This window comes from Rissa tridactyla, chromosome 6, assembly GCF_028500815.1.
Source record: "Rissa tridactyla isolate bRisTri1 chromosome 6, bRisTri1.patW.cur.20221130, whole genome shotgun sequence".
Lineage (NCBI taxonomy): Eukaryota > Metazoa > Chordata > Aves > Charadriiformes > Laridae > Rissa > Rissa tridactyla.
In genome coordinates, this window is record NC_071471.1 from 21020141 (window position 1) to 21308498 (window position 288358).

General features: G+C 42.0%; 1 protein-coding gene across 3 annotated transcripts; it reads right to left on the minus strand.

Moving 5' to 3' along the window:
- Positions 1-17381: 17381 nt before the first annotated feature.
- Positions 17382-124763, minus strand: EPHA4 (EPH receptor A4). Of its 3 annotated transcripts, XM_054206524.1 has the most exons (19): positions 124633-124763; positions 123675-123742; positions 118594-119257; positions 81864-82019; positions 66217-66555; positions 45631-45755; positions 44281-44440; positions 43083-43194; positions 37739-37797; positions 36883-36996; positions 36515-36700; positions 32461-32522; positions 31711-31920; positions 29023-29172; positions 26430-26623; positions 23800-23955; positions 22629-23512; positions 19449-20055; positions 17382-17517 (listed from the first exon to the last, which is right to left on the minus strand). In XM_054206524.1, the coding sequence occupies exons 1-17, from the start codon at positions 124721-124723 to the stop codon at positions 23398-23400; spliced, it is 2961 nt and encodes a 986-aa protein (XP_054062499.1). In that variant the 5' UTR covers positions 124724-124763; the 3' UTR covers positions 17382-17517; positions 19449-20055; positions 22629-23397. The 3 variants fall into 3 exon arrangements, with proteins under 3 accessions (XP_054062499.1, XP_054062498.1, XP_054062500.1); XM_054206523.1 differs by lacking the exon at positions 17382-17517 and having other exon boundaries at positions 17584-20055; XM_054206525.1 differs by lacking the exon at positions 17382-17517 and having other exon boundaries at positions 17584-20055; positions 22531-23512.
- Between the last annotated feature and the right edge of the window lie 163595 nt (positions 124764-288358).

Sequence of the window (288358 nt, forward strand, 5' to 3'; positions counted from 1 at the left end):
TGACATGTTCAAATAACACAAGGGGAGCCTCAAAGAAAGACCAAGATCTTCTGACATCTTGATAGAAGTAACCTATAAAAACAGTAAGAAAATTATCAGTTTTTTCATCTGGGGCAGAGGGGTTGCTAACTGTGGAAGTAAGTAAGCTGCTAAATGCCTTTCTTTTATTTGATGCATTCCCAAATGTCAGTCTCGCAGACAGGCTGATCTATTCTGCGGCTGCGGTATTCGCTTCTGCCCTGCTCTGAGAACCAGCCCTCCTCCTCCTTTCCCTGCCCTCCCCTCAGGTCCTTTACCTCTGTCTCCTTCCTATGTCTCCTTTGCTCTATTTTCAAGACTGTCAAGGCTACAAGAGGTTCACATTTGAGAACCTCTGGCTCACTCAGAAGTCGTAAAAAGAGGATGTCTGCCTTCTGCAGAGAAGCAGATAATCTTTCATTTTTCTTAGGACAGCAGTTTTATAAGAACTTGCTTTAACACACCTTGTCAACTACTGGGATCGACAAATCTGTGAGAGGGAAATGTTGTTACCAAAAATATCTTAGAAACTCTGACTGATCTCCTTTATTTTCTTTAAATTTAAGGAAGAGGAACAGAAAACCTAGCCAAACCCTTTGCTTGACAGACATGCTGTAGGAAAAAAAAAAAAATTCTCCAAAAATGAAGCGCTGTTGAAAGGCGGTACAACACCCCACAACTACAATGAGTGGCAATAGGCAGCGTGCAGGAAAACAAGCTCGTCTTGAATTCATGAATCGACAAACTGGTTTCTTACAATAATTATGAATCATCACAAACTTCAAACTTCTAAGTCATTATATATTATTAACTGCTAATTCAGCTCTTCTCTTTCTTGTCTTTTGTCTCTTTAGAGAAATGGGAAGGCGTTTCAGAGTTTCCTTGGAACTTTTGCATTGCAGTTGATTACTTCAGTGCTATCCCCAGGAGCGTCTAGTTACCATCTCAAACAGCGTTATTACTCTAATTTAGAATGGTATTAACACTTCTGTTAATCCATCTGTGTTGCAAAAAAATGTGTCCAGATAGTAACTGCATACACCGATAAGGAAGTTTTTATAGCAGAAATATGCTTTCATATCTATTATTCTATTCTGATCTTTTGAGGGTGGGGTAAAACTATGGCTTTGTTACAGTCTTGAAATAGGAAATAAAATATTTACTAAGCAAAGGTAAACCTTCCTGGGAATACATGTTGTTAATCAAACTCTCTTACTCTGGAGAATCAATGTCACAGAGCAGTTGAAGTTTTGTTTCAGTGAGGGTAAGGCACTGTCAGGTCCATGAGGCCTCCTATAACCTCATCAATGTCTACAGTCTGTAGTATCATCTAAGTAAGCAAAATGTACAAACACAAGTAAACAAAAGCTATTATTTTTACAAGAGAATGTATTTTCTTTAGAGAATAACTACTTGTAAGCTGAAGGTAGAGTCTGTAATTTTTGCATTTTTAAAAAACTTGTCACAACAGGTACGCTCACAAAAGACCATTTCCTACCAATGAAGTCAAGGAAGTAAAGAATATTTTCCAGTAATTTTAGAGAAGGGGAAGCAAGATCTAAGACACAGATCTTACATGAATTTAAGCATCTAACCAAAAAAAGTCTGAAATTCAAATGCAGTTCCTAAAAAAAACATAGAGGTACCCAACCCGAAGTGTTCATAAATCTAAAGAGACATGTTTCTGTTGAGAGAAACCATCTAGGTTCTTTCATTACCCATATTGCTTTGTAATGTTTTGATAGCATTAATTGTTCTTGGTGCAGACCTGGTCGGAGATCCCTTGAAGGAGCTGGGAAGAGCCTCATGGACTTGATTTCTTTGGATCTTGAGTGAAAGAATACAAGTCTTGCAAACTGCCTATTTAGAAGAAGCTATTAAACTTAATTACAAGTGCTTATCCTGTCCTTTGAAAATGAGCAGTGTCTAAAGTACTCAACCCCGCAACCAAAAAAAATCCACCCAAAATCAAAAAAACCCACAAAACCTCTTTAGTTCCCAAAGGCCATTTTGCAAAGTAATGCATGAAAAGGCAAAGAACTATTTGGAATAGGGAACATAAACTTTGAAATTACAACTAGGGCAATGCTGTTTGGGCCAATGGCATGAGCATGGCCGCCTGTCTACAGATCAAGGAACGGGAAGCTGTTTTACATACTACCAGACAGGTAATTTCTGTTCCATCAAGGCCAAGATCAGCCTTCATCTTTCATATGGTATTCATTAGTCTGTTCAGATAGTCCATAATACAGCCCAAATAGACAAATGATTGCAAAGAAATGCAAGAAAGCATTACTTGTTTAAAAGCGTTAACACAATTAGTCAAACTTCTTCAATACATATGCTGTATGTATTTATCTGAATCTAAATATATCCCTGAGACAAAGTAGCTCCAATGGTATGCAACAAAATGCTATGCTTCTATTAAAGCTAGGTGAAAACAGAGCAGAAAGGAACCTAGTTTATCTCATTACCAGTGTGGGCTTCAACTGTATCAGGTCGCAGCCTTGCCCACCTGTACCAACACTTCTGTAATTGATTCCTACAAATCCTCATACGCTATAGCTTCCAGTTCCATTCAAATGCAGATGGGGACTAATGGAAGGGCTGCACATTTCTGAACAGAAACTCAGGGAACATATTACTTGCCTATTCAGTGATTTGAACGCTTTTATTCTTTTCCTTAACAGCCTTTATTTTGTTGTGTGTATTTTTTTTTTTTTAATTTAAACAACATGGGGTTTTTTTCCATGCTCTGTTAAAAGAGGAAGGGGGAAAAGAGCTAATTATATCTGAACTGAAGTGTAACCATGGCCCTATTAAATAGGTAGCAGTTATGGGCTATTGATCGCAGTTCACAGGAAAAGCTTGTCATGTAGTGTCAAGAGGTTAATGTAATTACAAGAGCGGGCAGCAGGATCAGCTGTGTCCTCGAATAGGCGAATAACTAAAAGCTGCTTTAGAGACACATAATGTTGTCAAAGCATAAATAATTCATCCCAGCATTCGAGAAGAAATTACTGCTCCGTTCCAGCGTATTATTCAGCCATTAAAATCCTGCCCTTGTAAAGTCTTTTGATGTAGTCATATTTTCAGTTCTAAGAGCAGTTTTGGAGCATTCAGCTTTTATTAAGCCTTATATTGTGCAGTTTTCAAAGTATTAAAAAGGATATGAAATAGACTTACAATTTGTTTAATAACTGCATTGCGATTCAGATAAGAGGGAAAGAGCCGTGTGGATTTATGGAGTGCCTGTGCAGTGTGAAGAGGAAGCCATGGCATGATGTGGTGGAATTTTTAACTCCCCTAAGCTGGCCAGAATTAAATGGGTTTCAGCTATTTACTAGCACTGATAGCTGCAGCAGTCTTCACAGTGTTTGGTGACCCATTTCTCGCGAGCCAGCTAAGTCGGAGAGCTACAAGAAGTATCAGTGTGCCCAGCTATTCTCCTGTTATAGCCTCTTGACTCCAGCTCTTTGCTTGTCCTTATTAAAGTATGTGGCAATTTGATATTGAACGGCTTCCACTCTTTGCCTTTGTAGCCTGAACAACCTCTTGGTTTTGGTTGCTAAGTCTGAAACTGCAAAACAGTTGTCCACATTTACTGTCAGGGGCTATTGTGCTAGTTTATGTTAAATTACATGAAAAAGACCCTATGTAATTGCTTCTCTAACGGAGTGCAGCTAGCCCCATGCAGATGGGTAGTTTGGTGGAACAACAGAAAAGAGAGAGGAAGGACCAGGTGTTACAAGGAACTGCCCTCTCCTCAACCCTCCCACCCCCATACCAAGTTAACCTGATGCTCAGATGCCTCTCATGCAGCCAAAGCCCCCAAACTGCCCTTTGCTAATAACTCCTAAATTAAATTCCCAGTTAAAATTTGCAATTAAAAGAGACCTTTGTGGTCTATCTCTTCACAAACTTAGGGTTGCTGTGACTTTGACTATGTATGTAAAGGAAAAAATGTGGAATCTGAATATATGATTTTGATATCTCTGATTATTTTTTATTTTAATATCCAAACAGAAAAACAATTGCTTGCTTGAGAACAGACTAAGCAGTTAAGAGCTTTAAGGAGAAGGGGTGTGTCTTGACAGAGAAAACAGGCTTTCATTCCAGTTTGACCAAAAGAAAGTTGCCCTCCACACACACCCAGAGCAAGTTCTCCCCACCATAAGTATTCATCTTGCTCTCCTGCTAGAGCCTAGTCCCAGTCCTTCCCTTGCCCACAGATGTGGCTAGAGCTGGAAAGCTAAAGCTGGAGACGTGAGCCTTACCTTCCCCTCTGCTAACAGCACTTCTGCAAGAACGTTGCCAATATTACAAAGTCTATAGAGAGCTTTCGGATAGTGATGGCTGTGGACCACCGTTCATTTCCATAAAATAATACAGCAGCCTTTATTTGGTATACAGTTACAGAAAACAGCCATAGAATGAAATACTACAGCTCTCATACTACAGTGATTGGTAGCAACCTGACAAAGAAAAGAATCAAAATTTAGTTATAAAGACAGTACAGGAAAAAAGGAAAATAAAACAGAAGCTAAAGGTAAAGCTGAGAAGACCACAATTGCATGAAGTAGAAGCTTAGAAACAATTTCAGGGGTGGGGTTCACCAACAGAGGAAAAAATACACAGAAAACATGAAGAAAGCAAAAAAAAAAAATACAGATTCTCCATTATCTTTTCCCTTACGAAAGGCCTTAAAACACCACTATTCTGGCATAGCAGTTACTCTTCTGGTTTATTTTCAAGAAACAAAAACCAAGTGAAGTCCTGTCAAAAACTGCCTTTCTCATTTTAAATCAACTTTTGAACAGGACATCCCCAAAAGTTAGACATTTTGACAACAGCACCAAAAGAGACCACATTTCTATGACAAAAAAAAAAAGAGCTAGTTCATTTGAGATCCTGTCATTTCTTTTCAACGACAAAAAATAAACCAATTTCCAGGAAAAAAAAGACTTGGAGCAAGCAAGTTGGTCCTCACCATGAATATCGTTATCTTTGAACCATGTATATACTGCTTTTCCATGTCTACTTCCCGTGCGTGAGCGTATGGATGTTTGCTGTGTTGTGAGGGGAGTTTGTCTTGGCTTTGTGTATATCTGTATGGTGTTGACAGTGGGATTTTGATGTTTCTTGCACTATTTCGTTCAGAGCCTGAGGAACTGAGCCCAGTTTATTCCTAAGGGAAGTTGAATTTAGCATCTTAAACCCGCAATGAGTAAAATAATTAAGAATGTGTCAATATTCTGTATACACAGGTTACCACTCCACATAGTTAAACAAAAGAGTAGGCAATATTTGACACTGCAGAACCAAGCCTGAATAGCAACCTAAATGCAGCTTTCTGATGGTTCAAAATTTACAAACTCTGATAAAAACATGAAAGATGCAAAAATAGGAGCTTTATGCTGGTTTCCTGTCCCTTAGGGTTTGAGTAGTCTGTGGCAGCTCTGGAATCACACCATTGTGCATAAGGACAGCTAAGGGCCAATCCCACATTGACTCCATCAGGTGGAGATTTAGTCCAGCTGAGGACTGTACTTTTTGTCATTCATAAAATCATAGAATTGCCAAGGTTGGAAGGGACCTTTCAGATCATCTAGTCCAACCATCAACCTAACTCTGACAAAACCATCGCTAAAACATGTCCCTCAGCACCATGTCTACCTCTCTTTTAAATACCTCCAGGAATGATGCCTCAAACATTTCCCTGGGCAGCCTGCTCCAATGCTTAAAAGCCCTTTCACTGCAAAAATTTTTCCTAATATCCAGTCTAAACCTCCCCTGCTGCAACCTGAGGCTGTTTCCTCTTGTCCTATCACCTGTTACTTGGGAGAAGAGACCGACCCCCCACCTCTCTACACCCTCCTTTCAGGTGGTTGTAGAGAGTGAGAAAGTCTCCCCTCAGCCTCCTCTTCTCGAGGCTGAACAACCCCAGCTCCCTCAGCTGCTCCTCATTAAATCTCATCACCCCTAATCAGCGGCCTGGTTCACACCTTACAGCTGTGTTTGGCTTCCTTGAACTTATCCTGTGATAAGCAAGGATCAACACTTGCTTCCTGTGCATGCCACGTACTAAAAATAAAATCTATGCGTGTGCTCCTGTACGTTAACAGTAGCTCAGTTGTCTACCATGACTATGTGAAAACACATTATCCACTGCCATGGGTTGGACCTAAACCCAAACAATGGTGGCTTGGATTTGAAAATAAGCCAAAACCTGAAATTTTCACCTGGCTTGGATTTGAAAGTTTGGCAATTTGGCAGTTTTGAATAGTATCTGTGAAAAAACCATAAACTACTAAGATTAGCCAAAGGCTTGTTCAGAAGGTTTTTTGACAATTTTTCCAGAAAGCTAGTTCCACATTTCTAGTTCATAAAGCAATCTGAACCCCATCCCTCCCGCAGGGGAGCGCTGGCTGAGCCAAGTTCTTTTACTGTGAAGAGATTCACTAGGTGATTGAATAAAATAACACACAGGTTAAAATCTTTCTTCTTTTGAAGACAATGATAAAACTCCCAGTGGGGCTGGGATTTAACTTGAGGATTACAGCTGCTGTGAATCAATCCTCTACCAAGTTTAGAGGAGTTAGGCCAATTAACACCAGCCAAGGGCACAGACCTTTCATTCTACCCAGAAAACAATAGTATCCATTATTGTTTTTCCCAGCCAGCACTCTGCCGTTCTTCTTCCACAGTTTCCCTTCCATCTCCCAACTTTTCTCCTTTCCCAGTTCTGACACTTGACTTGCAGAGCCCTCTGAACCCTTAAAAATATTTGCTTTCTGAAAAGTAATAGGAAGAAAAATGTTTGGATTTTTGCTTTGTCAGGAATCTGCTTTACTCATGTCCAATTAAAACAAAGATAAAAAGTAATCTCCCCATCTTCAGTGGGGAAGGAGCTGGGGCTTTTAAAATATACAAATCAAGTGAAATAACAGCAGAGACTGCCAGCCCCAAATCAGATGTGCATGGAGGGACGTATGCAACGCATTACAAACATCCGCTCCACATTGCGGGCCATGTCCAGGGATCTCTAGGGTCCATTGTCCATGTTGTGAACTCTTTAACACACAACAGACTCCACGTTCTTAGATTATCTTTTGTTTCGATAATTAGTAAATATAGTTATGAGGTTTTAATTCATCAGAGCAGAGTGAACACTGTTAATTTGTGACTTCACTTTTCATTATGACAACTCTAAAAATGAGCAAATCCTCCTTTTTGAAAAACTTTGTAACATGCTCTTTTCCACGTTTTTGTGTTATAAATGGTTCCTCTGCTTTTTTTCCCCCTCCTCTTTCTCGGCTTCCCTTTTGTTCCTCAGCCTGGCTGCAGCTCTGCCCCAGCCGCCGCCTTCTCCTTTCAGACAAACTTTTCACATCCTGGAGCCCGGACTGAAGCAAAGACAACCTCCTAACTCATCAGGGCGGCGCAGATTTATACCTGCTTACAAGGCTTGGTCTGAACTAAAGCGCTGCAAGACAAACTGTACTAGCTCTGTGCTATTTCATGCCAGGAAAACCCCAGCTGACTTCTTAAGCCATCTTTAAGGCTGCTTCACCCTTCTAGAAACCTGGGCCTTAGAATATGAACAGAGTTTTTCTGTTTTGTGTGTTTTTCTTTTGAATTGCAGTTTCTCACTGAGAAAGTTTGATTGATTCAGGCAACATAAAAAAAAAAAATCCCATGCAACTCAGTTGCCCAGTCACACACTGAATTTCAAATAGCAATGAATCAAAGAGGACAGTTCATGAGCTGAATGCGTGGCTGCGCTCTTCAGCAAATCCATTAAAACAATCCGGTTTGGTTTACAAATGATATATAAACAAAAAGAACAACACCGTATATATCAAATACCATCTACAAATGAGCACACAGCTGAAACGCAGCTGCTTTAAGTGGTTTTCATTTCAACCAAAGCCCCAGAACACAACACTGAGCCCAAAGAGAAAAGAAAAGGCTGCAAAATGAAACAAATGAAGGAACACACCTCCAATCCCACCAGTTCAATACCGCCCTAAGTAAATACTCAAGTGCAAGTCACCTCATCTATGGGGATAAATGCCAGTTCATGCAGTTACATATAGAAGGTGCATGGTTATTTTGCACAGACTGTGGTGGGTTGACCCTCGCTGGACTCTGGGCACCCACCAAAGCTGCTCTATCCCTCCCTTCCTCAGCTGGACAGGGGAGAGAAGGCTCATGGGTTGCGATAAGGACAGGGAGAGATCATTCAGCAATTACCATCACGGGCAAAACAGACTTGACTTGAAGAAAATTAGTTTAATTTATTACCAATCAACCCAGAGCAGGGTAATGAGAAATAAAACCCAAAGCTTAAAACACCGTCCCCTGACCCTCTTCCCAGGCTCAGATTCACTCCTGATTTCCTCTACTTCCTCCTCCCCCAGAGCAGCCCAGGGGGACGGGGAATGGGGGCTGTGGTCAGTTCATCACATGTTCCTGCAGCCCCTTCCTCTTCCTCCTCAGGGGGAGGACTCCTCACACTCTGCCCCTGCTCCAGCATGGGCTTCCCTCCCATGGGAGACAGTCCTCCACAAGCTTCTCCAATGGGGGGTCTTTCCCACGGGCTGCAGTTCTTCACCAACTGCTCCAACGTGGGCCCTTTCCACAGGGTGCAGTCCTTCAGGAAGACTGCTCTAGCATGGGTCCCCCACAGAGACACAAGTCCTGGCAGCAAACCTGCTCCAGCATGGACTCTCTACGGGGCCACAGGTCCTGCCAAGAGCCTGCTTCAGCACAGGCTTCCCACGGGGTTGCAGCCTCCTTTGGGCATCCACCTGCTCTGCTGTGGGGTCCTCAGCAGGCTGCAGGTGGATATCTGCTCCACCATTTACCTCCATGTGCTCCAGGGGGACAGCCTGCCTCACCATGGTCTTCATCATGGGCTGCAGGGGAATCTCTGGTCCGGTGCCTGGAGCACCTTCTCCCCTCCTTCTTCACTGACCTTGGTGTCTGCAGAGTTGTTTCTCTCGCCCCTCTCTTTAGCTGTTGCTACACAGGGTATTTTTCCCCCATCTTAAATGTGCTACCCCAGGGGCACCACCACCATCACTGATGGGCTCAGCCTTGGCCAGCAATGGGTTTGTCTTGGAGCCGTCTGACATTAGCTCTGTTGGACACAGGGGGAACTTCGAGCAGCTTCTCACAGAAACCATCCTTGTAACCCCCCTTCTACCAAAACCTTGCCACGCAATCCCAACACACAGACTCAGACTTTACAATTAACACAATTTGTTCACAAATAAGACCTCCAGTTGCTCAATTTAAGATTCCATATGCTGTTCCTGCTGATAATGAGATATTAAAGATTATGAGTTAAACCAACATGTCATTCTGATTCAAAGAGGTAAGCTTATAAGTCCATGGAAATCCTTTTTTAATACAAGCAGAAAGGGCTTAGCATTAGTACAAGTTTGTTCAACAGTCAATAAAAATTAGAACCAATAAGGAAAAAGGTAGATGAACAAAAGATTAATAGTCCGTCCAGAAATAAGACTTAGCGTAACAAAAATCATCTGGTGACTTCTCCCGTGCTAGGAAGCTGTTTGGGTTACGTGAATGCTTGGAATTGCCTGGGCAGTCCCATGTCTGTTGACAATACCACATACGGCTTCTCAGTCGCACACGAGGGGCAAATTCATCCCCAGAACACGAAGCACATATAGAGGAACGTGTGCGATGTTTAACTGCTTCTCCACGAACAAAGGCAGGAAGCATTCCAGTACCCAACAGCACATTGTCTTTATTTCCTCAATAATTTAAGTAGAGCTGCTTTTCATTTATTCCTGAAATACGTTTGTATTTGCATTAGATACTGTAGTGATGCTCTCTGGATGTGTGTCATTATGACAAGCCTCTCCAGTCCTGTAACAAGAGCGGGGCTGCCAGGAAATCACGGCGCATTCAGGACTTGGGCAAATGGAAAATCCTCACCAGTGGCAGTTTGAGAGTGAGGGATGAGGGAGGTTTAGTGATGGAAAAGGAAAAAAACGACATAAATGCGAGCTGGAGAATAGGAAATATGAATAATTTGGGATGAGCATAGGAAGGAAGCAATCGAAAAAAAACAATAAACCAGGGCTTTATCAGCCGAACTTTAACTTGAGGTTGTCTGCATCAAGAATAAGAGCACCAAGGGACTGAAGACCCAAGCACAGATGAACAAACCCAGCACCGGCACTGCTGATAGCACTGTGTGGAGTAATTACCAGTCAATGTAATTTTTCAAATGCAAACGTGCAGGTTTCTTGAGAGAGGAGAATTTCAGGCAGAACCTGCCAAGCAGGCCTAGTGATTCTGCTGAAGGTCCAGACAAGGCCCTTGCTTTATTTATTTCTCTAGCTGGTTTCTTTGATCAATGCAATACAAATCCGGCTCAGGCCCAGAACTGGCCGTATGCTCCTGGAACGCAAACCGATTCTGTTCGGCTTTTCTTCCTCCGCTGTGAATAACAAAAGCTTATTTCAGTTGGCTCAGTGTTTGACAACAATTAACTTTGGGAGGAGGGAATGAGGACCATATCATTTTTCAACAAACTGCAGAACTACAATCTAAAAAAACAATATGCCCCTGCTTTCAGTTAAAATACGCGCGCGCGCACACACACGCACGCACGCACACAAATTTAGCATGATTTTGCAGGTGTTTCTGATTTAAGCCACACTTGTTTGCTGTTTGCTGCTTTCCCCCACCCCTTTGGTAAGCAAATGACAAGCTAAAGGCTCGCTATGATACGAAACACACCACAAAAGCACCAGCTGAGGCATCAGATCTGCTGCTCCCCAGCTTCTGAGCCCAGAAACATCATCCCTTGGGATGCCCCAAGACTCACAGAGCTCGGATGCATCCCCAGCTGAGCCTGGAGGCATATTCTGGTCAGGAAGAGCTTGCACCACTTCCATAATTAATTCACAGAGACAACATTTGCATCTCCTGATACCGTAACAGCTCCCAGCCCTGCTGCCCAAGCCCAAAGAGGAAAAAAATGACCTTGTATCCTCAGGGAACTGGCTCCTTGTGAGTTCCTTCTCCCCTTCCAAGCAGCTGCTGGCTAGCTGGGGAGCCAAGAGCATGGGAGCACTCTAATTGCGGTTTGCAATTAAAAGAGATGCCCAGCAGCTGGGATACACCTTGGATAATTTCCACAGCTGGCAAAGGCTAGATACACGTTGACCACTCGTGGTTTTATACACCTTCCAAAGGTCATGCTGAAGACAACCAGTCGCAGTTACCTCAGACGGAAACAAAAATAAAGTAGCTGAAGTTAGGGTAGCAAAAAGATGCAATGTCAGCAGCGTGTTTGTCTTTTCTCCTTAACCAGGTTACCCCTATGCATAGGTGGCCCCAGTGAAAGAATTTTACCAACCAAATCTCTATCATTTTAATATGTCATCAGTCCCACCCAAACTCTTCCAGTCAAGCTCAGGGACAGATTGATGTGACCTGCCTGTGTTCTTTTATAAGAACAAAGAGTGTTTTTCTTTTTATTATTAAAATAGTCCCAAGATATTTTTTCTTGTTATTAAAGAGGTTGAATGTGGAAGAAGTCTGCACTTTACAGGGAAGGTGGCTGCTCGCAGGGACTCCCGTCGCTTGTGGCAAAAATTCTCACAGGCTCAGAAGCATTTTTTTTAAACGTTCTCCATGGATCCCACGAGAACCCTGGTCCCAGCCCACCACCAGACGGTCTGAAAGCTGCAAGTGAGTGAGTCCTGCTGCATGAGGGCTTGTACCTTTGTTTGGATCTGAGTCACCTTCTGACAGGTTGCTCTGTATTGTACCAAAAGCATCCCTGTGTATTGTGCACATTCATTCCCGGCTGGACTTGTCGTATTGTGATGAAAATAAACAATAATGCCATTAATGATTTGCCCTAGAACACGCAGTAGCAGCAGCATACACAGCATTTGCTGTGGAAATGGTCCTTCGGCACTTGACATTTTCAGCTGTGCAAGTAAAGGTAATTGGACCCATTTGAAAAACTAATGCTGGTACTACAAATCGTATCTGAATTGTCTGCTAAGGGTGTCCCTGGGACAGGTAAGCCCATGCACGCAGTGAGCCGACGGTGGCATCCTCCAGAGCAAGATCCCGCACACCGCCATGCTTGGTGTCAGTGCAGCGTCAACTAGAGCTTGAGGAGGCGTCTCCAGCGGTAACACTCCAGAGACGCGGCTGGGCTGGGGCGAGAGCGGAGGTGTGGTGCCCAGCGCTGGACCACAACGCTCAGCCAGAACAAAGCTGTTTCCATGCACGTGTGTACACCAGGCAATTCCATATACTCATAGAGAGACACAGAGAGATTTTGTACTACACCTTGTTGGGATGAAAGGAGCCTCTTTTTGAAAGCTCCATTGCCAGATGCTACCTGGCAATATTACAGCAACATTTTACTACAAAAAAACTCCTCAAACTCTTTTCATACAATCCATAAACTTATTCTTCTCACTATTTAACTTGTTACTAAGCAAGAAAAGAAACCCCACCCACTCTAATCCAGCACAGCTCTTGCACATCCATCTGTATATTTTGCTTATAATACTCGGCACTGATGAATTCACAGGTTTAATACATAACTTAGAAGTTATTCCCAGAATTGAAACACTTGTGTGGACTTCCTTGGGTTTCAGAATAGCTCCTTCATAGAAATGCCACAGTCAATCAATTAGAGAAAACTAAAAGTAATCAGTCACCCACGGTTGATTGGATTTAGCAGTTGGTGAATGCTTTTTGTTCTTGGATCAAATACACCCACTTTCAAGGCTGATTAAAAATTTGTGATGATCTCTTACACCTGTTCAGGATGATAAACTGGCTCCAAAAATAATCAGCTCCAAAACTAATCCCCTCCAAAGCCCTGTGTAAGTCAAAAGTAGCTCTTTGTGGGCTACAGCCTGGTGTGAAAACAAAAGCAAGTGAGAAGTGAAGTAACACCTGTGTAAGAAAAAATTCTAGATGACAGTTTTTGACGGCAGCAACACCTAGGAAAGCGGTATCCCTTGTCACGGGGAGAGTGGAGATGCTGCCCGCAAATATTCAGTAGCTGCCACTGGCTTGGTGTCTCCTCCCTACTTCACCCAGCGCAGCGGGAAGCCACCACAAAAGCCCACATGGTGTCAAACAGCATCATCATTGGTGAACCTTCAAAACTTGAAACAAGAGAACCTGCACTGCTGGTACTTCTGAAAAAAATAGCAGCCAACTTATTAGGTTGCTTCCCCTTCATGAGGGATCAGGAAAGTTATCAGAAGTGCCTGAATCCCAGCTCTGCCAGTTCCACAGCTCCTCCAGGCAACGCTGAGCCGCTGCTGCCCTTTGGACTGTGGACACTGGGAGTGCGTCGTGTCCGTGCGCGCCCGCCCAAGCCTGAAACTCATTTAATGGCATGAGGGGGCTGTTCAATTTTCCAGTTCTTTCCTCCATCTGGGGATACTAGAGATCAAAAGTCGGTGAATGATACATAGAAGTCCTGCCTCTCCAACAGCCAGAGCGGAGCACTCTGAGAGACCCTGCAGAAATGACAAAAAGGGTCCCTGAGGACGTCGTGTTGCAATCCCAACCATTTGGCCAAACAAACCCCATCTGCCAGCATAACAGGAACCTGAAAACAAAGCTGACAAAGAGAGGAGTTGTGGGACTCCACAGAAACCCTCCTGTCTGTTGTTGGATACCACTATCTTGTATGGTTAAATATGTACTTCAAATATTTGCATGAGTAATGGCCACGTAAAAAAATACAGCGGACAAAAAGACCAAGCTGAATGTGCTAACACTACTTGAGTCGTTGCCAAATCACACTTTAAAGTATTTTTTCTGGGGAAAAATGTAAATAAACATTACCTAAAGTTTCATGTAGCTAAGGACTAGATCCTTAAGCTGATGCAAGTCAGGGCAGTTCCAGTGAAATCCGTTCATACCACCCGTGGGATCAGATTAAGTCATTTATCCTTATTTTCTTATTATTGTCAGTGTCGCCCTTTCTAGGCCTTTCACTTTACACTGCTTCAATCAACTCAGCAGCCTCTCTAAGTGTGGAAGAACATCATCATTCAATTTTAACCTCACATTTTTTTCCAGAAGCATTTTTTTCCAGGAGAGTTTTAACCAATTTTTCGAAAAGGTGAAAGCAAATGCTCTTTAATACTTGTCATATATTGCAAATCTGCTGGCTGGCAAGTCCCAGGTAAGCTCCCAGACACGGGTTAATCAGATGAGCCGGGCACTCCCCTGCTTCCCTGGGGATTCTTGTGCTGAATTTTTGACTTTCCAAGGGCTCCCATCGGCACGTGGCACTGAGATGATGAGATGGCACTGAGCTCCACAGCAGTTCTGAAAATTTGAGGCTAGAGTTAAGGGACATTTGGATTTAAACCTACTGAAAACTCTCTCTCTGAAGCCCACTCCCCTCCCACATGTTTGCATTTTCAAAGCATGTATGACTTGGCCAGCCACAATTGCAGAGCAGCCTAAATGCTGATGCTGTCCCAGAGCTAAAGACCTTCCCCCAGCCTTCAAACAAGCAGGAGCTCAGAGAGCGTCTCCCAGGACAGGAGACACCCACCCCCCCGTCCCCTCACTTGCCGGAGGACCCTCCTGTGCCTTTGGCCTGGCTCAGGCCAGGTGACAGGAGGCCCAGGTCAGGCCACCGTTGCTGGTGAGGAGGCAAGACAACACCTTCCAAGAAAGCTGCCATCCCAGCAATATTTCTATTGTGAGAGAAGGACTGATCGTGAAGGCCACAAGAGGCGGGATGGAAGAAGAACCTGCCTCGGGCAGGTCTCTGATAGAGACTGGCTCAGGGCAGGGTTTGCAGCAGGCTCTGAGGCGTGAGAGGCACCAGAGCAGCACAGCAGGTCCCTCCACAGCTTTCCAGCCTCTCTGAGCTTACCTGGCTTCTTGCTGTGACAGTTGGCTTCCGAAAAATCCCTCCCCTGGGTGATTATGATGGAGACATTTTGGGAGCTTCATCAGCAAGACAATTAATGTGAGGCTGAAAATCCGACCGGGAAGCGGGAGCTCAGTACGTGAGCTGCTGCATCCCTCGGCTAGGCAGCTCCAACGTGTCATTACAAAGTTGGCAACAGGCACCTGTAATTAATTGCCCGACAGCCCCAGACTGCCCGGCCCTGGGATTTTAGTTACTGACCCCAGGGCAGGCGGGGGACCGTGGCAGAAATGGGAGGAGAGCGGGGTTCCCGACAGTGGTTTTGTTCTGCTGACCAATGGGGGGGTTTTTATTTTAAAAACAGTCTTCATAAAATGAATACCAAAATGCCTCAACCCATTTAATTCGTTACAAGATTTTATAGAACAGAATCATGAGTAACATCAAGAGCACTATAAAAACGAGGATTTCATTATCTTTTGTTGGTCTGATTACAGGCTAGTAATCCACAGCAGATTACTGGAATATAATTGCCCTATATTTATGTATATGTATAAAAGTAAATTAGTGTAGCATATTCCTGTAGCTGCTCTCTCCATCCACCCATGGAGAATACATTTCACTAAGCTGATTGGAATGGAATGTTTTAAGTTTTAATTTTTTTTTTAAAGAAAACGTCTGCATATTCATGTAACTTTCTCGGAGGCTCCTGTAAACAAAGAATTATGTTCAGGGCCACTGCCAGAAATAAGATATGTCAGAGGTCTGTAACCCATTCAGTAGAGAATCAGTCAATGGCCCAAGGGTACTTCCTCGCAAGGGAAAGGGTAAAATAACTGAGGTCAAGGCCTCAAACGCAGCTCTAGTTTTAATCATGTTGTTGATTTAGGACATAACGTGCTGGTTCTTTTTCCTTCCCCATTGTCAAAAACCATTTTGTTTTTCTTGACAAGTCTAGAAAGGCCCCACTGTCTCCAGACAAACCACGTCTGGTCTTCGCGCTGCTCCACGCTCAGCCCATGGGCAGCTACCTACAGTGTCACCGAGATCAAATATACGGGCTTTATGTGTAAACAGCCTCGCTTGCCTCATGGTGCTGTATAAATATGTGGAAAGAGTGAGGGGCAGAGAGAGAACCCATGCCTTTTTGGTAAGGAAATACTTCAGTAAAATCCATATACTTGGAGGAAAACTATTAGGGTAAAAAGTTTGGATAGGATTTGGGAGCTAAAAGAGAAAAAAGAGCAGAATATCCAAAAGCGAAGGGAGAGTACCCAAGTGTTGAATCCTCACTGGACATTTTGAAACAGTTATGTCTTAAAAAGATGTAAAGGTTTTGCTCTGCTTTCGTTTCACAATAAAACTGAATTATTTGTAAAACTTCTTCATGCGTGTGAAATGGAATCTGTTTTTCCAGCCATGACACATTCTCTCTTAATACACCGACTGGCTGAATAAAGGCCCAGGAGAACCTGCCAGCCGGCTGGCGGCTTGCTCTCCCAACTACAAAAGGACTCAAGGAACTTGCTTTTAAAATACGATAAACCCAGCGCCATCGGTGGGACCTTCTTGGGACCAATGCTGTACAATACGGTTCTGCTGGCATCACTGGGATCTTTCCCAAGAAGAATTTGGTTCAAAATATTTTTCAAATAGACACGTCAAAAGCTTAAGCAAATTTCTAGAAGAGTCACCATTCTTTCCACAGTACCTCTGAAGCGTGTATGTATAGAATTCCGATAGCTAAAGTGCCAGAAAGTCTGTATATCCTAAACTAAGCAGCAGCACTGCAATGACGCGATGGTTAAGGACATCACACCCTCGGCACTCGGACCACGCAGCAGGCGCCCACACGTGTGTTACCATCACACCGCAGTATCCTCCACACAACATCCACTCCCTCCGTCCTCGTCACAGAAACTGTCCCGCTCCATTTCCTGCTGCTCCCCGCCCTCTCACGCCTCAGCTTTGCATTTCATCCCTCGGTTTCTCCCTCCCTCCTGGATCCTTTCACCTTCTCCCTCTCTGGCCAGGAGCCCACAGCCCCACGCAAACATAGCCTACAGCAGAGCAGCAAGCGCAGTAACTCAGCAGCAAGGTCACAGTTCCCACATTCCAGGCGAAATCCTGGCCCAAAGGAAGCTGCGAAAACTGTAGGATTTCTGCCAAGGTGACGCCTGGGCCCAGGCAAGGTCCAGACAGCGGGAGACAGGGGAGGGAGACTATTCCCAGCAGATCCCAAGAGTGCAAATAAAACATCATCATCATGATCCTGCAGGTTTTTCTCAGACACGGCGCCCATGGATACTCCCTGGTCTCCAAGGAAAAATCACCGAGACGGTTAACAAGGTCAGCCTGACTGCAGCATCCTTCCCACATCACAAATGCTCAGCACGCGGCACTGGCCGGGACGGAAGAAGAAAAAGTAACGTGCTTTAAGGTACACGTGGGAGTTACGTAGTTCAAATAAAGTCCGGGAGTGTGTTCCTGTGAAGTCTACTGAAGAGAATTAATCCCTTTGGGGCAAACACCAGGATTATTACTCTGAATTCTGCATTCTTATCTGTTGTGGATAAACACTAAATAAAAAAAAATAAATGCAATAATTAGAAATAGTCCATTTCAGGTTTGTACAGCAACTACTTTATTATTTTCAAATGCAAATGTTTGCATTGTTTGCTATTTTACAATTTTACAAACTAGGTATAAAAGACCATAAATAAATGACATAAGTTATGTGTACCTAAAATTCATGGAGGGGGAAAAAAATTACAAATTAAAACAAAATAGAAAAATCTCTATATCTAACCCAGAGATCGTTCAAATGCACGAACCAAGAAATGCTGTTAGATTTTTTAAAGTATGAACTAAATTATAATATGCCTCATACATTCTAATTTTAACCACAGTCCTTGCATATTCCAACATACTTGCAGTGATACAAAAAAATAAATGCACTCTCTTTTTATTTGTCTGATTAGTATTTCAGATTTTTTTTTTTCTGGTTATGAAAATGTCACATAAAAGAAAAATACTGCTTTTTAAGTCCTGTTGACTGGTTACTTACCAGCCTTTTGTATTTTATACATATATATTTTTAATACATAAGATCCATCACAAAATTAGTACAGCAAGAAACCCAGACAAACATCAACCAGTGGTGTGTGAGCAGGACAATTTCTTAACAAACAGAGGCTCTACCATGCGAGACGGCCCTGGTGATGACCTCTTCAGTGCCCTGGCACTCGCCTTCCTTTCGCACCCAGCTCCGTCCGGAGCAGCCGCCGCAGGTGGCCTGTGCTGGGTGACACAGTTGGCACCTCCCAGCGCCATGACCGTGCCCGGCCTCCACCGACAGCGCATCCGCCCTCGCTCCCCTTCCACGGACCTGCGGCTGCTCCTCCACCAGAGCAGGCAGAAATACGGGATGAGATCAGAGGGTCAGCGAGGAGGGAAAAGAGGAGGAAGCGGGAGCAACTTTGGGACACCACTTTGCAGCTCCGCTCTCCTTTAAGGCAGCGCATCCAGCATCCCCACGTCTGCTGGAGCGAGCGCCTGTCCCGTGGCAGTTTGCTGGGCTGCATGGGCTGCCACGGCAGACGCCAGCCCCCCATGGCCAGGAGGCGAGCGGGGAGCATCTCCTGCCCTTCTCCAAACACCCAGCGGCCCTACGCTCCCTGGGCTCCAGCCCACGGCTCCACTCAAAACTAGCTTACACTACGTTAGCGGTGAATTTTCCGAAGACAGAAAGCTTTTCTAGGTAGTACCAGTAAGTCACAGCACTGTTCCTCGGGCCACGGAAGGAAGAGTGCCTTCTACTGCACTTCACCAGCTCTTCATCGCCCGCACGAGGAACAGGACACATCTCACAACTCTTGCTACCTACTGTAACCTCACAGGTCTTGCAATTTTGTTCCTTAACTGTGCTGGGAGCAATTGAAGTGTTTTGATTATTACGTTACAAGTTTCACAGCTTGCACACAGAGCAAGGTGCTTCTGTGAATGGAAGAATTGCATATACTTGTTCGCATTCGACAAGTCTTTAAAATCCTATTTTTGCAGATAAAAAAGGCTACTTAAGAATTCAGTTCAGGGTTACCAGTGGATGGATACGCAGGTGTTGCCTCCATCACCAGCGCCACTGAGAAACTGGTCGGTCTTGATCATGGACAGGGCATCAGTATGAATAAATGACACTTCGGAAAATCTTTAGCACCCTTATGGATCCCGCAATCCACGACTCCAAAACTAACTTGAAATTGCCCGTTTCAGGCTGCAGAACTACTCATTAAGGTTAGTGTGGCAGCTAAAAAATACACTTATAGATACAGAAATTTAAACATTTTTTAATGTGTGTGTTCTTGCTACCATTGCAGACACGAGCTATTGGCCTGCTCTCATATGACAGGAGACTCCTGCGCTTCCAGAGACGTTTTCGGCACATTCACAGGCAGTTTTACACACAAGGTGACTCGCACGCAAACACACGCACACAAGCACACATACGCACCTTTCAGAGGAGATAATAATCCATTATCCATTCAAGGGAAAAAAAAAAATATACTTATATCACTGCAATGGCACGTTTTGTGTAAAATGTCACTTCAGCAATGTATATAGGCAGCTCACAGGAACTGGGTTCTTTGCTGCGGCACCTGGCCCGGTGTCCATGGTAAGATGTGTAGCGCTGCGTCACCTGCATTCATCTGAGATGCAGCAGTGACAGCCAGGGGGATGAGGAGAGAAAATGCCAAAATATATAAATAAAACCAAAGGTAGGAAGAGAAAGCAGAAGGGGAGGAAAAAAAAAATCCAGAAGTCTGCAGAGCTTTGACACAGTACATTCCTCAAGTGACAACCGGGTGCTGAGTCTTATCAAGTTAGTTATCTCTCAATGAAGAAAAAAACCAGGGTGGGCGGCAAGGAAAAAAAAAAGAGAAAGTAAAAGTCATGCTCTCTTCAGGGACCGATGACTGTTCAGTGTGTGTTTTCCAGAATCAGTGCTAGGGAAGACACAACTGTGGATGCAGAAGGCTTCATGTCTAGTCTATGTTCCTCCATGGTCAATATGATCAATAGGACGGGCTATGAGTCCGTGAATGCAAAATCTAATTTCCCTGCACAAAAAGAAAACACAAATAGAAAACACAAATATATTAAACAACGTGCAACATGACAGAAACATGTACAATTGCCCGAATGCCTCCTGCTAGATTTCCCAGCAGCAGCAGTGCCCTAGGCAGCCAGCCCCTCCTTGGCTGGTGCCGTTGCCCATTCCCATCACGGGAAAAGACCCAAATTCCGCTCTGCCCCAGTGAAGAGGTGACGCGGCAGCAGGTTCATGGAATTAAACCTCTCCCTGGAGAGGGGAGAAGGATTCCCTGAAGGACGGAAGAGAAAGCAGGAAGCGATGCAAGCCTCACTCAGAAGGGTGGCTGACGGGCAGATGCCGGGGCTGCCGCGTCACCACGCGCTCGCTGGCTGCTTCAGCCGCCTGGGGCCAGAGAGACAAATACAACCAGCAGTTCTCAAAGGCTGAGGCCCCTTTGCCTTCCTTGGCCCTTTTCTTTCCCTCACACTATTTCAAAGTCTTTCTTCCACAACATACCTTATAAACAGATATGTAATCTACATATATATTTATTTTTTTATATACGTGCCACCTGTTTTTTTTTTCATCTGTCCTCCTCTAGCTAAACCACAGTCAAGTGGATGCCCCCCCACTGGCCATATTTTATCACAAGGAACACAACCATCAATGGCAGTTCCAAAAACCCGGCATCTTTGCAGTTTTCACTCTATAGGGCACAGTTTTTCATTTTGTGTGGAAAATATTGGAGTGTTTTGAATTACCGCAACTAGACTCCAAGAAAGCAATTTTACAAACTGGCCAGAAAATTGGGTGTATTTTGTTTTTACGTAAAAAGGTAATCTCAACAGAACGCAACAGATTTACAGCAAGAGGAAACTTAAAGTATCTCTGCACTTAAGAAGCAAAAGACTTTTTGCTGATGAAAGTACAAGTGTCAGGTCTTTAAAATGAGTAACCACTTCTTAGGTTGCCTCACAAAATGATATTAAAATGTGCTGATTTAAGTAGTTTTTTAAAAGAAATCTTAAATCTCTTGAAATGGAGAAGCTTTTATAAGTAATACTGCAGAACAGAGTTTACTAAGCTGTCATGACTTGACAGGATCCGAATTTAGCATCTCATATTCTGAACAAGCTGTTTTCTGAGAAAGTTGGGGGTGAGGGAGTTAGTGGTTAAAATCAGCGAGTTATTGTTAAAAGTGACAAAAAGTGATGCGAGTGACAATACAGTAAGTGTGACTTGTCCAACTGAGTGAGCTGTTTTGGATTTAGAATAAATGCAATTATTAAAAAAATCTGACATATAAAGCCACCAAATAATTTCTGAATTTGCTTTCAGGTGTGGAGCGGGACCAAAATATTACAGACCAAAGAACCAGTCTTAGCACCATCAAAATATAAATCTCACCTTTCTGACATTGTGCCTGGCAAACCTGAAACACAATGTCTATTATAGAGGATGTCGTGAAAATCCTCCTCCTACCCACCATAGCATAAGTGGGCCTGATGCTGTCTCTTTTTCTAAGGTCATCTCATCACTTTGGTGCTCCAAAGGACTTTAAAAGGAATCTAATTTATACACTCTGTTCAAAAGGAGGAATATAAGCTTTAATATAAATATAAATAAATAAAATTCCAGCCTAAATGTGTTCAGAGCTTTACCAGATAAAGCTTTATCCTTATGTGACCTAATGAGGACAACCACATTCCTATAGCAGCCACCTCCAGCAAGCGACCCAGGGGATGCTTTCACCCACTCAACTTTCCATCTCTTTCTTAGAGGAGTTGGAGGGCAGCTTTTCAAGCAGGTCACGCCCCAGCTTGTTTGCCCTACTTGCAGAGGGGCGCCTGAACCCCAGCCATGCAGCCTACACCTGGCCCTCACACCCACAGTTGCCTTGATAACCCAGTCCATGGGGCTGGTTTCCAAATTGAAGCCGGTTGCCGCAGCTGACGAGGCCGGATCACCACGTCTGAAGGGTAACACAGAGCTATCCCCATGCCCAGCACCCAAACGCTGAAAAACCAGAAAGGCTGCGCACACAACCCCATTTCCTTCTGCTCCCCCTCCCATAAAACCACTGACACAGCTACTGAGACTGATCTTTCTAAAACACAAATATTTCATGAAAGGACAGGAAAAGTCCTTGGTTCTTCTTTGTGCATGAGTATCGTAAATGAGTACTTTACAAGGTTACTCTTTCTATGGGATCCATATCTGTGGGGTTTTCCACCCCAAGAATTAGGGTATCCCTACTGCTTTTACTGCAATGTGGGGTGTCAAGCTCTTAGCACCAAACTGAGTGAGCCCCAAGACGTGCTCCAACACCTTGTCTGCACATCCTAACACACAACGGTTTGAGAGCAAGACCAGGTTTTGAAACAACGCAATTTTCACTGTCATGAAATAGAACGAACAATGGGAAACACTAAGCAATTAGGCTGGGAAACGAGCACAAGTTCATACAAACCGGCTGGGAACCCCAAATAATACATACCACAGCACTTTTTTTTTTCCCCCCCCCAACGGTGATGAAATCCTAGCACAGTTTAAGAAGCAAAGCACCATGAACATGTTGGACACTGTACTTCCACTGACCTCCGTGTGGCAAAGGGAATCGCTTCTTCAAAGAGAAAAGAAGTCTGAACGCTCCACAGCCACGATTGTCACAGCTGACTACTGGCAAGATGTTCACAAAACGTCTTTAAGTGGTAGGCTTCAGCACAGCACAACAACAGCCAATCATCTCCCCAGAAGTCCAGTTTTGCCCAGTAATCCACGAGGTGGGTCATTTCATGTCTCAAGCCCGTAAACGGGTAGATCACTAATCGGCAGGCACTGATTAGCCAAATGATATTCTCACTGAGGTTTCTGCAAGGTATTAGTGATGCATCAAGTCTGCAAAAAATATCCCAGGGCAGATTCTTCATTCCAGTGAAAGATGCACAACGGTGGTTTCACCCACAAATAAAACACTATGGTTGTAATCCTACGGGTCATGGGGAGAAGGAAAGTAATTTTGTTTTTGTTTTTTTTAAGCACAGTATCTGGCAGCAAACATAGCATCAAAACTTGAATGTGACTTTATATTTATATAGTTACATGTATTTTACATATCGTTGATCAACAGAGAAGTATGTTCCAAGAAACAATTTGTTCCAGGTCTGGTTTAAAATGACGGCTTGTCATTTCTGGAGGCCCCCCTCCCAACACACACGCTCGGTTTCCGCAATCTGTACATCAAGCAATGCTGCAGATCTTTATTTCGACGGGCGAGGAGACGAAGTAAAAAAAGTGCAGTTCTTCAATTAAAGTGCATGGATGAGGTAAACTAATTTCAAGAGTTTTGAGTTTATTCAGTACTGGCTCAGACGGGAACCATCCTGCCGTGCATCTGTTGCATTTGGGTGCGCATTGCTTGAACGCTGCTCAAGATCTTGTTCTGGTGGGCGATGGCAGTGATCCCAATCCTTGCCAGGTCACTGTGGAAAGCAAGAGAAGAAGCAGGGGGCTGAGAACCGTGGATCAGATGCTGGTGCAGAGAAAAATACTAAGAGTCAACCACAAGCAGCATCGCAAAAGCAAGGCAGATGTACAGAAATGTTTAATTAAATAAGTGAAGGCATTGTGGAAGCATTTTAAAGTTATCCTCCATCCAAATGAAAGGCATTCCATTCCTTTAATGAGTGTAATGATATGCAGCACAAAGCAAAAGAGGCCGATTAAATCCAGATTTACCAGTTTTTTTGTTATATCGCTGAGTACTTACTCCTGGTTCATATGCACCACAGCCTCTAGGGTGGTATAGCCAGCAGCTGTGAAGTTATCCTTGTATCGCTCCATTTTAATGGCTTGGAGCCAGTCACTGACAGAAACAACCGCCGAGAACTCAGGGGAGCTGGGATCCAGCAGGGCTGTGCTAGGTCTGGATGCCAAACAGTGAAAGGACAGAGAAACGGTGTCAGCTGGATCATGAATCGCAAACCAAAGTTTGGTCTGTGCTACAATTATCTTCAATGATCAGGTAAAAGTAAGGGCAAGACGTCGTGCCCAGCTAAACCGGTGGCTCTCTGCACAGCAACGTAGATCAATGCAAGAAACTTAACAAAATGCAAAGAAATAGGCCAATTTTTGCTTAGGATGAATTTGACCTTAGGTTTCTATTTTTGCTTTCAGGTCTAATTTGAACCACAACGCCACTTACAGTTTTCACCTCAGATGCAACCAAGTTCACAGAAAACGCTTTTACTTCAAAAAACAAAGAAGACGGTGATGCTGGAAGGCGCTCAGCCTGGTGGGTCTGTATCTCACAGGCAGCAATGCCAGACCTTGCCAATCCTGCGTGTGTCAGACCTCAGCGCTGCAACTATAGAAACACTACTGAAGTACGCAACCTGCCAGACTGGTTTGGAGGGCAAAACTCAGGGCGGGTTCAGATAAATCCTGTTTCCAGCCAGGTTCGCAGGCGAGCTCAGCGCATTCAATCAAACTCAGGACAGCAGGGAGTTAATCCCCTCTTTAATCAATCCATTCCTGACCTGCGCGTGTGCCAGGAGTGGCGGGAATCCTGCAAGCTTTGATCTGTGTTTGCACTGAGGAATGCGCTTCTCATTTTCCCTTCCACAGATTTGCAAATAATTATTTTTACAAAATTTGCTTCTCTTATTACTATCTCATTTATTATTTCATGTATGTTGTAAATCACAGTTTCATTAAACCATTATAAATTACTATTATCTATCTAACCAAAACAATTATCATTTAGCAATTTATTTGAAAATGCACATCATCAAAGATTAGGTGTGCAATAGCGTAGTTATGTCTTGCCTAAGGCACCGAGTACACCCTGGTAATACTTGGTACAACTCTTTTACTGTACTATCTAACACAAGACCAATGGTGGCAACCTAATTATATACAATTACGCCTCACGTTTAAAGTCATATAATATATTAATAATGTTATGTGCATATTTGAAATACACGTTCCAAAGAGAAGAAAAATAAAGATCTATAAATAGCCGTGAACATGAAATGTCCTTGAACAGGCTATTAGCTTACATACACACGCACACCCCAAATGACCTTGAAGAGGCTATTAACTTTTGTAAAATCTATATATTTTCAAAGAGTACCTGTAAATTGGAAAGGAAGCAAAATGGAAGAGTTCATACTGTGATTCTCAAACCAAATTATCACAGCAGATCATATTGTGATTCTCACCATGTAAATTATTTAAGCCTCAAGGGCGGATACATTTTTGCCAGGCTACCAACGCAATTAGGGCAATCTGGAAGATACGCGGTGATAGTGGCCTCACAGGGTTAATAATCTCTCTTCTGATAATGTACATTATAACCAAGACTTGCAAAGGGACCTACAAGTTTAACCAGGAAAATAGCTTTTTCTAGGTGTTGCTCTGTTGGAGGCTGAATCAGAATCTCTGTTACTGCTTCACTGATTCAAGAAACTTAATTTTGTACTGCCCAGTGGATATTTCTGTACCTTCCCTTATATTGAAAAATATTTTCCCATTATCTTCCTCTTGTTTCTTTTCTTTTAAGCTTTTTTCCGTATTTGCTGTAAACAAATTTACCTGACAAAGCAAATACGTTTGAAAAAAACTGAAGAAACCTGGTGTAAATTAGTAAAGCTCCTATTACTTCAGCAGTGTTTCACCAGTTTAAACAAACTGCTGATCTGTCCCAACAAAGATATTTTGGTTTCACCTTACAACTTTGGGAGTTTCCTTCCTACTGCGCTTCTTTTGCACACACCATGCTTAGCAAAGAAAACAAAACATAAATGTAATGCGGGATCGGTGGAGACATGAAACTGGCTTTCCACAAAATTAAATTCAAATTCACATAAAAATTAATCCACACCTTCCCAATGCCCGCAAGGCGTTGGCTGTAATGCCTTAACACTCATTTGCAAATCCTACACAAATCTAGGGTTTATAAAACTTGATGATGTACTTTTCCTGCAGAAAACCACATCACTGCTGTTAGCTGCACTGCATTAAGGCTACCTGTTCCGGCCCTTTCACTAGGGGGGAGCGGGAAAAGACACGGCAAACTTTGTATTCAATCAGAGCTTGCCTGCATCAGAGCTTTGTCAGACTGTGCTATAAAACTGGTCAGCACTGGTGCGATACAGCAACAGCTCTGCTCGTTCCATTTTCCTTCTGCCAGAGCGAGGAGAGTCTGGGGTGCCCAGTAGGGTTCAGCAGCGTGACCCCTCTGCTGCCTCGCACGGCACAGTGCCTGCTGTGCAGTCTGGCTCTGCAGAGCTACAGAGCACGCTTTAATCCCGGCGCAGAGGTTTAGGGGACTTGCAGCTCTGCCTGTCATCTCCACTCTGCTCCCTCGTACATCACCATTACAAAAACGCAGCTGACCTGGAGCTCTCGCTCCCCGTCCTCTTCAGGCTGTTGGGGTTGCGGATGAGTTTGTCCAGCATGTTGACAATCTGTCCAAATTTAGGCCTGTCACTGCGTTCCTTCTGCCAGCAGTCTAACATCAGCTGATGGAGAGCAATGGGGCAGTCCATCGGGGGTGGCAGCCGATACCCTTCTTCAATGGCTTTAATAACCTATAAATGGCACAATTAGGAAGGCATTAGAGAACATCAGACACTACTCACATCTACCAGATGAGTATCATTTGTCCTAGGGCGATCCAAAGTCTGGAAACAAATCCACAATTAAGTGAAACAACATGGAAAATTGCACTCAGACTCAGGCAGTTGGTGGTCTCAGAACTGTCATTTCTCTTCAGCAATTCAAAACTAAAAGGGTACAGCATCCAAAGGAGACATCAGATACAGCAGGGCAACGTATCACAAAAGAGCACACGGGATACAGGGATGACAAAAGAGCCCAGGTTAGAATTAAGCAACTATCCTTCTTGGACAGACAGCTGGAGAAGCAACAGCTCTACAGCAAATCTTTAATATCTGTCAGTTTTGGGTGTGATATGTTGAAGATGAAACTTTCCCCATCGTTTTTAAGATACATCAGATCACCCCCTTCTCCTGGGCTAGCTCATCTCTCTCAGTAATACAGGCCTTGTAGAGAACCTGTTCTTTCACCACCGTACGCTCTGAACCAAGAAATGCAGAGATCGGAAACCTTTTGTGCAGCTTTATCAAGAAAGTTACTGAAGTCCAACACAGCAGCTTAAGTATGCATTTCATAGTTAATAGAAAGCAGAAAAATTCACAAGCTGAAGTCATTTCAAACCCTCCAGAAAGGGCTCCAGAGCTCAGTGCTCTGCTGGCTTCTTAGCTCTCTCAGGAGCACAGGACGTGACCAGGACTCAATTCTGATATGCCAGGGACATGACCCAGAAGCCTTCAGATCTTAATTAATCAATGTGACTTTGCTGGCAGGATTCACCATGAGACTAGAGACCAGGAGTGCACAGAAACCGAATTGCACTAAATTCACTCGTTTTGGTCTTGTCCAATTAGTGGCTAAAATCCACCGGGAGGACAGGCCGAGGGATATGCTTGCACTATCAGCAGCTTTCCAGTGACCACAAACTAAGTGTCTCTCACTACTCCAGAAAGCATGAAGACCCTTTAGATTTCTCCTGATTCAAGAGATGGAGAAGAATTGGAAATCCACTTCTGCTTTGTTGTGAAAAGCCCTGCTCTCACCATCGTTAAGGAGGGAAAAAAATGGCTCATCTACGCTATGTATTAAAAGAGGATGCAAAGACAGTAATAGTGGCTTTCACTGTCTTGGTTCAAGGCAGCTTTTCGACATGGCCTAGCACCGCACATTAGCAGCGTATACAGCCTAATGTGTTAGCTCTGCTTTTGTGGCGTTGAGCTCCGCTGTGCTGTGTAGACATGCCTGATATAACTGAGACACATCTGGTGTTTTATTTTCTTGCTAAGTCTTGATGACTTCCTGTTAGCAAAGGAAGGCAAGACTGGGTGCCAGAAGAGACATTTCACATCAGAAGGAAATTAAAATTATATCCCCCGTTTAGATTAAATGCCATCCGCATCTAGACACTCTTTGAAAATGTTCAGCTCTACATAAGAAAGCAGATGACTTTTAAAATGACTTAACCACTCCCATGACCATGTATTCAGATTAACATTTTCTTCCTCCTTTATATGTTTGTAAATCCCCTGGGAAAAGAATTATGGATAATCTATGCCTCATTTTCACTGGGAATTTTTTTTTTTTTCATTTAATAAAAATTCTATTAGCAAAAGCTCTTATTAGCATTATTATTAAATACTCTTCTGGAATAGCAGCCATTGTGCATGCTCCCTCTTGGAATACACTGAAGTAGTCCAGATGGTACGGTTAAACAGGACATGCATAATTTAAGAATGGTCATTTAGGAAAGCTGCTTTTTAATGTCCTCAGGGGGCAGCTATGCAATTGTCACAAGGATGCTCTGACTGATAATCAGAATTGGATTTCATGTGTTGTTTTAGCTATCCTACAAGAAATAAAATCATCTGGAAGAATTATAAGCATACTGGGGCTTGAAGAATTAACTACTAATAGGAAGCTCCATTAAATTCAAGTGTCTTTTCTTAAAGACTTCCAATAAAGTTGAGGTTTAATATCAACATTCAAATCTTCCCTCTCTTGACAGTATTACAATCTGACAGTTTAAATATACTCGTTCCCCTTTCCTCCATTCTTCTTTCTTACTTTAATTGCTTATAATATTTTTCCTTAAAAAAAAGGAAAAAAATACATGCACATGTTATAGACCCTAAAAGAGAATCCCTGACCATAAGACCAGGCTTGAAGTATTCAAGCAAGTCTTAGTTCCAGAGAGGTTCCCTGAGAAAACAGGAATCTACCACCCATGAGATCCTTTTAAAAACTTCCTGGAGTAAATGCCTTATAAACATATAGCAATTGACACAGAAACACATCATCAGACATCTAAGGACAAAGATAAAGGCGCAGGGGGAAAGGCAGAGAAAACGAAAAGGAAGCTCAGAAGGAGACTCACGTCTTGATTGGACATATCCCAGTAAGGTCTTTCTCCGTAGGACATCACTTCCCACATGACGATGCCATAGCTCCACACATCACTCGCTGATGTAAACTTACGGTAGGCAATTGCCTCTGGCGCAGTCCACCTGATGGGGATCTTGCCACCCTGTCACAAATAAAAGAAACCACTGGCTAGTGTGTCACTGACCCGGTAATGTGCGTGCCTGACACTGTTCTACACTGACATTAAAAATACATAATGGTTTTCTGTACGCAATTCCAGAATCCTTCTTAAAAAGGCATCCACTTTCTCTTTTCCCTGCCATAAAACTGTCAGATCCAACCAGGAGGCAATGCTGCCCATCTGTTTTCTTTAGTCACAAGGAGGCGAACCAGTAAATTGTTAAATGTATTTTTATCAGCCCTCTACGAGATCTCTGCTTAGGGCTATGCTGAAGCCTGAGAACAAGCCAGGGGTTTTACAAAGTATATATTTGAGATTTAGTTGACAAAACAAATAAGTACATGCTGTTAATTACTATTTTCTTGCTTGCCTGTCTGACCTGTTTGGCCTGTTTCAGAAAAATGGGATTATAAACGTTTTGCTTTTCAAAAAGGTAAAATAAAGAGAGGATAAACTGGGAAGATTTATGAATACCGTGGTGTTTCCCATGGGCAATATCCCAACTTCTACCAGAGATGTGAGACAGCAAGCAAGCCTCTGGGCTCTCCCAGTCCCTGTGGGAGGACTTCAGCACCAGACCACGGTACAAGGCTGCTTCTGATACCTGTTGGAGAGGGCTGCCTCTTGGTACGATACTTCTTTTTAAACAGATAAAAGCACTTGGGCAACTGATTTGGGCCACTGAGGTCCTGCACTATTTTAAAAGGAACTCACTCCATCCTGTTTATCTGATTTTGCCCTGGCTGAGTGATCCCAGGCCAGAGATTTCTCCTTTTGTTTATGCTAATATGCAAGGTGTTTTTAATTGAGCTTTTGGTTTCCTGCAGTTGAATCTGGGAAATGACTTAAGCTGAACAAAGGTTTTAGGGTTGGTTTTTTTTTCATTTGCTTTTATGATTTTTTGATTAAGTTTATTTTGGTAGGTTCCTTCTCAGCAATCTTCTAGATAGTTTTTATCCGTAACCGAGTGCAGCATGTGCATAGTTAATAGTTTATTGTTCCAGTATCTCTCCCAAGTGTTTAATATGGACTTGTTCCAAAGCCAAGTGAAATCAAAAGGGGTCCTTCTCCTGGCTTCTTTGGCCTTGGCATCAGGCCCTTTGTGAATCAGGTTGTAGCAGTATGTGCCTTGTGTGGCTACAGGATACTCTCACTTTAATGAGTTACACTACTAACGGAGAGCAGAACACACCCATCTCTTAAGAAAAGGATGGTTTAAAACTTGCATTTTATTGCATCTTCCCTTGTTACGAAAAAGCTCTATTCCTCCTTTCAGACACAGATGCATGGGCATTGTTTATACATGGTTGCCATTCTAAAAATTGTCAATAAGCTCTTTTTATTTAGATGCTTGAGTACAGTGGAGTTCATCCAAATTTTCCTGATCCTTCATTACAGATACCAATGAAGACAATGCACTGTAAAGCAAATGTCATTGATTCCCTGTAGTTTACTCTTGAGAGCAAACATAATACTATATCTCCACTCACTAAATGCAAAGGGAAGCTTTTTAATCATTTCTCTCTTGCCCTTGTGTATTTGTCTAAACTTTGATTTCCCTGAATACAGCTTTTCAGACCTCTGCTTCTGCTTCTTCCACTTGCCACCCTTAGGAGTGAGAAATACCAAGGCTGGCCAGCGTTTAGTACTACGTGAATCTATGCTTCCCTGTAATGAACTGTGAATCCATTAAAGGATGAGTGTTGGGATTAAACTGCAAAATCTGAGTGCTGCAAACAAACTCTGCACTAGGGAGAACAGATGGAGAATGGCAGATATTTTAAAACGAAGAAAATAAGCAATTAAAAAAGGAGACGTTATAAACTCTGACTTTTTTTCTTCGCGCGCATGTTAATTACAGAGGTATTGGTACAAATGCTGGTAATGATTGGGATGTTGTTTTGCGGCCAGAAGTACTCGCTTGCATTAGTACTATTCCACATGCAGCATATTAAAATGGCTTTAGCAAAATTAGTTAACAGTGGGATGCTGAAATAAGATAAAACGGGAAAGAAACAAAAATTGGGAATAGAGGCATCACACTTTTCACAGTCCAAATTATTTAGGTCAAAGTCATGACAAGCTTTGTGATGGGCAAAAGTGGATTTTTTTTTTTTTTTTTTTTGGTGGCATATCTACACTTCTGTATCAAACCTCAGTGGCACTAGCCGCTTGAAAATCATTATGCATGCCTGTAGGTATCAGAAGGAACAGAAGCCCAAGCCCTCATTTCTGGCATCAGATTCCTGTCACACACACTAGCACGCTGAAGGAACCAGAGGAATACATGGGTCACATCCTCAGAGAAGAAATAGTGATGTAGCCACTGATGTGGCAATAACACTATATCAATTTATACTAGCTATGGAGTCTGGGCCACTCTTTATTTTTAGGTTGGGATACAGGTTTTCACTTGTGGCTGAGATTATTTTAAAACTAACCACTGTCACCTCCCACGCAGTCAGACAAAAGCAGTATGTAGGCAAGAAAACCCACTGGACTTTTTCTTTCCCTCCTTACCCGTGTGGTATAAGCTGCTTCAGGGTCGTCTTCCAGGACCCGGGACATGCCGAAGTCAGACACTTTGCAGACCAAGTTGCTGTTGACTAGTATGTTTCGAGCAGCTAGGTCCCGATGCACATAGCTCATGTCAGACAGATACTTCATTCCTGAGCCAATGCCACGAAGCATCCCCACCAACTGGATGACTGTAAATCTGCCATCATTCTTCTGCATATGGGGAAAGGAAGAAAATCACAGAGCATTAAGCTAAAAGCTGCATTACTGCCATTGCTGAAACTGGCAAAGAGCATATCTCTGGATTCCCATCTTCTCTCAAATAAAATGCAACGTTATTTCCTCAATCTTCTGACTAGTGTCTGTAATTCACCAGTAAAGTAAAAACCCCGAGATTCTGTCACAGCTTCCTGTGATGCAGGACCCAGTTTGCAATGAATCTGGTTTTAATGGGTCTATATAGCATTGCGATGCTTTAAAAAGTGGAGCAAATCAGAACTGTTCCCATTAAACATGGATTATTTAAAGACCCTGCTATTTCAAATATTACAGTTATTCTGTATTCTTCCACTTAACATTTATTTTGGTTTTTGATAGGAGCAACACGAGAAAACAGGATTTCCCAAGTACAAACACAATTTCTTTAAAAATGATGAATTTTCAGTATCTTTCTGCAAAAGAGAACCAGAAAGAAAACCAGAAAATGTCTCCCAGTATAAAATCTCCTCATCTTATTATGAAGAAATCACCTACCCTGAGGAAGGCATCCAAGGAGCCATTCTCCATGTACTCAGTTATGATCATTACCGGTTTACCTAGAGTTTGGAGAAAGAAAAACACAATTTCTTGATGAACACCGATGTTAATGGGATAAAAATGGGTTGCACATGATTTTAGTGCCAAGACACCTGGCTTACACAATCTAATTTAATTTGAAAAGCACCAAGCTTATGCCTCAGCTGTGGGGAGCAAGAGAAGAAATATTATAGGACAGAAACATTTCAAGGGCCCCATCTGGAAGGTTAACCCTTTGGTTGACTCATTGACAAGGTCTGTAACTAAAGCGGCTCCTGTTCTCTAAGCAATATATGAATTGATAATTGAGAGCCAAGAAACAAAGATTTGTTCAAACTTGACAAAAATCTTTAGTGTAATTAAATTGCTTGCAGACTAGAAAGCCTTCCTCTTTCAAAATGGAATTTGTGAATGCTTTGGTCTCTCTGTCTCTTTCGAAAGATCAACGCTTTAGGCGAGTTAGAAGCTGTCGGCAGCTCCAAGGTATTCCAAGACAACTGGATTCAAGAATGCAAAATACAAGCTGTTCCTCTGAACTTTCTCTGTCCCAAATTTGTATCCCATGTCTCTCGTTATTTATAAATGAGCCAAAGCCATTTGCCTCATGAAGTCAACCACAGGATAAATGATTCAATGAGCTGTGTCACACGTGGGGCATGGTGCTTCAGCAGCACTCAGCTTTCCATGCTGCAATACAGAGAGCCAAGCTGGGCGATCTGAAGAGAAATGAAATGTAATGTTGCTGACATGGGGATGCTTTCTAGGCACTCTCCTGCCTAAAACAGCAAGTACATAAATAATGCTTGATGTTGTCTTTAAGAGCTTTACAAAGTCATACGACGTTGAAACTGAAAACATTTAGGTACATACAAGTGACATTAATTATTTCACGGAGTTAAATCATGCTGGATATACAGCATCTAGCTATTTGCAGAAATAGGTCCAGTATCATCTCTGTTCCAAAAGTGAGCAATGGGAGATGTACAGAAGTGACTTATAAAAGGTTGAATGACAAAAGTTCGGTTGCCCCAAGATGAGCACTGTTAAGCCCACCTGAAGTCAAGGGAGCACCTGATAATCAGCATCAGGCCGGCATGACAACACTTCTTCCCAGTTATGCTTTTACTACAGCAACTATAGAGCTTTTTCCTAAATGAAAGACAGCGTCCCAGAGCAGCCCTGAATAGGGAACATGATGGGGAAAGAAGGGTTCAATGGACACGTTACCTAAACTGTCGATAGCTCAATTCTGTCTTGGTGTCAGAACTACTCTTTTCCTTGCTTCTGTCACCAGCAAGTATCTGCTCCAGAACAACCAGCTATGAAAATTACCCTACCGTGAAATGCTGAAGCACTGAAAGTTCCCCTAATCATTTCTACGTCAGTGCATTTTTCACCAAGATGCTTTTCTCTTCATTTGTCAGGGATAGCTGCTTTTGAAGGAACCTTTTTTTTTTTTAATTAGAAAACAATATGCTATAAGGACTGACTGTACTGAAAACTTTACATCATTTCACTTAGGCCAACATCTATGTGCAATACATCCCTTATTTCACTCATCATTACCTATTCCACCTTTTCAGTCCCAACCTATGCTTTGCAGGGCTTTTACTATTCCAGCTTCTCCTTCCCTTTCCAGCTGATACCAAAACTCATAGTGTTTTGGTCCCATGCAAACTGGCCTGTGAAATGCCAGTCTGGCAGCCAAACCCTTTCTGATTTGCGTGAACGCAGCAGAGATGCGATGGGATTGCATAAAGCAAACTGCTCTGGATGAAGGGCTTAGTGACCTCGGCTGAATACTTGCACCCTTAAGGAAAGGGATGTGACAAAACATCATTCTCCCTCTAATTCACCTTTGCAAGCATTCTTTGGAAGAAAGAGAAAAAACTCCAACCAAATCTGCATATGTCACTGTTTCATTTATCCTTTGCAACTGTGACCGGAACCCTTCCACTGAACAAATACAGCTAAATGAGTTTTAATTAACCTTCCTCAATCAAAAGATACTATGTCAACGCAGAAAGGATGAAGGGGAGACTCTTTCAGTGCATTAACATGTGATTTCATTACTCAGGCACTTCTTTAGCAAGGGAAGGGGATAGAGAGAGGAGAAGTTACCATCAGTGAGTCAATTATTAAAGTACTTGACTAGCAGCCAATAATGTATTCATGGTTTTTTGCTGCCTCTCTCAACCCCTATCTACACCACTATTTATCTCACATTTTAATTTTCAGTTTATTAAATGCATTCATTTATCACAGTATTCAGAAAACCTACGGAGAAATTGAGATAAATGTCTTCTTAAGTAGCCCTGTTTACCAAACACACCAGCTCTGAGGTAACCAAGCCGGCTGGCTGCGGGAGCATCGCTCACTGCGAGCCAGGCAATGAAACGTTCTGGGGTCAGGCTACCACCTCCTCGGTGAAAATTTCAAATCATTTTAATTCAGTGACAACTGCATTATGCAAATGCACACAGTCATTTGTAACTGCTAGAGCCGTAATAGCTCAGGGGTTTCCAGCCTCGGTGGGATTTCAACACAAAGATTCCGCTGTTGCCTTTCTTTTACAGAGGTGCTAGAAAAATCACTGTCTGTGGCAAACACTGTGGCCTGACCACAACCCGCCCCCGCTTTGTTACAACAACAACAAAAAGAGAAAGAGAGACTCAGACCTTCAAAATTCAAACAGAGTATTATCTTTTAATTTCAGTTTTGAGGGAGGCCCTCAGTAAACAATGGTCAAAATTAGTCCAAACCCCTACTTTCCCTAGTGGAATTTGTCTTGAAAAGCAAATAGTGACACACTGCCATTTTCAACAACTGTGAGAGAAGGCAGACTAGGAGAGGGAAACACAAATGAGCATGGGTAAGATTTCCAAAACCACAAGTGGCAGAATAAGTACCCAGTTCCCGCCCACATTCAAGAGGGACAGGGTTTTTCAGTGGTATTGATGGCTTTGACAACCCTCTATGGGAGATGCTTTGTTCTTCTAGTAATATTTTGCTTTCTAACTTTTCATCCATATCTAATTTTAATTCCTTACACTATTAATACCCTGCATTCATGTTCATCATGCACACCATCAGCTGCAGAAGGTAAGCTTCACGAATTCCACCCTCTAACAGCAGCTCACAAGATCACTGCCTGCTTTCTTTGCTACCCTGAGCATGAGCCCCTACATCCAAAGGGTCTTTCGGATTAGCGGTCAGTGCCAGGCTCCGCCAACATGCTACTTAGGGCAGGCGAGCACGGACAATAACTATACCATTGCAGTGGCACCTTATCAGGTCAGACCCAAGTGCGTCTGTCTCACAGGTGTATTTTCAGTTCTAGCCTACAAACATCATCCAGCGAGTGCTGCCATTCTCTTTCTAAGGCAGGGTTCATGGCACAGGGAACGCTAACAGACTTAAAAAAAACCCAAACCAACCAAACAAAAAGATGGGCCAGGTAAATTCTGCAGAGTGAAATTATCACACCTGTAAATCAGAGAAAACAAATAAGCAAGTTTCAAACTAAAATAGTCTACTTAATTTCAAAGGCTTGCTCCTTACATCTGTGTTTTGTACCTTAAACATATGACTCTGTAGTTTTGTTTTGGTATTTTTCCCCCAACCATTTTAAATTCTTTGCTCACCATCTGCTTTTGCCTATCCCGTAACAATCAGCTCAGTCTAGCAAAGATGTGAAAGATGCCTGCTTGGCATAACAAGAAGGGGGGGGAAAAAAGCCAACCTCTGCAGTATTAATTCCCCCTACAAAATCTTGTACAAGCTGCCTACAGATAGAGTATCAGTTGAAACCATAAACCCATTTATAGCTGACAACAAGATTAATGACTTGTCCCGCACTGATTTCCTCCTATTAGCTATCAGCGGATCTGTTCCATCTGTCATTTCACAGGAAAGAGGGTAAAAAGAAAAAAAAAAATCCAGCACACACCACCATAGACTTAATTTCTCCCTGACTTCCAAATTGGCCTTGTCATGAAAATGACCTACTTACATTTAGTAACAACACCTTCCAAGTGGATGATATTGGGGTGGTCAAATTGTCCCATGATGCTCGCCTCGCTCAGGAAGTCTCTCCTTTGTTTATCAGTGTAACCAGCTTTTAGAGTCTTGATAGCAACACAGATCTCTCTTTTTCCTGGTACTTTGAGACGTCCGCTGCATACTTCACCAAATTCCCCTTAAGCAAAAAGGCACGAGAATGGTCAAAGGTCATGAACATGAAGCACTCACTTGTGTTGTCAAACTGTTATGTCAGTTCATTTGGGGGAGCTGTCATACAAAAATCACAGGTTCCCATGTTTCCTAAAAGCAAATTTAAAACTATATTTACTGAAAAAATGCAAAAGTTCTGGCACTTACCCACACCAATAACTTTTTCAATCTTTATGCAGGAGGCATCAATTTCTTTGGCAAATTCCCTCACAGCTTGGTTTGGATCCTCATATGTAAAAGGATCCACATATGTTCTAACACCTGCAAGGCAGAAATGTTTTATTTGAAGTCACTGATCTACATGCTGCTGAACACAGAACATATGAGACTGAAGCCTTAATGATATACAACAGCAAAGAGAGTGTACAATAAAAATGCACTGTAAGCCAGGAATGACTGATGAAGGAAGGATGGACTTAATGTATTTTTCCTTGATGCCATTTTTTTAATGTAAACATTTAATATTTCTCAATATTGATGTAAGGAATCAGGCTTTTGCCAATAAATGAACTTCACAAATCACTGCCATCACTAACAGGCCAATAGCCTGTCTGTAGACCTGTGAGACTAAAACACATCCCATTCTCCTTTTGGAAGCCAAGAAATTCTGAGCTCAGGTCCTAGGTTTGGTACCTGGATGGCTGAGACGGAAGTAACAGTATGAGTCAGTCCCGGAAAAAAGGGCCCATTCAGAAACTGCTTTAGCAGAGTATTGTGGGGAAAAATCCTGCCTAGATATGACAGGCCAAGAACAGATGTCTCTCAGCGGAAAGGAACAATGGAAAAATTGGATGAACCACTCTCCTGTCTGTCCCCTCCAAACTTTTTACCCAGATACTTCTATTTTCCCTGGTACTAAAGAACATAGTCTTGAGGAAGGCAAGAGAGGAAAACAGAAACACATTCATCTCAAGAGGAATGTCATCCCTTATTTACCAAGCATCAGAACATGAAACATGTTTTACAAACCAAATCAAAAAACCTGAGCACCGCTGCCTTTTACCTTGGTTCAAATGTTTCTCCTCATCTGCCTCTTGCTTAGCCTTACTGTACTTACTGCGCCTGTCAGAACAAAAAAAAAAAAAAAAAAGAGTATTACAGTTCAAAATAAGTATCTTTCTTTGAGACAAGCTCAGTCTTCCCGACCTGCTGGGACTTGAGCTGTTTGCACCTGCCACGACCTGTGCTCGGCAGCTCCCCTACAACAGCCCGTGACACAACACACATTTACCAGCGGGGTAGGAGACTCCTCACCTCAAACTACTCTAAGTGTTATTGGCATCAACAATGCATCAAGGGAAACACAAATCTATTTGCATCTCGGCATTTAAAGAAAGAAAAGAACGCTTGTATTTCGGCTACTTTTACTTCAAACGTGTATTTGCAGTTCTGTGAAAAAAGGGGCCAAATTGCTTTATAGCCCTGTCGCATATGGATTTAAATGCTACAACAGAGGTGTTTTGGTAGATTGATTTTCAAACATAATTAGGCAAATGCTAATACCAACAGTTTAACTGCAAATTTAAAACTGGAACAAGTCTATTAACACAGAAATCAGGATGGCAGCAGAAAAAAAAAATCCTGACCATCAAAAATGCAGATCCCAAGGATTTTGTTTATTCTTTTTATCACTGTGTAATTGAAGGGGACAAAGAACTCGTGATGGCAGAGCTCCTCTAATAACCTCTGAGTTGGAGAGAATAACTCAGTGTAGTATGTTAATTCTATAGATTACTAATTCTACACCTACACACGTGATATTGTATCCAGTTATGTATTTAATTAGGTCAGCTTTAAACTTCAATGGATAAGTGGCATTAAGAAAAGTTAATACAGGAGGTTCGCCTGTTAGGGAAGAGATTGAGGAATCAGCTCAGCCAAATGTGTACTGGGGTTTGAAGTTCTGCAGCATCTAATAGTATGTAGATGGAAAGATTTGATTTGGGCTTTTACCCATCAGTCGTTGAAAGTTCATAACCAGGCGTAAGAACAGACATTGCTGAAGAGAAGGGCTCACTGTTGCTTCCTCCTCAGTTTGCCTGTTCCTATGGAAGTCCAAGTCCCCCAGCATGCCAGACCCAGGTTAGCTAACTGGCAAGAGTCTGGGCTGGAGTGAAGAAGAGGGAAGGCAGAAGGAGAAACCAAGCCTGGAGAACAGGAGGCAAGACTGGCACTGCCTGCAACGGGCAACGCACCGCCTGGCGTGGGCAGGAGACAACCAGGCCTGTCATGGACACTGGGGTGAGACCAGGTTAAAAGACTGAAAACGGTGAATGGGTGGAAGAGGAAAATGTGAGTGGGTGAGAGAAAGATATATCAGGAGTTGTGAGTTAAAAGGTGTCAAAAACTCGCAGACAACAGGAAGAAAACACGTGACTGAGAGTCTCGCTTGCAGCAAAGCTTCCTGAGTCTCACCATTCCCCTCCCATCAGCATAACCCTTCTGCCCGTTAGCAAAAAACATCTTGTTTCCCACTCTGCGCCTGGCCTGCGGGGAATGGCAGCTTCCCATCGCTGTCAGCTGAAAGGCCATTTCCCAGCCTTTGTCTTTGCAGTCTTTCAGTGCTGGGTGTTAAACACCCTATGCCAATAATAAAAACTATAAATTAACCATGAAACAGAAGGAAAAAAAAATCCTGTTTGACATGTGAAGACTACCTGATCTTTGAACCAAGCCTCACAGCTCCCAACAACAGGACTTCTCTTCAGACATAAAAAGCAGGTACCTATCCAACCATAAACGGTTGGGAGCTTCTTTTCTTGATGAAAGTCAGTTAAACGCACGTGGCTCCAAATCACAAGAACATCATTATTAAAAACAACACTGGATCCAAACATCAATTTAAACCATTTATTTGCCCCAGGATTTAAAGCACTGGTATAACAGATGAGTTAAATAAAAGGACTATGTTCTGCTCCCAGTTACTGAACTGAGTAAGAAGAAAGAGGTAGCACAAATCTCACCCAGTGCCATATGGGACCAAGTCAGCTAAGGGGATTGCAGAGATGGTTTCAGGTATTACACAGCTTCTCTCAGAGGAAAGAAAAAAAGGGGAAAAAAAAAAAAGATTCTGCATGTTAAGCAGGACCCCTTCAAATTCATTTTATTAATGTTCAAGCACAGATGGGAGATAGGAAACACAAACAGGCTTTGCATGAAAGCATTTAAAGTATGAAAAAATGCTCTTTATCTTATTTTTAAAAGTACAAGCGCCCTAACAGCAGATAAAAAAATAACCTTCCCCCACTAAAACGCAAAGATATGCAGAAAGCAAAGAGAAACAAAGGGATTACTGTTCAAGCAATATAATGGTAGCTCATTAAGTTTAAATAATACCTTCCAAACTAACTACCTACTTCCACTTCTCCCTCTGTCACCTGTTGACCTCTCCTGCTCGGATGGGGGCAGACACCCCTGTCTGCCACTGTCCCCCACGGGGCACGCGGGGCTGGAGCTGCCTCTCGGGGCAGCTCACCTGAGTGGCAGAAGGGAGCCTTTGTTGCAGATCCGAACCCCGTAATTACAGGAATTTTGGCGGTGGTGATTAAATAGCCGGCAGTCAGGACAAGAACACAGAAGCCTTCAGAAACTGTGGGGGTTGGAGGCACAGGCAGATCTACAGGTGGGGGCTGGTGACAAAGAGGATGTAACAATAGAGGGTTTTAGCACGAGCTGAGGTGAAACAGCGCGGACCTGGCGCCGCACCTCCTCCTCCCAAACAAATGAGGGGCCGGGGGTGCTGCAGTGCTCGGGCACCAGGGCAGTGGAGCACCTGATCCAACACCATCGGCAAAAGGTGGGCAAGCGCGTTCAGCTGTTGACGGAGCAGAAGATAAATCAACCTATTGATTGGAAGAATTTCTGACAGAAGCTTTTAGATGACCAGAGGATTCTATAGGGCCATCTTACTCCACCCAAGACCTTTTAGAAAGTGGCGCTCTCTGTTTTACACTTTCCCAAATCCTTTACAAATCTATTTGAGGTATTCTAATTTCACTCAGTGTTCCTGCAGGATAGGGTTTAAAAACACTCGTGCTACCTCCTGCGCTCTGCTCTACGGATATGCTCATCTTAACCTCAGTATGTTTAAACTAACATTTAGGCAGGTTAGTTCTCATGTTAACACAAATGCCGTGGTCGTGGGACAGAACCAAACAGCTTGAGTTGCCTGAAGGCAAAGTCCTTTGACAAATTCTGTTGTAAAGATGAACTTGGGGATTTGAGCAATGACTTGAGAAAACGTAATGTTAAGTTAGTAGTAATAACCCAGGGTTCAAAAGTGGGCACCTACAGCATATGCCCAGTTCCCACATTTGGCTCACGGATGCAGAGAGGCCATGACTGCAGGCCAAAGCATGATTTTGATTGTAAAAATATGACTTTTAGGTCATGGCTAGATTACAAAAGCTCCTCATGGGGACTGTATGGACAGAAAAGCTTTTTCTCATCTGAAGTCATTTTGGAACAAAATATAATTATTTTGCTATTAACTTCTGCTGGTGAAGAACATCGTGAAATATCCCCAAAGCCCACACCTCTAAATGACATTGGTAAAGTGGTTAAAATCGTTAAAGGAATAGTGAATATTAAAGTAGATTCTGTTTATTGAGAGCTACTTCCAGCTACTGGAGAGCTGTGTATTGAGGAAGGCTATTAATTAGCAAGGCACCACGCATTAGTATGCACAGAGCAGTTTCACTGTCCTAGTATTTCATTCATCTTGCTATGTCTTTCCCCTTCCACAGCCTCGTTGAGACCTACCAGCGCAGAGCTATGGGACATCTCTGAACCCATGGCCACCACCATACTTTTATCTCCATTCACACCAGTGCTTGGACCAGCCTTTCGTCCCTACTGCCCACCTGCCCTTTGTCTTGTCTTTGTCCAAGTTGAACGCTTGCAGGCAGAGATAACTGAACAGACAGCCCGAGCGGTGAGAAGACCTGCCTGAGCGCGCACCCGCATCAGCGAGTCTGTCAGGTACCTGGCTCCAGGCAGCCTTTCCTTTGACAGCTTTATGGCCGATACTAAAGAGAATCAATATGAGGGCAAGGGGTTGACATTTCATTTTCTAAAAAGTGATCCATTGAGGGCCAATCACCAAGCAGTGTTTATCAGCCTTGGGAAGCGACATTTTTTTATAGGGGGAGGAGGGGAAGGAATCATCTCAAAGCAGCTCGACAGGCTCAATTCTCCAAGGTGGCGACTCATAATTAGAAATCCAATGTATCCTGCTATCAATCCTGCCTTAAATAATAAAGTGATCAATAAAAGCGGAGAGGAGATTAAGTCATCAAGCTCAGTGATGCTATTTTCTGTTGCAATGGCTTTTAATAAACCTGTCTTTCTGCATTACATTTTCATATGTTCTGCTCTTCTTTCTTCTTGCCAGCATGGAGGCTTTGAGTTGAACACCCACAGAAAGCTATAACAATGCATGTCTACTTTCCAGATATTACAATCATAGTGACTTAACTGCTCTTTAAGACAATTTAAAGTAAGAGACCAAATCAAGAGGAATTTGTGCACATTTATGGCTGATGCCTTTAAACTGATCAACAGAGACTGACAAAACGTGCATCCTTTGCATCCCAGGCTTCAGATGCAGTAATGATACAGTCAGTTTTATCTCAGAATTACACCGAAGCAAAATCATGCTGATCTTTTTAAATGAGACTCAACACAAAGACGAAGACAGAAACACTCACACTGTGTTTCTGCTACACTGTTCTCCCATTCACAGGATTGTTCCTGATGCCTGGGTTGAATCTGGGAGAATGAACAAGTACTCGGTAGAAGATTATGGTCCTGCTCTGATGAAATAACCATTGATCCAGTCTGCTGTGTAACTGCAGCTGATGCTGAACGACTGTGGCTTCTGTTTTCCAGTCATATCCACTCACACTGGAAGGACTAACCCAAAAGACTAATGCAGACCCATACAGACTAACACAAAAATCACAAGCATAGCAGGCTGATGGCTTAGTTCACAACAGTGCAGTTGTTTACTCCCTGTCCATCAGGAGTCAGTCCAAGAAAATCTACTGTACCCATACCCATTAAACTTAACTTCAAATTACACTAACCACAAATCTCTAGCTGGCTTGCTTCTCAATGCCAGTTATTGGAATCAGCTTTGCATTTGAAGGGCAAATAGAGCTGGAACCATTGCCATTACATCACATGCTGCTTGGTACTAATGTTGAGAAGATCAAAGCTACATGGGAGAAGGCTTGTAATGCAAATGCACTGTTTATGATGCTAATCAAAGAATTTAGCTTTGTTTGCAAGAGACAAAAGGCTCCCTCATGAAAGAGAGAGGGGGAGAGAGAAGCTTAAGTTCTTACCTCCTGCTGATGACAAAGGCTGCAATGAGAATGACCACAAGAACAACACTGCCAGCCACTGAAACAAGAAGCACTGTGGGATTGGTACCATCGCCAATGATGGGGGAAGGAACTGGAAACAGAAAAGGGAGCATTAGTGTTAGACACCCTCAAAAAATCAACCTAGGTAGCACTCAATGAGGCTTTCTGGCTTGTGAAGGCAGTTTAGAGTAGCACTCAAATCTACTTTCAGGCCTTTATTATATAGCCATTTGACACAATTTTCCAACAGGGCCCTAATTAGCTGAAGACATGATGTTTGATAATGATTTGGGGAACTTCAGCTCACTGGGAACAAGTACTCCCTCTCCTTCTCCCCGTCAGTGTTGCTCAGAGGGTATAACGGCTATTTTTTTTTTTTTTGCCTTTCTAATTGCTTTCCACTCTTATTTCCTCCTCCTTTTTCTCTCAGTGGGGCCAGATGATCGCTCCCCAACTGACACAAGGAGAATAAGTTATTTTAAAACGTCTTCCCTCTTCCTGCTGGATTGATTATATTCAGCTGTTAACATCCTGAAGGATACTGCCACTAACTGGCATGACCTCAAATTGATTTAAACAGACCTGTTATGTCCAAAATAAAATAGGCTCGGTCGCATTGCCTTCCTGCCACCGAAAAGCAAACATTTTGGGGGCTAAATTTGCATGTTTCCTTGAGCAAAGTGAAAAGCTCTACTGACAACATAATTCGAACATTCTGTCTTTATATGACTGTCTAAGGAAAAGTGTAAATATGTGAGCCGATGTAGGGCACCTAACTGATGTACGTCAATAGCTTGCAAAGGGGAATAACAGGGTTCTGTTTTCCTGCAAATGAGATATTCCAAAAACGTGTGCAAACATCTGCATTTACAGTAAACAAAATAGGTACATTAATCTCTCAAGCATCAATGGCTTCCAAGTGTTTATAGAGTACATGTCTCCTTATGCAACACCGAAGTACTTTCATTGTTAGAATTTAGAATATAGCATATCCAAATAGATGTCTCAGGTCAGATTCATGGCATCATTAACAGGCATGTGGCCATGGAAGAACATTTCCCCGGAACAGACACACCAAAGTCCAAGCAAGCGATGGGAAACTCCCAACACACAGCTCAGTTACGGTTGCACTCTTTGCTCAAGGAAAAGAAAAAGAAATCAGTGGGCATGTCATTACCTGTGTTAGTTGTGAACTCAAATGGTCCACTGAAGTCTCCATATCCTGCTGCTGTCCTGGCCCGCACGTGAAATACATACGAAGTCAGGGGGTTCAAGCCTTTGATGTCGGTATTCCTGGAGGCTGTCTTCACAATGCGATAGCTGCGCTCGTTTTGGTCCTAACAACAAAAGAACACAGTAGTGATCAAGTAAAAATGCCTCCCTGCACCATGAACCGTGGAACCCCACTTCCTTGCCAAAACTGTCATGATGAAAGAAGATGAGTAACAACGATGGAATTCTCAAAATACGTCCCAAGGGCTCCTGCTGTCGGCCTTGCTCAGTACCCCTAGCACTGTGTGCTGCACGGAGCTCTCAGCAAGCCAAAAAAGGATGACGAGGCAGTAGGTATGATGCTCATATATCACTGATTATTTAAGAAATCACACAACAAAATCCTTTGGAAAATAGCCAAGCCTTCAAATAGGATCCTCTTGATGAACAAGCTGCATTTTACTCACACATGCTGGCACTTCCCTTTTCTTCTTACCAGCCAGGAGCCACATAAAAAAAAATGATAAAAATATTTTTTAAAATAAAAGACTTAGAAAATGTCTTCCAGAAAGTCCAATCTTAAAAACTGTTCTATTTTTGGCTGGAAAATCCATCAAAAAATGTAATAATCTAGATTCCCTGCAAATCAGATGCCTTTTTCTGTATGTGTTAGGGAAGCAAAGAAGTGATTATCTTTATAAAAAAAATTTAGAAGTATGCACGTGCACGTGAGAGACAGCGCACACAAGCAAGAACAAGTAATTGTTCATTTTTGCAGAGAACCTTCAAAGAAAATAGCTCTTTTCATAGTTCCATACTTGAGAAGTTATTTGTCAGAATAACATCTCCCTCTAACTTGGAAAGTATGAAGAATGTAATTTTCTTTCCTTATTCTCTATTAAAAGCCAACCAAGCCCACACTATCACTCTAAGCATGAAGCTATTGGCAAACAGATTTTATTATTATTGCTGTGTTATATACTTCATTATTATACTTCTGTCTATGAAATAAAACTAATGTCTCACTTCTGCCCAACATTATTGATTCTCATTATAAATACGCCTGCTACAAAAGCTCCTAGGTAGGAAAAAAATAACAAAATAAACTTGTACCATTCAGCTGGAACAGCCTATGAGTCTTATTCTTTCAAGCAACCATTCAAGTGCATGAAATCCTTAATTGGATTTTATTAAACTGAATTTATTTGGTTTCAAATGATGGAATCCTATCTGGAAATAAACTGTAACGGAATGAAGTAAAAAGCTCTCCCCAAACCCAAACAAAACTCCTTGCTTGTCCATTTTTGAACAGTACCTTTTCATAGTATTTGACTTCATATTCCAAGATAACTCCATTTGGCCTGTCAGGTTCCAGCCAAGCCAAGGCAACGCTGTGCCTTGTTATCTCTTTAGCCTGGATCAAAGCGATTGGGGATGGAGCTGCCAGGAAAAAAAATACAAACATATAAGCAATGATTTAGTTTTAAAGTTTTTAATCATAGCTTTCACAACACGAGCACCTTCAGAAACTGTTTTTCTTGCAGGGGGGTTAGAAGCATTAAGTATTTCTCCTGTTTTCTCTAGCAAAATTGCATTTAATTCCTCTCTAATAAAGCTCGGTATCCTGGGCAATACTAGATAGGTAGGCTTTGAAGTAAAATTACAGTTGCCTAAACACTGCAATGTTCGTGATGCATAGGTACAAATCTCCCTAACAGTCCAAGGTACTAAAAGATTCTGCCTTACTTTTGTCCTGTCTTAGGCACAATACATAGACTTGTACTTTTGTTTTGGTCCACAGTAATTTTCTTCTTCCATCTCCTCAAATTAACTGATGTTACTTCATTAGCTGTTTGCTTTACAGGAACTACGAAATTCCTGAAGGGCCAATCTGGTTTTCTCTAAAGCTGAGAAAATATTGCCACTGAATTAAATAAGATCAGAATAAAGCTGAATACATATGAATTTGGACCCTCCCATGAAACCCAGGAAACTTGTATTTCAAGAGTCTGAGCCAATTTGTGCTTCCTAACTTGCCCTGCTTACGCTGAGTCTGTGAGCAGTCCCTGGAGAATGAGGAAGCTCAGCGCCCAAGGGCCAGATTCTGGCTTTGATAGCTCCTTCCCAGCCAGAAGATACGAGAGATTGGTCCATTGTGTACCAAACTGGCATCATCTGACCCCGTCCCGTGTGGCACTATACCGATGCGACGAACAGAAAATGCAGGATTACATTGCCAAGGGTAAGGGCTGCGTGATTTTTGGAAAAACTCTACCTAGCAACAAGCTCAACTCAAAGATCCTTTAAACTGTATCTGTGTGCAGTAATAAGGGCTGCAATGAAGAAGATAATGGAAAACATCTCATTGTGCACCCTACACTTTCAATAGAGCCCCTGTTAATGCTGAAGTTCAGGTTTTTGACTGGCTGGCGGACAATGCTTTCTCCCTTTGACTGTGATAGCAGCAGATTCACGGCTGCGCTGGGGGAACGGGTTTTCTGAAGATTTATGAACCCGGCTGCCCCTTTCTTGCTGTTGTGTTGCTGTGTGGTCACGTCTCTAGCCAGCTGTTATCAAGCCCTTTTGATGCCGACAATAGCTGGTATAAATGGCAGAGTCTCTAGGGATAAAAAGGGACATTCATGAAATTTTTAATCTTATCTAACAAAGCTGTCCTGTATAACCAGAGATTAGAGGTCTTCCTAAATTGAATATATTTCTTCTTTTGTCCCCTGAAGCTGTAGACGTGTTGCTCTTTTCCCCCCCTCTTTCTTTTTGTTTCTTTTTCTACCCCTAACTTTGGGATGACGATCCATGAAAATGTTAAGAGAGTAAGAAGTATCCTTGAAACTTGTACCCTTGAAAACTACCAAGAAAGACAAATAAATAAAACAGTCACAATAAATGAAAAGAAAATTGAATGTTGAAAGCCTCAAACCTACTTGACCATATCAGACAGTTCTGATGGAAGTGAAAATAACCAGTAGATGCCGCACAGTCACAAAAGGGTGTCTCCTCTTGATGTGAAACCATCAGGGAGCTGCTTCCCGATTTACTATCTGACAGTTTGGCATCTCTGTTAGAAATGCCTCCAGAAACGTTGTCTCTTTTTCCTTGTCTGTCTCTCACATGCAAAGGCAAATACTGGATGACAGAGGAGACTATAAACGCAGCCAACAGGGAGGATCCAGGTGTGCTCCATCAAGTTATATCTGTGGCATGACTGGGAACCTGCTTAACCACCTTACACTTCCTCAACAGAGAATCAGTCCTTTCCCCCCCCACACCTTTGCAGTAAGAATACCACCTAGCTAATAAATTAGAAATCAGATTTGTTAACCTAAAACGCACACATGGGCAACACTACTGATAAATCAATCAGAGAGAAATCTGCTTAGTTAATTGGTGCTTTATGCAAGGCAGACAGGCAATTCTTTTTACTGAGAATCTGTCACTTATGCTGGTCTGACCTGAAGAATTGCAGAAAGTTGACTTTCTTCCTTTATCCTCTTTTTAACTTCCTTGGTTTCTCATTTCATTTCTGCAGCATTTATATTGGAATTCAGCGAGTCCTTCAATATTGGGCTGGTAAGTGCTGTATGAAAGCGCTTTTCTTTGTTGTAAAATGGCTATTTGCAGCAGAAGAATATATATTAACTACCCCTTCTTGTGGAAGATGCTTAGCTTTCTGTGGTTTAACAGCTGCTTTCTCATGTCTCTCAAAAATGGGCAGCTGATATTAGGCACTGCGGCATACTGGAATAAAGAACCTGCTCCTGGCCTCCAGGACACAAGGAGGATTTGTACATGAGTTCCTTTGTTACTCCTTACAATTACAATTGTAAGAATGGCCCTAGTTTTTCCTTCTTGTCCTTTATATGCAAATTCATCCTACTTAACTTTTAATCTATTCTTTTGTCCTGTATTCTGCAGATGAGCAATTTGTTTCTTAGGTTTTTTGTTTTGACTGTACATCCTGCCTCTCCATATGCTACACAGAAATCCTAAGAGTGCTGAAGTCCAGCTACAGGATGAAGTACCATGATTGCAACAGGCTGTCCAGGAGCTCTTTGACATCTCCTCAGCATAGACCTGTAATGGTCTATGCAACAGGATGGTCATCTGTAGCTCTGTGGACCTTGAGGAACTGGCCTCAGTAACCACAGGGAGTACTACAGTTTTCCCGCTGCATGGATAAAATCCTCCATTACCAATTCTCTCTTACTTCTGCAAATAGCCCTACAAATCAGGTTTATTTGTTTCCTTGTTTTCCAGGATTCACCAGCTGACCTGAGGATTTGAAAGACCGGGCTTCTGGAAAAACAACAGGTCTGCGTCTCCTTGGATGTCTATTACCAAAAGGGCGTAAGAGTCCAGTCAGTAGAGTCTGGGACAAAGAGGACATCACCACTGCCAGCTCATCACGGCAATCCAGGCAGCAGTCACAGCCTTCTGGGTGAGGTTGTGCAAAATATTTAAATTCTTTGTTCTTCTGCCTTTTGCCTTTAAATTGCCTCTTAGGGATGATGTGAAGATAAACATGTAACAGGTTGTAAAATGATGCTTTGATCACGAGCAGAATAAAAGACAGAATCTTCTCTTGTATGTGCGTGGGCTAACTGTTCATTATGCATACATATTCCTACACAAAACATACCGAGGACAGCTTAACAAAAAAGAATAACGTACATAATTAAGATGTTCACAATAAGATCACATAATACTTTTGGAAGAGAGTGGGAGATCACTTTTTCTTTCACTTTTTGCACATTCCAGTTCCCTGCTCCTTGACATTTGGAAAGGAAAACTAAGCACAAACTTGTTTCTCAATCATTATTGCTCACACAGCAAGTTTTTCTGCCACACGTGCACGGATTGTACATACCAAGCACCAATTCTACCAGAACAGCCCATTTCACAGGGAAGAATGATGAGGTATTTTGGTGTCTAAAATGTGGTCCCCTTGAACAAAAGCACCACGTGTAACTTTCTCTAGTTCAAAGCTCAGCAGTTCCTCTCCCTTAAAAAGCCCACTCCCTACTGATACGAATGTTGCAATTTTCTTTTATCTACTTCCTCAATAACCTGCCATTAAACACCTACTAGTAGTTTTATTACTGTGGTTCTGAGCTTGTGGCCTACAGAGAGAGAAAGAGCACAGATGTACTACAAAAACTTCACCCAAATGCCATAAAGCCATATCCCAAGGCTAATAAGTGCTGAATTATAACAGTTTTGAGGCACTTTAAAGGATGGCAGAAGCAGAGTGTCAGTTTTTCATTACTGGTTCAAATTAGGGAAAGCGGGGAGAGGAAAAAAACAGGAAATAAATAGATGCAATAAAGTCTCTGGCATGTAGGCATCCATGAGTGAAAACAGCCTTTTACAAAACTACAACACACGAGTACTCAGATATCAAAGATACACAATGCCCAGTATTTTAGTGAAGATGCCTTCTTAACCACAGCAGGGTTTGCTTTCCACTCCCCATGATTTGAATTTAAATGGATCATATTTACTCAAGGGGTCTTTCACTGATTGAAAAATATACCCACAGTTTGTACATTATCTCGGCTAAATTCAAATAACATATTTAAATTTAATTACTTGAAGCTTAGGGGTTTTCATGCTTTTCTTTTTTCCCTCAATTGCACACAACAACACTTATTTGTTCTTATCAATGGCTATGTGCTTTGTCAAGCATCAAAATTAAATGCTTGAAAGCACTAATGATGTTACTGTGATTAAGGGTTTTTACCTTCCAGGGTAGATACTAAAAGCCTGCTCCATTATTAATTACTTAAAAAAAAAATAAATTCTGAGAATCTAACACAGAATAAAAGTTCTCTTAGAAATCAAAACAAGACAATAAAAGATCTTCTCTTAATTGGGACAAAACACATTTAAGGGAACCTGGCATATTTCAGGTTTTATCTTTGAGTATTTACCTTGTAATATTGTGGGTTTCTACATGGGATTTTGTAAATTATATTATCAAATAATCTCACAGCAGGAAAAGGATATACAACACAGAGAATCAAATATGTTTTTAATCATTTCTAAAGGCAACATTCTCCAGGCCAGATTCTGGTAATTTTATTCATGTAAGAGAACAGCTTACTCTACTGGCTGTCGCACTGACTTCAAACCAAGAATTATCCAGCCCTATTCAGTTACATGTACCAGAATAAATTAAAAAAGAAAGCAATTCTGCCTTTCATAAAATGGTGGTGTTCAATTCTGTTTCCTGTTGGTCCCTTGGACCTTTCACCCACTCTCTCTTGTCCAGGCAGAAGTGCTCCAGGACCCCTGCTTCTGAGTAACACACCACCCCTGTGCTCCGAGTCCTCCTGGCTTCACAAAGGGGAATGCATTTTAGCATCACTAAATATCCAAACACATGCATAGCATATGTATAAGCCATGTATGCGCATAAGGATAAGCACATGAAAGGGTTTTGCACATGTGAACCTATGTGCACGCACGGAGACTGGGCACCTCTGAAGAACAGAGCATTCCCAGTCCTCACTGCCAGTGTGACAGCTACGCCTTTCTCCTAGGGACCAGCAAGAGTCTGCGGGCTGGATGTGCACTTTAAAAACTAACCACATGCATATTTTTTTTTTTTCATTATTCCTTCTGTGTAAGCGGAGCAAACATTTGTACTAGTGATGATTGTGCCAGGTTAGGACTTGGACAAGGATCTAGAAGGCCTGATTGCTCAACTGAACCACTGGAAGCCTCCCAAGACATTCCCTCGTCCTCTGTCTTCCCACCGTCTGCCTCTCCCTCCCCCAGGAATGACGACTGGCAAGGAACACCTCCCAGCTTGGAAACTGAGACACACTGAGATTCAAGCCAGCATTTTCAAGCTTTAGCTTTTAAAGCAAAGACTTAATCTACGCCACTGGAGTAAAGCGCCCAAGGTTATCCACCCACACTTGAAAATCCTGGCTGACGTAACGCGAAGCTGTGTGACAGCTGAGATTGGCCTCTTTCTCTCAATCCCTTCAATCAGCCGTAATGCTTCTGAATTAAACTTTCCCTCCTTGTTACTTAGAAATCACGCTGCTCAGGAAAAGCACCAGCTTGGCCACAGGGACACCTTCACCCCAAAACGACAGGCACAATCCATCTTCCCTTTCTTTCCAGGCTCGGCAATCCAGCCGCTGCCAAGGAGCTCTGAGTGAAACAAGTGACAAGCTCTCAAACCTAGGGACCAGCTCACATCAGCTACATTTGTAATGACGTGTTCATAAAGGAAGGGGCTAGAAAATGAGATTTTAAAGACTGTTAACACAGCATTATTATGTTTTAAACATTTCCTCTGTTTTAAAGTTTTCATTTCTTGCCTCTCCCAAAAGAACCTGCGCTGCAAATCTTGCCAAACCACAAAAGCTGGCTCTGACTTGCATCAAATCAAAAGCTTGAAGGAAAACCCAGGCTGTTAGCAGCAACAAATAGTAGTAGTTGAGGATTATTAGAGTGCTGTATTTTTACCACCCTACTCCAGCTTCAGTTCTTGGAGACATGCGGTAGCTGCTGAGGATCCACAAAGAGCCTGTGTATTTTCTGGGTTGCATGCTCCGTTCTGTGTCAGTTTTAGCACAGACTATTTCAGCACACCAGAAAACTGCTCTAATTTAGATCAAACCAATTACAGGAGCTGAAGTCTGACCACAGCTCCCTGTGGTTTACATCAGGAACTGCAATGAGACAGGGGTGACGAAGAAGATTTTGCACACTCAGGAGATGGCTCATTCTGGCTATTAATTTCTGAGGACCAGCTCTTGACAGCACTACATTATTTTCAGGTACTGGCCCTCCAATTCTGAAGCCCAATCATGATGTCAACTAATGCAGTGCAGGTCTGGTGTAATTCCAAAGATCTGAATCTGCAACCTGCAATCCCAAAGATCGCCTTAAACCATAAGACTATAGAGTCTACACAGCATTTAGCAAGAGATCTGTATTACAACTCAAGCATGGGGTCTGTTTAGTCTGAGAACGGCTTGTTTTCTTTCTGCTAGCTTGCTAAGAAATCCTGTTGGCATGTTCTGACAAGGATAACTTAATAGTTGCCAACAGAAACATGGCAGAATACCGTGTATTTCCTGTATGTATGAATGCCAGTTTAAAACAAACAGGAAAACAAGTCTTTCAGTTGGAAGGCAATTTACAAAAATCTGTCTGAACATTACAACCCCTTAAAAAAAAAAAAAAACAAAAAAAAAAACCTAGTACCGAAACATTTCTAAATGCTTAAACTGGAATGATTAACACAAGAAGGGTGAACATACTTAGCACTGCGAATTGCTCTAAGAAACTCTGGAGTTATAAGCAATTTGTTAAAATGGGGAATTAGTCAGCGGCTGTCTGACCTGAGCAGGTTTGGAGCTGCTGGTCACAAAACAGGTCACGTTGCAGTTACTCTTCCCTCTAGGTGAGGTTAAAACTTGACCCAGTATAAACAACAATAAATTTTGTAGCCTAAAGAAGCCAACACTGATGCTCCACTGCACTATATTGGATTGAGAAAAGCAGAAAAAATGGACCGCGCAGTCCAGAAAAGGAGAGATGGCCGTAACTCTCACAGCCCTTTCTTTGGAGCCCACACCAGTCATGCTTAGAGGTAGAGGTAGGATCCCACAACCTGAATTTGGGTTGAACATTTCTGGGAAGCACCTGCTGTAATCATCCTCTTACTTCCCAGATAATGGTCCAGCAAGCACAGCCCGCCAGAAACCATTGATGCTGGGACACAGTGTATGGCACCCCAGGGTACAGCGGCTCTGGGGGAGCCAGAACGAGAAATTAGAGACCATAACCTCTAGCTATTAAAACAGGTAATAAGGTTGGAAACGGGGCATTCCCCATCCACTCAGAATAAATAGTCTGGAGCAATTTGACCCACTTACCACCATTCCCTCAGGGCAACTCTACTCACCCACACAGCCTGCTGTTCCTCCCGGGAGGCCCAAGGTAGCCACCAGAACTAATTCCTCCCCAGAAATAGCCTGTCCTTCACCTTTGTACTGCCACACAGGAGGAGGAGCTGCCTTTTCAAAACAAACTCCTCCAGTCCCTGTTCCACAATGAAATCAAAGCTACCCTCACAGACACATCAGATGCCCCTAAATAAGACCTCTGTCCCATTCTGTAGGCCCTTCCTCAAGCCAAGCAACCATCCAGCTACTTACTCCTCCTCCCATTTTCCCATCTTCCTGCCCATAGTCAGGGGAGTTACGGCATGTCTGCACACACTTCATGAGTCAACAGATGAAAGGGGGTAGAGTTGTTCTTAAATGGTACAGGACCAATGAAATAACTTACTGTATCTGTGCCCACCACTTTTTCACCAACCACTCACAATAGCATATCAACAATCCATAAAACAATACTGAAAATATTGACCCTGCTCTATTAAAATCCCAAAGGGGCAACCCTTTGCCTCACATTGCGAAGGACTGCTCTCACCTGATGCCTCATGTCTCTATCTATTAAGAGAAAGCCTCATTTCTGCTCCTTGGTCCTTTCTTACACTTACCACCAAACCCCCTGAGCGCATGGTTACCCCAACAGTTATGGTGTAAAGCTTAACCCACTGCGCAGCAATTGTGTGATGTGTTGCCCAAGGCAACACATCTCCTAATGCTGTTCTCCCTGGTTCTTGCACAGTTACTTTTTATTTACTTGAAACATGGATGTCTAGATGATATATATATGTGCTAAATAACTTTCTTTGTCACTTACTTTCAGCATTAAGAATATTAGATTTTGTAAAAAGAGCTGCTTAAAAGCCTTTTTGAAATCCAGACAAATAAAAGACTCTGCCTGTTATGTCACTTAGATGCTTTGGAAATACCAAAGTAGCTTCTAAACAAAATAAATAAATAAAAGTTATGACTCATTTTGCTAAAGCAGCTTCGCTATTTTAATAAATAGATTTGGCCACATTGTCTCATCCTGGCTTCTGAAGTGCTACGGTAATAGCAGAGAGTTAGACTTTGCCATTTGGGCTTCTCAGATCAATCATCCGGAGTCAGAAATGGCAAGAATTTTGGAGGAATAAAAGATAATAAAGTTATAAAAATTTTACTTCAGCTGTGATACACAGCTCCAACAGCAACTGCAGGCTGGGTCTCAAACTTACCCTCCTGAGCCTGCGGCACCCAAAACAATCAAAACCCAGGACTCATCTGACAATAAAAATCACTATTCCTGTCTTGAGAGTAATAAATTGTTTTGAAGTCACCAAAGTTAATGAACTCCACCTTTGTTTACTTTAAGCTCCATCACACAGAAGAGGCTGGTGCAGAAGGTCTGTATTTACATTTCAGCTGAACAACCTATAAATTTTAATTGTAGTGGATATTCAGAGCATTAAGCTAGAACTCCGGTTAAGTATCTTCTGTACAAAAGTTAGATAGATTCAATATGATACCATCTCTCTGCCTTTGGGCTGTTGAGAAAGTCTCAAGATTCAATCAAGGTTGCGGTTTTCTGGGCTCACTTTAGTAGCACTTTATGAGGACGCTGGTCTGACAGCACTTGGAGATCCTCAGTTCTTCCAGGATGCTGCGAGACACCCTGCCATACTACCCCATCAAAGTTCCTCTTCTTCAGGGGAAAAAGATACTCTGTGCTTTTGGAAAAGTATCACAGAGACTCGGACTGCAGCACACCTAACTCCCACACTTGGAGTTTTTCTACCAGGTCCTCTCACTGGAACTGAATTAAGCCCCCTTTCCTCCATCCTCAACGGGTGTATTTCTTCAGGAAATTAAAAATCATTAATAGACCCAATGAGAGAGGAAACTATGTTCTGCATGCTGTGTTGCTGCAAAAAGCAAAGGCACCTGAAGTTTGCTGTTCAGTTAAAAAAAAAGTGATGAGGGACAAACTGGGGAAGAGTCTTAAGCTTCCTGAAACACATAAACCTTAAAATTAAAATCTTAGTTCATGATGTCAGTAACTGATTACATCATAGGTGGCACATAATTAAACTTATAAAGGGGTTTCATTATTTTGGTTTTATGCCGGATACTGAAAACTAGTGCATTATTCATTTAAAAATTGTGTCAGTTAGAAAAACCCCAAATGGAATAAGCAATTAAATATTAAAGGTGGCTGCCTCAGTGGAAAACAGTCAGAATGATAATTGGTAAAGTTTCCTGTACGATGCCAGTGCCATTACGAAGTCTGAACAATTTCAATCCTAAATAAATAAATAAAATCAGCCTCATGAGGGTATGAAGATTTGGAGATGTACAAAGAGATCGGTCATGTTTATTTTCTGCAGAAGTACTGAGTTACAGCCTGGGCAAATAAAACCCTGTGAAAATAATAATCCCGAATTAGCTCTCAGCAATTGCACAGATGGGTCTGAATTCCGAATCTGGACCTTCATTTTCAGTCCCAGATTTGCGGCTGCCAGGAAGACACTGAGAGCCCACCCTGACCCCTGGTGAGAAGGTCTCTGCGGCAGGTCCCCCCTCCCCTGCGAGGCCAGGGCCCCGAAGGGTACCGGCAGGGTGGAACTGAGAAGCGCACAGGATGGGGACTGAAAGGAAAAAATATAATCCGCATTCAAAACCGGCAATTCAAAAGTCATTTCTTCTTCCAACAGCATGCAAAGCACTTTTCAATGTTACATCTGTCCTCCCTATAAGGTTCATGGCTTTGTTTTTAGCTGAGCTTTGTCATCAACTGGTCCAAAAATTTGATTATCCCCTCATTTGATCCAATGAAGCCATAACTTTCATTTAAGGATCAGTCAAGACTGAAAATCAGCTAGGACACTCCTGTGCTACAGAGCCCCTCTAATCTGTGGTGTTTGCAGCTCGTTGGTGTAACAAATATAAATAAAAATATTCTCTGGTTAAAGAAAAATGCCACATCTGCAAGCGGTGCTAAAGAAGCCTCCCTTTGAGCCCAGTCCACTCTCTTCAAATCAGTTCTTCCCCGTACTGGCATAATTGCCATTTTAACCTTCAGCACAGGCAGAAGCAAAAACTCTTGGAAAAGCACCGCTAGGTCTGCACACCACCTCTGAAGTACGACGGAGAGCCCACAAATCTCCACAGCTCCTACAGGACTCCCCTTGGCCACCCAGTCCCAGAGTGCCTGCGGAGCTCAAAAAGCACAGGATTTAACACTCAGCCACTTACATATTCCAGTCACTTTCCGTCTTATTTATGTGCATGCACAATATCCTGATAAACTAGAAGGGAGGCTGCAGCCATTCCATCTGCGTTGCCTTTTATGCTAAGAAAGATAAATTGAGGCTGATTCAGAGGAGAGATTTAAAGAACGCAGTATGTTATCGAGACAAGCGCAATCTTCCCAGGGAGCCGTTGTAGTGGGTTGTCTTGAGATCATGCCTTTATTTGTTTGCTAAAATAAATGGACACCACACAAAACTCAATTCATATACGAGACACCTCTTCCAGCCCACTATACCTTCCTATTTTGCTTAGCCAAAACGGTCTTCACCTATTATTTATTGATGGGACCACTTAATGGCACATAGAAAATTAAAAATAATAAAAAGCTAATTAAAAACTTCAGTGCTTTCCTTTCAGTCTTCAGTAATCTATCGAACTGAAAGACATTTATATCCAAAGCACATTACAGTTTACGGGGTTTTCCGTCTGTGATAATTCATGGATACTTTCAATGGATTTTAATACAGGCAAAACCAAAGAGATTTTATGGAACAGTAGAAGCATTTAATAAAAAATCAGAATCAGTCAATCATCTTTTTAAGACTAAGTGATAGAATTTGATAGCAGGGATAAAAACCCTAATAAATTCCATAGGAACACCTCAGAAGGCTGAGGCAAAAAGTGATCATTTTCTTTTAAATTAACAGTAGAACTTTTCCATAAGGGATGTTACAAAATACAAATGACCAGAGGAATAAAATACAAATGCTTGCACTTCCTACATCTCTCTAGGCTGTATTTAAAAAAAAACCAACAAACCCATCCAAAACCACAACTAACTTTTGTTACTATCAGTTTACAAATCACAACTTTCAGAGACCTCGAATCCATTCTTGGAGTGCTCTACTAAGAGTTCTGGGACTCTGGTTCTTGAATTTAGTAATGAAGGCGGATTACCTTAATCTAAGGAGACGCCATGAAATCCTTGAAGTAGATGCAGAGAGAGGCGACCCATTTGCCTGCTTTGTTTGGGAGGGGAAGCCCACTGGAGCCCTGCCGTAATAATAAAGTGCTCCCTGCACGCCAGTTCACACGTGGGGCTAAATCTGAAGTGACATTTCACAATGAAAGGAGCAGTATTCACTCGTGTGCTCAGCATTTTGATGTCCGCCAAAATCTGGCAAACATGATTATAGAGATCCAGCAGGCATGGCACAGCTCTATTTAGTCCTCATGGTTCAACGCAATGCTATGCAAGAAATAAATAAAAAAATAACAGGCTGCCTTGGGATGGCATTCTGGGAGTATGATTTCATGCATATGGATGGACTCGACACACGTTTTGCAATTCCTCATACAAGGAATATCTGAACCAAAGGGGGCTGCTTTACCCACCCTGACGGGGTCCGTTCAGCATCCTGCCCTCCCAACTATAAGCCAGCGCAGAAACTTTGGGCTTCAGGGACTAGCGATGTTTATTTGTGCTACTCTGCATGGCATTTTAATTAGTAACTGTGCGGATTTAAAACCTTTGAATGGACACACAGGGGCAGTTGTGCAGCCTAGCTTTTGTGTTTCCACTCTCTCAAAAAAATCCTGTTTGAGGACATCAGCAGGGGGTTAATGGAAGCTTTGATAAAGTTCTCCAAAGCCTTTTATTGTTGCTCAACTACGGACCGGACTCTGCTGTCTCTCTGGCTGTTTTCCAATTAATTTCGTCAGCTGCAAAAAAACCTAGAAAATTTAGAAGCCCATCTAAACATTTGGTAGCCACAAACAAAAATCTCCTTCCACATGAAAATATGTCCTTGCTAATTGCTTAAGGGAAGCGCTCAGGCTGGACAGCCAGCTTTATGAATGTGAGATGTCAGTGCGCTGCCAGAGAAAGGAAAAGCACAGCTAAATAGTCCAGAGCAAATAAAAGCTGCAGGACCGCATCTTCATCTCTGTCGATTTCGTAACTATTCATCTGTACCAATATCACCAAGACCAGAATTTGATCAGATTCGATGCCTCCTAAAAGTAAGTTTATGTAATTTAAATACGGTCAACACTACCCAGTCCTGAAATTAAACACCTTTTTCCCCAGGAGAATATGTTACTAACCTCCATTTTCCATAGCAAACCATGAGATCTTTTTAAAAATGTGACCAAACTTCTATTTAAATGCTGCAATTACCTCTTGGCACTATCTGACATGCAACTTGTCTAAGCTGTTCGCTGAACCCTGAAGCTGGTTATTTACTAAGGATCTTTAGAAAGCACTTTTTTTTTTTCCCCTTCCGACCAAGACTTGAATCCCCCACCTTGAATACAAATTCATGGAAATGGGTGGTGCAGACAGCTTTGCCAGCAAGCAGGCAGTTGTTATTTTAATTATTATTTCTTTGTGGAAAGCTGTAGTTACCTTAAAATAATAATTTAATCCCTCCCAACAATAGTTTTCCCGGGTTTGTTTTTGAGACGGGAGCACGTATGCTTATAGCTACACATTTATTACAGACCATCAGTTAAAGCCTGTGCAAGAACACGGAGCTGTTAATAAGAAACTCCCACTTGCATCTGCCAGCTTGGAGAAGCTCCTTACTCAGAAACATTACCTTACGCACGTAATTAAATGTGCAGAAGAAACCTGAAGTGGTCAGCACATGACATCTCTGAGGCTCTGAGAAATCTCACGCTAAACACCGAAATCTGAGAATCCTGAAGTATTCCTAACTGTTTGCTTCCATGCAATTCCCAAATTTCTTGTGCTGGGAACAGTAATCTCCTTTGCGGATCTCCCACCGCCTTTATATTTGAAAGGTCTGCAGTTTCCCAAAATACATTATTTGGTTTGCTTCAGAAGTCCTCGCGGTAACTCCCTTCAATGTAAACCTTCAGACAGCGAAAGCCAAAACACAAGTCCCTTGGAGAGCAAACGCAAGGGAAGAAGGAGGCAGGTTGTTGTCCTGCACAACCCGGCAGGTCACCCCACCGACTACCGCAGGTGAAACCCTACAAGAGCTGACAACTTGTCCCAACCCTTCTGCTTGAAAATCTGTGTACGGGGCGGGGGGCATTGCCGCTTATGTTTAGCAGATAAATGTGAAGCCTTAGAAACCACACTGGTTTAGATTCAAAATGAGAAAGTTGCATACAATTAGCCTGGAATTCTGCAAGATGCTGCAACAAATCACTCAGAGTGTCACGCTTACGGATCACCCCTTTTTCAAGTCCCTGCTTACTAGTTTTGAATCTCCTTCCCTGTTGAATTCATGCTTGACACAGGTCCATTTGAGGAACAAGGAGACTGCTGATCCATCATCCTTAGTACAAACACCTTTATAGCAAAATAAAAACACCTCCTTGCAACTTCCCTTTTCCATTACCCTGACATTTTGCAGAAAAAAAGAATGCAGCAGCTAGAAGTATTGCACACACATCCCATGCTCTGGACATCTGGAGTGTATCCAGATGTTTGCCAAGAAATTATTTTAAATCAGCTTGTGGGGAACTGGGTGGCCGGGGTGCTGTGACTGTTTATACACACCCAGCTACGTGCACGAGTTTCCTCCAGGGTTTGTGTGCCTGTAAAAGGACTCCTGGAACAGGCTATTTGTATCCTTTGGCTGCAGGGAACAAGTAACTGGAAAGGGTGGGACCATGCTGGTAGCAAGTACTTTGGAAAAAATAAAAAACTGAATAGATTCCTGGATGTCTGGGAAGGCTACAGCCAGGTACTGCTGTGCCCAGCATCTGGAGTGCCAGTCACTCCTCATGTTTGGTCAGGGACATGAACTCGCCCACCTTCACAGCTTCCAGGTTGGGCTGTCCAACTTGCTGCAAAGCCCAACGCTTTACAACTGGTGCAAAACACTCGCCCAGTAACAGCCTGCCCTTAGTCCTGCCCTCCGCGAGGCCCTAAACCTCCCCAGCACTACCCCGTCCTCGCACCAGCCAAGGGAGCCAGGCGGGGAGCTGGACTGGGAAACCCACCAGGCGTGAAAGAGGAGCTGACCTGCACGAGCCTCCCGACACCCTCAGCAGGCACTAGGGAAGGGTGGTGTCAGAACAGAAAATGACTTACTTCACCAGCTTACATTATTTTAGAGGGTCTGTGAAACTGACATAACTGTCTGAGGAATCCTGTCTTCAAGCCCCCAGAGCTCCTTCCCCGCCCATTGGAGATGAAGTCTTCCTCGGGGTTATACAGCCCGTAACAGCTCATCGCCAGGATTACATTAAAAAAAAAAGGAAAATTTTTGCAAGAGCTGAGCATAAAACTACAGCAGTCTGGAGAACTACAAACTTTGCTATTTTTGAAAGCAAAATTAACTTCTTTTACCACCTCCCTATCGATATGATTCTCAATATGCACATAAATATCTCCACATACAAAATCAAAAAATGTTATGTTCACTCTGAGTGAACAGAAATGATTTACCGTTATTTCTACTGAAACCAGGACTATGCTCAAAGAACACGATGGAGTTTAGAGAGTCAGAGGGATCGATCGATCTTCAGAGTCTCTGTTAATTTTATTTTCCAGTAGTAGTTTAAGTGTATTCATGCAGTCACCTAAAGAAAGCTCTGTGACTGAAATCTAGTTAACAATGTCTTTTGATGTTTCACTACAGAGCAATTCTTTATAGATAAGTTATAAATATCCAGGAAAGTAGCACATTAAAAAGAAAATACTGAAAACCTTAGGTTTCCTGGCCTTGGCATGTGTTGCTTTTGATCTGCCTGAGCAACTATTACTTTGTCGATATGAGGAGTGCACACTGACCAAGGGCAATGGGTGTCCATGAATTTTTACTGACTGCAAATTTAGCTCTGCACAGGCTAAACCACACTGGCAGAATGTAAGACCTTATATGCATTTTCTGTGCTGTTCTGTACAACACGTGAGGAATGCTAATCAGCATTTGAAAGGAAACGTGGGCTTTCAAAGAAGACACACCGAAATGCAAAATGGGAATATATATTCCCCTACCAAAAAGTCCAGTAGAACTTGTGAGTCATCTGGAAGCAAATAACTCCCACTGCTTCCCCCCCCGCCACCATTTCTAACTTAAAACACAATCCTCCTCAAAGGATCAGGGTCTTTCAGATTTTTTTTCCCATTACTAATGGAATTAAGAACATAAACAACAAACAAATCTAAAGGCTAAATAAATCTGACTAACAGTTGACATTTTCCTTCCCTGCACCGTATGTCAGTATTTCGGGTTCATCACATTTGGTCACCAAAACTGCAGCCTGTCCCAGAAGAATACTTGATTCACGTGGGCCTTCTCAGCGGTGCTCAAGTCCTGGTGGCACCGTGACCCATTTTAGCTCCTGCCTGGAAACGGATACTGAAGAACAGCAGGGCGCTGAGTGACGGTGAGGGACCGGGGGAGCACAGAGAAGGGGGGGGAAGGACTGCAGCACAGCCAGCCACACCGCTCTGCCTCCGAGATGAAGCAGCCTTGAGACAGGCGAACAGACAGCTAGACAGGCAAGGTGTGGGGGATCGCAGAGACAAAGGAACTGGGGAGAGGAGCGAGAACAGAAAGAGGAAAAAAATGGGACAAAGAGCCTGAGATATTCATAAGAAAGATCAGCTCTTGATCCTGAGCACAGGCAGCTTGAAAACATCCAGTCCGATGCAATGTGAAAAAGAGTAAGTTTATTTATTTATACTGTATTTTCATCCTAATTGGCACATCCTGCCTCCACCTAGCTGTGCTGGTCCACTTAAGGAAGCAGTGAGCCCAAGGTAACCTAACAAGGTAACAAATCACCAGGCAGTCTGTTTATTCAGAAATACCGACCGTGTTAACTCCAACAAGCAAAGGAGCAAGAAGGACACCCATCCCTCATAAAATGCAAACAAAAAGAAGTGTGGAAAGCGAGCAGCATAATGAATTCTGATTTTAAATCTCGTTTAGAGCTTGTGTAGACTCTCCCGCCCCCCCCGCCGTCACTGCTCCTCTGCTTTATGAATGCCTTTAGCATCCGTGCGAAACCTTGTCCTTGCGGTGCTGCCCCCTCGGACATGCACACAGGCCGACTTAGCAGTGAACCTGGCTGTCAGGTTGGAGACCTAAACAGCTCGGCTGTAATCTTTAATAAAAATATAAACTGTTCAGTACCTCTTCAAAAACCCCGAAAGCTTCCTTCTTGCTGTGAACAAGGTCTCTTTATTAAGAGATTTACTTTTAATTTTGAACAGCTTCGCAGCATTATCCTTAGCAGAAAAAAAAAGGGCCCGGAGGTTTTTGAGCTATTCAGTCAACTGCCTGGTAGGATTTCTCATTGAAATCAGCTTCTCCTAGCAGCATCGCATGAGAATTGCTGGTTTGCATCTCTTCCACAAGTCATTTCACATTTTTAAAGCATTGAGAAAGTGGTGATTTCATTTGATCAGAAAACAGAAAGCCACAAAAGTCACCACTGCTGGTGGAGACCCTTAATATCAGCATTTCCCAGTACTCATTGTGCTAAGGGCGCTGGCTGCAAGTTCCAACAGCTCAGTGTTCCATCCTCTGCTTTTTTAATTTATTTTTAATCTTATATGGGAAGAGAGTAGCAGTTCCCATCTCAAAAATCTCAAAAAAATTATTATACTAAACATGTAGAATTGCGAGCTGAATCCACCATTCAAAATTCTTATAATGTCACAACAGTGAAGTATTTCACTAGGAGACGGGAATTTTTACTTCGTTCAAAGCCTGAAATTTATCTTCTTTCTTTAAAAAAAAAAAAAAAGAAAAAAAAGAAAAAGCTATAAAACCCAGGATTTTTTTCAAAGGAAGCAGGAAAAATACTTTTTCAAATGCTTTTTGATCCTACTTTGAATGGCAAAAGCTTATTTTCATTTAAACATTTTTCTACAGTATTGGAAACTTAAGAGTTTCTAAACAAAGGGGGAAAGTAAACTGCCTCATTTCATTATCTCCAGGAGTAAAATGGCAAAAGCAAACAAAGAAACACCTGTGCCTTTCAGCTGCACTTTTTATAGTCACTGCAACACATTTCTTCAATTTTGTGCTGAATGTACCAGTAACTGATTTCTCATCGCGTTCTGTCCATCTCCAAATGCATACATACCTTGCTGGCATCCATGCAAGCAAATGTACAAATACTGGGATTTCTGAATCTGACATTAAAAACTGTGTTCTAAAAATTCTGTTTATTTTCTTCAGATTATACGGTTGCATATTCGGAAGGTCAATTTGAGACTGCTGTTAGGAGGATGGATTTCCTGGTCCCTTGCATACTTATTATCCCTACTGAATTTAACTCAAAGATGCACCTCTTGGAAACAATTCCATCAAATTCCCCAGAACAGGACCCAAAAGCACTGCTCATATCTAAAGAACCAAGTTAAAAATATTTTTTTTCTATCAAATGTTGTAAAGCACAAGCATAAATAGCAAAAACAATAAAGCCGTTTACAGATTTTCAGTGTTGGCAGTTGCATTTTTATTAGCAAAACAGGAAAAGAGTGTTACTAAGGATGAGTTTGGCTCTAATCTGAAATTAGAAACTGCTGCAAAGAAACCAAGGTAGCTTTACATTAGTGTAAGAAAGGTGCAAGATCAAAACCAAGCCTGTGGCAGTGCTCTATCATGACATGATTTCTTTATAATGAAATATAGTGAAAGCAAATGAATGGCACAAGAATTTTAATGCACCCCAGACACACATTTACAATGATTAAACAGATCAGTACTTGTAAAACCCAAGGGTCCAACTTTACAAACCTTTACTCAAGCAAGCAGTTTCACTGAAATCAATGGGAGTATTTGCATATGTAAGGACTATTTATCTCAGTTGAGATCTGTAGGTTTAGGCCACACATTTCTATTTGGATCTTCTATGCAGCAGAATACACAAAGTCATATGAAGAACGGGAGAACACCAGCACTTTGGAGTTAATTTTCATTTGTACCAGTACAGTTTTCTCCAGCCCTCTGAAGCATTTGATAGACTGGGCATGTTTCATAATTGGAAATGTTGGCAAAAATACAAATTTCCTGATGTGAAGAACTGCTACTCATGGATAATAAACAAAATCAATTCTTATTTGCATATTCAATCAGATTTCAGTTTGCATATTAAAGCATAATATGGTAGAATTTTCACACGGTAGATGGATCCCACTCACTTATTCATGCATATATGCATCCACTAATCCTTACACATGCCAAAATCAGTCAGAAATACTCTCTTTGCTAGGCATTCATAGCACAAAAACACTGTCCCTGCTGCTGTTCTCAACCTTCTCTTTTCATATAGTGTATGACAGCATTCTCCCGCGGCTTTCTCCCAAGACTCTGTAATAGCCCCTGTTCTCTATTAGTCTTCTCTTCAACTAGGCAAAGCGATAGTTTGAATTTTTGAATCATAATTTAAAAGGGATGCTGTCAACTGTATGTGTAAAGAACAAAAAACACTGGACCAGATTTTCAAAGGAGCTTCAGCGTGGACTTGACAATTTTCCTTGTAACTGTCACTGCAAAATTGAACGTATCTCTGACTGTTAATATCGCAGTATTCTGGACTCCAGGTAAAATCTGTAGATTTAGACTGTGCGTATCTATTTTTCACACGCCTCTACTAGGAAACAGAATTCAAAATACTCATATAGTCCAGTACTATCAAAACATACAATATTAATATTGTCCCATAGACCATAAGTCTAATGGTAAATGACACCCCTGTAAGCTGCGCTCCCAGGCGCTGAATGCCTGCAACATCTTGTGGGACTTGAAGGCAATCAGTGCTGTGAGCGATTAGATAACAGGTTTGACGGTCTTGTAGCCAGTCTGACAGTCTGGATAGCTACTTTGCATATAGAAGAGTGTCATATTCAAATGTATATAATTTTGTGCATTAAATTAAAAATTCAACTGGAGCCCTGTGCTCGAAACCCTAGCTAGCTGCAAATAAGAAATGTTTTCGTGTAATTAAAGAAAAAAAATCACACAAATGATCATCAAAACTAAACCGCAACCTGCTGCAGCAGCCTTTACTAGGTCAAGCACAGGGGACTGAAAAAAGTAGAACTGCCTAGGGTATCTGAAATAATCAGGTATAAAGAGAAATGCTATTTCACTCTCCCAGATGAGTGAAATGCAAAAATCAGGCAGCATGAAGATGAAAGCTCACATAGGATTTCTAAAGTAATGCCATCTGATCAATTGAAACGTTGTTAGCAGCAGGTTAAGGAGGTGTTTATTTAACAATGGGACAGAATCTAATTGACTTTGCAGGAGAGGAGAGCAAGCAGCACCAACTCATTCCTCTTTTTGAATCTTACACAGCCCTTTTTGGAAGGAGGCAGAAGCACAATCCTGTGCTTCCCAAGTGCATGTTTTCCTCTCCCTGAACACCAAGGGCACATTCGTGTCCATGTGCAGGGTCTCCCCTACAAGGGGACGAGCCGCTGGCAGCCCTGGCTCTGTCCCTTCGCGTCGCCCAGGGCAGCTGTGCTGTTCTGCTTCTGCAGAATGCCTCCCAGTGTCCTCGCAGCGTGCTGCAGCACAGCTCTGCTCCCAGCTACAGGAGTCAAACCCTCTGCTTTTCTAGCTGTAAAGAATTTGAACTATCCATATCAATAACCAGAAAATAAGGGTTTGACCCAGTTACACATCTTAGGGCTCCTTGCGTTCATTTGCTAATGCTAAATGCAATGGAAAGCACAGCTTTCCTAAAAAACAGGCAGAAAAGAGTAAGAGAATTTGTGTTTAGGTTCCTACCTGCTTGGTTAGTTGTCACAGTGACTGACACAGCTTGGTCCTGGCTGGGATTTTGCTTGGACACTCCATTCACCGCCCAGACTTCAAAGGTGTAGTTAGTGTGTGCCAGGAGGTCAGTAATGGAGACTTTGGTGGTTTTCAAGCCATTCTGCTGGGGGCTAAAGTGCACACCACTGCCACAGGACCGGCAGCGGCTGAGGTCGCCGGCACCGCACCTCTTGCATACCACGTTGTAGGAGATGTCTTCTCGACCACCTTTGTTCTGGGGGGGGCTCCACTCCAAGTTCACCGATGTCTCATTGACATTGGAAATCAGGTTCTGGGGAGCAGACGGAGGGCCTAGAAAGGAAAAGTCCACATGTTTTTAGTAACTGGAAAAACCTTGCATAGTATCTTCAGACTTAGGGTCCTGGGTGATACTAAACATATGCAACTCCCAGTTAAGTCAAGGACAGCGGAGACCACACAGAATTTTACTTGTCTGTGTTCTCAACGAAGGTGAAAAATTGACTGGTAAGTCAAACGCTGATCTCTTCATCTGATAAATTAACAGTATCTTCCAGCTCTAAATGAGCCTAAAAGCCCAGTATTGCAATTAAACAAGAGTGAGGCTTTTTCATTGTCACTATTTATACTTGTAATGAAAATGTAAAATTTACATATTTTACATTCATTTTTTCATGATCTCCCGAGCAAAGCATCAAATGCACAAACCCCTGCTTCACTTGAGATTTTCCAGGTCCCCCATTACCTACAGGCAGACTCTCATTGAAATTGTTGATTCCTGGTATTTTTTTGTTAAGAATAGAAGTGCAATATTTTCCAGACAAGTTGATGTCAGATCGCATTCAGCAAACACTGAAGCCCATCAAGCAGGGAGCTGGGCATGGCACTTTAGGATGCAGGAAGGAGATTTCAGTAGAAAGCCAGGCACAGAACTAAGGCTTTGAAGGAGGGAGAATAAACGTTACAATAGGGGTCGCTGGATAATGTGAAAGAATCGGGGAGGAAAATACAGTGAGCAGCTGAAAGAAGAGCTGATACAAGAAAACCGGTCAGGAACAAGAAACCATACAGAAAGCCTGGAAATAAGGCTGAATCAGAGACACAAGGTCAGCTCTTGCACCACTGTGACAGGAGACTTTAAGACTCATACACACGCTGCCAAAGAGTTCCTAGCCGGTTCCAGCCTGGGGACTATGGGATTTGGGGACAGAGCCGGAGGCAGGCTTGGGAGGACCTCCCTGGGCACGACAGGGGCAGAGCTGGGCGCCGGGAGGGGTGGCAGCAACAGAGCAGAGCCTGCAGGAGGCAGCTCCTCCGGGCACCTTCATCAACCCGCTGGGACTGTAATGGTCGGTTCTGCCCGACCGGGCAAACTGCCTCCAGCAGCGCCCAGACACGCTCTGTGACCAACGCACAGCCAGGAACCCTATTTATGTGCTTAAATCCCCACAGGACCAAAACCAATAGGCACGCTGAAAATGCAGAAGAGCTAATCCTGTGACTCTTAATCTAATTTCAATACAGTTGAGGTGAGACACTTTTTGTACCCTTAAATTTAACAAGGATGATTCAGAGCAACCCCATGAAGCAGATGGGTATTTTATACATCACAAAAAGCTTCACTGATCATCAAAAGTCATCAAAACCCCACATCAAAAGGTGTGGGGTAGCGCACAAGGGTGCTCTGGCCACACACGCAATACTTTGGGACAGGACATAAGGTAAATACCATAGCGAATAGAAACGAAACAGAGAGTGAGAATGAAGCAAAATGTAATGATCCAAACCAGAATGCAGTAAAAATAGCAGTCCTTGGTAGTTACTCATAGTTACAGCTTTATATACAAATATTATTACCAGAAAAATACTGGAAATAATTTTGTAGAAAGTCACAAATTCAATTTTTATTCAAGACACAGGAAAGCTCGTGAAAGCTTCTTAAATTTTATCAAAATACATGTGACGGTTGGAATTCAAAAAAAGTTCAACCAGATCTCCTGTCAGAAAAAGAAGGGAAAGAGAAAGTTCTGGCGAGTTTCATTCCAGGTTTTCATTCCTGTTATTTGTCAAATGTTATGAAACTGGAAAAAAAATTCAGCCAGCCACCAATTGTTTCATTAAGTGTATAAATAAATCAATCATAATCTCTCACATGCCAAAGGTACAAAAGCAGCCATCGGGGTAAGATGGGAACCGAATAAATTATAGTGAAATTCTGCTGAAATTACAAAGTGACTCAAGTGTAGCAGGGGAGAGGTTAAGCCGTTAAGAGGTGACTATGGTGAAGATTAATTCTGGCTGCCTCAATCCATCAGGTGCATCTAAAAGGAAGCCTGAGACCTGAGCACACTGTGAGGACAAGGTTTCGAGGACTGCATCACGTCCTTGGGTCTGTGCTTGAAGCTGCCAGGATGTAACACATGTTCAACAGCAGACAGGACTTTTAGGAGAGGCAGCTAGGTTAAGAAAAGAGTCTTAAATTACATAGAGGTCAAATGTATCTACTTATCTTCAGTACCTAAATGAAAGGCCCCTGCTGCAAGAGTAGCTGAGCAAGGATTGTTTTGTTTCTCTGTGCTCACTTCAGAAATATGAAATTAATATATTCGTTTTGAAAAGAGGGAAATCCTCCCTTCCTGCCAAACCTTTGAAACAGTCTCCGAGTTAATCAGGGCTGACAGGTAGAATTACTGCAAGGAGAAGAGAGAGCCCGGGCCAGCTCCTGCGACGGGGAGCCCTCCCGCCTGCTGCACCACCGGGCTGCCATTCATGACTTCTATTTATACACTGGCAGCATTTAGGACTCCTAAGGACAAAACCCTTTTACTCAAAGATCAGTTACCAAACACAGTAAGAGATGTTTCCTGTTCCAAAAATGATTAGAAGCTAGCAGAGAAAGAAAAAGGAAAGAAACTGGGTTTAATCTCTGTTCATCATGAGGAAACTGAGGTAGAGAGAGATGTGGCGAGCCAACAAGGGCACACAAGATGTGCCTTGCACATCTGGGTATCGGTCACAACTCTCCCAAGTCTCAGCCCGGTGCCTCTGCCCCATAGCCAGCTCTCCTTCCCCCAAAAGCTGGGTCTGCCAGCTCCCCTGGGCAGGAGAAAGCGATCTCTGCTTAGCCTGCAAATACATAAGCCCTCCTGGTCAAAAACACACTCCGAGTGCAATGAGGTGGAAGACACTCCGGAAATCATGAACTCGAGCAGCAGCGTAGGAATTGCTGAGCAGGAACTAATCTAAACCCCACCTACCCCAAAACTCCCCAAACTGCCTCACACCAGGGCTCCCTCTTCAGGGCAGGCAGGTGCACACGGTGACAGCATTTGTCCCTCCACACTGCCAAGGAGGCAGGAGAACAAACAAAAGCCTCTGGAGGAAACCAGCAGCCTCAGTAGACTGCAAGCCCAAGTCCACGCTGTACAGCGAAGGTCTGACCTCGCCAGAGCAGTTGCCGGAGCTGGTGGGAGTTAAGGATGTCCATCCTCCCAGAGGCTGCTCAGTACCTGGCAGCAGCAAGCCCTGAACAGAAAACACTCCTGTGGGAAACAGCAAAAGCTTTAACAGTGGCAAAAGGCAAAAGACGTTTTCTTACAGTGCGTTCGTTTGCTGCAATCACACGAGCAAGAGCATCAACTTGGAGCACAGCCAGGGGAGCTGAGATAAGGTGGTGCCAGTGCAAACACCTCCCCTCCCGGAGCAACGCCCGGCTCTGCCAGGGCTGCCCTTGTTTCAGGGGGATATTTGGGAAGCGAAGGACTCCACATGAGGAAGGTTCACACTGTCACAGTTACAGGCTGAAAGATCTGCCTTTTAGCTCAGATACAGCAGCCAGTTTGGGGTTAAACTCCGACTTACTCTGATGTCCATTAAGATATTTTCCAAGGCTCTAGGTCCAGTTTCACGTGGGAAAATGTGCCAGAATGAATCAAGCTCCTCAGAAGCAAAAAGTCAGTAATTAGTATGTGGGACAGGGCATTGCAGTGTCTAAACAGAGATGCAATGAAGCGGAAAACCAGGGAAGCAGATGCTTGCAGGTCACAGAGATGAGTGCACCACCTCCAGCATGAAAAGGAAGATGCGGGGGAGTCTCCAAATGGTGGGCTGACATTACAGTGAAGTGAAAAGCAATTTCTTTTCTTTCTGGAGCATAGTCATCAATGGAGCTGTTGGCACTGAGAGTGGGGAATAGTTTCAGATTGATGGGCCCGGTTTCAGATGTGGAAACACAGGGCGTATCTGCTCCTTCAATGGTGATCAGGATTTGCTTTGTTTCTGACAACAGAGACACTGCCAATAGATGAGAAGAAAACCCTTTCAGGGCCGTGGCAGGCTGGAAGTGCCAGCGCTGTTCCAGGATGAACCCAGCTAGCAGGACAGCGTCCTGCTGGTCAGACCACCACCCTCGCACTAACCCTTGTCCTCTGGCAGAAATATCTAGCTATGGGGCTTAAGAAAGCTTAAAAATGTGACAGTTCCTACAGAAAAAAAATTAAAATCTAGACATTTTTATTTTGAAAACCAACTAATTCTAAAGGTCATTTTATGATGACAGGAAACCAGGTGCTCTTGCTTTCCCTGCCCAAGACAACAGAACCTGAGGGATGGATGTAGCGAGCCGCTCACACGTCTCCCATCGGGGACTGCAAAGGGGACACGGTTTGATCATGGTGCCTGAAAGCCAGATCCCTCACCCAGCCCATTACCAGCACCGTGAGCGGACACGGGGGACTCCTCTGTGGGAACATAGGGAACGGAAGTTTTTAATTTTATTCCTTCCTGGGGCTCCGTAAATCTTGCTTCACAATAAACCCATCAAAATCAACTGAGCCATGAAGCAAATGGAAAAGCCCTGGGTGGAGCGGTTCATTGTGTGTGTCAGGGCTGAGGGAAACACTCAAGAGTGTTTAGCAACAAATAATCTTTGTCAAGCTAATCTTACTATCTTCCTCAACCCTCCTATTAGATTGACTTAAATGTATTGGGCAATGTAGATTGTTTGGCTTTCTCTTGCTGCAATAAGCTATAGCCATTTTATCTCTCTCTCTCCCTCACCCACAGACAGACAGATCTGTCTGTCTGAAGGACAATGTTGTATCCTACGTCAAACAAACATTCAGGAAAACTAGAGCTTTTAAGGGGTTAATAGCACGAGCATCACTTGTACTAAAAGAGACTGATGTATTTTAGCACTCTTACTACAACCTCAGGCTGCATTTTAACTCTTAGTCTGTCGATATTTCTCTCCCTGCCTTCCCACAAAACACTCCAGTCACACTCCAGTCAGAAGCCTCCCGCAGGCCACTGCAAGATTGACAAAGGCCTGACAAAAACCATGACGAGGGCACATATCAACACCTGACCGGCTTCCTCCTTGCCTTCCAGACCACAGGACATCTCCGTGTGCTACATTACCTGTGTGCCAGCTCTCTGTGGATTATAGGTCTCTGTGGGCATAGTTATGGAGCGTCTGTGATTCATACCAGGGATCAAGTCCTGTCCGAGCACCAAAGGAAGTGACTCACATACAGCTTCCGCAGGGAAGACCCAGTCATGAACTCACTATGTGGGACTGAACTAGCACATGTGGGGTGCAGATGGCAAGGCGCCACGGCTGTGAAGTAAAGCAGGCTGCACACTAACACTGGGCATAATGACATTTCAGTAAACTGTTTATTTAAAAGGAGAATAATATTTTGCCTTTCAATCAGCTGCCCTACACACTGAGGGACCATCGGAGGTTGTTGGCTCAACCATCAACAGGTTGTTTGCCGGTTGTTCAGACACCATCCTGCTGAGGAAGATATCCCAAAGCCCTTTTTTTCCTGCCACCAAAGGATAACAGCGCAAGTGTAGGACGTTCAACCTAGTGGGACTTGGCAAAATCGTTCCACCAAGGAAAAAGTCTCTCCTGAATGCAGCAAACAATTTCAAAGGCAAATAGCACAAAGACGATTAGCTGCAACTGAGGGAACATTCCTGCTGCTCTCAGGGATCAGTCGTGCGCAGCCCTTCATGCATGCCAAAGGGAAAGTACAGACACCAGGACCCTTGGTGTGCCCAAGGACGGGGCCTAACGAGGCTGCGCCAGGATTGCGAGGTTCATCACCACCATGAAGCCACGAAGGGAGAGAGCCTCTCACCCGACAAACTCCATATACCACAAACCCATGTCAAAGAACCTGCTGGAGCTGGGCTTCTGGAGTTGGAGGGACTCCAGCGAGACAGACAGACAGGCACAATTTGTCGGGCGTGCAGATGGACTCCAACCAAGTGAGCCCGCCCTTTCGCCCTACAGCTGTAAACCTGACCAATCTACGCAACCGAAAAATACCTCTGGAAACTAACTCTGGGATCTGAGAGTACAACTGTAAATGCACTGTGCTGGGGAACTGCATTTAAATGGTTATGACAAAGGTTTTAATATCCCTGGTTTTACATCTTCCTTTTTTATTACTGATCTGCCCAGCAAGGTGCTTCTCTAAAAGCCTCTGTGGGTGTATACAGTAAATTCAATTACAGTTTTCTACAACTGGACCAGACAGACTCGTTTGACATAAAGAATACTGTCTTCACTAAACCAGTTAATTTAGTTCAGCAACAGTGTATGGTTAGGAGGCGTGGATTAAAGGGCAGTGAAAGGAGAAGAGAAATAAACGATTCCCAGCAAAACACCTCCCAAATGAGTTTGTTGTCCCATAAAATGACAAAAAATAAGGAGGACCTTGCAGCTTGGTTCTCTGCTGCCCCAGATTGTTAGGATGCCAGAATCCCACTTTTAGACAACTAGCAGCTCCAAATTTTGGGCAGACAGCTTTAGTTCACCAAAGCTATAGGTAAGTAAAAATTTCTTTTTCCTTTTCTCAGAGGTCCCATGGACAAAGCACTAAAGATAAAGTTGTGCGCTTTGGTTTGGCCAATTTTATCAGATGTGAGTAGCCACTGTATACTATTTTCTTAGGCTGGAAAACAAAAGCATCACAAACCAAAAAGCACCTCAGCACAGGGTTCTGACACTTAATGCCTTTAAAGTGAATTTAGCACTTATGAGAAACCCACTCTGATGGCGCCCAAAATAAAGCGCTCTCTAGCCACCAACAGCTGCCTGCCTGCGCTCCTGTCACGGCCTGTGCCCTGGCAGAGGGCTCCTTACCGGGAGCTCCTGGTTTTGTGCCAGCTTAGTCCTCAGCCACTAACAGTGGCAGTGAGCTCTTTTTGGCAGCAACATTACCCATTAAGGACTACACTGACATTATCGGTATTTGGACTGTAACAACATCTGTTTGTTACTAACCTATGGTATGGTTAATATTTATTACCTTGAAAGATCTATCTGTGGGAGGAGATCTATTAAAAACGCAAGCTGAAACCCACACTCTCCATGGAAGTGCTAATGCAGATATTTCAAATATGTACCCTCAAGAAGGCAAGCCTTCCTTATGAGCATCCTGTCAGTCACCAGATCAGTGCATTTGAAATGTACCCTCTTAAAAGAAACATGCTTTCAGAAGATATGTATGTGACTAAGTAACAAGCAGGATGAAGCTTCTGAGCCCTGGAAGGAGAAAATGATTAAAAAAATAATTTACTCAGTCTGTGTGTGCACATGTGTAAAAGCACATTTCTCTATCAGGTAACGGATGTCTCTGCAGCCAGGGTGATGGATAATTATTTTCAAGTGGGTTGTCACCCTGCATTCCGTCTGCGTTCGCTTGACAGTGTGAAATCGGAAGGAAGCTTCATTGGCAATTCCCACCAGACATCAGAAAACCTCAAGCATGTAGAAAAGACTTTAATCTTCCTTAACCATTCCCACACTCTCCTTGAGGAAAATACCACCTCTCTTTTTTGAGGCACAAAAAGTAGGCCTTAGCTTGATAAGGATTAAAAATCATTCAAACAAACAGTAAAAATAATATGATAACCTGCTGCAGTTTGAAGCTCTCTAACTTCACCCTCAAACTGAGAAAACCCTATAAACATACTGGTTAGATGCAGCAGAGTGCCAGCTACGGGTGTTTGTTAATCAAAGTCAATCAGGCAGACCAGCAGGCTTCAATGGGCTTTGGACTGGGACTGACAAAAGGATCCTCTTCATGAGCCTGCTCCAGAGATGCTGACCCTCTTCATCTCCAGTGATTTCAAAGGGAACTCAGGGTATTCAGAAATCTTGAGCTAATTTGCTACATAATAAACAAGATTCATACAACAGGGAAGGTTGCTATGACTCACCGTTGTTTAAAAGGAGCCTGGTATGAACTGGCCTGTTTTGATTCGGCAACTTGGCCTTGGCTATACTACAGAGGAGCAGTTAAGTCTGTGATAAGTTACAGGAGCAGCAGGCACCTGCGAGTAAGCATCCAGCTGTCTAATAGCAAGAAAACCTAACTAGAAATGCACTATCAGAAGCAGTGAAAAGTTCAGCACATCTTCCGCTATACAAGATCCGAAAGCCAGCTTTTGTGTACAACACAGCAAGAAGAAAGAGAACAAATAAAGAGGTGTAAAAAAGAAAAGATCCATACAATGAACAACTCCAAAGATCTTTGGAGCATTTCTACAGAGAGCAATGAAATGTCACTGGAAGTACATCAAGTACCTTTGAAGGGGCTAGCTCAGGCACTAAAGGCAGTACGACTCTGCTAAGGCATTTGGTCGTGTTGCCAGCCTCACCAATGTGACCATACTCCTCTCTCAACAGGGCCTCATGATGCCATTATTTTACGGACAGCCTTTAACAATTCTAATCAATACTCTTTAACTTGATCATGATCCTGAAATTTGTCTCCCTGGAGGCAGGGCTGAGTGTGTGAAATAGAGAGTTTACTATTTTCAGAGTGGATGCAAAGAAAGTAATTATTAAATAATCAATGTCTTTAAACTCTTTAAGTTCTCTCAGAAAAACATCTGGCAAAGCAGCGCCAGCACAGCCTTCAAGAAAAAGCACTTTGGCCTCCTCTTCCCATCTCATAAAGCTTCATTAAACCTGTACAACTGTGGAGCTGTCAATAATGTTTCAGCATGTCAGCTGTGAAGTCCTTCAGATAAGCCTTTGTTGTTGATCTTTAACCATCTGAAAGACAAGTTATAACGCAGAGTAAACACCTGGGCTGTGTAAGTTTAGGCTTAGAAATAAAGCCCACACTTTCCCTGTGACAGTTGTGTATGTTGCTGCCACTAATTGCTTCTTTCAGCAGTTGTAGACAGGTCTCCTGTTGCTGTGGGCTAATTTATACAAGCACTGACAGTTCGGACAACGCTCGCTTCTTGTCTGCCTGGCTATTCCTGACCATTTATCATTATAGATTATGTGTTTTTACAACTGGTGAGACCAAAGTCAACAGTCTGCAAGATGCAGCAGACACTTGAAATATCAGTCATTTGCTCTATTTCCACCCCCCTTCTCCTTTCTGTGCATGGTTAGCATTACAACTGGTTTTAATAAGGCGACTGATTTGGTAAACAATTCTTAATTTATTTACTTGGGCAAGACTCCTTTGACTTCAGTGGGAGTTCTGCCAAGCTAAGGATCTTGGACCAGCGCCAATGATAAAATGCCCATTTTACTGGCATGTACGATTTCCTATTTACTTGCCAAAAGAACCCTGGTTACCAGCTTCACAATAGGCTTTGTTCCTTTCACCTGGAGAACAATCCAACTGATATTTCCTCTTCTCTCCAAACTAAGGGAGTTAAGCAAAGAGGTCCAGTTACCACTGGCAGAGACATGGGAAAACTGGTGCCACCCCTGTGGGCTCTGGGTTTCTCTTCCAAAAACCTCCATATAAGAACATTTTGCTTTGCCACGTATGCCAAGACACGTTATTGCATCTACTCTAATACGCTGTGCTGCAGACAATACCACCTGTGGTCACTCAATATTTCAAGATAAAAAGAAGAATTCCGCTGTGGATACCAGAAAGTTATCTGACAGTCTGACAGGAAAGAAATGCAACCAGAAAAATAAGTTGTTCTGCCATTGCCCAACTGCTGAATTTCTTATTCTGTTAGCCCTCTAATTTACTTCAACGACTCTACAGAACTGGGTCCTGACTAACCAAATCAAAGCCCCCACTTAATTGAGTAAATGTCTCTGTTAATTTAAGGGTCTGGCCAGAAAATCAGAAGACAGCTAATAAACAGCTGCTGTATTTAAAGGAGTGATGATTTTAAATCTACTGATTATAAACACACATTGTCAAATTACTCCCGTCTCCTCTCTTCAAGCCATAACCACTCCCCTTCTTATTCAACATTTTCTCAATTCCTTCAGCCCGTCACCACAGACGAGGGGAGGCAGCCTTCTCCTTTGAGATTCCCATCACTCACAATCCCTTTCTCTCAGTCTGGCAGCGATGCAGCGATGGATGGTCTATTTTCCCAGCCTACGTGGAGAAGAAAAATCATGGTCTCCGAACTGCCTACTCGCTGTTCCCTCTGCTCTTGCAACTGCTGTAACTGTACCCTAAGAGGCATTTTGACGTACTGTTCACATAATCAACCACCTTATATAGTGTTTTAAGAATAAAATAATTTACTTAAGGTACAGACATATATAAAACCATGGAAGAATTATTATGTCATAAATTCAGCTTCTGCAGATCAGAGGCTGTATTGGCATATCCTTCATATTATAGAGAACGGGTTCCAAACGCAGAGGTTAGACTGAAGTAGTGCCAGAAGAAGTGTGCAAACCCTGGGAAGGAAGCATGGCAAAGCCAGCGCAAAGCTACCTACAACACACTAGCCAGCATGACCGCGCGGTGTACCCTACTTTCCTATTCTTCTAAAAGCTAGAACAGTGATAATCGGCGTCTGTCTGGAAATTTAGAAGAGGCACAAGTTAAGTTAAAGGAAAAAAGAGCACATTTGTTTATTTAGAAGTCTAAGCAATCATAATAAACATATGCTCAAATAATCAGCTCCTGTGTAATTACTCATTTGCAAGCACAGTTATTAGGTACGTAAATTCACTCTTTTTTGAAAATGCAGGTCAAATATTTATCTCAGATATATTAAGTGCAACACAAGATTGTGCTAAGGGTGTGTATTAGACTGTAACATTTAGAGAATTGAAGTGTTTAGACCTTTCAGACCTTTCTTAAAGCCTTGACCTTGGAAACAAATAAGGACAGTGTTATTTTAATGTGCATTCAAATTTTAACAACACAGTCACACAGCTCTAGTGGAATCCACATTGAGTTTCCACTGTAGATTGCTCATCATTTCATTATGGTTCATTATGCTGATAACTGTCAGAAAGCATTAGAAGCAGGAGCCTTGAGTAATAGCACTGAAATGGTAATTTAAAAACAATATACTTTCTGGAGGAAATACAGCAGTGCACTAAATTCAATTAGAAGAGGCAAATGTAAAGACAAGTAAGTGACGTTTGCTGTTTGAAGTCAGGATCTTCGATTTCTTGATAACCTAAACTGGAGAAAGTCCTTTTAAAGCTGGCACTTTTCTCTTGCACCTCACTAAATCTGCTCTCATTATCTCTAAGCTTCTCTGGTATAAACTGTCTTAAATGCAACCGTTTTAGAAATATTTCAGGCCACGCCAAAATATCAATCAATCAGTCTCTGTTTGGGTGGCACAACAGACTAAATTATTCAGGGTCATTTACTGAGACAAATTTCAAGATGGACAGTCTATGCTGGTAATCTCCCTTTTGTAAGGGGCTCCCAATTAAAAATCATTAATAATCTGAATCGAACAGACAATATAAACAATACAAAACCGTCCCTTTTTCACTCATAATGTGAGCATTGTTTGTTAAGAAACAGTTAGAGAACCCAACTCATTAACGGTGGGGACGCAGGGCCAACGCCCATTAACTTGGGTGGGAACTGCACCTGCCTGCGCCAGGCTGCAGTTCACAAAGTATCTCCTTACGGAGAAGGAAATTCAGGGTTGAGGACTATGATTGAGACTGATTGTTTTCAAGCCTCACGGATTTGTGTGTTGGTAAGGCGATTTATTCTCCATTAGATTGCTAACCTTATGAAAGACCCATCCTCTCAGCAAGTACTGAAATATAATGAAGGTCTGAACAGTTGCCTTAATATTATTTTTGCGATGCTTTCAAAAGGGAAAGGCATCCCTGTTTTCCACAGTTTGTGCTCAAGTGTATTACAGGTCAATCATACCATTTCCATGCCCAAGCACACAGCTGACAAGCCCACTGTGCTTCAGAGCTGAAAGTCTAAATTCCTGAGTTAGGGCAAAGCGGCAGATCCCAGGCGGCTCTGCTCCTCAGCGGTGACAGACACATTGATGATTATCCCCATGAGGCAAGCTTGAGTGAAAAGATGCATCGCTAAACATGTGTATGTCACGGTGCCTGTGCCTGGCCTTCCGACACAGCCCACCCCACCATCTCCTACGCTCACGGCCCGCCACACTCTGCTCTTAATTGTACAAGCTTTAAGCCAGACATAACTACTCACTCCAGCAGAGCTAAAACAGAGCAGAATATTAAAACCAGAGTTTGAGTTATTTGTTTAGATTGGATGCCCAGCTTACCAGAAGGTTAGGCACAGTTTTTACAACTCAACAATGGATGGAGATGTCAGAGTGTGGTGTTATGGAATGAAAAAACTCTGGAGCACCTCTCCTGACTAGCACATCAGGAAGTAGGTGTTGCTTTTATTAATTACCATGGGAATTGCAAGGACGGAAAAGGAAGGGGAATTCTCCAGTTCCCTTTCATCCACTAGCACAATCAGGCTAATGGAAAGTCATAATGGTCTTCCTCCCCCAACCTAGAAGGCGAGACAAGTGACGAGGCCAGCCAGTTTATTACTAAAGGAAATCAATAGCCAAGGGTCAAAGCTTTACAAAAACATATCCTAAGAAGGCTGAAGTTCTCAATCTTAAAAAGTGTTTAGAAATAATAAAGAAAGGATCAATCCACAGTCCATTCCAGGTGTTCTCTCCAAATCACCCAGTGTTACTTTTATTCACCTGGTCTAATAGTTCTCCAAGTGTACAGAAACCTGATTTTACAAGCCACTGGAGCAGAGTCTATCTTTTTGCTAGAAGAATGGATCTCAGATACTGTGTTTTATTTCTTCATTAGTGTGCCGTCACACTGAGTGATTACTAAATGCAGGGCTGAATGAGAATACCAGGGTTAAAGAGAGCATAATGAACAAAGAAGGTGCCTGATTATTATGGCTGTCAGCACAAGGGAATTGGGTTTGTCACCTGGTTTAACCAACTGGTAAGAACTGATTAGAGTCTGAATCCGTCTGAAAGAACCTTTGATGTTTACGCTCCCTTCTGTCTCCACATCTTGTCAGGAAGGCAGACAAACGGGGAGCTTCTTCCGGAGGGGCTTCCTTCCACAGGGGCCCTCAAAACGCTTTCTGTCACTTGCCTCCAGTGCGTGGGCAGAAGGCTACTCCATGTGGGGAGCACGGCAAACAAACGGCCCTCCCAGGCACCCCTTGCACCCCACTCCCTGCAGAACGCAGAGGTGCACCACGCACGCAGGGCTGCATTTTGTGCCTGTGCAGGTACCACCATCGTTGCAATGTTCAAACACTGCTAAGGCGGACCTCAAAGAGGGGATATGAGTGAGCACAGCAGTGAGTGGGGGAGCAAAGCTGCCCCACGGGCCAGCTCAGAAATAACCTCTGTGTCTTCCTTCACCTTGCATCACTGAAAAAAAAAAAAAAAGTACTTAAGCTACAGGAAAATTCAAAGCTATGAAATGGGATCTCTAGAGACAGGCCTGGTTTCCAAGACCAGGTGTCCGGGGGATTGTGGTGTTGGCTTGCTCTGCATGCCAAGTCCTCCTAGACTGCTGCAGAGATGAAGACGGGCCAACACCATGGCCCTTGCCTTCTCTTCTTCCCTCTTCATATTTTCAGGGTAAAAGATCAAGATCAGGGACTTCAACTTTGACTGACCTCCGAAGACAGGAATGGAGAAGGGTGCCAGAAGTAGGCCCAAGACTTGACAAAAATGGCTAAGCTTGTAGGGATACATTTTGCAATAGAAGCAAACACACATATCATTTGCTCACAATTCCCCCATCTGGAAGTGTTTTGCTCTCTCCTCATACTTCACTCACTGCACATGTCTATTCAAATTCAACCAGTTGATTACTAATTTGGTTTGAATTTGGTCAGGATATCACTAGGACCAGGGCTTTATGAGAAACTTTTGCTGGTATAATGTTATTTAGGGTGTACCTTCCAAACAACAGTTTTATTGTAGCAAAAAGACATTTTTCCTATCAAAATGGTCAAGCTTTATATCTCCTAGTGTAAATTATATTATAAAAAACATGTTCCTACCCACTTCAGCAAGGTTTCACAATACAGTTAGACCTCCATCACCAGTCAACATTTGGCAAGGGATATACAGACCTCCCTGCTTTCCTACTGAGCAAAAGCAGCTGCTCCTGGCTATGCCCAGACCTGCTTAACCACCATCCAGCAAAACCCGCAGCTGAAAACGAGGAGATCACTGAAGAAGAGCTGGAATCAAGGGGGCGTGGTGCTGGCTTAGTTATGGACATACTTTCTTTCTGCCTTGTAAGGGAGAAATTACGATTTAAATAAATGTGAGTCATCTCTCCAAAATGAATTTGGAATATATTAAAATGTTACAAAAGAAATATCTCAGCCTTTCCTCACTCACAGACAGACACACACACTCGCTACATAAATATACAGCTGAACTCCAAAAATCTGGAAGCATTTCCAATAGCTTTCAGGGAAAGCCACACATGGATATCCGTGGTAAAATACAGCCCTTTCACTTACTGCTTCAAACTGCTCTGCCCCTACAGGAGTGAAAACCAAAGAACTGGACGATCAAAATTTAACACCAGGGCATGCCTGGAATCCCAGGTCTTCGTCCGTGTGAGCCGTTAACCAACACATAGGACAAGGAGTTGTTCCAGCAACCCCGTGGGTGTGCTCAGTGCACTACGCCTCTGGTTCTTCCTGGTGAAGGCATTTTGGTGGAACTAAAGCAAATTCCATTTGCTGTACATGAGGTATTTATCTACAAAGAATAAAATAAACCATACTGTGGGTGTTTGTTTCATTTAGGTTTAAGATTTCTTACTACCACCCCTTTCAGAGGAACACTTTTATGTTCCTAAGGGTCACAAGCTATATTTTGAGCAAATCCGAGATATAATGAGATTATAAATACTTCCTATTTATCCTAGGTCATAAAATTATGAGAAAAGCTTTCACCATTTCTCCATATATCAATATTTAAAGAGATGTGATCTACTGGACAGGTTCTCAGACTGGAAGTTAGACCTGTATTTTATTTCCAACTCTGTTACTGACGTATGCAAGTCACTCCTCTTTTGCGGCTTTGTCTCCTCCCAGTCTCCTGATTTATTTAGACCGTGAGCTCTCAAGGGTCAGTGCAACCATGTCACTGTTAGGAATTCAGGGCTGAGAACTAACGCTTTCTTTCCCAGAAGCGTGAGCCAAAATGCAAACGGCATCTGCAATGGGCTGTAAGAGCTATTGAACGCTGCTCTAAGAAGCAGGACACTTCTTAGAGGCACTGATCTCTGGGCAATATTTCCTACACGAACAGAAAGACAGGAGAAAAAAGAGATGATAAAAGGGGAAGAGACTGTACAAAGACCAACTTACGAGTGCAAGGCATGGAGGCTGCATCATTTTCAGCTCGGAAAAAGCCCCGATCGCAGGTGCAGGAGGTAGAGCCTTCCCAGATGGAGTAGCTGTGAGGCGGGCATTTGGCACAAGCAACATCTGTCGAGAGAGCCTTGTAGTATCCAATTTTGCAAGCTAGATGGAGGAACAGGAAGGGAGAGTGTTACTTGCCCAGGCTGTGATCATAAATTGCTAGCTTACTTATTCAAAATCAAGGCAGGAGACATTTCAAAGAGATCTAATGATGTCCTCTTAGCCCCAGGTGAAGAATTAACAATCATCACACTCTTAATGAGTAATCCTATGTCAGGGGATACTGATTTCTAATTCCAACAAGAGCCATTTTAAAAGCTGGCTTGTAGATGGTAAAAAAAAAATTAAAAAATTATACTCTTCTTTTGACACTGCCAGAAAATCAGCTGCCTCTTTGTGCTTGCTGTGGAGTTGCACGTTGCTTAACCCATGTCCACCTGCATTCACACATACACATATACACACACACACACACAGAGCACGACAAAAGGGGTGCAATTGGTTGATTCTATGACCACTTAAGGAATGGCAGCTGACAGTCAGACACTGCCAATTTTTAAGAGGGAGTGGGACAGGAACCCGCTGGGATTGGCAGCGAGGCCCTCAGCCTAACATGCCCGGAAATGGCACGTCTCCCTCCTAGCAAGGCAGAATTCATTTGGCTCTTTCTCCCCAAGGGAGGAAATCAGCAACGCTCGCCCCTCCTCGGAGCCAGGGCATAGCAGCAACCGCACCACTGCCACCAGGTCCCACGTGCAGTTGGCAAGCTTTCGGTGACATCATCTTCATAAATGCAATGCTTACATGAATGGCTACTTTTACATCGCTTGGAAAAAACTCATTAGCATCATTAATAACACATTTTAATAGTGGCTAACAGGTATGTCATCCTAGAAATTTCTCCCTTGGCTAGAGATAAAAGCCCACCATCACCACTGGCTTTCAGCGCTACGGAGAACAGAGAAAACACCCAGGCATGCAAACGTGTAAAAAGGAAAGGTTGTTCCCAGTATTTACTGCGTGACTCACTCTCACATCTCGTCACTTATCACCTACGCTACCTTTAGGGTTCCCCTGCTATGCACAGGCTCCAGTACGCGGGACGCAGGCCCCTGCACAGCCAGGGCTCGCTCTTTCTGTTTTACCCTTCCTTTAATCCCGCCTCGTTCTTTCCCTTCTTCATAAGAGAAGGTCTCTTATGAAGCCCTCCAATGGGAAACGGAGAGGGATTTTAGTAACACATTTATAAAACAGCAAGTTACTTCACTCTTATTACCCAAAGCCATTTATGGAATTTCCTTAACGAGTCCTAACTTTACGACGTGCCGTGCGCCATCTGTAAGAGCACTGGGAGATCAGTCCGCTTTCGCTCGCTGTGGCTGTCACTGAACCAGAGGATCTTATAAAAACATATTGCTCAAGTGACTAAGATTTATACTTCCAGAGTTTACATGCATCACATTATTAGATAAGGTTCAACTTGCAAGGTGCTTTCTGGCCATGCTTCAAACGGCCTTGGGGTTTCAATTAAAATCAGAAACCGCAGCTTTGGCAGGAAGAATCACGGGGGTCAAACGCAGGCTCCCCACATCAGAGACAATTAGTCCCTGAACACAAATACAAACCCACTGGGTACAGCCTATCAGCCAGGCAGTCGCAGTCCACAAAGGCAACTGGTGTAAAATAGCTCGTTCTGCTTGCCATGTGAATTGCCCAGAAAAAAAAAAAAAAACAACCCACCATGGAAAATTACCTTTCATTTTTTGATATGATTTGCAATATCTGGCAAGCAAGTTGTACTATCGCTACGTGTCCTCTTGTGCCTGGTTTAACAACAGCAGCGGTCAAGTGGCAGATGCTGATCTGCGATATTATTCCCGGTTTTCACTGTCACAGCTCAGATCAGAAATACACCTAAACCTCTATATGACCAGGACAGACACCGACAGGCAAAATCTTGCTGCCATATATAAAGACAAGGCACAGAACAACAGAATACAAGAGGAGATCAAGCTGACTCATCTTATTCACAAAATCCTTTCTATTATTCAAGGTTTTTAAAATAAAACATACAAACTCTAACATTACTGTTAATACGAACACCATCGTTCACAGACATTATTAAATGAAGACCTGTCTTTAGCATCTTCCTAGTATTAAAATATTTGGATAATAAACAATCTCGTACAAGGCTGAAGATCCTGCTCAGGATATAACATGCTGTTGGAAAGGTAGGAGAACGTCACAGGTAAAGATTTTTGCGACCGTTCCTCCTCCTCACTGTCTTTTCAGACTCAGTGGCATAAAAGGGAATAGATGGATTCAGTGGTTACTGCAAGGTCAACAGTCTTTAATTCAAAGATATTTTCCCCCCTTGTTTCATGTACTGTATTTTGTTTTCTACTATATTAAGCCAAGACCATTAATATTTCAAGACCTGAAGAAAGCTCTCCAAGCGCAGTGGCTGCTCTTAAAGCACACACAGCCATTTTGCTTCAAAAATCACCTACTCCTGAACACCTAGTTTTCTTCATTTTAGCGCGCTCAGAGATTCACCGCATTTCAGCACATGGCAGAAAAGGACATGAGAGAACATCTTGCATTACCCAGTAGTTCTTTGCCCCCAAGAGCTCCATGATACTGTCACTTAAAAACTCGAATCTAATCCTGTAAAAGCTGTTCTTAGCATGAAGTACTGCTGACACACCTATTACAACCAGCGCCTGTTAAGGCTATGGATGGGATTTTTTTGAAGGTTAATGACTTAGTAGGCAAACAAGAAGCCTGTACAGAACCTGTTCCCTGAAAGTCTTTCTTGCTTGCTCATGACAAATCTTCCTGTAGCTGCTTTTCTAGGAAGGATTTGCTGGGTGAGACCTGGCATGAATGGGGTTCTTACACAGCTTTCGAAAGATACCATTGTAAAAAGATTAGTTCACATGTGCAATGCAATCTTCGAATTCAATTCCTTAGCTTTGCCTTAATTAGTTCTTTCTGTTAGGAATTTTTTTTCAAAAGGGAGAAAAATCTTTTCTTGCATTCATATGACCCACAAACATAACAAGGTTACAATCATCTGCACTAGATCCAAGGAAAATTCTCAAACAAAAATATTTTCAGCCTGAAAAAGCTCATATTTTTTCCTCAGAACAGATCACATTGATTTTAAATGGACATCAGTTTGATATAATTATATTGATATCTTTGAGTTCTAATGTTAAAAACTGTTTGATTTCTATTTCTTTTAAAGTGAGACAGGATTTGTCAAACTCTGCTTGTCATTATTATATGCCTTTTTTTTTAAATTTACCAGAGTGATAAATGTTAAAACCACAAAAACTGCTCTGAAGAATTACGATACTTCAGTCAAATCTGGATGTAAATTTTCTCAAGCTGCTTTTCAAACTCTATTTTCTTATTAAAACCTGATTTTCAGACTCATGGCTTTCTCAAAAAAAAAAAAAAGAAAAAAAAAAGAATGCATGTGTAGGCTGGAAAGTCTGCTTGCTTGGTCTCTCCAAATGCTGAATTTTCTATTAGAAAATTTCAGCCAGCAATTTCAGAATTTAAAAACTCATATCATAGCGGATGGGGTTCTAGTTACATTCTTTTTAATCACAGCTCCAACAAAATAGATATATTAAATTGTTTTTAACTAGCTTAAATAAGCTACTTTTTTTTCTGATTTGGGGGGTGGGGGCGGATCTTTAAAAAAATTACTCTTGCAAATTTAAAGTTGTTAAAAAATAATCCCCTAGTGCTTGCTCTTAAATGAATCTTTCCATCATAGTTTGGAAAAGGCTTGACATGCTTAATAATTCTTTAAAAAAAAAAAAAAAAAAAAAAAAGAGCATAATGTCTTGCAAAGGCTTGGATAAAGAAACCATCCCAATCTCTCTGTTGACAAGTTCCTAAATCATTACAAATGCAGTGCATATCTTAAAAAAATGTCAGCAAGCTCCGCGTAGAGGCTTTGGTAGTGCCACGGAGGCAGCACTTTGCTCTTCACCCACCAGACGGCTAAGCAGGACTCTGAACAGGGGAGGGAAGAGACCCCGGAGCCCGGCGGGGCTGGTGGAGCTCTGAGCAGAGGATGGGATGGGGAAGGTCCAAGCGAGCCAGCCCTGAGCTGCCAGGGACCATGGCCAGAAGAAAGAGTTTCTACCCGCTGCCTCAGCCTCGGCTGAAGAGAAGAACTCGCAACTGAGAAAAATACTGATTTCTTTATTAGGAGCTAATAAAGAGAACAGGGTGAATAAACAAGCACAGAAACATGGGTTTGCTGAAGTAAATCTAGTTAAGTCAATGAACCTACATTAGAAGAAAATTTGACAAAGATGTTCTAAAGTGCTTATTTGCAGCAGCAAAGACCAGAGGGATGATGGCAGTCCTGTACAGGAGGCGGTACGGAAGAGGCACAGGAACGCGGGATTGCAGAGCCATCACCCTACAGATCGCTATGCTAAAGGCTGCGAGCTCCCAGAGAGGGCTGCAAGGAAAGGGCCCTCAACCAGGACAGGAACAGCCACTGGGCACACACCACGCTTCCGCTGCACCTCTCCTTCCCAAAAGGGACCAGCGCAGCACTGAGATCATTTATTATCACAGGCAAGCAAATAATATAGCTAAAAATACGCGGAGTTAGGTAAAATTTCAGAAGCTATGCATTTAATAGTTTCCTTTTTTTTTTAAGCAGAAAAATGTATCAGATGCCTATTCTTAAAAATGTCAAAATTCCTTGAGATGCAATTTTGAATCGAATCACCCTCCACACACAACAGAAGATGGGAAACTGTTTAAGTCAATGATTGTAGCCAACTTTAATAAAAAACCCTAAAATAGTATTCTTGGTGAAATGAAGGACAAAGCAAATAATTTAAGAAATACTTCAGTGTCAGGCTTATAAATCTCAGTGGAAAAAGAAATTTGCGTTTAAAGACTTGAAAAAATACTTTGATAGTGTATTTCATGTCTTTCATCACTGGTTACTTTTTCAACAGCTCTTCCCTGTCTGGAAATATTTTAAGCTCATGTTTTAACCACACCCTCAGGAACAAAAAGTTACTTTTATTTTTCCCCTCTAATGTTGTTCTTATCCTTTAAGAGGATGGATTTTCTCTCTCAGATTGTAACAAAACCACATCTGCCACATAAGTAGGCAGCATCTTCTCAGCTCTCTTTTACTGTTATTACCATTTCTGAACAGATTTTTGTGTGTTAATTATAGAACTCAATTGTTTGGATAGTCTCTTTTGATGAGCTTTCTGCCCCGCACCATGAACCCCTCCGTTATTGTACAGCTGTTTTACTTCCAAATGCTCATCAGGGTTTTCTAATTGTCAAGCTGTCCCAGCGACTAGTTCTTTTGACCTAAAAGTCAAAGAAAGGGAGTCACCCTTGTCTCCCCGACATGAATACCGCAGGAGTCCCAGTGGCCCCCCTAATGCCTACGAGACAATGCCTTTCCAGATCATTGCCACTACAAGCATAATTGGGTTTGGGGTGAAATGAGAAGATTTTAAATAGGATGAATTAATGAGTTTCTTGTAAAATTAAGTCATTCTCCTGGTCCAATCTAATTACTCACTGTAATGCCCCTGAGGGTGATAAATAAAGATCCTTAGAAGCCGGGCGGGGGGGAGCTTTCTCTTGAGCCTTTCTTAAAAGTCAAGTTGCAGAATTTGATGCAATGTACCAAATGCTGTTTCCAAATAACGTCGGATTCCTTTGATGTTCACATTGTAAGATCTGTGCCTCCTGTTAATAATGACTGTACGATTGCTACAAATTACAAGGAGTTCCCCATCTTTAACTCATATCTCTCATGAGAAAATCAGTATTTCTACACACTAAGCATATATTTCTGTTGCATGAATGACATGAGGAAACACAAACACGTTCCCGCTAGGGAAAGAGCCTAGACTGTTTGACTTCAGAGCACTCTTACTCCTTGATTGGGTACAAACCTGGGAAGTTCAAAACAGAAATAAAGAGATGACCTTGGAGCACAAATGTACTGTGACGTGAAATCCAAACTCTGTTTAAGCCACTGCAGGTACACCTGTAGGTACACACGTAGACCTACTGTGCAAAGCTGCAATATAAACTGAGTGTAGGAACTTTTCACAGTTAATCTGAACAACCTTAAAAAAAAAAAAAAATCTTTGGTTATTTTTTCCCCCACATAGCAACCTTGGCTACAAGTCTGCAGCTCGTGCTGTGGTTTGTGTTTTTTGTTTTTTTTTTTTTTTTTTTTTTTAAAATGCACGGCGCTGTCCCTTTCCAGCCCACACTGAGCATGACTCTTGCAATGCCAAAGTCCACATCCTACAAGGGAGACCTTATCTGGGCTGGGTTTTTCCTAATGCAATAATTCTAAAGTGTTAGAAGACAGACACCGGGCACGTGGTCTCCAGCTGCACAGCATTGCAAAGGTGACTGTCTCAGCCACCTGCACCCACCCGAGCACCTACAGCAGCAACTGCAGGAGGACTCAGACACCAAACGATGGTGGCTCCGCTGTGGGTGACTGTTGCAGCCCTTTTGGCCATTAGGAAAAGCTCGGCTGCAGAGAGCAGGACGAGGAAGAGGAGGGCAGCATCCCAAGGTACTGGCTGTAGATGGTCACAGCGGTACTCAGAAACTTTCAACAATCCAGTGGTGCACTGCCTGGTGTGCATCCATGGTGAGGTGATGATCACCTCTTTGACAGGTGGCCAGATATTTTATTTTTTTTTCCCCTCCTAGGAGACAAGAAATTCAACTGCCTACTTCGGTTTTGGGAGTTAAAAGAAGTGAGGAACAAGGAGCTAGAGAGATCTTTGGTGTGGAAATGAATCATGATCACCATCCAAGGACTCTTCTTGAATCCTCAGGAGGGAGAGGGAAGAGGCGCTCACTGCTAACATCAAAGCATCAATTGACACAGCCTGTCAAAGACGTCAGGGAGCGGCCGTGCACTGACATCAGCCAAATCCCTCTGCAACCTCAGACACATCCTATCAGGTCCCATGGACTCATATTTGTCCGCTTCACTTACATGCCCCTTAACTCAGTCCTCTCCTGTTCCACAGACTCTGCTGGACTGAGACGGCCAGGTGGCCAACCTTCCCAGTGAAAACCAAGGCAAAAAAGCATTCAGTACCTTGGCCTTTTCCATGTCCTTGGTCACTAGGTCTCCTCCCCTGCTGAGCGGTCAGACCGTATTTTCGTCAGCCTTCCTTTTGGTGCCTGCAGAAGCAGGTGTCCTTGGTGTCCTCCAGCCAAGCTTTGGCTTTCCTAACTCTTCCCCTGCATCCTCAGGCAATGGCTAGATTATACGATCCTGGGCACTTCTCTTGTGTGTCTGAGCTGTGCCAGGGGCTCCCTGCCCATCCACCCTGGCCTTCTGCTACACCTGCTTTGTCTTCTGCAGCTGCAATGGGCTGTTCGTGTACTTTCAGCAGTTTGTCCCTTACAACCCACCAGGTCATGTGGGCTTCTTCACTGCCCTCCTGACAAGCAAATTCCTAAACATGCCCAAATCTGCTCTGCTGAAGTCCAGGGCTTTAGGTTTTTTTATATACATGAAGTTCAGTGAAATAAAACAGCAGAAATGAAAAAGTTGCTACCTCAGCAAAGGGCACCAGCACAACAGGACAGGACATCTGATACAGCAATCTGTTCAAGAGAGAGCTACAAGCACAAACAAAACAGCCAGGTGCACGACACAAGAACTAGAATGGTGTATTAATGCCAGCCAAGGAGGTCTTGTTCATCACCCGGGTATCATTTTCTTGCTACAGCCTTCAGAGTCAATCGCCAGGCATTTTTACGGTGCAGCCCTGCACTTGGACACCACATACTGCAGGCACAGACCTGCGGCACCGCTGGCATCGCTACACTTCCAAATCCTCTCTGTAGGGACAGAGTTTGTATATGTGGAGTGCCACTCCTCAGCAGTATCAGTTCTCCTGGATTTCACACAGACAAATGCTATGCTTGTCTTCTAAAGAAACTTGTCAAACTAACTTGTATCTCATACCAAAGAAACATAATTATGCTGATAATCCGATCACTTTAAAAGCTGAAACCTACTTTATCAGTCACCCTTTTCTAAGGAAACTAGACAGTCAAAAGCATAAAAAAAATTAAATACATACAGAATTCGTATGTTAAATAAGTTCAATAGGCATATACATGGAAAAGCCCAAAAATGAAAAATTAGCTTTTATTCTTAAAAACTATTACAAATTATTCTGAGCTTTGCTACACAGCTGATAGACCACAACTACTAAAAAAAAAAAAAACCTCTCAGAAATATACAAACTTGAAAGTCTCATATTTCTATGAATTACTAATAATAGCTTATATATGCAACGCCCATCTTTGCTGTAGTTGTGGTACTGGGGGGGAAACAGTTGGGGGTAAGTTTGACATTTTCCACATCATGATTGCTACTGATCTTTGGTAGTGCCCTGATCTTGCATTAGCACTGGCAGCACCGCCTGCATACGCTGCTTCCAGCCCCGTGCTAAGAGGGTCGGCTGAAAAGCCTCATCAAGACATCATGAAAGGAAAAGCAGCCCCCGGATAGAATATTTGCTGCACCGGGTTTTTGTCTGAAATTAAAACAAAAGTTAGAAAGCTAAAAATTCAGGGTCTGGGTGAAACAATTCCTTACTGAAAAAAAAAAAAAAAAAAAAAACAACAACCTACACCAAAAACCCTTTCTCAGTGGGAAGTCAGCACTTTCCACAAGGAATGAAAATCCCAACCTGCTCTGCTCTCTACAGGAAGATATTTGCTAGGACCGGCAATCGCAGTGAAGCAGCCGGCGTTCCACCAGCGGGAAACGGAAAGGACTGTTTGTCCTTGCAATGTCTCCAGGAGGTGTCCCTTCCTTTCCAGGCAGCTGTAAGATCCAATTCAGCAGAGTATTAAAGCACGAATAACTTCACATTTAAGTGCTTTAATGAACAGGGATACACCGCTGAAGTGGTGACTCCGCACCTCAGCAGTTTGCATTTTTATTTTAGTTTTTTTAAATATTTAAACAATAAACAGATGCCCTAGTATGATAAAGACCCCTCTTCTCAGAAACAGCAATTGAGCGGCTGTATCCTTTCTTGCTGCAGAGACTACTGACATCGCTAGCACACGTGTGCAAGTGCTAAGAGGATATATAAAATATTACCAAGTCAAGTGTTCGGATGTTCTCCATTTCAGAGTGCTCAAGCTGTCACTGTGCTCCATCGCAGACTTCAGCTAACTTTGAAAGTTTAATCATCTTTATACAAGCGGTGAGATTTAAGAGATGAGTCAGCTAATCAGTTTCAAATAATTACTCAATTAGAAAAACAAGTTGATGGTTTCCCGTGAACAGAAGCAGCACGAGGAGAATCACAAAACTACCTGATTTTTAAGCAAACCTAAGATGTTAAGGGGTTTAAGTAAAAAAAAAAAAAAAAACAAAAAACCAAAAACAACCAACAAACATTGGAAATTGTGATTTTTATTCTTTAAGTGACTGAATTTTACAGAAAAATAAATAAATCACTACTTAAGTTTTACAATATACTCCAGTGAAAGCTGATTAATTGGCCTGAATCTCCACATTAACAAGCCCTAATCCTCTTGTCAGGAGACCTGCTTACAAGCTTCTCTCCCCAGTCGTGTAAAAGCACTGATGGGAACAGAGATCTGTATCTCAAAGCACTGTCCAGCCAACCTGGGATTATCTCTCATCTCCTAAATCTTAACAGCTCTGTAGAAAGGCAATTAAACTTCCAAAGTTAGATGAAGTCTGCGATAGAGCACAGTAGCAGCTTGAGCAGTTTGACATGGAATGGCCTAATGCATAGCCCCGACATTATTGCTTAAATTGTCCATTTGCTCCTGGCACAAGCATCAGCTGGCACCAGCTGAGGGTCTTGGACTTAGAAAAAGTGTTACTCATAAGGTATTAAAGAGCATCTAACATGTGATTTTCAGTTATTTTAAAAGCACTTGTATTTTATACACGGTAATGCAACATTGCAAGTTGGCCAAAATAATTAATATCTGTTAATGAATTGTCTGTTGCTAAGAATTTGTGGATTGATCCTGCACATAAATCCTTTAATGCTGCCTCCTTTATGCAAGTGGAATTTCACTCTGCAGCAGAACTCGGCATAGCTGTAATGTTTTCTGCTACTGTTTGAACTTGTATCGTGACTGTGATGGAGCCACCTCATGTCAGCAAACTAAAAACTACATGTTTTTCTCTGGGCTTTTTAATTCTTGGGTTAACCGTGAACAGCCCAGAACAGAGTTGAAGCTCATATCTCTGGAGCTATAGCAAGATGCCTTAATATGGTTTAATCATCACATCCTCTCTAAATGGCTATATGACACTGCTTAAAAAAAAAAAAAAAAAAAAAAAGCTAAGCTATTTTGGTCTCCCTGGAGAATTGCTTGACACAAAGGTTTTGGAAGATGCCTAAATATAGACAGTTCTGGTGAGATCCGGGTCTATGCAAGATAACAACTCTGCACTATTTTTGACCATTTAACAAAGATGCTGGGAACACAATGGCTTCAAACAAACACTGCTTCGGCTCTGCCCAGCACTACAGAAAATAGACGGAGGTGCTTCTGAGAGACTCCCATCAACATCACTGTAAAAAACTACCAATCCTCTACTAAGTAGTACATCAATCAAAATGGTGGCGTGCAAATCATGATCCATTAAGTACTTCACACTTGATTACCCATGACATTTTAGAGAGGGTCATACATTGATGAGTTGCTTCTTTCTTCTTTGCCCTTTGCTATTTGGAGTGCATGACCACTTTTAGTTCATTACCAATGCAAAGTTTAGCACGAAGCTTAATTTCAGCATGAGGAAAACAGCAGCTCAATTGTTTGTCCTTTTCTCCTTAAATTTGCTCAAGATGTATGTTTCTTTACTCTACACAAATCACACCTCCTGAGGTAAAGTGTCAGACATGGGGCACGGACAGGTGCACCTTTCTTTAAACATGGCATTCACAACGAAAAACATTCTGAAAGCGGAAGACTCAAGCTACCCAGGACTTCTTCAGATACCTTTTTTCCCTGATTCTATCCCAGATGTGAAAATCAGGCTGAAGATTCGCTCCTTATTGGGCTAACTTACAAATCCCCAAACACGCAGGGAGACATCTGGAAGCCATCTTTCTACGTTTGTTCTCACTTACGGCCTGATGCCTCACAACGAGGTGTGATCTCCTGGCTACAGGCGAGACCAAGACAGTCACCCAGGTCTAAGTCCTGGCTCTGTCACAGAGGCTGAGGACAGCTTGCCTGACCTTTCTCTGGCATTCATAGACACGGTGTGTATCACAGTATTAAGAGGAAAAATCATTCATTTCCTTCCCAGCTGGTCTGGCCTCACCCTCTGCTCAGTAACTTCCCGGTCATCTCCCTGCGGCTCACAGGAGTTTCCCAGGCGTGGATAACCCTTTCTCAGAGGAGTTAATGGCAAGAAGGAAGCAGGGAGCAGCGGAAGAGAAAGCAGGGCTGTTCCTTTGGGCCCCCTAATTTGAAGGGTGTAACTACACAGACACCCAGAACATAAACTTCCAATATCCCTGCCTCAGTTTATCCACTTACAAAGTGGCAATAAAATTCACAATAGATAAATCTAAAAGCTGTTGTGAGGTTTAATTAAGCAATAAGCGCATATAGAGCACTTGGAGATCTCCAGATAACAAGGCGCCCGTACAAGAGAGGGGGTGATTACTTACTTCTAAAGAAACAAAATCTCATGGCAACAACCTGGCATACTCAGGAGGGAATATCCAGGGCTGTCTCAACTCCCCTTTTATAGCCTCGGTAGAGGAAGCTTGCAGAGATTGTTTACCTGCTCCTTTGCATCACAGGCATTGGCAGGATGCTCGAGAGGATGCAGAGAAATGCCTGCATGGGCTGAGCACTCCGAGCTGTGAAATACAGTCCCTATTTAAAAATCAAAGAGCTGGGAATCTGCTCCTGTCAACAAGCCTTTCAATACAGAAGAATAATTTAGCAAGAATAGATGAAATCTCCCACCTCAGGGTGATCTGGGTGGCTGTGAGGAGAAACGCGTTTTGGCAGTTCCCACATTCTTTTGTCAAACTTCTGTTGTCTGGGAAAGAGTGGAGTGCCAGAAGCCCTTGCAGGTGAATACCTTGGCTGTTTCAAGCTCACTTGATTCAGAGCAATAGCATGTTTATCGAGATGTTTGGAAGGTTATTAATGAGATCAGCAAATCCTTTCCATGTATAAATTATAAATCACCTTCAGCAATGCCAATGTAAATTACCAAGTCAAGTGAGAACATGCTTATTTATCTGTGACAGTCTTTTATCACCAACAAATAAAAGCAAGAGAGGGAATTATCTGGGGAGAAGCGTATTGCTCATAGCACTGAAGCACAATCTGTTAGGTCATGAACGGAAACACCGGTGCAGCAGAACCCCTGTTGAGTTGTGTATCACGACATCCTGATGGAGATGCCAGCAGTGGAACCGCACCAATCTAGAAGGAGTAAGTAGGAAAGCAGCACACTTGCTGTCCAGGCTGCGCTGTTGACCCTGCTCAGGTGCACTCAGAATGGGTTTCCACCACGCTGGTGCATCAGCACTTGCTCTGCAGAGAGCAGAGGCTCCCCTATGCCTGCATCCAGTGCCTCTTCTCATCATCACACCTCCCTGCAGAGCAAAGGAAAGGCACTGGATGTACAGAGGCTGTGTTTGGGGGACCTGTTTTAGCAGCCCCAGCAAGCAAGAGGTTCAGAAGAATAGCCACAGAGATATCAGTTTTATGAGCAGCCGCTGTGAGATTTGGATAAGAAGAATTACAATTTGAGCCGGACTTAGTTTTTAAATCCTCTCCTCTCCTTAATTCACAAGACACATCATGCACTAATTCCTTTTAGCTGATGTGTGGTATCTTTATATCACAGTTTTGCACATCCATCTTCAAGGTCCAGATAACCCACGGTTTACAACACAGCTGCTGCTTGAAGAGTACAGGATTTGGCCCAGTTGTGCAATGGGCATATCGCCTGGTAAAATTTGAAAGTAGGTTTGTTTATGGAGGCCGCCATTTGATGAATGCTTTAAGCCAAGCTTTTCTTCAAGAGTTCTGCAGAAAGTTTCCCTTCATATGAGAAGGTACATTAAAAAAAATACAAAATTAAATAAAATCCTGGGGAAAAAAACTGCAGAAACTGATGAACAAAAATAGTTGTGATAGGTCTCTTGTCCTGCAGCTTAGCGTTTGCCACTCCAAGACGCGTCAGGGAGGTCCTCAGTGGCAACACCAGTGTGCTAGTGGAAATGATGAATTAGGAGAGGGGTGGCAATGGCCCTCTGACTTGCTCCAGATGAAGCATCTAGAGTACGAATCCATCTATACTGGACCAAAACCACACTGGCTGAAAGCTTACACAGCGGAGGTGCCTATTGCTCCCATGGGAGATGGAGTTCACACTCTGGGCATTGCAGGAAGCACACAAACCAAGGCATGATAACGCAATTTCAAGACAAGACTAGTCCCAGCATGAGGAACAAGTCTACAGCTGACCCAATCGCTACAGCAAATTAAGACTTTTCAGGTGGCTGGGTTAATGCTATCTTGAGCTGATGAACAAATGACAGGTTTCTTCCCTCTCTCATGCAGATCACTGGAGGCCAGTCCCGTCCCCAGCAGGGGCAGCTGATGAGCCGTCCCTACTGGGGCTCTGCCACATCACCCTGAGCCTCCTGCGCTCCTGGACACCAGAGCGGGTACCCAGAGGGCACAGCCCATGGGCTGGGATACAGGTCGGGACCAGCCCAGCCTGCAGAGCCTTCACCCCAGCTATGGTGACGCACAAGAAGAAAAGCTTCCTTTCAAATTCCTGCTGGATGTCGCACAGCTGCTAATTAGGAGAAAGTGACAAAACAAACACAATTTTCCTTCTAATCTGGAAAAGCATCCGTCTCTGACAAAACTATTGGCAAATAAACCTAACAATAGCATCCCATTTTGGCTCTGAGGCCCTCATGGCTGACATGATAGAGATATTTATTCAAGTATCTACATGATACGTAAATTAGTGCAAGATAATAAACAAATAAATTAATTGTGGTAACCATGGAGCTATTTAGAAATGGCCAAAAGCACCACTGACTTCAGTCCAGGCCACAAAAATTTACTCTAGCAAAGAAATCTGGCAGCGAGTCTCACCGAGGCTTCACACGCTCCGGAGCTGGCGTGTGACTCATGTCCTCCCCAATCACCCCACGGTCTTCCTGATACGATAAGTTATCAGTTCATAGTTCTTGTGAGCGCTGCTTTTATCTGCTCTCACTAAACCATATCAAGACCTAATTTTGCCTCAACAATTAACAAGAATGCTATCAGTAGCATCCCAATTGCATCTAAGATAGCTTAGGAGAGTGAGGTTTTAAAATATTGTCAACAAGATGATCTTACACCAGTTAAACAAATACACTTGGGTATGCAAGACCATTTATTTTCAGCACATATCTTTCACTTTTCAAGAGATCCCAAATTCACACAGAGTAACCTCCACTTTCAAATTTCAGCCAAACAGACCTGAGGCAGAAACGTTCCCCTTTTGGTGGTGCTCCTGTGGCTGTCAAGTTCCATACAGTAAGGCACCATGCAGTTACAGATGGATGATCCTCAAGAAGAGCCCCAGCAGCCATCGATGGCCACCAGAAACTTCTCCCCTGCACCTGCCCCACAGAAGGGTTACTTGCACTCTGCCTTTGACCACCAAAACCAAGTTCACTGTGAATTTGATAGGCTGCCCCAGCCATAATTCCTTCAAGGACCACTGTTTACTTGAATTTTCAAGCACTGCATCGCTCTATTACTAAAATCTTTATTAACCAATCAAAAAACCAAAGGAGAACCTGTTCTTTCGAAAACTAGTGCTTGGGCCAGCATATTAGTTTTCCATGTTCTTGCAATTAGTTAACACACTTTCTTGCCCACATTCATTCATCAAGAAATATATACTCAAATAAACAAATCCAGGATCTTCTACCTGAACCAAAACGCAAAATTTGTACATAATCAAAACTTGAGGTAGTTAAGCAGCACAGAGTAGGAAGAAAAGCGCTGGCTGCAACGAATTAGTTATGGCACTTCTGATGTGTCAAGTTTATTTTCTAGACTTATGTTTCCTTTGTGAAGGTGCAGTCGAACAGCAGCCACCAATGGGTCAGTAAATTTGCACTGTGCCAGGCAGAGCCCAGAATACATGACATCAGCAACCAGCTGGGAGAAGAGGAGAGGTGGATAATTTGCTATATTTTATTCTTATACATTTGCTTACATTTTCTGAATGTGCCACTTAACAGAGATATCTTTATAGGTTGCACCCAACTCATCATGGGATGTAAGCAATCTTTTCAAAGACTCATATGAATCACCTTTGTAAACATTAAGTGGGTTTTGACATTGCAAATGCTTAGTGACTTTATTCTGAAATACACAAACAGACCTGTTCCTCTGCACAATAATTTTAGGGCTTCAGAAGAAGGTGGAGTTTGAATATTTAACTAAAGGAGAGCAAATTCTAGGCTGAAATTAGATGTCCCCTACCTACATTGCCTTGAAACAACAAGGAAAGGAAGAAAGTCATTCCCACATGGGAACAGTTACACTGGACTCATCCACGGCCTTAAAAACTAGCTCACCAAGACTCCTGGCTGAAAGCCTCCTGAGTCCATGGAGGTGAAACAGGAGCCTCCTGGCCCAGGCTGTGCGTGGCACGGGGCTGTGGCCACAGCATGCCCCGGCAAGAGGCCACAGGCTGGGAGTCCTGGCCAGGCTCCATCCCTGCTCCGCACAGGACCATCGGACAGGAACCGAAGACGCCAGGTCCAGAGGACAGAGCAGCTGTCCTGGTATATTAAAAAGTTTCCCAGAACTGCTGTTACGGAACAGCCTCAGCATCCAAATACTTTAATAGTTAGCTGAACACTTGCAGAGCTGCCACTGACTCATAAACCAACTGCACTCGAAATTCTGCAACTGGGGATTAAACGCACCGCTTCAGAGCTCGTCCACCTTGTTACCCGCACAGAGCCCAAGACAAAAAGCATTTGCAATTCAAAGCACTCACCGATTCAAGGTCAGAGTTTTCCAGTTTCAAGAATTCGTCATATGTGCAAAGTCTAAAGCACTGATACCAACAGATTGATTTTTTAGCATCTACCGCAAGAAAGCAAAGATGAAGGCAATCATTATTTCAGCTTCTTGAGGGGGACTTCCCTGTCAGTGTGTGTTAGCGACTTGTTAAACAAAATGTTTTGTAGTAAATCACATGGAAATGTGAACTCAGCAAATGCCAGAGGCAATGACAGGCGGATATAAATGACAATTAGAAAGGTGTGTCTGGATGCTTGAGGTATGAGCCATGATAAAGTGCTTGTGAAATTTCACCTGCCCGGATTGGGACAGAGGTTGTGGCCTTCAGGAAAAAAAAAAATAAAAAAAAAAATCAGATGTGCTAATTAAAAAGAAAACTATATGTCTGAACAGACATCCAAATATTCCAGCCTCAGCAGGGAATAAAACCTACAGATTGTGGGAGTTAGTCTGAATCAGACCTCATTAAATGGTCACAGGAAGGTTGGAGACAGTGCAAGCCAATGGTTACTGCAAGCAACTCTTCAGCCGGTGAGAAGACTGAATTCTTTTCACATAATCATTCATTTGCACTCCCAGGCTTCTAAAATGGATTTAGCAGATCTCTGTTCACCTTCTCTGAGCTGCTTTTGACGTTTTGGAAAATATATAGAACTGATAACAATCCTTGCAAATTTTGAGAAAGAAAAGCAGACAGACATATACTTTAGCTGATTAAATGTTTAACATTAACAACATCCATTACCCTCACACCAGCAGCTAGAGATGACTAACAAAGAAGAACATCAAATCGCATTACTGCATTCAGCAAACCTTCAGAAAATGCTACTTTTCACAGTCAAAAATAGCATACCTTACCAGCCCAGATTTCATCAGCCCATTCTGTCAGCAATAAAAGCTGTTTTCTAGGCCACGGCATTTTCCATTAATGCAATCTGATTTGCCACTGCATTTTTAGAAAGCTAAGGTGAATGTGTGATACTGAGAGAGGGCAGTCAGTAATCCAGAAATGAAAGTCTAAAACTCCTCATGTAGGGCAAGGTCAAAGAACAGCTGCCTACGGAAAACCCCACGCAGAGGGACTTGCATACCACATTCTAGCTGTGTATTCCCAGGAGTATTATGCTAAGGATATTTTAAATAAATGGTAACATACTTCGCAACAAATGATTTAAAAATGTGGAGATAATGTCTTCTCATATGGCTTTATTACTGCTTGCACTTATAAATACGTCACCTGGGTAGTTTTATCTCACACATTAGTTGATCTTTAAGAAGTTTTGATTATTACTCACATTGTTCTGAACGTTATATCTGCTCCTAGTAACAGAGAGAAGAAAACAAACCAAAACAAAACATAATGGTATTTTTGAAGCTACAATGTAATAGTTACCTATGATAAAATCCTGCCTGCGTGTTTCTAAGAACTGTGGTACTATACAGAAGTAGTGACGAAAGAGCTGGTGGCGGTTTTTGATAGAGACGACTATCGTTCATAAGCTACCGGCAAACTAAACAAAAACTAATAAGCTCCATAAAACAATTAAAATCCAAAGTGTAAAGTGGATGTAATGACTCAACAGCCTGATCACTACTCTCATAAAACCAGCCTAGTAATACACGGTCTGAGCCTCCTCATACTGACATCAACATAAATTTAAGTAGCAAACTGAAGTTCTCATCATTAGTGGAGTTTCACTGATAGAAAAGTTGTAAGGCAGGAGAAATAGACCCAAGGGCTGTGCACTGAGAAGACTCACAAGAAAGCAGATTTGTGCACCACACTAAATCTGAGCGTGGTTATGTTGGGTGTCACTTTATGGGCCAGAGGCCAGCTATCAGCAGTTTACTGCATGGTCTGCACAGTATGTGTTGTTTTATCAAAATCTCACTCTCTAAAGACAATTAAGCAGGCACTGTCACTCTCGTCTAAGAGTAAAGCACGTCCTTTCTGGCAATGAAAAAAGCCTGGAATGATAGCCTAAATATTCTCCAGTGGGTTTGAAGAAAAAAACAACCAAACAACCCACCCCACGCCCAAAAGTACAGAAGGGAAAGAACAGCTTGTAAACTCCCAGTTTCTGCATTTTAAACCTGTCTCATTACTGGGAGGACAGCCCTGCTCCCTCCATCCCCCCCTTCTGCATTGACAATAGTAATACTGCTTACAACTTGTGAGTGATTCAGACTTAGAAGATCATTCTCATTCTAGGCTTGTACCCAGCTGAAAAGTTTCAAAGATGTTGTAAGACTCAATACAATAAAACAACTGTCCTCCCAGAATCGGTCTCCCAGATAACAAGGAAGGCTTTTTTAGTGTTTAAAATAATCAATATGCATTCCATGCATATTTAAAGACATTTTCGTATTGTTTCTTTATAAAGACAACTTTGGCCCTCACAAAAGAGGCTGTTCATGGTGTTAGGTAATGCAGAGTATATTAATTGGGCAATACCTCACACTTATTTTGGAATGCTAATTCGGACAGACCCCGGCTCTTGCTGCGCTCACTGGTCACTTGCTGACTCTCCAGAGGGGTGGCAGTGAATTTGGAACACAACGGCTTGCCTGCGAGGTGAATTTCCAGCACAGCCGAGTGTCACAGTATAGCTTGAGCAGTGTCCCCAAACCACAAAGTCTGACAGGTTGAGATTTAACAACTGAGTTTTTGTGCCAGATGTCATCAATAGTTTGGGATCAGCTTTTAACTTTGGATGGAGGAAGAGAGTACAAAAATTAACTAGATGCTCCCTGCCCGTATCTGTCACCAAGCCTCTGCCAGGAATGAAGCAGCTATTATTCATTGCTTATGCAGCTCGTATCAAAGTTAGCCCTCGAACTCATGATATTAAAGAGTCCGTGCTACATAGTAATTTGGGACACCACCTGCCTTCAGAAAATGCAAGCAGGATGTTTAAGCAAATGGAACAGCCCATGAATCAGAAACCTCCACAGCTTGGATTTGAACAGAGGAGCTCAAAGCAGCCAAGGATTTGCATGAATGCCACTGCACCCTTCCTTCCCACTCACCCGCGGCCCTCCCCGAGGCCATGCCCTGAGCAGCGCCTGGAGGAAGGCTGGGGAGGGAAAGCCGAGGCAGCCCAAGCACCACCCTGCAGTGCAAGCAGCTGAAAGGAGCAGAGTGGTGCCCCTCTGAAGTCGGAGGTTGCTAAGAGCCCACAGCTCCAGGATCAAACGAGGCAGCCTCGGGCTTCTTCTGATGCGTGCTCATTGGCACAGCCTTCTCAGGACCATAAAACCTAGGGGGCCGCCCTCCCTGCTCCTGGGACTGCAGGTGTTGACTCAGCAAGGCTCGGGAGCTCCAGGCCATCGACGGCCTCCTGGGAAGAGACAGGTTTTATAACACTTCCAAATCCACTTTCTAGCAAAGCCCGGTCCATAGGCCCACTCCTCTCCATCCCTGCCCTGCAATATTTTTCTAGACCAGGGCCCACATCAGTCAACTACCCATGCTATCCTTAACAGTGTAAATACCTCAATTTGCCCAGCTTATTTTGTCCCAGTACAGACACAGCTACACAACATGGCTCGCAACACTACCTCCCCTCATATATTCACCCTTCCGTTGCCTTCCTCTTTCTCAAAATGAAACTTTGTTAAATCACCGCAAAATAAATGCGGAGAACCAGAAAGACACTTGATTCCTCTAAACACTTTCCACTGACAACAGACACATATTTTTGGTGACTTACGTTTTTAAAAGTTGAGCACTCACGTGTTGGTTTACAACAGCCCACTTTCAGTTTTTTACTATTTATGTACCTCATTTTTTACACACGCAGAGACACAGAAATTCATGGAGAAGCTCCTGCCCAGCCAAAGCTGGCCCGGCCCAGCCGCCCCCCAGGTGAGGGCCTTGGGCCGGGCACCCCACTCCCCCTGGCCCCCGCCCCACCACCCCCATTTCCTGCTGCTCCCTCCCTGCTGCTATGACATTCCCAGCAAGAGCTTTAAATAACAGCCCGGGGTACAAAAAAGAGTGACTAATTCTTTACATTTCCAGTCATACGCAGGGATTTCCTAACAGGCAACAGCACCCACAAGCCCTTCCTGCAACACTCTATTTAACAAGACATTTTTCTGTGGAAAGGTGTTCCTAATCATATCTTAGGGCAATTAGAAACCCAAATTATCTTTCCCTTTCTCCTCCCAGTCAGTGGCTGGCCGTGCCCCTGTAGCAAAGCCGCTGTGCAGCAGGAGAGGCAGGGCTCCCGAGGAGCCAGGAACGGGAATGAAGGGCCTGGGCACGGGATTGGGCAGGACCACCCTGCAAAAGAGAGCTCAGGCAGAAACAGCTGGGCCAAAAAACGATGAAACTAAACAGATAAGCAAGAAAGAATGACTTCTAAACAGGGACCAGCATCCCAGGGGTCAGGGCAGGTGACAACTTGAGGGAGCTGGGGCTGTTCAGCCTGGAGAAGAGGAGGCTGAGGGGAGACCTTATCGCTCTCTACAACCACCTGAAAGGAGGGTGTAGCCGGGGGGGGTCGGTCTCTTCTCCCACATAACAGGTGATAGCACAAGAGGAAATGGCCTCATGTTGCACCAGGGGAGGTTTAGAGCAGATATTAGGAAAAAATTCTTCACAGAAAGGGTTAACAAGCACTGGAACAGGCTGCCCAGGGAAGCGGTGGAATTGCCATTCCTGGAAGTATTTAAAAGAGAGGTAGACGTGGTGCCGAGGGACATAGTTTAGTGGTGGTTTTGGCAGTGTTAGGTTGATGGTTGGACTTGATGATTTTAAAGGTCTCTTCCAACCTATAGAAGATTCTATGATTCTACATCAATATTCATGTGTTCAGTGTTTTTCAGATTAGGTTAACTGGAGAGGTTCTAGTGGGCAAAGCACCTTCATCCCCCTCACATGACAGAGTGAGGTCCTCATATCAGGTAATAGGGTCACTGTAACCTTATCATATTTTATTGCCATATTTTATTGCTCTGGTATTGCAGAATAACACATTCAGACTCCTGTGAGAGCACTACAATAGTCTTTATGAGTTAAGAAATTTTAAAATGTTAATACTAAAATCAGTAGGATTTCTCAGCTAAAAAAAATACACTTCCAGTTTATTAAAAACTAAAACCCTGTGATTTGCTAGCACTCACATAATTCAAATGAATAATCCTTCTCTGGCACTTCACTAAGCTCATGAGTTTACACTAGAGAACAAAATGAGTGCTGTAGGTTGAAGTTACTCTTTGATCTGGTAAATAAATCCATAGTGAATTCAGGTTCAATTACAGCATTTAAATTTATGACCTCTCCAGTACTGTAACAAGTTAGTGACAAATGCCAGTTTCATATAGAAAACATGCATTAACATGCACGAGCTACAAAAAAGAAAAATCAATTGGTTCTATACAGATGTACCAAAACGTACTTTGGCAGTTTTATACAGTCTTTTACCTGTATTTGTCAATACATTTGATTGCAGTTCTAGTTACTATGAACAACCTACTGTTACAAAGAAATTTCTAGTTTGGTATACTGAAAAGTAAAATTTGCTTTACTGATACTTGTGTGTGCGTACTTACATGCATATTCACAAATGCAGTCGTTATTGCCGAAATTTCATTTGCATGCAAAATACCTCTGGTGCAAATTACCAATAACATAAGGGAGCCCATGAAATGTTAAAGACTTCAAAGGATGAGAGAAAATCTATTTGCATTTTGGGCCTGATCCAAAGCACATTAAAGTCAAGGGGAGTCTTTCCATTGGCCGCAACAGATGTTCTGACTCGAGGAAGTTTTGATGCAAGTTATTGACATAACAGTAGACCAGCAAGACCACAAAATCCACTTTCTGAAGAAACCGAAAGTTAACTTTGCTAAATACTGATTTACTGCTTTTCTTCATGGCAATTGTCTCTCAGCTTCTCCTGGGACAGTCTTTGCTGTCTCCCTCTGTCTGCGGCACATCTTTCTGTTCCGATACCCCACATTCATTCCAGTTTTTACACCTACACATTCTTCTCTCTTGGCGATGGCTTTTAAATTCTTTCTCACTCTGCAGATACTTAACTTTGTAATAGTGATATTCAATTCCACAAAAGTGACTTATGAGACAAGTACCTATAAAGGACAATATAGGAACTGCCAAAATATGTTTTGATAGATTGCTACCTATAGAGCATACAGATATCAAGTGCTTTCAGTCTTTGAAAAACTGCTAGTGTTCTCATGACAGAAGTAAACTGCTAGTCGCTCTCATCTATTTAAGAATAATCAGCTCAATCAATATTGCTTCAGCAATCTCTGTTCTATTCCCATCAGTGTTTTTGTGCAACTTTTCATTTGGCCTAAACATAATAATGCCTTCTACACCAGAGTAGAAAAAAAAAAACCTGTTCACATAAAGGATGGAAAACACGATGTGGTAAAAGAAAACAAGTGACTGGACTTGCAACACTGCAGGTACCAGGTAGAGAAATAATAGCAAGTTTATTTAAATAAGCTTGAATAATTTATTCCTTTTAGAAAGGAACATTCTTCCTGGCGTGACCTCAAAAAGAAATTAACTAGCAAAAGGAGCATTTCTCTAGCACAAACACGATTAACAAATGCCATATCTATTCTATATGTCTCACCAGTAAGCAAAATCAAACCCACTGCAATAGAACAAGAAAAATGTACTAGGACGTAGTGTACATTTTTCTTCCTCTCTATACTTCAAAGTCATAAGCACTCCTCATATTTCACAGTAAAAGGTTTTATTTCTTGGTTCCCGCAGCTCAGGTAATGATATCGTAACTCAAAGGTGGTGCAAGGCTCGCTATAGCTCTGACCTCATAAACAATTTTAATATCCCTTCTCCACATCCCAACAGATACGGGACTGCACCTGAGCAGCCAATGCCTCCTCAGCAGGTACCTGTTTATTCAACTTGTAAGCGAGCACATGTGCTGCACATTAAAACCAACCTGGATGCAAAGAGGAGGCTTCCGCCTGCGTGAGGGAGGCCATCTTTCAACAACCTGAGATAAATTTGCCAAATATCTGAGATGCGTGGGAGGGAATGCGAAATTAAGCCAAAACACAGCACAGACTCACAAAGCAAGGCACACAGCACCACATCTGCTACACACATCTACTCTGGGCTTCTTGAAGTGTTAGAGACAGCGTGTTGTTTTGGAGCGATGAAAGCACCACTGCTGCAAACGGGGGCGGAGGAAGGACCCAGACAGAAGCAGCATTTCTGCTTGTCTTTCTGGGCGAGCCAGGAACAGGTAGAGCTCCTCGTGGCTGCTCTGCAGCATCCCTGCCATACCACATCATTACCACAGGCTCAGATGAGGAGGGGACACTAAGGCCAGTAAAATGAAGCTACGAACCTCATATGTAGAGACACAATCCTTTGGAAAAGCCAGGGCCTGTTCAGTGTCACTCTGGCTCTGCAGAGGACGGGAACAAACTGATAGAGATGTATCCAAGATGCCTAATAAGGATTCCAGTTAGCTGAAATTAGCGGGTTAGTTAACTGGAAAACTGAAGTGCAGGGAAAGAGCTCTAATAGCCAAGAGACCTCTTGGGAAGAAAGAGTTCAGGAGACAGGATGATCAAGTCTCTATTTCTAGGTCAGACCTCAAGAGCTACCTTTCAGCTGTAAGATGATGGTGATCCCATAGCAACTGTTCAAGAGTATTTACCACAAGAGATGAGGCTGGAGATGACCCCAGTTAGTCTATTCCCCTGCCACACAGGAGGATAACCTGTACTTAAACCATGCTACTAGATGTCTAACTTATTCTGAAAATCCTCCAATGCAGAGATTCCCCCACATCCCCCAGCAATCTGCACTGGCACCACAGACCTCTGTGATTATGATTTATTCCCCCTCCAAGGTCTACCCTAACCACCTCCGTTTGCAATTTAAGCCTGTTATTTCCTGCACTCTTACCAGATCCATCTTTACGGACAACTTCTGTGCACCTCTGGTTAAAGAAGAAAGGTGAGAGACATTTCAAGATCTCTTTGACTCTAAGCAAGTCCAAACTTTGAACTCCTTAAAGCGAGCTGGACAGTAAGTACTAACTAGGCAGGAGGCACGCCTTAGTCTCTTAAGCCTGCACAAGGGCTACAAATCCATCAATCAAGGTCTGGACTAGATAAAAAGACACCACCGAGTATTTCAATTAGTTCCTTCTGGAATAAGGCCAAAATACACTAAGTTGACATGAACAGAATAGCACCCACTACTTTCTGAAAAACCTCTTTGAGGGACAAATTGAGAAGTGTTCTCTTAAAGAAAATTTATTTCCCCTTATCACATGTACTTACTTGTTATCAAAGGTCTGCTTGCAAGATTCATGATGCTGAGCTGAGGGCAATAAACAATTTATTTTGAGAAATCACATCCAGACTGAATGAAGGTATAGGAATTATAAGCTAATACAGAAAGAAGAGGCAGGTCCAATCAGCACCAGGCTATGTTGGCAATATCAAACATCAGTAATGCTTAATAAAATTAATTTTATACCAAGCTTCTGGTTCTTCAGAAGATTTTTACTAAAAACAACATCAAAAAAGTATCTGGAAGAGGACAGGGGTTATTCTTCAAACACGGTTATGAGGTCTGATTTTCTATTTCTTTGGCACAAACTCATCCATGGCCTCAACACCATGGCTGATTCTGTACAAGGAAGGTATGGATCAGGGTCCAAGCCTCCAGACTATGGAAAAAACTGCTGGGAAACAGTAACAGCCTTTTTCCAATGCCTGCCAACACTATGGCAGGGGAGAGGAGGAGCTTTCATCCTTTTCATCATAAAATGTGCTAGGTAAGTTGCCAGAGTACCACATTTCCATATTTGCTCCAGATTGTTTTATAATGGGCAAATTCTGCCCTCCACTAGACTTTGACAACCCCTACTAACTCTGTCCAAGTGACACAGGTATATTTGACCTAATTGCATTTTAGTGCCCAAATAAGGTTCTTGCACTCTAAGATGAGACAGGCAACTTTTTTTCTTTGCCCTACCCACAAGTCCCTGTGACACAATACTTCTGACATATTGCAAATTTCTGAAGAGCTATTCCTTCCAAACAAGTATCTTCCTTGTTATTTAGCTGGGCCAAAGGGCAGTTCACCATCATTTATGACAGAAGCACACAGACAACTGAATAGCAATTACTCAGCATTTGTTAAAACGAAGGCCTCACCTTTAATAATTGCACAGTCACATTTCTTTGCACAGGGTCAACCAGAACTCCGGAAGGGAGACTTGCTGATTGACACAAATATGTCTGTGTTTCAAAGGGCAAACTACAAAGTCAAATAAAAGGCAGTGTTTGCACAAGAGTGAACTTAGCCATTTGGCATTCTCAAAGAGCTCGCCAATCCCACGGAAAAATGTCTCTCCTTTGCTCTGCTACAAGGCATTTTCAACTCAAACTTTAATACAGGTGTACGGAGAGGTCAAATTACCATGATCCCTGCAGAAGGTTAGCTAAAATGCACAGCCACAAGGAAGAGGCGTTCATAGCGATCTTTAATGAAGCAGAGCAACACGGTGGGCAGAGCTCCTTCTCCCCAGTATCCCCACAGTGAGCTGGCAGCTGCTAAAAACTCAGTGCGAATTAGAGCTACAGGGGGTCCTCTGATTGCATGGAAGGACAAACCGATGTCCAAGCAAACAGGAAAGTCAGAGAGGACACCTCCTTTCTCACACTTCCGTCCCTGATTACAGTTCATCGGGAACTAAGAGGACCGGCTCTGCACAGCCACTCTTCCAGTGTGGCCTAACGGGAAGGAGATGCAATACTTAATAAGGTCACGTAGTGCTCTTGGGACTGCCCCATTCCTGTTAAGACAAGGGCAGACCCCTGCAGTGCTGGATCAGACACATGGTGCATCTCTGACAGCCTCCATCAGAGCCAGTACTGCTCTTTCACAGGGGACAAGGTCTCCTGCCCCAGCTGCCCTCCTTGGCAATGCTGCCGCCGTGCTCAGTGCTTCTTTCCCTTCTGCTGCCACTACACACCCTGCTGCAAGTCACTGAGTGGATTTTGTTCTCCTTTCTCTCTCAGATTCAAGTGCTCTATCTATCCTAAAGCCATAAATGGGTGTTTTCACAGTGCTCACAACCCTTTGAGCTCACTTTCAAACTATTGGGTGTGTTGAACTCAAGGTTACCAAGTACGTAAGTTCTGAGTACCAAGTGCATGCCTTCAAAGAGCCACCAAGAATTTTAAGGTGAATCAACTAAATGGATAAAGGATCTGCACATGGGTATATTCAGCCAAAAAGGATGGAAATAGTCTCACGGGTGATTAGCAATGCACCTTAAGTTATACACGCTGACTTCGCCTCTTAGTTGATTCCTTTCAACTTTCCTCCCCACGTAGACAGGCCTTTGAACCTCAAAGCATTACAAAACAATGTATACCATCAGCCACATCTACATGCATGCATGTGCACGCAGCACACACTAAATTTTCATGTCCAGCCTAAAGTATTGGATCCACTATTTTAATCTCGCATGGGTTTTTGGAAGTTGACCAAATTTGCGTCAGCGTGGCAGAACTGTGCTTGGGATTAGCACACGAGAATAGTTTCTAATGTGCCATGGGAATGACTTCTGCAACAAACTGCAAAAAAAAAAAAAGTTCTTTTGCATTAAGTGTAACTATTGCTACCCTGAGATTAAATATTACCTGGAAAGTACTCTCATTAACTGCAGAGTCGTTGATTAATGAGCAGGTGGAGTGCGTATAGGGACCTGGTCCTGATTTCAGCTGTCTTATTAGCTCTACCCTGGACACTTCTGATCACCACAAAAACAAAAATAAATGAGGAAATCCAAGAACTAATTATGAGTGGACAAAATGTGTCAACCTAATAACTGTGTTACAGTACTTCAGAGATTAAGGGGAGGCTGGCAGATGCACAAAATGCAAACACCAAAGCCACTAAAAGGGAAGAGCAACAGAATTCAGCTATCTTCTAGCATCCCTGGTGCGCGGGACCACAGCAAGCCTCTCAAGAAATAGTCTCTATTTCAGAATGGCTCTGGCGCAATTTTGACTACTGCAATGGTTTGTTCATTGTTTTAACATTGATGGACACAAGAGGGACCTTCAATGCTCACCCCAGTCCCAAGGAGAGGTGGCGGGGCTGTCTCTCCCCCCAGGGCACAGACATTGAGCACTGCCCAAAGGCCCCTGAGGGGGCACTCAGAGCACTGGAGTTTGGCAACCAGAAAGCCAAGGGCACGGGACAGCATCCCACCCAGACCTCCCGGAGGGTGCTGCTGCAGGTTTGAAGGCACATGGGCTGGGGCTGCAGATCACGCACTGGGGAAGCCAGAACCATCTTTTTTGGTTTGTCGGCAAACAGAGTTCTATCTAAGCATCTCCTGCTATACTTATCCAGCAGCTGCTGCCCCCAAGCATTTCTGTGAAACGGTAGGGACTACCCACACACCCTCTTTTTAATTTGTGTTTACTTGTCTCTTGAAAAAGCCCAAAGAAATCTTTTACATACACTAGCTAAGTACAACAAAACTGAATACTCCAGCATCTGAAGAGGAGTTCAGACAACTTGTGCCCTGTGATTGATCTCCTTTTTCTCCCTACACTTGCCTTCTAATCCTCTCCATGATTACACGAGCTGCCTGATCTTCCCAAAGCTGTCAATTCCCCCGAATCCATTTTCAAATGGCCATCCTTGAAACAGCCTGGGCACTAGATCAAGCTGTCTCAGCTTGATGCAACCCACGCCGCTATTGATGGCTCCCCTGAAACGCATGGATGCAGCTGGCCAGACCCGAGCAAGGGTTGTCCAGCCCCAGCTCCGGAGGAGTGCAGGGGAGGGGAAGGTATTGATCCAGTCCTTTTAACATGCTAATTTGCCCAGTGGCTGCTTCAGTCATTGCCAGGCTGGACACTTCAAAAGGAAACTGTTTTCAAAGCAAGGATGTCTTTTTCAACTGCAGAAAACACTTAAAACTGAAAACAAATGAATTCAAGCACCAAGTTCACAGAAGCGCTGGTCGGTATTCTTCTGCTCCCCAGACAGAGATGTTTGATGTATGGAAAGACAGACTTGTTAATTAATGCTATTAAAATGTGGCCTGGCAAGAAGCCTCTGGGATTTAAAATGAGAAAATCCACACCCTTTAAGCACACGCTTTAATATAGAGATAGCCCGTATTAGTATCAAAAAAATTCAGCCATAACCTCTTCAAGTGTTCCACTGATTTCCCCCACCACCACTTCTCAGAAGAAAAGTAAAATGTAGTTAAAATTAAATTTCTGTAATTCAACTTCTGTAATTCAGCATCAACACTGGAGAACATTTTGGCCTTTCTTAACATTGATAATGGGAAAACAAAGCCAATTGTTCAATCCCTTCAGACTGCTGAGAATGCACGGCGAAGGCCAGACAAAACCCTCAGTGTGACAGAGGCACTATTAAAATATTTCGGAAAGCAGCAGCGTTATTGACTAACGCCTTTGCTACCAACACACAGTCTTCGATCCCTGGCTAAATACAATGTGAGAAATGGATACAATGACAGGATTTAATTAACGGTCTGCGGAAGTACTGAAATACATTATGTACACAAGATCTGTAGACAGAACAGAAATCAATCAAGGGGTTTGCATCCCTGTTTGTGGCTCACATCGTGCTTCCAGTAAAACCAGAGACGAGCTGTGAAAACCAGGAGTGCTCTCCGAGCTTATCTGAGATAACGAGTTGTAGCTCTGACCCACAGCATATTACCCTGCTTTCAAAGATTAAAGAGCCAAAAACTTGAATTCCCCTTCAAGTATGTCACTATTTCCAAGGCTAAAGTCAGCGTTGGTCAGCAAGCAAGAAGAGCTGATCCCAGATGAAAGAAGAGCCTCAGCCACCGAGCTCAGCTTGCTCCTCTGGACCCTGGACCATTGCAGCTGCGACCCACCAAGCCAAGCCCTGGCTGCACCTGCAGCACCAGCCATCCCCCTCCACAAGGGAATTCGGGATGCTGCTGACCTCTAACTCCTGGCCACAGGGGAAAAAAAAAGCCCCTCAGAAGCCATGGTAGAGCATAGGCAAACAGTAGGGAGCAGACGGCCTCATCGGAGCAAACTTACTCACTGAAACAAGGCACAAAGAGATAACACCAGAAAATACGAACAAAATGGAACTTGTTTCCTTGCCACTAAATTGCTAGCTTTATGGGACTTCATGCTGAACGGTATGAAAAAAAATCCAATTTGCTTTGAAGCGCATTAGTCTAACATCCTAATTATTGTTTACATTGCCATTTGCCTTCTATTAAGAATTGAATAATTACCCAGCGCTCCATAGTTTAAAAATACAAGCAAACAGGATTATCTGGGTAATTAAGACACTGTACTGCAGCTCTGTACTGTGGCTGTACAAAGTATTCACATATATGAGCAGAAGCAATAGTTATCGATTGCCTTAGTTCAAATGATGTTTTAAGGACTTCCAGCACGCGAGACGGGTAACCCATTAGAGAAAGGTGACCAATGCCTTTTGACGAGCGTGGAGGGAAGAGAAGCTGTCTTGCAGCTGGAACACTAAACTGAGTCTTCCCTCTGGTCCCATCTCAGCCACAGACATCCTTTCTGCCTCTGGGAAAGCGACCTAGTCTTCCTCCCTCTGTCCTCTGCAGTACCAGAGCATCCCTCCTCCTCCTCCTTTGCCCAGCCTGCTGAAACCCCCACCTCTCTGCAGCCTGTGTCCTGCAGCACCAGGCCCCCAGCAAATATGAGTCTCGTTTCTGAGCACACCTCTTTTAGTGTGTATGTATAGATGAACTTAATCTTCACAGATTTCTTTAGTGAGATTTAAGCCCATCCATCTAAAAAAACAAAACAAAACAACCCCAACCCACCAGCAAACTGAATTTTCTCTAGGCATCCACGAGGAAATGAGCCAAAGCAAATACCAACCATACAGTTTAGCTTTTTTTTTTTTTTTTAAACCTTAATAGCCCATCCATATTGTAGTTTAAACAGCATGACCTCCCCTTCTGGATGACTATTAGGACAAAAGCAAACTTTTTGCACGTTCCTTTGTTGTTTTAAAGAGCCTTTCCTCCATTTAATTATGCCACCAGGTTTCACACTGAGCAGTTTACTACCCCTGTGAAATTACCTTCAAGTTAAACACTAATTGGACATCCAAGAAAAACGAAAACCCCCCACAACCTTGTTTTTCCTTCTGGTTTCTTATAGGATGTCGCCCCAACATCATCAGGGTCCCAATTTCATACCACTGATTTATAAAGACACAAAATCAAAACCAGTACTTTAAAGAAATACAGTGCATTCATGGAGCATGTGTTCTAACTTATTTCAATAAACCTTTCAACAAATCCGTTCTGAACAAGCCTGTGTTTCGGGAGCATTTAATGAGCCTCAGCTTTATTTCAAGCCAAAGGCAATTTTAAATAAAGTTGAAATAAAAAAAAGTTAAAAAGAAAAGAAAGCCACTAAAACCCAAAATAAAACCAAGTAAGAGTTCTTGTGTAATCATGAGGCTTAAGAAAGCAGAACTTTTCTCACAGATTATTTTCTTTCAATAAATAAAGACAGCAGTTCATTTGCGCATGTTTACCCAAGTGCCACCAGCCCCTTTTCCCCTTAGCGTCAAACCACAGCCGTAGGCCAAGCCCATCTCTGCCACCAGGCCAGCGAAGCGAAGGGCACTACACCAGGGTCAACTCAACACATAGAAAGTGTCATAAAATGTAGTGCTTTTTCCATACACATGTGTGCACGCACGCTTCTAGCCTGGAAACCCACCTCCCAAGATGGTCATTGCCCCAGCTGAGGTTGTAGCTACAGAAGGGCCTCACAGACACTGGTGGACATCTAGAGAAGATGACACCCAAAGGCCTGCAGCTCCACCAGACATAAGAAATGGTGCTCCGTGCACCTCCAGCCATCATTTTACAAATGAGGCCAGGGTTTTGGAGCATAGCACTGTCCCACACACCCGCTTGCTTGGGCTGCGGAGATTGGGGAAAGAGTCCTAGTCAAGAGGAGACCTTGGGATACAAGGAGCACACTGTGCAAATATTACACTATCTCTTAAACAAAGAGATCAAAAAAAAATCAAAACAGAATCCATTTGCATAAAATCCAAATCTTTGAGCTCTGCATAAACAGAAGGAGATTCTGGCTGGTGTTTCCAAAGGAAGCTCTTATCTCCTTTGTGAAATGGGGAAATGGGTGTGCTACTTTGCATGAGGGTGTATACAAAAGATGTAAATGAGGAATTTGCTGCATGCAAAAAGCAAAGCAGCCGACAGCTGCCAATCCCCATTCACAGGGAGAGCTTCCTTAGTCTCCAGCAGGAGGAAAGAGAAGGGAACCAACATGTTTGCTTCCCAGGGAGGTGAAGCAGGCTCTGAATATTCATAAAATGGCCATTTAGTCATGGGAGTGTTAATTGTCTCTGATTCACAAAACTGTGTGACCTCACCTGCTCCCCACAACATATCAAAAGGATGTGGCATAAATGGAACGAAACCAGATAAGATATTTATCTCACAATTTTGGGGGGCTTTTTGATGCAGTCTCAAAAGACTGAAGTGTACTGCTGAGCATTTCTTTAATCACTTCTCACAAGCACAATAAAGACCAAGCTCAGCGGAGCATATTATTAGACAGATAATAACCCCTACCCAGCCGACATCTAACTACTGAAGTCATCACACACAAGATGAGTTGTCTGAAAAGTTTTGGTTTGCCTTTTTTTTTTTTAAAAAAAAAAAAAAACAAAAGCAAAACCAAAAACAAACCCAACACACATAAAACAGAAGATGGTCTCTATGCTCCACAAAAGTCTACACAGACCTGCCATGAAATTAATACCACTGCAACAACTCATCTGGATTTGATTCCGAGGGCCGTGCTTTTTACCAGTAACATGCAGAATAAGGACTAGATATTGCCCCCCTGTGCGCCAGCTGTCAGGAATTCAGAATGAAGCAATCCCAGCCTTTCTGCAAGGGACACATGAAGGGACAATTGCTTGACAACTGTAGCTTGACTTCTGAGGGGGCCAGGGAGCCGGAAAGCGGTAAAGAGCCTGCAACGACGTTTAAATGGAGATCTTTGAAATGCACCAGGTGGTAAAAAAAAAAATAAAATAAAAAAAAAATCACAGAGGGAGCAACCCTTGGAAGATCTATTGAGCTACATGAGAACATAACATAACCAAATCACTCCTTCAGCAGAGAACAGAACCAACTAAATTTGGTTCAGACAGACTGTGTTTCAGTATCGCTCCCATGCCCCTCCTGGTAGCTTCCGTGTTCTCAGCTCCTTTTAAAATGTAACATGTTGAGTCTGTGCATTTTTTTTTTCCCTGCCAAAAATAATCAACCTGAAAAAAATCCTTCTGAAATTTCAAATCTGCAGACTTAGTCACCCTTCTGATTACCCTTTTGTGCAACCAGACTGTTCATCAATGCTATTCTGACAAAAAAAAAAGTTGTCTATGACTAAAATGGAAGAGTACACAGAAATTACTTTACTTCCCCACCCCTACAAAACCCACCATCCAAAAATCTTATCTCAGAAAAAAAAAAAAAAATGTAATTAGACTGTAACCTTCTGATGTAAACTGAACTAACTGCTGCTCTCAATGATCACAGCCACTCTTCAAAGCCTCCAAGATGAAAAGAATCTTATCATTCAAATTATTACTTCTTAGGGATGCTCTTATCAAAGTTCGAAGGAAAATTCTAAAAACAGCAGTGATGTGAAACCAGGACTGAGCCATATTTTAAATGACACTGGATTTTCTGCCAATTGGCCAATTCACAACTCAAAAAAGCAAGTGTAGATGAAGACAAAGCTGTTGGCTCTCATAACCTTTACAATATCACAGTAAAAATCTCAACTGTCTCACATATTTATACTAAATGGCAGGTCTAAAATTGAGATTTGTAATTTCACAGCATCAAAATCATCACAGATGGCTACAGTCTATTGCTTCTTTAATCTGTCTTTTTTCCTTCCTGCTTGTTTTCCCCCCTCCTCCTCTGATTTAAAAAGATATGCATTTTATCATAAGGAAATCATAACTAAACCGAAACCACATTATATTAATATGTAACAAAACAATTTACATAACAATGATGCATACAAGCAAAGTTTAAAATTACTTTATGTCTCAACTTTGCCCTAAAGCACTAATTACCTTAGCCTTGAGATGTGCCACTAGTTGGGCTAGTCATGTTCCATCAACAATATTCCACATTTATGCTCTCCTACATGGATAGCCATTAACACAGGAGGTTTAGGGAAAAATAAATAGTAGTAAGAAAAAAAAAAAAGCAACTTGGGGTTTTTTTTAGCATCAAGTTCACAGCTACAAATTCAGCTGTAAGCAAAGAATCGGTGCTCACCTAATATTTCTACTGATCAGGACCAATTTTGTGGAACCACTCCTGTGACACACCTGTGAAGGTTCCCAAATAAATATGGATTAAATATTTGGCTCCTTTCCCTTTCTGCCTTGAGTTTTTGCATTTATACATACATATATAGACACACACACACAGATTATCATCAATAAAGTCAGCGGAGAAAAAAAAAAAAGCAGTCAGCAGAGGGACAGTTTTTTGTCATCATATTTGAACACTTCCATATCACCAACACAATTTTTAAAAATCCTGTTCAAGGTCAGAGAGTCATTAACTCCCACTACAGGAACCACTTCAGATGTGAAGTGGCTCCCCATTACGCTTCCCACACACACATCAGAAATTAGGCTGCTCAAGGAAAATGTATTATTTAAAAACCAGAAGGCTGAGTGAACTTGAAGCAGCTTTTAGAGTAACCCCAGCACCAGCTGGTCCGTCCCAGCACCGTGTGGCAGGGGCAGGTCCCAGGAGAGGAGAGAGAGCTCCGACGTCTCCTGTGGATCTCCCAACAAGTGCAAAGCCCCGATCCACTGGCCTAAACTATTTCTGCCCACCGAGCTTTTGTCAAACATTCAAGATCTTAATCAATCCTAACTCTGACCCTAGGATCACAGGGGAAGATGGATGAGGAAACGGACAACCTCTGACCTTTCCTTGTATTTGTCCTGCCACAGTCAACCTATTGAAAAACAATTGGGGTGGAACCTGCTCACCAGCTCCAGTCCCTGCCCGGCACCCTTTCACAGCCTTTCCCAAACTCAAAGTCTCTCCCCCCCACTCCCAATCCTCTGTACCAAAACCACAGGAATCCTCCTCACTTCATCCTCCTCCTCCCCTCCAAAAACCTGCCGGAGCAGAACATTTGCTGAACGATGAAGTTGAGTGGGGTAAGAAAAGGGGAAGCCTCATTCAGCAGTGTCAAAGGCCAAACTGCTTTAACAGCCTCGCTGGAAACCAGAGAGCAAGCTGCATAGTTCTGGTAAACTTCATGAATTCATGAAGAGGAGCTTCCCAGTAAACTGTTCTGGCTGAAGAATGGCAAACGTGAGAAGAGGAAACCACAAATAACCGCTGACGAAATGGGTTTAGCACTTTCAAATTGCATGCTGGCTCAAATCCTCTCAAAACGACTAGTACAGGCCAGCTTCACTCTGGAGAGCCCAAGAGACAGAACATTTCTATCTCCTTTGTAAACATGGCATCATCTGATCTTCCTTTTCCTTGTGAAATGGAGAATTGGGTTTCCTGAGCCCAACCTTCCCCGGATGCAGCTGAGAGCCAGTAGGTAAACTGACATTCATCCTCAAGGTCTAGTCCAACACCACAAAAATAAATTAAAAAAGCATCCCGCTACCACTACTGCCCACCAGCAAAACCTCTAGAGATCTCCCTTGAACAACACAGGATTTGTTAGACAATTAGCTCATCACATCTGGGCCACTGACACCAAAAAATGGTAAATCTGTGTCAATCTGAGTGACCCAGTATTGACCCAAAAGGCCTTTAGGAGAAGGCGGAATAATCTCCATGCAATAAACCAAGATGCTTTCCCCCCCCACCCCCATTCACTTCCTCCTCTCACAACCCAGGCTGTAAAGGTGTCAAGAAGCTTTCTCCAGAAGTTATCAAGCTATTAGAAAGTAACAGCACCTCCCCAGGCACCAACACCTCTCCCCAGCAGCACCCAGTCAGAACCACAGCCACAGGTTCACATGTGTAACGATACACAGGTTTTCCAGTTTCCATCTCACAAAGTTCCAAAAAAACAGAGTAATTCACCTCAGACACAATGCCCTGTCATCATGCTGCTCATCTTTCAGCCCATGGTAATTTTGTTACTGATACAGCACACTTAGGATTTTTCCACTAGAAATGAAGGCGGAAGTTTATACTTGGCGCTTCTTTCCTGCCAAAGCTCAATTTCAATGCATAATAATGAACTTCATATTGACTGTACATTACAATTTAAAAGAAATCAAGTAGGACATTCAAAAGACATTGTTCTCTTAGGAGTCTAGCACAAAAGCAGTCAGTTACTTGCTCTGCTATCTTGTTGTCAGTCTCAAGATGAAGAAAATGACCTAGTGAAAAACGCACCAAGATGTGAAGCAAAGTCATCTGGCCCTCAAGAGCCTTTTCCAAAAACATGGGTCCAAATCCACTAAGGAGTTGAGCACCTTATATTCAGCACCCAGCAAAATCAAACTCACTGACCTGTGCAAGAATCCATTTAAGTTTGATCTTAGTTTATGCTTACATGAGCAAAAGTTTAGAAGCTGAGGCTAAAGATATTTTATTTATGCTCCCTTTTCTTCTTCCCTAACCTCTTACATCTTCTTTTTCCAGAAAGAGGAGCTGAAGAGAAGATAGGTTTTGAAGGGTTTGGGTTTTTTCTTTTTAGGATAATCTGTCTTTTATACAAACTTTAATCCCTAATTCTGCAGCACACAGGATGGTGTGTGTGGGAGGGTGGGGTGGAGACTTTGAGCATTTCTAAGAGTATCCTAGCACCTCTATTATTAAGCTGACAATAGCGACCCTCTGAGAAATGAAAATATTTAACAAAGGCAGCAGTGTCAAATATCAAAGGGTTATTTAGTGCTAGAAATTTGCAACAAGTAAAACACCAAAGACTTCCCCTTCCCAAAGTGGGAAAGTAATCCAGCTAAAACTCCTGTTCCCCCCTCCCCGACCGGTTCTTACCCCACTGCATTATTCAAAGGAGACTTTGCCAGAATTTCCTGTGCTTAACAAAGTTCACTTCAGACAAAACTTTAAAGATTTGTCTCTTTAAACGATGGTAGCTCGACTGCACTGTTTTGCAGTCATTCACATTTCAGTGACTATCGTGAGCCAATTCAAATTTAGGCGCCTGCTAGAAAATGTGTTTCGCCTTCTGCCTATTCCAGCATCATCATGTATTTTGCATTATATAATTCTTAGCCTTGCCACCTGGAGCTATTGGACTTCTTCATTAAACCCCTCTGTCCCACCGCATCCCACAGGGGCTGCTAATTACTGGCTTTACTCCATTTACTCTCATCTCCGATTCAATTACGCATTCAACTAAGCCCTAATGAAGAGTACAATATGTCTCATCCTACCTTGGCATTCACCATTACGTTCTTCATAGCCAGCATTGCACAGACAGTTGCCAATGGGCACCAGCCATTCGCCATCTGCCCCACAGTACATTTTTGGCACATCCTTCTCTTCCGAGTTGTTGACGCAGGAGCCACGAACCTCCACCAGAGAGGACGTATCAGCCCCAGTAATGGTGTCTGGAAACTGTGCCAGGTTTCGAACTGTCAAAGGGCACTTCTTATAGAAGACACGAACAGACACCAAAGCAATGCAGGCACCGACATCCTGAAAAGCCAAGTAAAACCCTTTCTTGCTCAGTGGTCCCACATCCCGTATCTCTGTATTCAGCTTCATGATCCTGTCACCAATGTCCACCTGGGTGAAGCTCTCATCAGCAGCAATGGTGTCAATCTTGGCAAACTGGCTCTCTCGAATAAAACGCTCCTTATCATTGTTTGATTCGTAGTAATAAAGGTTGAAAGTCTCTTTGCAAGTTCCCATGACACCTGGCAGGCTGTTGCAGTCTCTTAGCGTGAACTTGATTTCAATATATACCCTTTGAGCCCCCTCACGGGGAATCCAATCAGTTCGTAACCAATTATTCTGACTGGGCTCCATCACATTGCAGACTTGATAGGTGCGGATCGGAGTGTTCTTCTCATCCATAATGCTTACTTCCTCCCACTGCAAAGAGGGAGAGGGGAAGAAAAATACATCAGCATTAAAAAGAACAACACAGCTTCACAACAAACATAATCCGCGCTTCCACAACTAACGCAGAGATTGCGTTTTTTTCCATTACAGGAAAACAAAAAAAAAAAACCCAAACCAGCAGACCAAGCCATAGCCAGGACCTCAAATACTTGGACCTTAAAAGAAGAATTTGTTCAGGAGAAACAAGCTCCAAATCAAGTAACATCTCGAGGAATATGCATGTGTTTTAAAGGCCCTCTGAACCAATCCAAGAATGCTCTCTCAACTTACTATGTTTATTTGCCCACAGGATCCTGCCTAGATCAGGGCTACACGCGGCACCTCGCAGACCCATAGTACAGCACAGACACTATGGTGTTTCCCCTGCGGCAGAGAAGGCAGGTAACGCATGGACCCCATCTTCTACACAGGAGTATCAAGCAGTGAGATCGCATGACTCAGTAACATCCACATTTCTGACATCACTACCACATATTTTAAACTCTTAAACCACCCCTCATTATTCCTCTAAGCCGCCAACTACTTTCCTGGGCTAGCAATGTCCCAGACACACTCAGCAAATAGCCTTTACTTTGGAGCTGGGCAGAAATATCTGTCTACAGAGAACGGGGTCCTTGACTTGGGTGGCACTTCGAGGTGGAAGGACAGGTAAGGAGACAACATCATCAGTCTACCAGCAACACTGACATAACTTTGTTATCCAAACTTTCTTATTAGTGGGAAGGCAGAAAAATAAGGACTATCGCACATGTTGTCCCAGAGGAAACGTCAGGAAATAGCTAAATTCATGTTCTCAAAAACCCAAAAAGGTTAGCAGAGTGGGTAAATGCTGAAAGATGAGGGTACCAGCATGCTTCAAAACTCTCACACCCCTCAAATCAAGTTCAGGCCTCTTCAGATGCACCAAACTAACAGGCTACATAATTATGAAACAATACATGCAGACCAAGGAAGGTATGGAAAGAAGAGATCTGGCCCTAATTCAGCAGTTCAGCATCATGAACTATAAAAGTAAAGCATGTATAACCAACAGTTTTGAAAAAAAAAAAAACAAAACAACTGTATTATCATAGATAGAAGAAAGTTTATCACAGTGCTGTCCTGTTAGGGAGAGGGAGGGAAGAAAGGGCATCGGGGAGACAGATCTTTACAGCAAAAAAAAAAAAACCACACCAAACACAAACCCATAGCACTTCAGTATCAGAAAAATCCTTCTTTAAAAAATAATATATTAGATAATGCTATACTGTCTGGGTTTGCAGGCAATACAATGAAGCATATAAAATTATCCTTGGAAAACAGTAGTAACTTTAAAAGAGACTTCCCAGAAGTGCTTTTCAGAACTACCAAAGCCGCGGCTTTGATAAACAGAAGCCTTCTTAACGTTAAGGGGCTTCTTGTATAATATCCTGCATTCTTCTCACAAGGATTGCTCTTATGCAAGTGATTTTTACTTAAAAAGATTCCAGCTTAGCTGAATCCGTTTATAGAATGACAGTAGTTAGCACCATGAGTCACTAGGAGCAGAAAGAATAATATTTTATTTGCTGCCTGGAGATAACTGCAAATTAAAATGAAGGAGGGGGGAAAAATCAATACTCAGCATGTCACTCCTTTTCACAGAAAAGGAAAAAATAAATCTTAAAAAGTCATCTATCAATGTAAAGTGTAACATGGTGTTAGTAAGAAGACAGAGTTGTTTAATTTACAGCTGCCACACCGCTAGTTTACTGTTACAATATTGTCTTTATGATCCATCACTTTCTATTCTGCTTATCTTCAGGCTGTCTACGCTACCTATATTGTGTGTGGTACAAGAGAAAGGAAGAAGCAGAGGGAAATAATACTTGTTGACGGGATTTCCTTTAGTACATTCATACAATGGAGGATGCTGCTAGAGGATTCAATAAAGAGACCGCTGAGGTCAACGGACAGACTGCAACTAAATTCAGCAAGTTTCAGATCAGGTCCTCAACACAACCCTGTCTCCTGACAAACAAGCAAATATATAGAGCTGAGTTTCTTATTTCATAAACACACATACGCAAAACAAACCTAAGCACGTCTTACTGCCGGACCTGAAAATAACTACAGGACAAAATTTCCAGCCACTGTAAGCTATTTGTAACTCTAAGCATGTGGTCAAAGCTGTAACTTCTTGCTTTCAAGCTGAAATTAACTTTTATAATTCAACTCTTCCCACGGTTTAATGACGCAGAGTAAAACATTCTGGGCGCAAAACCTGCTTTTCAACTGTAAAATGCAAGAGTAAATCATTAATTACATTTATAACGCAATTCATTAATTCCTCTAGGGCTACTATATATTTGATTACTGCTAGTCACTGCTAAATGACTATGTTTATCTCCAGCCCTTCTTAACCACACAACCCTCACACCTCAGGAACTGCGTGGTATACATCTAGAAAAATACCCTTTTTAACAGACAGTAAGGTACACAACGGTTAAAGAAAAACTAGCACTGAAGGACAGAATCTTCCCAGGAAGATAAAGGAGGAGTTCATTTCTGCTGCTTGAAATAAGTCTGCAGCATATGAAGTTAAAATAAATGCTTTCCAAGCACTGTATCTCAGAGACAGACCATGTACTCTTAAATTTTTCACTACTGGCTTAAAAATAGAACACATGTATGTAGGTTTAGTGAAACGAGTCACGTCCACAATAAGAGCAGGCATTTTCCTTCTTGAGCTTGCATGGCGCTTTCAGAGAAAACATGGGGGAAAAGGGGGAATCCAACAGCCGTTAATAATACACAGCTGTCCTCTGATCACCAATTCTACTACCGACTTATTAAAACTTGTATTTTAGGTCCTATTTTAATATACAGTGTAGATATCCCTTGGAAAGCCGTATGAAAGACCTTGTCTCATTAACTGACCTTTCCAGGGTGCAGGATTAAGAAGGAAGCCCGACTCTCAGCGAGATAGAGCTGTACCTTTCCACACTGTCAAAAGATGAGGGCAATTGCCTGCAATCAGCAGCGAACGTGCACTGCCGGCGCTGCCAGAGGCCTGCCAATCACTTCCCCACTCTTTGAAAAAAACGAGTTTCGGGGACAGCACAGTGTGCTCAGGCAGAGCACAAGCCAGGACTGTAGTCAAGTTCACCCAGAACAACAATGGGGGAGCAAAACAATCCCCCACTCTCCCGTGTTATGGTTATTCAGAGCTTATGCATAATGCATCACCAGCCAACGCAACCTCGGATTCCTTCCACTCACTGCTGTTTCCTTAGCTCTGCTTCTTCTAATTACAAGTGGGAACGCACACAAAAAAGTAAATTTGTAGGCTTCCCGAAGAATCCAGTGCTTTGTTGTGCACAGGTCCTGATCTTTCAGCACTTTTATTTTTCAATCAGTTTGACTTCGTTACTTCTGCTTAAGCATACTAAGCTGCTTTACTCATTTAATATTAAAAGGATTTGAGGTGGGATGATTTTTATATTAATGTTTAGTGTGCATTGCTGGCATTCTTCATAAATTGTTCACTTTAAGAAACAAAAAGCCTTTCTAATTGCTTATTACAAAAAAATCCTAAGAGATCCCATGAAGTACGGTCTCCACCAGATCCCACCAACTGCAGAGTCCAGCGTTCTCAGGCGTTTCCCACAGAGGCCCCGGGCACCCTGCAGGATGGGGCACCGATGAAGGAACAGCAAGGTGCCCATCCGCTAATATAAAGCTAAATTAGTAGAGGTATCCTGCCTGCAACTTACTAAGCAAAGCAGCTCTAAGCCCCAGCAATGCATGCGCGAATCTCTTAATGTCATCACATCACCACGGGGCAATGAATTCACGCGATCTTCTCCTACAATCGTCTCTTTGAAAAGTACACAAAAACAAACTCCAAGGAATCGCTGTTGAGCACTGCGTGCTTCAGTTTATTTGTTCAGACATCAAAACATACGATGTTTACAGCCTGCAATAGGACAACTGTCCCGTCACGCCAAAAGGTCTATCTTGTATATTGATCCCTACTCCTTCATCCAGAAATAGAACAGCAATTGCCCTGAACATCTCCCAGTCGAGACGGCCCACAGATATAATAATTACAGTCAAGAATGCCAGTTCAGTCGCCAGATCACGTTTCTTGTTGGTATTTCAGTTTTAAATAGGCATCTAAGCCCATGCCTCAACCAATCTCCTAATTCTGAAACCTCTTTTCTGCCCTTTTGGTTTCCACTTCTTCCATGACAGAACTATCCGAAGGGAGTATAGAGTTTCTCCAACAAAGAGTAATTCACTTGGTAAGCCAGGGAAGAAATCCGACCTCCCCACCACAATCAACAATAATCGGGCCATTAGGACTCTCTGAAAGTTACTAATCACCCCCTTTACGCTTTTGATCAGATAGCGGTTTAAAACTTACCCCTCCTTCCAGCGGACTTGCTATCCACCCCAGCTCTCCCTGAACTGATCTGGAATCCAGCAAGGTAACTGAAAAAGGTACAAATAAAATAGATTAAATTCCAGCTGCCAAAAGGCAATATTAAAATAAACCGTTTACCTGAGCGTTTCCATATGTGTGGAGCATGATCGCATCCACCTTCAACTTGAAACGTTATTTCCGACCGCGCCAATGCCTTAAATAATTGGAAAGTGTCTCTCGTAGCGCTGAGGGGCCGCACGCCCGTGCCCCCGCGGGTCAGAGCCGCTCGCAGGGCGCGGAGCGAACCGCGGATCCCCCCGGCGCCCCCGGCAGGGGGAGAGCGCTCCCAGGGGAGAGGCGCCGGCCGGCAACGGGGCGCTCCCGCGGGCTACACCGCCTTTTCCGCCGCCTGGGAGTTACCGATCCGTGCAACATCGTTACTTAGGGAGACCGCGGGAGTCGCCCAGTCCCGGCCGGGAGCGGGGCCGCGCACCGAGAGACACGGCGGGGGCTCCCCGACGGGGCCGGCGGCGGGCTTGCCCCGCGGAACCGCCACGGAACTGTCCCGGGGACGGGCTGCGGCGCCGCCGGGAGCTCTCGGGAGAACCGGTTTCGTGAGCCGCTCTCCTGGCTGGGGGCCGCCCCGGCGCCGCTGGCGGGAGCGCTGCACCCCCGTGGGACGGGACGGGACGGAGCGACCCAGGGGACCGGCGGCGGAGCGGAGGGACGGCGGGGGCCGCTCCGCCCCGCGACACCTGCGCCGCCGCCACGGGCGGCCCCGCGGGGCACTGCTTTGACGGGTCAGCGGCCGCCGGACGGCCGGTCCCGGCGGCGAGGGGAGAGGCGGTGAGAGGGGGCCGTCGCCCGCCGTCCGCCCCGGGGGGCGCCGAACTTTCGCGTCCCCCCCCACCCGCGGTGTCCCGCCGGGGGAACGCGGAGCCCGGCCGCAGCGCCTCACCTTCGTTGGCAGGATAGACCCGGGAGCCGGTGACGGCCCCGCAGACGCCGACGAGGAGCGGGAGGAGGGCGCAGAACGGGACCCCGGCCATGCCGCCGCCGCTCCGGCCGCTCTATCCCAGTGGAATAACTGCCTACATGCGGCGCGCGGCGGGCGATAGACATTGCCAAGGGGGCGGGGCGCCGCCTGCCCGTCACGCCGCGCCCGCCAATCGCCGCCCGCTCCGCGCCGCCCGCACCGCCCCGGCCCGCCCCCGCCGCTCGGCGGCGCGGAGCGCGGGGCCGGGCGCGGCGCCCCGCGGGGGGCTGTGGAGTGCGCTGCCGGCCCCCCCGCGAGCGGGAGGAGGGCGCTCCGCGGGGGTCCTTAACATTGACAGTGTCCGAGCACAAAAAAGTGACAGAAAAAGGGAAAAAAAAAAAAGAATAAGTTGGGAGCTGCCCTCAGGCTCTCCCCCGGTGCGCGGAGCGGCGGGGGGAGCCGCAGGCCCGCCGCGCAGAACGGCCCTCCCCGAGCCGAGCCCGGGGCGGCCCCGCAGCCTCCCGCCGCCCGCCCCGCCCCGCCGCGCGCCACTGTTGAGCAACAGCGCCACCTAGCGGGGGCGGCGCGGCCCTCCCTGCCCCGTGCCCCGGGCGGGGGCGTGGGGGGGCGCGGCGGCGGTCACCGCCGGGAAACGGGGATCCCAGCAGCGCCGGGGGAGAAGCGGGCAGCTCCCGGCGGAGCTTCCCCGGACACAGCAGCGGAGGACGAGCGCCCCGTTTACCTCGAACATTAATGCCTTTATGCACAGGGCAGCAGCCGGGGACGGGGGTAGTTTAGGGAAAAGCCGGGGGTCGGAGCGAGTCCCTCTGAACGCTGGAACGGGCGCTGCCGAGACCAGTAAGGGCCCACACGCTCCTGCGTGCGCCCCCGGTATGGAATATATACGTACAGAGACCCCCCAGAATCCAAAGCAGCCGTGTACCGAACACCACCTGTACTGGCTGATGCCACTGAGGCGTATTAATTTTAACAAAAAGTACGTAACTACATCTCTGCTTCGCTTTGACCACTTTGACCGTGAGAACATGTATATGTTTTAACTCCCTAAACGCGTATTTACAATAAACGCATAGTTTTTAAAAGTCGGCTCAGTCCTCGGTGTCAGCGTGTACCACTGTGTTCCCTAAACGGCCCGTATTCACAAAGCCGCCCCCCGGCCTGTCAGCAGCAGCAGGAAGAGCACCGGGGGGGACCGAGCCCGGCAGGACGGGCGGCCCCCGCTCCCCCAGCCCCTCTCCCCGCCTGGCCGCGGCTGTCGGGCTCCGGTTCGGCACTGCCCTTATCGGTAACGCCGCTGGCGGCGGCCCGCGCTGCTTTGGCTTCGGAAAGCTTCGCAGACGCCCGTTCCTGAAGCGCCTCCTGCTCCCGGGCACTGAAACCACCCGGAGTTTTCACCTGTGGTACTTGACGGCGGCGCTGCCTCAGTTTCCCCCAGATGAGAAGGGCGGTAACAAACTCCTTCGCCTGTGGATGCAGCTCCCTCACCCTCTGCGCCTGGGGACAAAACCCTGCTGGAGGAGAGCCGGGAGCGGCGCGTGTGCCCGGGCAGCCGCAGCATCGCCCCGATCCCCCAGCATCGCCCTCCCGGTAACGCGGATCTGCCCCGCGCAGGACACAAATTCTTCCCGTCTGCATCCCAGCACCCCGGCTTCATCCCAGCACCCCGGTTTCAGGGAATCGCACCCAGACTCTCTAAAGATTTTTCTTTTGTCTGGGGTAAACCGAGTTGTTGCCACATTAATTCAGTTTAAGCACAGAACCCCACGTAGAAGCTCGATTAGTTAGAAGAGTATTTTCAATAGATCTTAAAGTTTGACTAACAATTTTGTGCAACAGGAAACACGCCTGGCGTGAATCAGCTGTTTTCTCTTTAAATCACTCCACTTTTTATCCAAATTCAAATATCTGTAAAACATAATCCTTTTTAAAAAAACCATAATAAATAAAAACATAAACCAAAATACACTCTTACTAATACTTTTTGCTTCAAAATACAGAGTATCTTTCACCTCTTAATTTTAGGTCAAGATTTAGGTAGGATGCATTTTTTGATTTTGTTGTTGTCTTGGTTTTTTTTAAACAGCTTTAAAAAGGTTTATTAAACAATATTTACAATGAGGTTTCCATAGTCTGAGGCTCAGATTTCCTTTACCTTGAACATTTATTTTGCAGCACCCAGTGGCAGAACCTTAAAGATAACTCTGCAAAGATAGCTGGTGTATTTTTCTCTTTCTGTAGAAAATAAATCTTTTAAGCGGCTGCTTGGATAATGGGAGCTAGAAAACAGCGTAGCACAGTCAATACAACTCTTAAAACCTGTACTTCCTGACTTTAATTATCTACAAGAATTCTTGGACTAATGAGGAGGAAGAAAAGGATTAGTTCCTTTTTTTTATTATTTACACAAAAATATAGGCAGTCCTCAATTAAAGCGATCTGAGTGTTCTTTTCATATCTTTGATGCATCTGACGGATCTACTGTAAATCAGGATAAAACTTTATGGGAAAGGTGGAGCATCAGAACATCTTTTCTTAACCGAAGTTATTTTTGTTGCAATGCCAGAGAAGTCAGTTGTCATAAAAAATATTAAATACTTTGAAACCTTAAAAATACTTCTATTATATTAATGCTATTTTAATTTGTTAAAAAAATTCACATAAAATAAACACAGACAATGTACAAAGGCCCTGCAAATGTCATAAACTAAAATGTTTGCAATTCTACCAAATCCACCACATTTTGGCTCCAAGAAAAGGGGTTTTATAAGAAGCCTTGCCAAAATAATCAAATTTCCTTACTTCGTGTCATTTCAACGGATTGTAAAAACCCAGCTTGGTTTTAACAGACGTCATCGATACTTGGACTAAATTCTGTTCTCAGCTTCAGCAAGTATTTCCACCTTACAACAAAGTACCTTACATCAAAATTTATTCCTTAAAATTTTGTTAGAGCCGTTGGATCTCTTACATTTTTTCTTAGCTGCCTATTAACTGAGCAGCCTGCCCTGCTGCCAACCTGCCGGCTTCTATTATTGTAACTCACTATCAGGAGTGATTCGGCTTTGATGGGAACTAATCATGTTTGCACCATAATCAAGTTTACACCATTTAAACGGTCAGTTTAATGCAGCTGGAAAAAAAAGCACAGCCAGCGTCTCTTAGATTTGTCTCAGATCTTCTATTTGTCTCAGCTCCTTAGTGAAACTATATTCACTCGCCGCACACCCTGTAGTAATTATGACAATGTGTTAAATGTTTGATCCTGTCTGCTTCATAGAGGTCAACCCCAGCTGAATTATTTAGGGAGCTGTTTACAGGGCTCAAATGGTATAGACAAACAGGCACACCAACACACAAACGCGCAGTTTTTGAGAAACTGTAAATCATCTTGAAATGTAAGGGCTGAAAGACTGTTGTATTTCCCATTCATTCACAATCTGTTTTCCTCTTATTTAAAAAACACCAAGGGAATATGTTAGTAGATGAATAGCTGGGCACTGACAAATGCGGTTTGTCTTGGATGTATTTCTGCAGTTAATATAATTTCTGATGGAGTATTCTAAATGGATATTAAGTGTCTCACACACACACATATACATACAGTTGCTTCAAATTTTTCCCAATCACAAACACCACATTCATAAGTTAAATACATTACAGCCCCCAACAGGGCTGTGATTTTGGGTGAACATTCCGTTCTAGTTTTACTTTGTCTTTTCATTCTCCATTTTTCTATGTCCACCTACTCATGCTCGTCCATCTCCCCAGAAGCTTTTTGCTGTCAGTCAAGTGACAACCTCAGTAGGAAGCTCTGTGTGTTTATGGGCCTCCTGAGGCCCAGCATTACATTTAGATGGGGGGGGTGGGGGGGGGGAAGGAAAAAAAAAGAGGAAAAAGAAGAAAGCCGGGAGGGGGGGAGGAAGCACAAGCTCTTCCTTTAGTATGCAATTCCGCAGCCTGCAGGAAAAAATTCACTGGGCTCCTCTGAAAAGCCTTTTCCCACAAAAATGCAATCCCACTTACTCCACTCCCACACAACTTCCACGCTACTTGGCTATTTGCAAAGGAGTGTCAAATAAGCCCAGGAAGTTTAACACAGACACACACAGAGTCTCATTGTCAAAGGGAATAATGCCCCAAAGGTGCACCTTTATCAGGCTTGGCACCAGAGCGTCACTGCCGGCTCCTTCCCAGCGCAAGTGCTCAGCTCTGCCCAGCCTTTCCCTCCCCGGATTTACTCATTCTTAATGGACCTGTGAGTATTAAATATTTGCCGATAAATTACTTGACAAAGTTTATTGCTAGCTATTTGAGAATAACGGCTCTTTATTTGATCTGAGTAAGATTTCATTCCCCAGGTCATGTTTACGTTAGATGAAGTTGCAATCTGTAGCACAAAAAGCCGTAGCGGGAGGATGTTTACGTGAAGGTAATATGCATTTCTATAAACATCAAACTGGCAGAATGATTTTGTTTCAGCTGGGATTAGCCGGAGTTTTGTTGCTGACCTCAATAAGAAAAAGATCAGGTTTATTGCTCATTTGCAAATCCACTCTGCAAAAAAAGTGAGCGTAGGGCACTGCAGATTATTTACACTTCCTTTTCTTCATCATGATCATCATAAGAGTTTCCTATTTATTCCTGCCTTGATGCTTATTACAGGACCTGTGACAGTGTCTTTATTCGGACTAGGCACATGTGGTGACTTGACAATACAGATGTCAAGACGACTTGACAGACAGATTCAGCGATTTTTTGCCTTTTCTAACCAACAGTGCCAGGGAAAACTAGGTAACCGTAAGTGAAATGTAACGGGATTTTAATGACAATTGAAGTAGTACTTTTTATTACATTGCTCCTGACAACGCAACTCAAATCTCATAGTTAGTCTAAAATTTATAATATGCCATTATCAAGTCCCTGAAAGGAAATCATATCGCCAAAAGTGTTTACGAAGCCAGGAGTGTTTACGACACAGTTTATGCTTCCTAAAATAAACAAACATTAAAGGGCACTGGCAAAAGGTAAAATCTGAAGGGCAGTACAGACAGAGCAAAGAAAAAAAAATACATGCTCTAGGATATCAAACCAGGCGCTTTGCACCTAAAAAGCAGATCGAACATGGTAAATACAAGTGCCCACCTCAGCTCACTGTGCCTCTCACCCTCCTTAGGACCAGGGGAGAAGCAGCAACCTGCAGGTTTTCTCATGTGAAAGTGTGACCAATAAACCCATGCAAATAACTGTATAAGGCTGCAGGTAGTTTGCAGGGCAAGCAGAGATGCTTGGCAACCCGGAGAGGAATGTGCCTGCCTACGTTTCACTGAAAGGTTATTTAAAGCAGTGGAGGTTAACAGACACCTTAATTATTACAAACTGCTTTCGAATATCACTGGCTTTGTGCTGCCAGTCCTTCCCAGCTGTGCCTCTTACTCATTCCTGATTGTCGGGGAGTAGCGTCAGCTTCCAGAAAATAAAAGTTACAGGGATGAAGATGTAGGGCAGGCTCTCGGCAGCCGGTGGGAGGATGGCTGCTGGCAGTGGCCAGGGCCACCAGCCAGAGGGGAGGCTCCTCCTAAGCGCTCCTTGGAGCGGCTGCGAGACGGCGGGCCCCATTAATAACGAAACAAACGCAAGTGAAGTAGCCTCTGCCAAAAATGGCAGGGAATCTGTTTGTAGCAATTTCAGAGCAGCCCTCCTTGAGTTTGAAGGGTAAAGCTGAAGTCTAAGCACAGAGAATTGCAAACTACATCCAGATTTCTTTAAAAGCACACACCCCCATCTTTCTGCAGTGGGAAAAAATATTTAGTCAGACAGACTTAGTTTTCCTCTTTCAAGAACAGGGTCACAGTTTAAGGTTTCGAAACTAGATTCTGGCCTGTACCAAGGTAAAGTTGAATTTTAGTAGCAGTTCAGCTACTAACCTTTAATAAGTAGGCAGAACTGTGAACTTCACATGAAACAGAATGAATCTAAAATTAATAAAAATGAAAAAAAATATTTCCCAGATTTGTTTCCATATTGGAATTTTACATTTTCTGCCATAATTTCCTGCAGATATTATTTAAAAAAAAAAAAAAGATACAGGATTGGTTTTATAGCACCACTAAATGTTCTTTATAAATAAAGATAATTTTTGTGCAAAGTCTCTGAATTGTTTTTCTGGTAAAATAATCAAAAGAACGGAGTGTCAGAGCTCTAATTCATTTTTATTCTGTGTGTTTGGAGACAGGGATCTTTTCAGAGATTATTTATGCAATGATGGTACCAAGCAAACTGCACGAGAGACAGGTTCCCTACAGAGCACTGAAGATTCCTGGCACTTTTAATAGAGTGTAAATCCTAATTAACTCAGATTAAACCATCCTATCTGAGATAGTCCACCCGTTATTATGAACAAAATATCTGCAACCATAGAGAAGAAAACTGTTTGTGTTTAAAGTAAGAAATAAAACCAACCCCTCCTTCTTTTATTTTAATGTGTGCTGTTTTTTTCATAGCAGGGAATAGGAAGACTCTTTGTCTTTCTTTAGAATCAAATATAAAATCCTTGCTTTTTATTCTAAAAAGTGAAAGCGTTTGTGCATTTTTTTCTGCGTATGCCGGTATGACTGATACATTCACAGGACAGGAGAAAGATTAAGATTGGGAATTTACATCTGGGAGAAGGGCTGTGCTCCCAGTTCTGCACAGACTTCCTTAGGGACCTTAAACAGCCACTGCAGCCAAACTTTTGAAGTTGGATGTAGATGATTACCTTAAATGCCCACCTTAAAACAGGGATGCTAAATAAATATCAAGTTGGAGAGATCTGTAGGCATCCAGTGCCTGTTGCTCCCTTCTCGCAAAGAATATGGAGATGTACAGCTTCGTTTGGTAACATCTATAAGCCAGTGGGACCTGTGCTCTATAGGTTGGACAGCCTTAAAGTAGTAATGATGGGCTTTCCTCACAATCTGAAGCATTGCCTGTGTTTCTCTGTCCTGATTTCAGAGATGCTATAGAATCATCATTTATTACGTAAGAAATTATTTACCCTATTTTAGAGGAAGCACTAACTGGGGAAAAGTGAGCATGTGCATATGCCTGTCTTCTAGCTCAGTACTTGCACTGATTTTGTATCAGAATATTGCAAATTCTGAATTAACTTCATATAAGCAGTAGGCACAGAAATTAAAACATGCAAGAAGGACAATGGAAAAAAAACAACCTGTGCCTTTATGTCAAAGTGCCAGCCATCATTTTCCTCAGTACTTTCACTGATGTTGGAAGAGTTCAGAGAATAGGGCAGTTTGTTGTGCTGGGCAACACTGTCACTGTATTTCCTTTTTCTCTTTTTATTTATATCCATCTACTGGGTCTTGTCATGTATGGAGATATTCTTATATAGCTTCTAGCACAACCAGATCTCAAATCCACTCTCAGGGATCTGAGCATCACTGTAGCATTAGAACAAAAGACATGTGCGGGTCAGTACCTGCATCCTGGGTTACGTGGGCATGAACTGCATTTTAAGAATTTATTTAATTTATGACATACAAATTAATTCCTCTAATTTCATACACTGATGGCACCAACAACAATTTTTCTTTAGTTGCAGCCACTCTTTGTCAAGTCCCAGTTCCCTCTGCATTTCCCTTCAGCAGTAATCATCTCATTCCTTTCATGGAAGTCTGCCCCAGACCCCGTGTATTTTCTTGTAGACAGGCCTGTAGTAGCAGTAAAGAGGAGGAACACGTCTCTCTGAATTCTACCTTAAGGCAAGGTTTCCATTAGAAATGACTCAATGGTATTGCTGTACTGAGACAGTCAATTGTAAGACTTTCCGGACACGTATGCAGTTGATTTTTCCAACAACATCTTTTTCCCAAACATTTCCTCTTGCAGTATCCTGAGGTAAACAGCAAAAATACTGTGCTCAGGGAGAAATGTGCAACCACCACAGCTTTTATGGGCACAAAAATGCCACCCTTCCCCTCTGCTGTCTCCCCTGCCCATCACCATTACTAATCCTTATTCGCATTACCACACTGGCCACAGCTTCTAATGCAGCCTAAAATTAGTAGTGTAGAACTTGCTTACCCTACTCCAACAATGGGTTCAATTCTAAGGAAGAGTGTGACTAACTATTTGCCTTGACCCATTGCGATCCTTCGTCCCCCATTTTAAGGGCTTGCACAGCACCAGGAAAACAGAAAAGAGCCATTTGCAGCATGTTGGAAACAAAAGGAAAGGATTACTGGTCATTTTTTGGTCTGCTCCCTTCTGCAAAAAGGGAACACACAAAGTAAAAGTTATGTTTTTTCTCCCCTTGATTACTATCTGAAACTTTTATAAAAATATATCTTTGGGAGAGATCAAAGTAGAAGACAACGTAGATTTGTTTGAATTTCCCCCACCATTCCAAAATATCCAAAAATGCCAGCAAGATACTCAAATAAAGAGCTGTAAAAGTAAACCAGATTCCCAGTGGTGACATCTGTTAGTATAAGGACTATTCAAACATCTCTAGAGTTTTCCAAAGAAATGCCAGGATGGCTTCCTACCAAAAGGCAGCTCAGTCTAATATCCTCCTTGTCTGAATCTACATACAAACCGTGTTTCTATATTTTGTTGTCACTAAGAAACCCACATGCTTGTCTTGACATGGAAATAAAAAGAGAGTCACAGGGAATCTGAAAGTGTATATTCTGGGGAACCAGTTTAAACAGACCTTGGGATTAGAGAAATATCTTTTTGTGAAGCCGAACACAGTTGTCAATGCATGGTTCAGTAAAAAATACATTTCTGCTGAAAGAAACTTTATCGTTTGGTACAAGACACTTTCAATTTCAGAGGATACCAGTGTGATCAGTTGGTTTATAAACTAACAATTTCTGTCTGTTTAGGGTAAAACATCCTGCTTTACCTGTGAACGCAGCACACATGCTGCCAGGCACATGGATGAGAGAAAAACCAAGAAGGACCCACTAGAAACCATGCTGTAAACAGAAATACAGGCCATAAAGCTACTCCAAAGTTGTTCCCAGCCACGTCATTCTCCATTTTCCTCATTCCTTTCAGGTGGCCTCCACAGACCACCTACACACTCAGCCTCATGGAGAGTGTTATATACGAGACGTGGGTATAATTCCATTTGTATTAGTTTAAGAAGCCAGCTCACGCCAGTGGAATTGTGCCGGTAACGATGTGAGGTTTAACACCAGCAGCTCCACACCCCACGTGGAAATACCACGGTGGTTTCATTACACTGGGAAGTTTCCTAGAGCCCATAAACTGATGAATAAACTTTACCTGAGGATTGCAACAATATTTGTAGCATTGAGAGCGAATCCATTAGAACTCAATGTTTCCAAAACCTGAGCGTAGTTACTGAGAAACTTAATCTGGGAGAGATTTACCAATACATCAATGAAATTAAATCCAAGAAGATGGCATTTACCCTGATTCCGACGCATGATGTTTGTGAGTGGTAATGATTTTTTTCTCCTTTAATTAAAATTCACTTTAAAGTGTTCTTTAAATAAAACATTGCTTAAAATGTAGCATCTCCTTAAGAGTCTATCACTGACACGAAGCTTTCAGAAACAATCATTGCAACTTAAAAGGCACTATAGGATATTTAGACTGGAGTTACCTCACAACATGTTCGCTGGCTGCTTTGTTATTTGAGCTCTAAATGTTAAACACGTGGAAGCAACATAAAAGGATCTTCCCTGTAAAGCGCATTTTCCAAATTCTCTCTATCTGTTATTTAGAACTCCATAAAGATCTGTGTATGTCTACCCATCTGCAGCCACATTTATTTTTACATGTTTTTGAGTGCATATCTCTCAGTGTCATAAGGTCTTCATAAATAAATCAACCTACTTAGATCTGCATGCTTTGAATAACAACTCAGCCACCAAACCAGCAGATGGATACATTTTTAATTAGGTAAGCAGTCAGTGCCTTTTGGTTCGAAAACGCTCTAGTTTCTCTTAAAAAGACAGAAAGTAACCAAATTAAATCCAAAATTGCAGTGGGACTGCATAGTGGTTTTAATCTGCATGTAGCTGCAAATCAGCTTAGAGTCCAGCCTGTGTGACAACTTGAAGGAAGGCAATATTTTATATCAAGGAAACCTCAAAGTGAAATATTTAAGGATCTTGTAAGAATACGTTGTAAACAATATGTATTTTTCAATAACACATGTGGTTACTTATGCAATCTTCTCACTTGAGCAAGACTCTCTGATCTTAATTCATTTACTGTGTTGCCTTTGCAATCTCTCAAGCAAAATATTTTTAAGCAGCAACTTTTAATTTACATAATCAGACATACTTTCCTGAATAACATGGAAGAAACTCAGAATTAACAACATCTTGTACTGCTTAAATAATCCATGAAAAGAAACTTCAGCAGTTCCAGTTAACTTCTTCCCACAAAAAGGTTTCAGTTTTGGACTTGGAACAAAACTTGGCATGACGGATACACAGCTTATCCGTACTGAGCTTTCCACACTCCTCTGAACTTCCCTGGCTCCGGAGAGTCCAGGTAAATATTCCAGAGAACACCAGCCCCGGGGGAAAGGTTGGCCCATGCCAGGGAGCCCCAAAGGAGACCTCCATGTGACAAGGACTTCCAGGGCACCTTGCTGCCTGCAGGGAATGGGTCAGCCTGGAGCCATCTCTCCTACTGTCCCCGCCTTGCCTTGCCGTGATATGTTTTCCGTATTGGTTCTGGTTAACCAAAACAAGGCTTTTTGTGTCTGTTTAGTTCTTTTTCCCATAAGAGTTTGGAAGTTTTCTTGTGGTTTCCCAAGTGGTCCTCTCTTGCTCTTCTGAACTAGTGAAATGAACCAAACGAAACGACTAGCAGCCCGGAGAAAGTGGCAGCCCTGCCCATCTCGCCTCTTCCCCAGCCAGCACAGCAGGCTGCAGCTTCACGGGGGCAGAGGAGACACGATGGCAACTCTGACTGCCCAGACAATGCTGGCATGCCCACTGCTCCCAAAATCACAGAATGGCAGGGGTTGGAAGGGACCTCTGGAGATCATCTAGTCCAACCCCCTGCCAGAGCAGGGTCACCTAGAGCAGGTTGCACAGGAATGTGTCCAGGTGGGTTTGGAATGTCTCCAGAGAAGGAGACTCCACCACCTCTCTGGGCAGCCTGTTCCAGTGCTCTGCCACCCTCAAAGGAAAGAAGTTCCTCCTCATGTTTAGGTGGAACTTCCTATGCTCAAATTTGTGCCCATTACCCCTTGTCCTGTCACTGGGCACCACTGAAAAGAGTCTGGCTCCATCCTCTTGACACCCACCATTTAAATATTTGTAAGCGTTGATAAGATGCCCTCTCAGTCTTTTTTCCAGACTAAAAAGACCCAGGTGCCTCAGCCTTTCTTCATAAGAGAGACGTTCCAGTCCCCTAATCATCTTTGTAGCCCTTTGCTGTACCCAGTATCCTTTCAAGAAAGAGGAATGACCAAGAGGAAGTGTTATCTAACACAAAATGAAGAATGTCTCAGTGCGACCGAGTAGTCCAGAAGATTGTCCTTTGAATAAAAAGGCTTCTCTGGCAGTAGGGGAGCCATGGCTTCTCTGTGGGAAAATGACCACTTTCTGCTTGGCTAAAACCACCAGTGCACCACATTTGGTCTATTCAGTCACCCCAGTTTGCAGCTTTTCCATGCACAACACCCAAAACTGTCAAAAGAATTTGAGTGCCCAATATGAGGGTCTTATGTCAGTATTTAAGTGACAAAATAAATTTTTCTTGATCCTTATTCAGTTTTATGCTTACAAAAAAAAAATAAAAATTAAAATTCACAGAGTAGAGAAAAACTCCAGACATAAAATCTGATACTTAAACAAAATAGCTTAAAAATAAATGAACCAGGTTTAATCTTTGATGTCACTTCCTTGGATTTCATGATACAACACCTGAGGTGAATTTTTTCCATTTTACTTCAGCAGGCTCTTTTTCCTGCGTATGCTTATGGTAAAATAATAACCAAGTTTCCCATATGTTAAATAATAAAATTTAGTTCTATCATTTCTTTCTATCCCTTTACAGTTCTTTTCAGTTGACTAAATGGAAAATACTATATCTCTAGAGGTGACTGGAAAAGAAATAAAGGTCTGACTCTCATCCCACTTTTATGGGGTTTGTGCTGATGTAATTGTACTGGTTTCAAGGAAATTGCTTCAGATTTGTGCCATTAGTTAGGTCAGAATCTGGATGTCAGTGCACCCTGAAAATACCCAGCTCTGCTAAAAGGTTCAGGATTACTCTCAGAGTTCTACATCCTGAAGTCTAATTGCACTGTGTAAAATAACATTTATTAAAGATCAGATATGAAGCATAAAGATGGCAATTATTTGAAACTTTAGGATATAATATTTGCCCACTGGTCTACATGGGCCATTATGCTTAAAAACTGTAGTAGTACAGGAAATAAAATTTCTCTTATATGTGCTATGACTCTTATTTGAAATGAAAATACTGTAAGATGAGGAGCATTAGTAGGGCATGCTGAAGCCAACTTGTATTGTCTAGAAATTCTTTTTAGCTGATAGCTAGTGTCCTGTGTTACAATTTTCCTTGTGCCTAGTTTGAGATATGTGTTGTAGCTCACAATTGAGAGGGAAGGAAAATGCCATAATTTCACAGTTGCTGCTGATGAGAACTCACCCATATTTTTATTTTTTTTTTAAGCAGAAAATTACAGGGGGCTACGCAGTGCACCCTGAACCTCTGCTCCCACATACACCACCAGCGCTGAAGAACTCGAGCACAGGTCTCGGAGCTCTGTAGGCTGGAAAGCAGGTAGAGGAGAGAGGGGCACTACGCCCATTGGTAATCTTGGGGTGGTGAGGACTGAAAAAAATGGGAAGAAAATGTCCTTGCTATATTTCAGCTCTAGCTTAGCAATTTACAGCCCAATATGACAAGATGAAGGATAATGTAGCTTGAGTCATTTGCATTCAGGTATTTTTGTACTGGGATTTAGAGCCTTGTGCTCAGACTGCCATAGACCATCCATATGGCATTGCCCTGACTCAGAGGGATAGACCCCACTAGACAGCTGCCACAGTCATTGCTTTACTTCTTTGTACTGTTTCTTGGTAGGAGTTATGCAGCCAGTAGTTCACGTTTCTTTTTATAGGCAACAGCAGAAAGATGGAGCATTTCTATGGAAATGAAAGGATTTATGATTTCTATTGATGATCAATATTGGAAAAAGTTAAAGGAGGATTATGCGTGCTCTATTTAACGGGACTTCCAGACCAGTGTTTTGAACCACAAGAAGAATTGGAGTAAATTTCAAAACAATATTTTTTGTGTTTATCCTCCAACCCTGTTCTGACCTCCTCTACTAGATCCTCTTTTAAGTAAAAGTGTGTAAGAGCCTGAGGAACACGATACTATTGCTTAATTTTGTCTGCCTTTCATTAACATTTATATGAGTTTATGCCATGCCTTTTACTGTTTTCCAGCTGATAAATGTTTTTTTAATATTATGCACAGACCATTTTGCTTATAATCAAGGAAAGGAAATTAAGTTTAACATCTGAGAGCTTTAGGCAAAAATGTCAGGCGTGGACCAGATGACCACATGAGAGTTGCAGACTTTCTTTGTGCCCCAGATTGGCTGGTATTGTTTTGATGCTGTTGCGCTGGAGCAATAGCACTAACGTAATTATGAGATCAAGCAACATCTGGCGGATTTGGCACCCAGCTCACAATCGATTGTTAGTTTGGGTCAAAGGATGAATGCGCCTTAAGTGCACGTTAGGGTGCGCAATCATAAAGCTTGCATTAGCGAAGAAAGAGGAACAGCGGCATTCTTGAGTTTCATCGCCCAAGAAAATTGATGGCCCACAAAAGAGCAGTGGCACAACACACAAAAGTGATGATGCCAGAGAGACTGACGCGCTGCGGGCGGTGTTTGACATCTTCTGGCTGTGGGCTGTTGTGTGTTGTGATTTATGTCACCGTAATGATTGATCACTTTCAGATCATTCCTATTCTACCATATCTCTGAGAATTTCCCTCTTCTTCAAACATCTTTTTGTTCCCCAAGCCCTAGGCTGCAGATGGCACCAACCCACGCGTCTCCATTGTTTGAATCCTACGAGAACGCCACCATTCTTTGGGGGAATGCTCATAGTTGAGTAGCTAGTGTCCAATTCAGTCCTGAAACTGTGGCTGCGGGCACTTTAACCTTTTTATCCCCTTGTTCTTTTAGGAATTTCATTGCGTGCAACAGTTGCAACTCAAGGATGCCTAAAAAAGCCATCAAGAAAGAAAATGACAAGGAAATACATTTTTCAGGTTATGGGAAAGTGCTTCAAGTGATGGCTACAGCTGCATCTGTCGCACCTCCATAAAGGTTCTTCTGATCATGTTTCACAAAATGAATTATCATCTCTGGCATGCAGCATTACAGCAGACTTGGTGTAAAGGTAACAGGCTAAAGCTTCTGCATGCTGGGAAGCCAAAAATGCCTCTGGGATGCTTATGCAAATCATCAGTTTTCTCTGATATCTCAACCATTCTGTATGACACATAAAATATCAATGACTCAATATTCATATGACGGGAAAAACAAGAATTCAGGGCTCACATCAAGAAAACACTGAATTTTTTAGTATCTTTTTTATTTTCGCAGATCTAACATGGCACAGTAGCAGGGGAATTAGTGAATATCTTATCTTCTTCAAATCACAGCAAGTGGCTGCAATAGACTCTATTATTTCTATTTTCTTCTTCATTAGGAAGCAACAACCCTAAGAACGTATTTGCACACATTTTACCACACCTATCCCTTTGACTCTCTAAGTTTCCACAAAAGGCTTTTTCTGTGCCTGTGTACGTGCAGTACTGCTGCCCAGTGCTCTCTGGAGCTCTGTGCTCTCTCTCTCTTTCCCTTCTGGAAGCCCTGGGAGGTGCACAAGTCCCAAGAAATCCTTCCAGTAGCACGTTCCTCAAGTAGCATCGAAAATCATTTCTCAGATACAATATAAGGAAGTATCAGGAAAAGCTATGTTTATCTTCCCTCAAAGCACATACTGATTTGTTTTTTAGGTAGGATGTAACAAAGTCTATCACACATTTCATTTATCACAATATCTGTTCTGAGTCAAATCACCGGAGGGATCAGCTCCTGTGTAAATCTAGTAAGGATTCAAGATGTGGGGTGGGCTGAAGTTCATCAGTGCAGTTCACCTGCCACACAAAGAGGTTTCAAAGTTATCAGGTTTCTGTCTGATAAGAGTCCAGTAAGTGCCACTTTCACCATACTTGCACTGTGGCAGCGTCCACACCGTGGGCATCAAAAGCCAGTGAAAGCTTCCAGCTGGTCTCCAGGAGGTCTGGTAATACCAGAGAAAATACCCAAAGTACTCATGTTGTGCCAAAAAAAAAATAAAAATTGACCGGAGAAAGAGGGCAAGAACAATAGCTCAGCTTGTGCCAGCTAAAGTTACAATTGATTGTCCTATTTCTTAGAAACAAAATGATGTTAAACTATGCTATGTTATATTTACATGGACAGAGTTAATTTCTCAGTTCCGGTGCAGCTCATCTCTTGCTTTGTTTAATTTTCGTACAGGTAACTGGGGATGCAAGATATCTATCAATGGCTCCAAGCCTGGATGTGTCCTCAGAGTGAAGATTAGAAGCATTGATCTGTGTTTTTCTTTTTTTTTCTTTTTTTTTTCCTTAATAATTTTCTGAGGAGTTTTTGTGAAAGCATTTAATGTAAGTGGGTCACAAAGAACGAAAGCTGTCCTTGGGCAGCCTTTGAACAGGCACAAATATGCTTTCCTCCTTATTTCTTTTTTCAGCAGAATAGAAACCATAAGCCCCTGTCCATAAGCAGTATTTCATTTTTAACAGGCTCTACAACTCCTCAGAAACCGTAAGCAGTACTGAATGTAATTCAAATAGTCCTCGATACACACACTCTGGGCCTGATATCCACTTAAACTAAGGTTTCTATTATCTCTACACCCACTGTAAACCTGTTTCCACTGCTGGAATTGCAAGGAAGACTTTAGTCTTAGGGAGAAGGCAGACCAAAATATTTCGAGAGGGAGGAACATATTTGACATTGCCAATTCAAAGGGGAGGTACCATGCTGCAGAGACGGCATTGCCACCCACAAAATGAAAGGCTCGACCCTATCTTGTGTCGAAGCCCTGCATTGACCCTACTGTACCCAAATCCAGCTCTCATTGGATTACTTTACTTAAATGCTATGGATGTGTACAACTCCTCAGATGCAAGTAAAGAGACAGAGGAAGTGTTTCCGAAAGAAAGCAGATGAGCCCATGCACCCTGCCATGCTGAGCAGTCGCAGGAGAGGAACAAGCTCTCAGCATCCCAAGACATGCTGTAAGTGACCCAGCTCTTTGGCATAATAATCTTTATCTTACAATTTAGATAAATTCAATATAACCTGGGTTAAATGAGTCAAGGAAAAAGGAGATATATTTAGAGAATATATCTATGGCTTTCTTTTGCCTTCTTGCCTTTCAGCTGCCTTCTGACAGTTGTCATGAGCTACAGCAACTCTCAGGTAATAATGAATTGTTTGAACTGGCTGAATACTTGCATGGCTGGATGAGACGATGGGGAAGAGAGCCTCTCTTCAGTTGCTGTTGGCCCAGAAAATAGGTTTGATGGCTCACTCTTACCAGCAAAAAGACCAAATAACCATTTGGTTATTGGGCAAGATGATGTTTGCCTCAAATCCAGTTTAGTGTTTGCCCCAAATCACCAGCTAAGCAACGGTGAATTGTGTTTTCAGAGGCAACTCTGCATCCCTCACCAATGCTAAGCATCAGCATTTCAAAGACTACGTAAAAGGTAGAGACTCACATGTAATGAGTGCCCTTCTTCCCTCTGCTGCACAGCCAACATGCTCTTCTCAGTATAGTTTTAATGAAAATCATGCGTATAGCTCTTATTCAGCCAAGCACTTAAGCTTAAGTGTTCACTATAAAAGCACCTCTCTTGACTTCCTCAGGATTATTCCTGTGCCTGCCTTTGGCATTTAAGCATTTAGTTGAACCAAAGCCCACAGCATTATCTAATGAAAATAACTAAATATATGACACGTACAAAATTTGTGATCACCGTTCCTGTGGAGCCCATTTTGTAGAACGGATCCCATTTATAGAATAAAACGGGACAGAGGTTTCTATTGTTACATCACTTGAATCAAAATGAAGAGACTGGGGAGTTACAGACACAGAATGCCATAGACTGGATGAGGCTGGCAGAGACCTCTGGAGGTCATGTCATCCAGCCCCCCCTACTCAAGCAGTCACCTACAGCAGACTACCCAGGCCCATGGGCATACTTGTTATTTTGAAAGCATCTGTGATACCAGCAACACCTTCAAGATAAAAAAAAATAAAAAATTATTCGTTTTATGAGTGGGTTTACAGATTCCTGATAGCACTGAAGTCCAAGAAAGGGCTTGCAGGAGAACAGAAACTGTAGTGGACATCGCAGAATAAACTCTCCCCAGTTACTAATCTGAGAGCATCTGCTGATTTTAAGATGATAAATCATAATTCACCTTGGCCTACAGACTTGACAGTGCTCTTTTTGTGAAGTAATAACTCCTGCAAAAGGACAAAATCATCTCTCAATTTAATCTGTATACTTCTATTTCAGAAAGATCGTGGGGACAAGATGGATGACAGAATTGGGTCTACTCTTCTGAAGAGAATAGAAGAAACTGTGCAAGATTTTTTTCTAAGTAAACTAATTTTTTGCCTTCTGAAAATTACATATTTTAAAATTTATTATCATACCATAAAAATTCAACAGCCTGCAAAATGCTTGTATAGAGCAGAATCAGTCTATACCTTTATCATGGAATGAAGATATGTGCTTTATGCAGAAATGACCCTTTGACGTTATTATCCGGCACAGCACTGCACCGTGACTGCTGATAGGGATTTTGCAATGGAGCCAGGCTATTGTCATGGCCAGCAGGATTGCCACCACAGGCTGCACAGTTTGCAGATCAATATGAGATCTGACACAGACAGCGCTTGTACTCTCAGTGTTTGACTCAAAGTCACGGTCAGCAGAACCTATGGGCAGGTGTGGGCCCTTCTGCAAAACAAAGCAGTCAGAAGAATGAAGGGAGTGGAAATATCCATTTTCTAGACTGCAGCGCACTCATTTCTGGACTGCTTTCCAGGTTCCCTACAGCAGGTGTTTCTATACTGCTAAAAAAAAAATCATCTACATGCTAAACACAATTCCAGTAATGTTTCTGTGAAAACTGAGCCTTGACAGTAGGCTCAGCACACATGCTTTCCTTTCTGTTGTCTCTTCCAAGTGGAAATAAGCCTGACATGTGGACCTGTGTCTGAATTTCTGGTTCATGCCAACAGGAAGAGAGAGGTACAAAAATAAAAAAATCACTCTCAAAACTTCCTGGGTTTCCACACTTCCGCTATGTTTGAGATATTCATGGAGAAAGCACATCTTATCTGGAAGAATAACAAGGAATGATCAGTGTCCAGAGACTGTTCTCAGGAAAAGAAGAATAAACCTAGAGTAACTCCTCTAAAAATCAAAAAATATTCTGGTATATATGACCGGCACATAGCTCATAAAATCTTTCCCTGGGAAGAATCAGCATTTTGTAATTTCAGCTCAGTTGCTCTAACTTTCCATATATACCCTTACAGACACCTTATTTATTTATTCCATTTATAAGGATGTTCTGCTAGGGCCTGTGGACACGTGTACGTAACAGCCATAAAAATCACAAACACATTCGCAATCCCTGACTGAACAGAGTTAGTGAAAAGAAATTCTCCATGTTCTGTACAATTCCTGTATGAGTTAAGTTACTTTAACAGAAGCAATTGTTTTTCTTCCATCTGCACCTGTAACACAATCGCTACATTTACCCTAGAAAATGTCTGCCTGAAAACTGCACATCTCTGAGGGTTAAAGAGCTGGGTTTGGTTTGTTTTTTTTTCCCCCAGAATCTTTTTAACATAGAAGGTTCAGAGGTTTTCTATGAGCTACTTCGATGGCTGCAGCCCTGCACGGGGTCAGCCAGCAATAAGCAGCCCTGCGGTAACGGTGGGCTTTCCGCTCTTCCCCCTCCAATGCAGAATAAATGTCCTTTCCTCACTCTGTGGAGCGCTCAATTTCCCACAGAATGGTTTATTTCTGCAGAATTCTCCAGGCGCACAAACCATTCTGTTCTGGTGAGCTTGGCACATCTTATTCATGGTAATTACGCTCACATCTTTGATCTCAGATGAGATCTCTTGTGCATATTTTGTTCTATTTATGTCTTTGATCTTGTTACTTGTTTTTCCCCCTTTTTTTCCAGTTGCCTGTCTTTTCATTTGAAAGACATTCATCCTACATCACTTTAAAAACAAAAGGTGAAACACTGGCGCACGTATCCTGAGTAACCTTGCAGAATATACAGTAGGACTGAGCAATTTTTGAAGCAGAGCGTATCTGGGTTTTGTCTCCCAGTTTAAACGAGCAGTAGCACATCTTGCTGCTAATGTCAAGAATGCACCTGGGCAGCTGGAAGTAATACGTGGTACTGAGAAGAGTATATTAAAAAAAAAAAAAAGCCCGGTGGTTGTGATGACCGCAGTGACAGCAGATTACCCTGGCAGAGAGGAGACGCACGGGACCCACTAGTGTGCATGAAAAAATCTGCTCTCCATGGCAACAGGGAAGTGGCAGGGGGAGAGAGCAGCAGGAGCCCTGCGCCGAGCGGGGACACGCCGTCCCGCAGCCCTCCCCACCACCGGGGTCAGAGCCCCAGCTCTGTCCACGGCAGAAAGCTTCAGCCTCCAAAGCACCTCTACAGTAGACTTGCCCGACAACAGGCATTTACCAATAAATCAAAGGAAGCAGTAAACACTTGTAACTTCTCAGGTGTTTGTATTGTTAACACTAAAATGCTAAAAGCATCGCAGCTGTCCTCCGCCGGCCACTGGCATCCTGCGCAGGGCTGGCTCTGGTGCTTAACAAGGAGCTCCTTGGTGGGCCCATAAGCACGTGCCAGCTCTAACACTTGAAGTCAACGGGATTTGGATTTATGGTTGAGAGTAAAAATGCAACACTGTTTTGGAAAAGCTGGCGCTTCACGATGTATTGAAGCAGAACAGAGGAGTAAAATTTCCAGGGCTCAGAATCACTACAGTAAGATGATATGATGCTATGACCTAAAATTTACTACAGCGTTTCACAGGGATTAAGCTGAAAGACTAGAAGGATCTCCAATTATGAGAGAAAAAGCATTGGTAGGTAAGAGCTACCTAAAAGATCTGCCTCAAACCCCACATTCAGTCAAAACTCAGAAACATTTCTTTATCGTGAAACAATTGGCATTTATCATTCCCCTGCACTGCACTGGCTTGGCTAAAATTGAAAGGACTGACAGCAGATCTATGCGACAGAACCATGACGAGTATCCTCTGCTCTCCCTTATCGCCTCGCAGACAAAATCTTATATCAATAATAAATACAGAATCGTCACAGGAGGCTACAGGGCTGGTTAAGGATGAATGACAGTTTTCATCTGAGAATTTATAGAGATTACTCAACACTTTTGCACTAGAATTCCTCAAGCTATGGGAAACACATGGATGAGGGACAGAAGAGTTCCTCGGGAAAGTTGTTTCTAAATGCCAAAGTCTATCTACCAAATCTTAGTGCAATTCTCAAGCAGCCACATATGTTCATACTGTGTTCTAGCACTGAAAATCCCTGCTTGGCTTCCTCTGAAGCACACGGAAGTTGTGCTAAAGCTACTATGTTATGCTGACACAAAGCTACTAGTGCCGTAGTCTCTGCTTGCAACGTACATGTAGTTAATTTCTTTGAGATCTCAATTACCTCTCTACTCATCCTGTCGTAAGAGTGGAGTTATTATCTCAGCAGGGAATACAGTGTCACACTGCTCACATTGCACAGGTTCCTCTCCACGTGACTATTCCTTCACCCATGGATATAAAGGTGCAGGGTTTGGTTGCTAAAAGCCCTGTGAAAATAGCAGGTAGAAACTGTAACTCCCAGTTCATACCTAATTCAATACAGGTGTCACCAAAAGCAGGAGTAAAATCTGTTCTTCAGGTTTTTTTTAATTATGCATAAACAGAAAAAAAACCACTTGTCTTCTTCATTAAAATATAAAATTTTATAATGCTAGAGCTAAGAACATACAATGTTATTCGACTATTAGCGTTTTGAAAAAGAGAAGGCAGAAGCTTCAAGTAATTTCCGTCTCTATTCGATTGCCTTAATTCCAGCAACACAGAGCAAGCGCGTGTTTGCTTTGTGCTGGAATTCATCCTGACCTCCTCAGAAGCAGGACTCAGATTTCCTCCTCCCTTACAAAAGCGTATCAGAAATCTCACTTTCTTATTGTGGACAAGCATTTCCAGGCTACTCTCATCTTTTTTTAAAGCAGAACCAGGGAATACTTTGCAACCAACACCTTTCTGCTTGCAGGATCCCACCCCCTGCAATTGATGTGCTTTCTCAACCCGAGCTGCAAATTGTGCAGCAATTATATCATTCGCTGTCTTTGATGATGTGCAGACATCCCAGGGCTTTTGCAACCCAACACAATACTCCATGGGAAAACCCTTTCTGTTTAAATTTAAGATAAATGGAAAGAAACCTCCATTTAAAAAATAATTCTATGGCACGGGAACCTGTAAATCCTCGTTTGATTTGAAATTAAAAAACAAATAGAACAAAGATGTTCTAAATCCTCCCATACGCGTTATTCCATGATCCCAGTAATATGGATTACACTACCACATTTCAGAAATTATTTCATATTCTCAGACATCGCGTGGTCAGACAGGTTACCCTAAATCCGTCCCTCTTGCCCCATTTTAATCACTGAATTGTTAAAAATAAATAGGAAAAATGGGATCTCAAGAGGTCCCCTGTCCCAAAGCAGGATACCATTCCAGACAGATTTTTCTAACCTTTTCTCAAGAAGATGGGCACCACCCCAGTGAGGTGCTGTGTTAGTACCACTGCCATTGCCTCTCCCCTCGGTACCGACACCTGCCCATCGCCTGTGGGTTTGTATTCTCCACCTGGCCTCTGCCCCTCATCTCCTCTCCTGAGAAGCTGGGGCATCTCCATATGAGTTTTCCCTGCGTTCCTGCAGACCCTGCTCATTTCTCGGGGCTTTGACGGTACCCAGAGAGAACCCGAGCAGCCGCCTCCCCCAGGAAGGGTGCCCAGTCCCGGGGTGCAGCCGAGCAGGGTGTCCCTGGCTCCCCGCGGCTGAGCGGGGCAGGGGCTGCCAGCGCCAGGGTGCTGAGCCTAAACCCCCCTTTTAATCTGCCTTTGGCAGCTTCAATAATTACAGGTAGAGAGAGGGCTCAGACAATACAATCAGGTCGTAAAACTCCTGGCTATAACATTTCCTGAAGTCAGTAGCGTTCGATGTGAAAAATGAGGCATTTTGTGTGTAGTGGTGGAAATAACGCAGCCCTATGCCCGTGCCTGGGTTGCACCAATGGAGAAGAGATGCCGATGGAAATTAACGGTGCCGGGGGCAGGGAACAGTGGGCGGCATCAGGAGAGTACGGGGGTCGGAGCGTGGCAGCAGAGATAAGGGTGGCTGGGAGTGTGGAAAACCGCCAGGAACGCTCTTGACTTCATAGCATTTCTGCCGTTTGGGGAAATTACGTAAAACACAATTTTATTTTTTTTACTACGTTTTTTTGTGTGTGAGGAACAACATGCTCTTCCAGTTGAACACATTCTAACTTTTAACCACTGTTTGCCTGTGCTCAGGAAACACATGGATTACTCTTATATATCAAAATATATATTTGTCTGTATAGTATAGATGAATCCATATTCTATATTCAGCTATATACTCTATATTCACCTATAAAATATCCATGAATATGCTGTCATAACTTGCAATTATTTCAACATAATTTTAGACCATTGCCATAAGAGAATATTACCGAGAAACTGAACTAATTCAAATGAGAGAGAAAATTTAAGTGAAGAAGCCATACTGGTTTTCTCCCCGGGAAGAGCCGTGGTCATTTTAGACAAGACTAAAAAGTTCAGTCTTCTCTAATACCAAATTTTGTGATTTTTTTCTCCTTTGCAGAAATATTCAGTCAAAACATTTTGGCTGCAACGAAAGGGGTTAACAACTGTTAATGCCTTTCAACTGCAAAGATTTACATCACGATCATTTCTTCACTGTGAGAATTTCATGTCTTAGAAAAGTATCTTAATTTCAGATTGAATACAATGGTTCAGCACTATAATTACCCCCCCTTTCATTCTCTTATGGAAAGAAAATTCATAATTCTTCCTGTCATTTTTACATATTATACTCATGTCATCAGTAGTTTTAAAGTTTCTTTTTTTTAAGGTAGTTACTGGTGGTATAATAAAAGAAAGAAAATTAATTTCCTGTAGTTTGAATCAAAGTGCCCCAGTGTCTCAAGACACGATGTTATAGTAAAACTGTAAAGTTAATGGAATATTAAAATCTGTCAGTTGAGCTTCTCAGGGAAAAATAGTTCATCGTCTGAGGATTGAGAGCGTGATGGTAGAAGGGGGTATGTAAATCACCAATTAACTGCTCAGAATTAAAATGCGAGAGGACCTGTCCTTTCTGTTTACAGAAACGAGAGCTGTATCACAACAATCAAAAGCTCCTTCTAATTTTTAGGTAAATAACAATTACCGATTCCTTTTAACTATCATATGGCAATAAGAGTGTTCCAAATACAAACAGTTTTTCCGTGCCTTTGCTGGAGTGATTAAAATGTTGAAGGCATCACAGCGAGTCCCCGAGCTCCTTGACAGCTGTCATTGCTATTGAACACAACTATAACAGCCAGAGAGAGCTTTATTGGTAAACTGTTCTGCGTTGCCACAAAGGCAATCTCGCCGTTTCACACAGGCATCTGTTGCCATATTTTGGAGCTTTATTCCTTCCCTCTCGGACAGAGCCGGTGATTTGGTGCCATGTGCAATTTCTCCCTCTTTATCAATACCATTTGGTGAGGTTTGTGCCACCAGGGCTCAGAAGGTTTTGTTTCCAGGAAAATGAGCAAGGAAAATACATTTTTGCCAAGTATAATGGTCTCTTTCTGCGCCAGTCATGTGCAACAATAGAGCCGAGGGCTTTTCAATAGGGAGTGGTGTGACTTCAGTGTTTAAATATAAATGCACAGAGTTTTTATGAGAAGTGCTGTACCCTTTCAATTTACATCTTTTTTATGGTAGGAAGAGGAGAAAGCTTCACCACAATGAGCTGGAGCTTCAATAAAGACAGCTCCGACGGCCCCCACGTCTGGCCACGCGCTGCCGCACAGTCGCCGCCATCGCTGCCCCTGCCACAGGCAGCCCCTTCTCCTCGCCTCCTCCAGCCGCGCTGCCCAGCTTGCCACCACAGCTCCGCGCCTTCCAGCCTCGCAAACCCCCGGGGCAGAGGGAAGCACATTTGCTCTACTTTCTATATTTTACAGACAGCACGCTGAGGCAGAGCGAAATAAGATTACCGGCTCCAAATCCCCCAGGCAGTCTGTGACAGGGCTGGGAACTGAACCTCAGCTCCCCAGATCCCTTCTTCAAGGGGGTGGGAGCGTTCCTGACCTCTCTGCTGGCCTGCCCCAGAACCTCACCTACACTCCAGGCAAACCAAATGTCAGAAGTCCCCCAGTGGTGGGTAACACTGCCCTACGTGCTGTCCCCAGCTCAGCCACCTTCTGCAGGTCCCCACATACCCCAGGTCCCTTACCAGCACATCCCCAGCACACAGCAGCAGCTTCTTAGACTTTTCCAGCACCAATCCCAGGCGCACGTAACACCTCTTCCTCCCTCCCCCACGCCTTCTCCCCATTTGGAGAGCAGTGCAGCTGCAGGGCTGCACCCGCAGAAGGTGGCCTTGGGTAGCAGGAGGGACACAGTGTTCCAGGGAGCAAAGGGAGAGAGGCTGGGACAGGACCTGGGATTAAGCTGCACTGAATATTCCAGCCAGGGAAGAAGTGATGGAGCCCAGCTGTGTGAAAAACATTTGGATGTTTGTGCTGGATGCTCCTGGAATGATAACCAGGTTGTATGGTACAGTTTTCATCTGCGAACAGCTGCAACACTTCGTGGCTTCCCCGGCTCAGTGGAAAATGGGAAATCAGGAAAGAGTGATGTCAATCACAAAGACAAGGACTACTGCACTATAAACTATGTATACATCTTTGGGTGCTGAACGCAGTTAATTGCAACCTGTATTTATACAGCTCTAATAACCCACAAAGAAATCTTGAGAACAGTGTGATTCAAACAAACATAAAAGTTATTTTTATTCTCAGTCCAGATAATGCACTCCTTCAAATCTCTTTGCACAAAGCAATAAGCAATTCTCTTTTCTGAAGAAATCATCGCCTGAAAAACATTTCTAAGTTAGAGAATTATGATGCCTTTTCTATGTTCTGCACCTTTAAATCTGTCAGACTACTACTATCCATTTTAGACTTATTGTGTTCATTCACGTGTGCAGACACACACATTGTGTCATGGAGACTGCAGCACGTTCTTTCCTGTTTCCTGTTTTTAAATATAGGATAAAAGTTATTCGGATTGCAATGATCTATTTATTCTTTATTGAAATATATAAAGCTTTATCCGCCAGTGCAATGAATTCGTGTTTGAGGTGCGGTGTGAGAGCTGCTCAGCAGCACAAAGGAACACCAGAACTAGAGCTGGTTAGAAAATAGATTTTCTGCCCTGCAAAACAGCCCAGGATTTCTTTGTCTTTGTTGTTGCTGTTCTGAATCAGGGCAAAAAGCTACATTTCTAAATGTTTTCACATGGCGCAGTTCTAGGGGAGGGAAATTATTTTTTGTTTGATATATCAATCCTCTTCATTTTTATGTAAAACACACACTTGAAACCAAAAGCATTTTATAGCCTCACATTTGCACTTCAGAAATGACAAAACCCGGCACACTTGGATTCCCACTAGGTTCCCGCTCCCTTTTTCTTTGTCCAGCCCCATTTTGTGAGGAAGGGCCATTTTGACAAAGTATCATTTTCTACATAGGAGCTGTTTTTTCAAAAGAGAAAAAAGAGACTAAATTCAGGTAAACAGAACGCGCCCTGAACAGCTAAAATTGTCTATCTGCACAATCAAAATACAAGCACGGGGCCTTAACGTTCGCTCTTCCCTAATTGCCGAGTAGGGCCAGTAACTTCTTACAACCTGCAAGAGGTATCTCCATATTTTTAGGTGCTCCCAGGAGATCCCCTAACCCCGACTTTCAGATCTATTCATTTCACTGTTACGAAGCGTCATCTTAAATTTCAGACTATCTCAAACAGCTCTAGGAAATTCAACACCATTCCAAAGAATCAGCCCCACATTGGGTTAAAAAAAAGAAAGCGAACAGAAGTACTGCTGCATTAAAATAAATGGCTAGCAAGTGGTCTAAATAAAGCATTGCTATCTGATGCCTGAAAACAGATTTGACTGAAAAGGTATGCTTTCAGACTAAGAAAGCAGAAAAAACTAATTAGACAAGAAGCAACCGTGAACAAACATGTTAGCAGAATCAATAACTGGAACTGATCAGCTATTTCTTTAATTGTGCCAGCTGGGCTCTAGCGATGTGCTTAGAGGAGCATAATTACCCGTTCGGTAGTACGGCAGAGTTCTTTTTCTTTTCCTATGCTTTTATTCACCCTCCTTTCTCTTCTTTTACGTTAGGAGCTGGTCATATGCCATTAGAGAAAGAAAAACAGGGTTGAGAAATTAGTGGAAAACGGGCCATCCTCATACGTAAGATGATATTATATGAATAATTAGAAGTAGCCCTGAACAGTTATGCCAAACGTGACCTAATAAGAAAGTGAGCCATCAAGGAAATGTAACTAATTTCTTAATGTAAAAGGACATTGTGTGTGCTGTGTGCAAAGCAGCACTGTAAAATAAAATAAAATAAAATAAAATAAAATAAAATAAAATAAAATAGGGACCGTTCTCTTTCATATTTCGACATGCGTACCAGGGATTGTTCTAATTTGTAAGGCTGTGACTGATCCAGGCACAGAGTTCTGCTACTGAAGCGCTGAAGTCCACGCTGTACAGCTGCCTGCCACTATTAGAAAGAAACCAGGACAGACATAAAATAAAGCACAGAAAGGAGAGGGAAAGCGGTGAGGAAAGAGAGAAGGGGCTCACTGATTAATTACCAAGCCAAAAAAAACCAACCCACCCTTCCTTGACTGATGTTCACCCGTCTTTAATTGACAGCAAAACAAAAGGATTTAATAACTTCAAGGCTCTTATGGGCAGCTCCATGGAAAATCCATAGTGGTGCAGAGGAAGCTTGGCTTTTTTGATCTATAGCAATGGCTAAATGGGTCTCCATTAGAGCAATGGCTACCCCGAAAAGTGAAAATTAAAAAGTGAAATATACATTTAATCAGCAACAGGCTAATATATCAAAAGAGTCGGCCTATCCCAACAAGGGGCCTGATTCAAAACACATTGACGTGAGTAGAAAAAAGATTCATGCCCCACAAAAGCTTTAGCTCAGAAACTTGTCCAAAGCTGATCTAAACCCTTTATACAGCTGAAAGCCTCAGAAAACCAAGACTGGTCCTATTTTCTGGTTGTGGGCAGGTCACCTCCCCATCATGGGAGCAGTGCTAATTGGTGACATGACCCAGAGCAGCCCAGTGCTGTGCCGGGGGGGACCCCGCCGCCTGGCAGGACTGGGCAGGCAGCTCGCGCCAGCACCCAGCCGGCTCCGACCGTGGCATCGCCTCTAATGCCAGCCACTTCTGCTTCCTCCCTCCCTTTTGCGTGCACCTTCCCTCAAGCTATAAATTGCACACCCAAAGGGAAAACCCCTTCAGGAGCACGGCAGGAAGCTGAAGGGAACTAGAAGGAAGTGGAAAAGAAGTGAGAAGCTTTGGGATTGAGATGCAAGAACAGGCACCAGTAGCTCCCAGCAGCCTTAACCCACAACCTCCGCGGGCCAGAAAACAAATCAGGGCTATTTTCCCAGCAAAGCCATGGAGGGATGCTGCACACTAGGGTCCCTACAGCTGGGGTTCATCCTCAAAAGCCGGCAGAAAGCATTCAAGCAACAGCAGTCCAGGGCTGGCTTGTGTATGCCAAGCAGGCTTGTGTAGGTCGGTATTTTATCTGAGGCAGTATTTCTATGCTTAATTTCATTTTTCTAGCTGAAGCGATTTAGCTTTATTGTGTGGTGCGTATGTCTTTTGATATGGAAAAGAAACTTTTGTGAGGCGATATTCAAAGGGGTCTGCATTTATGTGGGCAGTTACTTCTGGCAGACGTCAGTTCTTTACAGAGAGGAATAGCAGGATTTAGAGCTAATTAGGGAAATTATAAAACAAAAAGGTATTCTCTAACAATGAAAGATTCTTCAATCAAGATCAGTCAATCATCCTGACAAGGAAAATAATTTAAGATTACTTGGTGAGAGAATAAAAATGTGTTGCATGGGGTTAAGTCCCAACAACGTTTGTGTTATCTTTTAACATAACTGTCTGTCTAGGCCCTTAGCATTATATAGTACGCATAGAATATCATAACAGAAGATCTCACTTTCATCATTCAGTCTTTCAAAAAGTATTTAAGTTTCTGATCATTTAAATCTGTGCTGATTATTCATCACTACCACATTTTCAGATAGGAGATGCTACATTAACTACTTACTATGGATGATATTCACCATGCTGCTGAGCGCAGCCACGGAGCAAGCCTCACGGAAGCAGCAGATGAGAATGCTTTCTGTGCTCATCCTGGGTACGATGAGCTCCGTTTCAGCACCAAACAGGCCAGCACAAAAGGTGGTCCTGGGGCTGGGCTGAGGGAGAATGAAAGTACCAGTCCTTACCGACAGCTATCAGCCCTGATGCAGGTGATACAGAGTGATGTTCCAAGGACTTAATCCTCAAAAACCCTGATTATGCCAAAACAAACTCAGAAGGGAGAAATTTTCCCAAAATTAAATCAAGGCATTTATTAGATTTCACTGGAACACATTTTTACACTAACAACAGTCCTGGTTTGGCTGTCCATCCCTAGGGCCCAGCTAAGGCTCATTTCCACAGACGCTTTAAGGGATGGGAGGACAGCAGAGCTCTGCCCAGGACCGCCCTTGCTCCAGGAAGACCACAAGGTCCCACTGAAAAACCACCCCTGTGCCCTGGTGAGGTGTTCCAGGCAAGAGAGGACTTTGACGAGCTCAGAACAGCCTGGAGGAGGATGCTTAGGCACACAGGAAAAAGGGACATAAAAGATTCCTCATTCCTCCCTTTCAGCAAAGGCTCCTCTTCACTCTTGTCCTGTGGGGGGTTGACTTTATATACAGGGAGGAGATGCTTTAAAAACTTGGGCAGAAGAGGAGTCCCTGGGAAGCCTCACGCGAGGCGACAGGCAGGTGGGATGCTGGTCTCTGGGTCCACAGCTCAGGAGAGCAGGCTGGCTGTCCACTGTCACCATGCTCCTGGTGAAAAGCAAAGCTGAAGGCTCCGGATCATCCAGCATTCCTTCAGCTTTGTAAGAGCTTAAAGTTCCTCTTTGACTTTGTATCATTGCTGTTTGTATTGGCATTGTCCTCGGAGGCCTCGGCTGAAGTCGGGTCCCCACCGTGCCAGGCACTGCACAAGGATATGGTTAGAGACAGCCCCTCTCCCCGAGGGTTTACAGCCTAACTAGACTAGACAGACCAAATTAACATCATTCCTACTTTCCAAGTAGGAAGCTGTGACATAGAAGGATTTCAACAGGAGTTGGGAACCTAAAAATTTCTAAAATACGGCTTTCAAGCTTTCTGGGTCTCAGAAGCAGAATTAAACTCCATCTTCTCCTACTATGAAAATACAGCCTAACTTTGGAGTGACCTTCAGAGCCCAAGATACAAAGGGAGCATTTGGCCTCATTCAGAGCATGAAACCCGGCCCCGGTCACAGAGTCTGCTATAACAACCTGACAGGATTTTACATCTCTAAATGCCAAGGTGAGCGTTTACTTTGAAAGGGAAAACGTTTTAAAAACCAAAACAGCTCTGAGAACTGTTAAGCAAAGCTGTCATCGGTAAATTATTCCTTTCTGCTGGTATTTTTTTTTCCCCTCCTGTAGTATGATCCGAGAGCTAAGTACAGCAGTCAATATGTAGTAATCAGGTTAATGATTGTCTAATAGCTAAATTAGGAGAGTGACTCTTAATCATGCAATATGATGCCAATAGTCTAGCACCGAAATCCAGACATGAAGCAAAACTCTTTGATTACACTTCATGTTTTTAAAGACCTAATTAACTTTTATAAGACTTCTTGATTTTTAAAATATCTTAAGTGAACAGAGTGTAACATCAAAACTCCACAGAAAGCGGCAAATGTGTTTCTTTGACATAATACTTGCTAGGTCTACAAAGATGGTAGACTTCCAATACAAAACTGTTAAAATTATGGAACCCAGAAACGTATATAATGTTACAAATCTTTTGATATTTGTATTAATTTTCTATAAACCTAAACTCCCTAATAAATATAATTTAAATGGTCTTGCAGAAATACAATCCATTAAGCCCTATGTAATCTACTCCAGGACCGTCCTACAATGAACCCTAAGTAAATTTGTCCAGTTGAAGCTCAGAGAAAAGGTAAAGGGAAAATGGAAAAAAAAAGTAAAATATAGACAGTATAAAACATGGACAAAAAGATAAATGAGCCTATGCAATCTCCATTCTGTGCGCTAATTTATTTGATTAGTCATGTACCGGTTCTATCACTCATATTAGGAAAGAGCTTCCATTAAATTAGAGTGATTTCAAATCCTTTATTACAAATCTGTTGAACTTCTAATGAAATAGGAATACAGAGATTCTAATTTTAAAACAACAAAATCTCAAAATCTACTTTGCTAAAATTACTGACGATGGAACAGGGATACTGTCTGGCCTCAAATAAGATTATAGTTCCTGATACCACAAAAAAAAAAAAAAAAGGTATAAACATCCTACCAGAGAGTTACTTGCATTCTGGATGATCTTGCAGACTTCCTGCCAGAAAAGCATTTCAGAAGCCAAGAGAAGTTTACCATAGTAAAAAAGAAATAATCTGTAAAACCTACATCTAATGCTTACTGAAATCAGTAGGCAGTTGTTTGGATGAATATAGAAAAAATGAGTGCAATTAACGCAGCTAAAGACCATTCTTCTTACTTAGAAAAATAATTCTGTTGGCTTCAAACAAACTAACTGCATGGTTACAGCAAGTGTGATTTGGCCCATTGGTGCCGGAGAGACCTAGGGAACACCATGGCAACGGAGAAAATTGCTTCGAGGGAAGGGGCAGGGAGGAGATTCAACACGCTTTTTCCCTACCTACATATTGAACTTGCTGAAGTTTGACATTCGCTTCAATCATGTCCAGTACGCTTTCCATCGTGGGGAAGCTACAATGCACCCTCTGATTTTACAGGAACTTTGGATTACTCTCCATCCGCCAAGATAATGCAAACAAGATCCTCAGGTACTACAGTATTTCAGAAATCAGATAATGAACTGAAATCATATATCTCATGGATTAGGCTCTCTCTGAATCAATTTATAATGGGTATTTTGCTGGGAGACTGACCCAGATTCCATACATATTTTTTTAATTATTGCAAAATTACTTCAGCCAATTCTCCCATTATCGATGACATATTTGTTCAATATTAAATCATATAGGGAAGAAGAAATGAATGGTGAGGTGTAGGAGTTAGCATTTCACTTCCCCGCACTGACTGCAGAAATTCACTGAATGCTTACACCTACTCTTTATGTGTGATTAGTCTGATGGGTCACTGAATTGCCTTCAGATTACGAGGTCCCAAATTCAAAAGCATTTCTTCTATTATTATTACTTTCAAATTCAGCCTCTGATTTTTTTTTAACAAAGTTGCAAGTCAAAACAGAATTTTATAATATGTTATAATATGTTTTCCCTGGCCCCCTGCCTGCAGTTGTTTGGATAGCTGGCAGAGCGTGGTATCTGACAGTACAGGAACAGTGTGGATAGTTTGCCATTCCTACGGGGATCTATCTTTGGCAATAAATTTGGACTGGATGTCTGTTAGTAGAGTGTGTCAAAACTGTGCCAAAAGCACTTTTGGATGTAGAATAACAATAAATGAGTGTTGCACAGCATTAGTAAAGGAATTCTAATACAAGTTGTCCATCATTTCACAGTAAGTTCTTTACCACATTACTGAATTTATGTCTCATAATAAATTAACCGTATCAAGTACTTCATCCCATAGGTTCAGTAAAATAAACATACATAAGTCTAGGTAACTTCCATGCCAACAGAACAATGCCCATATCCCCACACATTCCGTTAGCACACAACTCAAACAAACACAAGTCTAAAAGCCAAATTCATGGCTGGAGCAGGAGGGCACATTCGAGCGCCTTCTAGCCTGAAGTTCTGTAGAAATCCTCGATTAATGGCATATATAAAAGTTTGTTCCACATTCCGCTATACTGAGTCTGTAATAGCCAATCTAAAAGGGCTTATCTTTATATAGTTTTCCAGTCTGACGCAGAAATATAGATAATAAATCTCGGTAGGAAAAATGTGACTTAATTCCTATGGGAATCATGCCGATACTTTACAGTGCAGCAATCAGTGTTTATAAAACAATAGCTACTGCTCAAAGCAAACAAACAAATAAGAAATGTTGTGTGTTTAGTGAAAAGCCTCATAAATATAAGCATAAGAAAATACCCAAAAGGATTTTGGCATCTCCAAATTCTGAGAACAGGTGTGTTGGTACGATAGGAATCTATGAAGGTGCTGAGGTTTGGTACACATGATGGTACCACCAAATGATCTTTACACACAAGGAGGAACACGTGGCAGCCCAAAGCATCATTATACTCATGGGAAATTTACACTGTGATCTGCAGGAGACAAACAGGACTTCGTTTGGAAAATGGAAAGTCACCAAAATCAAAATTTTGCAAAGGAAAATACACATTAGTTTTAGCTGGGTTTTTTTTTTAAGAATATTTAAAAATACCTTCTGCTCTTTCAGAGGGGAGGACAGTTCCGAACACGCTCAGTTATATCCATGATTAAAGCAAGACGTGGTTAGAAATCTATGACTCAGCTTTCCCCCAATAGCTTTTGTATTTTATGGTCAACAGACATGAGAAACACTTCACAACATTAGCTTTGAAAATGCTGGCCAAGCTCAGGAATCAAAAACCAGTCCAACTTTAAGGAACATCAAGAACTCATCCTTCTGAAGCCAACAGAAGTTACAGGTGAGCCTACTTGCCAAAAAGTCAGATATTTTTAAAGCTGCTTGAATACGGACTGGAAAACACTAGTGTTTGAGCAGCGACTTGCAGGTACCGACTCCCCAGGGATGGCCTGAGTGGTGCACGCAGGAACGCAAATCAGCTGAATCAGAAATGCAGCACATGCTTTTTTTTTCCGCCAAGAGGTGTGTCTTTTGGAGGTGTAGACCAGGAAAGAACAGCACAGGACGGTGGGTTCAAGATGCTATAATTAGCAATGCATTCTTCACAGCAACCTGCCCTATGGACAGCAAAGTTATCCAGAATTTCTGCTGTGCCATGTACAGTGACACATTTTTCCCAACCCAAAGCACCTAAAGGAGGGAATTCTTTTCCACTTTGTTCCCCATGTTTTGAAAACACCGCCCATAGCCTGGGCTCTCAGGAAGACTCACCGCCAATGACTCCACATGCCATGTAACACAGGCTGGAACTCCTCCACCCAGATAAGAGCAGATACCTTCTGAGAGAGACTGCACACTGTAGCTCTCTGAATGGAGCAGCAGGCAGGCATCGAACCAGGGTGCAGCTGTGATTGATGTGCACTTTGTGTGCTTTGTGGCTCGCTTTATGATATTTCTAAAGGAAAAACTTCGGTGGAGTGACTGGCGCGTCAGTTGTGCAGTTTCCATCACCAGCAACGGGAGTCGCACAGCTCAACTCTTTCAGACTTACTGAAAAAGCACACCGTGGGGCACAGCGACCCTCAGCCACCCGTCTCCATCTGGATGGTGCCACCACATGGGCTTGGTTTACCGAACACTGTATTTAGGAATAACAGCTCAGCGCTACATATTTCACTTGTATAGGTGCTTTCCTTTATTAATTTATTGTACTGAGGAGGTGATGGTGAGGGTCGCACTGAGACACCAACCTCAGCAAGAAAGGCACAGTTGGGACCTCCCTCTACAGCTTACGCACAGAGGGTCATGCACGGCGAGTCCAAAGTGGGTAACACAGAGCAGAGGGAAAATATGTCTGCCAGTAATAGCCATCCAGTAGCAACCAGCAGCAGGAACCCACCTGTTATAACACCACCACCACTCAGTGACGAAAATGGTCACAACTTTCACATAACACTAATTTTTCTCTTAGGGGTATGTATCTCTCGGGTCTGCTCTTGGAGCAGCGTAGCTGTGTGCTGACTCCTACTACAGGGAAAAGGGAAAAACATAGTTTAACTCTACATTGGTAATTTATTTTTTTTTTCTTTTAAGGATAGAAAACAGCCTTCCACTTGTAGTAGGCGTAAATGTACTTCAGCAGTTAAGATGTTGGTTCAGCCAACCGAGATGGAGTAATTTTATTTCAATAAATGGTATTTTTCAACAGGCCCAGATGAATATTTGTATTTCTCATAGTGGCTTAGGAAAGAAAAGTCAAAATGTTATACTGTGAAAGCACTCTCATTGCCTTTTCTTTATAAATACTGTCACTTTAATTGAGATACAACTTCCACACTTTCCTGCAGAAAAAGTTATACATTTCTGAAACACATTTTTTTAGTGCTGAAAAACAAACAGCAGACATCTTGGCGAAAGTCATATTATTTCCACTTTTTTGTCTGAACAAATATACTGGCTTATTGTGCCTTGAGGAAAGGTATGAAAGATAGAGTGCTGTGGCTCAGATGTTTCTGAGGACTCTTCCGGACATATATTATAAAGCTATTGGTGACAGTGGAGGGCTGGTCTCAGAGTAGTCCACCTCAGTTTCAAGGTTAATAACTATTTTTCCATGGTCACTCTGTGACCAATTCCTTTCTGTAATATTTGTATTCTGACACTGATTTAAAGGGCCTTTGGTCATACAAACATCCACAGCAAGAACAGATTCTGGAGAAACTTGTCACCGTGCAATAGAAATACAGGTATCAGCAAAATAAGATTTTTCGCCCCAGAAAACGCTACTTCAGGAAAGCACAGTTTGGACAAAACATGCACCCCTATGCCAGGGCTTTTGCTAGTGAGGGTCTGAGCTCTTCACACTCCTGACCCCTCCAGCTGTACTGACAGAGGTCAACAGCAGAGACGCAGCCTAGACTCTACCTTTTCTCCCTCCAGAACAGCAGGGAGAAAAATAAGTCTGCAAAAACGCAAATACATCAAATCAGCTGAGCATTTTGTGGAAAAAGAGAAGGTTAGAGGGCTCTCCACAGCCCCTCCAGGGCATACGCAGTACAAACCCTCCTGTTGTTACCAGCACTTCATCTCCCACTTGCCTTTGCTGAAATCAACGCCGAACCTGCCCTTGCAACCAACTGCCTGCTTTGGGTGCAGAACCACCCCCTGAACAGGATGGCGGGAGATCTAACGGCCATATAGTATGTGCCTGTAATTAATTCTGGATACACGAGCATAAGCACTTCTCTATTCAACGCCCCGGTTGTTCATCTTTCTAGCCATGTGCCGAATTCTGTTCTTGGGCTGGTGTACATTCTGGTCCCTATCTCTCTCCAGTTCAGCTCTCAGTGCATCTGCACATCCACTGACAATGGGAAAACCTAAGCCCTGGTTCATAAATCTAATGCCTGAAAAGGCCACCTAATAGCATTACAAATTTCTTAACACAATTTAATTTGCATACATGTAACTCTTAAAAACTCTGATTTTCCTGACAGCCAGAGCTGATGTGTTTTGATTCTGCTTTTATTGTGTGTACTAGCTTCTATTAGTACCATCATAATAATATATACAGAACGATTAATTCATGAAGTAAAGGCTTTTCTTCCTTTCTAAAAGCCACTTAATGTAAACTGTAAACATCACGAACACTCTCATTCTCATTGAATCATCAAAGTTGTTAGCTGGGGCCGAGAGGCACAAGATGAAATGTCTGCAAACGATGATGGATGACTTTAGGCAGGGGTTGCTCAAATTTGCACTGGAACTACTCCTAGCACCTCACTAGAGTACAGCAAGCTGAAAAGCATCAGCAATCATTCCAGATAGGTTATAACGCCTTGAAAGATCACGGAATTTTTCTTACTTGCAGCATCTTGTGTTGACAGGAATATTAAAAACCACCTCTTCCCAAAGCCGCTAGTCCTTTGCATCATTTATGTATTCAGAATAACCCTGAAGTAAATCTCAGTATTGTTCATCAAGTGTCACAACATCCAGTGTCACAACGCCTCTGATCATGGTCAAACTTGCTGTATTTTAAGGAATTTTCAATGTAACAAATATTGCGAACATAACAGTGTTTTTTATCTACGTGTAATCAGAAATATGTTTTCCAGAGATACTTAATAAGTTTGACCACTTTAACCAGTGATCAGCAAGGTATACAAGAACATGAATAACTTCAAGCATATGTGCTTTACCTCTGATTACAGCTGGGCAAGTCATATATTTAAGTTAAGTACATACGTAAAAGCTTTATGGAAACATGAATTTAATGTATGGGAGTTTGAAGTTGGGGTTTGTTTGGGTTTTTTTACTCCTCCTGTTTGAACCGATTTCTTCAGCACTTCTATCACTTTTGACTGATTATTACCCAATTTATTTTTCATTTAACTTCATACATGCCATATTTCCTTTCAGACAGAACGCTTACTTTCTCTTTAATAGATTTCTGTCTTGAAATACTGACCTATTTACCACTGGAAAGAAGTAAAATATAGGCTCTGGTATAATGTCTACTGAAATCAGTCTTGAACAGGTGCGGGATCTGACACACATAGAAGCCAGTAAAATGCAAATGGTATTTAGTTATTGAGGCAAATGGCAAGCTTTAAAGCACCACCTGTGTATATTTTGCAACATATCATGAAAGTGGTGAGAACCGTCCTCATTTATTCATGCATTAACTTGTGACATTTGGCTCAGAACAAAAAGCTGTAGAAAAGGGTAAGTTATGAGATGTCAGGGAAAAATGATATGTCACACTGTAAGATGGTGCACTTTATATTTTACCGTTCAGTTCAGTGTTATTGTCAGCCCTGTAGCAAGGAAAGGGTCTGCTTGCCGGGGGGAGGACAGGTCTTTTTACTTACACACTGAAAGAGAGAGAGCGGAGTTTTGCTCAACCCGAATATCCTGCAGCCTGACTTTCCCCTCCTCTTTGTTAGATGAACACAAAACCAATTGCCTTTTTGTTCTCTCATTTCTGCAATGCAAACTTTTCTATCTCCCATCTCCCCCAGGAAACTCGGCAAGAGAGAAATACACCCCCTCCGAGAGGCCGGCGTAAAGCACATCGCACCCAAGGTATTAGGTAAGGTCTGTGAGCCAGCGAGGCGGATCCTCCGCCAGTGCCTAACACGCCAGAGGACAACTAATCCCATAACCATCCGTGGCGTGTCCTGACCTCGCACTTCCATTAATGCCACAAACTGCCAGAGAGGCAAACAAATCATCTCCCACGTCAGCATTTTATATAAAGTTGAGCTTTATTTACTTCTTATGTACTTAGACTGTTTTAATAGCTACAGAACCATATTAACATAAGAAATTGCAATGCTGCTTCACTATTTACCACAATGTATTTACCAGTAAGATCTGACAGCTGACAGCTTGTGAATGTGATGGTAATGTAATCATTACATTTATGCTGGATAGAACACGACTTTCTGAAATCGTGTGATAATATTTTCAGACTCAAATGATGGTTTAGGAATAAAGACATAAGTATTTGTTTATGAGTAATCTATCTTGAATATGTTCATTAGTAATATTCCTGAAGGCTTCCAATAAAAGTTATTTGAGATTAATTAGAACAGAAGCAGCTAATTTGTCTGCCCGAGTGGTTATCACATAAACCCTGATGTGAAATAGCACCTAAATAAAACAAATATAAACCTGCCACAAAGACGGAACATGCTGTCCCAAAAGGCACAACAACTTATCTTGTGTAATTGTCAGTACAGTCAAGAAAAGCTGTTCTAAGGTTTGGTTTTCAACACCGGATTATACAGCATGTCCAAACAGAGCAAATTAAATTAAGCTGCATCTAAATTAGACTTCTTCCAATGGCAAGATTACTTTACATCAACAGACACATTGATCTGCATTAGCAGCATCTACTAAAGATGACAGCAGAGCCAAGAGGAGGATTTAGAAGGCCACTCTTAGATCTGATCCGGTTTCCCCCAACCTTAAAATAAGACCACACGCAACTCACTCTCATTGAGTTCAAAGGACACCGACAAACCCCATTGTTCTTGTAATACTCCAATGTTTTCATGGAAAAGTTGCCTGTTATAGTCTATTCTGTTCAGCTCATGTCTTCTTGACATAAGCCAAATCTCTCTATTACTGCCTTTATTTACAGAGTACTTGAGCAGAACTTTATCACCTAAAACCATGTCTAGTGTCTCAGCGCAATAAAGTCTACCATTAAGAGATCAATGTCAGTTTATACACTTCTCATTAAAGCAGTCTAACAAAAAGAAAAGCCTTTAAAAGTTTCTGCTCTTGAGCTCATTTTTGGATATAAAAAGATGACGCAGAAGGCTCAAGTTTGAAGATTTCCCTGATCCATCCTTTCAAGACCTCTTTGTACATCATGCCAAAGTAGTAGGGGGCAGGGGAGGGAGAGGGGAAACCATTTTTCTGTGAGGGACCCTCCAAATCTCTTTTAAGGATGCACTTCTGAAAGTTGCATCTGTAGCTCCTGTTGGCTTCAGCAGGAATTTGAGGCTGACAGCCAAGAGGGTCTGAGGTGGATCTTTTATGAAAACCAAGGTCTGACTTGGGGAAGGTGGGGCTTTTCGGAAAGTAAATTTTTTCACTTCGTGGATGTCTGAATTTACTTCTCTAAAATTTGCATATATGCCAAAATCTAGGCTGCCAATAATTGATGATCAGTTCTGATCATTGACTCTGCAATCAACAGTATTGTTAAAATGAGGGCAGAGTAAAGGAGCAGGGAGGCTTGGGGGATGCAAGTAATCCTGACCAGGTGCTTCCCTGTGTTCAGCTGGTGTCGGCGGTGTGATGTGCACACAGCAGGCAGATGCCGATGACTCGAGAACTTGCCCTGCTGTATCTCGTTAACAAATCCACGGTAAATAACCATGAGCCCCTGAGTGATCTACTTTTTAATTTCTTTTCACTTTTTGAAGACAATAATTAAGAAGGGGGGGAGGGGGGATTGCATGTTTTTATTAAAGTACGGAGTCTATATGCTATGTTTTGGGGTGAGAATCATTATTGCTGCCTATTCAGAAACAACATCATGGAACAGAATCACAATAACAATTTCTTCAATCTCCACATTATCAAAATAGATTCAGCCTTTTGTCACAAATCCACATTTTACAGTTGCAGAAAAACCTGACGGAAATGGTCCCAAGCACGGCAACAGACTGTGACTGAAACATGTTTCCGAAATTTGCTGTATTCTGGAGGAAATCACAATATGGTAAGTGGTAGTCTATGAATGTCATGGAACTGTTTTTACTTTATTTTTTATTTTATTTTAATGGGGAAGAGATTGAAGTAAGAATAATATCTGTGACAGTCAACCACAGCTTTTAATGAAATAAGTAACTAGGTTCAGACAGGGCAACTGACACAAGACTATTCTCCATACTAATTTTAATTGAGGAGCGTTACCTTGTTGGGGGTAAATGCTCCTGCACCTGCTTGTGTTTTGAATAATGAACCACCCCACCATCATTCCAGTAAGTCACTGGGACATTAGCTGCTGCGCTTGGACTGGTTTAATCTTGATCTGTGTTTTTCCTGTCTGCACTGTCACTCCTGACAGCACAAACCTCCGCACGGGATATTTATAGGTGCTTTCTCAAGGATGGCTACACTATGCCTTAACTCAGTAAGCAAGCCACAATCAATGAAAGTACATTTTTTTCCTGGGTTAATGGATGCTGTACATATAACAAGTTTTGTTCTCATTTTCTGGTAAGGTGCTGGAGGTGAACCGTGTTGCATGGACTTATGTCTCATCAAGCATGATACAAAAGCAAGACATAATGACTAAATGCGTCACAGGTATCATGCCCTGTTTTCTTTAAAATTAATGGGGTTTTTGTTGATTAAAGTTTCACCTGACTAACATCCTCTTTCTTGTACCTATCTTCTATAAAGAATACAGGTAAGATGAGGTCAGCTGCTCAGAGTTAATTAAACAGCTAGCTGACTGCTAAGTATTATTTAAACTATGCTAATGCCTAAATGACCTTATAACATTGTTCTTGGCACCTTGAAGCCCATAGAAAAGGTAGGTCCCTCCCCAACACCCAACAGATGTACCGCAGGTGAACGTAACAAACAGGCTGGGAGCTAGATGTTTTGCATAGATGATAAAGGCACAAACGTATTGTGTACTGAATAGTAGAGAATATCCACCAAAGATCAGCAGATTGGTGTAAGATGAAAAAATAAGGGAAAATTAGTTTGCAGTAAATGGTTTGCCTCTCTCCCGCTAGCAAAAAATCTGCTTTTTATTAAGTACAGAGCTTCATTATGCATCTAGGTAATTGCCTGAATAAATCTGGGACAGACAGAAAAGTTAAGAGCTATTGGAAAGTTAATTTGAACATTCAGCGGTGGCTCAGAAATATTTTCTCCAGTTTTGAAAGAGAGGCCTTTCCTAGTAGACGGAAATCTCTCTTCATCCAAAAATAGGTTAAAAATCACCCAGGAGAAACGTGCGCAGATGAACAGAAGGTCAGTCTTGCCTCAGTTCTGTCACCCCCTGTTTTGTATCATAAAGAAGGAGGTGGCACAATACGTGAAAAGAGAAAGGCATCAGAAATCCTGGCGGGAAAGTGCAGGCAGCCTGCTTTAAGGGAAGAGGGAGAGTACGGACGGGGCTTTGGCCAGAGGAGCAGCTCAGAAACATGCGGTCCTCGCTCAGCGGGAGTCAGGCATTGCTGCACCAGGGACACACTCCCGACTGCAAACATAGCAATCAAATACACACCAGAGTTTTCTCCCCAACTTTGCATATTCCAGTGACAAATAACAATCATTTGCCAGTGTCTAAATCAGCCATTATGGGAAAATAATGCTATATAACTCTAAGACCTACGTACATGAAAATTTAAACTATTATGATATTCTTCAATAAAGTTGTTCATTATATTACTAATGAGACAATGGCTGAACCGCTTAGCGTAGAAAGGCGACAATCAGGTGAACGGGGGGGCTGTCATCAATAATTAATTGTGTATATTTGGAGGTTTGATTATGAAAAAAAAAGAAGGAAAGGAAGAAGATAAGAATCAAATTACAAAACCATGATCAGAAAGCGAACACAGTGCTGACTTGTAAATAAACCAAGAAAATCAAATCAAATATTCTTCTGTGCAATGGAAAGGATATTGAAAACAAACAAAAATATGTATAGTCTCAAGAACTAACTGAAACAGAGTGAATCCTCAGCAGATTTCTTCTAAGAAAAAATACAGTACTTCCTGACTTAGAGGACAGTATTCAAAAGGATAATTAAAGCAGTTCATGATGAGAAGTACTGTATAAATATAAAGACACGGTACTGGTAAATAATGTGCTCTCAGAAATGTTGTTTTTTATTTTCTGTGGAACTTATAAAATTTTCACTCATTTGTCATCTCATTTTGTTTCAAGGAGTTACATTTGTAACAATAATTTTATTAAGCACATTCAGAAAAAGCCTCTCTGCAACAGGAACAATGCATCATGCTGCATCTCACAGGCTACAGAAAAATTATTTTCAGGAACAAAAATATATCCTATGCAACATTTTCCCATCAGGTTATTAGCATAAGCACATTGGAAAGAAGAAGAAAATGCTGAGTTGGGACATGGAACAGAACAGAATTTAAGCACCGTCTTAACTGCGTTTCTGCTTTGGGACCTTAAGTTTAACTTTTTTTTGTTGAAGGAATTGCAGATTATTGTGGGACCTATGGAAAGCACGCCAAGATTCATTCTGGATTTAAGATAACTTTTGCATCTGCAGACGTAAACACAAGGTCTTACTGGTGATAAATCCCTCCATGGTTTAAGTTAGCTCCTCTGTAACGGCACAATGTCTCTGAGTCCAAAGAGAGAGAGGGGATCCTTGGGCCAGGGTTACCGCTGGTCAGAGCGGGTTTTAGCAGAGGAATGCTAGGTCTCGATTCAGAAACTGTGCAAATGATGCTACAGGGAGTCAATCAGTAAGAGAGAGAGAGAACAGCTTGTCCCCCATTCTAACAGTTGCGGAAACCGGCACAAGAGACAGAGACCAGACTGCTTCCTTCTGCAAAGGCAGGATTTGCAAAAGCCCATTAAGGAAGGCAGCCTGGGAAACTGCAAAGGAAGAAAAGGAGTGCATAAAAGATGATGAAATTGGCCTAGAGCTCTCTGACAGAAAAGATGCCATTTTCTCCAGCCCTGCTGGAAGGAATATTTTCCCTTTGGTTTAAAATTAGGCTTCAAAGCCTTGATATTTGAAATGCATAGCCCCATTAAGATCGCTCAACTGTCACTCACAGAGATCCATCCTCCTGTAATGTCTGCATATTCGCATGGGCTTTTTGACATGTTTCCCAAAAGGCCTGGGTACCAGATGCGCAGGCTGGCAGGCAGAGGCTAGCTCCAGCAGGGATTACGCACCGGATTACAGCTGTGCTCCTTGCAGGCGGAGCTTTAGCTGCTAATCTGCGCTATGGGGCTGGGCACTGCCCTGCCAGGGGCACACGCTGAATAATTTCCCAGAGGAACTCTACTAAGCGCCCTGTCGTTAGCCTGGGCGTCCATTCCAGCGGTCACTGTTCTTCTGGCCACCCAAGTATCTAAAGGTGCTTCATCAAGCCGTAGCTGAAATCCGAAAATACACACATGTTTTTTTAAACACAACTGTGCTTTAATTCCTTTTAACTCTACAGACAGCACACAGCTGTTCTGAGCTAATGGATGTTACTTCCATTGTAAGATTGCTTGAAAATATAACAGATCATATAATGGCAAACGAACAAATACATTTTTATCAACCTCTGAAATGAGTCATTTATCTTCTGGGCTATGCACTGAATCATGACACCAAATGATAAGTTTTATCTCTTTTACTGTCAAACTCAATCTCAGTCAAGCCCCAAATTGCTGAGAACACAAGTGAAGAGTAAGCTTTACTCCGGAACGAAAATATAAGAGAGGCTGGCTAGCTGGCCTTTCCCTAAGTGGCTTTAATCTTTGGGAGGTTTGGTTTAAATGAAAACGTATGGCAGTGTCATCCTCCGACAGTCAAGCACGAGACCCCAGGACAACTCCACTGGCTGGGAAGGTTATCAGCAAGCAGAGTGCCTGTCTCCCCTCGCTGCCTTCACCTCCTTACTTTTCCTCGAAAAAACATTAACCGTTCTCCAGTCACCCAGTCCCACTCTGCTATTCAGTTAAACACATAAATTTCCTTTTATTACCTCTTTTAAACAAATCCAACTTTCCATCATACTGTACAATTAAAACTTAATTTTGTGTTAATCCTTGATAAACGATACCTAATATAAAGGTTGACCCCTTGGAACAGGCTAACATTTAAGGCTTTGATGGAAACCAAGTACTTATGACCTATAAAGCAACAGCTGTAATATCTTCACTTAACTCATGGATAGCTGGCTCTTTTAAAAGACATTTTATTACAAAACTCAATAATTTCCTTCTGAATTACTTCAGAAAGGTCATGAAAATTTGACAGTGACAAAGGTACCCCATACTGACATCCTAAAAATGACTATTCACACCAAAATAGAAGCAACACAGCAAACATGATTTTTAGGTGTGGGGTGCAGCCCCTGGCGCTAGCCATCCCAGGAAACATACTTCAGAAATATGAAGTTGAATTTACGCTCTTGTGGTGAACAACTTAAGATCTACAAAAATTCCTCTAAGTCTATCTTAAAATAAATATATTTTAAAAAATCAAAGACCGCTGACATGGAAGTAAGAGCCTGTGGCAGAAAAGGAAGTGAAAGAAGATTTATGGTAGGCTAATTTCATTTGAAATAACCTGTTTTCAGCCAGCCGAAGAAAACAGAACCCAAAGGAAATTTAGAGGAAATAACCTTTGGGTCAATTTGATATCTGTTTCACTGTGTGTGAAGAAACATCCTTCACCAAACCTGCACCCTCTAGTCATAGGAGAACTGATAATCAAAAGCAATGTGGAGGAGAAATTATTGATTGCCATCCCCAACAGCAACGGACAGTCATGGCTATTGTATAAAACCTGCAGGCACAGCACTCCCCGACCAGCCACGACACACAGTCTTCTGGGGAGGGTGAGAAGGTGGGAAGTGCTCTGGGGCCGCGGATCTCAGGGAGATCGCCATGCAGATACTGCTCCTCCCAGCAGCATCGCTCTCCCCTACCAGCTCTGCACCTCGACTTCCCTCCTCGCCCGGGGCTTGCTTTCCCGTCCCTCACTCTCTCTTTTCTCAGTCAAGAAAAGCACGGACCAACCCCTCACTGCAGTGGAAGTGATGCTGTAACACCAGCCTGGCAGGCAGCTGATGCTAAGCATGGACAGACCCAAACTGCTTATTCCTAAGTATCCACAGGTTCATTAGGGCATGGGGCTGACTGATGGATGGGGTGGGGGAGTAGCTTTTATGGGACAGAATCTCCGACTTTTCCATCTTTGGTCGGCACTATATTCCACATATAGGCTTGGTCGTGGAGGGATGAGAACTCCTTAAAGATTCTGCTCAGCGCACAAAGCATGGAAGAATCCAGGAACAAATGTTTTATTTTCATAAGTCACAATTTTAAACTAAGAATATTGCTTCTTGTTTTCCTCCTAAGGATTACATAAGTGCTTGGACATGATTTAGAGTCCAAAATATTTTCTGATGACATTTTCTCTGTGTGTTCCTTTACTTGTAAAATAACAAGTAAATAACTTATCTAACTTCTGCCAACAACACCAGAAGAGAAACATTCTCCTGCTAATTTATTTGGTTTTATCTGCCTGTAGTTTCTACAGAAAGCAATGTCACCTGTGATCTATCTCTGTTATAACCTCTTGTGGCAGTCTGTTTTGCATTTTTTGCCATAACCTTCCATACAAAATCGATCTGTCATGAATAATAGAAGTGCCACCACGTTATGTATCTCCATTTCATAACATGTGATTCAATATCAAGAATGTTGGCTTTTTAAAAAATCCATACCGTTTTAAAATGGCAAACCCTTGAAAATATTTTCAATCTGGATTTTGAGTGCTGCATAAGTCATGGCAAAACTTCTGATTAACTAAATGGAGAAGAAACGTGGATCCACATCAACGGGGAAATGCCAGAATATGCAAAAAATTATTTCAACGAGTCTGCGCAGGAAACACCAAGAAACAGGTACCATAAAGCAAAAGAAAGCAAGAACATTCCACAAACTTCTAATGAGAAACACCCAACAGTTGTGCACTTAGTCTGAGATTATGTAAAGTAGCTCTAATTATTGATCTCAGTTACATACCATGTAATTTTCAATTTTACCTACTTTGTAAGTACTGCTTCATAAAGAGGAAGTAGAGTGTAAGCTATTTTAAATCTAACTATTTCTGAAGAGGAAAGAAGGAGAGGAAGAACATCTGAAGTAAGGTGCCAGGTTCTGTGTGCTTAAAAATAACTCCGGGCCAAATTCTCGGCACGTGCAGCAGAACTTCATTCTTTCCAAAGATCCAATTCCAGTTGCCAGACACACTAATCCTGCACTGATCATTAGCCATCTACCGAATAAAGGAATTTGGGCTCGAGTACCAAAATTCCATTTCAGGTGATGCCAAAATTTCTATCCTGAAAGCCTTTGTTCAAATACAATTTAACCTTGATTGTAGTTACTTTGAGGACAGATGTGGATAGGAAGCGTCTCTTCCACAGCCTTGCCTCAGTTGCATATCTTCTTTTGCATGAAGGGATTTCCAAGCCATACCTGACTTCTGCGGGGAAATTCCTAACTCTGTGTAAGTGTCCTTCTCCCAGGGCCAGGGTTATACTTCTGGAAGTATCCCAAATGCATATGTGATTGGGATGGGACAAGAGAAATGGGACTGCTCACCCTTCTCAGTAAAAATAAATTATCGAGCAGAAATCTGGGGAGGTTCACTGAATCAGACTCACTGGGAAAATCCAGAGAGCAGGGATCTCACTCTGCATAATCCACACCAGGTCACAGCTGCAATCCATTGTCTAGCCTGTCTCCCTGATCCCACCAACCTCGATTTCTTTTCTTCAGGATATCATACCTTCCTCCACAATTGTCTACAGAGCATCCTTCCAGAAAATGTGCAGCTGAATTTATTCTGGCAGAAAAAGGAATTGATCACGGTTAGTCTGTTAAACTACTAAAGAGTGAGCAGCATCACTCCTCCTTTTGCTCTTCCAATTGTTTTTTTAGAAGATGACAAATAAAGAGAAAGAGAAAGCGCTTTTTGGTTATCTGAGAACCTACCTTCAGGAGAGGTTTCCAAGGTCTGGATAATACATTGCACAGAGCCTCTCTACAACTGAAGAAAATGACTGAAGACTCACCTCTCTCCCATTTTCCTGCTGTCTGGTTTAAACAACCACGCTCAATGGTTGTTGGTTGGATGGTTTAGAGCCCATTCTGAAGCAGCGCCATACCTTCCCCATGAAATGTCAGTGAGCCCGAGGCATTGTAGCCACTCCGAAGCATTTTCCTAGATCTATTTCTGAGCTAAGCAAAGCTACACCAGTGTTTGTGAGAATCAAACTGACCGCTGCAAACATAAATTATAAACGCTTGATTCTGCAGGTCCTAGCTAGCACAGACATGATACAAAGAGTTCTAAGCAGCATGGTAGGGGATGAATGTTCAGCTTAAAAATAAAGGATTCTCTTTTACTGTTTCTTTGTAATTTTCTTTTATAGCATCAACAACCCTACTCCAAATCAAGCACAAGTTTTACTTCTCCTGTCTGATAAAGAAGCAGCAGGACCATGTTTCTTCTACGAGGCCTCACCACCCCTAGACCTCTAACCCTTTCTACCTATTTCCTTTCTCCTGCAAAAAGTAGAGGAAGATGGATTTTAACAGCCCTCTTACTCAGCCCCTGAGTAGCCTCCTGACTTCTCACTGCACAATATCTACCATCTGAATATTTCCACGCACAGTTGTGATCCCGATTTCTCCACACACATCTGTTTCTTCAGGTCAGGCATAGAAAAACTACCAACCTCCCTCCCCGCAGCAGACTTCCAGTCAGCACTGTGTTCCGTCCTAGGAATTGCACGTGTGAATTATGCATACCAATGGGCATATATTTTGGCATAGCAGTTTAAAAAGTCAAAGAAAGCATGTAGAGCCTAAGGTCATTGCTGTTGTAAAGCAAGCTTCAAAGATACCCATCACAATTCACAGAATAAACAGCAACGGAACTTGTCCTGCCTAAAGAAAAATGAAAGAACAATGATTAATATGTTGTAATGGACCTTTTCATCCTTATCGCTTCCAGACTGTGGAATGTTATTTCTGGCACAGAGATTCTTGGTCAAGTATGAAGAGTCATCGATTGGATAAAGTGCTTGATTTAGCCCATTTTTATTCTATTACAGAATGACAGAAAGAGGTTTTAGACAGGAATAAAATCAATAGGGGGAAAAAGCAGAACTTGGCAAAATAGCTATAGCTTGAAATAAAATTATATATTTGTAATGTTGCATTTTTGGGTGAGGATTAATTAAAAAAAGGACTAGAAAACTACGGTCAGGCATCAAAAGTATGAAAAATGATACATTACTTTTAAAAAGTTTTCTTTATCCTTATCCTCCCCCCCAAAAAAAAAAGCTTTGCAAACTGGTGAAAGCGGCTTCTTTGACTTGACTTGTCATAGGAGGGTTCCTCCATGGAAGTGCCAAAGCAGCAGGCAGCATCTCTGCTGGTCACCCTCTTTCCCTGCTCGTTCTGAGACTTGTGTCCCATGAGACCCAGGAGCTTGGCAGGTCTGCACTGCACTCATCCCTTCCCAAACAACAGGACTTGGTACATGCGCCTCCACAGATGATCCATGGAGAAGAGATTATCTTGACCACAGAACTGGTACAGAAGAGGGGCGGGGGGTGAATAGTTTCCCTTTATGTGTGCAAAAATCACAGTAACACCTCACAGGCTGAGGCCAGATTTCTGGTTAGACACCTGAGGTTGAGAATGATCTCTTCCTCTGGAAAGGTTATTAATTATTATTTATGTGAAATAATATTACAAGGTCCAAATCGAAATTAGGGCCCCATAATGCTAAACACTCCACACACCTGCAGTCAGGCACTTTCACTGCCTTGAAATGTTCAAAAAGTGTTTTTTAAGGAAATTAAATTAGGGCAGTGGTAGAGGAAGTGCAACGTTAGTAGTTGAAATACTCTAGGACACTTCTTACTACCATTTGTTAAACAAAAACTCTCTATGAAACATGTTCTATGCTGAGTGACACTAATCTACACAATTAACCAGCTGACCTCCTGTGCACAGCACATTACAGAGGGTTCTTGAGGCAGGGTTTAAAGACGGAGACGATTCTGACTTTTCAGATCACCTGAGGAAGAGCATTGCTTTTGTTATGGACAGATTGGCAAGAACCAAGTTAACTGGGTATTCCCCACACCAAAATACATGGTGGGAGGATATGATTTCACCTGAAGCACCAGATAGCAGTCTGTCTTTAGAGAAAAACATCAACAGTAAAAGTAACATATTTCTATGAACAAAAAAATCACAGCCTGGTTATGGTGACTAAGGTGGCACGGTCCTCGTGGCAGGCAGGGTTCGCTGTCTTAGAGACAACCCTACTTTCTTCATGCGACTTCTCCCTCCTAAATGTGGATAGCACAAGTCCACTATGACTTTTATCCCAGCACTCCTTAATGGGGGCTTTCTCTCCTTGTCTTTCCCCTCCCTTGCAGAGCCAACCAGGACCATAATGCTTTGGCACAGAACCAGCAAGGTAAACACCCTGCCAAATGTCAAGATCCTCAGTAAGAGTCAACACAGGCTTATTCTTCTTCAGTTCTGTGATCAAAACTTCCACAGGGAGTCTGATAAGGCAAGCGGACTGTTATTGTTAAATACAGCAAGTACACATGGGGTAGATTAATCTCCACTTTACTCCAGGGTAACTGATAGCCTGAGTCAAGTTAGAGAGATAGGAAAATTAGTTTCTTTCTTTGCTTAATATTACATTAAGTTTCTTGTTCATCAGAACAGGAATGCAGCTCATAGGGGAAAAAACTACTTATTCATAACTTAAGGAAGGAGATATATGAGAAGTGGGAAAGTCACAGGAAAGGGTGGAGAGCACAAATAGCCCATCAACTGAAAAGAGGAAGGCTTCTAGTGAATGCACAGAAAATTGCCCGAAACTGGAACCACTCTGAGGCAGAGACATATTTGAAGGTCAGAAAGGACTGCTTTTGCCCTTTCTTCTAGGCTGCACCTGAAAGCACTGAGAACATTTCATTTTCCTCCATCTAGTTGTCTTCATTAACTGAATTTCCCCACATGCAGAGTCCTCTGTCCCGAGAGCTCACTGTACCTTGTCTCTTTTAGCCACAGGCTCTTCCCTGAGTGAAAGAGAGTTCAGAGGAGCCCTGCAGCTCCTCACACTCACAGGTGAGCAGAGCCCAGTCCCAGCTCTTTGCATGACAAAGCCTTTGCCCTAGGATGCCATGGCTTGGTCTCTTTCTAACGCATATGCTAGGGATTTTCTGCCATCCTCCTCCTCCCTACACATCTCCTTCCACCCTTTCCCAGCCCCTGTCCTCCAGTTGTCCTTTACTGGAGGCCAGGGAGACTTGAAGGGGTGGCACTTAGCCCTGCCCCAGCAACCGCATAGGTAAATATTACTGGTCTTTCCTCAGAGCATGTAAGAGTCCCTATCACGGGCTCTTTTCATTGTGCACCAAGGCCACGGCCAAGGACAAACTGCTGCTTTGTAAAATGGAGACCCAGAGGAGAGGGGGGGAGAGGGTAAGTCAAGCTCTTATTGAAGTCAATGAGCATGATCAAACCACTAATCTGGGTAAACAAAATACAGAAAATGACATTGATTGCACATTGGCTTTAACAATGAATAATTGCGCTTTGATGTGCCCATAAATGTGATAAAAATCAAGGCAATATATTCAAAACAAAATAAAAGAAAAAATACAAAGAGATATTTTACAACTAGGCTCCATTACCATCTATCCTAACGAGATTAAGTAGTAATTGCTGTGTCAAGAAAAAATATAGTGTGCTCAGTGAGTGAAACATCATGATAGGATCCCATTGTATTATGGGCTCAGGCCTAGCTGGAGAGCAGTGATGGGATTTTTCCAGGGCTGCACAACCAATTTTTTTTATTTTTTATTTTTTTAGTATCAAAGGCCTTTCTCTGGAAATGTAATTCTTAACAATAAAAGCATTCCTCTTTAAACTTATCTGTAAGCCCTGCTGAAGCTAGCTGCAGGCTTTTCATTTTTTCACTTTAGCACAAAAGTAACTTGAAATCAGTAGTGGTTTTAAGCGAGCTTTTCTGGCCTGTTTTCTCACTGAGGGTGCAAGGTTTCTAGTAGTGGGGTTTTTTTAAGTTATTGCACTTGATCATCTCAAGGTGCAAACTTCAGTACCATCTAGCATTAATGAATAATGGATAAATATAGTTTACTAAAGTTATTTGAACTTGCATTGCCCTAAATGTAATACAGGTTTGTTTAGGCTTATCGGCTTCATAGAATATTTAAGAACCAGACACCAATATCACACTCGAATTCAACAAAAATTAAGCAATTATACTTTCAAGGTATCTTTGAAAGTTTCTGTCTTAATACTTTCTTGGACCTGTACACAGAGTATAAGGTGAACAAAGGACAACAGCTGAATTGATACATTTTCTATACTAAGAGAATACTGCATTTCTTTGTCATAACTTTAAACTGCATTAAGATAAAAATATCAAGTCTAGAATTAAATAGCACATAGAGGAAATCCACATTTCCTCCTTGACCTCTTTGTTACTGAAATCCTTTAGGCAGGTGAGAAAATAAATTGCAACTTTCTGAAACACTTCCTTGTAGAATAATCTGTTCCACAGAAGGCTTGATGATAATATTAATGAGTGGTGATGTTACTTACATTGATAAAGTACATGCATTTTGACAGTAATGGAACGATCTCTCTGCAACATGGTGATGGACGCTAGTTGTAAAGCTCACCTTAAGACATATTCTAACAGCCCATTTGTTTGAATCGTGCATGTTGATACAGTGTCAGCGCGACGTAAATGTGGAACACGTTTCTACCAGTAGCTAGCTTCAGGCAGCAAGAACAGTTTGGAACAGAAAGACCCAAGGAAAACAAAGAGAGTCAAGCCGGTACAAAAGATGAAAATGGAATTCAGGTTTGGTCTTCCTTATTTACGGGACCAAAGCAAGCAAGCTTCAGTGACAAAAGAAAATAGAAGAGAAAAGAAGCAGAGACTGCTTCCTTTGTTCTATTAACTCAGCTGGCACCGATGAACTCACCCCTCTCCCATTTTCCTGCTGGCTGCCTCTAAACAACTGTACTTGACAAATTACGTCAGCAAGTCAAATCTCATGCCTCGTGCATGAGGCTCCATCATTTGGTCCAGTACAGCTGCTGCAGGTTTTGTTCCCATCTGCTCCTTGCTGAGGGTCCATGAGACAACAGCCTCTTCGCTGGCACAAGCAGTGGTCTGCCAAGAGCCACCACGCTGTGTGGTGGTGAAACCCAGCGCTTCTGGGCTATGAAATGCCATATGAAAGAAAAAATGTCTCCTTATTTATCATCATGGTTCCTTCCTCATTGTGTGACCGTGTCTGCTCTGTTGTGGAAACTCACCTGGGGAATATCCCCTCCGTGAAAAATAAGCGTGAGAGCGTCCTCTTGGGGATCTGCCCCACTGTACCGACATCCCTTTCAGGAGGCGCTGCATTAGCCGTCCTCACTCTCACACTTCTAAAAAGCAAGACTTACAAAATGCTGAAGTCACTCATCACAGACTGTATGGGAACAGCAACAGGCAAGCTAAGCACTCAGAATATAGTGGTGCCTTAAGTGCAATTTAAAATGTAACAAATTAAAACACCTTCTTGCTTATTTGTTTTTCGGTAGGTATTTCATGATCAAAATACCGCAGACAGACTAAAAAGGCAATGCACCTCCATTCGGCAGTATGGTACAAGGTGGGTGAAATACAGCTCACTGCCACAGTTGACCCAACTAAGAACTGTAAAATTGTTTGGGGAAAAAAACCCCACCAAACAAAACCCCCCTAAAGATTTAGGGTCATCACAACAACTGTAATAAAATACTATATATTTTTGGTTATCCTCAACATTCTTAGTTGCTTATATATTTTTTCCTAAGACACTTACATGATTTTCTATTTTTATGCACTGGTAATTGGAGTTTATGATTTACATATTACAGTGCAGTAAAATCCAATTATAGCAAATCTACAGAGAGACTGTATTTATTTCAGGAGACGATACTGAGGAACCGTGTCAACATGTAGCAACATAACGACCTGCTCACTTTCTGGCTTTCATGCAAAACATTGTAATGATTAGGTTTCAGACACTGCACGAGGATACTTAAGGATGAGCTATAAAACCATTCCACATCTGTGTTTGTTTTATTAGCAGAACCATTTCTGGGAAAAACAGGAAAGCAAATGCTGATCCAGCTGCTAATTCTGGATAACTCTTTTATGTCACTAACTGCATTACCAAACACTACTTCTTGTAATCCTTTCTCCATCTCCTCCTTTCTCAATTAAGTATAAATTTCTTGTCATTTCCCCCATCAGCGCTGAAGCAGAATTATAACTAATGTTAATTGCACAGGTTTTACGTTCCATGTAAACTCAGTTACGGAGAAGATGGTTTGTCGATGGTAGATTGACAGACGATATATAATCAGAGAACGAATAAAAAAAGAGAGAGTTCATATACATTCTGGGACAGGCCAGGATGGAAGAGAGTAAAATACATTTTTTTTTACAGATAACCACTAAGTTTATTGATAAAATGATCACAAGTGACAATCACCTTGATCCGAGTGGAGCTGCTCATACACAATTGCTGCTCAAGACCGCAGCTACTACTAGCGCTCATCAAATCTCAGACTCCAGAGCTCTGTTTCTCCCTGGACCAGCAACTGCAAGTCACCCTGCATGCATAATTTTATGCAGGTAAATTCAATGGGACTATTAAGTCTGCTCTGAATTAAGATACGCTTAGTTGATTTTCTGAAGGACTATATGTGAGCTGAGATTACCAAAGCTGCTGAGAAAACGTGGGGATCCAACACCCCAATTCATTTTGAAAACTTGAGGCTAATGACCTGAATATTTCAAATCTTTCCTTCCTTGTGAATCTGCTGGCTTCAGGAAAATATTTTCACATGCTACTGTTACAATTTTTTTACATCTCTCTCATCCTTCTTCCACAAGAAAAGCTGGCATGATTGTTCTTGAGTCAGTCATTGTAACAAGCTTGTGCTTGATTAATTAATAAACCCCGTAAAGAGTAATCAGGGAAGAATGCTACTCCCCCTCCCCTATTTGAAAATTGCAGTTCAGCGCCGGCTGACTGCAAAGCCAGATTGAACACTGACACTTTGAAGTCGATAACCCTCTCTGCTTTATTCCAGAGTAGCAAAATTAATCGTGTTACTCCTAAAAGCTCTGCTGTATCTTTAAAGTATCAGAAAACATACAGTACTGTGAGAAAACTAAGAGCTGTTTCTCTGTCTCTGCCAGTAGCTTCCCTTTCAGTGTCTTGATAAAATTAAGGTCCTGTAACAAAGGCGGCGAGGGAGCATCTGTGGCAGGATTTGCTAGCACTCGTGAACAGCTGCGTGCACTCTAACTTCATACACTTTTCCCACTAAAACTGTGCATAACTGAAAGTGATGCAAACAACAATAAAGCTTCTGTTCAGGGAGACTGTAATATCTTTGCAGACAGATATATTTTTCTCCCTGAGACTGATGAGAAATGACTATAAAATACAAACCTGCTTCATTTCTATTACAAAAAAATCAAAACCAATGCTGCCAGCTAACCATTAACTGGAAAATAATGAGGGCTAATGAAATAGCAAGAGTCCAGATCTTTCGGTGCTCAGACAGGTCTCTTAAGGGAACTGAAAATGAATTAGCCTGAGTTTGACAGCAGGAAAAAAGGCAACTAAGACACTGGAAGGTGGGGACGAGGCTGTCAGAGAAGGAGAAGAGAACAGATTGACAGACAGCTGTATATGAAAAAGAGTAATTTAGGGGTTAGAGAATAACTCAGAAAAATGTTATAATAGTTAGAAATCATTTTGGAAAAGTAGTGCTAAGCAGACTCTTTTATTCCAGCATTAGGACTATTCAATGGCCCTGTATCATCATGAAGAGGGTCAGAACAGATGATCATAATGGTCCCTTCTGGCCTCAAAATCTATGACTTCATTAAAACCATCCAGACTATATGCTGTTCAATTCTGTGTTCCCATGTGACTCGGTAAGTATTCTTCCTTTTCTGTGTTATATAAAGCTCATCCTACAGAGCAGTTAATACCCCACTCCAACTATTTGCTGGTACCTGGGTACACTATGGTCCCAACACTGGGTTTGGACCTCTCAGCTGCTTAAAATAAAGGTCCAGCAAAGACTGTGGAAACTGATACAAAGATCTGTGGGCTATAAGCACTTAACCTCAGGACCCTCTTATGTTAGCTCTGTTTTGTGCAGGGGATTGGACCAGGTGAGCTCCAGAGGTCCCTTCCACCTGCATTTTTCTAAATGTCTCAGCCAACACCACAGCACAGGAGCAGCTAAATGATTTACAAACTTCCCTATTTCACCTGAAAGCGATACCACTCTCCACAGTTTTATTTCTGCATTTATTCAAAACTGATCCAACCTGAACAGTTAAATACCTATCCCTGGATAAAGTCTGGTCAAGATCCAAAGGCAGACAGAGCAGCATGCCGGTCCTCTAGAAGGTGCCCCTTCCACTAGCCACATTCAGAGCAGGTCTAAGGAGTGAAGCCTTCACAAAACGTATCTGTGATGCCTTTGTTTTAAAAATAAACATGGTCAGAGGAGAGGTAGTATTGCTGCCATCTGTAGTTTATACAGCAGGTGAGTAGTTAGAGGACTTGCAGGACTTGGATGTTAAGGCAAGATCTCACGTTTCCTAGGAGAACAGTGTAATCCCTGAACAACAGGCTGAGAAAGCTTCATTCCCACCCCAGAAGCTGTGGCACTGTGCAGAAGGAGATGGTGCAGTTCATGGTGTCAGAGGACATGCAGGATGCAGCGGGGTCCTGTTATGAGGACCCTCAGCTACTTGGGGCAGAATCACACGTTTTGATATTTGGACTTGAATGGTTGGCGCACAGAGGAAACAGGAACCAGGGTCAGGACATATGGAAAAACAACCCCAGTTGTTCTGGCTCTGTAGAAGGACGTCTAATAAATATCTGTCACAGAAGCCTGTCATTTCTACGTTAACTGTCTCTAGGCAGGGCAGCAAGAGTCCAAAAACCAGAAAAAGCGTGAGTCTAAGTCTAGCTGACATTAGAACACTAGGTAGCACCGGGTATTCTGGTCAGAGCAGGCTCTGTTTTGGATGGAGGTGCATGCAAGGAGACATATACGTTCAAATTTACTGGATCCTCACTAGCACAGAGAAGCTGCTTGAGAACAGGCTGAGGCCTTGGAAGGATCAGCTCAGCAACTTCCAAGAAAAATAAATGGAGTTCCGAACAATATGGTGCGTACAAATCTCTTGGATGAGACCCGAGAAGACTAAGAAAGGCAGGTCCTTTCAGCTTAACCTCTTGCTGTAGTTTTGATTAGAGAAGTGGTTTACATTGATGTCTTTGGTTAATAATATATCCTCTCTCACTAATAGGGCTCATTCACTGCTTTTGTAGTGCCTACAAGGCACTGCATTTCAATGATGTGTACAGCATGTGCTCATACGATGCCTTACAGTCAGTTTGATTAAGAAATGATACAGATACACAGGGCTATTCCTTGTTTATGGAATGTTATGTCCAAACCTGTCTGCATTTGAGTCTCTGAATTCCTTGGGAACCGCTGGGACTATTAAACAAAGCTCAGAAACCCTCTTGCAGCGTACAGGGAACGAAAAAGAAAACTGAGTAGGTGTAACCGTCTTTCAGAATTACCGCCCCACATTATGGCTATTTCAGTAACTCCTCTACCCATGGCAGTTTCATGCTTATTAGAAAGGTCATGCCAATAAGCTCAGCACCTTTTATTCAGATTCACAGGTCAAGACATCTCAGCTAATTGAGAGTCCGCCCAGATAATCTACTTGAGTATTTTATTATGATTTTGTATAAAGCTATCAGATGTTGCTCCTGAAGAAGATTACTGCATAAAAAAACCCAGAAATAAAAACCTAACCAAGTTTAAGCACTTAGACACCTGCATGAGATTGCTATTTCCAATAGTTCTTGGAATTAGGCAATACTGCCATATCCTCTACTTGGGAGGTTCCAGCTAAGAGCTGGCGGGCATCCCATCTTGCCACGCACAGCATTCCCAAGGGCCACGTGGAAAAAGTTCTCCTCCCTGCTGTGTGTCCCAATAAACTGGCAGGATGATTTCAGTCTTTGGTCCCCTTTCAACACAAAAACCCAAGGATTTTTACAGAAGGAAAAGACAGAGCAGAAGACGGGACACACAATTTGCCCTGTCTACACTGCGCGTGTAGGAGAGGTGCAGAAGGAAGGTGGAAGCATTACAGCAATCCACATATGGTGCTGTTATGACCAGCATGTTTTCTAGAACACATCACTTTCCAGTTGTGCAATGCACTCAGTGCCTTCTCTACAAGGCTTGCAATAATTTGTGGAACTGACATTGTTGGGATTCATGGTGTGTAAAAATAGCAGGGAAAAAAAAAAAGGAAGATAAGATGCAAAAGACTTAGTCTATCCCTGCTTTGCAAAAATGGTAGAAATCTCTGATATCTTGCATTCCCTATCCCAGAAATTAAGGCCTGTCATCGTTTATTTGTTATCTTACCTGGCAAATAAAAGTAATTGCTGTTTTTAAGAGCACAAACGTGAATGGCAGCATCTGAGATAGAGCAACATCCTGAGGTTTCCAAAGCTCCTCTGAAGGAAGGACCTGAAACACGAGCCAACTCACGCACATGAGGTGGCCTGGCTTTCCCCATAAGTGCTCTTTGCAGGGAATTGCTACACACAGGGTACGGAACACGCACCCCAGAGCGATTACTTTTCCTCCTCCCTGCTCCCCTCTCCTTGGAGCACAGCCATGCCTTGGCCCTTTCCAAGAGAGTTTGCAGGATGCCAGTACAGGCTCAGAACGGTATTTCAGCCAGAATGGGACGTATGGTAGAGTTGAAATTCACTGCCAGAAGAAGGAAAAAAAAAACAAAACAGAATTATTCAAAGTTATTAATTCTGCCTCATGAGTGCAATTACTAATCACTGGGGGAGGGGTTGAACAGAGTGAAAGAAAATCAATGATTATCAGCCTGCAACATGTGGGTAGTTTCCACCCTCACAATTCGAGTGGCTCTGCCAATACCTGGTCTGGCATTTGGGTCAGCTGATACGTAGTTTGAGGTTAAAAAATGTCAGGATCTGTACTGGCGTAAGCAGCTTTCCTCTTCATCCTTCGCCAGGCATTCCCACCCTTGCACCGTTCCCACAGCTGCCATACTGCCACAGGTTTTGGAGCCCTTTGATGATATTTTTAATCCAGATCGTTCCCTTACCTGGTTTACCAGGCAGCCCTGCAAACAGTTGCATCAGTACAATGAAGGGGGATAAATAAGATGACAACTAAACTACTATTTGTGGGGGAAAAAAAAACCAATCAAAACAAGAAAAACCCCAAAACAGTTACCAGGGAACCAACCGAGATTTACATGAGGGAATCATTGCCCAAATTTTTGATTAAATGTTTATGTTGAAAGTGTTGAATGAATACTAAAGAGGTTTCATTGTAGCAATTACAGGTCATTACATTTGAAATTATTACTGGGAAGCACATCCAGTATGCACCTCCATAGCAAAAGTACATTGAAGTTAGGGAGTAGTTCTGAGAAACTTGCTTTCCCCTTTAAAAAGACATTTGTTTTAATAGGAAGTTAAGAGATTATAAATAGTGCAGCACAAATCTTCAGTGCAGGAAAGAATCAATGCAAAATCTCAGATAAGGTCTGCAAATTGCAGCGATCTGTATCAGGGCCAAGTCCCACTTGCTTTTACACAACAGCCTTATTGACAAAATCAGGATTTCTCCTGAGAGAAAAGGGGATTCCAGATCTTCGTTTAGAATATAAATAATTAAGTTAGTAGAAAATTATACATAATTACAATTTTATTATCTTTGAATATCCATTTATCCCTGGTGGACTCTTTCTTAGGATTCCAATTTTCAGCAACATCGAGCCCTTTCAGTGCTCCCATTGACCTTAACGACAGCAGGACTGGATTCATGTATAATTAGATATAATACTGCAATGGAGCCATGCTAGAAGCGGGAGCTGCATGTTCGTTCCTAGGCCAAACTCAGCAGGGGGATCCTGACATGCACATGGACAGAAAGCTATTTTCTTAAGGATACCAGGTGTTGCAAATAATAAAATCTCAGTCAAACAACACAAACCGAATGCTGGCCTTCCGGTGAAGGCGCTAGGAAACTAGTGGGCATCACATGTGCATGTCTGTGGACAGAATTAGGGTTTTTTTTACAGTACCACAACACTGAAATCATGGAGGACTCATGAATGGACCCCTTGGAGCTAAAATGAAGGTCAGATGACGACAAAGTAGAGAGTAGTTCTTTTTTTTTTTTTTTTTAACTTGAAAGGACTAATTCGAAAAATTAAACATATATATACGGTAACAACTTTAAATATATCAGAGTAAAATCTTTTCATGCAATATTAATGTTTCAAAGAGCCTTCTGTGATTATTTCCACTAAATAAAAATATCAGAAAAATGTCTCCACCTGAAACAAGTTCTGAAACATCATAAATAAAAATGCATTCATGGTGCTTAAAGTTCTACCTTAATATAAAGAGAGGAAACGCTCATGAAGTACACTCTGGTCTATGGATAGAAATACCATCTTGCTAAAGTAGTCTTTATTTCTCTATCAAAAGTACATGTGGCTCTGTGCTAATTCTTGTTCTCTCTGCTAAAGGAACAAAAGCCCGATTATTGCTAGAATTTATTTCTAAATAAAGATGAGTTGATAGAGATGCAGGATGCTCAGCAAACCACATCTCAGAAAAGAATTCAAATCACTTTGGGTTTTTTTGCTTTTTTCATCTCTTAAATCAGCTTAGACTGACAAACCATTTCCCAAGACAAGAGTGGAATACAAGGTGATATTTAGTTAGATCTAGCTCTGTCAGAGCTGGCATCTGCTTCCATTGACTTCAACAAAAGTGCTAACTAATGTGCAATTTAACCTTAACATACAAAGCAAGGTGCTTGCATTGCATAAGCTCTGGAACAATGTTTAGAGACGGTGAGGCTGATTTACAGTTAAACAAAACACCAGAGAACCCAAAACTGGTCTCCCCCGGGGGCGTTACTGGGTAACCAGATGTTTGGTTAGCATTTGTACCCACAGATTTGCTGCCTTAAGAATGTGGTCCCAGATGTTTTTGCACAGTAATACTTCAGACTAAGTTATTTTAAAAATGTCTCTGTTCTCTATGAGTAAAGCCTACAATCATCTGTCAATAGAATAAAAGCGTTCTTTTTTGTGTGCATTTGCATTGTTTAATTAACTTTCTTCAACACACACAACATTCCTCATGCTGTGAGATATATGGGAGGTAAATCAGTACAAGATGGCAGTTCTTTGTCTGTCCTGGAAAGGCAAATTGCTTCTCTCAATTACAGTTTTTCTTCCTCGATGGACCAGTACACACAACCAAGAATTAACTTACTGCAGATGTAAACACCATTGTGCATCCCCAGTGGGTTCTCTGCCCAAGTCCCAAGATTTTGGTTTTAGTCATCACCCAGGTATGGAAAGCAGAAGCCATTGTCTCTCACCATCTAATCAAGGTAATAATTACAGGCAGTGGATCTGGAGCTAAGAAGAGGAAAAAGGCTTTTCAATCACTGCCTCTGCATTTCAATCGAAGCCCCATGCTGTACAACACTGGAGAACAAGGTGTAAATCAGCTTAAGAACATAGTTCTGCATTCAATGCGTTGTGGTTTACAGCTCCCAAATGACCTTCATCTATCTTCCTTAGCTGTAGAGGTGTATAATTGAACTAAAGAGAGGCTTGAATAATGAGGTTGAGAGTGGCAGCTCCGCTGCTGTTGCTTAATAGTGTACCAGCCTTGCACTTTGTTTTCTGATATGTAACAAAATACTGTAGTGGGTCCAATTCTTCAGGGTGACACTTGGTGATAGTCCCTCTTTTAAAATAGAAAAGAGCAGGAGGTTTGCAGGCAAAAAACCTATAAATCTGTGGCTGCAACTAGGCTCCCAAAAATACAATTATATGAACCATTTTCTATTCAATATCTGCTCACAAAAGCTCAGAGAGACAAATTGCAATTATCTGCTCTTCTTTCAGTCATGGAATCTTTCTATTTTTTTAACTGTTCATCTTTCTTGTGAAAGATTCCCCCCTCAGCTCAGAGAAGTACGGTGTGACACTTTCTAGCTAGAGTTCTGTACTGGGACCTTGCCGGAGTGAGCAGAGATGAAGTGTCTGAGAGCAGCCTTTCAAACGACAAGACTTTGTTTTCAGATCATGCTTTTCCTATATGGGTGCTGGAGTCATCCTTTCTCTCTGTTGGTGAGGTTAACATTACAGGGCCTTCCAGCCCTTCTAATTCCTCCTTACCATCAGTTCATTACCAGTAACTACACTGGAAAAAAGGTCTAACAGTCCAATAGCCCTGGATCAATGTAAGATGTCTCCCCAGTCAAACAGCTGTTGAAAACAAATGTTCCTCTTGTGGCATTTTTGTTGATTTCATGGACACTAAAAGACTTATTCATGCATTTACAGCACCAATTAAGCAGTCAGTCTGCTAACTGCCTCCCTGTTACACCAACACTACCTCCAAGTCAGTACAAGACCTAACCCTGAGGAATCTGAAGCAGGGGCTCCCAGACCTCACAGAGGCAGCCCCAGAAGCAACCAGTGTCCCCTGAAGCAGCCAGCGTCCTCCATGGACCCACCTGGTGGGAGCAGGTTGACGGAGGTGCCAGCTCTCGAGCCAGTGAGGGAAACCGGAGAACAGAAGGAAAAATCAGATGCAGCAACTTACTTCAGGAGAGGCATCTTCCCTGGCTGAGGAAGTGAGTTACAACCTCCTTTGGTCACATTTACATCTTGGGCGGGGGGGGCGGGGGGGGGAGGGGGGGGCGGAACACTCTTACCTCTCAAAATCACCTCTGCAAGACCCCAGAAAGTGCTGTGGCAGTGTTCCCTCTAAAATCCTCATCAGTCTACCTCACGTCTGACATATACGACAAAAAAATGACAAATTGTACTGCCTCCAGGATTTTCACTTTCTTATTATTTTACTCTCCTCCCCTCCCCACGTTTTGTTGTTTGTCTACTTGACAGGGAAAGTTTCTTCGGGGTTGTTGGGCTGGCATTTTTCTTTTGCAGTGTTTGCATAGACCTCAGGAGAGAAGCACTGCACCCGAGAGCCCCATAGCTGAGCTTTTAGACAATCTGATTTCTCACAGTTTCATCACAGCGAGGGAAAGAGCGTCTTGGAAAACAGCAAGACCAAGTCCTGTTGTCCAGAATAATACCAGGAGGTAAAAGTCATTATGGGTTTTTTAATGCAGCAACATTTCCTAGAGCAAGAGGCGTATACGCTTGAGAAACACAGAGTCACAAGGAAAATATACCACTGGTCATTTGGATATGCCACAGGAAAAATCTGCCAGCAAAATCGGACTTCAAAATTTAAAATAGATTTAATATATAGATGACCCAATCTGTCTTTGTAGAAGTCACCGTTGATTCCTAAATTACACAGGTCTGAAAGGAAAAGAACTGGACTTATCAAATGCTTTTCCTCTTTTATTTCAAGTTGCCATTCTACCTCATGCTAAATGCCTCCAAGAATATAAGCGGTTGTTAAATACCTCCAAGAATATTAAGTGGTATGTTAAGTTTTCTTTAAAATAAAATAGTGTCACCAAAGGCTGCTGGTGTATGAAGTTGTACTGTAGGAAGTTGTAAGTGAAGTACTGTAACATATAAATGTTTGGGAGATTAAGTAATAGTGAATTAAAGCCTTTAAGGGCAGTCTGATGTAAGTACTGACTTAACAGAGTAGTTACGCTTATTTTAATAGGCTTTTGTTTGCAAGAAAAGTCTAGTCCTGTCTTATCTAAAACACAATTCTGAGCAAACTTCCCTCTTACTGAGGACCTGATGTAACAGCCTGACTGTCGAGGCCGAATTTTTCCCCTTCAGAAAGGGCAGCATCTCTGTGTTAAGTTTTAAATGCATTAAAGAAAGCTGAGAAAATACAGAATGGCAAGAGTTACAGCTGCTGCTTCTCTGTAAGGCAAGTTGACCAATGCAGCAAAGGCTGGTATCTCATTTGTGATATGGGATGTGGCTTTGCCACAAATCTGAAAAATCTCATTAGAGAGAAAGTAATAAAGGTGGTAACACTGTCCCTTGGGACTCGCAGCCTTTAAGTAAGTACAAGAAACCTGTCTAGAAAGAATAAGGTAGGAAGCATTCATGACTTTCAATTTCACACCTCCAGTACCTGCCTACGTTGGTTAAACACAATACCGCACTCCGGATGATCTCCTTGCATTTACTCTGATGACTGACTCTCCTTTCTAGGAAAGCATTACTGGATATTATTTCTCAACACCCTAACACTGACACGCCTGGTGCATCCGCCCGGAAATAATGGAGAAACTGTCACTTTTCTGTCTAATGGCTTATGTTACTGTAAAGTGCAAAGGTAAACTTTATTTACCTTGAGATACCTGCTTTTGAGACAGATTCTGCTCTCAGCTCTTACCATGTGAGTTTGCCACAACACCCTTGACTCCAGCTTGGAGGGGTTACTTTGGATTGGCACCAGTTTACCTGAAGCACAGGCTGTGCCCATGGGCTGCTTCCCATCAGCCTACAGCCTGCGGAGAACTTCAGAGAACAGAACAATAAAACCTCCCATCCCCTCCATCACGACCACCACCACTCGTGATGATAGCCACCAGGCTCAGACACTGCAAATGTCACAGATCACAGCGAGTTTCTCAAGATAACCTGTCCATACAAAAGCACTGGAAAACTACTGGTAAGTTTAGGTACACAGGGGAAGAAACACATTTGGTTTTCTGGGACTGTGCCTTGCACTCAAAAATAAGAGAAAAAGACTTTGGTATCCCTCCTTTCCCTCCATGCGTAAGGACCTCGGCAGTTTTCCAGAATCCCGAGCTTTGGAGATACTGAAATTACCACAAATATGATGATACTGGTAAGGTTTATGGTCTCTGAGATGACTAAATTACCGCCACTACCTTATTTCACATTAAGTATTCAGACAGACTCTTAATTGGTCCAATTTACTACAGTTCCCTTGAACTCAGTGGAAAAACCTGAACACTTACAGAGGAGATAATTCTTTCCTTTCCTGACAGGGACAGAAGAACAGCATGCACAGAGAACCTGAATCACAAAATGGGAAAACACTCTGAATTGGCAGAATCAAGGTAGGTATTTTATTGACCTGACTTTGGTCCTTGGGAAGTCCGTCCAGCTGCAGCAGGCTCAGAGGACGTGCTGCTCCCAGGGCAATAGGCTATTCTGTTTGCAGCCTGGCAATAACAATTTTTGCCCTTGATTATCAATACAGCCCCCACATTCAGCACTTCAGCTATACAGGTCACCTTAGTAGGTAGGACAGGAGGGAAAGAGGGCTTCAATTCTAGCAGACAACATCCGCTGACCGCATAAAGTGATTTTGCAGCTGTTGCAAGCTGCACAGCCCTGTGAAATCTCAATCAGCAGACTTCCTCAGCTGGTAAACAGCTGGGTCGCTGTCACAGACACACACATCTTGTTTAGTTACACCTCACGTGAAGATTTTTCACTGCAGAAGTGGCTACCAGAGGCTTGAGAAAGCTTTATATACCCCCCCACACGCTTCTTGTTTGTATGGGGAGAACACAGCAAGGGGAATTCTGGTTCTTGCTTTTTCCCTTGCACAGCCAGAGACGCATAGACCACGCCACTGACCAGTGAGGATTTACAGGCAAAGACATAGAAAAGAAATCTCATCATCTATACCGGCTGCAGCCAAAACCAGGAGGCACCTCCTATCACACCGCTCTTTGTCAACCAGTTTACCCTTCTCCATTCTCACCTCCCGGCGAGGTTCTCCTGAATGACTGAGCTGCTTTTGCTCTAACACAACCTGTGACACACAAGCAACCCCTGCCCACTCCAGCCAGGCTGTCAAGGAGAGGATGCCAAATAGGGTCTGTCCATACAGCCTTCCCTCTCCCTGTTTTCTATTAAAAATCTCACACCTGCACTTCATCTCTGCCTTCACTGAGGCACAGAAGAGCATTCCTCTTCTGGAATCTCCCTCTCACTGTAAGAATCACCAGGGTCCAAACCTGAGGTTTCCCATCCCCCTCTCAGCTGAACTGACTTTCCCCTGGTGAGCAGAGTTGTCCCTTTGAGAGGTGTCCTCTCCCAGGGCTGGAGCCACACAGCAGGTCTCCACACAAACAGATTAGCTCCCCTCCTTTTTGAGGGTGCTCTCCATGTCTGAGCAGAGCACTCCAAACCACAGTCAAATAGAGTAAAACATTATTATAAGCAGCCAATACTTCAATCAAAACCACCAAAATTTTGTCTCCATTTCCTGTGGAAAATCTTGTGATTTACTGCAAATAGCTACATCGGTATGTAGTCATAAAGGATAATGAGGTCTAGTGATTTGAAATAACTAAAAACCCCTCCCTCCTGCAAGGTCGTCTACGAAAAGAACCACTGCCATTTGGCAAACTGATCAAGCCTTTGCCAAATGCTGAATGCAGGCAGCTTGTCAGTTGGTCTGTCTGTTTGTTTTTGTGGGATGGAGACTCTGACTCGAGTATGGAAGAAAACACAGAAGAATTATTATACCTTTCCCTAGGAACGCTTTGAAAATATGTGCCTTTTGGTGCCTTTTGGGCCTTTCCAAAGGCAAACAAGTTGTTGCTGAAAGGAAGTACTGTAAGCGCTCTCTGATGATTAAGTTTCAGCTGACTCCAAAGGCGGCGTTAACTCCTGCAAAGGCAAAGGATGCACAGCCCTCTCCGTTCCCTCTTCACACCACACCACTGGGCACCCAGAGGCCAAAGAGACACAGTCCCCCTCACTTCAGCACAGCCACCTTACAGGCAGAGGGACCGATGGAGCGGGTGCACTGGGCTCAAAACACACCATGAATTCATGACTTATGCATGAGTGATGCCCACGTGAGTGGTATCTGGTCCTCTGAATATCCCATGCTGGTGGAAAGGTCAGGAAAAGGCAGATGAATAACTGACACCGTTAAACCCATACTCTGTTGCTCACAACAGTAGATTGGGCAGGTCTGGTTAAACTAATATTCTTCCAAAACTGTTGTATGCAGACTTACTACAAAATGATTTACCTGGAAGATTGCAAAAGTAACCCACAAAAATAAAAGCAGCTAAAATGGTACCACAACATTAGGAAAGTCTCACTTAGCAAGTCAGTTCCTGAATTGCTGCAAAATTCAGGAGCTGGTAGAAGCTCTAGGGTTTTACTTAAAGTCCTTTCCTTGTTTGAAAAATCCATAGAAATAGAAAAGTCCCTTGTGCAAATTTCTCAGAGTTTCTGCTTTCGCTAAAACTTCTAAATAATGCTTGATTTCCAAATCACCTTCCATCTCCACAACATACTTTCAAATCAAAACCAAAAGTCCATGTGACCTTCTTGGGCAGCACCACCATGTAAGCTAAAGCTCCTCTCAGCACTTGGCAGGGTCTTAAGCTGCGCACTTAATTATAGAAGAGAGAAAAAAAATTACTTTGCATAACGTAGGTGAGAGAGTCACATAGCTCTGCATTTCATTCTAATTATAGAAAAATTAGAGATCTGCATAGCTTAAGTGTGGACAGCATGGAGTCCTAATGGTGTTAACTTGGGTATTAAGCTGGACTAACCCCATGCTAAATTGGCTATCTTAAGTCCTGTGTTTTAGCCATCCCCCCTCTTTTCTTCTTCCTGTAATTTGAAGACCTATGCTATAACCTTGGAACATCCACATGCCGTTAAATATAATTTCTAAAGAGAGAAAGGTCTGAGAAGGGATTTAAATAATTATTGAACCCAATTCTTCATTTCATCTTAAAGAGATACTGATCAATTTATTATTTTTTTTAAATGGGTAATTATAGTTCCATGGTAAAGACTTACAGAGCACTCAAAAATAGCACTAAACCCCCCCAAAACATCCATAATCTTTAAGTATTTTCTTATTTCCTTTAATACAGTTTTTCTGCAATCAATTGCACTGAAATCTTCTGTTAAGCCCAGCAATGTACTAACAGGCCCTGCTGATGAGATTGTGTCACCAAGCAGTTTTAGGAAGGAGAGGACAGAGCACTTCTCAGAAATCAACAGTGACCTGTCTTTGCTGAGTGTGGATCAAGAACAACCCCACCAGAATCAGTGTTATAAACTTCTAATTTATACGCTGGTATAAATTAGAAGAGTAAAGGTCAAAGATTATGAAAAGGTGAAAGTTATCAATTAACTCTCAGGGAGTAGTTATTTGTATTACAGTCGTCCTTAGAGGCCAATGGAGACAGAGCCCCTTGTAATAGATTAAGAAAACTGCTGATACAAAGAGTTTAAATTAATTCACCATTATCAGGATTATCCTGTCTGCACTTCTATGAAATTAAAACTGCAGCAGTTGTGTGGCTTTGTTTATATTTTTTAATAATATTCAGAATATTTTCCCTTTTTTCAAAAAAAAAAATGGGGATATTTGCCATGTAAGAAAACGTTTGTCCCTAGTTCCAGTGTGTCTGTGCTCCATCACACCCGCGCTCCCAGCAGCAAGCAGGCTAGCACAGACCCCAAAAGGAAACCGTTTTGCCACATTTATCTAAGAGCTTTCCGGCTGCTCTTCCCCCTGCAACACAGTCTAAATCCATTTGTATCATTACTTTTTCTAAGAAATATTAAGATTTAGAGAGTAATGGCATACTGTTATGAAAAGCAACACGCAATATTAGCTTTGTCGTGGGAAGCCAAAAAGGAATGCTCCTAACACAGTAGGAACACAGCTTTCACAGAACGTCACCCAGATTTTTGATTCTTATCCACGCTTTAGGTTAGACATCAGTAACGTTTCTGAGGTGGTGCCCAGAGTACAATATGAGGGTTGAAAGTAACCAATCTGAACTGATTGTTCTCTGGAGACTAAGCAAACAACTCCACGGGCTAGGCTTTCAATACCAATGATAAAAAGTGCAAACATTTTATTCAGCAGACAAGTTTGTGAAGAGGCTGTCACATACATTTGTCAATTGTTAAAACTTCTCACTTAACAGTTCTGCCTCTCTCAAGTTAATATTTTCCCAGTGCAGAGACTGAAAGAATTTAATGATCGCAGCGTCCTTTAGATCTTCTGAGCAAACCAAAATTCTTGCCAGGTAATTGGCATCAGCCCCTGTTTACCAAATGCTCTTCAGCCTATAACCAATAAATGATTAACAAGGAACTTCTCAAGTCACTTTCCAGATGTTGTTTATTGAGACATCCTTGCGCTGCAATGACAAATGGGGCAGAAATAAGCAGTGCACAGCTTGGCAAGATCCCGCCACTCAGCAGAATATCCCCAAGGCTGAATAATTTGGGTGAACACCACCGTACAAAGGTTAAATCTACTTTCCTTTATATAAACGGAAATGTGTCCCAGCTGGTACTCGTTAGGTTTGAAGAACCGAACACTCGTATTTTCTCAAAACAGGTAGTAACAACAAGCCTTTAACACAAGAGCAAAGGGTAACACTTCAGTAGCTCTTATGCTGTTTGATGTGCCTAATGCTTTATTCTCTTTTTGCTGCAGAGGAAATCTTAAGATAGCCGCAAAGTTTGCCAGAATGAGCTGTGAAAAGTTACACTAATAACACAAGTGGGAGGGAGGCTATTTTTTCCATTCTTTTGCACCTCATTATATTCCTAAAAATAATAGTGTTGCTATAATGATAATTCCAATACAAAGCCATTTAAATGGGACAAAGCTGCAGACATACTGCACCAACAAGAAGATGCCTCTGTATTACCAGGAGTCGGAGGGACCCAAGTGACCAGTAAAACCAGCAATACTTGGATGGTTAAAATGTCAAAATTCATGGCAAGGGCTGTACTGGATTAGTACGTGTATATGTACAGCGCACGTCTGTAACTATTCCGTATACACGCAGGGTGACAGAGCTCTAACCTCAGAACTACCGTGATGAAAATTTTGAAATGTCATAAACATTTTTTTTCCCAGAATGGGGTGGGGTAAAAATATAAAATAAAATAGGCTGCATATGTATGGACGAAATAAAGGTTAGCAGACCTGGAATAATAAAACTATAATTGGAACTGATCTAGGAAAAAAAAAAGGCACATTTTATTGACCAGATTTGCAGGTACAGCGTTGCATTAAGATAAAATGTTGAAATCTACTAGCTGGTTTTGCAAAATTTAAATCTCAGAAGCCTGAAATCCTACAGAAATTTGCATATTTTTCAGTACCTCATGTTAAAATCTATAATGATTCAGGCACATTTGAATAAGAGACAAAAAGAAGGACAATAGGACCTGTCTGGTTTGGGATTCAATCAAAACCTGGGACCCTCCCTCCGACTGGGCTGTGATTCACTACTCTGCATCAGGCAAATAACAGTAACAGTTCCTGAGATAATGAGTGTGTTTCGGCAGCCAGAAAACAGAAGAGAACAGCAACATAGCACAGCAAAGAGCCTCTTCCTTCCCCTCTCCCACACCCTCAGCACTAATGCTTTGTGTATCACAACGGACGTCCCTTTCCAACCACTACAAATGACCTGTAGTGATGCTCTAACAAACCTCACTCCGATTTTGTCCCCTGTTTCAAATCCCTGTGACCCTATAATAACAAATAAGACTTGGGGATGGGAGAGGCTGGAGTTGCGGGCGAATCGGTGCATTCCCACTTAATGCAGGTACATCGTTATTTGACTTCTGTTCCCTGTGGTTTCAGCCATATACTGGCAGATCCCCCTCAAGTTCACCGGCACTCTCTAGCCCCAGAGGATTTAAGATTTAGTTCTCCTAATCTCTGGATCCCATATAACATTAGATATTTAGGCTGTGATCTCAGGCAAGGATTTGTCCCTGGAGTCATATTAGATTACTAAGCCGCTGGGAAACCAAATAATTAAGGAAATCCATAATGAGGGGTATTAGCTAAAGATGTATTCCATGCCACAAAAAAACAACTGAAAGGCACAAAATAATCTCGTTTAAAAGGAAGAAGAATTTCCTATGAAGTGGCAAAATGGCCACATCAGTCTGCAGCCATCAGCTGGAAGCAGCTGCAGGTCACTGGATGCAGAGCTGGGCATGGCTGCAGGTCGCTGGACGCAGAGCTGGGCAGCCAGGCTGACCACCGGGGTAAGTGGGGAGACGGTGGTAAAACCTCTGCTGCCCAGATTGGAGCTGGGTAAACTTTATTTATCTGTATTCATTTCCAGTTGCACCACTCTCCTGCTGTAATAGCAGTGTCAGCTTGCAGACAGTGAAATTAAAGAGGCATCACCCTCTTCAAATTTAAGTAATTCAAACACCTGTCCAACTCCCGATCCAAGTATACACACCAAAAAACCCCTAAACTCCAGTCCTCTCTCTGCTGTATCATCAGCTGCAGATTTCTTCTCATTCACGGTAGTCTTAAGAGGCACTCGCAGGGATCCTGTACCGAGATTTGGCTCTCCTTTCTCATTTCACTCCTGCAAACTGGCCCCAGGCATAGCCAAGGTCTCCCAGCACATCGTTTATCTGGTGACCTCTAGATGCTGGAGTCTGATAGGTGATGATTTCACTACAAAGCAGTTAATTGATAAATCAGTTCAGCTTCTTTCCAAATCAGGTACTGACACAACAGCACACCGCAGAAGGGCCTGAAAGAATTGTGTGATAATGTATTGATTATAAACAACCCAAGAGCCATTGTCAAAAACAGCAGGCATTGTTCTTTCCAAAAATCAAATCCATACTTTAACGATCTGTTTTCCCTCATTAAACACTTGAAAGGCTTTCTTAGCAGCACTTTTTACTACATGGATGTCCTATTTCATTTTGACACGTACAACGTGCTCCTCTCATTCTCTTCATTGTATAGTAGCTTGTTTCGTGTACTGTAAGACGGAGACTTTATGTCATATCTTCTCCTTTGTAGTGCTCATTTACAAATAGAAAAATCCATGCACACCTTTGTCTCATCTGTCTTTAGCAACAAAATGAACCAAACAAAACCTCTAAGTAGCAAAAGAAAAGTCACACCAGAAAGAAACTGGGGAAAACAGCAGAATTTGGTTGAAAAATATTTGGAATATCCTGTTCAAATTTTTCTTTTGAGGCTCACATGACTCATATCTTTGGTGGAAAGGTAATGACTGCAGACAAGCATGCAAGCAGATGTGATCCAAGCAGATAACTTTACTTTGATGTATTCTCTTAGGCTTATTTTCAGCAATATAACTCGAAAATGACACTTTGGTAATGTTGACAAAGCAGGTTTCATCTCTTGCCTCACCTAGGACTAGTCATTTCACCTCTGAATAGCTTCATTACCCTTTGGGGGGACTTTAATTTTACTTACTAACTCTTTGACTCTACAATGAAAAGTTATTTTCTCTTTAGAAATAGATCAGTGGGTATAAGGTTCTGGGTTCTGCCTGGGAAAGGTAAGTGGATTCAGTGTTAACAAAACATAAATTCTAGTATCAGACAGGACACCTCTCTTATTCTGCCTACAACTGTTAAATGCTGAAATTCAGGAATCGTCTTAAACAAAAAATCTTTTCTCCCTGGGAGAAGCCCAAGTCACGCTGGGCTGCAGAAGACGGAGCTGGATGCATCTCAGCGCTGTGGATCGCTTGTCATTTCCATAAGAACTATGGCTGACTTCAGTGAAAAGCTGTATTGTGAATAGCTTAGACAGCTATAGTAGCCAACACTGACAAGAGAATTTGGTTGATACAGCTGCAGGATGTTTAATATAAACTTGAGCTGCTGCCACCTAATTACCCCTTGTGTATTTCTTGTTTAATGCTCTTAGGATCAAGGGCTATTCCCCAGAGCTCCTGCTGAGATGCAGCCTCCCCAGCGTTTTTGAAGTGTGCACATGTTGAAACTTGGTACCCACAACCTTATGGATGAAATGGGCTGAAAAAGTACTTTGTCAGCATGAGACATTATTGACCCTTGCAACATATCATGCTATTTTCTGGTGAAACAAAAAATATGGTAATTGGGAAATGTATGTAGCACAGTCAATAGAGTTACGATAGAGTTACATCAGTATAACCAAGATCATGGTCTGGTCCATTATTATTAATTATTTCCAGTAAGATAGGTTTGTGTGTATGAATACATTACTGAACACAACTTTCTATTTGCTCTGACTTTATGCGCAGTGCACATAGTTCGATCTGGCAGAGAAGCACAGATACAAACACAAAGGCTGAAGGAGACCCTGGGAGCTTCTGGCTCTGCTACCCGTTCATCGTAGAGCCACATGGAAATAGTGTAACACTCTTTGTTTATGGATTCAAAGGTTTTTCCTCCCCATATATGAAGCACAAAGACTTCGAATTATTTTCAACCACTCACACAGCTATTTCAGAAGGGAATTAGGTAATGTTTGTAGGGATCTTTGAAAACAAAGCCCTGCATAGGTGCTAAGTGCTATCTTTATTAGTTTCATAGGCAGGTCTGCAGTAGAAAAACCCTAATAATTTTATTGTGCATTCCTGCACGTTAACTCTTCGCTCTCGGTTTTCCTGACGTTAACATAGCTGTTCACACTGCCCTTGTATTCGCTGACTTTCCTCAAATAGCTGAGCAAACAAAGTGGCAGTGTTTGCCACAGTCCTGAACCCCTTGGGCTTACAACCTACAAGTGGGCTGGCAGCGCTGCCTTGAAACGATTCACTTTCCACAAGCACCCCAGAGAACAGATTAAGTCAGAAGAAAGGAAAACTGAAAACCAACATCCGTTAGTGCTTTTTTTATTTCAAAAGTGTTTGAGAGAGTGAGTGGAAGGAAGGAGTCTAAAGCTAAACTACACTTTAAAGTATTTTACTTAAGTGTCAAGGACCAAAGCCCAAATGTCAGCTCTTCAGGGCTTTTTTCATGAATCACTGCAAATAGTGCCTGAGACAAGAAGGGGAAGACGGCAAAGAGATGTTAGGAAAATTCTCACGAGGTTTGCACTGCTTTTCTCTCTTTTCATGATTTATAGACATACCAGAGCATGCTTTTAACATAGTTCTGGATTTGGTGCACTATTTGCAATACTGTTCTGCTTATGATTATAATTAACCAGTAAACTCCTTCTATTGGAATTTGCCTCAACCCTCCAGTTTTAGGAGCTGACTACATGAATATTTCCTAATAGCTTGTTGCTAAAAGCTGGAAAGCGCTCTACCTGATGAGTTTCCCAATGTTCCCTTGTGCTAAATAACTATTATTGGCTTCATTTTAACCTCATCCACACCAAAAACTGGAAACACTCAATCCTGCTGTCATTCTGATGTTAAGCAGTACTCCACCCAAGAAATAGATCTATTAAAATCAACATAAAAATGAAGCAAATCAGCACTACTGCTGGGATTTAGCTTTTCAGGTCACAGAGGATGGAAAGCTATGCCAGGAATGAGGCCTCACTTACAACGGGGAATTCAAGTCTCTTCTCCCCAGGGAGCACAGTCAGCTCTCCAGGTCTTCCAAAGAGTTCCTGTGGCCTGAAATCCCAAGGACAGAGGGACTCTCAGCTCTGTTCCTATGACATGGACTCATCAGTTCAGATGGGCTCATGGTCCAGTGCTGCTAGCTCCTGCTCTCATCGCTACGTGGGGACACAGTTACCCAAACTAACCTTATTACTGCAGAACCAGGAGCTGCTTACCCTCCAGTGCCTGTCCTCAAACACTCCCAGAAAGTAAGGTTGGCTTCAGTGCTTGTCCACATGCCATAAAATGCATAAAATAGTATTTAAGACGTTTAACTTGCATCATGTTACAGTTTAGAGAGGAAACAGAGAGAAGGAGAAGGAGAGGGGAAACATCACACTTCAGAAACCAAGATTTCAATATCAAATTGTAAGGTTGGCATAAAAAGATAAATAAAAAAAAAATCATCAAAACATGATAAATTATCAAAAAAGCTAATCAAATTCCTGGCAGTGGGCTAGAGTTGGCTTGTAACAAGGTACAAAGGCTTCTTCTACTCAGTTAAAAAAGAAAACCTCTGTTACTATTTTACTTTGTATCTGCCTTATTTTGGCACATGTTGCTGGAAACTCAAACAGAAGTTTCTAACTTAGATAGTAAATAATCTCCAGACTTTTCCTCAGGTCATGCAAATAATCTGTGTGCAACAGAAGTCAAAGGTACTTTTGTGAGAAGAGCACTTGATAAGATTTATTCAAACTGCACTTCCAGTTTCACATTCCTTTCAATTCTTCAAATTCTGTATTCTTTCAGTAATACCAGTTACAGCTTCACTGCTTTGTGCGATGTAAAGCAGCATTATCAGCATTTAGAGAGAAATAGGAATTCTTTTTTAATATTCATTACGGGAAAATTATCAGTCACATCATGTGTTCATTTGAATAGATCTATCTGTAGAGTATCTATAGGCACAAATGCAACTCTGAAAGCAATTGTAATAGATACCCTCCTCTTCTACCCATCCTCCTTATGGCTTCCTGAGGGAGACAGCTATAACTTCGCTGTAGCATCACCTTCAGCTGTTCATGTGTCAGACTGTGAATTCACACTTGAGGAGTTTCCTTCAAGCTTTTCTAGCTCATTCGCCAATATTATCAACTGCAGAGCGTAGGCACCCAGTTCAGGATTGAATCTCTCCTTATAGACCTCTAACGCTGCACTTGAGAAATGCCTTGCTATAGCCTCTGGGGCAGGACACGGCACTGCTTTGAGACTGCACAGCAGAGGAAATATCCAGGATCCTGACTAAGGTATTTCGATGCTGCCCAGGTATACCAATCCTGGTGATATTTTTGATACTGAAGTTCTTTAGATAAAACAGTATGTAGATAAATTCCAAAGTATATTCTCATAACCATAAACTAACGTCAATCTGCTAATCCCTGTCTGTGCTGAGAAAACTCTATTGCTGTTAGGCTCAAAGGTAGCAGGTTTAATATAGTGAACAGAACTGTTACAGGGGGCTGGGGGTATGAAGCATGTAACGAAGCATGCAACAGGCTGTTCTGGCCACACTCCGCCATCTCTCTCTTCAGCTCCAAACCAACCTATTTGGGTAGTCCCTGGGACAACCTCTGCCAGAGCCTGGGAGCAGAAGAGAGAGAGCCAGGAGTCCCACGGAGGCAGAGGCTCTGCATACACATTAGCGAGCGCACTACAGAGCTTTGAAAGAGAAGCAAAAAGGGAGCAGAGCTGCAGCTGTAAGATGCTTCAGCAATCCAGTGAAGCCGGTCAAAGACAGCAGAGAATAGTACCAGCTAATGCATTAACAGCATGGTCTTCTCCACAGCAAGAAGCCTAAGGAGAGGCTGCACTACTCGGGACACAATTCTTCTTCTATCTTTACTGAGCGTAATGTAGCTGTGAATGGCTGCAGCAGAATCTGTGCCTGACTTCCTGGCTCTCCATGGGAGCTGCACGAGCACAGACACAGAGCTTTCATTCCCTCACTTGGGCTCCTCCAAACTCTCTCATCCCAGCAAAATTAAATTGCATAGAAAACAAAAGCCAGTAAAAACATTAAACACAGTAATTAGCGAATAGAACCAAGGGTAGGAAACCATTTATTATGAGAATTAAGTGAATGATTCACAATGAATAATTTATCTAGCAAATTTAGTTTTGGGGTTTTTTTTCCCCGCTGGGAGAGAATCCAGCTAACAGTTTTGCAAGCTGTCTTAACTCTGTGATTTGGTCCCCAATAGTCAGCTTAAACTAGTTGCAACTGAGCAAGAAGCCTAGCTTATACAACAGGGCAGATGAAACCAAAATGAAGGTTCTCATGCACCCGAATTTAACCATTTACGTTTATTTTGTAACACTTGCTTAGCACAGGTATTATTATCTCACAGCCACATTAAGCACGACACGCCAGCACTCCTCCTTTCCCCTTCTCTCATTCAGAAAATGACTGCAAGGTTTAGCAACCTTCATGCCAGATGAAAGACTGGAACCAAAGAAGAGTCATTATTATCTGCAATATTGAACACAAGACACAAATAACTCCCACATAATAACACTATAGATTCCAACCCTTCCTTCATATTTCACTGCTCAAATGACAAATAAATGAACCTATCAGAGCTCCTAGGATGTATCATAAAGTGGAAATATTGCAGATAGAATAAATAAAACATTTTTATTGTAGTTAATAGCACCAGAGTGGCTAGAGTTACATTTTAATAAAAGTCTCTATTATTTGCCATCAGTATTGGACTCGCTATGAGTGGTCCCACTTTTCTTTTCAGCAGACAGAACGTTTGACCTCACGTTCTGCATCTGAGGCAGCTGCAGCAGCTTTGCCCTACACTCAGCTTAAAGAGGGCCAAGGACAAGACAGAAGCTTCTGCAGTATATGGCTGCAGGACCTTCCCAAGCTGTAGGACCTGAACTTCAACCCACATGCAGGGCACTTCATCACGGTTTGCATCCCAGCAGAGCCAGGAACACGAGCCCCACAACCAGAGGTGAGAATTGCCGCCACCACTCCTCCTGACGGTAGGACCTGACCTGCGCTGCTGACAGTGGCCCATAGTACAAAAGCTTTTGTTTGAACAAAGGGGAAAAACTACACCAAGCCTGACCAGCCACACAGTGCCCACAGAATTTACCCAACCGAACACGACTGTCCTAGGAGATGAGGTTACAGAAAAAGACAGAAAAGGATGACGATTTCTCTAGCAAATGCGCTTTTCCCTTAGCAGGTACTGACAACTCCCTTGTAGTTATAGACACACAAAAAATCCCTTACATGCACAAATTCTGTAATAATCACCGATGCTTTTTAGTAAGCACTCCCTTTTGACTGGCATGTCTGAAAGGCACATCAGCTTTCATATATGCTAAGCAGTCCTTGTACTGATTAGTCCTCTTTTTTTTTTTCTATTCATAGCTCAGATAACATTGAAAATACCTGCACACAAACTGAAAAGACATTTGAAGGTTTAGCCCAGCTTGTCCTCCTCCAAAGGTGATAAACTGCAATACAGAATTTCATTAGAAGGCTCACGACATGCCTTCCTATATCAACAAAACATTTCTGAAGGAGTAGAAATGTACAGCTTTTATATATTCCCATCTCATTTCTACAGAAATTTACTTCAGGTCAAAGCATGCCTGGTCTGAAGTCCTCAACCCATGGTGTGTAATTTGCAACAGTGTCTTCATGTCAACACTCCAACGCCACAGGGCACAAATGTATGGTTTGGCCAGAAAAACTCAGCAAAATAAATTATTCCACAGCAATGCTTACAAAGGTAAACACAGAGCAGCAAACACCGGAGTCTCCCCCAGTGGAAGGTCAGGCTGGAGCATCCTCTGCACGCGTGGGGCTTGGTGAGCTTTAAGTAACAGACACACAGGTAATGATTCTGCAGCTACAGGCCTGTTACATCTTCTAAGTTGTTTTTTTCTTTTCTTTCAAACTAAAGGGACCTCTTTTCGGTTACACAGTTAAAATGCAACAAAACGCATCTGCACAGCTGCACAGGAGTCCAGCGGTCTAGGTCAGACCTGGGGGAAACAATGTCATTTTATACTTAGAACTGAAGTTTGAGCAAAAAGACTGGTTTTGATGTGGGGACTCAGAAACAGGGCACCTTTTACCTTCCAAAATGCCACATGTTGACTTTGGAGCTTTCTCTAGTGTGAATGTTGCTAAAGGCAGAGCAGAATTGTTGCCAGACCCTGTATGTATCACGTGATGCATCAAAGAAGGATTACACTGGACACCCCCAAACTCTGTCTGAGGTTATAAGACCTGCTTGGAAAATACTGGGAGAAGAGCAAAAGGGAAAGAGAGCAACAGACATTCTTTTCAAAGAAACCAGCCACTGCAGGTTCACTGGGAGCACAAGGATCACTGTTTGGATAGCAGAGAAAGGGTAACCACTGCAGAAGAAGGAAAGGGAGATTTGCACTGCACTAATTCAGTTAGGAAAGGAGCCTGAGATCACAGGGAGCCGAGCTGCATGGTCCCGAGCACTATCTCCTTATATGTGCCTAGCAGCCTGCTTCGAACTGCAGGGTGCCCAGTGCTCCTTGTCAGCTGAATAAATCATGGGGCGAAAAGTGCACCAAAAATGCCCATCAATTCAGTGATTTACTGCCATCCCAGGTATGGTTTACACCAGATGAACATCAATGCCTTTACTACAATGGTAGAACATTTTTAGACCGAGATGAATACTTTAAAACAGGCATGTATAGCAAGATGTTTTTGTGGAGACAAAGCAAAATAATTAGGTGATATCATCAGGGTCTTCTCTACACCCTCCTCTTGACGCTAAAATGGCAGTGCCTTGTTTTCATTTGGGTTTCAGCAGGAAGGTTTCTGACACACACTGGTTATCCCACAATGAAATAAAAGTAAGTAAGGTTCCCATTCTAAAAATAACACTTATACTTGGAACAAGAAAGCTAATTATTTAATTTCCAGTACTTGCTTTCAAAGCATTAAGTGATTAAAAAAAAAATCCTTTATAGTCAATGCAAGAGGATGATACTCGGGAGACCTGTTTTTTTTCCTCCAGTTCTGTGACAAGGATCCCTTTTAGGCTCTGGGAAAGAAAAGTTTCTTATTCCCTCTGTGCCTCCAATTCTCGTAAAACATAAATCAGCCCTTGGCATCCTTAACACAATTAACATTAGATACAAAAATAAAAAATGGTAATGCTTTAAGGCAGTTCTTAGGCAAGTTAATCACGGCTATTGGCCCCACTGCCTTCTAGAGACAAACATCCAGCTAGAGTTTATCAGTGCACTGAGAATTAAATTTGTTCCCATGCTCACGGTAGCATGATCGCTGCCCGGCATTTTAGCTGTCTGCCAAATCATAGACACTTTTTATTCTTCTATCTCGTTTTATTGTCGTAATTGTTTTTTTGGTTTGGGCTTTGTTGTAGCGCCGTGTTTGCTGATCACACACCAGCTTGCTCTCTGGGAGCGCATTGTTTGATTTAAGCATCTGTTGCTATTCAGAAGGGGCTGAGGAGTGACACATGGCTGACAGGGTTCCTCCTCCAGGTACCGGCTCCCCGGGAGCCCAGTGTGCATGTGTTGGATGAGGGAGGAGGACAGGAGGCAGCCACTGCCGAAAGCCCCACGCTCAGGGGCTGAGACCCACCGGATGGACACAGGCAAGAGAGGAGAGGGTATCAAGAAGCTGGGGCGCAGGCACATGTTGTTGGCCTCACCAGCAGGATGCTGGTAGACAAAGAGATTCTTTCCACCAGATTGAACTTGCAAATTTCCTACCTTGCAGGACTGGCATTGTAATTCAAACTCTGTGCCACTGAAAGTTAATGATTTACCACTCCTCACAACCCACATAAACTGACACCAGAGATTTGTGAGCAATTAATTGATAGCGCATTACAATCTGAGATAAGTAATAAGCACTTTTACTCAACAAAGCTGCCAGCACGCATTGCATAGCTTCCTGATTTGGCCCAATCAGTGAAATATGCACCGAACTGCATCTATAATAGCGTTATTCACCATCTAATTATCGTTATTTGCATTTATGATAGGCGAAATGCAGTGAATGGGATCAGACACCCAGGAAGCTCTCAGCACTGGGGATACAGAAATAGTAAAAGAGAGATCTCACTTTTGGAAAGTGACATTGCCAAACAGACCAGGTCGAAAATTTGGCCTAAAATACAATGGTGAAGACAATAAAGGCAGAAAACAGAGCAATAAACCAAGGAATCGGTGCCTTGGGATGCTAGCATGCCTCTGAATTGAATCAAGAGATACAGATGGAGAAACAAGAAGCGAGCAAGCAAATGGAGCAACAGCCTAGACTTTAACATACCACCCTTGACAGCAGCACCAATTCAAGGACTTTCCACCCACCCTCACCCAGTCCAATTGCTGCTCTCAAGTCTCCATGCAGATCTCCTGTAAAAGATCAGGAATGAGTACTACAAACTCCGTAACCCAGAAAGCATATCATAAAACTTAAATTGTTCTTAACTATCAGAGCAGTTAGAAAATTATAAAGCATGCCGCTTGGGAATGCCCTCTCTAGGCCTGAAGGCTTGGCTGAGCAGTAGAGGTACAACGAGGAGCCCAGTGTTAGAGCAAGAAAGAGGGTTTCAAATGCGTTCCAGCCATTGCACATATCCTATACTAAGCAATTTTGAAGAAAATGTATAGAAAGACCAAATTGCCCCCTGCCAAAGGAAAATCCCAGATCAGCAGGGCACAGAGCAATTGTCACCATTTGCCAAGGCTGAGGAGAGGACGAGTGCAGTGCTCCCTGAGCTCCTGGCTCCCCATGATCCGCATCAGGAGACCTGCTGAAATGCACCTCAGCCCCCTCATCCCTGCATCCCTCCAGAAGAAAACCAGGACATGAAGGGATGGATTTCATCCCCACGTATGGTTATGAGGATGCCTGTGGGGAGCAGGACTGTGAGGCACAGCCCCATTGCCCTGGGCTGGCCCAGGAAAACACACACAGACCCCTGAAAGTGAAACCTGACTTTCCCCACCAAAAAGAGAGAAACAGTCATCTTCCTCATCCTAGATTTCTAGGCACCAGGCTACTGTACAAAAGGTCCACAGCACCAACACGACTCTCTTGGAGAGAAACAAGGAGTGAGCCTGAGCAATTTCTGCAAGAAAAGGCTATGGCATTTTCCTTCATGGGCCATAAATCCCAAGTAGAGAGAGGCACCTCCTGGTAGCACTGAGAAAAGCACCTGTACGTCCTATTTGTCAAGAGCCCAACGCAGCCTCTCCCTCATCCATGAATTTATTTGGGGTTAGTGTTCACTCTGAGCTCATGAAATCCATCCTGAAATATCCAGACCCTCCCCCTTACTTCCCAGAACCTGACTCGCAGCTGTGAACTCCATCACTAGCCCCCGATACTTAATAGTCAGTGGTTCCCATACTGGTGGGTCTGAGATCCAACCTCTCTGCCTCGGTTTCCAAGCAGAAAACAGGAGTAACTCTTCCTATTTCCGAGCGGTTTTGTGGCACAAATACATATTCAAAGACTACTTGCCATGCAGATAGAGTAGTAATGAAAACTCTGCAGACACTAAGGGTAGCTGATAAAACATTTTCATAAAATGCAGAAAGACTTCAGCCCCAAACCTGCAGAAAGCCTTGCAAACAGGTAGTTTCCTCACAGGCTGAAATTGTTGTGGACAGGTCAAGTCAAGTTTCCACAGGAGAGCTCAAACAGGCAGGAAAGCAATGTTACACTACACAGTGAGGACGTGAGAGCATCCTTCACCCAGCCACACTAATGAGACAAACAAGCGAGTCCACTTGGCTGACCCCAGTGCACAGGAGCCGAGCCCCCAGAACACATCGCCTTTCTGATCATCTTCCATTTAAAAGTTTACTAAAGCAAGCAGGATTACTAGGACAGGGCCACAACACCTTGAAACAGGCTGCTTTTCATTTCTAGCTTGAGTCACAGCAATCTTCATGGTTCTAAGGTATCAATTATGCAGTTTCATACTAATTTGCTTTGCAGGAATTCTCACTAATCTGTCTGTGCAAACCGAGAAAAATAAATGTCTTTAAATATCCCCTCACCACAGATTCTGCTTTGGTGGTCAAATCTGCTATGGACGAGAACTGTAAAACTTGAACTTCACTGCCTTGTGAAGAAAACTGTAAAAAACAGTGGCAAATACTACATCAGTACAAATTCATCCAGGCAACAGCCTTGATCCTACTTCAGCTCCAGACAGTGATTACCACCGATAATTTCCCTGGCCCTGGCAACATCAAGCCACGTATTTCAATGGATAATCAGGTTCAAGGAGCTTTCCTCTGGATCTGAAGGTCAGGAAGCAGGAGTACATCGACAATCAGCAAAGAAATTGTCATTACATGTTTTCAGAAAGCAAAGCCCACCAGTTATTAAAGAACATGTATTTATTTTGTATTTTTATTTACAGGGCCAGTATGAAGAAAGAAATCCAAACCCTAAACCAATTTTATTCCACTCTGGATAGTATAGACTGTTTAAAAATATATAATCAGCTGGTAAATTCTCTTTCCATCTTCACAACAAATTCCATTCTTCCAATAGCAGATAGCAGCAAAAACCCCAGGGAGGATGTTCATTGTCATACCAGGTCCCTAAAGAAATCACTACAAGAGAATAGCTACAATTCATAGAATTAGCCACCATCTGCTAACAGCAGCATCTCGGGTGATGGGCATCCTTCTCATGACAAGTTTTAAAGGCTTGGGCAAGTTGCTGCTCTGTAGGCTTGCACATATCAATAACCAACAGTTATTTAAAATCTGCAATTTCTGGTCTACCTTTGACTTTCAGGATTTCCTTTGATTCAGACATTCTTTCTCACAGCACTTTTATGCAGCTAATGATGATGTGAATTTATAAATTTGAGATTACCTACCTATCCAAATGTTTACACTTTGACTGTACTGCATTGTACTGGTACACGTGCAAAGCACTGCTCCTACCAGAGAGATACAGCTGTTGTCCCTTGGCATGTTTACAATACTGTCCTAAGTAGTGGACTCAACCTCTGAAGCAGAACAACCCAAGCTATATGAACTCTGTCATGTTTTTCAGCATGTTAATTATTTCACTTTCAAGGATAATCATGCACATGTTGCAGTTTGCATCTGTGCCAAAGCAGACACCATCTCGCACATGAAAATTCCCATGGTGTCAAAGCTAGCGAACTCTCTGCTTCTCCTTTGGAAGGGAATTTATGTTTCTCCAGTGCAGATGTTCCCCTTTCCTTCCATGAAATCCCTGTCTAAAGAGAAGCCAAAGGGAAAAGGAAGAGACATCATAATTCTACTCTTTTTATTATACAAAAAGCCAGCTCTCCAGCATCACAGTCTAGCACTCAGCTCTATAATGAATTATTTATCCTAGGAAAACAAAAATGCTTTATTTAAGATGACAGAGAGCCTGTAAATTTGCTTCTTATATATGCATTGACTAATTAGATTAATTAAGCGTGCATACACTTCTGAACAATCAGGCAGGTGGCAAATCACATTTAAGATGACTTATACGATTCATTCTATCATCCTCACACTTGACAAATGACATCCATTCCAGCATGAAACCAGGGCAGAAAATAGCCCATTATTTGCAATGTACAGTACCATTATTTTCACATTTTATTTACTTCTTTAAAGAAACTGTAAGACAAATAAACAGTTTCCAGCAGCTAATCCTCTTTCATTTGAGCACCCAGGAATATAATTCACTCTACTGCATTAAAACAACAAAACCTGGTAAAGCTATTAACACCATGACTCAAACTGAAATCTGAGATAAAGGAACTCTGTTGTAAGGCTAAAGAACTATGCCGAAGCTCTTGCAGAGAGCACTGTGAAACTTAGCTGTTTCAACCAGCGGAGATTCACAGAACCTTTCGTTTTCTCTTCAAGCAATAGAACAAAGGAAGGGTAAAAGCTGGAGATTTCTTTACTGGGTCTGCTCCTTGAGACAGCTGTGAGCACACTCAGAGGCCCCCAGGACACTTTGCAGCCAGTAGTGGCAGCCATTCTAGAGAAGAGCAATTGCAGCCCACTGAACAGGCACTGAACTCCTCTCGACTGTGTTTCAAGCCCTCAGAGACACAAGCCCCGTGCCAGCGGCCCTGCACATCCTGTACCAGGAGAAGACGGGGCAGAGGCCGCAGTAAGCTTCTGCTTGCAGTGCTGCAGCCGGCACCCACCTTGTCTGCACGAGGCGAGTGCCACCCTCGGCCCAAGTCTCAGAGGTAGTCCAGGCCCCCCACATCCACAGGCGACCAGCCAAGTGACAATGCCCAGCTCCAACTTCGGCAAGCCCAGACCCTCAATGACGTCACCAACGGTGGGGCCCGCAGCAGAAACCAGAGCGATGGTGCTGGGAGCACAAAGGTAACGTGAGCTCAGCAAGAACAGGAGTATAATCAACACTTCAACTGGTTATTTCCACAAACCAAGGCAGGCACCAAAAACCCGCCCAAAACAGCCAAATCTGAATGGAAAGGATTTAACAGTCTCTCCTCATCTTTATGAACTTAAATGCTGAGGTTTTCACTGTGAGTTAATGACTGGTTTGCACTCCTCCTTTCTTTGTGCGCTCTGTCACTAATCAGGAGCAGCGAGCTACCTCAAAGCCTCATTACTAGCCAACAAAAAAAGCCAATGAATCCTCAAACAGAAGTTTTGCTGCAGTGGCATATTGCCTTTTAGCTAGAGGGAGGCAGGAGAAAGCAAGTCAGCAGTGACATATTCTGTGCATCCAGCTGGGAGAAATAGAAAACCCAAGTATAATACCGCATCTTATCGGAAGTAGTTAATCTGACATAACTTACTTAACAAAAATTACAGTCTATTAAAAAGGCATGTAAGCAATGCAGCTGAAAACAAGTCTACACGGGAATCAGCTAGCATAATTACGGCTGGCTAAAAAATAGGAGAGACAAAAGAAAAAACTGTGCATAATTTACCAGCTGACAAATGTTAATGACAAATAGAAGAAAACAGGTCCTTGACAAAGAAGAAATAATAGCTGCTCACTTTGTAGTTTCACTTCAGAACGCAAATATTTTTATCAGGGTTGGGGGGGGGGAAAGACCATCTTGCATCTTTGTGAAACTAACAGATCAGCACAAAAAGGGGAAGTCTCTGTGACATGGGTTACTACTGACTTTGGTTTGGTGCTGGTTACACACAGGTTGAGCGTGAAGAAAATACATTTGTGCCTGCAATCTTGCAAGATTAATATTTCTCTCCATCTCCTAACAAGATAATCACATGCGTTGTGTAACATTAAGCATATGAGCAGTCCTTCTGGAGCCACACTTTAAATTCAGGACACGCCAAGTTACTTTGCTGAGCTGGAGCCACGGGGAATGCCACAGGGATTGCGCTGTATGTTTTCTGCAGACAGATAAGAGGCTGTGAGGATTTAAGCATCACATCCTGCTACCCACAAATACCTCTTGTTACAGTGCAGGAAAAAAAAAAAGTCATTGTCATTTTCAGGTATTGTATTTTTGTTGCTTAGTTTTAGGATAATTTCATATATTGGAATCACAGCAGAGCAATTCTAACACAGCAGCCTTCAGATGAGCACCTCTGGGATGGCCTGCACAGAGCCTGGAGGTCCCGTGCTCCTTATTAAACTCTTTTTTTCCCCCTCACATTAAAGGCAGTCAACATTATTCACTGTAAGGATGTAGCTGCCACATGAAAATTAATCCTGGATGGGGATCAAGGCCATGCATTTGCAAAAGGAAAAACTGTACCACAGCTGAAGATTCTTGGGCACCAGGCACTGTACAAGACCAGGGGTGGCATACCAGCATCAAAGTAAGACAGCAACTGATTTTATGATAGTGAAAATATGCAGAGTTATCTTGGGAAGGAGACATGCTAAAATACAATCTCGGGCCAGGACTAACTAGTAGCTTGATTTTTAAAGGTATATTGGCGCCTAACAGGCAGCTAGTAGGGTTTCTTGCAGCATTAGGCCTCCAAATACCATGGCCTGAGGAAGCAAATATGCCGATTGTGATCTTGAATGTTGTCCACATGCTCTGCTCTGGAATGCCTATGCGATCTGACTGTCACCTAGATGAACTCATGCTTGGGGTATATTTCCATTATGTTTTCATCTAGTGGATGCAAGTGATTTGATCATACTTTAAAAAAAGGAGGGGGGGGAGGGGGAATCATTGCCGAGATGTCCGTGATCAAGACCTAATTACTAGAACCTAATTTTTTATCTGAAAGAAAAGAATCTAGTATGACAAGTAATTGTTTTACACACCCATATATTCACATGGCCTTTCAGGAGGCCAGTTTTCCATAGCAGAAGGCAATCATTAGCAATACTCAAAACTGTTAGACAAATCCTAATCATGACTAAAAGTGCCTTATTAGACACCTAAATGCACAGTTCTGTTTATAGGAGACTCTTTTCAGGCAAGAGTAATCTTGATTAAGAAAGGAAGGGGCAAAGGAAATAGGACTAAAGCTATATGAAACAAGCAGAAAGGATTAGTAATAAGAACAGTCTTTATGATAGGTAATTTGTAAGAGAACTAAAAACTATCAATGAATTTCATAACCAGAAGACAAAAAAAAAAAAAAAGAAAGAGAAAAATAGCTGAAAAATGGTCCAGATCTGGTACATAAGGGCAGCAATCCACAGAGAGAGGGGCAAGGGCTGCAAGGCAGACAACAGCCAGCCCAGGATCAGGGTACGGCTGTGTCTACCCAAGCTCCCAGACAGGCAAACCAGCTCATATCCAGCTGCGTGCACTCAGCCTTCGACCTCATGTAGCAGGGCTGTGATGGTGGGGGTTAAATCACTCAGCCTCGTTCTTCAGAAAATTCACAGCATTTCACACTACTGAATCGGAGGTTACAGAAAGCCCTGAGGATTCCCAGGGGCACTTCAGGCATCAGGAAAGAAACACATCGTCCAGCGTGGTTTTACAGCATGATTCCTGTCTACCTTGGATAAAGAGCTGACCCTTTCCTTTATATTTTCAAGAAAACACTGTATTATGTATTACTGAGGGGTATTTTGGAGGAATGAAAGACCTGGTGACCACAAGAAGGTTTTTCTTGAACAAATGCTCCTCATGCACTGATTTGCCTAGCAAAAAATGGGGGAAGTAAGCATGGGAGAAGGCAGCCCTAGAGAGCTGGGACCATCCTCTTTACTGTCCTCTGCCTTGCCTTACTATTCTCATCCTGCATCTTCAGCATCTCTACCAAATACTGTAAAGTGTGTTTTGACAAACTTTGATAAACACAAGGAATGAAGTACAAGCATTACAAATATATACGTCGGCACAACACATGAAACAACATGCATATAATAGCCTTAGCAATTTTGTTTAATGTACTCTAGCTTTCAAATGTTGTTTCTCTGGCTTCCCTGAGCAAGCTGACTCCAGCATGAACACTGCAGGTTTCACTGGTTGGGATTTTTTTAAATTCCTCCCCCCGTCTCCTTTAGAGGTCAGTCTCTCAAGTAATAGCTTCTGCATTTTAGCTGTCAGCAATATTTCCTCTTCTTTTCTCCTGCTGCTCAGGTCAATCATCTTTTCCCACTGAGGCTGGAAAACCTGCCTGCTCCTTTGCTTTCTAATTATAATCTCCAATTCATCTCCCTTCACTTTCATTCAATTGTTGAACCACATTGGTCTTTTTCTTTCTCTCTCTGCCACTTGAATATGCTTTTTCCCTTGTCTCAAGCGTTTTTATGCGGCTAACCAGGATGATACATAACCAGTAACTAGCATTTGGTCTATTCATAAGATCCTTGTCCCTTCCGAAGTGTCACCCTGCAGTTTAAGCGCACACAGCTGCACATTTATTATGTGGAGAGAGCTGCTAGCAATTTCAGCCTCCAGCAGAGGACCACACGTGTTGTGCCTTCCAAGTCTCCCTCCTCCTTTCCTAGCCTCCTAAAGCAACCATGGGTCCCACTTCCGAGACCTCACTCATCCCCGTGTCAAGTGGCCAGAGGAGAGCCTGCCATTCCCGTCAGGGATGCTACCTGCCTTCACCGAGGAGCTGCCAAAAAAAACCAGAGCAAGAAGCCACCAGAGAAAGCATGTAATGGTGCACACAGCAGGGCCACACTGAGTCCTACAAGCCCAGGAAGAATCCTACCTTTTTGTTACTCACAATGTTACAAGCAGTCTTACAACAGGGGTTTAAAAACAAAGAAAATTCAAGAAACCTCAATACACAGCAGCTATCTATGCCAGAGGATTTAATGGTCTGATTTTTTAATAACTTTATCAATATAGATGTGTATTAAAGCTTTCCTGGGTATATACATTTCCATTTCATGAAGCAAATTGGTCTTGGGAATTGCCAATAGACAAATAATTCTTTTTAATCCCTGTCTTTTCAAGTTCTCATTAGTTTATATAAATAGCACAACCAAAACATTTGTGTTATTTAAGGGAATTTAATCTCTGAGTATTTCTCAAAGACATGTTACATTTAATTGACTTCATGCATCACATTCAGAGTTTTCCAATATTATTAGCAGGCTGGCCAGACAACATTTACTAGAAAGACCCTGTCAGAAACGGCAACATCACCCCCATGGCTGTCAGGTCACGACGAATGCCAGGATTTCTCAGACAACTGTCACGAAGTGCTTCAAATCTTTTCAGCAGTCAGTTTTCAAGCTACTGGGTCAATTCAGACAGTATGTGAGGGAGCTGCATTTTTAATGTGTTTTGCCTGAAAACCTTGGTTCTGAGGACTCGGTGGGAACGAAGGCGGCTTTCCACCTCACAGATCTAGCCTGGGTACCCATCAGGACACACAGCAGGAATTTCCATCGCTTATGAACTCCGCAGTACCCACCACGGGGCATGCATCTTCTCCAGAGCACTGGGGGAGGAACGGCCTCTCCATACAAGTGTGCAGCCTGGTCCCAGCCAGCCTGGGGGGAGAGGGCAGCAACAGCATTCGCTTGAGAGGGCAGTCAAGAAATACCAAGTCTCTATTCAGAGGTCCCTTTCTGGAGCCAGCTGTACCAAGCCAGAACTCACTTTTCAGTGTGTTAAGGCCATTTTTTCCCCTCCTGACAAATAAAGTTAATATAAAGACTTTTATTAGGCCTTTGGAGCCAACAAGTCCAGAGATCTCAGCGTTACAACAAATACAAGATGCATTAGTGTGTCTATATGGATTTAAAGCAGTCAAAGAGCTCTCATGGCTATCAAGAATCAGGAAACCTAGCCACAAGGGTTTCTTTAACCCTTTTTATTAAACCCCAAATTCTTTCCATGCTGTATTTTTCCAGTAAAGCAAGCAGAATACTGCCACCAAATGTGGCCATGAAATGGAAAAAGAGTGCAAACAAATGACAGTTCTCTGGTGGGTTCCCCTTCTGGGCTACAGATTTGCACAAAGTCAAGTTCTCAAAACACTCAAAAAAATTTGAAGTAACACCAGCTCGCACCCAGTGAGGGGAAACCAGAATTCATTCCATCAATTGTATTCATGAAATACTGTGTAACTAGACCTACCACTAAACAGGGAGTACAAACTTGCAACAAGGACACTCCTTTCATAAGGCCTGAAACAAAAACAAAGGTATGGTACGCCAAAGATCAGAAACTCTAAAGAAAACCATGGAATGCACATTTAAGTGAAAACCGGTGCGCTGTATGGGGACACAGAAATAAAATATCACGTGGAGGTAATGATCCTAGTTCCCAGTCAAGCCAGTAGTAACATTCCTGGTTATCTCAGTGGGAACAGGTTTCCACCCAAATTCTAAATGTTTCACACATTATAAAAATTCATATCCATGTAAGTTTAAAGGGCTTATTTTTGCCTGCTATCTTTCAATAGTATCTTAATTAATAATAAACTTGCAACAGTCTCCTCATCACAGAACAGAAAAATAAGTATCAAAATACATAATAAACTGGTCATTGCAAGTTACAGAAAAGGAGCAAAGAAGAAAGTCCAAGGCAGTGTCCAGCAGATCTGCTCACAAAGCAAAGAAAATGAAGAAAAGCACATCAAATCTCTGTTGAGTTTTTCTAGTAGCTTAATTCTGAATGATAATAGTCTTTCAAAATCAGGCTGTGCAGGCAGGTGTAATCATTACCGAGACTGATAGACTGCAAAGCACCAGTGTTCAAACCTTAATTTAAATCTCTGGTAGAATTCATATTAAAAGACATATTAGGTGTTCTCTGTTAGACTGCTGCGAACATTCCATTATATAAAGTAGTCTATAAAATATTTTCCAGTAGACTGTTTGCTGTCTTAATTATACAGTGTGATATATAATCTATATAATTTGTAGTTCATTCTCTCCTTGGCAATTTTCCAGCAGTAAAATAATAAACCCATTGTATGTTTTCAAGTCAATAAATAGCTCAAAAATAAAATAAAATAAATCTTTCACTTTAAAGGTCCATTTCTCCTCTTTTGTTTGTGTTCCTTAAAAAGAAAGCTTTGTAGTCTGATAGAGATTAAATAAAAACCCAAATCAACAGTTTTAAGTCTATCAAATCTAGAAGAGAAAATTCACAGAGATCATAAAATATGGGTTTGGGGGTTTGTGCTTAAAGCTGAAATTGTTTGGGTTCAAAGGACAGTGAATTCATTAAAGAAGCTACTAATAAAAATCGTTCAGGCCTTTTATTTAGCTTTTAATATAAAAATTATTTGACATTTGCATTACGAGCTCCGACCTCCCTAAGGGAACAGCCATTTCTCCGTATATAGGGTATGTTCTCTGGAACACAGAAAGGTTACTGTGAAGGTAATCAATCATGCCAACAACCCAGCAGCCTTGTAAACAGCGAGCAAATCTGTTAGCTCCAGGTTCCCTTGCAGCTGCTTTTCGATTTGCGCACTGTATAAATACATAAGTATAATCAATATTGTAATTAAATTCCCCACCCTCTAATACTACTGTAATTCCTGGCAGATTATTATTCCTAAAGTACTGCACCTGGAAAGAGTACAAGATGCTATCGACAGCTCTGTACTTTTCAGGGCCATCAGAAAAATGCTGTCAATCATAATGGACTACTGTGCCACTGTGGTGGCTGCTTACTGGCTCCATTACAGCTGTGTCTACAGATAGTCTTATTTCACATCGATGTTCGGGCTGATCAGAATAAAATTACAACAGTGACAGTATTAATAATAACAGGAAAAGAGGAAACATCCCCCCCGGCCCAGGCATATGAGTGAGGGCAGCCACCCTCACACCGCCCACGCTGCTGCTGCAGCCCTGCGCCCCGGTAATTCCTATGGCCATGAAGGAGGGAGAGGGAAGGAGAGGGAAGGAGAGGGAAGGAGAGGGAAGGAGAGGGAAGGAGAGGGAAGGAGAGGGAAGGAGAGGGAAGGAGAGGGAAGGAGAGGGAAGGAGAGGGAAGGAGAGGGAAGGAGAGGGAAGGAGAGGGAAGGAAGAAGTGCTCCACGCCAGATAAAAAGCTTGCATAAGTGGCAGTTCACCCTGATTTTCAGGCAGTTTCTCAGTCGATAGTTCATGGTCCTAGCTCTGCTTGACTTCAGTGGAGCTTTGTCAGGACATGCCTCTCAGAAATGTCAGGCTGTCTGCCAGTGTCGGTTTTTGGAGAAGTGAGCACAATTTGCTATCACACTACCACTACAAAGACAGAATATCCTGCTCTTTCCGATAATGTTTTTGTGAACCTGAAACTATACACAAAACAGACAAACGTAATTACTTCAAAACAAAAATATTTGTGACGTGAGTCTAGGGTGTCATAGAAAAGAACAGTAAAAGCAAGAAACATTTATTCTTCATGGAGGCAGTTGTTTTTGTTTAAGAAAAAGCTCGTTTAAAAATCCCAGGAAGAAAACTCCTCAAAGGCTTTTCAATCCTAGATCTCAAAGTACCTAATAAAAAGAAAAATCACCATTCCTCATTTTACAGGTAAGTAAATAGAGGTGTAAAGGACTTATCGATATTCAACATAGAACTGGGGGAGAACTGGGAATAGAACCCATTTCCCAAGTCTAGTAAAATGCTTTTAAAAAAAAAAATAATCAACAGAATACTGTTAGACCTGTGTAAGGCTATTCTAATTCCATGCCTTCTCACATCTTTTAGAGCTCACCCATAAGTGATAACACTTATAGACCAACCTCAGCAGGTGAAACACATATGCTGAACCTAGGAATTTCTGCCCGTTTTAGTAACTGCGTTCTGATTTCACAGGGTGTGAACAATTCGAATGAACTGGGGATTCTCCTCACGTTACATGAATTATTTACTATGGAAGTGCCACAGACTCAATTCTTGAAGGGAAACTCCAACTTCTTCAGGTCACTGTCCTTAAATTACTTTTATCCAAAGAAAATAAGAACTTAGACAATGAATATAAGCTTATTTCACTAAAAGTCCCATTAATGTCAATGGGGGCATTGTGAAAATGCTGCAGGTTTTCCAAAAAGGTGAACGGATCACTGGACGCAATTCAGCTCTGGGATGCACCTGCATCTCTAGGCATTAGTAGAGCAATAAATCCCACAGTTACCAAAAATACGCAATATACTGGAGCGGGAGAAAGCATGCAGTGGTTCAAAGCTACACAAACACAGAATTTCCTCTCTCTCCTTCCTACACTGAGCTCACCTTTCTCATCCAACTCACAAGCAGCCTCCTCAGCTGAAGAAATCAAAGAACAGCACAACCATGGGTAATTTTCCACTGGGAGATTCAGAAAAGCAGCTTGTGAATCAGAAAAACGTGTGTATGTACTCCTTGCTCCTTTTTGTACCACCCACCCACACACACTTATTTTCAATCCATCATTACCACAAGCATTATTTTAAGCACCACCTTTGAACTGAGCCATGCAATACATCTAGACAACAGAAGTGGAAAAAATGACCGTCCAAAGAGGCAGCAGCAGAGCAGGCCAGCTCCGCTTCCCTGGGGCTAACAAGCTCTCCGCATTGCACTGGAAGTGTCACAGGAAAGGTTACAGCTGGTTGGCACCCAGCTTTGGTACGCGTTGAACGGGTTAGCACTGTTAAGGCTGGAAGAACGAGCTTCTCTTTCCCGTATTCCAGGAAATTCGTATTCATGAAGTGTCTTAGGTTACTTACAACGCTTATGTGGTCATTAGTAACAGATCTTTTCACTGGTCAAAAGCAAGACTGTACCTGGCTACAAAAAACACGGAATACCTCATGTGGGCAAACAACATTTCTAAAAACTACTTATTCTCTCAAAAGTTTTCCTCAGCTGGCTGGAAGGAAACCATCCTATGAGTAACACCAGGAAAGAAACAAGAGGGTTCATTAAATGAAGGGCTATCGACAATTTTTTTCCACATTCACATCCAAACTGTACTAATTCATCGGGGATTAGCATTCTCCAAAAGAAAACTGCTCTGTAGCAAACAAGCTATCTTCTGCCATCTTTATTCATTATCAGAGATCATGTTTCTCCCAATAAAATCAACAGAAGACTCTCATTCACAAGCACTAACAAAAGAGTAGATTCTTTCAAAGGCAACTGAAAGAGCAGAGGAACCGAGCCAGCACACCTTTCATTAGAGACGAGGCAAATAAAATACATTCATGGCTGTACCAACGTCCTAACTCTTGTCTCACCTGTGGCAATTGCACCTTAGAATACCTCGATTCCTTTCAGAGAAGTTGCTGTAACACATGTCAATATAAATGAAATCAGAAATAGCGTGACATTGAACAACAAAACAGACTGGTGCCAAAAAACACTTGGAATTTAATTTTTTTACTTACTTTTGGAAGTATTATTTTGCATCCTACATAATCATTAAGTAGCTTTTTACATATTCTTTATCTTTTTAAAGTTTGTTATATAGCTTTATATCAAAAAAACAAGAAGGAAGGATATCTAAACTGAAACTACCTCTGAAATTACTTTGAAAAATAATTTTTTTTCATCTTTTCCGTATCACAAAAAAGATACTTTATTTTAAAGGGAGTGCATTCAGGTGATGAATCACTGCCTCAGCAGAGATTTTACAGTCCATGATTGAGTCATAAAGGAGAACAAAGCTGAGAACTGAGACAGGGTAGCTGGTAGTTGAGAGGACTGGGATCTAGGCAGCAGGCTATGGGTGAAAACATACCAACACTGCACAAAGGATAAAAGAATAATTATCAAGGCCAAATAGAGACATTCAGCTCTGGCTGTCTGACCCCCATGAGACTGAATATAACTTTTTCTTTTTTTTTTTTTTCAATGCTTCATTCTAATCTGATATTGACAAAGATTTTTATGTCTTCTGATGTTTCCCCTGAAAAAGCCTAGTGCTCTTTCAAAATTAATGTTTCCTGTTACACATCTCTTTCTTTTTCAGGAAACACAGAAATTGTACTTCTTCAAAAGCTTCACACAGGTTTTGTATTGTCCCAGATTTCAACTTTCCTATCACTCGAGCAAAGACCATGTATAACAGACTTTTTCCCTGTTTAAGTGATGTCTTAAGAATTCAAGGTCTGTCTTCTTTGGGGGGGAAGGTAAATTTTATATTTATGTCTTGTCAGGCCTGGGCCTTCTCATTGCCCAATTTATTTTTCCACTTACTTCAAGCCATCAACCTATCTCTGCCATTAGCTCTGATTTATAACGCCTAGGAACATAATCCAATCATGAATCTTCCTTGGGAATGCTGTAGTGGCATGAGAAAAGAACCCCGTTTAGTACTCTTCCTAGGGTAGAAAACATGAAATTTCCAGAGCTATCAAAAACATGAGAGGCTCTTTTGTCTGATATTCCCATTCCAATCCTTGCAATATGTCAGTTCGGCAGAGAGCAGGCCCATCAGGCACTTACAGGTAGGGAGGAAAGGTATTTCCTGTCTCACAAAACTAAGATTTCAAAACACTCCCTTCCCACAACCGGATTTAACAGAGACATTTCAAACCTTTTCCCCAAAAGAAACAAGAAAGACCAGTTTACCAAATTAGCCAAAAGCTAGGATGAGGGAGATCCAGAGTTCAAACTCCCAGCCGGAATTGGGCAGAGCAGGTCTCGGTTCTATGTCAGGCGAGCAGCTCCCTTGGGTCATTCAGAGGTCTCTGTGCAGCTATCCTCTCTCAAATTTCCAAATTCTTACTGGGAGTAAATAATTTTAACAAATCGCAGTTATTCCACCTAAACACCTCTTATTAAAATTCCGTATCTTGTTTGTTATCAGCCCATGCTTCTCTTACATATTTCATAGGTTTATTACGGGGTGAGATATTCCATCTCTTGTTTTAAAACAACGCAGAGAAAGGCTGGACAGCATTGCCCCACTAGACTTCAAAGCTTGCAAAATCAGGATTGCAAACAAAGAGAGCTGGATTTATTTATTCAGTCAATTTCACGATCTCACTGATGTTATTGCTTACTTTTTCCTGTCTTTATCAGTTGGCCACTTCTGCTGTAAATCGTCTAAACGGAGTGGAGGAGGGCTGTAAAATGATCTTAGGATTTATTACACTGCTTTTGCAGGATAAGGTTCTGTGATGCAGAATACAGAAGATTCCTATGGAAACATGAGCCCTCTTTGGTCATTTTGATCTTTTCAGCCAAAACTTTCTGAAGTCACATAAGTGACATAGGAGCCTAACCCTGGTAGCTTTCAGTGTAACTTGTGCCTAACTTCTAATGTTGCTTTTGAAAAGGGAGTTTAGAAAAAAGATATAGTCAATGCTGCATAAAAATATCAAGCACAGTTCACTTCGAGGTTGTTTGAAGAGTTTTGCAATGAAGTTTTATAGCCAGGAGTCACCTTTTCAGTCTGAATAATTTGGCAATTTTATATAGGAAGTGTCTTTTATTCCTTTGCAGTTTCACATTATGTCCTCCTGAATGCCAATGAAGATTCGTCTTGGACACTGTAGTGCAATGAACAGCAAATTAATATATACTGATACGCCACTTGTCATAAAAAGTCTTGCCAACAGTTCTCACACATCTCTTCTCTATTGTTTTGTCTAATCAATAAAAAGACTTATCTCTGACTTTTACATGAAAATGGAAAAGAGTGAACGCTTACACATCTTGTAAAGCACAGTGCTCTTCTGAGAAATGTTTGGCAGATACTGCTTCTTACAGTAACACTTCGCTTTAATGGCACTTTAATGCTGAATTGACAGTGGAAGTCCCATAGAAACGTTCAAGGCATCCACATTAATGCTAAATAAAAGTCATTATGATTTTAGAGATATGCCAGGACAGAAATATCTATTCTGGCTGACTCCCTGTGAGCATGAGTGGGAGATGCTTGCTAACCTTTTGAAAAGGCTGTCAGCCTTTAGATGCAATGGTCTCTTCTTACATGTGCACAGCACTTTCCTTACAGAAGTCCCCAACTCTCCTTACAGGCTGTTTCACATTTACTATTAAAATCAAAGTTGCTCTCAGGTCATTTCTGGGGCGAAGGGGCAGCAGACAGGCAGGCAACAGGAACATGATACATAAACGGCACCGGTGGTAACAGAGACGTTTTACCAAGGATGAACCCTGCGAAGGCTCCTTCAGTAGCCTTAGAGCGGACAGAAGAGATCTTGCTGTTGCGAACTAATCACTTATCTTAAATGTGCAAGAGAGAAATACAGCATAAAATTTGATGAGATTTGGGATGGGATTCAAACTTAATGAGTTTGAATCATTCATGGTTTGGATCCCTTACTAGAACACAGAAAACCTGAGTCAGTTCCTGGATTTAGTCCCTGCTCCTGCCTGCCTCCGCTTCCTCCCCAAAATGAGCTCATCCTTGAGATTCCCTTACTCTGGCTTCCACTGCAGCGGGGGGACACTCATCTTTCCCAGATAAATAACAAATGTACCTGTACTTTCACAGCCTTGTACAGGGACGAGACGCATTAACACACTGGTATGCTTACTGTAGCTGGAAAAAACATGAAGACTATTTTACAGATGGTGAATTAAGTTACAAAGGCCAAGACTAGAGCCACTAACTGGTTGTCTGTGTTTTACAACTATATGTATTTTTCCCTCCACACACACCTGCACCTTCACAGAGAAGAAAATGGCTTCAGAAAGGACCAGAGAAGCCGGTGGTTCTCTCATTTCATATTTTCTTCTCCCAAAGTCAAAGGCAGATTTTCAAGAAGAGAAAGTGTAAATGCCTGCATCAGGCAAAAGTGAGGTCATGCAGCTCCTCAGGGGAGTCCTACCTTTGGAACAAAGATTAGGTTGGACCCTGAAGCAGGAAAGTTAATTTTCATTCCAAAACTTGTCCTTTAAATGCTAAACGTGGGTAACCCTGACACCCATATTTACGTCCAATTGCACTTTTAATCTTACTCATCTCCTACTCTTTAAATAAAGTGCTCTGTCTTAAGCCAACCCTAAACAAACCATCAGTTTTCTCAGTAAGTCATGTGTAAAAATCACCAGTTGAAAGCAGAAAAGCTCCAGCTGCTTGGAGCGTATCAGCCTCATGTTTCAGCATGACTTCATGGGCAGAGAGTAGCCTGATGTGGGATTTCCCGTCCTTTGCCTGCCCCACAAAGCTTCTCCACTGAGGCTGCTGGACATATAGAGCTCAGATAAACATGAAAAAATAATCCCTGCATTTCTTCCAGGCAAATTTCTGTGTTGAGAAAGAGAAAATTACTCAGAAAAGGCAGACGTACGTAGCCCTTACCAAAACACTATTTCTGATCACTGGCTACTATGATACTAGTAGGAAAAATACTGCCAATTCTGAAGATTTGAGTAGCTTAATTAAACCGTTTCCATTTCAAATAATAAAGCTCAAAAGTAATTAATAAAAAGGATGTGGCAATGTCTGCAATGATATTTCCTATTTACTGTTGGAGAAATAATCCCTTAAAAAGGTTAAATGGGCTCCAAAGGTGCAATTGAAAGGAGTAAATTCTCAGGGAAGTTCAAATTCAGTTATGGGCTACAGAGCAGTTTGCAGGCAATGTCTGTAAGGCGAGACAGCTTCCTCGTTTGCAATAACTACAGAGACAGTTTCTCCATCTGCAAAAGAGATAATGGTGTTGACCTTCTTTGTGCATTCCTGTGACATCTACTGATGAAAAAGACGCCATAGTAAACACACTTTCTTCTTAGCCTATAATCCCGTGAAGTTTCTATGTAACGGAGCAACCAGAACATCATCTTCTTCTGTCCCAGCATACAGAGCCTGTCCTTGAGAGCAGGGCAAGGAATGCAGAGAAGAAAACAATCTACCAGAGAATTTAGATGTTCTTTGTTAAAACAACAAATAGCAACTGGGAACTAAGTGACAGAGGTAGCTACCACTGCTACCGGTGCTGAACCACCTCCACTTCCCTCAACAAGCCTGAAAGTGAACAGCGGCTCATGATTGATAGCTTTATCTCTCTATACACTTAGCAAATGCTTAAATTTTAAAACTTACAGAAGTTGCCTGTTATTTTCTACAGCCACGGCAGTCCCCAGTAGGTAACGTGAGAGCTGTGCCTCTTACTGTACAGATAAAAGAGTAGAGGCTAGAATATCATTATCCTTCATTTCATGAGTAGAAAACCAGGGCAAAGATTATTAGAAACATCTCCCAAAAGCAAAGCGTGTAGCCCTGGGGCATACCCACTGCACACCAGGGCCTCAGTTAGATTTGCCTTCAGCACAGGCCCAGAACTAGAAACTTCCCTGTGAAGGACATGCTGCTAGGCATTTTATAACCTCTCTTTTTATAAACATTTTTAAAAATAGTTAAAATTTAATTTTTTACTGAAAGGCACAAAGTATCTTGCATCAGGGATTAACCATTAAAATGACGACTACTTTACAGATATCACGACTGATTCAATTTTTCTAAGTAGCCCACAGAAGGCTAACAAACCTTTATTGTGATTAAAAAGTTGAAGCCACAAAGCAAATTAAGAGCCTAGGAAATAAGTGATATGGCTCATTTAAAATATATGTGAAAAAGTTCTAACTTATTTGCGAACACACACAGATAAGAACTGTCAAGTTATCTTACTGACAGCACAATCTTCCTTTGCCTCACTACTTTGGTGAAAAGTTGAAGCACCCAGAGAAGGGACGAAAACACTCTCTTTACCCAAAGAACGGGAACACCACTGACAGCAGTAGGGCAAGTGTTCCCACACGGCCCTGTCGGCATACGTTTAGCTGTGAACTGTAAGGGATCAGCACTTCTAAAGCAGGGAAACTAACCCATTCTTCATGCCTCTCCCAAGCCACAGTATCCTTTTTCTGAGGCCGCCAGGAGTGGAGTCTCACAAGTCACTTTTCATTATGCCCACCTAATGCAGTCGCAGTATGTGATGCATTTCTATTAGAAAGGCAGGGCATTCAGATACTGTGAGCCTAGTTAAATTTACCCACTGGAAGCTGCACTATTAATTTAGCAGGAAACAACTTTATTTTTGCTGTGTCTTATTCCAGTCTATAAGATTTCTTCCCTCAATTTCAAATAGACAGGGTCTAGGCTTCTAAGGAGAAAATTTATTTGCTAAGAACCTGATTTCTACAGCTTTTCAAGACTGGATTAAAAAAAAGCCAATAGTAGAGTAGATGGAGAGGAAAGGCAAGCAAGCAGGCAAGTTAGCATATTTGGAATAGTATTATCCCAAAACCATAGTTCTTACATTACAGTATTGCACGAATCCCATCCAGCCTCAGTGGATTATTAGGCCTGAATTTGATAGCTTAATAGCAGAGATTACAAAAACTCACATATAAAACCAGCAGTTGGAAAGTACAGAAATTCCTATATAGTTATTCCTTTCTAGCATTAGCTACATTCTTGTGGACGGTAACGTTAAATCTGCCAGGAGAAGGTTAAGACCACACAAAGAAAATAAATCATGGCATCGCTATGTGGACCTGTCTAAAGGTTAAGGATCTAAAGGACAAGCAGATACTCTAAAATATAAACAGCCTCTAGGGAATAATTACTTAACCAACTCCATTTGAGACGTCCCGAACAGATGGTTTAAGTAGGTGTATCGACTATTGCTATGTTTTGTGAAACTATTTGTTACCCGCTGAGACTGGGAACAAATGATACTGTAGACACATAGCTGGTTATCCCTCTAATCCTGTGTATCCTTGCAATAGCTAGTGACCCAGAAATATGTTCCCAGAAGTACAGTCTCCTACAGGCAGTAACTACATGAAGTAACATCAGATAACGTCCTGTAGGTACAAAGCCTGAATAGATTAAGCACAAAACAGGGTGTTTGGCTGAATTTTCTAGCCACTGTAAATTATAGTGACTGCTGTACAGTTAAATGCACCGGAGATAATACTGAAGCTGTTGGAAGTATATAAAAGACTCATCAAGTTTATGCTTGGCTGTGAATGCAGAGGCTGTGGCTGCTCAGCTATTGGCCTGAGTTTCTTCAACCACAAACACTTCTTCCAGGTATCACATGTACCGATGCAGTATATTTTACCTGAACTTCTTACGGTTCAGACTAGTAATAGGCTCGCGCCAGTTTATTCAGGGTGAGCGCAACCATGGTGAAAGTGCGAGGGAGAGAAAGTTAAGCTCTCCCTGCTGATCCCGGGAAGGGACCAGGGAGACAAAAAGGACTCCTACCTGCGCAGGCAGCCAAAGCCAGGTTTGTGCATCACTAACTTCCCACCCTGTAACAACAATGGTGAGTCGTAAATTGGGTTACACACCTGTCCACAGTGTAACAAGCAACGATGCTTGAAATAAATCAGCAATTTGAATAGGATGCACAGTAGCTGTGCTGGGTACAAAATCAGAAGCTGTTAGCTCAGAGAACTCTTACTGGCAGAGTGGTTTTTCAGTAGTGATCTCAAAAAAAAAAAAACAAACCCAAACTTGTAGTAATGTCCTGCAGTTCAGCCCTACAATATTTTTTCTAGGATCACTCTTTTAGAATTACTAATTCCTATAAAACTCCTCCAATTTGCAGTTTTGCTTTTCTTTATCTGTGCTTCAGGTTTGCCAAACAAGCGCACCAAACATCACCCCTCCCCAGCACAGCCATGAGCGATACTTTACCTCCTCTCTGTCATAGAGCCAACTTTCCCAAGGGAAAATTTTGATCCAATAAAACCTGAGAGTGTGACATTTGGTTGGGACTTTTGGACATCTGGCCTGCACGAGGGTCTGCCACAGAGCTGGAAAGCTCAGCCATTTCTACAGCGTACACACAGATCAACTGCGCACAGCACACACGGTACACCTGAGCCTGTCCGCAAGCAGTGTATTTACTGTGCCTGTGCTAGACAGATGATTCATGTGAATGCAGTGATCTGACATGTCCCAAAAGCATTGCATTCATAGTACATGTGTTGACCATATGTGTAGTGTGTGACAGTGAGAGCAGTGCTCCCTGGAAGGGTCAGGTCTGCTACAAACAAGCAATACAGCACACACACAGAAATACCCGGACCCAGCAGGCCCAGCCTTCCTCCTCGCCCATCCGTCACTACAACCTGCAAGTTCATCAGAGATATGGGGTAGCGACAGGAAAGAGAGCCATACAGTGCAGAGGAATGATAACAAGCTGCAGTCACTTCATCTGTGAGGCACCAGATCAAGTCCCAGCAAGCAAACCTGACTGCCATTTCCCCCAGGGACAGGACCTGCTGCTCACTACAGCTTTGGCACTTCCAATGGGCACAGGCTTGCCAGCTACCCTCCAAGTTCCCGTGAAAGCCCAAGGAGCAAGCAGTGGAGCCTCCTCTTAATAAAAAGGAGCCGGTAATCCTGGCCCTTTCCCTTCATATTTGACCATATTTGACTTAGCTTTAATCAGGGGGAACATTACACCTTGGCATGCCAAAGCATCACTGCGGGGGACAGGGGAGGAATGAGCAGAGCTGTGAGGGCAAAGTAAGAAAAACTGGCCAGATGTTAGTTTGGATTACCAAGAGAGAGAAACCAATTGACAGTTGGAGTACAAAAATAAGGTGGCTCCAAAAACCTCCCACGTAATCAGCAGAAGATGAAGAGATATATAATTTATTTTATTAAAACTAGAGCAAACAGTACTGAGAAAGAAGATCCCATTGAATATTTGGGTTCCTTGGTTTCCAGTTCTGACCAAGAACTAAGCGCAAAATATTCGGAGCTCATGCTTTAGGTCTCAAAGGGCTGGCTCAGATACTTAGGTCACGAATTGTGAAATTGGGCTCCACATCGCCTGCGATCAGCGTCTTAGACAGAGGGAATGCCACCATTCCTGCCCGTTTATCACCTTCCCCCATAAACAGACCTTCCTTTTTCTTTTCTAAGCCGACACAAGAAAATGGTTGCTAAAAAGAATTCAGAACCCTGACAATTTGGACAATCTTCCACTAATCTTCCCTTCAGGGTGCCCACAATCCTTTAAAGCATGACAAACTGACAGAGGGAGCTCCTTTATAGTTGCTGGGCTCTATATCTTTATAAACTGGGCTCTTCTGTATGCAGCAGAAAACCCAGGAAGGCAGACACTGTACAAAGGAAGGTGGAAACAGGCATTTTTAAGAGTGCTTGAGAGGCCACCAGATGAAAAGAGAAAGATCTGGGCACAATAATATGATTCTTTAATACAGAGGGGGAAAAGCTACCATAGCCTTGTTGGAGAAGAATCCCACACGCCTGCTAATCTACCTACCAAGGGTTACATGACACTTTAAAAAAAAAAAATAATTTGGAAAGCACTCAAAGCAAAATATCAGCTTACCAGAGAACACAGCCCTGCCCTCATCACTGTTCTGCTGTTTTAGATGTTATTTGTAATACAGCCAAACTGATATGCCCTTGACACGTGCAGAACGTTACAGCTCCAGGCAGCTTTCGGTTAAGTGGGGTTGAGAAAATTGTATGTCTGTGTGTGTAACGACAGCTAAGTTCATTCTACCCCTCTTATTTTATTTTTTTTTTTTAGGTTAATCTCTGTTTCGATAATGCCACCCTGACTGCTTCCAAACTGCCACTGTGGGGAGAACACACTGCAACACACCAGCCATTAACAAGCTCACTCTAAGCTATACACAGGCTAGATAAATTCTTCTATAGATTGGCAACACACGTCAAATACACCTTCTAAGAAACCAACTCTGACACACTTCCAATTGCAAATTTTACACTGATTTTTTACTGGTATATCTGATATTGAGTGACTTCAAAAACGCTGCAATGATGAACTAGTTACTTGCCATACGGTATTCCAATTTCTGAAGATGACCAAGCCTGAGTTCACACATTATTTTTCATTTTAGACACCAGCAATAACATTAGAAGAATTCGGACATAATGGATATCATGCTATTGGCTAACACACTGTGATTCAGCCATATCACATTCTGTTATACATATATGCAAGTTCACATGACATGGTCTGCCTGTGGTTCAGCACATAAGTGGAAGCAGCTCACTAGCAAAGGCAGGTCACTTGGGTGGCAGCTCACATTCTGCCCGATCATCAAGGCACTTTTTGCCATGCATAGCTTAAATAGAAATAGTTTTATTTTGGAGATGGGAATACATGAACCCTTTCTGGAACAACTACAGAATTACTTTAAGAAACGCCTGCTTAATTTTATATGACTCAGATCTTAAGAATGAATGTTTTATACAAATTAATCATTCCCTGTCATTTCTACTAGCACATCCCCAAGAAGAAAAAAAAAAGATGCCCAAACCTGAAAGCTTTCCTTCCACTCTCAATTTAAAGATTAGGATTATCATGAATACACTTGGAGGATCAGAAACAAGATCTCTTAGATATACATGTGAAACCCAGAAGTTGAAATGTATTACTAAAGATACATTTTTTTCAAATAGTACTGCATATAGTACAATACAAAGTAGCAGAAAAATTGCACAACTTAATAAAATTGTTCCCAAACTGTTACATGAACTCTAACAGCATTCCCAATTGACAAGATTATATATTTTATTACAATCAGTTTAAAAAAAATAAAATGGGGACACAGGATGTCTGAAAATAGGACCCCCTCAGTTAATAAAACAATTTCTAAACCTATTCACTTTGTCTTTTTTGTTGTTGTTGTTATTATTATGGCAATAAATTTTAAAGTATGTCAGTAAACACACGTGCAGCACTCACGAGAAAGCAGGATTAAGGCAAACACCTATGTTTAAAAACAGATTCCTTTTAAAGATTATAATTCACAAGCCGTGCATACTAATGCTACTTCATCCTTCTCAGCAATTAACAAAGATGAAAAGAGAGACTGACTAAACAAATAGACTTTGAAGCATCCTTTCATCTATTTAAGAAACTGTAGGGATCTTATTGCCATCACTTTGCTGTGTTTTATAGCTTCCTGAGAATCTTAAGTAAAAATATCAAACTGCTTGGAGCAAGTCCTACAGGTATTTTTCAAATTATAAATACCTGAAAGTTTATCATCTCCCTCTTATTCATACCGCTCTTGACAAATATGACTGGAAGAGATTGATATTTTGTCTCCTTGTTTCCTGTACTTGAAAGATATTTTCTCTGTGACTCATTTTATCAGCGTGTCACTCTTCCACTTTGGGGCAAGAAGGAACATCTCCAGCCACAAACAGGCCCCCTCGTCCCCAACGGCTGGGAGAAGGAGAGGCATCCACAGCAGGGATCACCTGCGAGGAACACAGGGGGCAAACACTCAGGAAATGCTGTTGTGAGCTAAATCAATCCTGAGAGAGCATAACAATTTTTTTTAAAAAATAAAACATAAAAAAAAATTTAAGAAGGGGTAAAGCCACCTGTTTGGCGTTCCAGGATGAGAAGCTATCATCAGTCACGCTAGTGGTAACCACTGTACATGTGCAAAGATACGAGTAGACTAACCGTACAGCAAGATATAAATATCCATCTCAATGGGAAAGCACACCACAGCTGCTGCTACTCATCTGAGAAAGTAATTAAAAAACCTAAAATGTATTACTCCAATTTGCCTTCATCTGGGAAACTTTTTGGTTGGGATTTGGGGAAAATAAGCATTGCGATACATGTAAGCAGTTAACAGTAGGAAACGGGGAAATAAAATTGGTTTTAGAAAAAAAACAACTAACTCCCTTAAGCTCTTCTCTGCCCTCACAAAATAGAGGAAGACTTGAAATGAATCTTGAAGTTCACACTGTATTTGACTGGCAGAGAAGAAGGGAAAAGAAAATAGAGAAAGGAAAGAAAACTCTCAGTGGACTCTGAAACTCTTCAGAAATTCAAAATCTTGCAGCCTGCTCAGGGATGCAAAATGCACGTTACCGATGTGACAGGTGACCCCCCTGCACCTCCGAGCGCAGGGCAAAGCCCAGGTGAGGGCTGGGGCAAAGCTGACACAGGGATTCAAAGCCAGGCACCGAGGAGCTGTTCCAGCAGAGCACTTAAGACCGTGCACAATTTAAGCAGTCCCATATTTAAATGCTCTTGCTGAAAGAAGGCTTTTGTTTTGAAAGTTCCTGTCAGTGCTTTCTTTTAATAGGAAATCAATATATCATTTGTTTTCTAGAAAGTAGACACCTGTCCTTCAGGACTTGTGCAGCCAAGTTTAGCTCTGGTGGAAAATTGAGTAGTTTTGACCTAACTTTTCTTTTTCTGTGAATGTCACTTTCCTTACCCTAGGGATAGGAGGTGAGCAAAAAGCAAAGGGAATGAGCGTCACAGTATAAGCCATACTAACTATGGCTGAATTATCAGCTCTTAAATTTTTTCAATGATCTTGTCAAGGCAGAAATCTCAATATGAGCTAAAAAGCAATAAAAGAGATAAGAAAAAGTGTGATCTCTTTCCCTTGTGTTTGGCTTTTAGACTAGCAGCAGGATGAAGAAGAAAGTTGGTAGGGCTGCTTGCCAAGAACTCTGCCCTGCAAGTAGGCACAGATGGGGTTTGGCAAAGACCTGGCAACAGGGAGGCCTTGGAATCATCTTCTCCCTTAATACCAAGTCACATGAAAGAGAATCTTAATCCAAAAAAAAGAAGAGAGAAGTGAAGTGTCTTACTCTTCCCCAGAACAAGGTGAGGAGTTCTTGGGGTTTCTGGCAAGAATTGAAGTTGCAAGAATCTGGAAAGAAGACAAGGAGCACGCTCTGGTCTGTTTCTAGGCACATGCAGTAGTACATCACTTAAAGAAGATTGTACCATAAAAGCAGCCTGAAGAAAACAGCTTGAATCCCTCCTACTCTTCCTTCCTGAATTAAAGACAAAACCATGGTCTTGTAGCAAGATGTTTATTTACAGCTGCTTAGAGTAGAATGCAAACAAACATCTTGTAACAAGCTGCTTGATGGTTTCCCATTACATGTACAAAGCTTAGCACAGCTTCAGCAGGTACTCAGCAATGCTGCTGAAAGACTAAGTCACTGTAAGAGTATTCTGAATTAAATCTAACATCATTTGCCCAGCTTCATCGTTACTCCCATGGAAAACTAACGCTCAATAAGACAGAACACCTGATCTGCAATCTTAGTGAGAAATAAATCAATGAATAGTAGGTGATAAGAGAGGAACAATTTTGAAAGCTGCAGTTTGTATTCACGTGGTACTAGAGTTGAAGGAGTAAAAATAAAATAAATAGCAGTTCTATAGTCGTACTTAAGAAATCCACAGTTAAAAGGAAGACATTGAAGATTATATTCAAATACTGGATAAGTAATCCTGAATTGTGTATACAGAGTACTGGATCACTCTTCAGTCACAAGAGAGCTTGCTTGTCTCATTTTTTTTTTATATTTTTATTATTGACACTATTAAAATTCATAAACCAGGATTTCCCAATTTGGTATGACTTCTCCCTTTACATAAAAGAAAGTATGCCCACCTATAACATGAGAAAGTCTTTGAAGGGAGAAAATTCAGCCCTTTGATGAAGAATGACAGTCCTTACAGATGGGCACAGGCTGTACAGACAGAATTTCTTCCTTTGGTTCACTGACCACATCATGCCCCTTACGTGGGAGATGTAAATATCTGCTGTTACTTGTGTTACTGTTCACAGCATGAAGTTCCCGTGTGCCGTACGCTGCACAGCTGATGACATTACATCTGGTAGGAACTGTTCACAGTCCAGATTCCAAGTAACTTGCATTTCCAAACCTCCTAAACCTTGGCGCTTGAAGGTCTCTGGGTTTCAATATAAAGGCACTAGTTAAATTGCTTCTTCTGAAGAAACCTACTTTTCTTACAACTAGAAAATGCTAAAGGATAAGGCAACATTTTGTTCTTACAATTCTTAATGTGTGATGCAGCTAAGACAAGGGCAATGGCTGGATGTCACTCCTGGTACCTACCATTAGAAAGCATATCTGTTTGCTATACAATTTGTGATTGTCTGTATTTTCGCCTCCTACACCAAAGCGTGATAAGGCCGGCCACCTGCTGTTAGCTCTCCACAGCTCTGAGAAAGAAGAGGGTATGAGGTGTTTCTCATACCACGCAGCCGACGCCTGGAGCGGAGGCAGCACGCGACCGGCCGCGCTGCTGTTGCGGGAGAAGGCTGCAGCACCCAGGCCGGCGCCTGCTGGTCCCTGCTCAGGCTGGTGGTAGGTCTGCACAGATGTGACACAAGAGCCAGCTCAGCAGCTGGCCTAGACCTACTCAGGACAGAGGGCAGACAAATTGAAAGATCTGTTGCCTTTACGGCATGGCTTTACCAGCAGGATTGCATCCATTTAGCCCAGCAACTTAAGAGTCTAACTAGTTAACTTGTGTAAACACAGATGCACCTAAACGGGATTGAAACAAGCTTGGGTTTGTTGGCCAGAACGAGCTAAGGTATTTAAATGCAATGACATTAAGGATCCATGCAAGTTTAACTGAATCAGTTTTTAAGCCAATTGTTAAACCAGCTTCATTTTTGTGCGTACATAGTATAAAATATAAATTTCTTTACCGCCCCTATACAAGCACTTCCATCACTCCTGGCAAAAAACCTGATTAACATGCCAGGACTGCCATGTTTCTACAAGTCTTTTTGTATGGTCTGACTGCAGCTCTGAAGTATTTAGCCTGCTTTCACCTTACTACTGCTTTGCTCTCGGCTGTTAATTCCCAAAGTAATAATCCCTGACCTGAACTTGTTCCGATTTCTTTCTTGTTTTGCCTCAGGTTACTCACTTTCAACTGCTACACAACTTCTCATGGAATAATTTCCCCTCCCAACTGTCTTCAGTAACACTGTCATGCAATAATTCCAACAAAGAAGAAAAAGATAAAAGTACCCCAAGTGCCATACATTCACATTCCAAATAATAAAGCATATGATATTTTCAGTATTCCAGGAACCTGCCATTCAAGACTATGACCTAATTTCCTTTCCAAATGGACAAGTCAGGCTCCCTTTTACCCTCAGAAGAGAATATGGATCCAAACTTTCCTTGAGAATTTTAATTATATCAGTGGTTTCCATAGAATGTGTTTGCTTTTTATATTTGCACGGTTTATTTTTAATTTCTACAAAGACTGTTGTAAATTAAGACTCAGGGGACTCTGAACAGGTCCTTAAAAACCTACAAAGAACACTTTTGGAAAAACAGAGCTTCCTTATAGATACAGAAGAGGAAAAAAAATAAAATCCTTTTCTGGCTATTTTATTTGAAAATCCTAAAAAATAAAATTATGTAGAAAGCAAACTGTTTGGGTTTACTATATAAGTATCTCATTACATCATCTTATTTAATTAGAATCACACTGCTTCAGACACAAGCCTTGAAAGACTGATTTCTATGGAAGCCCGTAATTTCGTTTTCCCAGTCGTTCAAAGAATCCATTTTATTTCTGTCTTTTTTAAAGGACTACTTCAAATAGAAATTAAAAGCAAGAAACTAGGAACTATCTCCCGCAATCTATTATGTACTCCAAGAATAATCAAGTATTGCAAACTTCCAAGTATATCTTTGAATCATAAAAACAGAAGTCCACACTGTACGTGAAGAACCGTGGAGAGAGAAGAAAAGCTTCCAATTGTTGTCGATTAAAAAAAAAAAAAAAAAAATCTTCCAGAATTTAGTAAGAGGATAACAAAAGGAAACAGGCTATTGTCTTCTACTGTGGGAAGAAAAAAATAGAAGAAACAATACCCAAGTCTTATTTTTTGTGTACAAAACCAAGAAAATCTCAGAGGAAATGACTTCCAGAGTCACTGGTAAGTGCTGAAATGTTTCTCCAGTGGAGAGCAGGATATAAATCCTTATTCTTTTTCTTTGTCGGTGAAGAGGTCACTAACGTGCACCCAAACAGGCCCTTCTCAAGCAGAATGCTAAGGAAAGACACTAAGATCTCAGGAGTGGTACTTTCCTTTCATGGTTAAATGAAAGTCACTCGTGGAAGCGAGTCTCTTGTTAGGTGCAGGTTCAGATACTTGTGTTCATAACAACTACTTTCAGTCTGGTGCATTCATTTACTGGGGAAGAAAAAAAAAATAAAGCAAAGACTTCTTTTCCCCGAATAACATGAAACAGAAAGAAAGATTGTTTTTAAGGACCAATTTGTTGTTGCTGCTACAACTTGTGAAGCCACAGCCTCTGATCAACGTTGCCCGCAACCTCCTGGTAGAAAACTGAATATCAGTAATGGAGAGGTGAGAGTGGGAGAGCACCAAGATTAAAGTAGAACTTCCTTTGCTGTCCAAAATGCTAGAAAACAAAACAACAACAAACCAAATTGTTTCAAATACTTCCTTATTTGTGGCAGACATTTAGCTGTGTACTTAGTGTACTTCTGCCTTACAAGAAATTCAGGAAAGCTTTGGGATCTGTGACGTTTCACCCAGTTTGAGCAATGCTGAAGGAAAGACTCCTTTTATGTGCCCGAACAAGGAGGCAAGAAAGCATTCGCTACCCCATGGCTCCACTATAGAGCTCATCTTCATTGCACATCACAACAAACTCTCACTCTACAACTCCTCATCTCACGGAGGTACCTGCAAATAGATCAAGCTTTTGTTGGTTTTCCTCCAGTCTTCATTCATCAAAGTGCACGTGCATCAAAGTGACCATACCTGTACCTGCTATGCTTAGGTCGACATAGTTAAAATAAAAGAGATGCTGAAAGGTAGCCGAGTAGATAAAAGCCAGGAATATATATCTTCCCTAATTCTTTAAAAAGTTTTGTAACTTGGGTCAGAGCTGATACAGCGTATGTCTCTTTGGGGGTCCTCTGGGCAGGCAGCAACGCAAATACAATGTAAATAAAAGAAATGATCCAGAGTTGATTAGCTATATATCTGCAGCTTTTAACAGAATGAAGAGTCTCTACATAAAGGTGCAAACACTGATGTCTGGTGGTCTTTAAAGAGTTACATCATCAGTTTAACAAATTATTCTTGTTTTCTTTACAGAGCTTGATTTTTCCAGGTTTGGAGAAGGGATGAATTTTGGAAAATTCAAGACAGCTACAGAGGGGTTTTTTGTGCAGGACTAATCAAGCCTTCAGATTTGGCCATTAGTCTTCACATAGTGTTTCTGGAGAAGTGAAGCTGGTGGGCTGTTTACAGACACAGACAGAACAGCAAGGCTAGAAATCATTCTGCTTTCTGAGTGGTTGCACATGCACTAAGCAAAATGCAGGTTGAACAAGAAAAAATATTTTTTAATTTATTTTTTTTTTTAAATTCCCATCTAGGAAACCTAAAAAGACAAGAGCCATGTCTATTATCTCATGAAAATTATTGCTCTACACAATCTGATCTGGGAATCATCTGATTAATCTTCTTACTTTTTATTGCTTCTGTTTCCAGAGGTTTAATAGATACTAACTGCAGGGTAGAACTTACGCCACATTCACAATTACTTATTTATTTTTCATACTAAAATCAAAGGTGAGGAGAGTAGAAAAAAAGAACCAGAGGACTTGAGAATATTAGGTGGCAGCCAGATAAGCAAACCCCTTTGCCTGTGACATGCCACCATCATAACTCTTCATCATGCTTAGCCATGAAAAAGATCTAAGTACAAGAGTAATATGAGAAAGCAAGACAATTTCTATCTCTTTAAACAGAAGATGACACTGGCAAATTAGGCTGTGAAATTTGGACTCAGCTATGCATACTGCTATGCATACGTGCCAGCACATAGCCACAAAGCATTTCAGTTCCTTGAGCTCCGATATCCACGAAGTGTCAAGCCACGAATTCTGCGATGCAGCTCTCCAAGGCAGTGTCTTCCTACCCATCCACACCAGATGATGTGGATTTTTCCTGGGTCTATTCCTTGCACCATGACGCACATTTAAACTTAGAGGTAGAGCTGACTCTGGACCCGGCTAGCAACCAGACTTTCTGGCTAGCGGTTAGCAGCCCCGAGCTGCTGTCTCAGTCTTCCTGGCTGTGGTGGGAAGCAAAGGGCAGGGAATATCCCTGGGAGATGGGCATCGAACTTCAGTCTTTGCCCCATCCTTAACTGGGGATGTCAGGTCTTTAGGATGCCCATTGGTACCTCCTGCCTCTGCACTGAGGCAGAGCTTGCCAACCACTCTCTTGAGGCTGGCTCTTGGGGATAAATGGCATTTCCTTGTAACATTGCCCATGGAGTCAGGAACCTAAGACAGGTACAGACAGGAACCACAGCCATCCTTCACAACAACAGCTTGGCTCATTTCTTTTTTGGATATTGCTGCATTAGAAACAGGTCTTTCCAGGCAAGTCCTGTTCCATTCCAGACCTCCTTGAGCCTATTGTCTGTGGTGTTTAATAAAAACTTTGATTTATGAAGATATAGCCAAAATCCAAACCCCTGAAATCATCCAAGACACCAGTCCAAAACGAACATATGAGCAGAAGAGCAGATCACTGAAGCCTACAAAGCACAGGATCTTTCTGTACTTACTTACCCAAGAGCGCTGGAAATCAAGAAAGTGCCCTTTACATATTTGCTGTGCTATGGGCCCAAATAGTGGCATGGTCTCCAGGATTACAATAGTTTTTGAAATCCCTTTTATTTTTCTGCCTTCCCCCCCACATCCCTCCTTTTTTTCTTCCTTGTAAAATCATCATCTCTTCTCCACAACGTCATTCATCAGATTTGCAGGAACAAAATATTACTAAAAACATAAGGCACAGGAAAAATGTAAACAGGTTTCAAAACCTTCTGTATGCAATATAGAACAAAATTAAATAACTATTCCAAAATGCAAGCAAAATCCCACCAGTGAATCACAACCAGGTAAAGTTTTTGTGATGTAATCAAAATAAAAATATCAAACGAACAAACCAAAAAAACCATAACAGATGCAAAATTGGAATGAGAAATATGCACAGAATTTTTAATCCAGTTCTCCAGTTAACTCTTGCAGCCTGAATTTTGATTTATTCCACATTTTCCGGGAAACTTAAATGTTTACTCGATAGTATTGACCGAATAGGTAGAATCAGACCTAAGCCTTCCAGCTTGCTCTGCCATCGCTCCCTTAAGAAACATGACTCAACTGTGGATCTCTAATTGCCGAGCTCATAGAAAAGAGGTCTGGGCAGAAGTTCAAGAGGTCTGCCAGTCAGTCTCCATGTTTTATTATTACAGGATCAATTATTCCCCCATCATTCTTGATGAACATTTAAGAACAGGTTAGACAGATCTCCTTTGGTGGGAACTCCACAATTTTTCAAAGTACTCTATTCCAGTACTGCAGATGTTACACTGAAACCAATGTCATTGCTACCAAACGGCACAAGTGCCAGAATGAAGTGCCATTTGACAAATGTTAAGTGCAGTTCTTGTTAAAAAGGCTCTTCATCTTACTATTTTAAAGGCGTACTTCTTTCTCTGTTATTCATTTACAGCAAGCCAGTTATGTTTTATCCGAACAATTCATCTGGTTCTCAAGTCAGATTTATAGTGTAAACTTGAAATAGTAATAAAACCTGTGAGGAAGATGTCACACTCACAGTTTTACAATAAAGCGAACATCTTAAACACCGTACCAAACTGATTCTGCAACCTTCTCTTGTGTGAGCAGGCCCAGAGAAAACAACTGAGTGAGGAATGTTCATGTTATTAAATACTGCTGGGTAGTTACACAGCAGAGGACACATTAACTGTGGTCTATATGATCAGGAAGGTCAAACCAAAAACATCTTTGAACACAGCTTTATAACATACATTTAAAAAAAAGAAATCTGTGTCAGAAAACTGCACTTTACTGTAACAGACTTTTCTGCCTTCTTTTTTTAAGAAAACAGATATAGTCACTTTGTTCTTTTCAGAACTGCTGTACATCTTTCTGATTACTATAAAATAAAGCCCAGTCTTTCGATAGTTTGCTTATTGTGGTTCTTCCTCCCCTCACCCTTTTTTTTTTTCCCCAGATTATTCAGAACATTTTAGCTTCAGGGAAACTGTTCTCATCATCTTTCTTTCCACGTGGAACTAGCTGAAAGATATTCATGAAAGATTCACTAGGGCCAATTTTCTATGAGTATAAGCAACAGCAACATCAATATTTCAATGTCTAGAAAATGTGGCTATTCTCTTGCCCTGAGTAGATTGTTAGAAATCATTGTATTTTAATGAAGTCAAAATTTCTTGACAGATTTTGTAAGTACCTTGCTTACGAAAATTCATAGGGGGAGAAGAGATTGTTTTTCTAAACAATATTTGGGGACTATGAACCTGCTCGTGTTTTACAATATACTTATGGTGGTGCAGGTGGAAATGTGACTGCTGATCTTTTCATCATGGTCCTTGTAGACTGCTAGTTTCCCAGGCAGTTTCAGCTGTCACAGTTGCTTAGAGTCCACTGAGCTGTTTTTAGTTACTCATTCAAATATTCATAAGAACCGAGGGCTGCAGTTTGCTGTCTGGTAACAACTTCATTTTCTGCTCATACTGAGCTCGTCCTTGTGGGCTGCCTCTTCCCGCTCAGATTGGCTTTTTCACAGCCACGTGAGCCTTGAAGGGTAATGGAGTTTTCCTGGGAGTAGGCGAGAGAGGCATGTTCTACCTTTTATCTTTGCTTGGCTGGACGATGAAAATAATTGCAGAAGACAGTTATGGATTACCAAAGAGACATGTGAAATGATCAAACCTGTATCAAGCACTGGTTTCTGCTACTAGAGAAAGAACATGCTTTAATTATTTACCTTGCGGGACAGCTCACACCTTAGGATGGCCACATTTTTGTGCAAATATTTACTTAACAATATTGTACTTGAGTAGAGTAATGAAAATAGGTGTAATTTCATGTAATGTTCCTGGGAAAGACCAATGGACTGTGACATTTCCCTGCATAGGGGAAATCACTGGAGTGCAATGTTCCTATTATTTCATTAAAACTCTTGCTAAATAACCCTTCAGGGCAGCACAATTTTGCATTTTTAGCTAAAGGAAAAAGCTGAAGAAGAGGAATCCACAACTATTGCCAGTTAATAATAGTGTGTGGTAGGTTTTCTGAGAGAAAATACTATTTAACACACATGAATACCCAGACACACTTCAATTAAAACAGTATTTACAGGAAGCTAAGCAACATCCTGCAATTAGTAAGGGCAGCTGCCACTCTGTCGGGTCTTTACACAGTCAAGAGAAAGCACAAAGGAGGAAGCCCCGGCACCGCCCTTGCCTGTCTGCAGATCATTGCTCCCATCTCACTTCTCTCCTCTTACTTCTTTGTACCAGCTCTTTTCTAGGAAAAGGTTAGGGGCAGTCCCATCATCAACCGAATGGAAGAGGACATGGCCCTTCTACCTTCACCTCTCTGTGCAATTGCAGCCCAGAATATGGGCTTTATAGAGGGAGTTTTAAATGAATGTAACAGGTAAGTGTTTCCCTGGCTACCACTTACATAAGTTATAGAGGTTTTAGTGCTAGTGTTTTATGGAAAGAGGCTTAATTTCTGTCAATACAACATACTAGATATATAGCATCTTAAAATGACCATCCTTTTAATTACACTGCCTTGACACTTTAAAGATTGCCTCCTTCAAGGCTTCGACTGAAAGCGTTTGTTTACACACTTACTAAACATACATACATAACAGCATCAGACAACAGTGAAGTCTTCCAGATAAACTACAAAAAGGATGGAATACAATATAAGTTTTCCCTTTCTGTCCTGTTCCACTCCAGGCTCAAAGGGGGGAAATAAAACAACCTGTCGCAGGTTAAGCAAAAAAGATGATAGTTTTGTAACTAATGAACGATAAAACCATCTTTGGAAGAAACAGGGGAGAGTGGGAAAAAAGAGCCAAATAACACCATTTGTTTACATTAGAGAAACATCCACTACTGCAGACACTGTTAAGATACTGTCAGCGTTTCTATTATGATCCCATATTTCAAAGGCTTATAACTTGGCCATGAGAAGTCACTTTTAAAATTTAATCTAGAACATAGAGTGAATTTAGCTCCATTCTGTATATTATTGTCACCAGGTGGACACCAAAAATATGTTATAAAAATAAATAAAATTAAAAAAAAACAGCTGCAGCTAAATCAAAACTGGGTGTACTGATGAGCTATCGATGCTAAAGGCATCCCAGGCTCAAATCACTCAGGTACCCCTTGTTCCATTGTCTTTAAAACAAAACAATGGGAAAAAAATACACTACATTTTATCTGGATTTTTTGTTTTTTGGTCTGTAGCTTTCATTCAAGAACAAGAAAAAAATCTGAATAAGCAAATCGTGCAAAAGCACTATAAAATACATGAAAACAAACATGAGGAATAAGCTCTGAAACAACCTCTGCTTCTGCAGCACCTGCAAGACCTAGTTGTTTCTTTGTGGAGACATGGAGCAGGAGCTGTTTGGTCGAGCGGAGGGCAGAGGGATCTAACTTGATAGATTTTGACCTTTCATGAAATCCCTTCAGCTTCCTCCCCCCGATCTATTTTTCCTTCAAATAATTCTCCTTTCCAAGGCTTCTGAAGAGCAAAGGTTAATGAAGTAATCTATGACTGAATGCTAACACATGCAACGTATGTACAGAAAAATGCACATCCCATTTTTAACATTTCTCTGGAAACAACTATGGTCTCTTATAGCTGCAATTTTGAAAGAATGCAATTATGGTATAGACTTTCAGCTACCTTTGGGCTGAGGCCTCTGGAAACATACAAAGAATTAGTGTATTGTTGTCCGATACATTTCTGAAATCATGTTCCTCTAACGAGGATTTTCTCCTCTAAAGCTACAGTGAAATCCCTCTCAGCTAAAAATCATGTCTGTCTTTCGTTCCGTTTGTAAAAATACCTGTTAACAGCCTGAAGGCTTATTTTCAGTTTCCAAAAATCAAAACTGTATGTCAGCGAAATTAGCATTAACTAACACAACAAAAGAACTGTTCTGCTGATAACAAAAAAAGTAAACTGAAAATCAAGCACTGAAGGTAACAGATGGGGTGGCGCTGGTCTACTGCAGAGGAGCGAATCTGTGAGATGAGGGTTCTCAACTGAAGTGCCTTGCACACACTGGCCTGCTCTGGCAGCCTTTGACTGCTGAGTTTAGGTATGAGCTGAGATAAAACATGAGGAAAGAGGCTGGACCAAAGTCAGTTGAACGAGTCTAAACGACAGGCATATCTAACATGTAAAACTGCATCTTCCATCATGATCAGACATGACTTCTAGAGTGTTAAAATCAATGACCTTTTGCTGCTTTCCTTAATGCAAATAACAGTATATCCAGGGATTAAGTTCACTGGCAGAAAGAAAATCCAGGTATTCCTCTCTTGTCTGTGCAACCAATTTGATGAACTTGCATAAGGAATACATTTGTCCCATAGACGTCCAAGTCGAAGATGGCTTAGGGTTATCTTATTGATAGGGCAAAACAAAGGTAGGCAGGAACTTAGAGACCAGAAATATTAATCAGAATAGCCTAAACTCCAACCATGGGAGCTAGAAATCCACTTCGTAGCCAAATTATTCCTATGGTCTGTTTTAGTTCAGCTAAACTTCAGCTCAGGGTGTTTTTTCAAGCTTTTGACAGCAGTGATATTTTTGCTAACAAAACAAAGTTAATTACTATCATTTTCCTGGTAAAACTTCAAGCCTATTCCTTAATACAGTTTTGAGTATACTGGATTGCAAAATAACTTTGGAAATTTTGCTTTATCATACAGAAAACCATGACTATTACAAGCAGTTAGTCAAGTGTTGAGGAGAAGAGACTTGACTGCTAAAGATACTGTATGCATTCATAAAGCCCCAGAAGAGCAAAACCAACACCTAACTAAGGTATCACAAGCAGTATCACTGATCACCCTAACACTTTGCCATGGTGAAGCCTGAAAGAGATCAGGATAAAAAGCAGGATTCAGAGTAAGGCATGGCTGCTCTACTGAGGCCAATGTGCGCACACCACAGCTTTGCAAGGCATGGCTGCCTCTGCTTGCCATGATGAGGCAAGCCCTGTATTTCTGAAGGCACATAGAGCCTTCAGAATTTCTCCAAATCTGTTCCCAATTCTTCCAAACTATCAAATGTTGCAAGTTAGGTGCTGAATTCAAACCTGTATTATTGACACAGATTCTGCCTACCAGGTTTAGCCAGACCCTGCTTGGTCAGAACTCCTCTTTACATTGAAAGAGCAAGTTTACAAGCTTTAAGGAAACTTTTAATAAACCTGAAAGCTATGTTTGTTTAAGTCTGAATACTTGTGGCTAAACTCTAGTGTGTACCTTCTAAAGTGAAGTGTTTCATATACTGTTTGAGTCCACAAGACTACTTGAAAGTTCATTTCAGCTTTCTGAGCTGCGAGAGCATAAAACACTCAGGGACCCACTGCCCAAAACACCACACTAGCAAGATTACATCCCTTCTCCTCCACTTTTATCCTCTAGTCACTCCTATAGTCTGAGTACAGCCCAATTCATGCAGAACCCAAAGCTCTTCCTTCATTTAAGTCTGTATTTGTCCTATATATAAAAAAGAATTCCCCTTACACTCATTTTTCGGGATGTATCCTTCTCTACACTTGCATGATGTCCCAGATAAAACCTGAGCAGCCTAGCCAAACAACCCCATACTTCATGTTTTACATAGTAAAACAGCTTTACTGTATTTTTAAAACGGCCACCTGCGAGAGGCTCACAAGCAGCAATGTCCTCTCCTTTCATTCACCCACATTTTGGCACCACATTTTATTACATCAAGTTTCTTTCTGCAGCCTCTTCCTTCACTCCCAACAGAATTATTTTACTAACAGTATCGCAGAAAACGTCTCCTTGCTCTTTTCTAGTGTTTTAAAAAAAGAAATGCAAAATTATGCACTAACAAAATCCCTAAAAAGCAAATATTCATATGTCAATGTAATACTCTTGGAAGTTTTCACTGATAAAAATCTCTATGCTATTATATACAAAGGTAGGAACCTTCAAAACATCTTTTCTTCACTTACCTCCACAAAAAAGCAGGGGGTAGGGTGGAGGTGGAAGGGAGAGGCAGTGTCAGAAAACGTATATGTTGCAAGCAAAAGATAAGAGCTTTGTTGTTTGGTTTTGTTTTGTTGGTTTGATTATTTGTTTTTTTAATGATAGGTGTGTAGGTAGAACAACTATCAAAATTTCCTGGTTAGTAAGGATTTCACTTTAAGAAGTTAATCACAATAGCTACAGTTAGTTTTTCTGTACACTTGATCCTGAATCAGAGCACTGAATCGCCATAGTGTTACTGTATTTAAAAAAAAAAAAAAAAAGCCCACTTGCAATATATAGACTACTTCCAGAAATACTATGTGGGTCAGACTGCAATTCTTTTGCTCACATTTAGCAGTTACAGTCTCACTGAATTAGTGTCAGTACTCACAGAGTAACACACGAGTCAGCACAGTCTGTCCTGACCGCAGCGGGCCGTGGCAGGAGCTGTGCAATGGGCACCCCACAGCTGCCCACAGGCTAAGCCTGGGCTTGCTCCTCGCTCTCCTTAAGGATACGGGAATCAACACCTGGAACCATAACATGTAAGATCCCAGACCCCACACACAGCCCTTCTCTCCACTCTGGCAGCACAGAGCCCAAGACACACCGCCACACACCACTATCAGCAACATAAAGATTGCTTAATGTCAGAAAATTAATAAAAAAAAAAATTAAAACAACCCAGTGGCATCTTAACAATCGTTAAAACATTTACAATAAACACAGTTTAATCCATTTGTGGAAAGAAAGCATCCTGCGTAGAAACAGGGTGTTTCCCAGCATCATCAGTAAATTCTACACCACTACCTAAACCCCGAGCACCTGCCAAACATTTCCTTTCTCCTCCTTTACAGCATTTTCCAGAAAGAGATGAGGCGTTTTTCAGCTGGATGGCCCCAACCGCAGTCGGCGTTTCCCTGCTCCCTCTCAGTGTACCTAACCCTCACGCTTAAACATAATTTTTTTTTTTCCAAGAGAGACGACGCTTTTAGTGCATTTTTGTTTCCCTAAGAATGTTGTCGTTCGCTGGAAGCGAGAGGCTGCCATCTGCGGCCTCCCCCTCCCTCCCCCCCCGCAACGCCGGCGCTGGCGGCCGGGCTCGGCGGGCGGGCGGCGGCTGCCCCCTAGCCCCGCGCCCGGGAGCCGCAGGCCGCCGCCGCCGCCCGCTCCGCCGGGACAGAGACCGGCACCGGGGAGGGAAACGTGCCGAGAAAGAAAAATAGCTCCTGCATTTCCCTTTGAAATGCCAGGCTTTCCGTGCGATAACTGCGTTCGGTCCACAGGCGGCTGAATATGAGCCAGCAGCGTGCCCAGGTGGCCAACAGCATCCTGGCCTCTACCAGGAATAGCGTAGCCAGCAGGACTGGGGCAGCAATTGTCCCCCCGTACTCAGCACTGGTGAGGCCCCACCTCGAACACTGTGTCCAGTTTTGTGCCCCTCACGACAAGACGTCGTTGAGTCACCATCCCTGGAGGTATTTAAAAGACGGGTGGACATAGTGCTTAGAGATATGGTTTAGTGATGGGTTTTGGCAGAGTTAGGTGATGATCTGAAAAGTCCCTTCCAACCTTGGCAATTCTATGGGTCTATGAAGTTTAAGACAGACATTGTGGTTCTGGAACCCATCCAGAGAAGGGCAATAAAGCTGGTGAGGGGTCCGGAGAACAAGTCTTGCGAGGAGCAGCTGAGGGAGCTGGGGCCTGGAGAAGAGGAGGCTGAGGCGAGACCTTATCGCTCTCTACAACCACCTGAAAGGAGGGTGTAGCTGGGGGGGGTCGGTCTCCTCTCCCAAGTAACAAGCAACAGGGCAAGAGGAAAAAGCCTCAAGTTGCACCAGGGGAGGTTTAGGATGGATATTAGGAAAAATTTCTTCACAGAAGGGGTTATCAAGCACAGGAACCGGCTGCCCAGGGAAGTAGTTGAGTCATCATCCCTGGAGGTATTTAAAAGACTGGTAGGTGTGGTGCTGAGTGACATGGTTTAGCAGTGCTTTTGTCAGTGTTAGGTTAATGGTTGGACTTGATCGTGAATGTCCCTTCCAACTTAGATGGTTCTATAATTATTTCAAGTGTTTTAAGCTTTTCCCCTAAAAAATAAAAGGAATGAGGGAGGGAGGAATGGGAAGAACAGCTCAAAAGCCTCCACAGGACCTCTCTTTCCTCTGTATCTATTAATTTAGAGACTGACTTTCAAAATAATATGGGAAAGAAAACTTCCGAGAACTTCACCTCCCCACCATGCAACAATTCCAAATATTTCAAACCACAGCCAGAAAGCAACCTTCCTGCTGCGCACCCTGCTGTGCCAAAAACAGCCCCAAAAATCTACTTTAAGCAGCTTCTCACATTTCCCCATTAATAATTGCTAATCTCTCAGAAGATTTGATTAGCATATATTGAATTTTATAGTACTTTGATTAAGACAGATTTTTTTTTTTTTAACTGAGAAAATTAGTAGTCGGAGCACTGCAAGAAAGATGAAGCAGCCTTACGGGAATGGCACCCTGTCCAGCAGGCAGGATAAGTGACCCTTGGGGACTCCTGCCTGCACGTTCTCCAGAGCGGCCTCTCTGCAATGGTATCACAATAGGGAGCACGCCCTGCTCTCCTCGTCTGCCACACTCCCTGAATATACAGTTTATGAAACCTAGTTCTAAGCACCACCTCATAGACTTGCATAAAATAAAACTCTTGAGTAAATGATTACACAAATCTTTGATTTACCTCTAAACCAAGCACAAACAACTCCCAATCTTGATAAAGTTTGTTAAACCCACCTTTTGAGGGCTGCTAATCAGTCTGTCCCTGCCGTTCACCAGCTGCAAATAATTTCCTGCAACATGCAGCTGACATGCAAATTAAGTTACCCACTGCACTTCATTTCCCTCCCTACCATCAGATGCACCCAAGACTCAGCCCCCTGCACCGCCTGCGGGGGACTTTGGTGAGCGGCTGTGCAGTTGGGGCCAGGCGGAGGGCAAGCACCTGGGGCACCCACCGGCCTCAGCCCAAACCAGAGGGGAAGATGACTGGAAATGAAGGCAGACAATCCCTGTGCTCCTGGCATCCAAAAGACAAACTGAACCCTCCCTAACATTCTGCAAGGAATTGCTCCTCTACTAGAAAGAAGGTTTCAAGGAGATCAACCATATTTTTTATTTTCTTCCTCAGTATCCACCAAACTCCACTCTTGCCCTCATTTTTGGAAGGCTATAAATTATTTACATAGTTTTTAACAAGAACCAAGACCAAGACCAGGGGCAGGGGAGGAGGTTTGCCCCCGTTTGTTTTTTTTTTTTTTAAATAAAAAACCAACAGCATCTAATAGAAAGCACATCTTGACCTCAGCAAGAGGATCTCTCCCCCCCCCATACTCAGTATGGGAACTGAGTTTTTTTTTCCTATTTCAAAGCATCAACAAAGTTACCGAGAAGGAATCCTCAAATTACCTTTAGGATCAGTTTTATTGTTCCAGGGGACATTTTTCAGTCACAAAACACTACAGGGTTGCTCAGGTTTGATGTGCTGAGGTGAGAAGAAGAGCAACTATACAGATAAAGAGATGTTTGCTCTGAAACAGCAGTGATCCAGGTTTGCAGAGCAGTCCCATTATTAGCACAAGGAGCAAAGAGGATTTATTTAAAATTACCTGACAATTTGTTCTGAGGTTTGATCTTTTGTACTTCAGTTAAATCCTACTTATTTTAGGCCCATTTTAAGCCGATTCCACACAGACTAAGAGGAGACTTTTATTCCCTTCATTTTATACATTTTTGGATTACACTGTTCTTTTGTTTCTGAGTCTGGTGAACTGGGTCTCACCTGAATAGCTTAAAGAAACCTGACAATAAGAGAAAATCTGCCCTTAATTCACTCTAAATACACTTTTTAAAGAGTTGGTCCTCAAAGCAGAAATTCCTTTTACAAAGGATACACATCAATGTCTCCAGATGCAAGAGATGTATCAATGTTTTCACCCTGCAGCATTAAAAGGCAACAGATCCTGTAGGCAAAACAGCTAAACTCTTTCAAAATTCTTCTTTCAAACTCACAACTGCATTTGAACAAACCCACAGCACTTGAGCACTAACTCAAGGAGCCTTCTTGTTTTATCACCGTTCCTACAAGCAAAGAGAATGGCAGGGACATGGCTCTTGAGGCAGTGAGCCTCTGTCCTGGGCTGATGGCTGTGGTGGAGCGCAGTCCCTTCTGCGCAGCAGAGGACGGGGCTCCTGCAGCGCTGCAGCACAGCTGTCCCTCTGCCGCACACCAGCAGGGCTGTTACAGGGGCACAGCCCTTTGCACAGGCACCCTCTCTTGCCAGAAGCATGGCAGCCCAGTGGGGTGCTGGCAAGGGGGACTTCATAGTGAAGTTCCCAATCCCTTTCAAGTGAAGAATTTTTCAAGTAAACCAGGTTAAACTGAATTAGAGGGGCCTATCCTGAGAATCGGATGTAGATCTGATGCTGGCTTTCCTTGCACACGTTCCCTCCGCTACTGTGCATTCAAATACAGGAGAGCACTACAGTCCTCCTTGCCTTGTGCAGAAGTGGAAGGTCAACTTTCAACTCCAGCCCAGCTTATTTCTTTAGATCTGAGTTCCTTTGCCCCTCATCCCCCCTTTCCCTGTATTTGAAGCAGGAACAGCAATGCTCCCTTCAGGGAGGACCTAAAGTTCGCAAAGCGCTTCAGGAGGCTCAGACAGTAAAGGTTACAAAAGACAAAATTTCATTTTCTTATCCTTGTATTCATTTGATCTCTGTGTACATCATCCTGGCTTCCCAAAATACCTTTTTTGCATGAGAGGTATTCTGTCTCTTCAACCATAACAGATGCTGAAAAGCTTCCACTCCAGGAAAAGCTTTAGTACATCAGCAACAGCAGAAGGAATGAACCACAGGGTGAAGAGCAGTGCTGCTACAGGATATCTAATTAAAAATAAAAATCTTGAAAAACAGACTCTTATTACTGGTGTTCCTACCATAAGAGATGGGTCTTTCCAGCAGCATTGCCTAGGCAGACGAGGTTCTATTTGTTTCTCATACAAAAGACATTCAGCACAGGATAGTACTACGAAAAGAGCCTTATAGACCCTCACTTCAGTATTGGTATGCTATTCATTGAGTATCTTACTGCCGTTGCCATCTGTTCCAGCCTTCTAAAGCCATTACCAGGTCACAAATTCAGTGCTGCAAAAGATCGGCTCAGTCTTCATCATAAAACATTTCATCAGCTGAATATTTCAAGGTTTTCATTACCATCATAAGGAAGCATTAATAGTGATAAAATAATCAGTCAGCAAAAATTCTATTACTTCTCCCTTAGTGAATGTGATCATTACATCCTCACTCAAAAGTTTCTCATTTCCTGAGGGATCAGAACAACTATTAGCTAAAAAGCCCAGAGAAGGTACAACTGACACCCATTAAATGCATAATCCCATTGTCGTAGAGAAACCCCACCGAAATTGCACCCTGAATATCTGTTTCAGGTAGGTGGTTCAAAGTGTTCTTGCTTTTATTCAGGTTAAGAACAAAAAGTGTAGCAGAGAAATATGTAGCCATATAACACAACCCTTCTCTTCTCCTCTCACTTGTATTTTGTCTTTTTGTACATTGAAAATTTATTCTTTTGCCTGGATTAGTTAGTTAAAATGCACAGTATTCTTTTAAAATGCTCTCCATATTTCTCTCTATGGATTACTTTGAAGCACAGCATGTCTATTCTTTTAAACAGGTTCACTCTCTTCACAGGTGTTCATTAAAGTGCGCTCAGCTCTAATCCCCTTAGCACTGAAGTATGCAGCTTTTAAAAAGGAACGGTGCTAAACCAGCATTGCCGAACTCTTCAATGCTGTAAAATGCAGACTTTCAAAAAGAAGAATTTCTTCAGCTGTCTTAAAGACCACACATGCTCATCCTGGAACAAACACTGACCTACTTAGTTAACCTGTTTTTAAAATGGCATTTTTATCTTTGAAGTTCACAGAGGAGAAAGAGCTATGCCTGAATATGGTCAAATTGCATATCTCTATAGTTGCTGGTGAGAGCACACGTTGGAAAATCCACCACCCTATAAATAATAGAGGTGATTCTCTCAGCAGCTTGTTTACTGAAAAACTGACTTCATGGAGGAAAAAGCTTGAATAAACAACCAGCTTTTTAGATGCTTTCCTAACTACCCTTTGCAAAACATTCATGCAGCACTTACAAGAACATAGTTTCTCATCCACCACCCTTCCCAAACTGTCCTAGATTTGGTCCAGATAAAGTAGCATTAGGCTAGGTCGACATCAGCAAGTACTTTGGCACAACAGTAATGGATCAGTAGATAAAAGTAGCTGGTGTTCAGCCTCCTGACATCTCCACTATATGTATTTCAGATTTACTTCCCATTAGTTTTAGTCTGACCCCCGGACTAAGTGCCCTTGGTGCACATGTGCCTCAGTGCACACATGTGGTTTGATGCTTTCACCTCTTGTGTCTCCTTCTCCCACAAATTACATTCTGGCAGTTTTCCTCATGGCCGTGCTGCCAACAGTCAGCTGGAGATCTTGGGCTCAAGAGACAAGCTCAAACTGATGGGATTGCATTGCCCTTCAGAAGCAGCATTACCAATACGGGCTTAAAAACTTTCAGATGAGGAACACCTCTACTGTGAGCTCAGCCAGTGAATATACCTTCCTAAGACAGCTATTATCAGAAGTCCCCAAAGCCAGAAAGCAAGAATCTCTTCCCCAGTTTTGTTCAGATATTACAAGGTTTTTTTGCAATAGAGGCATCTATATTGACAGAAATTGATGAAAAGTCAGACAACCTTTTTGAAAGTTTCCCTTCTTTCACGACTGTTCAAACATCTCCTGCATGTGCCAGTTTGCTCAGGCTGGCAATCTGAAACACAGCAGGAGGCACCTGCTATATGTGCCAGTGCAGTTTTGCACTGCAAACTTTATAATTCAATAAACATTCACAGATCTTAGTGAAGCGCATTCCCTGTAGGTAGCAGCAGGAGGCATCCACCACCAGCTTTCAAAATAACACTTTGTAGTGCACAGACAACGTTGGATCCCTTTAAAATTGAATTTGTCTCATTTTGAGTTCTTCTTGCACCCTTCTTTGAAGATTTCAAAGCATTTAGCAAACATTAAATAAATTTCTCTTATTTGGGGGAAGTATGAAAATCCACTTTACCAATAGAAAAATGAAGGCAGAGAGGCTGCTAAATGCAGAGACGTAGTGGGGCGGGGGGAAGGAGAAAAAAAGAGTAAGAATCACCATTCACATCCCCTAACTGCAGTAGACAATGCTGTCCTAACACATGGGATTCAGGCACAGGGAAAACAGTAGTAACCCAAAAAGAGAACCCAACTGTCCACAACCATCACCTAGCACTCTGCATTGGGTCAGGGGATAGAGAGAGAGTTGTCTGCTTAAAGGATGTTTATGCATTTTTACATGAAACCATACTTAACTAAAGTGACTGGACAATCCTTGGACCATAATTCTCACCTGCCCTGTCTAAGTTGGGACCTGCTCTAACCCTATGCTAAAGGCAACGTATTGTTGACTTGCTCTTTCTGACTGTGAAGAAAAGGACTCAAAAGAACATCAGTACTGGGACTAGAGTTGCCACAACCCCTGAGCTAGCTAGTAGTAGATATACTAAGGGCTTGATCCTTCAAACATTACTTATACCTGGTGTGGTCACCGGTACAAGTAAGATAAAACCAGGAAAGTGACATTGATGCAAATCTACTTTGGACAACATTAAGGCAATTCAGACACATGAACAATTCCTGTTGGAATAACTCCACTGATGACACCTGACTCTTCATTGTGACTTTGTGCAACACCAGCAAACTTTTCTATGCAGCTGTTGAGCTGGAATCATGGTTTATTCTGGACTGCTCTGCAGTCTTTTACATATATATGTAAACATATATATGGACAATTGTATAATGCTACAAAATTTGCACGTTAAATGGAATTCCTGATTCTATGAAAATGCTGAAGATTTTGCTATCCCAAAATAGGAGACCAAACTGTCAATTTTTTCTCCAAGCATTGCATAATATCACAGGCCAAGAAAAGGTTTTTGAAGCAGAGTGTTGTGCTCTGATATTTCCTATGAAAAACAAACAATTGACATTTCTTAAATCCATGTATTTCATTGACATTTTGATGAACTGACTTAACTGAATCATGACTCCTGAACTTTAAGTCTCATAAAGGAACAGACCATTTTCTTCCCAGTTAGCTTCTCAAAGCAAGCTTTCTCTTTCCCAGTGCATCCTGTCATATTCCTCTCAAACTCAGAGAAATCAGTGCATTTCTTGCCATCACCTTCCACTTTCTTTCGTGCACTGAAAAAACGACAATTTCCATAAGACAGTGTCTACAAGGTAAATAATACAATCAACAAAACCTTTTGAATTAGATCAGATTAACTTAAAAATGAAAGAACTAAAACTACCGCAACCTTTATGAAAACAACCCAAGGCACATACTTCTTTTTACCCTTGACAGACATGTTTCCAAATAACATATAGAGGAAATATTGATTTTGGCAAAGGCAGCTTTCCAGCATAAAGTGCACAACTGTACCTGCTAGCCAATAGCTTACGTAACAACAATGCAGCGCGGGCTTTTGTTGTATTAAGAATTGTCCCAACAAGGTCATGCTTTCATACTGCACCCCTCAATAGCATTTCTGCTTTTCTCTGTTTAATCTGAATCACTGAAATAAAAGTGGGAAGCCATCATTCCAACCAGGAAAGAAGTATAAAATTAAAAAGTCTGTTCCACAACACTGCTAGTTCACAGAGCTCACTCTTATGAATTTCCTTTCCAATTTTGCAGGCTGTAGAAGTGGTGCAGAAACATATTAGGATTCTTGATGTTAAGCCAAAATCCCTGATCCAGCAAGAAAATATTTGAGCAGCTCTTCGCTGTGTCAAGGCTCACATCTTTTCTAACTTAAAAATGTGCACGTTGGTTTTTCTTCTCAAAAATGATACTAATTCTAATTCCATTTAAAGTGATCCAGATTTTAATTCGAAAAGTAGGAAGGAAGATCATCTCTCCATAATGATACAGGTAAAAAAAAATAAATTCACCAGCACAAAGAAAAAAAAAAAAAAAACTCAAAATCAAAGACATTGATAGGCCTTTAATTTCTAATAGACACTGTGCCAAAAACTTGCCTGTCTAAAATAAACATGGATCTATTGTAAATGTGCCAATAACACATTCTCCAGATAAGTGTGTTTCATATTACAAGAAGTATGTGAGCCACTGGAGAATTGATTTTTTTTTTTTTTTGCACCAATTACTTCTGAAACCAAAATGCATCTACATTTTGCTTCTTTATCTCATTAACACAGTGTTATTAATCATTGCAATGTGTGCTGGTATTTAACATATGTAAGATAATCAAAATGCGCAAGCTTAAGCAAGACAAAATACCAAGACTATGCTCTTTCACCTGGAATTTTGTTCCTGTAGGTATTCCTTGAAATTATATCACTTTTTAGTATCTTACTGAACAGCAAATTAAACCATACCTCCACTCTCAACATAAGTTAAATCAATTGACCTTCACGCTCTATTAAACAGAAAATATTGACTTGAAATTATCTAAGAAAGCAAAACCTGTGTATTCTGATGGCTTGTGTAATAATGAGCATTTTTAGAACCACAGGCAACAGAAAGAAAAGTGAATTTATACATATTCATTCAGTAGTTAATCACTAAATCTAATTATTGACCAATTGTTTCCTGTTCGGCAATGGAGGTGGAAAAAAATAAATAGTCTTTAATAGGCCCAGATAAAAAAAAAAAAATTACATACATTTTATTCATGGAATGAATGCAAGCCTTTCACAGTGCTCAAATTCTGTACCCACCTTCAAATTAAGAGCTAGATTAGACTTTAATGGGTTTTTTTGACTCTAAGTTCCTTCATTCAGTTCACGAATTTTACTGACGACACTAAGGTATGATCTCAAATCCATTCATCAACAACAACGTCTGCAGACGGTTTCCATTAGATCTCAGCATAAACCAAGATTTTACCCTATGGGTTAACTTAGGGACATATTTTGCTTAAACAGAGGGAAAACAGGTGTTTTGTGTGTTTACATAACAGTCAACTGGGAGTGGTCTCATCCCCAAATCTACATATATTGGGTAAAACAAGGGTAACATCACCCTTGTGACTATTCAGTTTGGTGTTAGGTGTTTAGCTAGGAATTTTTAGATTCCTTTTACAGTTCACCACACTCAGGTGGGCCACCAGAGTCTGCAGTTTTTAAGAAGCCTTCTGTACACTGTAGAGAGTAGAGTTAAGAGAAAGCATCCTTCGCAAAGCAACAGTTTCATTCCACACTGGCATGGTGCTGCACATTAACATCTGCTCCCCAGCAAAAAGCCAAACCCTAACATCTGTCTAAATTTGCCTAGGACACCATTCCAAAAGATGTTTCATGAATTCGTACGGAGAAAATTTACCTTATCAGACTAGTCAACATTTAGCAGATGTGGTCATAGTTTGCCTAAGGAAACGGAATTCCCTGTAGTCCGTATTCATGCTATGGTATGCTCTTATCTTCCCCCTTTTGCTGATATTTTTACCCATGGGCTGCAGAAGGTTACTAAGGTTACATTGACTCTAAGCCAAGGTATTCCTGATACACACCTTCCATGGTTTCTGCATTGTTTTTTGCTTCTGCACACTTCTGACACATGGCGAATCAAGTGGGTCCTTGGAGTCTATTCCATGAACAGATAATGGTTTCAAGAGGCAGCAAAAGAGCCTGGAACTAATCTGAAGCCGGATACCTTCAGATTTTCTATGGATTGCTTTTCTAATTACAACAGAAGTAAACATTTTTCTCCTGGCACTTTCCCACCAAACACTCACTGAGACACAGAACTGCTAATTCTAATGTCACCATCCACTAATTCCACATACTCTCTCATCCTTGAAATGAGAAAAAAAATTATCACATACCCTACTTAGGATAAGCCAGGCCTTTGCTTCTTCTGATATGGCAAATAGCTTTGCTCATTAGCTTCAATGATTCTAAAGAATTATTGAAATTGTTTATGAAAAAAAACATTTGCCCCCCACACTACCTCCGAAGCCAGCAATGACAGTAGCTTTGACACCTACCACTTGCAGTACCAGTAGGGTCAGAGGGTCCTCCTTTTTCTCTGTCTGAGCTGAACTGAGCTGCTTGAAGAGAATCAGATTCACCCCTCCACCTCCTGAAGGCAAGCGAACAGGAAACTTATTTTCTACAAGAGAATAAATAAGAGTCAGCCTTGCCGAAGAGTGGTGCCAACTTCAGCCAGGCCATGCAAACTCAAATAGAAAGCTGACTCTGTGTGTGGGAAACCAGTACAGAGGGAAACTATTAGTCAACTCATTTCAGCAGAACATTTGTGCTGTTTTGGTAAAGATACTCTATACTCCCTGCAGCTGCTCAGACGTGCTCTCCCAGAGCTCTGGTTCTGCATGTTACTTACCTGACAAGTCCAAACTCCTCAGGCTCCCTCCAGTAAGAGGGCCAGCCTTAGCAACCTCTACTGCCTCCTGCTTTCCCAGCTGTCAGTCAGCAGCAGGAATTCCCTGCCTACATAGCTTTATGGACTGGGATTTTGCACCTGGCTGACTCCCACGAGCACCCATCTCCACTCTTAAGCAGAGCGGAAAGCAGAGAGAAGCAGCTCTTCCCCCTGGGTTCTTCTCTCAAAGACACACACATTTTTGAATTGTGTATATCTTTATGCCATCAGAGCCTGCAGGGCAAAGACTGAAGTGATCAGAAAGTGATTCCTCCACTCTGTGTGGCCAGGGGCCAGGAATACACTAGCTCCACACCAATCTTTTGCTGCACTTGAACCAAGCCGCAGTTTGACCAGCTCTATTCTTTTAAGAGGAAAGATTTGTTGGTTTCAATCTGTTCCATCCAACAAACAAACTGAAATATATCCATTTCTAGATCAAGCTGCAGCTTTCTTTGACTTGTCCTAGAAATTAACCCACTCTCTTGTTCTCCCCCTCTGCTAGACAGGATCCCACACATCTTTACAGTCTCACCTAAGACCTCTAATCTCTCTGATTTACCTGACCTTTAACTTCCAGTACCTGACCTCACACACCTAACATCCCAGATAGAAAAGCATTACTCCTCCAACTAACATCCTTTCCAAAAGGATAACTTTTTAAGTGTTAGAATTAGCACTAGGTAAGGAGTTTCAATGACCATTTTAGCCATTTCTTTTACTATTTTCGTACACGGTATTAAAAATCTAAAAAAAATAGAGGAAAAAAAGAATAAGAAAAACAGGAAAAAAAAAAAGGAAAAAAGAAACACTACCAGTTACAAAGGGTGCGCCCTTTCCATTATAGAATTTTCTCTATAAGGGAAGTTTTAAACCCTACCCTAATTCCGTAAGTGAGACTGCCCTCTGGCTCTCTGACTTGATCAGCATAATTGTTCATCCTGATCGCTTGCCTTGACAAAACCCACTCACACGTGGAACAAGTCCTCTGATATTCTTTGATATGTTGCTGCAAAGACTGCTGGTAAAAGATAATAAACTGATTTTTACGTCTGCGGGCAGTATTAGTCTTAACGTATAGCAAAGATTACTTAAGTTAGCCATTAGGAAAAGCTTTGAAGTGGTAAGGATAATTAACAGATCACCAAGAGATTGTGAGGTGTCTGTCCTTGGAGGTTTGTCATTACAGCTTAGGCAACTTCAGACAGGGATGGGTTGCCACTGCCAATATCACTTTCTACAATTCTGTATATCTGTATTTGGATACAGAAGCCACAGCTGTTACCTCAATTTATCTAATAGGTATTATGGACTATCACCAAGTATGATACGAAACATCATCAGATTAATTAATACATGATAATTTAATAGTACTGAGAAGTCACGGGAGAAGCAGACAGATGTGTTAGAATGAGGACAAGGCAAACATACCCTTGTGCGAGATTCATTGCTCCACTAAACTCAGTTACATTTCTGCTTGGGCCTCTAACCAATCTTTGGCCCTACAGCAGGGTAGGGAAACAGTGAATCTGAGATTGGTGTGCTAGTTATGGCTAGTATTTAATAAGCGTTTCTCATTTTTATTCTTAACTTGTTTATTCATATCAATTTATAGCCACCAATATGGCAACAACAGTAAAATGCTTGGACCAACTTAAATCATGTCCTGCAGAGGGCATCGCAGAGACATACGTGAAAACTTACACTAAGAATAACTTTGGTCTTTGAACACGACAGGTTTTCTTCTGCTAGAACTGCTCTAACTTCTGATTCCTCTGGAGCTTGTTCTCTCTGCTGTTCCCTGCCCTAATGAAGATGATTGCGCTCTCACAGGACTTTTAATTCCTGTCAATATTTGCAGTAATGATGTGACATTTTGCTTTTCTTTTTGCTTAATACTATTTTAAAAAACAAAAACCAAAAATCTCATCTTGGCATGGCCCACACTTGCCAGTCATATTCTGGCACCTGGTTGAGACTGGCAAGAGGATTTAACTTTTGCTAATCATTCAGAGAAAGCTTGCCATCAAGTAGATGGCAAAAATCAAGTAAAAGAGAAAAACGCCTCAGATTCTCAATGAATGCATCCTCTGAGATGCCCTCCATGAAATTGTTACCACTTTTGCAAGTCAAAGAAACCTAAATGATATTCAAGAGCAATAACTGACTGCTGCAATACGCAGAAAACACAACTCTATCATTTCCCAGAATGACCCCATCACTGAACACTAGAGAGCAGCCTTTCTCCAGCATATTCAGAATTGCACAGTGCTTTTCCTTCTGCTTTCTGGAGGCGAGAGAAAATTGACCCCTATTCTGAGAATTCAGTGCACTCCACAGAGAAAAAAAATATTCAGATGTCTGATCAGACTGGATTGAACCGTAAATCTGCTAGATAGCATAATCACGGCATTTCTTATGGATACCACCTGTTGATAGTTTGCACCCAGCCCTCAGAGAGTCACACATTTTTGCTGCAGACTTATCTTCTCATCTCAGTTATTTGTATTACTGCAGCACTTAAAACTAAAAACACATGTGGCTCCAAAGGGAACTTGAAATTAGTAAGGAAATGCTCATGTCTATTTACAGTCTGCAACTGCAGATTTAAAAGAGTTAAATAAAATAGTGAGTTTGCAGCAACACTGTGAATTAGACCAAAATGTTTTTAATGCTAACTCTTTTTAATACTGCGTGCATTAAGCCCACATGGATTAGGCCTTTGGAGTGCATAGGCTATGCACTGAAATAGGAGCACTGGAATCTAAAATTCGTTTCCTACCTGCAGGTTATCTATTCATCAGGACTGGGAGATATGTAAGGTTTCTTCCATAACCCCCACTAGTGCTTGGGCACGTCTCTGAGAAGGCCTTTTGTAAGACTGGAAGCGACTGTTGTCTCATACTTCTGCAGAGATGGCAGGAAAGGATACCTATTAGTGCTGCTCATAACAGCAAGTCTGTGACACATAAAACCTGTCTCCTAAGCAATACAGCATGGTTTTCAGCTCGTCTGCTAGAGCCCCAAGTCAGCCGGGTGAAACACCACCAGTTCCACGGCTACAAATCTACTGGCAGCTTCATTGCATTTGGAATAACTTTAGTAAATATCATTCTGTTCAAGACACAACTTTAAACAGCACAGAAGGGAAAGACGGGTCCCTTACTTGTCATAATGCAGCGATGTTCTGTCCCCAGGTGCTGATATTTTATATATCTGGTATGACAGCCCATTGAAATAAGACATATAAATGTACACTACAGCTATACATATGTATTTAAAGCAGTACTTTCTACAATGCTTCGCACTTCAGCACTTAGAGAAAGTCCCGGTGTTGATAAGAATACTGATTTTTAAATCACGATCATTGTACACAATTCATCACCATGACCATCAGATAACCTACATTCGGGCAGCAGCAAAGATAGAAGCAAAGATTTTCAATAGCAAAATCGCAGGTCTCTCTGACTTCAGTTCAAAGGGGGGTTATCAGATATAGACTTATTAGGGCTATTACTCTCTTTGGAGTTAGACAGCAATAGTAATTTCCTTGGACCTCTGCCCTCACATCACATCATTATATCTATCTGTTCTCTCGTTCTGAATTGAAATGTTCAGTACAGGGCAGCGTATTTTTACTGAGTGCCTATACGTTGCCTAGCACAGGAGCCTCAGGGGGCCCTCAGTACAGCTGCAATACAAGTCCTTAATTGTTTGTTTGATAGAAAGAAATTGCTAGCTAGTCCTACTCCACAAGCTTTTCATGACGCATTTCAGGTTAACATACAATCATCTGTATTTAAGTAAGACTCTTTCCTCAAATGCGCATTAAAAAAAAAAAAAAATCATTAACATGAGCATCACCACATCACAAGCAGCTAAATCATATGGCACAGCCAAATTTTGTTGCCCATTTGTAAAGATGCTTAATAAACCATACAGGATGATCATAAACTGCTCCCAATTGCCTCATCTGCCAATAACACCTCAGTTTAAATGACTAATGTATTTAGAAGCTTATTTCTTTAAAATAAATACAGGCACTCTCTATACTGCGTGATGCAGCTCCTTTCTTCTCCCAAAGACAATTCCTGCTAAACCCATCTCACTCGAGGGAAGCGTCAGATGGAAAGGATAGAACAAACACCAGCAAGGTCCCCACCCGCAGACAGCCAGAGCAACCATTCACTACATGTTAAGCACAGTATGAAGATGCCAAAAAAAAAAAAAAAACCAAAGGGCAAAAAAAGTACTGGATGTTCATAAGTGAAGACAGGAAACTGAAAAGACTTACTGATGGATGTCTGTGGACAGACTGAACTGAAAAACAGTTTGTTTTTCTGTCTGAAAAACTTCAGACAGACTGAAAAAAAACCTGAAAGATTTACTGATGGATGAAGTCTGTGGAAAGCCAAGACCAGAACCAAAGTGTTGTAGACGCTAGCTGATAACCCTGTTCACAAGACCTTTGATCCCTTCGATATTATTGAGCCAGCAATATTGATAATATTTAACACTCATCCTTTTCTTTCCTGAAAGACCAAAAAGTAAGCAGATTTATGCATGCCCCAATGAGCAGCATTCTTCATTTCAGAGTTCCTAGTACCTTCCTGGTGGCAAAACTAATGAAACTTGACTCATCCACATTTTTACTCTTCCACCATACAAAGAAACAATGGGGGGAAGGAAAAGTCTAATTTGCATAATTTTAGTTCTACAGTAATTACTGTATGTGAGGAAACATTTACTAGAGTGTAAATCTGAAGAACTGTGGCTATTTGGTTTGAAATATGGAAACAGAAGATAAAAATGGGGTACAAGGAAAAAAGAAATAAAATGAGGTTTAATAAACTAAGGTTTGTCTCGATTATTCACTCATTGAAACGGGGATGTTAAACATTGTTAGATTAGTCAAGTTGGAAATTCAAATAAAAACTTTAAATTAATTCTACAATTGTAAAACACATAAAGCACCCAACAAAGTTGATCAATTCTTATAAGTCCTCTTCTGGCAAATGAAGATAGCAGAAAATAGTTGTTTGTTTTCAAAGTGTTGTGGTATGCAGGGGAGGAGTTGGGTTTTTTCATTTGGTTTGGGTTTTTTTTAAATGAAAACAAAAGAACCCATAAAGCTACTTTTGTCATTTTCTTTCTCTTTCTGCTCAGCGCTTTCTATGCTGGATAGCAGAAACTGTGAACCACAACATCACTAACCTGTATTTTCTGAAGTCTTATTTTCTTAAATTACAATGGCTTTTAAAACATCTCCACTAGTGCTGATCAAAAAAGACTTTACACAATGGTTTCTCCAATGAAAAAAATGCAGATTTGATTACGTTAAAGTATTCCACAAGAAATGTCTTTTCATACTTACAAGATCGAACCATGTCATTTTTTACATTTATGTAAAACCATGTCAACCTTAGCAAATATTCTGATAAGGATGAAACAAAGAATGTCTGATTATTTCTTTTGGTAAACATTTATTTTGCATTCATTCAGGATGAAACCAGTGGACAGACTCCTCAGCCAGCTGTTAGCAACAACTTTACTAAATTCTACTGAATTCATGAGGAGACTTTCATTAGTTTAAACAGACTCTAGACCAGGCCGTAGAAACACGGAGGAACATGGAAGAACCATGTAGTATGTGTCTCAATCTAAAGCTCTTTCTCCAGAGTTAATCCTCTCCAATATCTGTTCAATACAGGACTATAAGGTATAGGCTACTCTTCTCCAGTTCTGCTGTCAGTTCAATTCTACAGTCAGCATAGGGACTGATCTTTCTTAGACAAGTAGGTTTTGCACCTAAAATATTACAGGTCAAATAATAACTGATGGATAAGATCCTGGTCCTTCATTGCCCCTATCCCAGTATACTGAAATGGAATACTGTGCAAGATCCATCAAGCAATATTTAAATGCCTATTCTTACTTTTTTTTGACTTCCTTTCACCCCCTTACATATCATTCATTGCCCGTGTTCCTTTTTTCCTAATTTGATGCTGGTTTACTGCTTTATAATACATGTAGACATCTGTTAGCTTTGATTGTTGGTAGCAGATACACAGTGAGAAAACCTTCACTGAAGGCTGGTGAGAACAGTGAGACCCATCAGGCTGTGAAATCTGGCAAGACAGTATCTGCTTAATGAAGACAGCTTCTTTGCAAAGCCAGTGTGAAAGGTGATGTCTACAGCTCCCTTCTACTTCTGGAGAGAAAATGTAAAGATAATGGGGCTTTCAACCTAGGCTATCTGAAGGCAAGAAAGATGAGTGTACTCGCATTTGGGGTTTTTTAACCCTTTTATTTTTCAGCCAGAATGCGAAGTCTGATGAGAGTCCTTCAATACCTTCCACAGGTCTCCTAAAGCTCCAGGATCTCCTACCTGTAGATTCGGAAAGAGCATCAAAGCACCTCAGTTTATAAGAGCACCAAGGTCTATGGCATAAACACCTCTGCGTTGCTAGGAATTTGAGGGTTAAGACAGGCATTAGGAACTCTAAGTACCTTGTGCATCATTTGTACTGTGGCTGCTGAGATCCTGTCTGCTCAGCCTAACTGTGGTGTCAGTTACCCAGAGTCAACAGTGAGTATATCCAGGGTGACTCCATGTTAGAAAGATCAGCTACAGGAATAAAACCATCTTTAGCACTGCAGCATCTAGCACTATAGAAGGCTATGAGCTACAAGCATGCCCTGTCCTATGTTGTTTTTCCTTCATTACATGATATAAGTTTATCAAAATTGTCACACAGTGGTGTAGTACGTTACAAACCCTTTTTTTACTTTGGTGTGCACAAAGCTAAGGACATGAAGTAACTGTTACAGGATCAAGGCAGAAACATTAAATTTGCATCTGTAACATCCAAATTCATTTCACTAGTCTTTAGGGCCTTTGTCACCATCAGTTCTTTCAGTAAGCGGAGGAGAAAGATACAGATGTGCAGAAAGTTATTCAGTCCTCCTTACACCTGAACAGAGATCTTGTCTTACTCTATCAGCTGGGAAAAGCCTAGAGAGACTTTCCTCATACTTCAGGTGCCTCAAAGTGTCTAAACTTAGATGGGATCTCAACCTAATGCCATAATCTCAGTGCGGTTAAGAACATCAATCACTGTGTTCTGTGGATTGTCTATTTTAATCCATCAGTATCTGAAATCTGTACACCAGGGCAACAACACAGGAGTAAAAAAGATGTCATCTTATCAGATGAAAAGGAACACCAGCCAACCAGATACCATTTATAGAGAGTAAACATCAGAAGCAACAACCAAAGCCAAGACTCCTGGGGGAGAGAATGTTGGTTTGTCCTATAATTAAATTCACCCTCCCTTTGCCAAGCTCCCTAATCCTGTTTTGAGTGGGAGTCATTTTCCGACAGGGAAAATAATATATATGGAATCAAACAAGTTGCCTCAGGCAGGGCAGAGCAGAGCAGGAGGGAAGGGTGGGAAGCACGCTCTTCAAATAGTTTCCACTCCTGCTTTCTGCCTGCTGACCACAAGCTGTTGCAATGTGAACTGCACGACAGGCAGCAAGGAGCAGCTCGACCAAACAGCCATCCCATCATGGCCTTCTTTCGCCCGGCTTGTTTCCAGTGAAGACCATTTCAAGGGAGCAGGAAATAAGCGTGATTGTTTAGACACTCAGTTGTTTGACCCAAAAAAGCCTCATCTTTCATGAAAAGGACATAAAAGCCTTCGATAAAAGTGTATAACCGTGGCCCCTGAAGCACCTAAAGGTCTTCAGAAGCCTCAGGCTTTGGCTTTGAGACTGGACATCTAGTCCCAGTCTTTACCTTACCCCTCGATTCCTTTGTGGTTTTGAAGAGTCTTGTCTCCATTGCTCAGCTGTATGACAGCACTGATAAAGCTGCCCTACCCCAAAGAGCCGATAGACAACACAGATACTTTAAATCCTGCACGAGTCTCTGGTCAGCAAAGCTCATTAACACCTAAAATATGCCACCTTTCTTCCTGATCCCCATTTAAAGCTGAGTAGAATAGTCACATAATCACAGAATAGTTCAGGTTGGAAGGGACCTTTAAAGGTCCAACCCCCATAATAAATGGATGCAATCCAAAACTTGGGTTTAGAACTTTCTCCTGTAAGTTTTTGTCATTATCTCCAGTAAAGCTTGTCCTTGTTGTCTAAGTGCAAAATACAAGATAGCTCAGGAATTTGCTAAAATGGGTGTAGACAGCTCTCCCATTTTGTTCAAAGGGAAGCTTTGAGCAACAAAAGGGATCCCTGTTGTAACTCTGAAAAACACTGACCATTAACTGTTTCCAACCAATTTCACGGTGGGAACACTTCATTTAGAAACACCTTGCTGAAGTGAGTACTGTTTGGAGCTTTTCCTTGAGTCAAAATAGTTTGAGGGTCTTTTTGAGATACTTCTGTCTACTATTTAACTGAAAAGTTAAAATTTTTCAAGTCCATCAGATGACTTGGGTGATGAGACAAAGGCAGAAAGATACAATTCAAAACTTCTTCCCAATATTAACCATCTAACAAGAAAACAAGTTGGATCCTTTCTTCGCGAATGAGTTGTGCTCACTGCTGCTTATTGGGTAACATTTGGTTGTTTAAGAGTTATTTGGCACTTTTCCAATACAGCTGACAGCTAAATAATATATAATCTGTTTTTCAGGCAAAGCAATTACTAAGTAAACCTGAATACACTGGAGGAGTAAACGACAGATTACAACACCTAGAACAAGATGCCACACCTGAAAAGGCTAATATTACCAGAATAACTATTATCTGTAATCACCAGAATATGCTGAAATTATTGCTTTATTTAGTGGAAGATTAAGCCACCTGCTCTTAAAAATACATGCTAAATACTTGTTTACTGCGCTTCCCTCCTCACACACACTTAAGAGATTCCATAATTATTCTAGTAGCACATTACTGGAAATGATGCATGAACCTCAAGTTTCAGGGCCAAATTGTTCATAGAGACAAAGTGCTCTTAATTAAGCTACTCACCCCTCTTGAGAAGCAAAGTAGAGAATCTGATCCTGTCTCAGAGCTCATAATTAGAACTGTGAGAATACTAGCTTTTCAGAAAAATAAAAGAAATTAAGATAATCTAAACTGAAGAGTGTTCTGCCTTTACACTGAAATTAACCCTCTGATTCCTCACTCTCAGCAAAATATTTTTGACAGTCAAGCAAAATATTACATTTGAGCCAAAACTTAACACTTCATTTCCTGACCAGCTACATGAAGAGGAGCTTAAAACTTAAATTAAAGCATTTCTATTTTCGCTCCCACATTTGGTTGAAAAAAAAATAGTTAAAACATTTCAATGAATTTCCATAGGTTCTGGAAGAAAATTATTTTTTTTTAAGAACTTTCCCACCACTGAACCAGAAACTTATTACTTGTTGTTACTATCATATATTATTTCTTTATTATACTTACGACAGGTATGATAAAGCCACCAAGGCTTTTCTTTAAGCTACCCTCTCTGCTTTGAATTTCATAGTAGCAGTATCGAAAATAAGTAATCATCATCATCAATGGATCTCCCTAATCAAAGGTTTACATTTAGAAACAAGATGTGATGATGGTAACCACATCAACAAGCTGCAGATGGAGAAGGCACAAATTACTATTTCCCTTCCATCCTCTATGTCAGTCTAATGCTCGTGATAATGTTTCACCCAGCATTAAGCCGTAGGAGAGACCAGCACATCATAAGACCATGATTATGACAACAGAGCTGTTTGAACATACCATATGTGCCTTATGAAAAGAGACTCTAGTTTTATTAAGATATTGTTACACACTGTAGGATTTTTCTGAAGTTACATGTCTCCTATGAAAATCACTACACCATAGCAGTAAATACATCCTAAAGGAATTAAATGCATTTATGCAGTCTTCAAAAACAAGATATTCTATCATCTCAGCCATAAAATAAGTATCTGCAATAAATGTGCTATTGCAAAAGGAACTGAAACAAAAGCAGATCCCAGCATTAACCAGTCTGGAAGAGTTTTGACCCAGTTTTGCACTTCCCAGCAAGCATTTGCCTCTCTAATAAGCCAGACTGAGGGTATGTGTACATAATCTTTCGCAGACAGATATGAACAAGCTTTGCCTTTGCCGCAAGCAGCTTCCACGCTATTCTTCTGGCATAAGCAGGATACAGTGCCAATGGCAACACCTTGCCCTTCAGCAGCTCTCACCTCCTCAGTGTGAGCACTGTAATAGCCGTGGCAGCACAGCTTCTGATCCAGGAATTGTGCACACATGGCTGAACCGCTTAAGTGCCTGCTTACACGTTGCCTCCAGACCTGCCTTAAAACTCCTCTGCACACTCGAAATGTCCCGTCTTAAATCCAGGCTTGGCTCTCAGCTCAGGTCCATTTCTGAGTGACTCAAGTTAAGTGCAGCACACAGGCCACAGGCACAGGCATACACCAGCCCTAATCCTGCACTCACACCTACACACGACTTCCACTGAGTCAGCTGTAATCCCTCATCCAAGAAAGGGGGTCAGGGCACATGAAACTTCTCTTTCAAAGCTGACAGTACTGGGAACCTTAGTTCTAGGTTGCTGTCATTTCTTTGCATGTTTTTATCCTCCACTTACTGCAAGCATAAGTAACAATGGAGTTCATGCAGCTTTTTTTCTTTTTTCTTTTTAGTTTAAATTCTCTGCCCTTGTGGCCAATCTTTCTGTTCCTCATGTGCCATTTAATATCTCATTTTTATTTGTGTATACCCTCTAGGACTGCATGAGCTGCCATTACAGGGGGCTAAAGGAATCCCTTCTCCCTCAGTCCTCTTATTAACTACTTTCTATCTACTTGGATGTGTTTACAATAGTTTCAAAGGCTGGATATTACCAAAATTGTACTCAATAAGCACCAGCACAGGACATTTGTTTCAGGGTCTGTAAACTGTCATGTGATGACTGTATCAAAATTTTATTGTATGTATAATTATTGTGTGCATTGATGTATATTTTAGTGTATGAATTAATGTTTTATTGTATGTACTAACGCATGCATTCCTTTGGCCATGCTTTTAAAATATGCAAATACGTCAATATCAACCCAAATATATTTGTCTTACAGGAAGCCTTGATCTTTCCCATGACTAAATTTCTGAATATCACATACAAGCAAGTGTAATCAAAACTTTTCAGGCTTTATCAAAGTAGGGTTTTATCAAAAGTACCAAAAATCAAGCTTAACATGCCCACGTTTCTACACATGTCAGTAGGATCGCTAAGAGAGTTTTCATAAACTGCTAGCAGAACATCAAAACCCACTTTGCCAGAATATTCCTTTTGGAAGAAACCTCCCCATTTTACTGCGGTCTTCACAGCCCAAAGAGAGGAACAGTAGATGGTGCTGTTTGATGTTGTCGTCTCCCCTTGCATTTTGTTATCGCTGGAATTAACACATTATTCTTAATGCATTTTTACAACATGTATTGAGGAAATTTAATACTGGGACCTTGCTGTTAAATCACCACGTCTACTAATTGTAAAATATTTATTCTATAATGATATTTCTTTACTGCTTTCTAGACTTCATTTCAAGGCATATTTCTTAGGATACCTTACCTCCTCAGAGAGTTGTCCATTTACCAGTCAGAACATTATTGCCAAATGCATCATAGAGCCAATCTTTGTGACAAGAGACATCCTCACAAAACTTTTTTCCTTTTTTTTTTTTTTTTGGGGGGGGGGGGACACAGAGGAGCACGCAATGGAGTCATAGAAAAGTCCAGCAAAAATAATTAACAAACATTTCAAGATTTTTCAAAACTGCCAAAACTAATATCGATTTGCAGAACTCTTAGTACCTGAGCCCTATAGAAAATAAAATTAGTTACAAATTTCAATCTGACAAGTGAATTCTGTTTGTTCAAGAAAGAAAAAACAGAACACGCTTAACTGTGTAAGAGATTCCAGATTTTAATGATGTTGGTTTCAACAAGCTAACACGTTAGTTATAATCAAGTTTCACGGTTTTTCTTCCTGTTACAAATACAGCTCCAATCTCTTGCCTGCTGGACACCGTCAGCTCCATTTCTGTCACTCTCCCTTGACTGATTTGCTCAACATCACATTCAAGCTTCTTGTCTTCACTTTGAAGTCCTTCACAGAAATAACCTTCTGCTGCCACTTCTATTTATAACTACTTCCCTGACCCTTAATGATTCACCAGTTATGTTAGCTTAATGGATGTGCCTGTTCATGCCCCTATCTACTCTACACTTTCCTCTGTGATACTTACAGGATTCAACACATCTGTGAAGGATGTAAAGATTCAACACATCTGTAAAGAGACTTTTGTCTCTTATACACTTTCAACTGTCTCTCCCTGAATGATAAATCTTAAGTAACAAATAAACAGACAGTGCAGATGAAATATGTCTTTTTAAAACTGAGAACATTTGTATTTCTGTAATATTTATATAAAATTACTATGAGTTCAAGACACACACGCTAACACTTCAGTAAGACTATTCCACTTGAAAACAGGCATGCACAAAAGTCTTTACAGGACCGATTGCATGGCTTGAACATCCTCTGCATATTGCACGCTATTTGTGCTTCTAAAGCACAAAACCAGCTCAAATTGTCAAAAGCAGCTGAAGTTTTAGGTGCAAAATTTCTTTGCATGTCAATCCAGAAAACAAAAACCAGAAAGTTTGTATGGAGATGGACAAACAAGCAAATCAACAAGCAAGCAGGAACCAAGTCCTGCACGCAACTTATTCCAAAATACATCAGGTCTTGATTTAGATACATTTATTTTTTCCACAAAGACTTCATGTTTTATTTTCCTGTCAAAGAAAATGGACATTTGTCAGCCTCCCCACCACTGTTTTCCCTCTCTCTGTCACTACTCAGACCTTTTCAGCCATGAAGGCATTTGGAAGCATTAGTGTCAAACCCCCCACCCGTTTCTAGCTGCACTCAGAGACTGGCAAGCCTTTAAAACCCGGGAATAGCTTTTGCAAAAAAGTCCTGCAGCCTGGGAAAAGCAGGAGCAGCATTGCTGCTGGAGGCAGCAACATTCCCACTAGTTAAAGCGCTGTCTCAAATGCAGCTACCCAGCAGCTGAAGTGGGGGAGCATCCCCAGGGGCTCTGCACAGAGCAGCCTGAGCAGCCTCAGCCAACAAGTAGCACAAAGGACCTGGCACGACTACAGCACAGTAAGGGATATGCAGCAAAACCAGTATCAGTGTTTAAAGCACTGGTGTCTGAGAGCTTCTCCGGCCCTCACTCCACCAAGGAGAAGGAACAGTGGCCTGCCAGTGAAGGGGAAGGACTGTCCTATTTGTCTTAGTTTGTGTGTAATGTGAATCAAGGTATTTTAATTCCTGCATTCACGTGAAACAACTGATATGAACCTTAGGCTGGTTTCAGAGATTTTTTTTTTTTTTTATAGCAGTGTCTTAAAAGAGATTCAATTGCATAAACAGAAACAGCAGGAAGGGCAGGAGGAGCCACAGTGTAAGGAGAGGAATGATGAAAGAAGGCGGCGAACCTTCCTACCTGAAGGACCAGGATGGTCGTCCTGTAGATACAATGAACTTACCGAGCCACCTCCCTGCTAGCCCCTCAGAACCTTGGCGGCTCTTTTCAGAGAGTGACTCCTGATCTTCCTGCACCATTAGCCAGAAAACCACACATGCTGCACAATGGTCTTAAGCATTTAATAACTCTAGCCTTTCACAAAAGAGTGTTTTTCTCCTTGATCTTTTTCACCGTCTTATAAATAAAAGAGGATATATTCACCCTCTGAGACAAGAATACATATTTCAACTCACAGCAGCAGCTGTAAAGAAGGGCAGGGAAATACAGCTCTTCTTCCCAAGGGGGCTTCACCGAAGGAAGACAGCTTTAAAATTAAGCCAGGGCTCCAATCTATTCTCAGAACATACACTGAATTAGCGAGCGAGCCCTGGTGCCACCCCTCAGTTTGTAGCAGTCCCCCCTCAGCAGCCGCATAGATTTAGCACTGCGGGCAGCTTGAATCAGGGCTTTTTTCCGCAGCTGCCTGGACTCCAGCTACTTCAAACCAACTAAACAGCAGGTGACATCTCTGCAAATAACTAAGATACATGGGCTGCTTCTCCAGTACAGACATCCGGTTTTCATCGTCAGCCTGGGCATGTTCACATTTTACAATCATTCTCCTTGGCTATACACACTAATTCCTCCTGTACCCATTGCCATGCAAGATTTCCACCCCTTGCATACTGCATGCACACAAGTTCACTAGCAGCATGGACACAATTATTCACAAAAAGCAGCACTCTCCTGTAGCAGGTCCTGCTGGGGCAGCAGAATGTATTGCACAAGGGGATTGCCTGCAGCTCCTTGACATCCACCATGCTTCTTCCATAGGTTACAGATTGGACATTCCCTCATGCCATGAATGCGGGCTGAGTTCCTCCCCCTGTGCTTTGTCGAGGCACTCTCTCTCTTATCAGGAACACTTGAAAGCTCCCATATCTGAGCAGGCTGCAACTATCTCATATTCTTCCTGCAATTTCTAGGCAGAGACAGTCAGTTATCCTGTCGTAGGAATGGGCCCTTGTTGTCTTGCTGTTACAAGACACTAGGCCCAGCTGTAAAGCCTCCAACACCACTGCAAAAAATTAAGCCCTTCATTTCACAGTTTCATCCTTGTTTGTTTTTTGCTTTACAGTTCCCGCCTACAAAACCTCTAGCAGACACACAGCCTGACGGAAGGTTTCTAACTCTTATTCTGTCTGATGGAAAGCACAATGTTTTTTAAAGATTTATGTTTAAAATATACATCTATATATCCATTCCTACATTGACAGCCTCAGTTTCCTCACTGTGGAGCACCTACTGGGATTTAGTTGGAGTTCTGCCAGGCATTTAGGATCCCCCTTCCTAATACACACCTTCCCCCTCCACAACAGAGAGGCCAGCCTCCCCTCCTTTCATCAAGGCCTGCTCTGGCAAGAATAATCCCTTCTCCTTCCCTATGTGCCCCTCCTTCTTCTCCCAAACTTCCTTGTTTTTCAAGCCCTTACTCAGACACCTCTGCCAATTGCTTATCCCATTTGCCACTCTAGTCTTCAGAGCAGGCTTTAACATATTTCCTTTGTTCTTTGCCATCTTCACACACCCCTTAATAAGCCAGGCAGATTTCTTAAAATTTTAGTGTGTCATGCTAGTCTGCCTACTCACTACCAGGCACAAACACAACTCCCACATCTCCCAAGAAATACAGGCTTGGAAAGCTGGACGCACAACTCTGCCACATGTTTGGCCAGATCGCTTCCTCACCATGCAGCTGCCTAAAGGCGTGTGCCAAGGGAGGGGGAGCAAGGGGTGGCAACAAGAGACCACCAGCGGGAAAGAACAGCAGCTCTGTCCCTGTGGCAGCAATATCTATTGGTGCTGGCTGAAACTCTTCAGTAGACATATGCAAGCCACCCAAAGGTACGTTCACGCACTATAGACAAAGTCACGCATAGCTAAAACCTCCTTTTGCAGTGCTCCCACAGATCCCAGGTGCTTTCTCACAGGTGATTCCTGCCTTCCCCTGAGTTTTTGCTCTCAGATGGAAGGAGGTAGTTTCTGCCTTGGCCAAACTGGCCAGTATGAACAAGAAAATCTCCACTTTTTTTTTTTAATCCAGTTAGCAAGAAGCAACTTCTTCTAATCCTCATTCTTGTTAAGTGCCTTTGAGTTCTCACCATAAAACCATTGAAACCAAGTGGCCGTGACATTTGATCTTTCTAGTGAAGATGTAGGGTTAAATTTGCATGTTTTACTGGCCTTTCATCTTTTGATGATTACATACGTTCTTTAGATAGCAAAATGAAGGCCTTGAGTTCTCATCAGCCCCCTGTACTCTATCGCATTCAGGAACAATACTGCTACACAGACCATTTGGTGGCATTCCCCTCGTTGAACACACCAAGGGTCAGTCCTGCCATTTCCTGACCGCTCACTACCCGGTGTAGTAGTGCAGAGTAACTCAAAGGTGAATTATGCATTGCCTGGCTTTGCTCAGCACAGTTCTGGGACTGCTGGTGGTGTGCAGCACTTTGGACTGTGTGTGGCACTCCAGCACCTGCAATGTGAAATGCTGTAACAAAAACATGCTGATGGGGTCTGGCAGCGGGCAGGATGGCAGCCAGAAAAAGAGTGACAAACTTCTCATTATGTAAATCTTTAATCTGATTCTAGGAAGATATTTGAAATATCCAAGATATACTGTGGTTATTAAGCAATTCTGTACTATACTTTCTTTACAAATTAAGTCCTTCAGCAAGGTTAACCGTGACCTGTGCAGTCAGTAATGAATTTGCAACTTCCATAATGTTTTACTACCAGAACAGTACAGAGATGAGAATAAAGGAAGAATTTCTGCTTCCATAATGCTTTTATGGGTAATTATAATGGATCCCCTGCCTATATTAATCCAAGCAATCCCTTTTAGGCATTATTGGTTTATTAAGTTCCTCTCAACCAACTAGTGGTACAAGAATTTTCTCCTTTCCCCTTCAGTCAGAATATGAATATAGCTTGGTGTGTTTATATTGAGTGCTACATATGGGGTTTTTTTGACCCATTTCACTTGTGCATTATTCCTTGAGAACGTGTGGCAGAGAATGAGCAGCACTGGGCGGCAGAGGGGGAGGGGGGAACTTTTAACTCTCTACTGACTCCCTCTCTGCAGGACACGACACAAATACTGACACCTGCCTTCCTTCTAAGACCTTTATAAAGAGTAATCTGCTAGTATCACTGTAGAGTAACTATCCTAAGAAGGCTTTGCACAGTCTGGCCCATGCACCATCTTTGTTGAATTTCTATACAGGCCATCTATACACCTACAGATGCATGCACCTATAAGACTGCTGCAACATTGCTATCCAGTAGCACCAGTGCTTTCTCACACAGAAGTGACTGAACACTGTGTCCGAGTCCCAGATGTTAGCTCCTGGTCAGCTAGGATGAAGTTCCTTCGAAATTCTGTCATTCTGTCATCACTGCTCACTGCCACCCATCTCATAACGTACTCCAAGAATGAAGTGTCGGACCGTACTTTAGAAGATCGACCACAAAGAGAAATCTCTTTGGAAGGAACAGTCAGCAATTCTTTTAACTTTTTACAGAGAGAATCACAAGACATTCACTGGATTCTAGTGCCAGCTGAATTTTGAGCTGCAACTTTTAGTTTTAAAGTATTAAATGATAACAGGATACTTTCTACTGCAGCATGCCCATTGTAATTGTTCACATTTGTATACATATGAACTAGAACCTCATCAGAATCCAGAAGAGGAGGATTAGGAAGTATTCCCCTCCGGCAATTAAAATTTCACATTCAGAAAGCCTGCACAAAACCAATGACTCTAAGAATGCTATTTAGTTTACAAATCATTCCCATAAAAGCCAGGAAAAGTTGAAACTGTCAAATTTAGGCTGATTCTAGTGAATTGCTATATTCAGCCTCTCTGAGGAAGGAGGAGAAAGTCACATGTCAATATGTATTTAAAGACTGTCATTATACTTTGCACCTGCAAAAGTTAAGGTAACAGCAAATTCTATTATATATACACACACACAAGCCACTCACCACCATCAGCAGCTTTTGAATATTAAGTTTTTATCCAGGACTAGTTTCAATAGTCAACAACAGGGGAAAACCACCTACATTATTGCAGAAACAAAACCGGGCTGACCTCCCTACATTGCTAAATCTTAAGATTTACTTTAATGAACCTGGCCAAGGTCATCTTTGCTTTCTTTTGTTCCCAGCTCCTCCCAAAGGATCTCATAAGCACATCCAAAGAAGTATAGGCAACTTTCAGATGTGGGAAATACTTGAAGATCCTCTCTCCGTAGCTATGTTAACAATTTTCATATACTGTTAGGCAGAGCCTGTTGCTGACATTGCTTTTGAGTAATTTTATCTCTCAGGATATTTGTAGTCTGTTCTTATACAGTCAAGAAGCCAAAAGAAAAACAAACAACCCACCTACCACTACAAACTAATCCAGGAAAAGAAGGAAAAACAATTGTCAGCATTACATAGATAAAGGAGTATTCCTGCCAAATTTCAGTCCTACTAAACAAACACACAACCAACAGATTAAAACTAACATAAAATGAAGGTGCAAGAATGGAAAACGTGAGCCCATCTAAATATAGGTGATTTTTACTGCATCCTTACATCACGGAGCATCCTCGTATCACAGAGCTTCCCAAACAAAAGTGTCTGATACTCTTCATCTTGATTCTGCTATACCTGCTGCCACTGTAGCTACGTGAGCTGTAAACACCTTACAGGACAGGTAAGGCTAATGGCAAAGAACCCTTGTGGCAGAGTTGCTTGCTCACTGTAAAAGCATTCAGGGCGAGCTAAACTTCAGCATTAATAAAGGTCCATGAGTCCCCTTCTAACGTCCAAAGTTCTCTAGTTAGGTAAATGGAGACTTCTACAAAATGGAAGAATAAGCAAAGACCTATTTTAATTAAATAAAATCAGTATTGACCCATACAACATCGCTGACTACAAAAAAGCACTGTCCTCTGAAAAATTAGTCTATGTATGACAAGTGTCTTTAGTGGCCACAAGGAGTCAGGACAGCCATTGAAAAAGCTAATGAAACTGCTCAAAGCTATTGCAGAAAAAGCACCTCATGTGATATTGCTTCACAGCAAAGAGAAGTTACTTACTGCACACCAGCCTGAGATTAAACGTATCCCGTAATTCTTCCAATGAGCAGAACAACTGAGACCTCATGTCCTTGTCAGCTCCAACAAGGGTTTCCTGGGAGGCTGCACAGAAGTTTTTTCTTTCTGCACAGAAGGGAAGCATTTGTGATTACACAGTGTAGACTTTCACCCAAAATCCAAGTTGCATAGAATCTATAGACTTCCACCCAAAATCCAACAAGTTCCCTTCTGTAGGAGTGAAAGGTTACAGCTTCCAGAGACTATTCACAGCAGATACTGTTCATGGCCTGACCCTGATCGATCTACCACTTTCCTTAAGAAAAAAGGAAAAAAAAAAAATCACCAAACTTGCACGTTCGAATGAGATGACAGGGAATAGGGCAAAGAGCTATTGTCTATTTCTCTTTAGCTGAGGAAATCTATATGCCAGCCCATTTATTGTGTGGTTATACATGTGCAATTTCTCTGGCAGTCAGACCAGATATCACCATTCAACTAAGAAGATATTCATGTTACTACTTTAATCTGCACCAATCACCCAGCCAGGAGATGGGACTGGTAAAAGTTGAAGTGAGAAGCTCTGCAGTAGAAGACACAGAACAACTGCAGACTACAAACTATAGCAAGTTGAATAAAACCTGCATTTATCTCTTGTTTTGGTATAATGCGACTGCTAGGATTTATTAGCCTGGGCATATCTCGTGTCATGTGAGAATCTCTATGCCTGGGAAGAACATGGCCGTATGGCACGCCACAAAAGTGCAACGGCTGATGAACTGATTAGTCAAAACACAGCTTCCCCCCCCCCCCCCCCCCCCGCCCAGCAGTCTTTTCTCCGCTTTTCCCAGACCCTTAGCACTGTTACCCATGTCCACACTAGCTTATCTAAGCTCATAATATGCTGCAATCCCATCAAATACATGGTCTATAAAGTTAAACTGCCTTAGCATACCTTTTACAGAGCTACTCAAATATAAAACATTCAGCATCCATCCGTGCCTCTGAAAGTTTCTTTCTCTGTCTTCAGTGGAGGTAATTTCCCATGGGCCATGGAAATACACACAGAAGTTTCATGTATAACTATCTATGACACAGAGTGAGCTAATCAAAACGTTCTGATTTTTTTTTATGATACATATTACTGAACATTTAAAAAAAATCTGCCAAAGATCTAGGTTTGCCAAAAATTAAGTCACATTGTCCACATGGATATTTTTTCTGTGAAATATATTTCTGCATCATCTGAATTGAAGCCAATGCCTAAATTCCAGTCCCGAAACAAAGTAAGTCATCTCGTAATTAAGGAAACAGAGAACATAATGGACAGTTATAATAGTGGGGTTTTTTGGTGGTGGTAATTTGCCTGGTGACTACAACTACATCAGGTTTGGTTCCATGTCTGAGACACCAAGAAAAAACAAAACCACCCAGGCTTATAAGTGAAACGGCCTTTACCACAACTTCATTGCACCAGTTAAAACCATGTGCTGTATCATACCACTGCAACTCGCTGATGCAGATGGGCCGCTGTCTTTCAGATCCTTTATCCAGAAGACACAGTTGTACCATTCAGCACAAACAGCTTCTTTACAGAAAAGAATTCTCTACTGGTAGACTTTGACAGACAAGTGAGGTGCCTAAAATCCTACTGCTGGTTTGGAAAAGGATTTAATCTCTAAAAGCAGGAAGCCTCAAAATTGCTTATTACAAAGAGAGGGATTTATGATTTTTTTTTTCCCTTCTGTTAATAATGCAGACCCAACACATCTCCGAGCCACTGAGACAAAATTCACCCTCTTCCCTGTTTTATCATTGAAATTGACACAAGAAAAAACTCTCAGAGCTGCACAAGCACAGGAAGGATTTGGAACAAGCTCTTCCAAGCTGCGGTAAAGCTAACAGGATGCCAGAAGGAGCAGTTACTCTTCTGCCTCCCAAGGCAGAGCCTCAGTGTACATGCAACCATAGTATGATATCTGCAAGCTCATATTTCAGCCTTGAAGAGCAATGCTTCCCATCTCCATAAACTTAGTTTATCATCGTAGAGAATATCTGTCTGAAAATCCTACCAAATGCCTTTAGAGAAAAGAATATAAAGCAGTATCAAATCCTTTTCCAGCCACATACTAGAACTTGTTTTTGCGTTGGTTTTGTTTGTTTGTTTTTCAAAGAGTACAGCCAGCCAGTTCAGCTATTTGAGCACAATGTAACCATCCAGCCGAACAAGCAGAATTAACAGCATCCACTCATGTCTCAGAGTACTGGTAAATACCATCATCTTGGTTCTGTTATCCACCCTTTGGTCTTCAAACTTCACATTAAATAGCAGTGCAAGTCTTCCAGACTTTAATCGGGACAAGGACACAGTGAAAAATTAATTAACTGCTGGATTTGACCCCTTTCTATCATTCAAAGTCATCATAATTTTCTGCTTTTACCACACTACGGGAAAACGTGATACCAAACAAAACTAAACATTATTTTGGTGGAATTTTTGTACAGGAAGCTTTTTTACTTTTTACAAGAACCATCCCAATCCAAAATTTAGTGAAAACAACAGAAATGCTCCCATTGACTTCCCTCCACTTTGGATCTGATCCTAAGTCTGCAGTTTTCTTCCGCACTGGGAAAAGACAGACTCAGGATAGGCCCTCTGCACTTCTATTTATTCAGCTTGTGTCATGACAGCTTGAGGAAAAGTTCCCAGTTACTCCTCCAGTGATGAAATAAGCTGAAAATAAACAGCTCACCAGAGCACCGAAGTGAAAGGGAAGATGAGATTAAATGCCAGCATTTTACACCTCTGTTTTGTCTTCCTAAAACTACAACGACAGTAAGGTTTTCTAGCTCAGCAGAAGTGTTTTCCATAAAAATCAATAAAAGCATCATCACCAACCTTCAGTGGAACAGAGTTGGGCCTACACAGGGTTCTTAAGAGAATTCCATCTTAAACTCCAAAAGAAGCTTTGACAGCAGAAGCTGGAGGGCCGTTTGTGAAAAAAGCCAGCCTCAGTATCCAAATACACTGTAACAGCAGTTGGTCTTGTCAAAAGAGGAAATGTAATTCCCAATTACTTCACTCTTTCCTCTGTTCCTTTCTGAAAACAGCCACTGGAGTGTGCATCCCGCTTTCAAACAAAGTTAGCCAAGGTCCAGGAAACCTCAGGACTCAAGGTGGCCTCAGATTTCTCTAGCCAAAACACTTGCAATTCTTCTGCCTAACATGGAGTTTCAGAGCCAGACTAAAATCAGCGATATCGCTACTCTTAGTGTTCTTTCATTTTATAATTTATTGAGTGCTAATACTTTCCTCTCCTTCTTGTACAAAAAGGAGTTTATGACCAGTCAAGCACCAGAGACAAGTTTGACCTGTGTGCTGTAATAAATCAGGTGCCAGGAGCAGATGGAGAAGGGTTAGGAAGCATACTAAAGTCATTCTTGAATTACACCTATGGTATATGATCTACTCAGAAGATTTTTGACCTCGTAGTACAGGCATTTGTTTTCAAAGCCTGCAACAACGGCAACAACAAAAGAGGGGCAGAGAACGTGAGCTGTTGTAGGTCCCGTTTAACAAGAATGCACAGAATCTACAGATTTCCACAGTGAGGATCAGTGAATATGCATTGATTTTTTTTGTCAGTCTAAACATAACTATAACTCTGATATTTTATTTTTTTTTTTATATATTGCTCCTGTTGCATTATGGAAAAATGCTGCTAGGAATAAATTCAACCTTTTGTTACAAATTCTGCTGGAATTACATCAAAAGTTATAACTGAGCTTTACAGATGATGGGATTGGTGTGATTGCTTGAACTTAAGATTTCTATTATGGGCTAAATTTATACAGTGTATTTGGTCTCCAGACCACATTCCTTTTCATGCATTCATTTCCATCTGTCATATCATCTCTGTACTCGACCTTGAATATTGTGGTAGCTTTGGTATACAATGTTTCTGCGGCTTTTTCTCAGGCCACTACTTGAAAAATGTATTTTTTGTGGTCTCCAGACCAATATGAGGCAAAACAGGCAAGACTCCATACTCCCAGAGACAAACCAAATACTGAATCCAGAAGCTCATGCAGAGGTTCTACTGAAGTCAACAGAAGCCACATGTGGCCATTCACCTATGACTTTAAAAGTGTTTATCTTTGTCATTATTGGGGTCAAAACAACATAACAGGCTTGCATTTGTCATAGATCAGCTTCTAGCAACAAAAAGTGTAAAGCAAGCGAATGACAATGACATCTACTTCAACAGCATCTGTTTAGACATCCTAACCAATCCCTCCACTGTCATTGCACTCAACTACTGCTCTTCCATCCTTAATACAGCCTCTGACAATGCAGGTTTCCTTTCGCAGTGTCTTACGTTTTCCACTAACTAAACAAAGAGGTTTGCTTGACTTTTGGCCTGAATACTACTTTTGTTTCACTTAAGTTTTTGAAGAGTACATTAGAATATTTTTTTAAGGAAAAGAACAAAGGGAAAGAAAATAATTCTCTTTAACATCTGTTCTTTGACTTCCAGCTAATTAGAAGAGTTGTATTGCTGAGTGTTATTTGTTTGCTGTTGTTTTTCTAAAGTATTTTCATCATTTCCCATAAAATCCTAGGCTAAAACATCACTTAAATCATCACAGAATCTGCCTGTTACTAAGAAGATGACATTTGCTCCTTGTGGGGGAAAAAAGATAGCTCTGCTTTTGATATGTGTGTATAGGCATGGCAATTAAAAATGACAAAGTTTAATGAGATAATATTTAAAAGGAAATAGCATGTTTACAGTAGAAAAATATGTTTTATTGCCTTGACTCTCTTGATCAGGGCCTGTTTTCATAAATCAGCAAGAGGATAAGTCTGTGTTTCCAACAGTAGAGTTGACCTTACATAACTAACTGGTTCAATAGTCAGCAACACCTTCTTGCTGTCTTAGGATGGACCCTTACTGATATTAAGAGCACTATGTTACAGCATGCCAACAGTGGAAGGGAATTTAAAATAAGACAAAATGAGCTTTATAAATAGATTTATCTAAAAATAGGCAATTTAACAACAGGTTTGATTAAAAAAAAAATAATGCATTCTCCTTCTGCTAGGTCAAAAAAGAAATAAATTATTTAATTGGCACATTTTTTCATCATTGTCAATCTGCAATTTCCTGTACCTGCTGTGTTTACAAGGAGGGCTGGTCATTCCAAATTTGCCAACATACTGCTTTAGCGCTTAAGGAGGTCAGTTGAGAACCCTGGAGACCAGGCATACCTTGTTTAAATGGATATAAATTACCATCAACAACAATAGTATAGGCTTAGCATTTCTTGAAGGTATTGCTTTGGACAGGACTTTCTGTACTCCCTTAGATTTTCTGCCAGGCCTTGCCAAGAAGTTTGCAAGTATCAGCTGTAAAGTCAACGGCAATGATATAGAATAGCCATCCACAGGGCTTGACCTGCCAGCGCCAAAACGTAAGTGCCACTGTATAATAAGGGGTGTGTGTGTGACATATCAAATTAAAAAAAAAGTCATTCAATAGTAAGAACAGCTTTCTCAATATGTCCCCGATACCAGGCAATTTTTTTCAGCACCTGGAGCACCCTTATGCTAGAGTAAGTGATATTCTTACTAACGGTGCATGGCTAATATTTGCAATGAATTTAAAATAGGATGTCCTCAAAATAGCTCTTTAAAGTAACGATTCCTTTCCACATTAAAGGTACACGTATCTCTGCTGACTGACAGACAGACATTGAGTCTAGTGGTTGTTCCTCTTATCTCTGTTTCTTATTGACTTATATCCTAGCTAAGTCACTTATATGGTTTTCTTACAAATTTAAAACACAGTGAGAGACTAAAATCTAAAACTTACTTTTATTGTCTGTCCTTTATTGCTGAGTTTATGAGAGATAAAAATAAAGGCAGCAAATTCAGTGGAGCCATGAAGGAAAGAGAGACATCAGTTACATAGATTACATCACTGGCTGATTTCATCTTCCCAAAACCAGAATGCGTTCTATTGAGTTTGATGTGCCAGGACCAGAAATTGGGAAACATATCAAGACAAATATTTTAAGAGCAAATACACATTGTTGCTCTGAGATAGGATTGTTTAAAATATAAACAGTTATGCAAATAGGAAACATATTGCCTGAAATACATGAAATGCAATGCACAGTAACCAGCAAAAGTAAAATGGGGCAGGCAGATCCTTACTTGGATCTTCCTTAGCCTAGCTACTTTGGCATCATGCATCTATGCCCTTTTTACATGAACTAAATGTTTGGTCCAGATGCGAGTACAGATAAGGTGTGACTATCCTTAGGCAGTACTGGAAACCTACGATGCCCAACAAAACTGCTGGTCTACATTTGCAGTTTCTCTCTTGTTTTTTTTCTTTTTCCAATTATGCTTTCTTCTTTCTCTTCCCAACAAAATTCCCTCGACTTCAACTAAAACACAGACTGTGATACACACTGCATCCATACAGCCAATCAGAACAACAGCACATACTGTATTATCAATAAATTATCCCTGCTTTAAGACCAATGACATTCATGAGACAGTGGTTCCAGGACAACAGTAAAGTTTCACAGAGCTGCAAGAAAGTTAAAGCTACACAAGTCTGCTCTCTACCTTTCCTTGGGATTTGGTGCTCACTAGTTTATCAGGTCAGTGAAAATCTCCCCCAGTACACACAGTTCCTGAGGCATTGTGGAATGAATGGGAGGAAACTGTGAGAAATTGTTGGTCTTTCTTCACTGCAGTTCCCCAAAGCCGTGGCTGGTGGGCTGGCTGAGCACAACACAGAGGACAGCCTCAAACACAAATGTGAATGTTCAAACCTGATTTGACTGGATGGGGACTGAGAGCCCAAGACAATAGCTGGTAATAAAGTCATTGTGCTCGGCTTGCTGCTGCCCACCACTGTAGCTGCTCTCGCTTGCCTGGCTGAAAGGGGATTCACATAAGGGTGGCCAACTCAGGTTCACTCTGCAGTAAAGATTTATATTCGCATGTACCAAAGTCATCTCAAGAAACGAGCACAGCTTCTCTGACCGTATGAACACTGTGGTACACATGCACTAAAGGAAGTTGGCATTTATGTCAGTAAGCTCCTTTAACTAAGTTGGTGCTATAAAGGAGAAGACGCAAAGAAAAGTTAAAGATGAGGCTGTAGCACACAGATCAGACAAAATTTATCCACCCGTCAGGTCGCTGAGGTAAGCAACAAATGAACACACCCAGCAATGAAAGTAAATAACAATGGTCAGTTCAAACGAGACTTGGAATCACGCTTGTGGAAGAAACCAGAAGCCACAGCCACCAATTGAACTTGTTAGTTCACAGTGGTGATGGATTGGTTGATTAGATTTTTTCAGGGTTAATAAGGGCAGGCCTCAATGGGTCAATAAGCTTCTCTCATCTTGTATACATTCTCCTGGTATGTAAACTAACAACATTAGACAGTCAAAGCAACAAAGAAAAATGAGAAATCAGTTCCTCAATAGCTGCTTTCCTTTGTCATGAGGTTGATGTGATGAGCTGTGGATTCTACAGCAAAGCTTGAATGTAAAACACTGAAGGGCAAAGCATTTAGTTTTGACCTAAGCACATTTGGGTGGTATAATGATGAAAGACGAGAAGTAAAAGTTAAAATGAAAAGTAAGGAGACAACTGAGAAATATAAAAGCCTAAGGTCTTCACCTTTCTCCCTTCTTTTCTGAGTAATGAAAAAACAAGTCACAAAGAACATGACACCATTCAAAAGAAACATGTCCCACAGTGCGTCAGGGGAATCAATTTATTTTACTGAAGTCTTGCCTGACTATAAATGGACAGAGTGTGAAATCAAAGCAGAACTGCAGCAGCAGATTCTCAAGAGAGAGCAAAAAGGCAGAACATGAAGAAATCAATCATTCAAGAGTGATCAAACACCCCAAAATTCGGACCTTGAGAAAGATGTAGATCCTTGGACCCTCCTGAGAAGCAGGTCAGCAATAAATGTGAAATGGAGGAGACTAAGGCAAGCAGCCTTCAGGTAGGTGAAAACTGTGCATCCTCTGGCACTGAGAGTGAAAGGAAAACAAATAGGGAAGGAGAAAGGCTGAAATTTCTCTACTGCACAGAGGGAGTAGCAGGTGGTGGAAACTAGACAGGTACACTAGACTCCAGGCTGATTTTCAGGGAGGGAGGCACTGTATATGGGTCTTCAGTGGCAGAATTCACCCCTAAGTTGAAGATCGAAGCCCAGTCAGCGTAAATAAAACTTTCGTGACAGAAGCCAACTGCAACATAAATGGACTAAACAGATTACATGGCTCACAGCAAGTGCAAAACTGGAAGGATTTTCAGAGGTCCATCCCCAGCTCTGGTCTACCCAGAGCCAGGGTTTATCGAACCTATTCTTAAAAGACTCCAGAGAAGAAGATTCTTACATCTTCCTCTGTTAGCTGAACCATCGCTCATCTTGGGAAGTTTTTCAGAAAATGTAAATCTTTCTATTAAAAAACAAAGTGCAATAAAACTTTACATTCAAAGGAGCATGAAATTTTACAACTGTAATCCAGTCACCCAATCAGCTGTATTTAAAACACTTTGCATTGTAACAGGAAGCTCTTCCTTAACTCTTAAAAAAAAAAAAAAAACGAAAAACGCTCTATTAAAAGTAACTAGATTCAGTAACCACACTTCCACAGTTGATTCCAATTTTCTGTAACAAGGAAAGTGTTCCTGGAAATATGATTCTTATTGTTACTTAATGAGTTACTCAACCAAAACTAATTAGTTCTAGAATGGAAAAATTGTGTATGTGAGTTAGGCATTGTCTTTGGAAAAAACGCTGTTGTAGATCAGCCCTCCTTTATGGGATAAATGCAGGAAAGGTAGATAGTCTATTTTTGAAGTCTACAAAATCCATCCAGGTACTCCTACTCCTTTGCACTCTCTATTAATACACGGAGAGCATTGTAATTGCAATTATTTTTAAAAGGGACACAGCAAAAACAAAATAATTACTTTCCAATTTCAGAACAGCCTTTGAAATTTTTGTGAAGTGTAGGTCATTCCAACTTGTCTACTTGTCCCAAGCACCACAGGGCTGATCTACTGATGTGATTTATGTCAGCAGGTAACAACAGCCAGTTCACACTGTCTTCTGCTTTGGCCTTGATCACACCATGGGCTCAGTCCTATTTGAACAAAACCAGTCATAAATTCAAGATACTCTGCAGTTTGCCAAATTATGGTGGAATGAAGAAGCATGAAACTAGGTCACAGCTACTAGATATTTAGCAAACTATGCTCCTATACTAAAGATACATTGTCGGCCCTCAAGAGTTAAGCACATGCAATCCAATGTTCCAGATCTCAGAAAAGAAAAAACTGACTATACTCCTTAATTCCCCAAGTAATTGCCATGTTGATTCAGTTTAGTATATAAAGGAATAGATTACGATGCCATCTTAGACAAAAATAATCCACTCTTCTAAGCGTTACATACTACTGCTTACTTTTTCATATATAGAATTCCTTTTTATCGAGTTGATAAAACGAAGTAAAGAGACATTAACTGATTAGTGGGGAGAGAGACCCCAGAAGCTGATACATCAATCTTAAAATAAATGTTTAAACAAGGGAGTATTCCTGAAAGCATTTAAACTCACATTTCACTTCATTAACCACAGAGGGTGCCTAACCTGAATAGTTTTGATTAGCTTGCTAAGTGCAAAGCAGATGAAGCCCCATCCTAATTGACTGAAGGCGGGGGGGCAGAAATTAAAATTAAGAAACACACAAAAAAAACCCTGCACACACACAGACTTAGTGGCAAAATTTCTTGGAAAGCCCAGAAGCTGTAGCTCAGTCATCAAGACGACGTTCAGGTTATTTCCTGCAGTCCCAGCAATGCAGAGATGCTGTAACTCAGAACAGTTTCTGCTAGATCGCATGTAAAAATCATTATGGGAACTTCAAGGAGACATTTTACAAATGGCAAAACTTGCTACGGGCAAAGTCACCAATTTGCAGCCTAACCCCATCCAGGGACATCTGGACAGGGAGATGTGATTCAAGAAGTTCTGAGTCATCAAACTATTGTTATAACTATTTTTTCTGCCCCAAAATTTTCCATTTGTGGGTTTTCCATTTTTCAGCAGGTTTGAAAGGTATTGTTTTCATGGCAACTTTCTGCAGGGGTGGGAGGGAAACCACTCTTTTACCAGCTCTCACTAGAAGGAAGGAAAGAGAAGAAGAAGAAAGAATTCCCAAGAGATCTGGACAAGTTTGGCTAAATTTAAACATGGTTGAATTATATTACATCACTGAATCGCTGAGAATTGTTAATCAAAGCAGTTTCCCCAAAACAACTATGAGAGATTCCTGAAGCCACACTTCTATCTCTTTCAACACTGATTCCAACATGAAGCACCAAAACCATTTGAAGTAGTAGTGAACACAAAGTTAGAGTCCCTGAGATAAGCATTTCATCCAGCAATAACATGTAATGTAGGAACGTAAGATCTGAAACGTGCAAACAAGAGTAACATCCAAGTGGACAAAACCAGTGATAAACATACATTACAGAAACAAATCCTTTTGCCTCAAGGACTAACAGGATATAAGCACAGAAAGAGGTCTGCAGACTGGCATTAAACTTGGAGGAATTTGGAGACTTTTGGAAAATGCTGAGTGTCCAAACCTGAACACAAAACTAATTGAAGAAATTTAATTCAAGAAGTTCAAACAAACAAAGCATAGACTCTCATATTTTTAATTTGTGCAAATGCAGAAAAACACCGTGAAATTAATCTGTTCTGCACTGGGTGGTACCCAAGTCCCCAGAGCTTTAAGCACTTTATGACCAGTCTTTCTGTAAATTATAGAAATTCAGCTCACAGTTGGCTGACAGGTGTCCCGTTTACTGACTCAAAGAGGATTTTCAAATGTAAGTTAAAAAAAAAAATGGAATGGGGAAATAATATCTGATATTTTCATTTTGTTTCCTCAAAAGCCACATATAGTTTAGAGTAGTCATACCTATACAAAATAATTAAATTCAATGGAAGAGAAGGAAATTTCTTACAAGTGCATACAAAGAATGCACTTAGCAGATCCTTAGCTGGTGTAAATCAATGAAGCGATGTTGGCTTCAGGAAAAGATGACTGATTTGCTGTGGGTGAAGATCTGAGGAAAAGAGATGGCTACTAAAATGATAATGGACATATACCCCTAAGAAATTTATTTTAGACTAATTCTTATAATAGATATTTATGAAGAATGGCATTTTCAGTCTATGCTGGTGCAAATCTAATGGTCAGCAACAGATCTGGTAGACATAAAACTCATGGATCAAATTCCTCCCTCAGTTACACTCCATCAGCTGAAATGACAAATGTTCTGGATTTGAAACTCTTATGCTATCTGGCACACATAATCCTACGTCTCATCCCTCTGATAAGTACTAAATATTTCATGGGTAAAAAAAGGACAAAAAAAATGCAAAATTTCTATTAATTGCAACATAAGAGAATCAGACAGAGATTACCTCTCGAGCTCACACTGTCCATTACAGCAGAAATTTTGAAAGTCTAAATAACAAATGAAAAAAAAATTAACATAATGCACTTTATCAGATGAAACAAATGAAACAGCCACAGTCACCTCTCAATTCTCACATGGCTCCATGGACTGCCACAGAATTTGGAAAGTAATCAGGTGATAATAAGAAATCAGGTTAACCGAGTCCAGTTGGTTAACTGATTAATCAGGATAACCAGTCCAAGTTTCATCAAGCTTGAAATGAAGAGGTGGCAATGAGAGTAAAGATTGCTGCAGTACACCTACAACAGTGTTCTCCTGCCTGTGAGCCGCTCAATGCAAAAAAGGACAGATGTTTAAATCCATGGTCAATGTTCATGTTTACTGTAAGCTGTACAACTTAAATAGATGCTGCCATTGCACACAAAGGACATTCATATACACGACAGTGAAACATTCACAAAGCACTAGGTTGCCAAGCAAGTCACACAGTAAGAGCAGTCTCATGACCTTCACTTCCTGAGACAAGCCATCACCAACCAAGCTCCAAAGGAGAAAGATGAAAGAAAATAAGAATAAACCCTTACACCTGTAAAATGTGAGCTGCAATAGCCAGTCTGGAGAGAGGGGACACGACCAGTGGAATAAGTTTTCATTCCATCTTGTGTGTTATTCATGGGGAGAGAAGCAGGTAGAAGCAGCCCAAGCCCAGAAGAGACTCACACAGAATCCTGACAAATGCACAGGGAAGCCGTAACAGCACTGCAAACAGCTCCGACCTAAATAACTGATGTTTTCTAAGATCTCTGTATTCCAAACGCAGGAAAGGACCTGAAGCAAATCAAATCTGAGAAAAGATAACTAAGCAGCAGAATTGTAGAAGCACAGAACTGTGAAATCCCATGGTCTGTCACACATAAAAGAGGCAAAGGTCCTGCCCAGTCAAAACATCTTTTCCTTATAGTTTGTATATTTACAGAATTTTAATTATGAGTTGTGCCACGACATAAACACACATCCGAAAGAGAAATACATTGTTTAAATAGCATTTAAAAGTGGCTGAAATTATGATTAGAAGTGTTGGGATTTTTATGCTTTCTCCCAATGCAGTTGTGCCATCAGACACAAATCATGATTAATACCTGCACGATGCCTCCCTTTCATCCCATCCAGGTAATTCTCTTGAGCAAACGGAAGTTTTTTTTCTGGGTGACACAATGGTGTAATTCAGAGCCAGCACAGCATTCTCACAATAATTTTCGTTCATTAAACAAAACGAAAATTTAACATTCATTAAAACACCAAACATGCTCCAAATAACACAACAGTGCTTCAGATGGTACAGCCTTCTGAAATGAAGAACACTTTGTTTTGCACAGTTGACTGCAGTCAAACTCTCAAGAATGAGAGGCTGGAGAACTTGTATTCCCTGAGATTCTTTTGATGCAGAGTTGCTTCATTGCCTTTTTTATTAAACCCACTCATTTATATTTCTATATATAGATAAACTATGTACAACAAAGCAGCTAAAAGCATGCCACATGAGGGCAGGATACAGATCAATTTTAAAGCATCATTTTAAATGCAAGTCATGAAAGCAATCAAAGTGTTGATATAAAGGTTTAATGAGAAAAGCTTTATCTGTATACCAGGAGGGATAGATTTAAGTTTAGACACCACCTGGAGATATAAATTGGAAGGTTTTGTGTGCTTATCCTGGAGGGGCACTGGGAGAGAAGGGCTTGTCCAGCAGGTGAGAGCTGCAGCCTGACAGGGCCCACAGGAAGCCCTGCCTCTCACCAGCAGGATTTGCTCGGTGCCTGAAGCTGGTTCCTATGAGTAGCTGCCCTGTGCTAGGCTTAAACAACTTACATCCTCCTCAGATGAGCTGTGCATCCAAGCTGATGACAGTATAAGGCTAGAGAAAAAGTTGCTTTATATCCTCCACATGCCGATCTTGTAGCAATGAAACCAAAGCTCCGTACGCACAGAAGGATGCGGGATCAAAGCATACAGATGAAAGGTAGAAAAACACTCTTTTTTGTTTTTCTTTTTAAAAAAAAATACCGAAGTGACTTGAGAGGGCAGTTAGGGCAAAACAGACTCCATTTTGATCATGATTCCAAGACTGGAGTCAAACTTCACAATTCAGCAGGGCAGTTTTCTCTAAATGACCACAGAACGAGAATCGTCATTTTCTAGAGAACTCCTCTGAAAACCAGGAACCCCGCCAGGCTAATAGCACTCACTGCTGAGGGCAGATGACACTCCCTCTCCCCCGAGCCCATCAGGATTAGCACTGATAAGCAAATATGAGAGAACCCAAGAGAGGCTCTGGCAGTACCACTCCACTGCAACTAACTCATTCCCTCAAAACACAACAGTTCAGATGAATCAGCAAATACCAGGGAGATGGAGGAAAGAAAAGACAGAAAATGTTTCACCAAAACTCCTGACTGTATACTTTAAATAAAGCCACCTGACACTGCGTGACCAAGTCATTTACATGATTATCTAATGATGCTGTGCATCAAGAATTTTCATAGACTTATTCAATAAAAATGTTCTACTGGAAATAAAACTAATAAATCTTTACTTAAAGACATTTTATTAAGGAGGGGGGGAAAAAAACCTTGAGTCTCAGCATTACTTGAAATGTATTTTTTTTCTTCCCCTTCCCTCCCCCTAAAAAATGACAGTGTGGAATTCGTTGCTTTGTCAAGATCACTGCGGACCACAGCACTTACAGGTCCCACAGTAGGGACCATGCTCAGCACATTAAGAGTCTGGGTTCTATTTCAGTAGTTCGTTACCCCTATCATCATGCCCTTTCCAAATCACAGATGTGTATCTGTCTGTAAAATCCTCTGTACTTCTGTACCTGATCCTCTCATAATGACCCTGAGTAGTCACACCACATATTAAATACAGGTATAAAAGTGTTACACATTGGGACACCTCAGTGACACTCAAGGCAAAGGACAAAGTGGAACTACAAGCTTTTGACAGTTGTGCCAACAAGACCGGAGCCAATATTAGTCCTCTTCGGGACACAGGAGGTAGAAACGATGTCATCAACGTGCAGCTGTTGCTACTAGCCAAGGAGCAGTTCGCTAGGACAGAAAACAAGCTACACCAGCACAGCATACTGGGCCTGACCACAGGCTCCTAAGTGAGACAGGAAAGTTACACTTTTCTTTTGGATTATTGAACATACATTGAGTATCTTCTTATACATGCAAGGATACCTAGCTATGTAACCTCAATTGTCAGAATCTTTTATCTTTGTGTTAATTTTATGACCCCTTCGGTTCTCCTTCTGCTGGCGGGATGAAAGCAAATCTATGGAGGGGAGGGGTCACTGCCAAAGGTCATCTGTATTTAATGCAGTTTCATCTGCTGGGTCACATAGCATTCCCAGGCTGAAAAGAAGGCTCTGTTGCGGGGACTTTAAAAAACAAGTTGAAGGTAGTGTGCAGTCACACTACAAGCAGTTGTCAATCAGTTCTTACTGTGCTTTCCAATTTTTTCAGAATAACCAGAAAAGTTGGAAGGTTTCCTCTAAGTGCACCATTCTGTTATGAAGGAAAAAATTCTTTGGAGGGTTCACATTAATTTCATTCAAAACAAGCCCACAGGATTCACTTATTCCCAGTAGTATGAGCTCTGTTAATTCACTAAGCTTACTTACATGGCAAAGGATTTGCTATTACACATCCCACACCAAAAAATGAAAAAAAGAAAAAAATCCCTATTTCAGCTGCTTAAATTTGTGCTACATGTTGCTGCACTTACTGAGGTTCCAAGTTAGGGAAGCGCACTTGCTCAAGAAAATATGGCAGCACATGTTTAATTTTCAGCATGTGCTTTCTGAGTCCCACTGCACTCGCACACATGGCTGACGGAAGACTTCAGTATGGACTGGTGTGCTCCTCTGAATCCAGGCCAGAGGATACTTGAACAATTCCATGAAGTCATTTTAGATGTTCCTCTGATGAGGAAAAGATTTTCCTTCAAAATACTGGGCTCTGTCTGTCTATGCATACAAGTATGCTGCAGATGAAGTGACGAAAGTTTGCAGCATCTGACATACAAATTAGAGAGAAAAGAAGGTAGAGAGATGTATAGCGTCAGGCCTGCTTTAATTCAGGCACACTTAATTTTTCTGGAATGCAACAGCGGTCACTGCCATGAAGTTTTCCATGCATGA

Excerpts from the sequence above, each read along its gene's own strand:
- EPHA4 (XM_054206524.1), bottom strand. The coding sequence starts at position 124,723 with ATGGCCGGGGTCCCGTTCTGCGCCCTCCTCCCGCTCCTCGTCGGCGTC. Across the intron at positions 82,020-118,593 it reads ACGTAATGGTGAATGCCAAG|CTTGCAAAATTGGATACTAC; the intron begins GTAGGATGAGAC and ends TCCTCCATCTAG. Across the intron at positions 29,173-31,710 it reads AAGCAGCTTATACCACACGG|GGTGGCAAGATCCCCATCAG; the intron begins GTAAGGAGGGAA and ends TATTTGTGACAG.